Here is a 253039-nt window from a genome sequence, read left to right as displayed (position 1 = left end):
CTGTTCTTATTATTTCCCTTATTATTATTAATGTCCACGTTGTCCTGACCATCATCCGCTTTCCATCCTCCCTCCTAAGAAGAGTTCTCAGAATAGCTTCACTTGTGCTGGTTAGCTACTGTTGTCGTGAGAGTTTGGGGACGCTGCTTGTAGGGCCCTGGGGACAGGTGCTTAGTGCGTGACAGCCAGCTCTAGGCAGACGCCTGTCACGGTGCATCTGCCAGACGCAGGGAATACAATAAAGAGGTCATGGAGACCATGACCCCTGTGCAGTGCAGAAACCCTGGGGACCGCAGGGCCCACAGCGGGGGCTGCAGAGGACAGGGCAGGTCAAGAAACTTCAGTGGGGAACCCCAGATGAGTAGGTTGAAGTTTCTTTTGGGGGTGATGGGGATGTGCTGACATCAGAGAGAGGTTTGTATCACCCAATAAATATACTCAGAATCCGCAAGCTGCACTCTTCAAAAGGAGAATTTATGCCACGTGGGCTATATCTCTATAAAGCTGATATTAAATGAGGGCCTCGATGTGGACGCAGAGGTTAATGTCTCAGCACTATCAAGCTATCACCACCCACTGCAGCATGAGTTCGAACCCCTGCCAGGGAGCTGACACACGGCACAGCAGACCTCTCCTGCCTCCCCACTGCTCCCGTCAGCAGTGGATTTCAGTAGATCCACCTGTTCTGCTCCCCACTCTGTCTCTGGTGAATGCTCTCACCCCCCGCATCTCTAGCCTGACCCCAGCTCTTGTATGCATAAATAAATAAATCTTTTTTTAAAAAGCTGATATTAAATGAAATGGATGGACAAAAAGGGAACAGGCCACCAGCTAAGATGGTGGGGAGGTAGAATCCCAGGGCTGCATCTGGCCCACTCACTAACCAGGGACACCCCAGGACACCGTTAGCCCAAGCAGTACCCCGGCAGATCTAGGAGGCATTGGATCTAGATCACTCTGGGGACTCTGCTGCAGGCTCCTGGAGCTGGCCTTTCACGCCCCCTCTCAGGAGAGGGGAGGCAGGACCATTGCCCTGGCGTTTCTCTCTTTCCAAGCCAAGTCTTGGGTGGAATGTTCCCCTAAATCCATTTAAGGAAGAAAAATGGGTTCCCAAATCTCTGTGCCTGCCTGCGGTCCAGAGAGGATTCTCTTCCCACTTCTCATCCTGGGGTGGCAGGCGTTGCCCGAGGACCCTGCAGGAGGCCAGAGGATTTCCGCTTCTTGCAAAGTCCGGGCCTCTGCCGCCTCCTGCCGGCAGGTGCACAAACGCCGGTGCACACCTTGACACGGAAGCTCCTTGCCAGGGGCCTCATCAGTTTCTCTGTCAAGGCAAATTGCGAAGTGGGGGAAATATGGCCAGTTCACATCAAAGACACATCTCTCTAGTAGAAAAAGCTCTTACGATTTGATAAGAAAAAGGCCAACAGAAAAAACTGGGCAAAGGTTGTGAAAATGATTCACCAAGATAGAAATAGAAATGGTTTCTGAACAAACAACTGCTTGTCCTCACTCAGAATGAGATTAATAGAAACTAAAAATATGCCAAGACACCCCGTTTAACCTATCAGAGTGGGAGGACACGTTACCCGCAATGTGCTGTGTGGACCTTGCGCCCTCACACTCAATGTTGTACGTGTGGGAGGTGACTTGGGAATCTGCTCTGAGGACACGGAGCAACATCTCTCTCATCAGAATGCAATCTTCTTTGGCCTGAGAATTCAGTTGCTGAATGGTAGTTGCTGTTGGTAGTTGCTGCTACCAACCTGCCCCTTCTCTGCTGTTCCTAACACTGACACTAAGTGACTCAACAGCAATTTCTTGAGAAGAATTCTTCCTAATTCATGCTTGTGTTTTGTTGCTATGGGTTTTGTGCCAATAAACAACCAGGGAAGGTCTGCATAACTGACATGACTTCTGCTTTAGTAAAATCAGAAAATCCTTGACCAATCGTCTGTCTGCACGTTGCCAGGCTCAATGTTGCCAGTTCCTGCTTTGGTCAGAAAATATCTATGTTGGGTTAAGTCATGTGGCAAGCTCGGTTTTTAATGATGGGGGAGTGGATTTCAAAGAAACCATTCAGTCTTTAAAAAAAAGAAACTATTCAGTCTTGTTTTTTCTATTTGTAAAGGGGAATTTCTGGGGAGTGGTTAGGAGCTGAAATTTTCGGGAAATTTGAGCAATGACACACTTTCTGGTGAGCTTTCAGTTTTACTGATGACTCTACTGGGTCATTTTAGGCAGCATCTTAGCTGGGTGAGAAGCACCAAGCAGGTGCTGAGGGACATGTGCCCCCACCTGATCAGGAAAAACATGACTTCAATGCACCCCCCCCCACCAAGTGACAGAAGCAAAAAGAAGTTATGAGACGATTGGATCAGAGTTACTCCAACTCCTAGATCCGGCTGGGAGGCTGGATCTCAGAAACGGCTTGACCTGTCAGAACCACAAAAACAAATACTGGGCATTCACACAGCAGATAATTCTGGAACCTAAAACGCATGCAAAAACCAGCAGATAGCAGTGAACACTGTGAGGGCTCTGAGGTTAACAAGGGGAGGGGGAAGGGACACGGGGACACAGAGGTGGTGGGGAAAACAAACAAGGTAAATTCAGATAATGGCTAAAAAAAAAAAAAAAAGGCCTCCCTGGTGGTGCAAGGGGTTAAGTCTCAGCACTATCAAGCTATTGGCAGCCACTGCGACATGAGTTTAATCCCCGGCCAGGGAGGTGACCCACATGACGCAGCAGACCTCTCCTGTCTCCCCAGTGAGGGGAGCCTCAGCAGTGTATTTCAGGAGATCCACCTGTTCTGCTCCCTATTTTGCTTCTGGTGAGTCCTCTCACCCCCCACACCTTTGGCCTGCACCCCAGCTCTTTTATGCATAAATAAATAAATCTTAAAAAAAAAGTCTTGGCCTTCTCATCTGTGACTCAGGTAAAATCCCTCTGGAAGTTTGCAGTCCTGACCACCCGAGCTGGCCACCACTCAAGCACGAACTCCTTCAGCCTCCCTCCCATAGGATGATGTTCGTGCTCGGCTGCAAAGCTGGTGCTGACCCAGCACACCCTCCACCCGGGGACGCTGCTTTCCTGCTGCTGTCTCACACTCTAATTGTGGGAAGCTGGCAGCAAAGTGCAGCTCTTCTCTATAATTAAGCAAACTCTGTCCTGAGAGAGAGGCTGGATTGTGTCCGCCCTCACCATGGAAAACCAGTTTCTACCCTCTTTCTCCAACATTCAGCCTCCTTTACTCCCCTGCTCCACTCCTGTTTGGAACTGTTGCGATACCTGCCAGCCGCCCTCAAGAGATCAGCACCTTAACACGTGCTCGTTTGCTGCCGGAATATAAGTTGTGATTATGCTTTTCTCCTAAATTCATCTTTTAACATTTTAATGGCATGAAGGGAAGACGGCAATCACATCTCCAAGCACGTCGTGGTCCAGAGGGAAGGAAGCAGGAGGGCATGGCGGGGAAACAGGTGCCAACTGACCTGTCCATTTTCTTTTTTCTTTTTTTTTTTTAAAGATTTATTTATTTATTTATACAAGCACTGGGTACAGTCAGAAGCGCGGGAGGGTGAGAGGATTCACCAGAGCCAGAGAGGGGAGCAGAACAGGCAGAAGGACCGAAATACACTGCTGAGGGGAGCAGTGGGCGCAGCAGGAGAGGCCTGCGTGCCATGTGGGACCCTCGCAGGCGGCTGGGGATCGAACTGGTGCTGGAGAGGCTGCAGGCAGCTTCGTAGCCCAGCGCTCAACTGCTGCGCCACCAGGGGAGGCCCATACCTGTCCATTTTCACCAGGAGAGCGGTGACTTACCCTGAGCCCTCCCGCCCTCTCTCATCTGACCAGGAGTCACAGACACTCCTAGCTCAGGCCACTTGGGGAAATCATTGCTCTTCCTCCCAACACACACACACACACACACACACACACGACCCGCTAGTGCTGAAGAACTGGAGAAGGGACATCGAGTAGGCAGCCAGCGGCGCGGGGCCCACCAGAACGCACCTGTGGGTTGGCGAGAGCTGCCTCCCCCCAAGCCTTTCCTCACCCTCTTACCTCCTCCCCTCCCCTACTCAGTCTCAAAAGTGCTCCTTACCAAGCTGCTCCAGCCCGGGTGACTCATCCTAATGTGTCAGATACTTAGTAGGTTACCCTGCAGTGGGGTGAGACAGCAGCCCCCCATCTCACTCAGCAGAGTGTGTTAGTAGTGGGGTCACTGTGATCAGGACAGACTGGAAGGGGGACTGGTGGGAGCTGGGGGGATCCTGTCATCCCTGTGTCTTCTCTGTAGGGTGAGACCTGGCCGGGAGGCCACGTCCCAGGAGGAGACCTGTGGTGCTTGGGGCACCGCCAACAAGCCTGCTCATTGCAGTCATGACCAGTGTCTCAATAATAAAGTGGGAGAAGAATGAACATAGATCCACTGTTCTGCTCCCCACTGACTCTGATGAATCTTCTCACCCACCCGCTCCCCCCTGCTGACCTCTGGCCTACACCCCAGTTCTTCTATACATACATAAATAAATTTTTAAAAAATTGTAACCTGGATTTCATTATTTAAGAGCAACAAGAACTCCCAGTCCTGGGCCTCCGCTAGTGGCGCAGCGGTTGAGTGCTGGGCTGCGAAGTTGCCCGTAGCCTCTGCAGCGCCGGTTCAATCCTCAGCCACGGGGCAAGGGTCCCACATGGCGCGCAGACCTCTCCTGCCGCCCGCTGCTCACCTCAGCAGTGTCCTTCGGTCCTTCTGCCTGCTCTGCTCCCCGCTCTGGCTCTGGTGAATTCTCTCACCCTCCCGCGCCTCTGACTGTAGCCAGGGCTTGTATAAACAAACAAACAAATAAATAAATAAATAAAGCATGCCTCTATTAAAAAAAATGCATTTAAAAAATTTACTGGTATAGGGCCTCCCCGTTGGCGCAGCGGTTGAGCGCTGGCTTGCGAAGCTGCCTGCAGCCTCTACAGTGCTGGTTCGATCCCCGCTGTTCCCAGGCCACCAGAGGAGGGTCCCACATGGCGCGCAGACCTCTCCTGCCGCCCGCTGCTCCCCTCAGCAGTGTCCTTCGGTCCTTCTGCCTGCTCTGCTCCCCGCTCTGGCTCTGGTGAATCCTCTCACCCTCCTGCGCTTCTGACTGTACCCAGTGCTTGTATAAACAAATCTTTAAAGAAAAAAACAAAACTCCCAGTCCCTTCTACTTAGATACATGAAACAATATCTCAGTCTCTGTAACAATAAAAATGAAAGCGTGGAGTTTATGTTAATAATGTATTTTATCCTGGTGCAGGGTAAGTGGAAGTTGAACGGTTTCTTCCACCCTCCACCATCAGCATCTGCGATCTCGCAGGCACCTCATGGCGGCACCTGGAGCAGGGTGTGGGCGCGGGTAGGTGGGTGCACCTGAGCCCCGGCACTGAGCATGTAAGGGCGGCGGAGGCCGGGTCCGAGTGTGGCAGTGGAGAGTGGCGGAGAGCGGCGGAGAGCGGCGGAGAGTACCGGAGAGCCCTGAGGGCCCAAAGATTTGCTGGGGGCTGGGGGGGCCTCCAGCCTCCCAGTGCCCCAGCACCCCCGACCCCCAGCCCTCCTGCCTGTCCTGCACCTGGTCGCCTCACTACAGATGGCGGAAAAAGAACATTAAAAACCTGAAAAGGCCACCTAGGGCTCCAGGACACCCTCTACCCGTTTGCCGGGATCCGTAGAGACGCTGCCCCTGTGCCTCCTGCCCCATCTCCTGGCATGGACAGAAGGAAACCAGTTGGGAGCTTCGAAACAGCTTCACTTATATTCATTAAAGTAAATTTCCAATTAAAATTTACTTTTGTGTTTAACAACCATTTAACAAAAGTTGCAAATCGCTGTGTTGTTTTAATCAAATGTCCGTCACTGATTATAGCCCTGGTGACTTCCTTCCCAGTGCTTTGAGACTTGGAATCATTGGATATAAAATTTATTTAAATTTCAATTTATGGGCCTCCCTGGTGGCACAAGGGGTTAAGACACAACCTATGAAGCTATCCGCAGCCACCGCAGCACGAGTTCCATCCCCAGCCAGCCAGGGAGCTACCCACATGACGCAGCAGACCTCTCCTGCCTCCGTGCTGCTCCCCTTAGCAGTGAATTTCAGTCAATCTGCATGATCTGTTCCCCACTCTGTCTCTCGTGAATCCTCTCACCCTCCGCATCTCTGGCCTGTACCCCAACTCTTGTATGCATAAATAAATAAATCTTAAAAAATTTCAATTTATGTTTTTGTTTCTGGGAATAATGATACAATTAATCCATAAAAGACTTAAATATGTAGCATATTTACTATCAAGATAAAATTAGACAAGGGAAGTGGATGGGAAGACAAGGAACAGAAGGAACAGAAGAATATGTATTTTCAAATAGTGGGTATCAAATTGCCATGCTATTTAGATACCATTGAATACCTACTTAAGAATCACATAATAGATTTATTTTAAAATATATTAATTTTTACAAAAAACTGGGAGTTGCAACCTTAGCAGCCATTTAACTCATGGGGGGAAATTTAAGATGGGAAAATGGAAAATTGTGAGGGGTGTGGGTTGAGCATGAATGGGTCAAGAACACGTGGTCTGTATGCACAGTGGAATACTACTCAGCGATCAAAAAGAGAACTACGCCATTTGCGGAGAGACATGGGTGGAGCTGGAGGGGTGATTCTGAGCAACATAAGTCAAAAGAAGAGAGGTATCAGATGGTTTCACTTATATGTGGACCAAACAAAGGGTCAGATAGACCTTGAAAGCTGACCATAGATTTGAGGCACCCAGGAGGGAGGGTGAGGGCAGAGGGTGGGGAGGAATAAAAGGTGGGGCCAGGGGAAGAGCTTGTGGGACTGTGGTGATGGGCTCTGGGTCCTTTGGTGTTGGGAGAACTACGGTGACCACACCTGAGGGGAGAAATCCTATCATCCAAAAAATGAATAACTATGTAAGGAAAAAGTACTACATTTAAAACATTAAGAAAAAATTTTGTAAACAACAAAATACAACTGAGCAATACCTCCCCGAATTCAGAATCAGCCTGGGCTTCAGGCTCCCTCTAGTGGTGAGAGTCAGAATTTGTGTGGGGTGATAACCCAAGAGAATCTTCTAGCAAAAACTGTCCCCTTCTGCAAGCCACACCTTCCTGGAGTACCTGCTGTGATCTTCACCATAAGACCAGAGCCAAGTAGGAGTCAGTGAGGCTGCTTGTACTAGGCCATCAGGCCCTGTGCTCCTCAGGCGCTCTCCACACAAAAGCAGGAAGATTTTCCTCCCTCCCAAGCCCAGCATCTGGAGCACAAAGAGCAGACTGGTCCCCTGGCACCTCCCCAAGCCAGCTCCTCGATGATCCTTCATGAATGTGATGTGTTGATCAGCATCTACTGTGTGCAGGCAAATACCCTGGGGTCTGCCCACCCTGGTGAACCCGCTGGCTCCTTCTCACCTTTGAAGAGCTTAAGGAAGGACCTAAATAAAAGACGAGCCAGCAGGGGTCTCCCTGGTGGTGCAAGGGGTTAGTCTCAGCCTTGTGAAGCTGTCTGCAGTCCAGGGAGCGACCAACAGGGCACAGCAGACCTCTCCTGTCTCCCCGCTGCTCCCCTCAGCGGTGTATGTCAGTAGATCTGCCTGTTCTGCTCCCCGCTCTGTCTCTGGTGAATCCTCTCACCTGCCTGTACCCTAGTTCTTGTGTGCATAAATAAATAAATCTTAAAAAAAAAAAAAAAAAGTGGAGCCAGCAATAACCAGCAACACTGATTTAACACCAAAAAAATTGTGGAAGACCCACAAGCATCTGAACAGAGGTCAACCCCCCGGTACTTAAAGCAACACGATTCGCCACAGTGAGATGAAGCAGAGGCCCGGCTTGATAACACCTGAGGCTAACAAGGTGGGTGGCCTGGGAAATACCCGTCCTCACCCACTGCTTGCCACTATATGGGGCGGGGGGAATGAGGAATATTAATTTTCGTTAAGTCCCTACCTCTCGCCCTGGTCATTCCCCTGTAAGGACTGTGTCCGGCTCTGGCCCCAGCTGCTGAGGTTGCCAGAAGCTGTGTGGCCCTGAGGTTACGTGTCCCCAGCCACCTCCAAGTTCACCGGGCAGCTCGGGCTCCACTTCAGCACGCCTGTGCGAGAATGAGGAGAGGGCTGCAGACGCCTGAAGTCAGCCACGGGGCCACACACGCCGAGGGCGGGAAGAGCACTGGGCTGGAACGTGACCCCTGTAGCCCGGCTCTTCAGTGTTTTGGGGGCCTGCCCCACAGCGGGTCTCCATGCTCCCGCACATCAGAGACTTATTCAGGCATTCAAGGGAAAGGAGACACACTTGTGGGGCGCTAGATAGAAATTTGAGCTCAGTCCAGAGAGTGGCAGGGACTCAGTGCCAGATGAGTGGCAGACACAACAGTGCCCGTGACTCCAGAAGAACATATTTGCTCTCTACCCCACTCTGGGGCACAGCTCCTGAGGACTGGGAACCCCTGAAGTGAAGTCTTTGCAGCTGGTGATATGAAGGGGGACTGGGGCTCCTGGATCACCATGGTGGGGGCTTTGGGGGAACCAACCACTCCCCCTCTAAGAAAAGGGAGGTGGAGGCTGAATTAATCAGAATGACCAGTGATTTTTTTTTAAGATTTATTTTTATTTATTTATGCCTACAAGACCCAGGATGTAGGTCAGAGGTTAAGAGTGGGGGGGTAAGAGTGGGGAGCAGAACAGGTGGATTTACTAAAATCCACTGTTGAGGGGAGCAGTGGGGAGGCAGGAGAGGTTTGCTGCACCATGGGGGTTGTTCCCTGGCCGGGGATCGAACTCAGACCATAGTGGCTGGCGATAGCTCGATAGCCCTGAGGCTTTAACCCTGTGCCACCAGGGAGGCCACAACCAGTAATTTGATCAATGTGCCTGCATGACAAAGCCTCCATCAAAATCCCTAATGAACAGGTTTGGAGAGTTTCTGGGTTACTGAGCCCAGGGAGGTGCTGGGAGGGGGCAACAGAGAGGGCATGGAAGTTCTGTGCCTATTCCTGCCCCACGCATCTCATCCATGCGGCTATTCTGACTGGTGCCCTTTATAATAAACGGGCAGTCTAGTAAGTAAACCATTTTCTTGAGTTCTGGAACTCGTTCTAGCAAATTCCCAAGCCTGGGTAGGGCACCTAGACCCTTGGTCGGAGCACAATTGATAACCGGAACTTCTAGTTGGTGTCTAATGAGGGGGGCAGTCTTGTGGGGCTGGCCTTAACTTCAGGCAGAAGGGGTCAGAATTGAATTGTAGGATGCCCAGTTGATGTCCAAAGAGAACTGGAGAAAAACCCCACACGTTTGGTGTCAGAAGTATAGGAAATCAACATCTTCCCATTTAGTAGCACAGAACTTCATGGAGGGGCAAGTCTGTCTAGACTCAGGTATTCAATGAAAGCTTCACAAGGAAGCTGGGATTTGGCCTGGGTCTTAATGAGCAACATCTGCAAGGAGTTTGAGGAGCATTTCCCCTGGCAAATCCATATTTGGGGGCCCTGAGGCTAATCTCAGTAAGGAGACCCTTTAATAAAAAATAATACAATTACAAATACAATATTAGAAAGCAGTTATGTGCTTAGAATGAGAAAAATACAAGTTACAACTTTTTCAAAGTGGAAAAATGCACAGGTAGGATAAAATCCAGAAAAAGAAAATAGCTTTGTGAACAAATTAGCTTTAATTAATTGATTAACTGTACCTCTGTAATACATTGCTCTGGGTGGTTTTGGCTGCCAGTTCTTGGATTTCAAATGACAACAATCTCATTAGAGAAATCAGACCTCCAGCATGGTGGATAAATGTTTAGTGACTTGTTTGTTTAGAAAAGTTTAGGTTTCTGTATCAATTGTCAATTTATTGCACCTGAGCTCCAATAAACCTTCATCAGCTGCTTTCCTGCAATTAAGCTGACCCTAGAAATATTTTTTGGCCATGGCGCTGTGCTAAATTTTGTCAGCAGAGGGCGCTGGAGGGACACAGGAGAGCAAAGGTTTCTCTTCCTACTTCTGGTGGGTTCTCCTTGGGAGGCTCCTGCGAACTGGCCCTGGCTCCTGCAGTGGGTGGCTCTGCAGCATCCGGTTTCCACAATTGTCTGCTCCCTTGGCACCCCTGGGGCAACTTCATGGGGTCCGTGACCTGTAAAGCTGTCCCATGAAGAGCCTCTCCTGGCATTTTCTCCCATGACTTTGTGACAAATTGTGCTGACCTGGACCTGTGTGATATCTCTGCCAGGCAAGAGATGTCCCCTAAAGTCCCCTAAAGTCTGCACCTCAGTCCTGCAGGAACCCACAGGGGCAAGGTGCTGGCTGCTCTCTCCCTGCCCTGCCTTTGTATCTTCAGAGTCCCTTATTACTCCAACCTGCTAAAGCTCATTCTTTGTGTTCAACTTTCCTTGATCAAATTGCTATATGGTTTCTGCCTCCTGCTTGAACCCTGGCAAATACATCCTTACATTTTTGGTAATAATTATGATAAGTTTTAAGAACTATTAACACATTTGGTGAAATCTCAATTCACATAACAAGTTTCACATTTGAGTTGTCAGATTTCAGATTTTTTTTTAAAGAATTATTTTATTTTTTTATTTAAAAATATTTTATTTATTTATTGATGCATACAAGAACTGAGGTATAGACCAGAACTGTGGTGGGTGAGAGGATTCACCAGAGACAGAGTGGGGAACAGAACAGGCAGGTTGACTGAAATACACTGCTGAGGGGAGCAGCGGGGAGACAGGAGAGGTCTGCTGTGCCGTGTGGGCAGCTCTCTGGCCAGGGATTGAACTCGTGCTTCAGTGGTTGTGAATATCTTCATAGGTTGCATCCCAACCCCTTGTGCCACCAGGGAGGCCCTAAAGATTTATTTTATTTATGTATACAAGAACTGGGGTACAGGCCAGAGGTGCGGGGGGTGAGAGGATTCACCAGAGACAGAGTGGGGAGCAGAACAGGCAGATTGACTGAAATCCACTGCTGAGGCAATCAAAAAAGATAAACACATGCAGTTTGCAGCAACATGGATGGAGCTAGAAGGGATCATGCTCAGCGAAATAAGTCAGAAAGAAAAAGAAAAATACCGGATGGTCTCCCTCATAGCAGGAATCTAGAAAACCTAAATAAGGGACCAGGAAAAAGACTAATACAAAGTAAAAATCAAAATCAACAAGCAACTATAAACCAGAGACACACTACGGGGTTGGTGGGGGAGGGCGGGGAGAGGAAGGACTAGGGTCAAAATAAGGGGGGATGCAACTGTATAGGGAATATAACCAAAATGAAAATGCATACATTGTGCAAAGATGAAAAATGATCTAAGAATTATATAAAATAAAATTAAAAAAATACACTGCTGAGGGGAGCAGTGGGGAGACAGGAGAGGTCTGCTGCACCATGTGGGTTGGGGATCGAACTTGTGCCACAGTGTCTGATGATAGCTTGATAGCGCTGAGACTTTAACCCCTGCATCACCAGGGAGGCCTGCATTTCAAGATTTTTTAGCTTGGAGACTAATTTTTAAAACCTTTTAATGACATGTATTAATCACATGTCACAGATGGCCTCCTTGAAGTGGTGATGTGTGCATTTTATTTTGTTTTTGTCAATGTCAGCATTTCATGTCAAGTTAGCAAAGAAATTATATCCTCTTCCGATACGTTCACATGATTCATTTTGGGTTATCAAGCGATTCCAAAACTTATTCACTGCTTCTATTCAAAACTCTTCTTTTTCTCTGAATCAATCTTTTTTATGCGATCTGAATGTTTTTTGTTATAATTTGCTTTTCGGTGTCAGAATAACTACTATGGATTTCCTCTCTCTTCTTGATGGCTTATGTTTCAGATTCCATTAATCTGGAGTTGAATTTAAAGATGCCAGCGCAAGGTGTCCTTCATACATATAGCCAAGAGCCAGCATCTGCAAGTTTTACTTGTTACATTAAAAAGTTCCACAACAGTTTTTGAAATGACTGTGAAGGGCAGTATTCAAGTTTTATCAAACATGCCATTGCCATCCAAAAAAACACTACCCCACATGGAGCTGTAGCCTCTGCTGACAGGGTGTGAGGGACACTGCAAGCCCAGCCCCTTCTGCAGGCAAGGCGGAGCTCATGTCTCCAGCTCGAGGGTCAGCTCTCTCTCCCTTGGACTCTGGAAGCCCCAGCATCCGAGTCTTCCATGTAGGTAATGTGTCTGTGGTCAGGTGGGAGGGGAGCCTGTCGTCAGGCAAAAATTATCTCCCGGTCCAGTGGCCAAAAACGCCAACCATTCAGCTTCTGCAGCCGGGGCAGTGGTGAGCCCACGTGAAATCCGCCGTGAGCTCCTGCACCCCCAGACCACCCAGGGCAGGTGGGGCATCCACAGGAGCCAGGCTCCTGGGTCAGGCCTCAGGAGAGCAAAGGCCCCTCCAGATGCTTCTGGCCTGGGCCGGCCAGTCTTCCCAGTGGAAGCCGCAGCCTGGGGAACAGGATGACTGCCTCCCTGTGGCCTCACCTCAACCATGAGGCCAGAGGCAAAACCATTTCCTGTGGCATCACTCACGGCGTGGCGGCCGCCTAAGCGCCCGCTGGCGGACTGGCCAGAGACGTGGTCTCTCCTCACCACGGACCCACGTGTCCCGCACAGGCTGGAGTCAGACAGCTGTGCCCACGTGCCGCCCGTAGGTGAAGCCAGTCCCTGCACCCCACTGGGGACCAAGGAGCCCGGCACAGAGGCTGTAACAGTGGGGCCCGGTGTCCCGGGGCTTCTGCAGGGCGGCAGGCCCGAGCCTCACAGGCCTTCTCCGGCTCACTGCAGCCTCGCCACGCCTGACACGTTTAGGTCAAAACAAGGGAGGCCAGAAGGCCCGCGGGGACCGAGCCCATGTCCAGCACCCGCATCTCCCTGCTCCTCCCCTGTGAAGAAGCTCAAACTTGGGGTGTGGGAACAGCTCTGGGGGCCGTCTCGGGGTTCCGCCCGCACGCTGATGCCTGACAGACTCTGCCTGCCTCTCACGGAGACGTTCTTTCCGCTGGAAGGAAAGACAAAAGTTTGCCATGTCCAGCAAAATGGAAGGAACTTGAGGGGATTGTGCGCAGTGGTGGTGGGAAGCTAAAGGCAAATGTGGGTGACCCCACGTGGATGAGCCCGTCAGGAAGCCAAGGGGTGGACCCACGAAGGGAAACAAAGTTAAACTAGCGGGCACTGCTGACTGAGTTGAGGTTCTGGGGGGCGGAAGAGAAAGCTAAGGGAGCTGTAGGGCTGGCGGCGGGTGTTTGATTTTTGCTTTGTCCTTGTTGTTGTTGTTTTGCTGTTTCCTTCAAAACCCAAAAAGGAGACCCCAGCACCGCCGTGGAGGACTAAGCCCGCAGGAAGCTTGGCGCCCAGGCCGGACAGGAGGGACTGCGAAGCTGTGGGCAGCAAAGGCCGAGGCCTCCGGCAGCCCCTGAGGAAGCTGCGGGCGGAGGGAGGAAGCTGCTGCGGGAGCGCCGACGGGGCTGGCGCTCTGCTCCGAGGAGGGCCCGGGCTCCTGTCCTCCACCTTGGAGCTCCCACTGGGGGTGCAGCCCGTGGGGGTGGGTGCCTGAGACCCGAAGCAGGACAGGAAGGTGAGAGAGCCCCGCGGGCACTGCCTGCGCAGCAGGACCTCCACTCGGGGCCGGGGTAGCCACCCGCCTCGCCCCGGGGTCGCCTGCCTTGGCTGTGCCCGTGCCTCTGGGGGAGGTGCGCGGGACACTGAAAATTCAAATGCTGCCATCAGGGTGTAGCTGGAGTTATTGAGGGAAATTTACAAGTCAAATCACCTAAAAGGCTGCACATGCAAATGACGTGGTGTTGGGCCCCCCTGGGCCCCCCCGCCCCCCCCCACCCAAGAGACGTGTCCTGTCCTTCCGAGAGAGGAAAAGGGTCAGCGAGCAGGTGGCAAGTCGGAAGGCAGGGGGCCGGCCTGCCCGTTTCAGGATGCAGTCCTGGGACTCCGGCCCTGGGTCCAGGCCCCCAGACGCCCTCCCCAACTCTAGCGGTGCCCACCGGCCCGGGCCACCAGCAGAACCGAGCCGAGCGCCTGAGGTGGGAGGCCCTGGACCTTGCTTGCCCGGGAGGGTGGGAGAGGGGAGATGGCTGCAGAGGCTCCGAGGAGGTGGCCACCCTCTTCCTCCAGCTGCGCCCCCAGAGCCCCCACCAGGGACTCTCATTGGGTCTCCACTGAGCCAGTCCCTCTGGACCTCTCCTGAACCCTGTGGGGGCCTGTAGGCTGAGGTAAAAGATATCAGGCTTTTCTGCCCTCCTGCCATCAGGATGGATGATGGATCCCTGCGGTCCTGAACACATGCCTGATGGCGGCACCTGGACTAGGGTGTGGGCCTAGGGAGATGGGATTCACCTGGGCTGAGACTGGGCTTTTAAGGGCGGCTTCACGGGGACGCCAGCAGAAGCCGAAAGAGAAGCAAGAGCAGCAGAAGCCGAAAGAGAAGCAAGAGCAGCAGAAGCCGAGAGAGGCCTGCCAGCCTCCCGGCCCCCCAGCGCCCCTGCCTGCCGTGTACCTGGTAATCCCCCAAAAAAGCCTGCAAAACCACTGAGGACTCTTGTAAAGGCAGGAACTGGACCACAGGGCAGGTTTTCTGATCCCATGCAGACCGGGTAAAGGAGGAGTCAGAGTCCTCAGTAGTTTTGCAGGTTTTTTATTTGGGGTTCACCAGGCATATGGCAGGCAGGGGTGCTGGCTGGGGGGCTGGGAGGCTGGCAGGCCTCCCAGCCCCCAGCAAGTCCTCACTCTATCTGGGCTCTCTGGAGTTCGTTCTGCTGCTTCTCGGCTTCTCTTTCGGCTTCGGCTTCAGCTTCGGCTTCTACTGCTGCTTCTGCTGCTTCTGCTGCTGGCGTCCCCGTGACGCCGCCCTTAAAAGCACAGTCTTAGCTCAGCTGAATCCCATCTCCCTATGCCCACACGCTACTCCAGGTGCCGCCATCAGGCATGCGTTCAGGACAAGGATCCATCATCTATCCTGATGGCGGGAGGGCAGAAAAGCCTGATATTTTCTGTACCCTACAACTCTGCCTCCTCCTTTACCCGGTCGGCCGGATCCTAGAAAACCTGCTCAGTGTCATTCCTGCCACTACAGGGCCCCAGATGCAGTCCATGGAGCTGGGGGGTTCGTGACCTCTCTTGGATACTACCTACTGCATCGGGGGGCTGGGAAACAACCACAGCACACAGGCGGACAGACAGACCAGCCTGGCAGGCAGGAGGCGGAAACCAGGTGACATTTGGGGTGACACACTTGTTTCCTGGGGCCACCACCTGACGCGGGACCACACTCTCGAGGGGCTGTAGCAAGAAAGAGTCACTGTCTCGCTGTCCTGGTCAGAAGCCCAAGGCCACAGGGTCAGGCTCTCTCTGCAGATGCTGAAGGTCGCCTTGGGGCCCCCTGGCTTGTGGCAGTGAGGCCCTAGGCTCACACAGCAGCCCCCCCATGCTGTCTGTGCCGTCCCCCCTTCCTGGAAGACACCTGTCGCTCTGGGGTGGGGCCTCAGCGCAGACTTAGGGTGCTGTTCATGGTGGGGGGTCCCTATGCCTGGGGCCTCAGGCCCAGCCCCCGCGGGAGTGTACTTGGGAGCCGGAGCCGAGCACCCCCTAAACGCTGTGGTTCTGTTAAAAGGACATGAAGTGGCTCCTGAGGAGCTGCCTGGACTGCGTGGTGAGGGCCCAGCCCACCCGCCACCCCGGGCCCCCCGGCCAGTGTGGAAGATGCTCATTCCCGCCCAGAACTGCCCAAGCCCATGACCTCCAAGGCGGAGTGGGGAGCGCAGGCCTGAGGGGGCCCTGGGAGGCCTCTGTCCACTTGGGGCCCTGAGGGGCTGGGGGACCCCAGCGCCCCCAGGTCGGTCCCAAGACGGCCGCCAGGGGGCGCCAGAGCCCGAGCCAGCCCCCAGCCTCCCCCGGCCAGGTCTCTGGGTGCGCAGCTCCGGCCCGCCTCGCAGTCTCGGGGGAAACTTGTTTGCAGGGGAAATGTCAAACACATGCGAAAGCAGACCAAGCAGTGTAAGGAAGAGCTGCTGCGGCCCTCCTCTGCTCCCCCCCGCAGGGCCAGTCCCCCCGCAGCCACCCCAGTGTTTGAGCCCCAAGGGCCTGGCGGACTCCACGCAGTGAGGACAAACACCACCAAGGCCCAGGTGCAATGTCATGACTGCAAACGCGAGCGAATGCGGATCCTGGGTCAGCGTGCGAGGCAAGGGGAGGGGGCAGTCCTGCATCAGGCGGAGAAGGGGGGGTCCACAGGGGCCTGGGAGGGGGCGTCCTCAGGGAGAGGCCTGCAGTGCCAGGTCAGAGGGACGCAGGAGGGGCAGGCAGGCAGGTGGGGAGTCCAGGTGCAGCTGGACCTTGAGGGCAGCAGGTGGTGATGAGTCCATCTGGCCCACAACTTCGATGCCATGAAAGGCCTAAATCCTGGGCTCCGGCTCTGCTGCTCCTGTCAGCCCGGAGAGTCACCCACCCACTGCTCCCAGCTGCGCCTCCAGAACCGGTGCCTCTGGGCCGAGCACAGAGGGGGCCTGCCTCCCTGCCCCTTCCTCGTGCCCTGCCCTCTTACATCTCCCTACGGTATGGCAGCAACTCTGAGCAACAGATGGGGTGACGGTGCACAGGCAGCAGGGTCCCCCGCTCCACTGAGCCTGGCATGGAGCTGGCAAGCAAGGCTCAGGGCCCCCTCTGTGCCCAGCTCTGCCTGGCGGGCCGGCTCATGGGCAGGCCACCTCCTCCCTGGGGCAGATTTTTGTCTGGGGTGGGATGGGCATCAGTGCAGCCCCCCAGCTCTGGGGGCACAATCCTAAAACTGCTGGGCTCCCCACACGGCCCTGCATGCTGCGCTCAGGAAGTCAGCCCCCCCAGATCCCCACACTGGCCTCTCCTGGGAGGGATCCAGCCTCGGCAGGCAGGCCCTGCAGCAGCCTCTCCACACTCCAGGGCTGGCAGTGCCTGCTGCTGGCTGCTGGCCCTCGCCCCAGCCCTGGGGGTTTGCCCTTGGATGAAGGACGTTAGACCTGTGAGAAATGCACACATTAAAATAATGTGATTTCTCACAGGTCTAACGTCCTTCATCCAAGGGCAAACCCCCAGGGCTGGGCGAGGCCAGAGCCAGCAGAGCACTGCCAGCCCTGGAGTGTGGAAGAGGCTGCTGCAGGGCCTGCCTGCCGAGGCTGGATTCCCTCCCAGGAGAGGCCAGTGGGCCCTGTTTCCTGGGCGAGGGCGCTGCGGCTGAGAGGAGGGTCATGAGGGTGTGAGTTAGGGTTGCCCGGGTGCCCTAAGTGCAGGCTGACAGGTTTAGGATTCTGCCACTGCCAGGCCAAGGGTGGCTCCCTTCTGCGAGTCCTGATCCGCCGATGAACAGGGCAGGGCGCTGGGGAGACAGTGTCGCCTTCTGGGTGAGCAGGGCCCCAAGGCAGGCGGCCTGTTCCCAGGAACCTTCCCAGGGCCCCAGACTCCTGCTGAGAGCGAGTCCCCCACACACTGCAGAGCTGCGGGTGACCCCGCGGACCAGCGAGTGGTCAGGAAGCCCCAGGGACGTGCCCTGCTGGAGCTCCCCAGCCCGGGCGGGGGAGCAAGGGCCTGGGAACCCACAGAGGGGCTCTGGGAGGCCTGAGCGCGAGCACACAGGCCGCTCTCCTCCCTCTCACGAATCTCCAGAACAGGAGAGAGGCAGCCCTATAGACTCAAACATGTAATCAATGAACCTATTTTCAATATTACTCAGCATTCAAAAAAGATAAACACATGCAATTTGCAGCAACATGGATGGCGCTGGAAGGGGTCATGCTCAGCGAAATAAACCAGAAAGAAAAAGAAAAATAGCGGATGGTCTCACTCATAGCAGGAATCTAGAAAACCCAAATAAGGGACCAGGAAAAAGAATATAAGAAAGAAAAAAATCAAAATCAACAAACAACTATGAACCAGAGACACACTTTGGGGGGGGCGGGGAAAGGAGGGATTGGGGTCAAAATCAGGGGGTTGCAATTGTATGGGGAACATAAAAATAAAAAAATAAATTAAAAAACAAAACAAAACAAAACCAAAAACTTACAGTGTGCGCCTCCTGGCGGACGGGCCGGGCACTGCAGCTCAGCCCCGCAGCGGCGGCGCCAACCTCGGAAACCCGACCCGCTGACAGCCCAACCCCCCCGCCCCCCCCGCCCCCCGCCCCCCCGCCCCCCCCGCCCCCCCGCCCCCCCGCCCCCCGCCCCCCCCGCCCCCCCGCCCCCCCCGCCCCCCCCCCCGCCCCGGGCCGGCGCGCACGCGCACTCGCACACGCTCGCGGGGCGCCGAGCAATCCACTGGATAAAAGAGGCTCAACCTAGTGTCAAGCAAGGTTAACCTGTGAACCTTATTTGAATTTTAATTGAAACAAGCTAGATATTTTGAAATGACATGTGGAAGACAATGGATAGTTAACCCTGAGTATTTGATGACATTAACAGACTTAATTTTTTAGGCATTGCGGTGGCGCGTATACTTAGAAAAAGTTACACCTTTTAAAAAATCCATTAAAATATTCTAAATCTATATATTGTGTATATTTACATATATATTTGTATGTTTATATTTTATGTTTAAAATATTTACAGTCTGGGCCTCCCTAGTGACGCAGGGGTTAAGTCTCAGCACTATGAAGCTATGAGCAGCCACTGCAGCATGAGTTCAGTCCCCGGCCAGGGAGCTACCCGCATGGCGCAGCAGACCTCTCCTGTCTCCCCGCTGCTCCCCTCAGCAGTGTGTTTCAGAAGATCCTCCTGTTCTGCCCCCCACCCTGTCTCTGGTGAATCCTCTCACCCCCTGCTCCTCTGCTCTACACCCCAGTTCTTGTATGCATAAATAAATAAATCTTTTTAAAAAAATAAAATATTTAAGATCTTTTTATAGTTTTCATGTTTTATGTTATTTTTAAATATTTTGTATTTTTATAATTAATCCAAAGATTTGCCAAGTGATGCCTCCTCTTGCTGTCCAGTAATCATGGCCAGTGTTAAACTGGGGTGACTTGAGGATGGTAGGGCACCTGAAAACTTGGGCCTAGTGGGAATGGAGACTGGGCCACCCCAATAAGTGAGTCCCAGGCCCGAATACTGCCAAAAGGCAAGGAAGTGAGGAGCAGCAGGCCAGGCGAGGAGGGAGGCCTGCGAGCCAGCCAAGGGGCCTTGCGAGCAGCAGCCAGGGGCTTGTCTTTCCTGTTTTCCTGGTGTCTGTCTGAAGACCACGCTGTCTGGGCTGGCCACGGCCCCTCTCCTTTGGGTTGCTGTCAGAACTGCCATAGCCATGGTGACTGGCAGCTGATGAGACCTGGTCTTTTCCCTGGATGGGCCACTGGGTTTATTCCGCAAACAAAGACCAACCCTCCCTTCACCCCTCGACCCAGCCTCCAGCCTCCCTCGGCTCCGTCCCAGGAGGCTGACCTCTCCTGGCTGCAGGAGCCCGGCTTCTCATGGGCCTTGGCCACTGGCAGGAGGCTGGCGGTCTGGGGGAGAGGCGGGCAGGGGTTTACTGAGGTTTGGGCTGTGGTCCTGTGCCCCTGCAGCCTGTGCCATCTCAGGTTGAGCCTGCGGGGCTCTGACGGCACCTTCTGTTGCCTCATCCCCTGGGTCTGCCTTGGTGCTGGGGCCTGGGTGCCTCCTCGCCGTCTTTGATTGCCTGGGCACTGCCCGCCTCTCCTAAGGAAGCCCTCCGCTAACACTCTCCAGTTACACCTCCCTGTGTGTGTGCTTCCCGCCAGGCGCCTGCGGATCCTCAGTCCTTCTGGAGATTCAGTTTTAATGCAGCATAAAGCTCAGGGTGGGAGGAAGTGCTAAGAAACGAGGTTGTACAGGGTGGGTGATCACTTCTGAGAAGCTTTGTGCACCGAGGCAACGTCGGCCTGATGTGTCCCGTCCACATAGAGGACCTACGGCTGACTCATACCTGCTCCTGCCAGCCTTTCTCCGGTAGACGGGCCCCCGCCCTTCCAGCCGGCCCAGGCCAATCCTTGTCACTTGCTCAGTTTATCTTCCCGCCCGTGGTCAACACAGAGCAAATCCCATTGGCTCTGCCTTCAAAACAGACCCAGTAGGGCCTCCCCGGTGGCGCACCGGTTGAGCACTGGGTTGCAAAACAGACCCGGAAGGCAGTCATTCCCCCACCACCTTGTGCACGCAACCGCGGGGCCTGTCGCCAGCCTGCCTGGCATAGCTGGCCGGCCTAAAGCAACAGGCTGTCATCTCTGGAGGCCGGACTCCTAAATCGAGGAATTGGCAGGATGCTGCTGCCCTGGAGGGAATCTGTCCTCCCAGCTTCTGCCTGGTGGGCTGCATCTTTCTCTGCCCTGTTTTCACATCATCGCTGGGTGTGCATGTGCACGTGTGTGGGGGAATGTGCGCACATGTGTGAGCACACACTGTGTGCATCTGTGTAATCTCCTGCCGCCTCTCTGTTCTAAGGACGCTTGTGATGACAGACCCCACGGGTGATCCAGGATCATCTCAGCACCAGATCCTTCATTTAATTACATCTGCAAAGAGCTTCCCCCCAGGTGGGGTGCCAAGCTAGGTCTGGGCGGCGGGAGGTGAGCCTGTCTGTTGGAGCCATGGCCAGCTTCCCACAGGTCACCCCAGAGGGTTGCCCCAGCAGCCCTGCCATGCACGCCCACTTTCCTCCACCCCCTCCCCTGGGCCCTGCCAGCCACTCCTGTGTTCTGCATCCCTGTAATGTTGTCACTTCCAGAATGTTCTTTGAATGGAATCTACTCTCTTAGCAAATTCTTCTCCGGCCACCCTGCCTTAGACACCTTTGGTGCCCCTGCCCCTCCCTCTTAACCTCAGAAACTTTACTTCATTTGTTAATGACCCCAGGTTTTCATTTAATTACAACTGTTACTCTGCAAATCATCCACCATGTAAAGTCCAGTACTTGTCTCCGTCTTGCTGACTTGCTTTCCCACACATAATTCCCTCAAATTCCTCCTGATTTGCTGTAATTGGCAGCATTTTGTCACCTTTATGGCTGAATAAGATTCCGTCATGTGGCTGGACGCCGTCTTCTGTCCGTGTCTGGCTCTTGTAAATAATGCTGCAATAAGCATTGCAGAGCAGGCGTTTTTGTTTGTTTGTTTGTTTTAAGTTGATGGCCTTGTGTTCTTGGAATAGATGCCCGGGAGTGGAATTGCTGGGCCATATAATCTTGCCATTTTTCGTTTTCTAAGGTCAGTCCAGGTTGCTTTCCAGGACGGTCGCACCATTGACAGTCCCCCCGGGAGTATAATCGGGCTCCTTTTTCCCTGCATCCTCTCCAGCACTGGTTGTTGGGGGCTTTTCAATATGTGCTGGTCTCGGGATGGGAGAAGGCATCTCGTCATGGGTGACCCTCCCCTCCCCTGTCAGAAGGAATGATGAACACGCTTCCGCGAATCCATTGGCCTTCTGGGCGTCCTCTTTGGTGCCTGCCTCTGAGTCTTAGACACTCTGCATGTTCTAAACTCTACTCATGTGCTGATGTGTGACTCACACCTATTCTCTCCTGTTCTGTGGCTTTTATCGTTATCCTCTTAGCAGCATCACACTTTTTTTATTTCCATAAAGTCTGATTTATCAATGCTCCTGTCTATTAATTGTGCTTTTCATGTCAAGGGAGAGACCTCTTCTCCGGCCCTAGATTCCCAATTCTTTCTCTAGCATTTTTTCTAAGACAGTCACAGTTTTACCTTTGGCATTCGTTTTTTTAAAGATTTATTTTATTTATGCATACAAGAGCTGGGGTGTAGGCCAGAAGGGTGGGGGGGGGTGAGAGGATTCACCAAAGACAGAGCGGGGATAGAACAGGTGGGTCTACTGAAATCTACTGCTGAGGGGAGCAGCGGGTGAGACAGGAGAGGTCTCTCCCGTGGGAATCTCCCCAGCTGGCTGTGAATTGAACCAGCGCTGCAGAGACTGCGGACAGCTTCACAGCACTGTGCTCAACCCACTGTGCCACCGGGGAGGCCCCCTACTTATTTTTTAAAATATTCTCAATTCAAAAGCTGCAAGAGAATACACAGCGGAAAGAAATTCTCCCTCCCTCCACCTAGCCCACCAGAAGCAACCACTGTGGTCTTTTGTGCAAACACACACACACACAAACACCCACGCCGGTGTGCCTTACACCAGCAGTGCAGGTCTTGCTTTCTTTCATTCACCTCATCTTCGTGATTCCTCTCCGTCAGCATGGACAGCTTCCCCGGTGGTGTGGACTGAATTCACTGAAGTATTACCTCCCTGCCCCCTGCACCCCCATGTCTCCTCCTATCCCATGTTCCCACCTGCCACCAGACTCATGTAATCTCACCAGCTGACGGCTAGCCAGGCCCTGGGCAGTCCTTGCTCTAAAGGTGCTGGGCTGTGAACAAGCTCCGCCTGCCCAAAGGCGGGATTTCCCCCTTCCCAAAGCCCAGCCTACCCCAGCCCCTGGCTCAGCCCAACATCAGGCCCTCAGGAGGCCTCCCCTTCCTGCCCCCCTACAGCCACAGCCTGTCTGCCTGGACCCTCCTCCAAACACTGGCTGAGGTAGCTGTGAGCCAGGCTAGGCTAGCGCGGGCAGCTGGGGTGGCCAGGAGGAGGAGCCCCAGGCCCACCCTCACCGCTGGGAGAGAGAGAGGTCTGCAGCCCTGACCCAGAGGCTGGGAGAGCCACAGGTGCCCGCAGGTAGGGAAGGTCTGTCCTGCCCAAATGTCAGCATGTTTAAAAGGTGCAAGAGCAGCTTTATTCACAGCAGCCAGAAGGTGGAGGCATCCAAGCGTCCATCAAGAGAGGAATGGAAACAAGTCAAGGCGGGAGGCTGTGCGCGCAGCTGGGCTTATCTTAGCAGTGAGGACACCTGAGGTGAGTGCCGCCTGGCGACTTTGTCCTACGAGCATCACAGAGTAAAGCCGCGAGCCCAGAGGCTGGTGCCTGTGACGCACTGAGGCAGTGGGTAGAAATGTAGTTTTGTGCTCGTGATGGATACCCGCGGAATAGTACTCAGCCCTTAAAAAGGGAAGGAATTCGGACCCGCCGGAACGGGGATGAACCTGGAGGCCGTTAAGCTCGGTGAAATGAGCCTCTCACAAAAAGATACACTTTGTTAGGAGGGCCCTGGGGTTGCCAGCGCCGTGGAGACGGAAGGTGGAGTGGGGGGCAAGGCTGCGGGGGCTGAGGGCCGGGCGCCGGGGGAGCTTGGTTTCATGGGGGCAGTTTCCCTTTGCAAGTTTAGAAAGTTCTGAACACTTCGAAATGGTTAAGATGGCAAATTTTATACGAGGATTTGACCACAATTAAAATTTTTTAAGTAAAAAAATAAAATAGAACAAAAATGACAAAAAAAAAAGGCGGGGGGAGCCTCTGTGCCGGCTGCACCCCAGGGACACGGCAGGGCGGGGAGCCGCGCCCCACGTGCCCACGGCCTGGGGCAGCGCCCTCTCCTCTCTGGGCCTGGGGCAGAGGGGGGCACCGCGGCCTCGGCTCCTGGGGGGGCTCCCACCATCCGGCCCTGGCCTGGGGCTCCCCACCCCAGCGGCGCCCCGGCCCGGCCGCCCGGGCTCCCCGGGCTGCGCCTGCGGGAGGGGCGACCCGGCCGGGCCCGGGCACCAGATGAGCCGCGCGGCGGCCGCGGGGAGCCCCGCCCGCGCTCGCGCCTGGGCCCGGGGCCGGGTCGCGCCGCACCTCGGCCGGGACGCGCCCCGCGCCGCGCGGTCCCTAACGCGCCGCGAGGCGCCGGCTCTTTGCAGACGCTCCCTGCGCCTCCCCCGCGCGGCCGCAGCGGCGCAGGCGCCGGGCCCGGCCGAGCGCGGAGCGGGGAGCGGCGGCCGCGCGCCCGGCGGTCCCGGGGGAGCAGGTGAGCGACCCGCGCCGCGCGGCCCCCGGGCCTGGCCGAGACGCCGCCCGCGCCCCGCCCGCCCCGCCCGGCGCCCCGCTCGCCGCCGCTGGCAGCGCCCTCCGTGCCCCTGGCATCCCGTCTCCCCTGCCTGGCGTCTCCTCCCGCCCGCCTGGCATCCCGCCTCCCCCCTGCCTGGCATCTCCCCCTCCTCCCCTGCCTGGCATCTCCCCCTCCTCCCTGCCTGGCATCTCCCCCTCCTCCCTGCCTGGCATCTCCCCCTCCCCCCTGCCTGGCATCTCCCCCACCTCCCTGCCTGGCATCTCCCCCTCCTCCCCCCTGCCTGGCATCTCCCCCTCCCCCCTGCCTGGCATCTCCCCCACCTCCCCCTGCCTGGCATCTCCCCCTCCTCCCCCCTGCCTGGCATCTCCCCCTCCTCCCTGCCTGGCATCTCCCCCTCCTCCCCCCTGCCTGGCATCTCCCCCACCTCCCCCTGCCTGGCATCTCCCCCTCCTCCCCTGCCTGGCATCTCCCCCTCCTCCCCCCTGCCTGGCATCTCCCCCTCCTCCCTGCCTGGCATCTCCCCCTCCTCCCTGCCTGGCATCTCCCCCTCCTCCCCTACCTGGCATCTCCCCCTCCTCCCCTGCCTGGCATCTCCCCCTCCCCCCCTCCTCCCCCTGCCTGGCATCTCCCCCTCCTCCCCTGCCTGGCATCTCCCCCTCCTCCCCCCTGCCTGGCATCTCCCCCACCTCCCCCTGCCTGGCATCTCCCCCTCCTCCCTGCCTGGCATCTCCCCCTCCTCCCCCCTGCCTGGTATCTCCCCCTCCCCCCTGCCTGGCATCTCCCCCTCCTCCCTGCCTTGCATCTCCCCCTCCTCCCCTGCCTGGCATCTCCCCCTCCTCCCCGCCTGGCATCTCCCCCTCTTCCCCTGCCTGGTTGCCCTCCTCCCTGCCCTCCTGATATCTCCCCCTTCACCCCCTGTCTGTATTTCCCTGGTCGCTACCCTGCCTGGCACCCTTCCTCCCCTGCTTGGCACCTTACCTGGCACCCCCTTCTCTCTGCCCAGCATCTTGCTCCTTTCCTGACATCTCCCCCCACTCCTGACTCTCCTCCTGCTCCTCCCTGGCACCTTCCTCCACCCCAGCCTGGCACCTTTGCCTCCTACCCCCTTTCTCCCAACCTTCCCTGGCAAACTGCCCTCCAGCCTCCTCTCTGCACCCCCTCCTCGTCCCTGCCTGGCGCCTTTCCCCTCCTCATCCCTGCTTGGCACCTTCCCTCCTCCCCTTGCCTGGCACCTTCCCTCCTCCCTCCACCTGCAGTTCCCCACCTGCCCTTTGCTGCACCTTCCTCTCCTCTCCCACGTCTGCCACCTTTCCTCCTCCCCCACTCTGTATCTCTTCCTCCTCCCCAACAGGGTCACCCCCACACCCCCTAACCCCCCACCTAGCACTTTCCCACCCTGCTCCTGGCAGGCACCTCTTCTCTCCCCCCTGCCTGGCACCTTCCCTCCTTCCCTCTGCCTGGCTCCTCCCTTGGCTGGCACCTTCCCCCCCCTGCCTGGTACCTTCCCCCCTCCCCTGCCTGGCACCTTCTCCCCTCCCCTGCCTGGCACCTTCCCTTCCTCCCTCTGCCTGGCACCTTCCTTGTCTCCACCTGGCACCTTCCTCCCTGGACACCCTCTCCCATTCAGATTTTCCCTCTGTCTTACACATTCCTGGCTTCCTTCTGCCAGTCAGGGCTGGTAACCTCCCCTGTTGGCATCTTCCTTCTATCGTGGACGCCCCTTCCTCCTCAGCCTTCCCAGAGTTGCCCTCTGGCCCACACACCTCTCATGACCCTGCTCCATTGTCCCCCCTTACAGCACCATCTGCCCTCCTGATCCCTCATGCCCCATACCCTGCCACCTGGCCAGGCACTCAGCCCACAATTTGGGTTCTGATCCAGCTCAAGGCCTTCCTGCTCTTGAGAGAGGAGGAGTCTGTGCCCCCAGGGAGGGCCCAGCTCAAGCCCAGAAGATACGGAGCAGATGCCTCTGCCTTCCTGCCACCCCTGGGGTGCCCTTAGGATGCCTCTGGGCTGCAGACATCATCCAGGTCCCAACCTGGCCTGATAGTCATGCCCTTCACCTCCAAATCCAGCCCCCACCCCCACCTGTGGTTTGGCCCCAGAGCTCGCTTCCCCCACCAGGTCTGGGTCCTACCTGTGTTCTCTGCTGTCTGTGCTGTCGATGGGGCCTCTGTGTCCACCCCATGCCCTGCCTTGTGCCACCAGCCCTGGTGCGCACCCAGCCCTGGTCTTCTAGCTCACTCCTGTCCTCCCGCCCAGGCCCCTTGTCAGGGAGTTTGCCTCACGGCCAGTCCCCTGGGGCTTCTCTGGCCTCTGAGGCCCATCCTGAATCTGCCTTTGGAGCTCAGGGTCTGGCCCCCCTCCCACTGCCCTCTTCTTTCAGATCCTCCACAGAATGGCCCTTGGTACTGCAGGTGCAGTGGGCTCTGGGCCTGGGTACCAAGGGGGCACTGGATGACTCCCCTGCTGCAGGACCCTGCCACCTATGACTCCAGGCCTTCAGCACCCATCCGCCGTGGTACAGGTAGGCACTGCCTCCCTCACAGCCCAGGAGCAGGAGCCCTCAGGGCCACTGAGACCTGTGGCTCAGGGCGTCTGGTCACATTCCAGGGCTCCCTCTTGACATTTCTGACCTGCTGGACCAGTGCCAGCTTGTCTGATCCCTTCCCACAGATGGTACCTCTGCCCAACCCTGCTAACATTCTCCGCACCCCCTGCCCCCCGCCGCTTTCTCTGCCACTGGCCAAGTCCCTCCTAACCTCCCAGCACCCCTGGGCTCTGCCTCCCAAAGCCAGTCAGAGCCAGGGACAAGTGAGCCTGAAACCAAGGTTTTAGAACAGGTGAAAACAGCTTGTTCCTCTTCCTTCCCACCTGCAGACACCTAGATGCATTCCTCTCCCCTCACCTGTACGCGTGTGCACCCGTGCTCTCTGCTGGCGGGGGCTTGCTCACCCCAGCACAACCTGGGCTCCCAAAACTCAACCCCACACAGGCTATGAAAACCTCTCAAACCCTTCCACGATGAAGGTGGGGGCTAGTTTTTGAAAGGAGGGACTAGGGGGACAGCCTACTGCAGGGCCTCTGGGAGGAGCCAGCCCCGAGCTGCCCCCACGCAGGCCTGAGCTCGGAGGTGCTCTCCGTTCGTTGCTCATGAGTTGAAGACCTTCCTGGCCTTCTCTGGCAGAGCGAGAAAAGAGCCCCGCAGGTGTCCCCCTAGCCCGGGGGGAAGTAGTGGCTTCAGGTACACTGAGCCAAGCCCTAAGGTGCTCCCAGCCATGGAGGGAGGCCCCTGCCCAGGAACTCAGCCAGCTGAGGGCAGGGGTGGGCACCAGGTCTGAAGCCAGCCACCTGGTGTGAGCTCTGCCTGCCCTGCCCCACCTGCCACTCTAGCCATCGCCCAGCACCAAACCAGGTCCCCTGGACCCTTGAGGTGTGGGGAACCAGCCCCTGCCCATATAGCCTGAGGTCAGCAGACTTAGGCCTCAGCACTCTGAGGGAGACACTCTGAAAGCCCTGGATCTGAGTGACTGGAAGTGGGCTTTCAAGAATGGAAGGTGGTGCAGGCTGGAGTCAGGGGGCCAAGGCCCAGGCTGGAGACTAAGGGTGACTTTTTCCACTTCTCCTTCCTCAGCAGGGGCAGAAGAACTGACTGGCCCTCCTGCCTGGGCCGCTCTGCAGGGCCTGCCAGCCCTGCCCCTGCCCACCCCTGCCCATCCAGCTGGCTTACTCCCAGGGCGAAACATATATGTGGGACCTGAGTGCGTCCCCCTTGCTGCTGGTTGGCAGCAAGCACTATCACCGAGGAAACCAAGGCAGGAAAGTCAAAGATACCCCCCAGAGGTGGCGTCCCACTGCCCCATAAGCTGACATTGCCTTAGGCTAAGTGTGGGCCTGTCTTCAGCTTGCAGGGTCACTGTGACATGGAGACTCCTAAAGAAAAGTGTGGGTTAGTGCACTGCACTAGATCTTCCTGGGCAACTCAGTTCTGGGGTGTCCAGGGTGGAGGCTGGGCTGGATAAAGGGGGCTGATGGGGAGGCAGCTGAGGTCCCTGGAAGGTACACCAGAGCCCGGCCTCCACCCACCTGTGAGTGCTTGCAAGCCGCAGTGGCTTTGGGTGCACCGAGCTAAGTGCTAAGGGGGTGCCCCGGGTGCAGGAGGTGGATGTTCTGCGCTGTGCCAGACCCTGCTTGAAGGGGGTGACCACCCTGAAGGCTTGGGCCGGCGGCAGGCTTGAAAAGATTGGGGGCTGGAAGGCTCTGGGGCTGTGGGTGCATCCCCTCAGCAGCTGGTCTCCCTGCAACCCCAGGGCAAATTGCGGGGTGGGGGAGGAGTTTCTGGCCTTTTATTCTGGAGTCACATTAACTAAGATTGGCGTTGGCTCCCCGCGCAATGGGCCTGGAGCGGGTGATGCTGGCGGCTCGGCGCGGCTGTCATTTGGATGCTGACGAGCCCGTGTGCCGTCTAGACAGCTCGGTCTTCGTTGGGGTGTGAGCCCAGGCGCAGCAGCTGGAGGCTGCCTCCCCCCGAGCGAGCGCTGGCGGTGTGATTGCAACTGTTAGCGAGCGTTAAGTGAAGTGGCGGAGGTAATGAACTGGAGGTGTCACGGGAGGAGGGAGGTGTCACCTGGGGGGGGCCACAGAGGAGGCTGAGCGCAGACTCTGGGGAGGCCTCCGTGTGGGCTGCGCGCCGGCCCTGGGACCGCGGGTCCCCCTGGGACGGTGACTCCAGAGGGCTCAGTCTGCTCCCGGGTGTCCCAGCGGAGGGACCCCGTGGGGCCCTGGCTGTGTCCCCACCGTGTTCTGTGCTGGTGAGGCCTGCTTGGACGTCGGTAACTGGCCGGCACCCCTAAACTCCCTTCTGGGAAATCTGAGACAGTCTCATGAGCACGCGCCCCGATCACGCCTTTACGGGAAGTTGCCAGCGGCGCCCCGAAGTCAAACGAGGCCCCGCGGAGAACGTCCTGCCGTGCGGGGAGCGAGGCCGCGAGGTGCAGGCAGCGGCGCCCCTCGCCTCACCCCAACCAAACAGGGTTTGCAAAGTCGCAGATAGAAAACGGGGATACAGATAGAAAATGGGGGTGGGTGTGCCCCCCCCCCCCGCCCCGTCCCCCCGGGCAGGAAGCCGGCAGGGCTCTGCCGACCTCCCCAGCCCTGGGACCAAAATCAAACCGTCTGCCCAAAGCACCGTGACCGGGTCTCCCCTGCATGATGACCCGGGGGGAGGGGTGCCCTCTGGGTTAGTTAAGGGGTGGCCTCCACCAGGCCTCAGGACTTGCCCAGGGTCAAGGTGGGGCCAGTCCTTGCCCCGCAGCCTTAGAGACGTGCTTGCGCCTCTGACCCCAAGGAGAACATTTTGAGCGCCCAGAGAAGAGCCTGCGCCTCCCGGGGACGCCCCGTAAGGCTCGCGCGCCGTTTCCCGCCCACGTCCGGGTGCAGGAGGGTTTCCTCCGTGGGGGGAAGGAAAACGGAATCACGTTTTTGGGGTAAGAGCGGCAACCCTGTGGGAATCAAGAACTCCATGAGCTTGGCTGCCCTGGGGCGGGCTTCGGTCTGGGGCTTGCCTCCTAGTCCTCTCCCCGCCCCGCGTCCCGAACCCACTAGGAAATAGGAACGTGGGGGGTGACATAGCAGCTTTACTGCGGGGATGTTGGGACTGAAGAGAGAGGCCCCCAGGCGGAAGGCCCTAACCTGGCTCGGGAACAGGAGCGCCGGGGCCCCTCCCGTCAGCAGCCACCTCGAAAGGGAAGGGCAGACACGGAGGGAGCAGGCGTGACGTCCTTCCCCCCACCCAGAGAGGGGCTGACCCAGTAGCTGTCAGGCCTCAGCCTCATCAGACAAAGCCCCCCTCCCAGAGGGGCCGCGGGGAGGGTCAGGGAGGTGATGCCAGAGTCTTCTCACCTGCGGAGCAGGTGTTTCTCACCTGCGGAGCAGGTGTTTCCAAGTTTCCCTGTGAACACATGACAAGAGCGTGGGGGTCCCTCTGCAAGGCTGACAGCCCCTGGATGCTCAAGTTCCGACCTGGGAGTCACCTTTGACCCTCCCCCTGCCTTTCTCTGCCCCTTTATTTGAATTCCCAGGCACACTTCAACGCCGCCGTCACTCAAGTGGCGATTTCCCTCATCGCCACCCTCATCTGTGCCGCTCTGCTCTCCCACCTGGACCCCTGGGGTAGCCACCTGGCGCCCCACATTCAGATGTGGCCCCAGCCCCACCAGGGAAGCCAGGACGGGCTCCTGCGGCCCTGACCTCACACTCCCTCTCCCGTTCCCGGGGGGGCTTCGAGCGCCTGTCCTCACCCAGGGCCTTCAGCACGCTGCCCCCTTGGCCTGCGGCGCCCTTCGCGCTCCCTGGCCTGAGCACGCTGACCCTCCAAGTCTCAACCTTGTGCCGCTTCTTCCAGGGAGACCTCCCACCCGCTTAGGTGTGAAACCCCAACTTCTCAGGCCTTGTAGCACTTACTAAAATGCAAAGATCTCCTTGTCGTGTTCCCTACGCACCAGCTGCGTCTGTCTTGTTCAGCGCAGGGCGGAGAAGTCTTGAATGAGCCGGCGAATGAGTGAGGCAGTGGGGAGAGGAGGAGGTGGCTCTGACAGCTGATTCTAAAACGGTGGCCCCGCTCTCCCTACACCCCCACAGCCCACGGTGGGCCTTTCCTGCCAGCCCCCCTCGACCGCTGGCACGCGAGCTGCTCACAGGTCTGTGGGGCCACGCCGGGCAGGCCCTGCTCAGGCCTGTTCTCTTGTGCACAGAAGCTCGTCCCAGCTTCAGTTGTTCCCAAGGGTTAGGGTGACTCTTCCCCCCTGTGCCCTTGGAGTTGCCCTTTGCAGTTACCGAGAATAAACCCCTTTCTGTTCCCATGACATTTGACGCCTCCGGACTTTGGAGGCAGGTGCGGGAACATCCTGTCTGGCTGCAGGGTGCCCCACCTGGGGCCTTGGTGCCCATGGGCAGAGCCGGGGGTGGCAACACCAGGCCTTTAGAAGAGCTGCCCCTGGCCAGCTCGGCAGACCTGGGCAGCCCAGCTTCCTTCCCTGGCCCTCGGTGCCGCGTGGGAAAGATGGGCCTTCAGCCCCTTCCGTAAGGGGCAGGAAGGCTCGTGCTGCACCAGCCCAACCTGCAGTGAATGCCCCCCACCCGCCACCCCCGCAGTTAAAATAGGATGCTCAGTGCTGCCCCCAGCGGCCATCTGTAGACCCAGAGGCCCCCTGTCATGGAGACCCCCCCTCCCCTGTTGGTGCCTGAGTCGGGCAGGGTTCAGCCGCCTGCCCAGTCCGCTGCCCTCCAGCCAGCCAGACACCTTCTTTGACTTAAAGGAAGTTTTTCGCTGGGAAAACCGCTGTGCATAAAAGAGCAAACTGAGGTGGTAGCAGGGCCCAGGTGGGTGGGCTACGGGAGAGGAGGGGCTGTCTGGTGGGGCCTGAGTGGGGGGGTCCAGCTGTGCCCACAGACCCCTCCATGCCCCCCGCCCAGCAGGGGGCATCGCTGTGCTTTCACCAAGTCTCACTTCAGTCTCCCCTCAGAGCCCCCACCTATCACCCCTCCACCCCCACCAGCTCCCCCCTTCTCAGAGGAGAACAGCCTCTCACCGAGCTGCGCTGAGGGGAGACAGCCTTACTGTTCACACTCTCCTCTCTGCCCACCCCCCACCCCTCCCCACACCCCACCCCCGAGACCCTGGAAGGAAAAGAGCCAGCAGCTGGGGTGGAATCACGGCGGCCACTGTGATGGGGGCTTGTGCGGAGTTTGGGTGTGAAGCAAGAATGTGAGACGGCACCGTGTGCCACGGGAGGTAGACACGTGATGTCATCACCTTAGCAAGAACCCCAGGCTAATGGTCAGGGCAAGTCTCCACCACGGCCCTCAGGCCAGACCACAGGCCTGGGGGGACAAAGCACCCCCTCCTTCCCCCAGCACCAGCCCTGAGGCCCAGGGTCAAGGAGGCCAAGGTCAAAGACAAACTGTCACCTTCATTAGCCCAGGCCACCATTTACATTAATGCTGAGTCTCTGGGCGCTTTTGGGTGTGCACCCCCTCCCTTTGGGAATGGGAGGGGATGTGGCAAGATGGAGAGCCTGTACCCCTCGAAAGGGGAGCCCCCCCTCGGCTCCATCTGCTTGTTTCTGGGTGCCGCGGGACTTGAGTTGCCAGATTTCTACATTTTTACGAGATCTGAAAATCTGGCTTTTTATGTGAAATCTCCCAATTGTAAGGTTTCAAACGTGTTTAAGACGCTGAGCAATCCCGCGTGGCTGGCCCTTGGGGGCGTACCTCACCCCGTCGCCGCGCCCCGCAGCTCATCTCTCCTCAGGCCTGGGCCTGGGCCCACCCCTCCAGGCAGCAGGGGCCTGGGTCCGAGGAACAGCAGGCGGGGCTGCCACCCCCTTCGGTGCTCCCCTGTTGTCGCTTCATCTGAAGCGAAATGCAGAGTCTTGACCAAAACCAAACCCCGAGCAGGTCTAGGCGAGGGTCCCTGTCCAGAATCCCACCACTCCCTCAGGCCTGCTGCCGGGAAGGGCCAGGCTGCCCCGGACCTTCCAACCCCTCTGCGGCCAAAGCCCAGAGCAGAGGCTCGGAGGGAATTCGGGGTACCCTTGACAGCCAGCGGAGGGGGGAGCCATTGGACGGAGCTCTGAAAAGAACACTGACTTCAGGACGCGGACCTGGGTCCCGCCCGTCACACCCGCGCCCTGTCTGGCTCCGACGGGCCGTCGCCTTGTTCCCTCGTCTCTGACACGCGTAGGGTAGCATGCGGCCCGCGAGCTGCCTGGGCGGCTGGGAGAACCAGGCCCCACGACGCACGCCGAGCTGTGTTGTGGGCTACTAGGCTCCGTGAAGCCGTTGGCGTGCGCCGGGGCTGACAAGCCCTGGTGACCTCTCGAGCGGGCACGAGACCACAGCCGCGCCAGCGGTGTGCTGGTCGACAGCTAGCAACTGGCTCTCGTCGGGGTGTGAAGGGGGAGCCGAGCTCTGACTTGCTCCCCTACCAATTCCCGATGTTAATGCCCACCCCGACGTGCGGCTCGCGGGCTGGTGTCGCTGTGGTGGGCGCCCGGCCGGCAGGTGACGGCTAAGGGAGCAGACCGTCTGCGAGGGGCCTGTCCCGGGTGGGCCCTTTTGGCGTCTGCAGCAAAGACTTGGCTGGAGAGAGAAGGCGGTGCGCGAGGACGGTAAACTCTCCGGATAGCAGAACCGGGGTTCGCTCTCAAGCCAGGATCGCGGGCCCGTTCTTACCAGGTGAACGGTAGCAGGTCCAAGTGTCTGTTCCTGAGTGCAGAAAGGCAACGTGACTGCGTGAGCTGGGGAGACGCGTCTTGGCACAGGGTGGGAAAAGAAATGAGTTTTAATCAGTGTGAGCTTGACGCGAGTCCCCAGGGGCTGGGTGTCGCCCAGGAGCCATACGTTAATAACAGGGTGACACTGTTCAGTCCTCTGGGACGAAGAGAACTTGCACGTGTTTCCCCTCACATCACCTCTCCTCTCGCAACCCAGGGGCCAGGCGAGGTGGCCGCGGCCCAACTTAGAGGAAGAGGCAGAGACGCCCTCGGGACTTGGCGCTGCTGACCCCCTGGCGCGAGGCGTGGAACAGAGACTCGGGCTCAGCTTGGATTCTGCCCCGTGTTGTGCTGTGTTCAGAGGGCTGGGCTCTCCCGTGGGGGTGAGGGGTTGCCTGGCCCAGGTTAGCAGGTCACCTGCTGGCAGAGGAGCGCCCTGCAGTGTTGGGGTGCCCGGGCTAGGAACCCTGGAGCTGGGCCCCCTCATAGCTCCGAGAAGGAGTCGGGGATGACCGTCTCTGCACACAAGTTTCCCCTTTCTGTGACACCGCCCTAGGGGTCAGCAGCCCCGAAGGGACCCGTTTTGATTAGAGTACCTCTGAAGGGCTCTGCCCCACAGGAGAACACACTGGAAGGTGCTGGGGGTCAGGACTTCCAACGGATGGGGCTGCGGGTGCAGCTCAGCCCAGAACAGGGGTGGTGATGGCTGCCTTCAGAATGTCCCCTGGAGGAGGAGGGAGATGAACTCTAGATGCCCAGAGCCCCCAGGAGGCAACCTGGCATTACACGAGCCACAGGAAGATCCACCGCCCCCAGACACAGCCTCCCTGCCACTGTGCCATCCCTGGGCCCGCGGCTGCTGGAAGTCCTGCTCCTCTCCCCGGTTCAGCGTTCCTCAGATGGGAGCCTGCCCTTCGGTCCCCGTGGCCCCCAGGCAGTCAGCCTGCAGCCCGCTCTGCTGCTCCCACCAGCTCCCTGGAACTCCCAGGCGCCACGCTCAGCCAGGCAGCCGCCCCGCCAAGCCACAGCCCCTCTGCGAGGCAGTCATGGGGGTCACCTCCCCAGGGACTCCCACCCTCCTACCCAGGCGCTGAGCCGGCCTGGAAGTTTGCAATGGGTGCGTGGCTGCCACTCCTGCTGGGGCACTGCCATCCTGGGGCAGGAGCCTCCATGGGCGGCCAGGCCTCCACCCCAGCCACAGACTCCAGCCCCACTGGTCCTTGCCTACCCCCCCAACTCATTGAGTCCCCAGGGCTGAGCCGGGTCCAGTGCGTGGGTCAGCAGCACTCAAGACAGCCACACAGGAGGTGCTCACGGAACTGGGGGAGGAGGGAAGCAGGGAGAGGAGGGAGCCGGGTGGAGGAGGCCCTCCTTTCCTTGAGATGCCCCCTCTGCAGCTCCTGATGGCCCCCAGGAGCTGGACCCCAGCTGGACTCCAGCCTCAGGCCTCCAGGCAGCCTTGTGAATTCTCCTTGGTCGAGTCCCTTGATTCCCTACCTGCCGTGCCTCCTGAAATCCCTCCCTTCTCCGCAGCCCCACCCCGCTTCTGGGCTGCACACCAGGCTTCCCCCAAAGCCCCCCTGCACACTAGTGCCGTGGGTGACCGTTCTCTGCTCAAGGAAGCTCCTGGTGGTCCAGGTAGAGCCCAAGCCCCCAGCCAGTGCCCAGAGCCGCCACAGTGGGCCACCTGAATTGTCACCGGGGCCACCCCGCCAGGGAACCCCGCCGCTGGGCTTGAAGGGCTCCCTGGTTTCGGAGCTCTTCTGGCCGGGGTTGTCACAGCGCGCCCACCGGGCCCACCCTGGGAAGGCAGGGCTGGCACTCGGAGCCCTGGGGCAGTGGGGCCATGGGGGGCAGGCAGCAACCGCCCTCAAGCGCTTGCTCTGTGCCGGCCCCCTGCAGCCGCGCAGAGCTACGAGCCGTGTGGGGCTCCCTCGTGCAGGTGGGAAATGAGGCTCAGACAGGTTGGGTGGCTTGTGGAGGTCAGGGTCCCCAGTGGCTGAGCCAGGGAGGGGGGACCGTGGTCCTCACCAGGGCGCGCTCGCCTCCAGGGCCCGAGCCCAAGGACGGGGATGCTGGCAAGGGAGTCAGGGCGCTTTCTGGCTAGAGATGGGGGTCCCTCACGCCCCGGAGCTCCACACAGTCTCCCAGGAAAGAGTCATTCAGTCCCAAGTGTCAGCAGCCCCAAGGGCGAGTTCAAGCTCAACGTATTGCACCACGGAGGCTGCAGAGACCCACCCAAGGCAGGGGCTCAGGAGGAGGACAGGACCCAGAAGAGCTGGGGCAGCAGACAGGGTGGCGAGGGCGCTGCGTCACAGCCAGACCCCAGTAGGCTGGGCTGCAATGGCCCGGCCAGAGGTCGGTTGGAAGCAAGGGCCAGAGCCAGGCAGGCTGAGGGATTCCCTAGACAGGTGGGGAGGCCCGGCACAGCCAGCCTCAGTTACAGTCTGCAGAAACCGGGGCTAGAGAACCGCAGGTCGCGGCCCTGAGGTCACCCTCTGCGCCTCCTCCGCCCAGCCCCTGGGGAGTCTGCCCAAGGCCTGATGGTGCATCATGCTCTGATACCACCAAGAGTAAAGCTTGGCCTTCAGGCTGTACCCACACCAGGAGGGGCCAGGCCCGGCTGCGACCATGAAGTCATCGATCATAGACGGGCCTCAAAGACCCCATCTCTCCAAATCTCACCTCCTTTTCTGTGGCTCGCCAGGAAATCTGTGTCCTGTGGGCATAAATGGGGCCTTTTTTCCCCCCAAGATTTCTTTATTTTTATTTTTGCATACAAGCACTGGGGTACAGGCCAGAGGTGCGGGGGGTGAGAGGATTCACCAGAGACAGAGTGGGGGAACAGAACAGGCAGACTGACTGAAACACACTGCTGAGGGGAGCAGCGGGGAGACAGGCGAGTTCTGCTGCGCCAGGTGGGTCAGCTCCCTGGCCGGGGATCGAACTCAGGCCCTAGCAGTGATGGAGCTGAGACTCAGCCCCGGACCATCAGGGAGGCCTATACTGGGGTCTTTTATCCCTTGCTCAGGAAGTTTCTCCTGCCCCTTTAGCCTAGATCGGGTCCCAGTTCTCCAGAGCTGCGACCGCCAAGCCGTGCCAGGAGGGCAGGAGTGGCCTAGGAGCTGGCTCAGAGCCCACCTGCCAGGCCTCTGCCAGGAGGGGCGCCCTGAGGTGGCGAAGTAGGAGGGTGAGATGACACGGCCGTCCCCTGTGTCCCTCGGGAGGGCCAGGCAAAGCCTCCGAAGCCCCCGCTGTTCTGCCCAAAGGCCCAAGGGGCTAGTCAGAGTTTAACTAGCTTCACTTTTTGGCTGAAAGGTCACTTTTTATACAGGAACCTTCTCCAGTGCATTGAAAGGTATTGCAGACACTCATGGCTCTTTTCTAGAATTCACATTCTCAGTGCTGGAAACAATCTGGGTGACATGGGGGGTCACTGAGGGTACCTCTGCTTAAATGCCAGGTCTCCGGGGGTCTCCATCTCCTTTCAAAGGCAGGAGAAGGCACAGGGGCGTCGCAGCAGGTGGGAATGAGGGCGAGAACCCAGGCGCCTGGCGAGCTCGGGGGACAGCTGCTGTCCCGCGTGCCTGGGAGCCTCGTTTCCCGCCTTTAGAATGAGGAGCCTCGGGTGGAAGGGCCAGGGCGGAGCCACCAGCAGGGGGTGCCGGGCAGACCTAAGGCCACCTGACTGTCTGCGTCCCCACAGTGACGCCAGCCGCGTTGGCACATTGGCTGGAAACCCGGGGCCCACCTGGAGCAGAAGCCGCCACCTTCGAGACGCCGGGGTCTCCCCCGCCGCATGCCTGGGCGGTCTCCACCGAGTCGGCCTAAAAACTCTGCTCTTTGGCGCTTCCTTTCTGGGGGGAAGAGACTCTGGCATGAGGGGGTCTCTGGGGCGTGCGCGGTGTGAGCACTGCGGGGGATGGACAGGCTCGAGAAGATAAGGCGCGTGGGGCGGGGAGGTTAGGGCGGTTCAGAGGACAGACTGCGCCCTGGCCAGAAGCCAGCAGACTTTAGGGGAGGGGAGCGGGTTCGCCGCGGGGTAACTGGAGGGAGAGGGGTCCAGGCAAAGGGGCAGCAGGCTCGAGCCCCAAGGTTGGCCCAGAGTGAGACAGTGCGGGGGCCGGGCTGGGTCCTGGATCCTGGGGACCTGGGCCCTTCTCAGAATAAAATGGGGGATCTTGGGGAGATTTGGGGGGCTGCTCTGGTCGCCTGTTGGGGGAGGCACGGAGGCGGGCTGAGCCGTATCCGCGGAGAGGCGGGGAGGGCAGGCTGCACGCGGACGGGAGCCACAGGACCCGCTTCAGGCTGGACGTGGGCGGGACAGGAACGGGCGCCGAGACCGCAGCCTGGGCCAGGGGGAGGCGCAGACGTGGCGGGGAGCCAAGGCCCAGGTGAAGAACGCAGCTCAGGGCCAAGGTTTTGAGTTTGAGCTGCTGATCAAAGATGGGGGGACGCTGAGCAGAGAGCGGGGTACATACGCACGAGGACTGGAGACAGGACGGGCTGGGGGAGCTCTGCAGGTGCCCGACACGGAGGGCACTGAAACCCCGGCGATGGAGGATGACCAGGGCACCAGGGCAGGGCCTTGGGGAGACGGGAGAGGGCCAGGGCCGGTGCCCCAGGGCTGCTGCGGCTCAGCCAGGAGCCGGAGAAGGGCCGGCGGGGGGCGCAGGCGGGACACCCGGGCGGGGAGCGTCTTCCCAGCCAAGGGAAAAGGGTCTTCCAAAGAGGAGCAGGGGCCCCGCTGTGTGGAGACGCTGCAGCTGGGTCCGCGGAGACGCCTGAGAACCGTGGCGATCCCGGGGCCCCTGCGGGAGCATTTCCCGTGGGATAGTGGGGTGTGTCTGGCAGGCTTGGGGTCCGGGGAGACTGAGGACAGCTCTTGAGAAGTCTCCTCTGACGGGCAGCCCCGTGGCACGGCTGCCCTCCGCTTCCCAGCGGGCTTCTCAGTGGGAGACCGCCAGGGCTGCGAGCTGGTGGGGTGACGCCGTGGAGAGGGGGGCGCTGCGGCCCCAGGGAGTCGGAGCTGCTGGAGCAGATGTCCTCGGGGTATGCGGGCCAAGAGCAGGCTCCTGAGCCGGCTCTGGGGGGAGCCCAGGGACTGACCTTGGCGGCACGGGGGCGGCAGCGGGGAGCCTCCGTTTTCCAGAGTGGTGGGAGGCCGGCGTCCGCTGGCGAGGGTGGAGGCCACGGGAGGGAGAAGGTGTGAGGAGTCCCGGTGGGGAGTGGAGGGGTGGATGGAGAGGGTCAGGACGCTCCTGAGAAGGCCGAGACCGGTGGGGCGGGCGTGTCCGCCCCCGCCACAGGCCGGAGTTGGGTGCAAGGGAGGCACTGGCGCCGGGGTGTGGCTCTCCAGTGAAGGCCGAGGCGATGCAAGGCCAAGGACACGGGAACTCTTCGGCGCTTTACTATATATTTTCCAAGGCGTCCATGCAGGGGTGTGGCTGTGCTGAGGGGGTCAGTGAAATGGACCGAAGGTTCCTGTGGAGCGGCAGGCTTGGGGGCTCACGGTGCTGGACAGAGTGAGGAGATGGTGGTCAGAGAGTGGGGTGCCTAGGGCTGCTCCTGAGGCGGTGGCCGCAGTGGCCGGATTGCCAAGGTCTGAGAGATAAGCTGGGCCGCGCCGTGGGAAGGGTGGAGCTGGAGGGAGGCGGCCAGAGCACGAACAGAGGACAAGGCCCACGTGGACCTGAGCGGCAGCAAGACGCAGGGCGGGCAGCCGGGGCCAAGGGCTGGAACCTCCAGAAATGAAGGTTCCCTGCACAGGGAGGAGGCGCAAAGCCGGGGCGGGAGAGCAGCAGCCAGGGGAAGGGAGGGTCCCTATCCCACCTCGCGGCCACTGTGGGGAGCCCTGGGGAAAACTGGAGAGCTCCTGGGAAGCCCAGCTTCTGTCTCAGGAATGAAAAGGGGTGTTCACAGCAGTGGCCGGGCCTGGGAATTACCTTCGCCCACAGTACCAGCATTCAGGAGGGTGGGAGAAGGGGCCGGAAGACGGGGTACATAGAGGCTCAAGGAGATCATTGAGCCTGGGGGTCTTTAAGGTAGCTGAGGATTGTGCCAGAAAGGCAGGTACGCTGGAGACCAACCACAGCGAGAGGCAGGGTGTTGGGTCAGGAGGGGGACAGGGCAAGAGAGCCAGGGGCTCTTTCAGAGGCTGAGCTAGGCCCCCCTGAGCAGGTGAAGGCATCTGGGAGACCAGGTCCCCTTTGGCTCCTCCTGACACAGGCATCTGGTAGACCACAGGCCCTTGATGCCTCCTAATGCAGCCGTGCGAGCAGAGCTGGGGTCCACAGGAGGCCGCCCCCTGCCCCCTCGGCCACAGCTCCCCAGGCAGCCGGCACAGGGAGGGGTAGACCGGGGTGTGCCGATAGGACTGAAGAGACTGACTTCCTGGGCCTCGGACTGGGTATGTGGGTGTCCCCAGCGTGGCTGCCCCATCACAGGAGGTGGATGAAGGGAGGAGAGGGAGCGGCCTCCTGCTTGGCATCTCACCAGCCCGAGTCCCCCTGGCTTCCCTTGCCTCTGCCCCTGAATCTAGCCAGACCTGCTGCTGTTGGTCCAGAGGGAGCTGGCCGGTGCAGGGTGGCTCTGTGGACACAGCTCTGCCCCCCCCTCCCGCCTGTCCCTGCCAAGCTGAGCCAGACTTGGGGTCCCCCAGGGTCTGGGGCATTAATAGCACCTTCAGGAGCCCACATACACAGCACCCCATAGACCAAACCCTTCCTGTGGAAACAGGGATCAGGCCTGTGTGGTTTCTTTGTGCCCAATGCCATAAGCTATTGGGGTGAACTGCTCATTCATGGCAGCCACGGGAGGGGGCTCGCGGATCCAAAACGTGCCCCCCTCTGGGTCAGCTCTGCCCTGGGCCCAGCTCTGCCCCCTGCAAGCAGCAGCTTCAGCATCTGGCTGATGCAGTGAGGGTGTGTAGGGGGGGAGGTGGTATGAGGGGGGCAGGAAGGGAGGTCACAGAGCACCCCGTTAAACTGAGGAACCCCACACAGGCAGAGGAAGGACTTACTCCTTCACCCAACTGTCACGCCCAGCTTCCCGTGCGGCCTGGGCACCCCAAGGCAAGGCTTGCCCTGCTCACGGGGCGCAGAAGAGTGGGGGGGACTCCAGGAAGGGTGCGGGGCCTGGGAGAGTGGCCCGAGGGCCTTGTAGGGGAGGAGCTGCCCAGACGGCCCGAGGAGGAGGAAGCCGGCAGCGACTGGCCCAAGGTCGCGCGACCATCCGCCGTCCTGCTTTCTCTTTGTGTTCTGCTTCTCTCTGCCACAGCTGTCTCTCGCGCTGCAGGACGGCGCAGGGAGGCCAAGTGCAGAAGCCCCCTGGGCAGTCGCACCGGTGTCCGGGGCCCAGCGGGCCACCGAGGCCCTGTCGTCTGCTGCCCGTCTGCCGGCCGGAGGGGCCCCTCACTAGAGCTGGGGCTGAGGCGTGGGCGCCCATCTCGGGGTGGGGCGACCCCAGGTCGAGCCTGGGGGGGGCGGGGGCTGCAGCCAGGCAGGCGGGGCCGGGGCCTCCTGCCCCCCCCACCCCCGCCCCGGGCCTCGGCGACCAGGGCGGGCTGGGGGCGGGGTGGGCCGCGCCAAGCAGGGGCCTGGGCCTGGCGGCTCCGTCCGTCCTTCGGTCTCCGTGTCCGTCTCTCCCGCGGTCCACGCGGCCGGCTCGGCCCCCGGAGGGCGCCTCACGGCGGCGGAAGGGGCGGGGGCGGGCCGGGCCTCTCCCCGCGGCCGGCTCCTTTGTTCCCCTCGGCCGCCTCCGCCCGCCCCGCCCGCCCCGCCGGGCCGCGCGGCCGCCTCCGCCCGCCCCGCCGGGCCGCGCGGCCGCCTCCGCCTGGCCTGGGGGCGGGCGCGGGGCGCGGGGCGCGGGGCGCGGGGCGGCGCCGGCAGGGAAGGGGTTACGCGCCCCCCACACCCCCCGCGCCGCGCGGGCCCGGCCTGACCTTCACGGGGCGCCGCGCGCAGGCCCGGCCGGCCCGGGGCCTCCCGCCGCCGCGGGTCCCGGCGAGGCGCGGGCGCGGGGCCGGCCGGGAGGGGCCGGGGCCGGGCGGCCGGCGCGGCGCGGTGGGGGCAGCGCCCGTCCCGCCGGCCGCGCGGGGAGCGGCGCGTTGCCATTTGGTGCCGGCGGAGCTGGCGGAAGGCGATGGGGGGACGGCAGGGGGGACTGCGGCTGCGGCCGCCCTCGCCCCGGCGCCGCGCGCCCGCCCGGCCCGCCCGGCCCGCCCGCCCCTCCCGCCCGCTGGCCATGGCCGGGCGCCGCGCACCCCCGGGCCCGAGCCCCGGGGAGCCCGGCCTTCGTGGGGGGGCGTCCGCCCGCCCGCCCGGCGCCTCCACCCGGGCGCCCCAGCTCTCTGGGCTGGAGGGGCCCTGCGCGGGCACAGCGGGGTCGCCCCTGCAAGAGCAGCCTGGAACCCGGCGGGCGGCAGGGCCTTGCCAGGGGGCACTGAGTGCCATGTGGAGACCGTGATGGTGGAGACGGCGCCCGCGAAGTGCAGATCCACGTGGCTCCTGGGCTCTGCCGCGTCGGTGTGCCCGGGGGGGCGGGGTGGGCATGGCGGCCTGGGGCGCGGGTGTGGGGTGTGGGCTGGGAGGAGGCGGCAGGGGGAGGCCCTGGGTCTGGGGAGGCCCTGGGCTTAAAGGGGGTGAGTCTGGGCTTGGGTGATGCCAGCTCCAGTCATACCAGCTCCATCTCCAAGGCCCCACGTCTGACCACCTCTGGCAACCCCCTCCAGCCCAAGACCAGCCCCCTCAAGATGCTGGGTGCGCCCACCCTCGTTTGCACCCCTCCCGCAAACTCCCCAGCTACCCTAGCTGGGCGGCTCCTCCATGTCCTCTGTTGTCTTCTCTTCCCGAAGTCCTCTGAGAGTTGGGAGCCCTGAGCTTTGCGTAGAGCCGCCAGGGGCTGGGCCCTGCCCTAGATCCCCCTAAGCCTGTGCTAGAGTCCATGCTAGAAGCACCCATAGGTGCCCTTGGTGACTCACGCCTCCAGGTATGAGCTTCTCACTGGCCCATGAGTGCGCGGGGTCTTTGGTCATGTGGGTGCAGGCGCCGAGAGAGTGGCGCCTACAGACCGGTGCCTGCTCTCGGGGACTAAGTTCTTTGGGGGACCAGGCAAAACACAACGAAGACGGCACATCGGCTATGAGTCAGGTGCCGGGGCTTGGCACAAGGGAGATGGCCACAGGCGTTTGGAGAAGGGGCAGATCCGTGGCCAGAGATGGAACCAGGATGGGTTCCTGAGCTGGGGCCCACCCTGGGCTTTAAAGCGTGAATGTGGTGGGACTGGCAAAGGGGCGTGGGTAGAAAGTTTTCCTGGCAGAAGGAGAGCAGAAGCAGAGGCTTCAGAAGGGGAACAAGGAGAGCTTTCAGAGGTGACTGGGCCGACTGGGCAGATGAGCTCCCTGGTTCCCTGCAGCCCACCACCTTCATGGCCGCTGGCCCCGGCCCACCACCTCCACCCTGCGGGGGCCCAGTGTGTCTGGGGTGAAGTCTGGGAGAAAGTGTAGGCAGCCGCTCGCTAGGTCCCTCGCCCAGCCAGGGGTAGAGGAGGCCTCCGGGACCCCACGCCTCCCCGACCCCCGGGGGCATTGCCCTCCCGGCCGGGAAATCAGGCTGAAGGCAGAGAAGACGCCCAGGCCTTGTCCAGAGGGCGGAAGGCGTCCTGAGGCTTGAGGGTCAGGACCCCCAACATGACACTGGGTCTTGGGGTCTACCCTCAAATAAGCTTTCCAGTGAGTCCCCCCCAGACGCTGACCCACCCTCCCCTGTCTCCTGACCGGGCCCCAGGAGCCCCACAGACTTGACCGCTGTTGTCCAAAGCCCTTGGGCTTTCCTCCCGAGGAGAGGGGCGCGGCCTCGGGCGGTGAGGCGGGGCCAGGGCTTCCAGCCCGGGGCTTTCAGGGTTTGCCCCTCCTGCTTCCTGTCCCGGCTTCACCCCTGGGACTCCGGCTCCCTCGTCACCCGGGCCCTGCCCCTGCCAGTGTCGGGGTCCTGAGACCGGCCCCGTGGCGGCCAGAGGCCCGCGCCCCCGCCGCCCCCCGCGCTCCCTCCCCGGCACCGGCCGGTTCCCTCGCCGGGCTCTCTCCACCGCCCGCCCGGCGCGTGCCTGGCCCCCACATTTTCTCCTCCTGCTCTCGGGAGCCCCATGCACCCCCCTCTTTCCCAAACACCCCCCTCTTGCCCTCACTTCTCACGCAGAGACAAACAAAGGCTCACATACCCCGGACAAACTCGCGCGCGCCGGAGACGCAGGCCGCGTCCTGCCCGCACCCGCGGCGCGCGGCGGCCGGGGGCACCGCTCCGAGCGCGCCCCACCCCCGGGCCCGGGCGCCGGCCTCGCGGGGCCCACGCGGGCGGGACCAGGGCGCACAGCCCGGCCGCCGCCCCCGGGCACCCCGCGCCGCCCGCCCGCGGGGAGGAGGCGCCGGCGCCCCCCCGGCCCTCGGCGAATGTTTCCCTACTTGGCCTGCCCGGTCTCTGGGGAGCGGGCCTCGGCCATGCGGCCCGAGCCGCTGGGGGAAAGTTGGGACGGGCTGTTCCCGCGGCGCCGCCGGCGAGCTCCGGCGCGCGACTCTCCGCGGCCCGAGCGGGGCGCCCCGCGCCCCCCGCGCCCCCCGCGCTGCCCCGCGCCCGCCGCGGGTCTGCGCCGCTCGGACGGCGAGGGCGAGGGCGCGGGCGGGCGAGGGCGGGCGCGGGCGGGCGGGCGAGGGCGAGGGCGCGGGCGGCTCGGCCCCGCCGGCCGCGGGGCCCGGGGCCGCCGCTATTTCGGGCTTATCAGCGCAGGAATGCGGCGGCCGCGCCGGCGGCGGGCGGGCGGCGTGGGCCGTGGGCCGTCAGGGCAGCCCTGAAGGGGCCCCTCCCCACTCGGCGGGGCGACGCGGGCGCCCAGCGGGACGCGCCGAGAGTTGGAGGGAAAAAGGCGGCGCAGGGGGAGCCGCGCGGGCGCGCGCGAGTGAGCGCCGCCGCGGCGCCCGCCCCGATGGCCGCGGACGAAGTTGCCGGAGGGGCGCGCAAAGCCACGAAAAGCAAACTTTTCGAGTTTCTGGTCCATGGGGTGGTGAGTGGGGCGCGGGGGGCGGGCGGGCGGGCGCGGGCTGAATGGGGGGCGGCGGGCGGGGCCGCGGGGGGCTCCGCTCTCCGCCCCTGCGGCGGGGCCGAGGCCCGCGGCCGGCCCGGCCCGCGCCCGGGCACCCCCGCGCGTCGCGGGGCGGCGGCCGGGAGGGGGGCGCGGCGGGGAGGGGAGGCGTTCGCAGGGCGCGTGCCAGGGGCGGGGGAGGGACTTGGGGGCTGTTCCCCTAAGTGGGGGTCCCTCCTGTGGCCGACCCGCGCCCTCCCTTGCTCTCCTGGCGGCCCAGGTGTCGCCCCTGCCGGGGGGAGGGGCGGGGGCCCGCCGGGGGGGGGGGGCCCAGTCCTCTGCTGGCTGTTGGGACAGTGTCTCCGGTGCTGCCTCCCCAGCCGGGCGCAGGTGACCCCGGGGCACAGTGGGCCGCAGCCCTCTGCCTGAGCAACCTCGGCACCCCCGGGAGCTTTCTGGGTCTTGGCGGACGGCCTCTGCCATCAGGGTCAGAGAGGGGACCCTCCCCCGGGACAGACCCCAAGTTAAGAGGTCTGAGGGTCCCTTGACACACTCAGCCCCCAGAAGCTGGTGTCCTTCGTGCCTCAAAGGTGTGAAGGAAGGGGCTGGAGTCAGGGCCTGAGGCCTAGAGACCCAAAGGGGCCGGGCAGCGCTGCCTGGCCGGAGCAGGCTTCCCAGGCACCCAGGGAGCTGCGGGAGCCCTGGGCACGCGGCTGGGGTGGGAGGCTGAAGCCAAGGCGGCCGCCGCCAGGGTGGGAGGGGTGTGGCATGGGAAAGGCAGGGGCTCCAGGACTTGGGGTGGGTGCTGGGGTGGGATCCGAGGCTGGTGGCAGACATCAGATTTTCTATGGCCAAATTTGGTTGTAGCCTCAAAGACGGCACGTGCTCAGCAAAGAGGACCAGAGGCCCCAGAACTTCAGCCCTTCGTGGGGGTGGCCCTGGTGGCTGGCATCGCTCTCTGGCCTATCCAAGCAGATCAGTAGGCGTCACTGGCCTCCATCGGTGGGGGAGCAGCTGTGAGGGGAAAGGGGCCGTTGGGGGTAACATTCTAGGGGTGCCCCTGCCGTTCTCCGAGTTGTCAGCCCTAACCCTGCTACTTGGGGGAGTCCCTTTCAAGGGGCTTATTTAGGCAGGAGACTCAACATGTGGATTTTCTCTGGGCCAACTTAGTGCCACAGTTTTTGGGTGCGGGTGAGCCCCCCGCTCCCCTGCGAGCGCCTCCTCCGTGCTGGTAGCAATGGCCGACGGGCTGCGTTCCCAGCTGCCACTGAGGAGGTGTGAGTGACAGGGTCAGGCGGGGCGGGCAGGCGGGTGCGTGGACAGGCAGGTTTCTGGAGAGACGGGCAGGGACAGCTGGCCGGCTGGGGGGCAGGGATGGACATGGTGCCCGGGGAGCAGGCCCGGAGGGGCAGGAGGGAGCCGGAAGGGCTCACCAGGGCCGGGCTCCTCCTGGGGGTGACGAGGTAGCGTGGAAATGACAGCGGGGGAAATGACAGCGGGGTCAGGGTGCCTGCGTCCCTTGGGCCTTCCTCCCGCCTCATCGCAGGCCCTGCCCACTCGCCCCCTCCCTTACTGTCCCTCTGTTTCTCCCCAATTCCTCTTCTGGAACCTGGACAAGTGGTGTCTAAAAGCCCGTGGACACCTCGCTGGATGCCTTTCTCCTCCTCTGCACCGGCCTGGGCCCCTGGCAGTGGTCAGGGATGGGGTGGGGAGCAGAGGTCTGTAGGATGGGACCATCTCCGACCATGCAGGCCGCAGGGCAGGGGCGAGGGATGCCAGAGGAAAGGCTGCCTTTGACCTAGCCCAGCCCAGCTCCGCGCCGCCCTTGTCCCAGGGGACCCCGGGGTTCTGACCCCAGCCCCTCGGCCGCCTCCAGCCTGCATCTTGGGAGCAAACGCTGGGGTGATGTCGTGGACAAGCCCCTGGTGCGGAGACTTGGAATCAGCCAAAGGGGGTGGGGGGCTGGGGCTGAGGGGTCCAAAGGCGGGGGGGGGGGGCGGAGAAGAGCGGGCCGGGTGGGGGAGGGGCGCTTGCAGACGGCCCCCCCCCGCCCCCCGCGCGGTGCAGGGGCGCGGAGGGCCGGGGCGCGGCGCGCGGGGCTCGTCCCGCTCCCGGGTGAGGTCGCGGAGAGAAGGCCCCGGGGGGCGGGACGGCCCGTGCCGGGCGCCGGGTGACCTTGGCGCGGTCGCTTTTCTCCTTGAGCCGCAGTGGCCGCATCCGTCAAGTGGGGCCGGCGCCCGCCCGTGTGCCGGCCGCGGGGCCGGCGGAGGCGAACATCCTCTGCAAAGGTTGAGAGGCGCCATTAATATTCATCGCCGCGGTACCTGCCGCACCTCCGCGGCGCGCGCCGAGCCGTCGCCGGGCTGCGCTGGCTTCCTGCGGCGCCCCGCGCCCCCTCCGCGGGCCGCGCGGTGCCGGCGCCCCCGCCCCGCCCCGCCCGCACGCCCGCCCGCCCGCCCGCCCGCGGCTTCGGGGTCGCCGGCCGGGGGCCTCGGGGTGGGGAGACGCGGCTCGGCGCGCCCGGAGCCGGGCTGGGTCTGACCGGCGGGCGCCTGCCTCGGCCTCACCCCCGTCCCCCCACGCCCCCAGCGCCCCGGGATGCCGTCTGGAGCCCGGATGCCCCACCAGGGGGCGCCCATGGGCCCCCCGGGCTCCCCGTACATGGGCAGCCCCGCCGTGCGACCCGGCCTGGCCCCCGCGGGCATGGAGCCCGCCCGCAAGCGAGCAGCGCCCCCGCCCGGGCAGAGCCAGGCCCAGAGCCAGGGCCAGCCGGTGCCCACCGCCCCCGCGCGGAGCCGCAGGTGAGTGGGGCCCGGAGGGGGCGGGCCGGGGTGGGCGGGGAGCCCGCTTGGAGGGGCGCGGAGGGGGATGGCCAGGAGCGGGCGCCCTGGGCGGGACGCCCTCGGGGGCGGTGGGCCGAGGGGCACCGGCCGGTTCCTTTGTGTGCCCACCGCGGGGACCGAGGCTGCGGCCGTCGCCCTCCGCCTGGTCATCTGCTCCGCTCCACCCTCCCTCCTTGTCCCCAGGTTCTGGGTGATGCTTCAGCCCTGGGGGGTGCAGGCGGGGGGACTCTGCCCCGGGACCGCGTTTCTCCACGTCTGCCGTGCCCTTCTCACACCCCCTGGGTCTGCCATGCCCAGTCTCTGGTCAGGGGGCGGGGGTCCTGGGAGCTTGCGGGGGGGGTGGTCCATGGCCTCAGGTGATTCTCAGGCCCGCCATGGTTGAAGAACTGCCAACTGTCCCCTGGCTCAAGTCTGCCCCCAAGCGGGGGGGTGGGGGCGGGTAGCCCGTCTCCTTGCCTGAGCCAGTTGGTGGCACCCCAAAAGCCCCTGCTGGTGCCTGGCAAGAGAACTGCCCCTCTGGGTTTCAGGATTTAGCCAAACACACATGCTTCCCTTTGCACACCAGATGGAGTCCTAGAAAAGGTGTAATGAAGATTTTACTTCATTATTAAAAATTTCTTATGGAGGGAGGAAAATTCACCATTTATAAAGGATCCCACGATGAATTCTTTTGCAAAGTGAATCGGCCTTTTAGACAGTAAACAAGTCCCCGATTTATCTTGGATGCATGGAAGAGTTTCACACCGATAATTTGTTCAAAACAGATCAGACCTTTAGAAAGCTGCTGCCTCGCCTGAAAATAGATTTTTGAGCAGGGAGGGGCAGTGCCTGACACCTCCACGCGGGGGCAGTGTGGAGCCGTCCTCCGGGCTGGGCTCGCGTCTCTTACTCCGCCAAGGACTTTCTGGGCGCTCTGGGGAGTGAGGAGCAGCTGGGGGGCCAAGAGTCCAATTCCCAGGGGCTACCTTGGATCCATCCAGTTTGCTCCAGCCCACAGCTCACCTGCCCCCCCAGCTCAAACCCCCCATTCTCTCTGGAACCCCAGGGTGTGTCCCTGGCCCCTGATGACAGGTGGCCTTAGGGCATGAGCACCCCCTGCCCACTGGTCTCCCCTTCCAAGCCCAGGGTGGCAGGGATGCAAATCCTCACCAGCCTGCTGCCGTCACCTCCTGCTCCAGGAATGGGGAGTGGGCTCTCCTCCCTCTGAGCTCAGGCCGCCTGCCCGAGTGGTGCACCCCTGCTTAACAGAAAAGCCGTGTCCTCCGACCCTGTCCCTCCCCCCAGCTTTCCTCGAACACTCTGTAGCTCCCCCACCCCCAGCCCCTGCTAAATCTCAATGTGGTCCAGAGGACGCAGTGGGGCAGAAGGGGGCTCCTCGTCCACAGAAAGGGTGGGTCACCCCTGCTCCCCACCAGAGGACAGGGTGCCCATGCCACACACTGTGGTCGTAGCCCTTGGGCGGGGAGACCAGCAGGCTGTGGGAACCCCAGCCAGGCTGGTGGAGATGTCGGGATAATTTAGCAGGTGGCCTCGTTACTCCCAGATCTGTCGCCATGGTAACCTGGTTTTTTCTTTAAAAAATGTACAGTGCCAAGAGGAGGAAGATGGCTGACAAAATCCTCCCTCAAAGGGTGAGTGCCTTTCACAGCAGCCCCCGGCCCACCCCCACCCTTTGCTGCTCCGCCCCCCCACCCCCTGCCCCCGCCTCCCCTCCTCCATCAGGAGAGGAGCCCAGCAGGTGACAGTCACTTTCACTTTTTGTTTAAAAAGCTAATTAAGAAGTGAGGCTCCCAGGCCAGAGGGAGGGGGTGGGGAGGAAGGAGGGAGGAGGGGCCCCGAGGGCAGGGGACCGGGCAGGGTGCTGGCTGCAGTGGACTTGGGTCCAGCCATCTGAAGACAGACGGGCGTGGGACAAAGAGGGAGGAGAGCCTGGGGTCAGAGGCTGGCGGGGGAGAGAAGCAGATCCAAGCTGGCCAGAAGGCCGGGCTGGGCACAGGGTGGCACAGTTAGGACATCAGTGGGAGTCTGGAGGCAGGTGGCCGAGGAGAGGTAGCAACAAGGTCCCAGCCGTCTCTGGGACCCCAGCACCCCAGCCACTTAGCAGACACCCCAGGGGAGCCAGAGCCAGGGGAGCAGTTCTGCCTGTGCACTTGCTGGGCACCAGGCTTAGGGGGGCCTCTCCTCCTGAGGAAATGTCTGGAGCCCTAGGGGGAGAAGCAGCGCATCCACGCTGACAGTGCAGGACCGCTCCTGCTGGATGTGGGGCCCTGGGGAGAGGTGCCGGGTGCTCCCCCGGCCCCAGAAGCTGGCCAGTCCCCCTCTGTGCTCTCCACACCCTGGGCCTGGCCAGCATGCGCCCGTCCCACTCCCGGCCCCTCCTCTTCCAGATCCGGGAGCTGGTCCCCGAGTCCCAGGCTTACATGGACCTCCTGGCGTTTGAGCGGAAACTCGATCAAACCATCATGCGCAAGCGGGTGGACATCCAGGAGGCCCTGAAGAGGCCGATGAAGGTGCCTTGGTGTGGGGGCAGGCTCACGGCCGAGAGGTGGGGCTGCCCCGGGGAGCACCCAGGGCTCCCTCTGTACCATACTCTCTGTTTCTACAGCAAAAGCGGAAGCTGCGTCTTTATATCTCCAATACCTTTAACCCCGCGAAGCCCGACGCGGAGGACTCCGACGGCAGCATCGCCTCCTGGGAGCTGCGGGTAGAGGGGAAGCTCCTGGATGACGTACGTCCTGGCCCAGGTCTCTCCGGGGGTCCTGGGGTGGGCACGGGGCCGGGCCGAGAACGCAGCGGAGCAAGTGCTTTGCACGGTGCTGGGGGTCAGCCCCTGCGGGGTGGGCGGCCTGCTAGGCCCTGTGCTGCCGCCCCACCAGCCCCACCCGCTCCCGACTCACTCTGCCCCCACGTTCCTGTTCTGCCCACGTCCCTGTTCTGCCCCCACGTCCCTGTTCCTCTCCCGCAGCCCAGCAAACAGAAGCGGAAGTTCTCTTCCTTCTTCAAGAGCCTGGTCATTGAGCTGGACAAAGACCTTTACGGCCCTGACAACCACCTAGTTGAGGTAAGACCCAGACGCCTCTGCCCCCCTACTGTACCCCTCACCAGCGCCACCCCGAAGGCCTCAGCCCACGGTGCCGTGGGCTGCACAGATCTGGATCAGGGGCCACCCCAGAGCCCCAGGGGGGCCCGGGGTAACCAGCTCTTGTGCCGGACAGTGGCACCGGACGCCCACCACCCAGGAGACAGACGGCTTCCAGGTGAAGCGGCCGGGAGACCTGAGTGTGCGCTGCACGCTGCTCCTCATGCTGGACTACCAGGTGCGCCCCGCCCCCTCCCTGTCAGACAGTGGGGGCCTCGGTGTCAGGCTCGTGCATCTGGGACCCCATTCTCCACCCCCCTTCTCCAGAAACCCCGTCACCACGTCAAGGCCCTGCCAGCCCCGCGCTGCCTGGCCCCCCGCTCTTTCCAGTCTTTTCTCTCATTTTCACGGCCCTCTCCCCAGCCTCCCCAGTTCAAACTGGACCCGCGGCTGGCGCGGCTGCTGGGGCTGCACACACAGAGCCGGTCGGCCATCGTGCAGGCGCTGTGGCAGTACGTGAAGACCAACAGGCTGCAGGACTCCCACGACAAGGAGTACATCAACGGGGACAAGTACTTCCAGCAGGTACTGCTCTGCAGCGCTGGGCCCGCGAGGGGCAGGCACAGGGCCCCGGGGGGGAGGGGGACGGGGAGGTAGGGAACCTTCTAGATTTCTGGGTACAGAAACGGTACATGCCATAGCCTCCCAGCCAAGAGCAGCGTCCTGGCCGGAGCTCTGTCGTGGCGGGGCCCTGGCCACAGCCCACCCACGTCACCATCCCGAGTCGGAACTGCAAGGCCAATGCTTTCGGGAACGTCGTGTTCACAGCACTTGGAGCTGGCGCCTGGGGCTCCAGTCCCGGGTCCAGACTCTGGCAGGCTTCAGTTACTTTGAACCTTGTTCCTTAGATGCGGTCTCCCCCCAACCCAGACTGTCAGGAAAAGGTTGCCGGCTAAGGAGGTGTGAAAGCGATGTGACGAGACTCCCCTAGATGTGATCACCAGAACTGATTTTGAAATAAACACGGCAGAGAACCCTGAGGAGTGACCAAAAGCAGTTGACATTTATTCAGCACTTACCGCTGCCAGGCACCGTCCGAGCCCTGTGTGCTGACTCCCGACAGCCTCACACCCCGTGAGATGGGTCCCTTTAGCCCCATTCTAGAGACGGAGAAACTGAGGCCAGACATGGTCAATAGCTGGTTCGGGTTGTTTAGTAAGAGGCAGCAACAGGACTGATCCCTCAGCAGCCAACCCACACCCACTCCCACCACCGCCTGGTGCCCCTCCGGCGAGCACTGAGGATTAGACTGGCTCCAGCCTCTTGTCACTTTCCCAGAACGGAAGGATCTAGAATTGCAGCTGTGCTCTCTTCAAGCATAAAAATGTCATCTCTCTCTCCTGTCTCAGATTTTTGATTGTCCCCGGCTGAAGTTTTCCGAGATCCCCCAGCGCCTCACAGCTCTGCTGTTGCCCCCCGACCCAATTGTCATCAACCACGTCATCAGGTGAGGCCGCCCCGCCCTCTTCCTCCCCCACCTGTCCCCCTCACTGCCTCTGCCCCGGGCCTTGGCCCCTGGGGGTGGGCAGTGTGGACTCCAAGGGCGGACTTTCCCGGCAGCGTGGACCCATCGGACCAGAAGAAGACGGCGTGCTACGACATAGACGTGGAGGTGGAGGAGCCGCTGAAGGGGCAGATGAGCAGCTTCCTCCTGTCCACTGCCAACCAGCAGGAGATCAGCGCTCTGGACAGTAAGGTGGGGCCAGAGCCCAGAGCTGGAGTGCGACATTAACCCAGAAAGGACAGCATGGACAGGACAGACAGGAGCAGGCCTTGGGCGCCACGGCCCCTCCCCTGGGCTGCAGAGGCCTCAGGGGCCCCAGGGACTGCCCTGCGCTGGGACCGCAGCTGCCCCTCCCCCAGCGCGCCCACCCCCTCATCACGGCCAGGTGGAAAGCTCTGTCTTTCTACCTGCAGATCCATGAGACGATTGAGTCCATAAACCAGCTCAAGATCCAGAGGGACTTCATGCTAAGCTTCTCCAGAGACCCCAAAGGCTACATCCAAGACCTGCTCCGATCCCAGAGCCGGGACCTCAAGGTGAAGGGGACTCGGGGAGCACTGGATGGAAGACAAGCACATCGGGAAGACAGTGAACGTTGTACAGGGGTGGGGGGTGTCCAGGCCCAGGACTGACCCCCGCTCCCTCCCAGGTGATGACAGACGTGGCCGGCAACCCGGAGGAGGAGCGCCGGGCCGAGTTCTACCACCAGCCCTGGTCCCAGGAAGCCGTCAGCCGGTACTTCTATTGCAAGGTGTGAGGGCCGGGTACCGCAGGCTTCCTCTCCGCCTCAGCCGGGGCACAGAGGCCCCACCCCTCACATGCAGTAGCCCCCCATGCTCCCCTAGGCTCCTGGGGGGGCGGGGCGCCCGCACTCACCAGCAGCACCGTAAGCGCGTCTGCTCTCATCTCTTTAAAGATCCAGCAGCGCCGGCAGGAGCTGGAGCAGTCCCTGGTGGTGCGCAACACCTAGGAGCCTGCAGAGGGGCCCTGGGCCTGCCCGCCCTGCCCCGGGGCTCTGCGCCCTGCGCCCAGGCCAGGCGGGGAACTGGATTAAAGGTCATGCATCTGCTGGCAGCCGTGTGGTCATTGGCAACCGGGGAGGGAGGTGGCAGGGAAGGCAGTGGGTCCGCCCACCCGCCCTCCGACTCTTCTTGCTCTTTTCCCTAGACCTAAAAACAGTCTGGCAGAGACATTTTTAATAACATTTTCTTATTAAAAAAATACAGCCACAAGCTCTCCATCTGTCCATCCATCTGGCCTTGCCCCTCCCGGGGCGGAGGCCACCCAGGGGGAAGCAGGCGGGGTGCGGCGGAAGCGCTAGGTGCTGTTGGCCTGCTCCTGCTCGAACAGGGCCATGGCCAGCTGCGCGCGGCCCCCCAGCCCCTCCAGGTTGCTGAGGCGGCAGCGGTGGTAGAGCTCCTCGCTGAGCCGCGGGCTGCAGTCCCGCAGGGAGAACTTCTGCACCAGGCCTGGCTCCACGGCCCGGAAGAGGTGGAGCCCTGAGAACCGGAGGAAAACATCCATCACCTCCAGCCCCTCCAGGGCTTCCTCCTCTTCCTGGCCTGCCAGTTCAGCAGCCAGCCGGGCGCGGGCCGCCAGGTAGTCGGCGTTGTAGAAGCAGCCCTCCGCGGAGGCCTGTCGGTCGAACCTGCCCCCCACGGGAGCCCCACGGGCAGGGTCGGCACCGGGAGGGGATGGGGGGTCAGGGCCAGCCCCCGGGGCGCCTGGGGGAGATCGCTGCGGTGCCAGGGCGGGGTTGAACTCCTGGAAGTGGACTGGGAAGAAGGCCTGCCAGCCGGAGATGGCATTCATGCGGCAGCGGTTGAGGACTTCGGGCCCCGGCCGGGTCCACACGGTGGTGAGGAAGTAGAGGGTGTCCACGGGGTGCTTCTTGGAGATGACGTCCATGAGCCGCACCTGGGAAGGAGCCTCCGCGCGCACAGCGAGCCAGGCTAGCCTCGTCCCCGGGTACCGTCGCTCTAACTCGGCCGCCGCGGCCTTCACTCCGAGAAACGGGTCCGGGGCCCCTCGGCCACCTTCCCGCGGCCCATAGACCAGCAGCAGGGTGAGCAGCGCGTGCTCGCGTGGCTCCAGAACGCTGGTGGCGAAGGCCTCGAGGAAAGCAGGGGCCGCAGCAGCCTCGGCCACCAGGAGGGGCAGCACCAGCTGCACGCGGGTGGCCTCCGTGACGTAGGGCATGGGGAGGATCTCCACCCGGCTCAGCGGCCGCAGTAGGCTGACCCGGCGGGCCAGGGCGCGCCGGTGCCCACGCTGCGTCACTGCCTCCAGCAGCAGGTCCAGCGTGTACTCCATGCCGCGGGCCGGGTCGAAGCGCCGGTAGCCGTTGAGTAGCCGCTGCTTCTGGAAGCGCAGGCGGGGCTGGTAGCGCCGGTTCAGCTGCTCCAGGGCAGTCTCCACCGCGTCGCCCACGTCCGCCCTGCTGGCCCCTTGCAGTGGGCACTTGGGAGCCCCGTTGGCACAGGAGAAGGCGTGCTGCTCAGTGAAGTAGTCCCAGCCCAGCACCTCAAACCGAGAGTGCGGGGTGAAAGGAGCCGGGAGCCCCACGGGCCAGCTCAGCCCTGCCTCCCCTTCGGGGGTCAGCATAGTCAGGTTCCGGATCTGAGCCTAGGGCGGAGGGACATGGTTAGTGCCCACGAGGAGTGAAGATGCCACCTGCCCCAGCAGCCTGGCTCTGAGAGGCACACAGCAGAGCGCGGTGCCAACTTGGTCAGCACTCGGCCAGGTGCCCTGGAGTCCCTGGGCATCCCTCGCCCTGCAGGTGGCACGTGTGGGCACGCCAGCTCAGCCTGCCTGCTGCTGCCAGAGGTCGGGACGGGGCTGCCAGAGGTCAAGGCTGCTGAGCTCCCTTGCCCAAAGGAGCCCCATGCTCCCCCCTGCCGGGTGCCTGCCTCTCCACCTGTGCTCCCCTGCCGGCCACGCCCCCCGCCCGCCAGAGAGGCTGCCTGTCCTGCTGGCGCGAGCACGTAACCACAACGCTGGACGTTCAGGGCCTCTGGGCTCTGGGGACTGGGCCTCTGTGGTGGAGAGGAGTCCTTGAGAGGAGCCGAAGCTATTCTAAGCTCCGTGCCCAGCCTGAGCCTTGCAGCCCTGCAAGCCCCCCTAGTTGCGCTCAGTCGAGCCAGACACGCTAATGACTGACCTGAACCCCTAAGAGCCGTTTCTCCCAGAGTTGTTCTCAATTTCAGTGCAGTCGGCACCCTCTACCCTCACTGCGTTCCCTGAGACCTGGACAGTCCAGCTCCCCCGACCGCCAGCCCTGGCCCCAGCTCACCTGCAGCTGTTCGATCTCGCTGTATGCCCGCTCCAGCTCCAGCGCACTGAAGCGTTTGTGGAGCCGGTACATGAGGGTTCCCTCGGAGACGGGGTGCACAGCAAAGGCGCTCAGGAAAGCCGAGCTCCCCTCCTTCTCAGGGTCCCTATTTTTGGCCAATTCAAATGAACGATACTGCTGCCCCTGGAGGACCAATCAGACCAGTCAGTGCCACCCGCTGAGGACTGCCCGTCTCAACCACCCTCACCAAACTCGGCATTCACACCCATTACTGCCACAGTTGCACAACAGCGGGAACGGAGCACATTCCCAGGTACCCTTACCCTTGACCTTGCTCTCACCACCAGATTTTGGGAAAGAGGACATAAGTGGGCACCTAAGGATGCCCTCTCGCTCCAAGGGGCCCCACGGTTTCTCAAGGAAACAAGTCAGCCAATACTCCCAAAACTCGGTTTGGGATCCACTGGGGTCGTCCCCTCTTTTCCAGTCCCACAAGCAGGATGGAGCTCTGGGCTAGAAAAGTGGTCACTCAGTGGGGCGCATCTGTGGGAACTTGCCAGATGGGTCAGGACTGAGCATGTGTGCAGAGAGGGGGCAGGGGGTAGACGGGAGGATGGCTGGTAAGAAGGGCGCTGGTGTGCCTCTCGCAGCGGGCCCTGGACAAGGTGCCACTTTTGACAGCCCCATGGTACTAGGACTGCCAGGATGAACAAGGGAGAGCCGGAGGGGTGGGTTGGGCTAGGGAGGGCAGCACGGCAGCGCCCAGCCTGAAGGCCGATCGCCAGTCACTACCAACTTGTTGGGGAGTAAGACTGCAAGGAAGGGCTGTCACCTGGTGCTGGGAGACACAGCCGATGCCCAGAGAGTCGATGAGGCAGCGGCCGAGCCACTCATCGGGACGTGCGCTGAGAATGTCGCCTCGGCAGCCATCCAGATGTGGCCGCAGCCGAAGCAGGAGGCTCCGTGACAACAGGTAGCCGAAGCCGCCGTGGCAGTATCGGGCCTGCTCGCCCGCGCCGATGAACTCCTCTGCCCGGCCCAGGTACAGGTCTTGATTGATGCTGAGGTGGCCGGCCAGGGCTGCCAGGCGGGGGGCCTGCACGTACGTGTCATCCTGCATGATGAAGAACCAGTCGTAGTCGGCGCCGAAGTGCGTGTGAAGGTGGCGCAGGGTCTCTGACATGAGCCAGACCGGCCGCTCGTCCCCGTGAGACACCACCTGCATCCCCGCCGGAACCCGGGCCCCTCGCTGCCCGGTGAAGTAGAGCAACCGGGGGAAGTGGTGGGCGATCGTGCGGTTCACAGCCACGGCCAGAGTGGACAGCGTGGCCCGGGAAGTCAGGACAGCCACCAGCAGCCGCTCACGAGAGCCCAGCTCTGTCTGGATGTACCGAGTCCTGCGGAGAGACCAGTGTGCCAAGGGTCAACAAACTCCCTGATATTTAGGGAGCCAGTTTGTCCATCCCCTTAGGAAAGAGTGAGCAGGGACTAAGAAAAGAGAGGGAAAGACCCCCTCGCCAATACTAGTTACTGGAGGAGCCCCTTGGAGGAGCTGACCCTGGAGCTGACCAAGGTGGGGTTCACTATGGATGGGGCAGAGCTGTCCTGTGCAAGAGCCTCCAGTGCTAAGCTTGACACCATTAGGGGAGCCTTTCTTAGAGCTGAGGGAGAGGGAAAATTAAGAACCATGACAGATACCATGGCAAAGAACTGCTCCAGGGAATCGAACACTGATCGCCACGGAAGGAGAGGCATGGACTTGAGCAGCCCTCCACCGGGGTCTCACCTGAGCACCTTCTTGTAGGGCTTGTTGGGATCCCTGTAATAGGGGACAATCCGCGGTTTGAAGTCTTCATCGCTTTGATCCAGCCGTGATCCCAAGTCCAGATTCTGTGGCCTTCCTGGCTCCCCCACAGCCTCTACACAGAGATCTTCTCCCTCACCCTGGATCCAGGACACCCGCAAGAGGCTCAGGCTGCATCCCAGAGAAAGCCCGAGGATGAGGGGCAGTGCTGGTCGCAGCAGGGCCAACAGGGAGCTCAGTCGCATGGTGGTAGGCTCTGCTCTGTGGGTGCCTGCGAGGGCACAGTCTCAAGAATCAATGGGTTGGTGGGTGCCAGGCCAGCAGTACTGGCTAGTTTTAACCAGGGAACTTGGGGTCAGTGAGGTCAACAGAGCAAGACCTGTTTGCCTCCAGGCCCAGCATCCCAGGAGCGTGACTGTCGCGACCCAACCCTGTCTGTTTGGTCTTCAGTAGTCAAGGTGCCGGATAAATGCCAGATTCAATTTCACTCACTAATGGGATTATGGTCTGTCTTCCATAGAGGGAAGGAAACAGAGCCGAGTCCTACCAGATCTGCACACGGGTAGACAGAATCTAAGAGACAGCAGCAACCGATAAAGGGCTTTTGAGGAGAAAATACAGATCCAAGAAAACCAGGCCCCTGACCAGAGGAGCCGGCCTTTCCCCAAGCGCGCCTGGCTGGGCACAGTTCTTGCTCAGTCTACAGAAGGGGCTGCTGACTGGCTGCTGAAGGCCGGCACAGCTAAGGGGTCACCCTCTTTCTACTCCGCTGGGGAATACCAAAGGGACCCGATTAGGGTAAGCCCCTCCCTGTCTGGGGTGGGCAGGAGGCCCCGGCACGGGTCACCTGCGCAGCCAGATGAGATGGAGAGACAGGGCCGGCCCCTCCCAGCGGCGCCCACTGCCCGCCGGGCCACTCCGCAGGGCCTCCTGGGGGCCGCGGCTGCCCGCCCTCCCCTCGGGGCCCCGGGAGGCGAGTGGCAGCAGCTGCCGCCGCGCGGCGGCCAGTGGGTGTCCGGCCCGACCAGCGTCCCCGGGGCCAAGCACACCCGCCGAGCGCAGGAGGCGGCGGGGCCGAGGCGGGGCCCAGCGACGGCAAAGCGCGGCCCTGCAAGGGCGCCGGGCGAGCTGGCGGCGCCGCCCCCGCGGAGCACAAGGCGCGGCGCGGGCTGTCGGGGCCGCGGCGCGCGGAGGCTCAGCCCGGGCCCGAGGAAGGCCGGCCGCGCCCGCAGGCGGCACCAGCGCGGCCTCGCCGGGCCCTCGCGGGCGGGGGGCGCCGCGGCGGGGCGGGCGGGCGGGCGGGCGGCGGGGTCGCGCCCGACGCCCTGCGGGAGGCCGGGGGTCGCAGGCCCCGGGGCCGCCCGGTGCTGGCTGCGCGCCGCTGCCACCTCACTGCGCGCCGCTCTTCCGCTTCCGCCGCTGTCAGCTCGTCTCTATGGTGACCGCTTCCGGCCGCCCGGCCCGCCCCTTCCCGGCACCGCGCACGCGCGATGGGGCTGGGGGGGTTGGGGGGGTTGGGGGGGTTGGGGGGGTTGGGGGGGTTGGGGGGGTTGGGGGGGTTGGGGGGCGGGGGGTTGGGGGGCGGGGCGGGCTCGGGGGCCCCGCCCGCGGCCCCGGGTCCCGCGCGCGCCCCAGTTGAAATTTGAGAGAACCCAGAGTGGACCCCAGGGGACCCAAGTCTTCACCCCAACTCCATCTGCTGGGGGGCCCCCCGGCCGACGGCCCCACTGCGCCTCGGCGCAGGCAGTGCTGTCGCCCTAGGCGCGCGCCCGAGCGCCGAGAACTGAGCAGCCGAGGAGGGGCGCGCCTGGGCTGGGCCTAGCCCCGGCGATGGGAGGCGGGCGGCGGGCGAGGACGCGGCGGCGCCCCCGGAGTGGAGGCTCAGGCGGACAGCAGAGCCGGGCAGGGCCCTAGAGGGGCGGGGGCGAGGGCGAAGGCGCCGGGAGGCGCACAGCGGGGAGATTTGAATTAGGTTGGAAACTTGGGGATGCTGAGATCCAAAGGCTCGGTAAGGTACCCCGGACAAGAAGCTGGAGAGGAGTTTCGCAGGCTGAGCGGAGCACAGAAGGCCCTGAAGGAGGAAAAGGCCTGGCCTGGCCTCCATCCAGAGCGGCTAAGCTCGGTGAGAGAGGGAAAAGGCACTCGCCGGGCTTCCGACCACACTGACACTCTCTTACGGGGTCAGATGGCGGAGGGGAGGAGCTAAGGATGCTGGCATCTTACACTTCGCGAGGTGGCATCACACATGAAAGTGTCTGTAGCTTTCAAAAGTCCCACTGAACATGCACGGAGGTGCAAGCACTGGTCATAATCAGCTGACCCTTGAGCCTAGCTCACCTTTATAGATCTAGAAAAGATAATTTTTAAAAAAGCTTTATTTATTTATGCATACAAGAGCTGGGGTACAGGCCAGAGGATTCACCAGAGACAAAATGGGGGACAGAACAGGCAGACTGACTGAAATACACTGCTGAGGGGAGCAGCGGGCTGAGGGGAGAGTCAGGAGAGGTCTGCTGCGTCATGTGGGCTGCAGCCCCCACCCCCACCTCGGATAGAACTCCTGCTGCAGTGATAGCAGACAGCTTTGTAGGTTGCGTCTTAACCCCTTGCGCCACCAGGGAGACCCCTAGAAAACACATAATTTGGCGGGTTTGTGATGTGGCAAATTTCCAAGGAATCATGAAAAATGGAAGATTTAATCCCAGCATCTACTGAGGTACTCCCTCCTTTAGAGAGCTCCATCAAAGGCCAAGGCTGCTCGGAGAGCTCTAGCTGCATTTACAGTCACGTTCAAGGTTGTCCCACATACAGGTATAAGCATCTGATGAATTAGATTTTCTACTCTACCGAAATAACTATCATTTTATTATAAAAGATTTTATTTTGCTGTTAGAGTTAAGACATCCTAATTTTTTGAAATGTGTATGTGTAGCTAGGTTATGTCATTTATGATCTTTATTTTAAAATAGTGGAGGGGGTGTTAGAGAAAATGCTTGGTTATTTAAAATGTGGAAGTGGGGTCTGGCATTCCCTTTTCCTTCTGGTTAAGAAGGGCTCAAACTAACAAAACTGAACTTAGCCAAGTTTCAAGCTCCACAGTCATTTCAGCATGGCCTCTGCCACACAAGCATCTGGCTCCACTGGCAGGCCCTGTTCGCCTAGTGCCAGCATCCTGCACAAGCTCATCCAGGCAGAGAACACTCCACAGCCAAACCTGGCAGGGGAGCAGCTGGAAGGTCGCCCACCCTTGGCTTTGCACTGACACCTATGAAGACCAGCAGTAGAGACCCCCGAGCCATGATGAAACAGCTGAGTGAGGTATCTGAGTTTCCAGTAACTGAGTTGTCTTTTTGTAATTCCTACTCTTGAATCTTTAGACCTCGCTCCAGGAGTTCTCCTGCCGTGGACACCAATCTTTTTCTTTCTCTTGATACAAGAGGATCTGATGGGTGTCTAACTTGGGACAACATGGGGGTCTGACCTGTGAACTGATGTCCTCCCTGGTGGCACAAGAGGTTAAGTCTCAGCACTATCAAGCTAATGGCAGCCACTGCAGCACGAGTTCTATCCCCGGCCAGGGAGATAACCCACAGATCTCTCCTGTCTCCCCACTGCTCCCCTCAGCAGTGTATTTCAGTAAATCTGCCTGTTCTGCTCCCCACTCTGTCTCTGGTGAATCCTCTCACCTCTCCACACCTTCGACCTATACCCCAGCTCTTGTATGCATAAATAAATAAACATTAAAAAAAAAGAAATATAAGACGAACCACAAATGTAATTTTACATTTCCTGGTAGCCACATATTTAAAACAACAAAAAGAAGCAGGTGAAAATGACTTGCCATCAGTGTACCATACTATAAATTTCAGGAGTACAGCTTCACCCCTCAATACATGTAAATACCACACCACACCCACCATCAAAATTCTAGTGCCGCTCACCACTGACACCCTCTACCAGTTCCTTTCCTCCCATCCACCCCACCACTACCCCTCTATAACCACCCAGTTTTGTTAGTCTAAGAGTTGCTTTTGTTGTGTTTTGTTAGTTTGCCATCTTCATATTCCACATAGTGAAACCATCCAGTATGCCTTTCCTTTTGACTTCTGCTTAGCATAATCATGTCAACTTCCATCCATAGTGCCACAAAAGGCAAGATTTTATCTTTCTTATAGCTGAGTAGTATCCCATTGTGTATGTGTACCAACCGTTATGCAGTTATTCATCAATGAGCATCTAGGTTGTTGAAATTAATTTAAACTGCATTATTAAATATATCCAATCAGCATGTAATCAATATTTAAAAGTTGAAATGATTTTTAGATTCCTTTTCCCTTACATGCATGCTTTGAAGCCCACTGCATATTTTGCACATACAGCACATCTCCATTCTGATCAGCCAAGTTTCAAGCTCCACAGCAGCAGATGGTGTGAGAACACAGTTGCAGATCCTTCTAGTTACTAAGTTCTAGGTAATTCCGAATGAGAGATTTCCTTCCTTAGCTCTCCACGTGTTCACATGTTAAATGAAGAGTCCAAATGTTTTTGTTTCCAGCCAGCACTGATCCTCTCTTTAGTCCTTTTCTCCTCTTCTCTCTCTCTCCCCCATCTCTTTGTCTCTCTCTCTTCCATTTTCCTTTCCCCGTTCCCTCTCCCCTCATCCCCAGGCCTGTGCCCTGTAAGAGTTCAAAACCCTGTGTGGGGGGCGGCAGAATGTCTAAGGACCAACACACGGTCTCTAGCCACGCTCGCTGTTTAAAGGGAGACTCTGCCCAGCAACTGCTAATTCATGGGAAATCGTGGCTGTGATTGGTTGTTACACAGGTGGTGTCAGAGAACTAACTGGCTAGCCTTTCTCTTGCTGTCCTGAGCCATTTTACAGAGTTGGAGTTATGGACTAGAATATTCTAGCTTCAAATCCTGGCACAGTCTTCTATCAGCTCTGTGTTTCATAAACAGCTCTGTGCCTTCATTTCCAATCTGGAAAATGGTAATAATACCCACTGCAGTTTGTTTGCGGGGAGGGGGGAGGGCACAGAAGCAATGGCATATAAATAAAAGTCTAATAAATGTTAGTTCTCTGTAACATGCAACCTGTCCATAACCCTGCATTTTAATGAGGCTGGGAAAGGAAGCATATTGCAGACAGTGCTCCCAGGAGGCAAGGAGCTTGGATGAGTGATTTTTATGTGATGCACAACCATATATAACTTCTTTGCATCATAAAAGGCTCTGCAGTTAACTGTTGTCCATATTCCTTTTAACCTAAAGCAATGCTTTTGCTATTATTAGATTCTTAATATTTGTAAATGCATTAAATATTCCAACTAACACATATTTAGGCCACGAATTCTACTAGTAGCAGGAAAGGCAAGAAGGAAGCCTAGCAGAATTCAATTTCCCATTAACAAAAATGGAAGTCTAATCCTCCTAACAGCCATATGAGGTCAGTACTGCCATCTTTCCCATTTTACAGAGGATGATGGATTTTTTTCTGAGGTCACACACTGAATAGCAGAGCTGAAGTCTGAACGAGGGTTGTTTACCCCCCAAATTCATACTCATAGTCATGCTGTGTCAAGGAAGATCCCTCACTTCTGTGGCACTTGTCACCTGAAAGTGATGTTCTGTTTACATGTTAAGTATTGTGACCTTCCTGAGGTCAAGAAAGTCTTGCACGATTGCAACTCTAGCATCTGGCTTTGCTCTGACATATAGTCAGCAGGCACTTAGTTGGTGAAAGGTATTCCAGAAAAAGGTATGTTCAAATGCACAAAGGTGTGAAATAGCATGGCTTATTTGAAATATAAGTAGTTAGGATTGCTAATGGGAGATAAAGTTTCAACAACAGTTAGACAGTTTATCAGATAATCAAAGTGAGGAGTATTTGAACCCAAGAAGCAGTCCAGCAGTTTTGCTTTGCGAGAACTGTTCCAACAAACACTAGTTTGACTTTCCTTTACATCCGTAGGAAGTGAGTCACTGACAGAGGGGCTTCTAGTTGTAAAGATATGCTGATGCTATCAATGCACAGAGGAAAGCCACAGGATTTAACATCAGGCCTTTCTAAAGAGCAGTGTAGGCATGAAAAACCTGGGTCTCCTGGCTCCTAGTGTAACAGGGTGGTCCCAGGAAAGGGGGAGGTTCCAGGTTCCCTGCCCACCCAAGGGAGGGTGGAGCTGAGCAGGGAGAGAAGAAGCTGCAGAGGAGACTGAGGAAGGAAGGAAGCGGGATGGAGCCAGGAGACCTGGAGGAGGAGTATGGAGCCTAGAGACACATGAAGAAACTGCGCTTGTCTTTTGGTCATGGACTGGGTGACACAGATGTGGGTGAGACACAGATGTGGGTGAGATGTGGGTGAGACAATGGCAGCTTTTATCTTGATTTTGATCTTTTCCTTCCGGGTTTGTCTGGTTGTTTCTGACCCTTTTCTGTGGGTCCCCACTGGAAGATGCTTTAGACTTGTGGCAGGCTTTGGGGCCTTGCTCTGGGCCAATCCCATTTGGATGGAGTTTTACCCACAAGGGGACGGGTAACTTTGGGTGCTTGATTTAGAAACTAAATTCTTTGCCTTTCCTGTCTTGTTTCCTAGTTGTATTAAATAAAGTTCCTTCTCATTAAAGTCTCATATGTTTTGTGTTGATGCGGCGGATGGCAGAACCCATTTAAAATAGGTAGGTTTGCGGGGTTTGGGCTGCCCCTCTCCCTGTCCTGTAACACTAGGTCCTCAGTGGGGGTGAAGAGACTGGCATTACCGACAGGGAGTGATTTTGCACGGATGTTTCAGACTGCAAGTCTGTGCAGATGGCCAGAGCAGGGAGGGGTCATCTTCCAGAACATTTTAGAGTATGTTAACGGATTCTACTGGAATCAAGTTGAGAAGGAAAAGTAATTTTACTATGGGGGAAAGAGTGAGCTCATTTTTAAAATCTATCACAGGGCCCACTTTTGGGGCATACCATTCCCTTCCTGCTGTGTCAAGGATGAGGCACCACTAGAGGGACACCTGGAAAAGTAACAGGGACCACAAAAAGCCTGCTTGATATTTGCGGTTACAAAGGTGGGATTTGCAATGTAGGCAATGAGAAGCCTGCGAGATTTCAAACAAAAAAAAAGTCACGGGCAAAGCCACTGACGACAAAGCTAGACTCAGAAAAGGCCTCTAGGGTTTTACTTGTGTGCTCTTCCTACCAAACTTACGTGGCTTCGATGGAGACCTAACAATCGTGCAGTGGGCAGGCTAAGCGGCCAAGGAATCACATCAGCACCGTCTGAGAGTTTGGGTAACACGGGGACCGGCCGCTAAAATCTCGCTTTCATGAAATCTCGCTTTCAAAAATCGAATGCCGTCCTTGGCACAGTCTTTGTAGCGACGCGCCTCTTCCCTGCCGGCTCTCCCCGGCGGCCACGCTCTTCCCCTCCCCTCCCCTCCCCTCCCCATTGTTTCCACCCCTGCCCGCGTGAAGCGCGGTGGGAAGTGTAGTCGCTCGCCCTGCGCACCGAGCCAGTGGGGCTGCCCCATAAACTCGGTACCTGAACAAAAATCAACAGATTTCCCCGAGGAGGGATCAAGTCCGGGAGCCCCGGCCCGCCTATCCGAGGAGCAGCCTGGGACTTGCAGTTTCCAGGGCCCGCAGGGCGGCTGCGGGGAGAAGGCTCCAGGACTCGGATGCCCGAGCCGCGCGCCTTCTGATGACGTCGCGCGGAGCCGCGAGGCTCCTGGGATACGCGGTAGTTCTCGATGCGCGGCCTCGGCTTTGCTGCCGCTACTCGAGGACCACACTTCCCAGGAGCCCGCGCGGCGGCGCCCGGAGAGCCGCGCGAGCCCGTGATTGGCTGGTGAGCCGGCCGCACGCGGAGGAGCCCCAAGACCAGCTCTGTTGCGACAGAGGCCGAGCGGCGAGGCCCAGTGAGTTGGGGGAAGGGGCGCTGGGGGGAGGGAGACGGCCGGTGAGGGGGAGGGAAGGCGAGGCGAAGGAGGAGGGACGGGGTCGGGATGGCGGAGGCTGCGAGGGGCAAGAGAGGGCCCAGGGAGAGACGCTGACGCGCCGGGGTGGGGGAGCCCGGGGGGGCGGCGAGGGAGGAGACCCAGAGGAGAGTGACCCGGGGGAAGACGGGTGCGCCCCGGGGAGAAGCCGGGCCGGCTCGGCAGTGCGGAGGGGCGACCTGGAGGAGGCCCGAGGCAGAAGGCAGGAGCAAGCCCGGGAAAGTGGGGAAAGTGAGGCGGCCGCCTGGAGCGCGGAGCGCCAAGTTGTGGGGTGGCCGGAGACGGGGACCTCTGCCCCGGGGCGGAAGCAGGTCCTTAGCCGGAGACCCCGAAAGGAGGCGCGTTTCCAGAGTGAGGCAGCCCGTGGGGATTGGCGGCCAAAGCCCGGGGAAGAGGTGTTCCTATAAGGAGAGCGTCGGGGACTCAAACTTGGCGGCTGGAGACCCGGACAAAGTTGCGAGTTGACTAGGCAGGGGCGGAGCCGGGTGTCAGGGGCTTGAATGGAAATTCCTGAGAGGGATGGACGGGTTGGACGGGGCCTATCCCGGGCACTGCTGCCGGAAGTTTAGAATTCTGGGGTGTTTGCCTCCCTTCAGGCTCCCTGAAGGAACAGTAACCCACCCCTGTGGTTCATCACCATGCCCTCTGACCTGGCCAAGAAGAAGGCAGCCAAAAAGAAGGAAGCTGCCAAAGCACGGCAGCGACCGAGAAAGGGACATGAAGAAAACGGCGATGCTGTCACAGAACCACAGGTGGCAGAGGAGAAAAATGAGGAAGCCAATGGCAAAGAGACTACAGGTGAATTGAAGGGAGGGGGGACCTCCGGATTGGTTGCTGCCACTTGATGGATGCTCCAGCCAGAAACAGACACTTGACCCTGGGGCCAGTGGAACTTTTCATGATAAACCACACCAGTAGAGTTGGAACTTGTGCCCTCCAGTCCTTGCTCAAGGAAACTGAACATAGGGCTCTCACGGCCCCGGGGCAAACACATATGGGAGCTGTGCTGCGCTGCCGCTCTGCTGACTGGACTCTGAGAAGGCCAGGTCCCTGCCTCTTAGTTCCAGCATCAGCACAAGGGGCGTGTGCAGACTCTTTGCCACCTTGTATCCTTGTCCTCCCTGGGTAATGAGTGTACCAACCAGAGAGAAACTTACGAATTATTTGATGGGTTTTTTCCTGGGGAAGAGGTGCCTTTCTGTTATTTATATTTTGGTTAATATGCTCATTAAACAGCTCCCAAGAGCTAGACACAGTTAGCTCCTCAGACACTCTTAATGCAGCCAGCCCTCCTCAGCATCTCCTCATCTTAGGGTCTAGATGGGGAAACATGGCAGCATGATAAACACTATTCTAGGCCCCGGGTAATCTATCCCCAGCCTTCCCTGCCCTCCAAAAACTCCCTAAATAGACCTGCTCCATCCAGACCACGTTGTCTTTTTAATAGCCACATTTCCATGCTTTTACACTCTTAAGTTTTAATACTGCACATTATGTGCTAACTACATTTGACATTTCTTAAAGGCCCACCTAGCTCCAGCTAGCAAAGCCTTTCCTAGTCAAATATTTCCATTCACTGCTTTACAGTGTTACGGTTTTACATCAATATTTCCATTCCCTATACCCCTATGCTTTCTTACAGTGTTACCATTTTATGTTACATTTTCTGTTACTTTATCTACATTGTTTGATCCTTGAATATAATCTTTTTTGTATGATCAACCTTGCAGACAGATACTAAGTAAATATCTGAAGAGGAAAGGAGAACTAAAACTATAATAAACAGGAATTCAGAAACAATGAATTAAAAATGACTGAGAGGAGAGAAGTGAGTGGTAGGACTTATCTTTAAAATAAGGAATCTAGGAGAAAATGGTACAGAAAAGTCACTTGTGGGGAAGCGTTGTTTCGAGTAGCACTACTTCCGGGTAGGGAAGGGTGGGAAATGAAGAATGGTGGTATAAAGGGCCAGTGAGTGAGGGCTCTGCAGGTAGACAGTTGGGCGGCCTCAGAAACTGTGGTTGAAACGATGGAGATCGTGAGCTCTGCAGTTCCTTTCCGGAATTGGCAAGGCAGATCCTTGGATCATCGTCACTGTTCCCATTACACACTCTTTGTTGACCTTTCCCCCTCGGAAAGTAGGATTTTCCAGGGAACCCAGCTGGACCTCCCTACTTCAGTAATATTTGAGTTTTTTTCATCTCTCCTCCTCAGGGAACTGCTGCTCTGAAATTTGTTTTCTTTCAAACCCTTTCAAAGTACTTGTTATTGCCAAGGACCAGGTCATTCCTGCTTTCGTGATTGGTGGGTCATCGGTCCCCTCCCCCGGGACTGGGCCCCACGCCTCTCTGAGTTTGGGACCGCTGCCACTTGAGGGCGCTGTTCTTTAGGTTGCCTTCGCCACATGGCCTTCCTTAGGTAGTAAGGTGTGGAGGGATCTAGATGGATATGAAAGAGAGTGACCTTTGACCATCAATTCAATCTTCTTTAAAATGTGGGACTCAGGATGGGTACTGGAGTTCAGCTGATCCTCCGGTTTGGGGACTTTTTGTGGCATCTACAGTATTCTGGCAGATGAATGTTATTCCAGAATTTGTTCTCCAGTCGTTTAATGCTGTTCGTTTGTCTTTTTTGGGCCTGTTTCCTCTGATGTTGCAGGCGGGGACAGCGAGGTCTATTTTAAGCTCAGGAGATGACTTAGGTCAAACTGGAAGAGTCAAGAAAGAAGGATTTTCCCTTAATTTTGAACTTACCCTCTGTGAGCAGATGGAGATGTAGACCAGGGATGGAGCTCCAGATCATAAATGTGGCCTTCCAGGCTCGCTGCAGCTGTTCAGCTGTGCCCTTGTAATGGGGAGCACCAACAGATAATACAGAAATGATGGCATGATGAGTGTGCCAGTGAAACTTGATTTACAAAAGCAAGCAGTTGGCCAAATCAGGCCACTCTTAGTAATCCCCCGCCCCAAGCAAAGGATGAATTTCACATTTTCCAAGTGGTTATAAACTCCTGCTTGAGATCATAAGCTTCTCTCTACTCTGTCTTCCCAGAACATAGAACAGGCACAAAGCTGTACCGCAGGAAACCTGTTCACTTAATCACGCAGCAAACAGGCTTTAAATTCCTTCTTTCAGTCAAAACAAAATGCTGGATTTGAAAAGTATCCCTCAGCCCTACCCTAACACACTGCTCCCGAGCTGAGACGGCCTGCCCGCAGACAGCTGTCCAGGCCCTCCAAGATAGCCTTCTTCTGCGCGCACTGAGCCTACCTACAGCCTTCTCCCAACTGCTTTTCTCTTCTGTCCCTAGAAGTGGATTTGCTGACCAAGGAGCTGGAGGACTTTGAGATGAAGAAAGCTGCTGCTCGAGCTGTCACCGGTGTCCTCGCCTCTCACCCCAACAGTACTGACGCCCACATTATCAACCTCTCCCTCACCTTTCACGGGCAAGAGCTGCTCAGTGACACCAAACTGGAATTAAACTCAGGCCGTCGTTATGGCCTCATTGGCTTAAATGGAATCGGTGAGGCCCTTGGCAGCATGGTGGGAGGGAGCTCTCCTTGGCTCATCTGTCACTCAGCGGCCACTGGGGACCCAGTAAGGTGTGTACATTGTGGTGGGCCGCCAGCTGTGCCTGGGAAAAGGCACTGGCCTGTGGTAAGGGCCACGAGAGTGGTCAGGCAGCAGGAGCAGGGGGGATGGCCTGTGAAGCCATCATGAGTAAGCAGGCTTTTCAGAGGAGAGCCGTGGATGAAAGGGAAGTTGGACAGGTGTCCCGACGGTTCCGGGTGGTGTGCAGTGGAGTGCTAGTAGGATTTAAATGGACGAGAGGAAGGAAGGTGCTCAGGAGAAGGGTGAGCTCGTGGCATGGCTGGAGCAGAGGAGACTGTTGAGCGACAGCAGAAGGCACTGAGTGTCCCCTTCCCCCTCTGCCTGCCTCAGGAAAGTCCATGCTGCTGTCTGCCGTCGGGAAGCGCGAGGTGCCCATCCCCGAGCACATTGACATCTACCACCTGACACGGGAGATGCCCCCCAGCGACAAGACGCCGTTGCAGTGTGTGATGGAGGTGGACACGGAGCGGGCCATGCTGGAGAAGGAGGCCGAGCGGCTGGCTCATGAGGATGGTAGGCTGCAGGCCCGGGCGTCAGGGTGGGCTTCCTCACAGGCCAGGCCCAGGGTCTCACAGGCCCTGCACTGCCCACAGCCGAATGCGAGAAGCTCATGGAGCTCTACGAGCGGCTGGAGGAGCTGGATGCCGACAAGGCGGAGATGCGGGCCTCGCGGATCCTACACGGCCTGGGCTTCACGCCTGCCATGCAGCGCAAGAAGCTCAAGGACTTCAGTGGGGGCTGGCGCATGAGGGTTGCCCTGGCCAGGTGAGTCCTTCCCTCCTCCGTCACCTCGGGGGCACCCCAGTCCTCTCAGGATTGGCTGCCCACTGTGGCAGGGCTGTTGAGGACAGGGATCCCTGTGCAGCAAGTGCCAGACAGAACCGGACATTGATGATGTGGCAGGGGTGTGATGTACGGGCTAAAGAGTAAGCGCCTGACTAAAGTGGTTATGGGCGCCTTGTTGCTGCTTCCAGTGCTGGTTTGGGAACCCTGGGACCAGCCCGAGGTGAGGTGGCGGCACAGGTCTGCCCTTCTTGACTCCCTGCCCAGCCCTCTGGGGCTCAGTCCTTCTAATAAAGGCAGAACACAAGACAGACATGGTAGCTGTCCTCCTTCCTCTTGTGACTGGACCCAGTGTGAGCCTCCGCAGACTGTCACCCCCCAGCTACCCCTAGAGAAGCCCCGAGTGTCTGCCCCACCCCTGCTCTCTGCCAGGTGGTGGTGAGGCTGCCTGCGTGGCCTGAACTTGAGAGCAGGGGTCCAGGTGCTGGCACAGTTGCGCTGCCCATTGAGCTGCTCCCAGGGCAGACTCCTTAGCCTTGCCTTCAGATCTGTGCAGTCAGAACGCTGGCGTTTAGTGCCCAGAAATCTTATTTCTAGAAAGCTCTGCAACTGCGGTGACTGCAGGCCCAGAAATCAGTGCTGTCTCCTTGCTTCTTCTGTCTTGAGGTTTTACTTAAGACCATTCTTTGCTCCTTGCCAGAGCCTGGCAGCGCACCAGATACTCTAACACGAGTCCTTTCTGCACAAGCAGTTTGTTTCCTCCAGTTCCTCGTCCATAGCCACCATGTGGGCTCGGTGTAAACCTCCGGCAGCCCCGCGAGCACTGTCACGGCCTTGCCCGACAGCGCCACCCTGCTCTCAGCCTTGCCCTGTTGTCTGCGCTCTTGCCCCGTAGAAGCAGGGGCTTCTGTCCTAGTTCTCCCCTCCCGTCTGAGCTGTCGCCCCTAGCACTGCCTCAGGACTCCAGCCAGGCCTGAGCAGAGGTGCAGGCAGCAGGTGAGGCGGACCTGCGCATGGCTCCGTCACCCTGAGGCGGCGCTGTCTCCCTCCCGCCCTCAGAGCCCTCTTCATCCGTCCCTTCATGCTGCTGCTGGACGAGCCCACCAACCACCTGGACCTGGACGCGTGTGTGTGGCTGGAGGAAGAGCTAAAGACGTAAGGGGCAGGACTGGGGGTGTGGCAGGCCTGAAGGGGGTTGAGCTGAGTCTGAGAGGAGTGGACAGTCTAGAGACCAGAGTGAAGACAGCAAGCAGGGAGCAAGGTGCAGCGGGGAGGCCAGAGTGTGCGGGTACACACCCTCAGGGCCGCGCTTTTCCTTGTTCAGTCTTAGATGGCTGAGCCGTTTTTATTTTTGCTTTCAGCTGTCTTTGATTTTCCCACTTAAAGTCTAACATCTTATGAAAGGCAGTAGTTTTTTACTTTTTCTGTCCATCATGGAGAGGGGGAGCCGTCTAAGCCCGTGGTGCAGTGATGAGGGGAATTAGCCAACCTGGCAATGGCCCTGGGGTTTCAAGCCACTTTCAAAAAAGGCTTGCAGGGGTTGCCTGTGACCTGACAGGCAGTGGTTTTCGCTGGTCTGTCCCAGCTCTCTCCCCCCACGGTTTTAGATAGGCTCGTGGGTGTGCTTTTACACTGTCACGACCGTCTCCATCCCACTGAAAATTAAAACAAGATGGAGGAAGCTCAGACTGTCACCTCCCTTTGGTGCCCTCCAGTGTCTTTAGAGGAGGGTGTGTGGTGGCTCACATGCGGCGGAGAGCTGGGACTGGCCAGCAGCTCTCAAGGGTCTCAGGTGCACGGAGGGGGAAGGGTCAGGCCTTCTGGGCCTGCGTGGTGCACCTGTGGCCTCCATTCTGAGCATGCCCCAATGGGCTCTTTGCCTTTGCAGTTTTAAGCGCATCCTGGTCCTCGTGTCCCATTCCCAGGACTTTCTGAACGGCGTCTGCACCAACATCATTCACATGCACAACAAGAAACTCAAGTACTACACGGTGAGTGCGGCCTGACACGGGGACCTTGGCACTGCAGCTCTCCTTTAAAACAGTCAAGATGTAGCAGACTTTCTGCTTTTGCTATAAAAAGCTGTGGACAAGGCATCCTGTGGCCAGTCTTATTTTAGTTCCAAAGTAATTGCTTTCAGGCCCTGGGCCTCAGATTGGCAGCCTGTGCCCATGATGCATGTTGGCCTTACGGCCAAGGGGTTGCCTTTCCCCGGTGCCCAGGCAGCTCTATCACGCTCCGCCATCTTGAGAAGCTGCTCAGCTCTTCCTCACGACAGCAGCACGGTCCTCCCTGACTGAGGGACGGCAGTCGGGGTCGCCACAGCCATTCGCCGCTTGCCTTTGCACTTTCAGTATTGCAAAAAATACAGCAAATGAGAAAAGGAAGACCTCTCCGTTCACTGTCACGCTCATCGTGGGAGCACGAAGAGTTTCTTACGCAGCTTTCCACAACTTTGCTGTGTCCAGGAGTGTGGCTAACGCTGCCCTCTCCTGCACGTCTCCCTGTAGGGTAATTATGATCAGTATGTGAAGACCCGGTTGGAGCTGGAGGAAAACCAGATGAAGAGGTTTCACTGGGAGCAAGACCAGATTGCACACATGAAGGTGAGCAGCGGAGGAGCCGCAGCCACGCTCTCCAGCAGGGCGTTTCGGGAGTGTGGGGGCACTGGCGGAAGTCAGGAAGACATTGTCACGGTTTGCCTGATGTTTCAGTGAGTTTTTTGGTACCTGTCTCAACCCCAGCCCTTTCCTGGTCTCTTCCAGAACTACATTGCCAGGTTTGGTCACGGCAGTGCCAAGCTGGCCCGACAAGCCCAGAGCAAGGAGAAGACACTCCAGAAAATGATGGCGTCAGGACTGACAGAGAGGGTCGTGAGCGACAAGGTGGGGTCTGGTGGGATGGGGTGAGGGGGCCTGAGGTGGCGAGGGAGGAACCAGCCTGAGAACTAACAATGTCTCCTCTTCCTAGACGCTGTCATTTTATTTCCCACCATGTGGCAAGATCCCTCCTCCTGTCATTATGGTGCAGAATGTCAGCTTCAAGTACACACAGGATGGGGTGAGTGCTTGTGCGCTTGGGAGATGGGGTGCATCATATAAGGTGAGCATCAGCTGGCGGGGAGAGTCTCCTGTTCGAGGAACGCATCTCCCCACACGGCAGTTGGGGCTCCCTCCCAGGGACCCGCAGGGGCCCCTTGTCAATTACTTGGCAGGAGAAGGGCTCCCCGCGTTGGCGCGTGGACGCAGTGGGCGGGCGTCTGCCGTGAGAGCCGCCATCTTCCTCTCACGCCCATCCCTCCAGCGGTGCCCAGGGACCCACCGGGTGACTGGTGCCCCAGCCATCGCTCGCTCTCCCCCCAGCCTTGCATCTACAACAATCTCGAATTTGGTATCGATCTCGACACACGAGTGGCTCTTGTGGGACCCAACGGAGCTGGGAAGTCAACTCTCCTGAAGCTGCTAACTGGAGAGGTAGGGCCAGGTTGGCGGGACACCTCAGAGCAGGGAAAGGATGGTCCGCGGGGGCCCCGAGCACCTGAAGTGATCCAGTTTCTGAGGTGGGGGTGTTGTCACTGGGCAGCATTGGGGTGACCTGAGGTGGCTAAGAAAGGAACTAACCGTGTCTCCTGAGTGGGTGGGGCTGTTTTCTCGAGGGAAGAAGGGGAGTCAGAGAGACAGACAGACAGACGCGCTGTACTGTGTGCTTCAGCGTGTTCAGTCACAGCATTTAGAATACAGGAGCGCCTGCCCTCCCCCCCACTGTATTTTAGACAATGTGTTGTTCCTGCCTCCGACCTGGTTGCCCCTGTGGTGCATCTTGTAGTAGACACTTAGTAGCTACCGAGTAGACTGCATGGGGTTTCTCTGCCTCCCGGCCGTCTGGGGCAGTATTCCTAAGTAGAGACTGGCCAGAGCGGCAGTCCGAGAGGTGGAGGTGTAGTCTGTCGGAAGCTGTGGGTCTGGCTCCCCGTGAACACATGTTTCCCCGCGCTGCCTGTGTCTGCCGCTGACCGGGCTTCCTCTGTGTCTGCTTCCCCCTCTGCTTCCACTCTTCGCTTCCAGCTGCTCCCCACAGACGGGATGATCCGAAAGCACTCGCACGTCAAGATAGGACGTTACCATCAGGTGCAGGCCTGGGGCTGGTGCCGGGGCTGGGAAGTGCCTCTCCTTCTTGCTCCTCCTGGGAATCTGCACGGTGCCTGGGGTAGAGGTGGACAGTCATTGGCAGGGGGACCCAGCGGGCCTCGTGAAGCAGGACCCCAGTCAACACCCTGTTTATCCTGTAGCACCTACAAGAGCAACTGGACCTGGACCTCTCGCCCCTGGAGTACATGATGAAGTGCTACCCAGAGATCAAGGAGAAGGAGGAGATGAGGAAGATCATCGGCCGATACGGCCTCACTGGAAAACAGCAGGTCAGTGTGGAGGCTGTGGGTCAGGGGACACGGTCCTGGCCACCCAGGTTCGGAAGCTATCACCGAAGTCCCCTCCCTCTGATGCCAGCTCCTGAGAAGCCTGCTCCCTGCCTTCGCCCTGGCTGATTACGTGACAGCGCACCTCAGTCTCTTGAGGGCAGGGCAGGGAGAGCAGGCCCACGTGGGCGTGCCCTTGCCCCCGCCAGCAGGTGAGCCGTAGTGCCTGAGAGTGAGGGAACTTGAGACCTAGAAAACAAGCTCCTAGATTCAGATCTGGACCAGGGTCGCCTGGATGGATGCGGGTCGTTACGACCTTTGTGCTGAGAGAGAGAGAGAGCGTGAGCGCGCAGCGCGAGAGAGTGTGTGTGCGCACATGTGCGCTGTCACGTGATAGTGACAAGGGCTGCGGGCTTCCGGGTGTGCCCCTTCCAGGCCTGGGGAGACTGTTGGCTGCTCTCCCATCTTGCTGTGATCTCGGGTCTTTCTGAGCCCCCCTGTTTGTAAGATTGGGGTAAGGCTAATGGAGGCTCCAGGGGAAAAGGGAGAGGTGAGTCGTGGTGAAGGTGACAGCACGTTACAAAATGTCCCGGTTCCACTCAGGTGAGCCCAATCCGGAACCTGTCTGATGGCCAGAAATGCCGAGTGTGCCTGGCCTGGTTGGCCTGGCAGAACCCTCACATGCTCTTCCTGGACGAACCCACCAATCACTTGGACATCGAGACCATCGACGCCCTGGCTGATGCCATCAATGAGTTTGAGGGTGGCATGATGCTGGTCAGCCATGACTTCCGGCTCATTCAGCAGGTGAGGCTCTGACTGGGTGGAGGCAGAGCAGCGGGCTCGCAGCAGGTGGGCTGGGGTCATGGCACGTGGGATTTAGAGAAGGGGCTGAGGGTGCAGATGGGGACAAAGTGCTCTTCACTGCTTCAGTGGTTATTTGGGGATGTGCCCTATTTAGTGCTGTGGCTGAAGTTGGTGGGGAGCTGGGTAGACAACAGGGCACTTCAGCCCAAGATGGCTTTATGCTGGGGAGCATTTGGGTTAGACAGGGCTAAGCAGTCTCTGGTGGAAAAGTGCTCTTGTCCCTCTGAAGCCTTGCAGAGGTGGCCGAGGGTGCAACCTCTGGACACACCCAGGCCTTCTGGAGAGCCGGGAGTCAGGTTGACTCTGCAGCCTCGGAAGGCTCCCTGCCTGCCCGTTACAGTCCCCGTGTAGGGAAGTCTGAGCTGGATATGTTGGGGAGTCCCCTGAGAGCAGCCTTCTGGCTGGGGTGCTGGTCAGCATGGTCACGTCAACATTTGCTTTCTAGGTGGCGCAGGAAATCTGGGTCTGTGAGAAGCAGACAATCACCAAGTGGCCTGGAGACATCCTGGCCTACAAGGAGCACCTCAAGTCCAAGCTGGTGGGCGAGGAGCCTCAGCTCGCCAGGAGGACCCACAACGTGTGAGCCCCTGGCCGGGCCGGCCCCAGGGCCACACTCCTGCATTGCTGCACTACCGCTCCCCAGCCCCTCCCGCCCCCACCTGCCTTAGCTGCACTCTGACCTCTCTCCAGCTGGACAGCACCTGTCCGTCTCCTTCCTTCCAGTTACTCTGGTCCGCGTCTGGACGCGGCCGGCTGTCCCTGCCGGCCCTTGCTGGTTGCCTGACCCTGTTGTACTGTGGCCAGAGGCACCTGAGGGTTTGCTCGCCGAGCCCTGGGTTTGACCTGCAAAGGCGCATAGGATCCTCATTTTTCTGGGTGTTGGTGATGTTGGAGGAGCACCCCCAGCCCGCTGCCCCCACTCCTCTGCTTCTGGTTTGGAGCTCCGGACCAGGGCCTGAGTCCTGGTCGATTTTTAAATAATTATTTAACAGTGTAACTTTTAGACCTGCGCGACGTCTACACAGCGCCCAATAAAGAGAGAAGCCATGGTCCCCACTTCTTCTCCAGCCTCTCCCCTCCCAGTAATGCCGCCTCACTCCCCTCGGCCAGAGCTGGGGCGGGGGTGGAGGGTGGACAAGCACCTCTTCGCCCTTCTGTGAGATCACGCCTTTCTCACACGTGTGGCTCCCAAACCCTGAGGCGCATCGGTCACCCTGAGGACTGGGTCTGTCATGGGTTGCTGGGTCTTGCCTCAGTGTCTGGCCCAGTGGGTCTGGGTGAGAGCAAGACTGGACACGTCTTCCAGGTTCCCTGTAGAGCTCTGCCTCTGGGCTGGCCTGCACTTCAGCGGCCCCCAGAGCACATGTGGGGGGCCCAAGGGGCTCCTGCCACCTGCAGCACCACACCGTGGGGGGCTTATTTAGAACGCAGGTGCCCAGGCTCCAGACTGGCTCCGGGTGGAGGGACGGGAGAGGCGGGAGTGGTCAGGAGCTGCAGGCCGCGGTCCTGGTGGGGTGCAGGGAGTCAGTATTTCACCTGTTCACAGTGTGGTTTTCATTAGCACTGAGTCTAAGTCACCCCCCAGCCCAGAGGTGGCTTCAGGTGCGTCTAGATGCAGCACCCAGGGGCCGCCCTCCCCGTGGGACCTGCTCCACCTGTGCAGCGCCAGCAGCCCTCCTGGGGGGATAGCCCCAGGCCCCCGAGCCGCCAAGGAACGGCAAATCCTGCAGGGGACAGAAGCAGAAGCCAAATCGTGACTGAGGATTAGGAGTCGGGGCAGTTTCTCGGGAGTGGTTGTGCGGAGAGGCGGGCTGGTGCTCTCCGGTGACTGGCGTGCGGGACGCCCGGGCGGAGGGCACGGGCATGGCACACGGAGCAGGGACCTGAGACCCCGAGCGCAGCCCGTTGCCGTCATCTTGGACCCCTGCTGCTCTGTGCCTGAGGTGGGGCCAGAGCAAATGGTCTCGGCCAGTCTGCCGAGTGGCTGTACAGAGACCGGGTCCACAGGGCAGGGGGCGGGGCGGGCAGTACAGCAGAGGGCAGGCCAGGTGTACCCCGGTGTGCCGGGGTCTGCAGCAGGGTGGGCCTCAGGTACTGAGAGATGGAGGGCTTAGAACCTGCAGGGGGGCGGAGCGGGCCAGTCAGCTTGTCCAAACACTAATCTCAACGACAAACGTTCAGAATACTTTAAGGAGCCAAAAAAATGCATGTCTTTCTCCTCGTCTCGCAAATGATCAGTGTTTGAGAGTTAAAATGAACCTCCGGGTCCTCTGAGCCCGCGCCACGCCAGGTGGGGCCGATGCTGGGAACTGAGTGGGAGGAGGCTGGGGGGTCCGCTGCTCTGCCTGTTTGCGCGGCCGCCAGGTGAGGCTGGTTCGGCCACCGCCCTCCGCCCCATGCGGCTGCCCGGCGCTCGGAGCCCGAGGCACGCCCTGTTGGTGGGAGAGCCGGGTCTCCTGTGACCACCTCCTTCTGCTCCCCGGCCCTTGGCAGCCAGCGCCACGGCCCCGGAGAGGATCCACTGCCCGGAGAGCATCCGGGACCAGGGCTCCGCGTGGCTGCCCCACCGGCCCGCACAGCTCGGCGCCACCTCAGTCCAGGCCCACCGTCCTCGCGCGCGCTGCTTCCACACACCTCTCCTCCCTCCCCCACCCACCCCCCAACCGCTTCCCCCCTTTCTCCCCATTTTAATGTCACCAAGACCAGCTTTGACCCCGCTCATCCCACGAAGGCGCCCCTGGCTCCCGCTGCCCTCCCTGAATCTCTCGTCCTGCGCTGCCCTCAGCCCCCACATCGGCCCTCTGGCTCGCCCGAGGACGGCATGTGAAGCCACCGGCCCCGCTGCGGTGTAGGGCCGCTGCCTGGGGCTGCCCCGTGTCCCTTCTGACTCCCTATCACCGAGCCGGGTGAGCCCAGGGGGTGCCCAGCGGCCGCGGGGCGTGCTGGCTGGTGTGTGCGCGCTTGCCAGGGCGTCAGCCCGCGGGGGGGGGGGCGGGGAGGGCTGACTGGAGCATGTTCTGCAAGGGGTCGGCCGAGCCCCGCCCCTCGCCGCCTCACCCGGGTGCTCACCCCCAGCCCCACCTGGCGGGCAGCTGACTTCATAAAAGTGGCCCCCAGGAGCCGCGGCAGCTGTGGAGAAGCAGAGGATGAGCGCGGCGCGTGGACCGGCGCATCCCGGGGGCCGGCCGGGCCCCAGGGCCGGGGACAGGAAGCCCAAGCAGCGCAGCCGGCACAAGGAGACGTACTGCATGTGCATCTACAAGGTGCTCAAGCAGGTGAGCGCGAGCGCCCCGTGGGCGTGTGGACGGCGCGGCCAGGGAGCCAGAAAGGGCAGGCGCTGGCTTCGTCCAGGCCCTGAGGAGTGACCTCAGGTATGCCCTGGCACCCTTGGGGGGTCACACTAGATCTCAGAGGATCTCGTGCGTGCAGAAGACGTTTCAGGCCTGCCCCACCACCACCCAGAAGTTGGCAGGGACAGAGGACATGGAGTGAGGCGACCCATCCAAGGACAGAGGGACCAAGAAAGGACTGAACTTGGCGGAAGGGGATAGGGCGCCGAAGACACGGCACAAACGGGCAGGGCCAGCACCATAGACAGCAGAGCACAGACAGGAGAGCTGTGTGGAAGGGAATCCCTGGGAAGCTCTCCTGGATGCACACATTCGCCTGGGAGGGGCTCAGGGGTTGGCCTACCTTCTGGAAGAGAAACCCCAGAACTCTAAAGCCTCCTCGGTTACTGAGTCACATGACCCGGTGGCAGCAGAGGGTGGGCCCTGGCCCTGGGCGAGCCCCCCCAGGCCCTTCCTGTTGAGGGCCTCGTGGAGCACCTGTGAGAAGCTCCTGCTCCTGGGACTCAGGGTGCTGACAAATGTTTGGAGGCCCCAGAGTCCGGATGACCTGAGGCAACCTGGCCTCTAAGCCTCTGCCCTGCGCAGCCCAGCGGGGAGGAGCAGGCTGGTAGCTGCCCCCCTGCCCTGGGCCCCCTACCTGCCCAAGCGCCCTGCCCACCTGAGCTTAGGTCCCCGGGGTGGTGCCTACCTCCAGTCTGAACCCCATCAGCAGGTTGGGGACGAGGGCCGTTCGAGGGGTCTGGCGGTAAGGGCAGCGGCAGAGGCCAGGGTCAGTGTCCCAAAGGCAGGCTGGGAGGGGATCGCAGGCTGGCACTTGACCAAATTTGACTCAAACATGAGGGAGGACTAGACCAGGAAGGGACTTGGGGGAGAGCGGCTGAGGGCTGACCCACGCCCTGGCACCTTGCAGAGAGCAGGATGTGATGGCAAGAGAAGGGGCTGAGGCTGCCCAGCCCATTCAGATCTCCTGCCTTCAGCAGAGCAGAGGCAGAGAGGAGTGTGTGGCTGTGGGGAGGGAGCGTCAGCTGTAGCTTGGACTCCACCTCCAGCTGAGGAATGAGGGCCCCACCCTGCTGCCAAGAGGCGCTCGGGTCCACTGCTCTTGCTCTGGCTCTGCTTTACTGGAGGTCACCTCCTTCAAAAGCGCGAGTGACTGGAGGAAAGGGAGGCCGGGATAACCACGCCTCCTTCCAGCCCCTGCGGTGACTTGCGCCATACCAGGTGCTTTCTAGACGGGAACTTGGTAACCGTCTCCTGAGTTAAGTGTGCAAAGCCTTCGAGCAGCCGGCAGTCCCACCTCCGGGAGCATGACCCCTAGAAATGACCTTCATTATGCCCATGGCGCTGGCTGCCAAGGGCAGGGGAGCAGAAGGAGGTTGTTACAGGAGACCCCGCTCTCACCGCTGCTCCCACGCGCTCGGATAAGTGTTCAAAATGTTTATTTACTATTGCACAATTCAACGGCGTAAAGCCGCCCCCGGTGCCCATGCAGAGGGCACGGTGACAGCAGTTACGACGCTCCATGCTACAGAACACGAGGCAAACAAGCAGGATGCCAGGCTGCTGACTTGCTGTCACAGGTGCCCATGCAGGAGCCGAGGGTGTTACCTCTGTGGTTGAAGGAACCTCTTTCTAACTTAGACACATAGAGTAGTAAGGAGGTAAAACCCAGTCCCTATTTTCATGTTTCCTGGCCTCTGGGGAGAGGCTGGGGCAGCCCAGGGGTCCTGCCTGGAAGTGGCAGTGCCTCTGATTAACACAGCCCCGCTGCCTTTCTCCAGGTGCACCCCGACATCGGCATCTCTTCCAAGGCCATGAGCATCATGAACTCATTTGTGAACGACGTGTTTGAGCAGCTGGCAGCCGAGGCGGCCTGGCTGGCCCAGTACTCGGGCCGAACCACCTTGACATCCCGCGAAGTCCAGACGGCCGTGCGCCTGCTGCTGCCTGGGGAGCTGGCCAAGCACGCCATGTCCGAGGGCACCAAGGCCCTCACCAAGTACACCAGCTCCCAGTGATCCCGGCAGACATGAATAAACGGTGAACTGCTCCTGTGCGCTGCGTCCATTTGAGAAAAGGGGGCGTGTAGGCGCAGTGCAGTCTGGGGTCACGTCTGGGGGCAGCCAAAGCGGAACGTGGCGCTGTTGCACACTTTACACGCTGCTGTCCAGTGTCCCACGAGCGATGTGACAGTGCTTGTGATAAGTGTTCAAACAGGCAGAGAGCCAGAGTGGGACTCAGGGTGTTGGTGAGAACCCCGGATCTGCCGCCTGCTGTCCCCCCGGGCTGGACATCCTCACGTGGGTGACTCTTCTGCCCTGGCTTTTTGCTGCCACTGCCCACAGACAAGCCCATTTGTCCCCTGTTGCCCTGTGTTGTGGGCTACACCCATCCGGCCACCAAGTCCAAACACAGCAGGCCCAGGCCTGCGGGGGTCTGGGAGATGTTTCCCCTCGGGTTTTCTCCCCCTTCGTTTCAGAACAAATCGGTGGGCATATTTTTGAGACGCCTAATTTGTCTCCCTGGCTTTATTTTGAAAGATCTCCAAGCCCCAGAAAAGTTGCAAGGAATACAATGCCCTTCACCTCGACTTGCCACTCCACATTTGACCACAATTTGCTTTTCTCTCCTTCAGCCTCTGCTCTGTCAGTGGGCAGACAATCCATCTGTCCTCTTTCAAGCTCTGGAAGGGGTGTATGTGTGTGTGTTTGGGGATGAGGGGCAACTAGCACCAGCTCCCAAATCTTCTGTCCCCTCTGGAGAGACACAGCTGCTCCCCTTTGACTCCACATACTGAAAAGCTGTACAGTACCGTCCCAGCTGCTCCTGGATGCAGCCTAGAGACATGGCTCGGGTGTATCTCCCGTCAGGCCCAACCTGGAGGTGCCAGGTGAGAACTATCTACGTTCAGCCCCAGCTGGGAAGGGGCGGGTGCAGGACCTGTGCGCTGAGCCCAACTCTTCCCTGGCTTCTGCTTTATTTTTAAAAGATTTACTTATTTATGCTACAAGAACTGGGGTACAGGCCAGAGGTGCAAGAGGGGAGAGGATTCCCCAGAGACAGAGTGGGGAGCAGAACGGGTGGATCTCCTGAAATGCACTGCTGAGGGGAGCAGCGGGGAGACAGGAGAGGTCTGCTGCGCCCTGTGGGTCGCTCCCTGGCCGGAGATAGAACTCGGGCTGCAGGGGCTGCGGGCAGCTTCACAGTGCTGTGTTTAGCCCCTTGAGCCACCAGGGAGGCCCAGTGGCTCCTGCTTTATTTCGGACCTTGAGTTACACTCGCAGTGTGATTGGCCACGGCATGAGTCGGATGCGGTTAGAAAGCTGACTCCAGCCCCGCCTCCCTCCACTGCGGAGCTGTCGGCTGCACTTGGCCTCTCTGGTTCGCTTTGTGCCCCTTTCCTTTCCCCCCTTTCCTTTGCCCTGTGCTTGTAGGGAAAGGAGACACGGGCGTCCCGGGAGGAGAGCTGCCTTTTTCTTTAAGAAAGACAAAAGCTCCCCAGCACGCTCCTTACGCCCCCTCCACCTCTCCCCACCCCGCTTCCCCCATAACCTCAGCCATCAATGTCCACTCGTTTATTTTTATTTTTGCTTCATCAGTTCATCACTTGGTTTCCTTATATAGCTCACCTATGTGAGATCACCCAACATTTGTCTTTATCTTTCTGCTAACTTTGCACAATTGCCTCGAGGGGCTTCCCCTTTGCTGCAAATGGCACATTTTCGTCTTCGAGTTGAACCACATGGCGTTGAGCATGTGCTGTGCCTTCTTCACCCAAGCCCCAGTCAGGGGGCACCTAGGCTGCGCGCATCCTTCAGCTGCTGTAATGCTGCCCACCCCGCGCCTCGGAAGTCCCCACTTAGCGCTGAGCCAGATCGGCCACCAGGCTGACTAGAGCCAGGCTGCGGCTGTGTCTCTGAAGAAAGGCCCTGAGCCTCCCCAGTGGCGCAGCGGTTGAACGCTGGGTTGCGAAGCTGCCCGCAGCCTCTGCGGCGCCGGTTAGATCCCCGGCTACTCCCCGGCCACCGGAGGAGGGTCCCACAAGGCGCGCAGACCTCTCCTGCCGCCCGCTGCTCCCCTCAGCAGTGTACTTCGGTCCTTCTGCCTGCTCTGCTCCCCGCTCTGGCTCTGGTGAATTCTCTCACCCTCCCGCGCTTCTGACTGTACCCAGTGCTTGTATAAACAAAACAAACAAACAAACAAACAAATAAATAAAAAAAAATGCTTCTATAAAAATAAAAAAAAAAAATTAAAAAAAAAAAAAAAGAAAGGCCCTGAGCCCGAGCAGGGCTGGGGTAACTGCTGCGGACTCGGGAAGAGCCCAGCACCACGGGCCCTACCTGCAGCCCTTTGCTGTGACTCCTCACACTCTCCACACAAGGAGACGTGCCCACCAGCCAAACCCAGGGAGTCAGGTGCCCTTTTCACCTCAAGTTGTGACTCCAGAGCTCCTGGCTGAGCCTTCTGACCCAACCCATGCCCTTTCCCCTGGCCTGGCTGTCACCTCCAAGACAGTCAGCTCCGAGAGGAGGGGGAGGCTGGGCCTGCAGGGAGGGAAACAGGACTCCCCCGCTGAGGCATGCAGCCAGACCCCCAGCCAGACCCCACAGCTGGCGGGGGCCTTCGCACAGAGACCCTTTCCACCTGACACCCACAAGACAAGGAGCCCTAGCTGACCAAACTCCAGCCTGCGGGGCAGCTCTCCCTCCGCGTGCCACCCCCAGGTCACCTCATCCCGCAGGGCTGTCGCTCCCCTCCTGGCCTAGAACTTTGGGACAATGGACAGAATGCTTAAAACCAGGCCGTTCTGCCCCAATGGGGCCGGTGCCAGCCCAGCTCACAAAGAGCAGCGGGAGGCGTGGGCACCATGTCTGAGGGGTGAGTGGGGGCTGGAGTGAGTCCCCGGTGCCTCCCTGGGCCTTCAGTGGGAGAAGAGCTGGTAGGCACAGGTGCCCCCCAGGGCCCCGGCCCACGACTACACAGCGACTCTCACCCGGCCTGTGGTGGGCCTGGCCCTTCCTGCGTCCCATAACCATTTGCTCCAGAAACAGGGCTCTGCTTTGGGGGAGGTTTCCTCACACACACCCCCTCCCTCCACTTCCCACCAGCCCTGTTGGATCAATGCAGCATCCCTGGGAAGGACCCTCACCCTGGGAGGCTCAAAAGGCCCCCTCCTGACCAGGAGTCCCTACCTAAGGCCCAGCCCATTGCTCCCCACAGTGGGGAGTGAATAAGTGACCCCCATCTCAAGCCTTATCCACAGGGCCCCTGCCCAGGCACCCTGTCAGCACCACCCCGTTCCCAAGAGGGCCCCCCACTTCATTGAGCTCCATTTTGGTGCCATTAGTGTCACATCTGGAATCTAGCGCCCCCGACCTCCGCCCCCACTGCTTGGAGGCGGGAGGCTCAGAGTGCCCATGGGGCGCACGTTGCCTCCCCCCAGGGCTTACCAGCGCCTGTGGGACTCCTCCCACGTGACCCTGCAAGGGCTGCTGGGCCAGGAGCCGCCCCTGCTCGAGGCCCTCCCGGACCGGGAGCGGCAGTCCTTCCAGTACAGGGTCTCCTCGCTCTACCTGCACTACCTGGGGCTGCTGCGCCGCTTCAACACCCTGTACGACCAGATCGTGCAGCCGCAGAAGCGGCGGCTGCTGCGGCGCCTGCTGGACGGCGTGGCGGGCCGCGTGCTGGAGCTCAAGGATGACCTGGTCCGCGCCGACCTGAGCGAGACGCACTGCCTGGACCGCGTGCTGCAGGACCTCACGCTCACACCGGTGCGCCCGCGGGAGGGACGGCGGGCCCTGGGGAGCCGGAGGGCGGGCCCTCTGGACCTCGGGGTCCCCCTGGGTTAGGACTGTGCGAGGGAAGGAGGGTGGAGCACGCCAGGGACTGGGGTTGGGTTTCCTCGGGAGCTGAGCAGGAAGCAGGGCCGCCTGTTGGTCGGCTGGGGTGAACGGAGAGTCAGGATGGACCAGCACTGGAGGTCAGTAGGGAGAGGTCACCAGAAGGGGCTTCCTCCTCAAACCCTCCCCCACCCCCTCGCAGCAGCCGCATCACCCGGGAACCTGTTAGAAATGCAGAGTCCCGGTCCACAGTCCAGACCCTCTGGTGGCCTCTGGCTTTAGCAAGACCCGTTGGCGATCTGTTGGGTCTGGGAAGTTGGGATGGGAGCTTCAGCAGCAGCTCCAGGTTGCCCCGGGACCCTAACCCTAACCCGCTGCAGGCTGCATGGGGCTCTGTTGTGGGCTTGGGCAAAAAAAAACAGTCTCCCAACCTCCCGACCTTGTCGCCTGGCAAGGGCCTTAAGCCTGTATTTTAAGAGCTTCCCACTGATTCTGAGGCACAGCCAGGCTTGGGGCACTGCCCTTTACCTGCCAAGTCCTCCAGAATTCACCTCTCCACACGGTGGGGCAAGAGAAGAGATCTTGGGGGGATCTGCCCCCCTAAGTCATGCATGTCCCATCCTGGGACACTAGGATGGAGAAAGACAGGGCTGGTCTGCGTAAGAAGCTGAAATGGCAATGCAGCTGCCAGACGGCTGGACTGATTCCTGACCTTCCCCCCCACATCACCCCAAAGGCAGACCTGGAGGTTCCAATTCCCAGATATTTCCTGCTGGAGCAGCCAAAAATTCTGAGGGAACGAAGGCTGATACTAGCAGAGATCCTGGCCAGAATGGAACCTGTGCTGTCCCAAGAGGTATGTGGGGGAGAGGCCCTCCCAGAACCCCTCTTCCAGAACCGAGAAGCCACCCTGCAGACACCCAGCCATGGGCCCACTTTGGTGCTTTGGGTGACCCCTGGCTGCCTTCAAGCAGGCTCCTGCGCCCCCAGCACCAAGATGGAAGTGTGCCCTGCGCGGGCCTCCCAGCTGCCTACCAGGAGGTGAGTCCTCCCTCATCTCCTGCTGCCCTGTCCCTGCTCTGCCAGAGCCATCCAGGGATGTCCCGGACAGAGGCCATAATCACACTGCAAAAGACCGAGCGAGCCAGGCAAGGCCGACTCCGCGCGGCCTTCATGCAGGAGATCCGCAGAGAGGAGGAGCGAGACCGGAGGGTGCTGGAGGAGGGACGCTTCAAGTTCAGTCAGGACTACGCAGCTATCATGATACAGAAGGTAACCCTTTGCACCAGGGGAGGTTATGGGAGAGTCACTGACTCCAGGAAGCCTGCCTGGGCCAGCAGTCAGTCACAGAGATGCAGGTGCTTTTGTTGTCTGGCCCCACATGGGGCACCTGAAATGGTCAATAAGCATGTGTCTCATTTACCTATTTATTCCCAAAAGCGTCTGAAGTGGGATGCCATAAAAACCCCAGAAACAGAAGGATCATTAATATGAAGGCAGAAAGATCCAGAATAAGGCAGTAGAATAGAGTAGACGATCATTCCAGAAACTCTCAACTGGGTTAAATCAAGTGTAAACATTGAGTCCTTACAACATATCCTGAGTCTCAGGGGCAGCTGAGGTCAAAGGATAAGTGATGAATTGCACTTGATAGCTGATGCGACCCCGGTGTGCGCAAGGTCTGTGCCCTCTGGGGTCACCCTTTACTTAACAAGGAAGCGACAGTCACACCCCGTCCTGACTCGCTGCAGAAAACCGAGCCCGGTCTACGGATTGCTCCCCCCCCATCTATTTTCCTGGCCGTCACGCCTCCCCTCTGCTCTGGACAGCTATTTGGCACCTCTCAGCCTGGCTGTCCGCCCCCCCTAAGTGTGGTCCTGGTCTCCCTGTCACTCCCTAAGGTGCTGCTAACACAGGTCCTGGTGAGGCGGGATCGGGTGCCAGGCCGGAGGGGACCCTGCATGGGCAGCGTGTGCCCAGGCGCGTGGGTCCTGCCCTGTTGTGGGCACTCCTGCTCCCGGTGACCTGGAGCTGCCCTCCTGGGGCTGCCTTCCCGGCATCCCCTCCTCCCCGCCACCGCCTTCCCCGACCCTCCTGGCCACACCTTCCAGGCAGAGAGCGGCCCCTCTGTAGAGCTCAGCCCAGGCGCCCCATCCCGGCTGAGACGCAGTGTGGGACGGAGCCCCATGTCTGCCCGCAGCTGTGGAAAGGCTACATGCAGCGCAAGCGCACGCAGCACGACCGGCAGGCGGAGATGGAGCTGATCGGCATGGTGAGCCCCTCCCGCCGGCCCCGGGCACAGGCTGGCCAGGGCGGGGTTCGTCCCCTCTCCGCTCTGCACCCCTCCCCAGACGCCCTGTAGAGCCCTCGCTGCCCTGCCGGGCTGCCCTCCTCTCCGCCTGCGGGGGCTTGAGCGGAAGGGGGCGAGCTGAGGCGGAGCCCCCCGAGAGGGTCCCTCAGGGTTTGCTTGAGAAGGAGAGGAAAGGACCGGGAAGACCCCTCCCGGGCTCTTGGCCCCTCTGGGGGAACTGTAGGGGGATGACTGGGTCTGGACAGCCCCCTCACATCAATGTTTGGGAGCACGGGCTCCCCGCTTGCTCCGGGTACCCCGCCTTCCTCCTCCACTGTGTCCAGAGAGGACGGCTGAGTGTGGGCTCCACGGAGGCTGCCTGTGCCCCGGGTGGGCGTGGGCGGCCCGGGGTGGGGTCCCTGGCCTCTCCCCGTCTCCTCTGCTCTCTGGGGGCTCTTCCTCAGCCGGTCTCCACTGAGAGGCCGTGCGGCTGAGGGGTCGTGATCGAGGGGGGACTTTGCAGTGGGCAGAGGCCCCCGAGAGGTTGGGGGCTCGGGCTGGGACGGACACCCCCGGGGCCGGAGCTTCAGAAGGGGGCAGCCCAGGGGCCCGCCCGGGAGCGGGGCCCGGCAGCACCCCCGGCAGCACACGTAGGCAGAGGGAGGCCGGGCTGGCCGTGGGGGGCGCGGGGGCCCGGCCCACGGAGGGTGAGGAATGAGCTGGCCGCCCGGGCCCATCAGCAGTGTGAGCTCAGCGTTTTCAGTAATTGTCTCTGCGCAGAGTGATATTTAAAATACATTTGGGAGCCAATGAGGCGGGAAAGTGGCTGCGGGAGCGGCTGCCAACGCGGGCTGCCGGGGCGGGGTGGGGGGTGCCGGGGCCGGAGGCTCGCAGGGGAGGGTGTGCCGGGGGGAGCAGGCGGGGGGGCCAGCCCCCATGCATCCAGCAAACTCATTATCAGAGTAATTTACACAGGCGAGTTTCGGGGCGAACACAATTTCTCCTGATGCAGCCTCGCCCGGCGTTCCGCGCGGTGCGCCGGTGCTCGGCGTGTGGGGGCAGGTGTGCCGCCCGGGCCGGCCCCTCGCCCTCTCCCGATGCGCCGCCGCCCCCTTCCCAGCTCCCCTCGACCAGCCAGGAGCGCACGGACATCCTCTTCAAGGCCGACTTAGGGGAGGACGTCCGGAGGCTCCGGCAGGTGGAGAAGGAGCAGGAGTTCCAGACGGCCATCACCAAGGCCTCCAGCTCTCTCAGGGAGACCGAGGGCCCGGACATGAAGGAGAGGCTGAAGGAGCAGATCCGGCAGTGGTTCATCGAGTGCCAGTCAGTGTCCCCGGCCTCTGCTGACCCATCCCCCGCCCCTTTTTCCCGCCCCAGCCCAGTGTCCCCCACACCTCTCCCGTCCTCTAGTCCAGGCTGGACCATTTCTCCAGCCAAGCCCAGCCCCCCAATGCACAGCCAACACACTTGGCTTCAACCCAGGCCCCCCACCTACCCAACCATCTCCCCGTGTTCCGGAATGGAAGGGAAAATGCCAGAATAAGATGGGAAGAAGGTCCGTGAATGCCCTGAGTGGTCTGTGCCTCCCGTCCCTCCCCTCTCTGGGCCTTTCCCAGCCTGCATCCTTCCGTCCGCCCATCCTGCCACCCATTTCCCTGCGTCCACCTGGGTGTCCACCCACTTGCCCACCTCTCCCGCCACCCTCTGTCCACGTAGTGACCTTACCGGTCGGTTCCCTGATTATCCGCAAGAGTCTGTAGGTGGATCCTACGTGATCTTTGCAGACAAGACTCCAGAACAGGTACCCGGAGGCAGGGGCAGGAATGGTGGCGGGCGGAGTGAGGGGTAGAGTCCCGAGTGTGAGCTGGGGTCGGGGGTGGGCGTGTAACTTGCAAGACAGCCTGGGGAGGGGTCACCCGTGCCGGAGGAGACGACCCGGGCCCAGAAAGGAAGTGCGTCCTCCGAGACCACCGTGGCCCCCTCACCCCCAGGGGCTGGGAGAGCGACAGTGTTGAAGGGAACCCTCCTGTCCCTGGCACCCCTTTCTTCCTGCACTCCAGTGAGGTCTCTGGATTCTCAGCTCGTGGGCCCCAGCTTTGAACCTGGTCACCCCAGCCTCAGGCCTGGGCTCCCTTGCTCCCAGCCTACCCTCCTCTCTTCTAAAATGGCGTCCGTCTTTGGTCACAGGTGAAGATGGAACTGGAGGGGCAGGCCCAGGAGGGCAAAAAAAAGGCCCAAGAGAAAAATGCAGAGAAAGAAAAGGAGAAAAAAGGGAAGAGGAAGAAGCAGGAAAAGGCCAGGAGGGGGGTAAGGCGGCTGCTGGGCTGGGCACCGGGGAGGCGGGATGAAGTCCAGGGAGCTCTGAGGAGAGCCGGCCCAGGGCGTGGCGGGAGGTGAGGGCCCCTGTCAGAGGTCAGTGTTCTGTTCTGTTCTAGGAGGCAGACACGATGCTGAAAGTGCTGCCATCCAAATTTGTCCCCGTGATCAATGCTGGACATGAGGAGTACATGAGTAAGAGGGGGAAGCTGGACAAGACTTGGGGGGGCCCCGCTCCTGGGGAACATGGGCATTTTCCATGATCACAAGAGGGTGTGGGGTGGAAGCTGAGGAGAGAATGCCAAGGAAGGGGTGTGGGGCACGGCTCCCTGGGGGCGCTAAGGGGCTTGGGTGTGCATCCTGCAGTCATGGACTTGGGACCAGCCTCTGCGTGTGGTCAGCAGCTGGGTGGGGAGAGGGCCAGCGGCCTAGGGCAGGTTCCTGGTGTGTGTACAGACTGATTGGGGGGCAGGGGACAGACAGAGACACAGAGGCAGACAGACCAACACAGAGAGAAGTGGATTAGTCGGAGTCAGATTCCAGACTAGTGTGCGTGTGCTCATGCGTGTGTGTGTGTGCGCGTGTGTGTGCATGTGTGCATGCACACCTGGGACTCTCACATCCATCTGTCCATCCGTCTCTCCACTGCTAGATCTGTGGAAGAACCGGGTAGAGGACATACACCCCAATCAGAATTTTGACTCCGAGATCCTTCGGCTGGAGAAGAGGAAGGAGGTGGAGCAGGAGATCCGGGTACAGGTGAGGAGCAGCCCCCTCAGGCCCTCTCCCCGCTGTCCTCCCTCCCCGTCTCCGCCCACCCATCCTCCGCAGCCTCCTCTGCACTGTCTCCCTGTAAGTCTTCTTTCCATCTTGGACCCCCATCCTCTGCCTCCCAGTTTTCTCCCCAAATAGGACGGAGTAGGCGGGGCTCTGAGCTGGGGTCACGTTCACCCTCACCCTCGCCAGACCTTGAAGGGCTGGCCCCATGCATGTACCTGGGAGGTCAGGCCAGGTGACCCAGCAGCCCCGAGGAGGGCCTGGACTCTCCAGCTGGGGCAGGTACCGAGGCTGAGAGTCAGGCGGCTGCTCCGCCCCCAGGCTTTAGAGAGCAGATCTGGGGCTTGCACCGAAAGGCAGTGACTCCATTCTGGGCTTCTTCCCACATCGATGCCTGTTAACAGCAAGGCTGGCATGGGCAGGATGTGCAACAGGATGGAGTGTGCGCAGGTGCGGGGCTGGGGGCACAGACCAAGAGCCCCACAAATGCAGGAGGAGGGCCTGGGGGCCATCTGCACTGCCAGTGCTGGGCCCCTCCACCCCCACCTACGTCTCCTCTCCATGGCCTCTCCAGTCTCTAGTTGCCCCACACTCCCTGTTGTGCCCCCAGGTAGATGAGCTGATGCGTCAAGAACTGAAGAACCTGCGCCGGGTTGTAGACAAGGAGGAGGAAAGAACCTTGAAGGGCCCGAAGGCAAGATGAACGCTGGACTGAGTGGGGGGTGGCATACTTGTGGGGGGACCAACAGCGGCCAGGGGTCCCCCTGGTGGTGCAAGGGTTAAGTCTCAGCGCTATCAAGCTATCAACAGCCACTGCGGCATGAGTTCGATCCCTGGCCAGGGAGCTGACCCACATAGCGCAACAGATCTCTCCTGTCTCCCCGCTGCTCTCCTCAGCAGTGGATTTCAGTAGATCCGCCTGTTCTGCTCCCCAGTCTGTCTCTGGTGAATCCTCTCACCCCCGCACCTCTGGCCTGCACCCCAGTTCTTATATGCACGGATAAATAAAATTAAATCTTTGAAAAACAAACAAACGAACAAAAAAACCAGTGGCCCACGTGCTTGTTTCCAACCAGAACAAGATGGGGAAGAAAACTGGGAAGAAGAAGAAGGACAAAGACCTGACCTCAAACAGGTAGCTGCCCCCCCTCACTGCCAGTGGTGGGACCAACACCCCAGTCCAGGACACGTCGGACTTCTGGGACCAGTTCAGTTGCTGTGCGAGCTTGGGAAAGTCACTTAACCTCCCTGATTCCTGGTCCTCACTCCCCAAGGGCCTGCCCTGCTAAGCCCACAGAGAGCCGAGAGGATCAAGTAAAAGCCTCAGAGATTGCTCTGACATGATACGGAACAGGATGGGGGCGGAGTGCCATCCTCCGTGCTCCCCCCATCCTCCCCCGCCCTCCCGGCTTTGCCTTAATCAGCCCTGTCCCTCCCCCAGCCCTCAGCATCTCCCTGGGCCTCCGGCTCCAGGGTTTTCAGAGGCTCCCTCTTTGGGCACCTCCCTGGCACAGCAGGGCCACCGGCACAGACGGGGCTGATTTCATCACCAGGCCCCCTCCCCGTAGGACGGACCCCTTAACTGTGGTTTCTGTCGTGGATGACAGATGACAGGCGGGACTGCCAGTGACTGTGCAGGGAGTGTGAGGAGGCGCTCGGCCCACAGAGCGGCCCTGCCCTGGCCGTGGTCTGGGGCCACACCGTCTATCTGGCCTTCGGGGTGACTACGGGTACTCTGACCATGGAGCATTGGCCCCTGTCCCCCTCCTCGTTCAGTCTCCTTCTCCCTTCATCCCTCGGGGCCTCTGCCAGGTCCCTGGAATCCCTGTTTGAGGAGCTCGTCAGCCAAGGCTTTCTGAAGAAGAGTGAGATGGTGCCCTTGAGCAGCTACCTTGGTGAGCGCCGGCCCGCCCCAGCCCGCCCCGGCCTGCCCCTGCAGCCGGCCTTCACCCCCTGAAGCGAACCTTCTCCTGCCTGCCCTGGGCTGGGGAGTGGGGTCCACTCACCAGGTGGCCGCCTGTCCTGCCAGGTGACTGCCTCTACCTTGGGACCACGCTGAGCCTAGCACACAAGCTGCCGATGCCGTCCCTGTTTGACACGCGGCAGAACGTGGCCTTGTACGCGGTCCTCCGGCTGGGTGAGAGGCCCTGGGGAGAGGAGCCAGTACGGCAGGTGCTCTCGGGAGCCCGGGCTCAGGGGAGGGTGGCCAAGGCGGGCCCGTGCGGTCTGGCCTGCGGTCCCCAGCGCCACTTGCCACCGGCCCTGCTGAGGCCATACCCGGAGTGAACCCCTGGCTCGGGCCCAAGTGGCATCCATGGTCTGTCCCTTCCCCGCCCTCTACACACACTCACGGGAGTCCAGCGTCTTTGTGAAGCCACTGGCCACGCATCCTTTAAGTCTACCCATTTGTGACCCAGGAGCGGAAACCACAGGCCGTCGGAGGAGGAGAGGGCGCCGTCCCGACACCCCCACAGCTCTTGGGAGTGGGGTTGCTCAGCTATCCGAACTCCCTAGGCTGCCTCTTTGGGTGTGCAGCCTAGGGGGTTGCCCAGACTTTCGACTGGGGCTCGCCTCACACCCCATCTCCACCCCGGCCCCCTGTTGGCCCACCCCCTGCCTGTGGCCCGTTTCTTCTCAGGCTCCCCAGACATACACGCCATGGCTCCCCTCATCCGCTCCATCCTTCTGGTGGGCCCCTCTGGCATGGGGAAGAAGATGCTGGTTAAGGCCGTGTGCACAGAAACCGGTGCCAACCTGTTTGACCTGTCACCCAGCAACCTGCAGGACAAGTACCCTGGCAAGGCCGGGGTGCAGATGCTGGTGCACATGGTCTTCAAGGTCTGACCTGGGCATCTCCCACTCGCAGACGGCGCGTCAGAGCGGGGTGGTGGGCTCTGTCTCCCGGGCTCGCCCACCTGCCTGGGGCTTGGCTTAGGGGCTGGGCCGTCTCTCTCCCAGCCCTACTCTAGCCGTGGACGAGGCCCGGGTCCCCGGGTGGTGGGGGCGGAGCACGCAGAGCCTCGCAGTAGCCCCCGTTCGGGAGGGCAGGGCTCCCTTCCCCTGGGGTGTGATGGCCACACAGGGGGCTTGCAGAGGCGGAGCCCTGAGGCGCGCTGATGCCCGAGGCCAGCCCTGGCCCTGGGCCGGGCCAGGTGGGGGGGTAGCCCTACAGTCTGACACTAGGTTTCCACCCCTGGCCTGTCAGGTGGCTCGGCTGCTCCAGCCCTCTGTGATCTGGATTGGGAACGCGGAGAAGAATTTCTACAGGAGGGTCCCGAAGGAAGAGAAGGAGGTGAGGGGCGTGGGGAGCCCGGGCCAGTCAGGTCGCTGCCCCCCAGCCCCCCTCCCCCGTCGCCCCGTCTTCCTCCTGCCTTTTCTTCTCAAGGCAAGACTGAACCTCCCAGGGCCCACGGGGTGGGGGCGTGTGAGTGTGGCGTGTGCTCTGAGAACCTGAGAAACCTGTGAAAGCCGCCGTGTCCCCAACGCCCTCCCTCCCCAGAGCAGATGGACCCAAAGCGAATCAAGAAGGACCTGACCAGGGCCGTGCGGCAGCTGGCTCCGGGCGACCGCGTGATGCTGATCGGGACCACCCAGCAGCCGCAGCTGGCCGAGATGAAGGGCTTGTGCCGGATGTACGAGCGCATCCTCTTCATGCCGCGGCCCGACTACGCCTCCCGCTATGGTGAGGCCCGGCCACGCGGGCACAGGTCAGAGGGTAGGGATGTCCCTCGCAGCTCCCCACTCCTCTCATCCCTCACCGCTGCTGCCAGCCCGCGCTTCCACGGCCGGGCATGCGGGAAGTGCTGCGTGATGGGCAGCCGGTGGCCTGGGTCCTGGCGGCTCTGTGGACGTTCAGACCTCAGTGGTGGGGGAGCTGGCTGCTCTCTAGAAGCGCAAAGCTCAGCCCGGATGCAGGTGGAGGCACCCACAGCCGCTCCCTGCCCGTGGCTTCCCTGTGCCCACAGTGCTCTGGAAGCAGATGCTGGAGGCCCGGAAAGTCCAGGTGACCAAGAGCCTGGACATCAGCGCCCTGGCCAAGGTGTCTGATGGCTACACACCCGGGCACATTCATGAGGCCGTCCAGGCGGTGCTGACAGACCGGCGGCTGCTGCTCTTGAACAAACAGCCTCTTGCGGCCTCCGAGTTCCTGGGGCACCTGGTCAAGCAGGAGCCGGTGTACAGGGAGGAGGAGGAGTCCCTGAAGGTGAGGCTTCTGGGGGGGCGAGGGGGGCGGTGGTGAGCCAGCACCAGCCAGAGGGGGGCCTCCCTCTGCCCCCACCAGAGTCCAGCTGGAAAGGGACCACAAGGGACAGGAAGGCGCGGGCTGGGGCCGTGGGCTCAGGCTGTGGGTAGGGCCACTCACAGGCTCCTCGAGGGTGGGGACCCCAAAGGGCCACCTGTGTGTCAGGAGCTGTGCCCACTCCCGCCCCTGGCTTTATGCCCACCTCTAGGGGTGGCACGATGGCTATGGGCTCACCAGAAAGAGGGTTCCCAGGGGAGGGAGCAGGGGGCACCCCAATTCTAGCTGGACCCCAAGAGAAAGACTGCAAGGACCTGCCCTAAGCCGGGAAGTGGTGAGTGGGGTTGGGAGGCAGGGCCTGGGCAGACCCCATGGGCCTCTGTCCTCCCCACCGCCCCAGGACTGGTACTTCAAGACCCCTCTGGGCAAGAAGAAGATGAAACTCAGCAGTGAGCAGGACACCGAGGACACCAAGCTAGCAAAGAAGAAAAAGTGACAGGGCGCCAGGTGGTGCCTGAGACCCTGGCACTGCCCTGTGGGCGGGGGGCCAGCGGGCAGAGGCATAAATGCCCAGATGGCTCAGGGTCTAGCTCTTGGCCTGTCTCCATACTTCCTGCCCCTGCCTGTGCCAGTGCCCCCTGGCACCCCCTCCCAGTCTCAGTGCCCAGAGGCCTGTCCTCTGACCCACCATCTTCATCTCCTGTCATTGCTGTGTCCTGCCCTCTGCCCTTAGGGATTTAAGGGAGAACAACAGGAAGAGGAGAAGAGAGGGGCGAGGGAGCGGGAGGGAGGCTTCCAGTGAGTGCAGGAAAAGGAGAGAATCTGGAGGTGAGCAGACCTGTCTCCGCTGTGGCCCCACTGTCCTGGGTGACCTTCCCTGCGCCTCCGCTTCCTCACCTGCAAAGCGGGCAGAGAGACTGGACCAGCCAACGGCTGTGGCCCTTCTCTGGGGTTTGGTAACCCTGCAGAAGTGTCTGGGGGGCCGGGGCTGGGCGGGCTTGGGGACCTGTGGGCCGTGCCTTCTCTGGAGCAGCTCCACTTGCACAAGCTCTGCGGCCTCCCTCTGCCCAGAGCCGCCCTGTGGGGCTGAATGGGATGCAGCGAAGGGCCTCTGTGGGCTCCCCTATTGGGGAGAGTAAAGCTGTAGGGACCATAGTCGGGGAACTCGGGCGAAGGGCCTCTGTGGGCTCCCCTATTGGGGAGAGTAAAGCTGTAGGGACCATAGTCGGGGAACTCGGGGAGCTGGGGGCAGCTCTGCCACCTCGGGCTGGGAGCGCGGGTCCTCTGAGAAGCAGTGTGGGGCGTGTGTGTGAATCAAGGTCAGGGTGTGTTCCCTGGGCCACAAGGGCTGAAGACTAGACCAGGCAGCCCCCCCGGGGGTCAGGCCAGCCCAGCCCAGAGCCCCGTGAGGCCCATATTGGCTGAGGCCAGGGGCGGGGTTTTGAGTTTTTCTCTCTTTTTCCCTTTTACATCCCCAAATGCTAATGTGCCTAAATAGGCAGCCCCCCACCCCCCATCCTCACTAGCTGAGACCCTCCCACTGAGGGAGATGCTCTGGGAGGCCCAGGGCCTGCGGGCGGGCGCTGTCACCTTGATTTATACCCAGATAAGGTCAGGCAGGTCCAGGAACCTGCAAAGAGTCTACAGTTGCCCCTAGACAAATACCCAGAAAGGGCGAGGGAGTTCAAGAGCTGGCACGCGGAGGGCCGGCGGAAGAAGGCGTGCGTGATGGAGAGGGACCCTCCCCACCAGAAAGAGACCGTCAAGACGCAGGCTTTGCTGCAGGCAGCTCTCCAGCTCCCTACCAGCCTTGTAGCTGCTCCCTAATGAACTGTTGCTCACGTAATTTTGTGCCGGAGTGGGGCGCGGGGACAGCACCAGGGATGGGCCTGAGGGTACGTCCCGCTCTCCCGGGGCAGGAATCTCTCTACCCACGAACCCCTGGAGACAGGCGGAATGGGGTTCCTCTGCCGGGCGGGCGCCGCCTCTCTGACGCTTGTGCCTGAGCTGCTGTTACACTCAGCACCGTGCCTGCTGGAGACCAGCCTCGGGAACCACACGGCCACCAGAGGAGCCTGAGGCTGCAGGCCCTGGCTGCCCAGCCTGCTCTGACTGTTTCCCTCCCCTGCCATGTCCCAGGCTGACACCAGGTCCCTCTCAACCCTGCTGTGCACGACTCTGGGCGAAGCTCAGGCTTGGAAGTTCGAGGTTCCCCTCATTCTTCCCTCCAGGCCCCTCCCTAACTCCCACTCCCAGCCTGAGGCCTCTCCCTGCCCTGACAGCTGGGGGCTATTTATGGCAGGGCCCGTGTGCTCCCGCCCCTCCCGCCCTGGCCTCCTCCGGGGCCCAGCGCCCTGAGCAGTCCTGAGCACGGCTTCTGTGACTCTCCCAGAAACTGGCCATGCCTGGGAGAAGGAGCTCCCCTCCGCGCCGGGGACCCCACCAGGGCTGCCTCCCCGCGGCCCCCGCCTGCTTGGTCTGGGGAGCTCAGTCCCAGCCGGCCCGGGGCCCCCCTCGGTCACCGCTGCTGTGCCGTGACATGGCCCTGCAGAACGCCCTGTACACCGGGGACCTGGCGAGGCTGCGGGAGCTCTTCCCCCCGCACAGCACGGCCCACCTGCTGCTGGAGAGCCGGGCTGCCGAGCCTCGCTGGAGCAGCCGCCACCCAGGTGAGGGCGCGGGGAGGAGGCCGAGCGCCCGGGCACGGGGAGGAGGCTCTTACGGAACAGAGGCTGTCCTGGCTGTTGCTCTGGCCCTGGAGCTGGCCTCAGCCTTGGCCCTGGAGGGAAGTCATGTGGAGCCCAGAATAGCTCCGCTGAACTGCGCGGCGGGTCAGACAGTCTAGGGACAGAGACCCCTCCACCCCCGTGTCTGTCGGGGTGTCCTTGCGCTCCTTCTCTCTGCCTTTGGTGCCTAGCTCTCCCTGCCCCAGCACCCCCCAGTGCTTACACTCTGCCCTCATGAGCTGGTCCCCAGAAGAGTGCAGGGGGCAGGGAGAGCCCCGCGATGACAGACACAACACCCTCTGTGCCAGGCTGGTGGAGCGGCCCAGCGGCGGGTCCCCCGAGCGCCCGGAGTCTGGCCCGCGCCCCATCGCCACCCGCACGGCCTCGGGAGCTGCCCTGGCCTTCTGGCAGGCGGTGCTGGCTGGGGACGGGGCCTCTGTCTCCCGCTTACTCGCCGACTCCAGCACGGGCCTGGCTCCGGATTCCGTCTTTGACACCAGCGACCCAGAGCAGTGGAGGGATTTCCGATTCAACATCCGCGCTCTGAGTATGGGCCGGGGCACCGGGGGGAACACAGGGGCCTGAGTGGGAGAGGGGAGGCTGGGGACGGAGCTCTGGGCTCCCTCTTTCCGGCCGCTGCCCACTGCCCTCATTTTCTGGGAATGCCTCGCCTCCAGCTAGGGCCTGAGCCCATGTTCCTCTCGCCCTAGGACTCTGGTCTCTGACATATCAAGAGGAGCTGACCACCCCACTGCATGTGGCCGCCAGCCGGGGCCACACAGAGGTCCTGCAGCTGCTACTGAGACGGCGGGCCCAGCCCGACAGCGCCCCTGGGGGCCACACTGCCCTGCATGAGGCCTGTGCAGGGGGCCACGTGGCCTGTGTCCGTGTGCTGCTGGCAGCAGGAGCAGACCCCAACATCCCTGACCAGGATGGGAAACGCCCCTTGCATCTGTGCCGGGGGCCTGGCACCCTTGAGTGAGTGGCACCCCTACACCATTCCATTCTTAGGGGAGACCAAGAGAGGACCTTGGGGGTTAGGGGTGCATGTCAGGAGGTGGCAGGCCTGGGGGGCTGGTCTGGAGGAGCTAGGGCTGGGTGGGGGGTCAGGATGAGATTACTCCCCAAAGCATCAACCAACCACTGGCCCTTTGGGGCTTGGGACACCTCCGCCCCGGGGCAGGGCGGGGGCACTCAGGCAACGACCTGGCTGCACACTGAAGGTGTCTGTAGCCATGCAGGGAGGTGTGTGAAGGCTTGATATCTTCGGAGCTTTTCCTGGCATGGTGCTAAATGAGTGTAACAGCAGCTCAGGCACAAACCTCAGAGAGCAGATTGTCCAAGAAGAGACAGCTCGTAAAAGACCCTGGTCCCCAATTTGGGCCATCGTGGTCCCCACGGGCAGGGCAGGCTTCTCAACCTGACAGGACTGGCCTTTCCACACTGGCAGGTTACAGTGTTGTGTAACCATCGCCTGAACCTTTATCATCTTGCAAAACAGAAACTGGCCCCACTGAACACCAACTCCCAAGCCTTCTTCCCTCAGTCCCTGGCACTGCCATTTGTTCTGTCCCTGACTTTGATAAGGTAGGCACCACATAAACATGGAATCACACCGTATTTCTTTGTAGTGACGGGCTTATTTCACTCAGCACTGGCAGGGGCACCCTCAGGTAGCGGCTCAGGGGCTGAGCCCAATGAGCCAAACTCACAGGAAACAGATGGATAGACCCACATGTGGCAATGTGTTCCTTCTGGTGGGAAAGTTCCTTTGCTGTGACCTGAGTAACTACACCCTACGTGGAGGACACCTTGGAGAACGAGTCCTCACTTAAAACATTTTGATGAGCGTGGAATCTGGCAAAGACCATGGCGCATGTCTAAAGTGACGACGTGCAATGGAGCCCCTCTCCAGCGGCGCACCAGGCTCGCTGCACATCTGCCCAGAGCAGCCCGAGCCTCTGACCTTGGCTTCCCTTCCATGGGCCTCCTCCCTCCTGCTAGCCCAGCAGCCTGGGCTTAGCCACGTGGGTTAAAGTGGGGACTACACCTGCTAGAAAGATAGCACGAGGGGCCTCCCTGGTGGTGCAAGGGGTTAAGTCTCAGTGCCATGAAGCTATCAGCAGCCACTGCAGCACGAGTTCCATCCCTGGCCGGGGAGCCGACCCACATGGCGCAGCAGACCTCTCCTGTCTCCCCGCTGCTCCCCTCAGCAGTGTATTTCAGTGGATCCGCCTGGTCTGATCCCCACTCTGTCTCTGGGGAGTCCTCTCACCCCCGACTCCCTGCACCTCTGGCCTGCACTCCAGCTCTTGTATGCATAAATAAATAAAATAAATCTTTAAAAAGAAAAAAGAAAGACAGCACAGGGCCCGTACATGATTTAAAATGCTCCTGTCATCCTACCAAAAACAAAAAGCAGGTGGATTTTTTTTCCATTGTGTAAAATATACAGACTGTAAAAGCGACCATCCCAACCATTTCCAGGAGCACGGGTTAGGCACCAAGGACATTCACAGTGTTGTGTAACCACCATCGCCTGAACCTTTATCATCTTGCAAAACAGAAACTGGCCCCACTGAACACCAACTCCCAAGCCTTCTTCCCTCAGTCCCTGGCACTGCCATTCGTTCTGTCCCTATGACTTTGATAAGGTAGGCACCACATAAACATGGAATCACACCGTATTTCTTTTTAGTGACGGGTTTATTTCACTCAGCATATCGTCATCCTCAGGGTTCACTCAGTGAGAAGCATGTCAGAATTTCCTTCCTCTTCAGGTGTTAATAATATTCTATTGCATGTAGCTGCCACATTTGGTTTATCCACCCATTATTTCGTGGATGCTTACAGTGCTCCCACATTGGGCTGCTGTGAGCACTGTTGCTATGCACGTGGTGTCCAGCCACCTGTGAAACGGGTGAAATTAATTTTAATAATATATTCTATTTAACACAATAGATCAGAAACGTTAGCGTGGCAACATGTAACTGATAGAAAAAATTAACGAGGTATTTTACATTCTCCTTTTGCACCAAAATCGGTGTGTATTGCACACCACAGCACGTCTCAGAAGCACAAGCCTGATGGACATGCACATGGCCCCTGGCCACACCCGGCGGTGATCATTCCTTTTTTAGAGGAAATAAATGTTTCTAAACATCTAGTCTTAAGAGAAGTGGGCAGGGTGGTCTAATGACCCCTCCCTTATCCCACCTGCACCTGCTCCCAAGCCGGACGCGGCCAGGGCGAGCTCCTGCTGACAGCTTTGCAGGCCCTTGTCCTATGCCGCCTGCAGCTACCTCACCAGGTCCCCAGGGAAGGAGTGTTCCCCATTCCACGGATGTGAAAACTTGAATTTTGTTGCGCATATCCTTATAGGCAGGGGCGACCTACTGGAAGCTTAGAGCAAATCTGAACAATTTTGGTTTTGATGTTTCTCCCGCTGCCCCCACTTCTGTTCATGCCCATGGACAGGTCCCTGCCCCCTTCCCCTCCAGTGCCTGCATGCAGAGGCCCCAGCTGCCCTGCTGCCCCGAGGCCCAGTTCCTCCTCTGTGACCTCAGTTTCCTCACCTGCCTTGCCCTGGGAATGCCGAGAGTGAATGCCCGAGAGCATGGAAGGCCTGTCCTAACAGCGCTCACGGCTGCTCGTGGCTGGTAGTCCCAGTGAGGGTGTTGGCCCTGTTGAGCCTGCGCAGAGTCCCCGGGATGACTGGCACACAGAACGGAGGGCGAGAGACAGCAGGCCGGAGTCAGTCACGGCTCACCATCGCTCTGATCGGAGCAGCAAGGAGGCAGGGGTGCACCTGTTTTCTCCCCGCTGCTGTCTTGCCCTCACTAGGTGTGCAGAGCTGCTCCTGAGGTTTGGGGCCAGCGTGGATGGTCGGTCTGAGGAGGAGGAAGAGACGCCCCTGCACGTGGCCGCCCGGCTTGGCCACGTGGAACTGGCAGAACTACTTCTACGACGGGGGGCCTGCCCCAATGCCCAGGATGCCGAAGGCTGGACCCCGCTGCTGGCTGCCTGTGATGTCCTCTGCCCGTCCCCGGCCACCGCCAAAGCCACCACCGCCCGCTGCCTCCAGCTGTGCCACCTGCTGCTCGCAGCCGGAGCCGACGCCGACCACGCCGACCGGGACAAGCGGCGGCCCCTGCACTTGGCCTGTCGCCGCGGCCACGCGGTGGTTGTGGAACTGCTCCTGGCCTGCGGGGTCAGTGCCAACGCCATGGACTATGGGGGACACACCCCCCTGCACTGTGCTCTGCAGGGCCCGGCGGCAGCCCTGGCCCAGACCCCGGAGCGCGTGGTGCAGGCTCTGCTCAACCACGGCGCCGTCCGAGTCTGGCCCGGGGCCCTCCCCAAGGTACGGGGCTGGGGACGGAGGGAGGGCCGGGCTGTGCTCCCGCTTGCGCTGGACGTGGCCACGCTTGGCGCTGGGGCAGTTCCTGCTCTCATTTGACAAGTGGAGCCTGAGTGGGGCAAGCGAGCGCACACCAGCTTGGAAGGGTGTGTGTGTGCACGCGGGGGGGTGTGCACAAGTGTGCAAGTGTGAAGAAGGTGACCCGAGGGAGAGGTCAGATTATAAAGGTCTGGAAAGACAGGAGGTGCAAGGGCTGAAGGGGCAGCAAGGAGTATTCTCATCAGGGGGGCCAGCTCGTGAAAGGGGTGCTAGGGAGCCCCACCGGGCAGCGGGTCCCGCTCAGGGAGATGCTCAGGGCACAGGGGCATCTGTGAGGTAGAGCCATGAGCCCCATCCCAAGGTTCCAGGTCTCCTGACCTGCTCGCGGGTGTGGTTCTGGTTTGGTCAGGACACGCATCACCCAGGCCGGAGCCGCTTCCGACACCGGAGAAAACCCCTTTGACCATCAACTTCCCACCTGCCTTACTTTACATTCACTTCCCCAGAGTGGGTTCACCTTGAGGCCTGTGCTGTGGGGCCCTGGTGGGGAGCCTGTCCCGTGCTGTGTTTTGGAGGAGCCGTGATGTCGGGGGAGCTCAGGACCTGGTTGGGGTCCCATGCTCTCCGAGAAGCTGGGTCGGGACTGATGCGGCCGTGGGCAGGACCCCTGCCCCACTCCAGGCTGGTGCCCCCGGCCCTGGCCAGCCCTGGCTTCCTGCCTCGCCCCTTCACTCACAAACCTAGAAGCATCTGTCTAGATTCCTAAGCAAGACCAAATAATTAAACAGCCCGAGAGTTCGGCAGATTGGTCTCCCCTTTGGGAAAATACAAGAAAATCAACAATTAACACTAATTAATCTCCTATTAACACCAGATAATTAGGAGACGAGCAATTCCCTGTAATCTGACGGCGGCTCTGACAGCTAATGATTTCCCTGTCAGGGAGGGGTGGGAGGAGGCAGCGGAACAGCACACGGGTTTTCTGGGGCCCCGCTGCCGGCCCCCGCTCTGCCCTGCCTCGGGGACCCAGTGGGCTGGCACAGCAGGGCACCCCGCCCGTCCTCGCACCCAGGCGCCACGTCCCAGGTGGTCAGTACACACAGAAAGGAGTCGGCCTCCGCCTCCCTCCTCTGCAGCTGCTCGGGCCTGGCTGGGGCGCCTGTCCCAGGGTGGGGGGCGCCTCCCGGCAAGGGGCCCCGCAGCCCAGCCGCTCCTGCAGCTAGCTCCCCAGGACCTCCGTCTGGACTGGGTGCTTGCGAGGACCTCGGCTCTGGCTTGGGTGCCGTTCATGTGACCACAGGCAAGTCCCTGGGATTCTCTGAACCGAGAGGACTGCCCGTGACATGGCACCATCCCGTGACGAGCAGCGGGCAGCCATGGGCGCAAGCACAGCAGACTCCTCTACGACCTGTCCCTCAGTCTTCCTGGCCACCTCTGAGTAGGGGGTGACTCATCGTGCAGACTCCTGAGCCAGGTGCTCGGCCTGTGTGGCCCCCGGCAAGTCGCTTCCCTCCAGCCGGCTCCTCACCTGTGAGACAGGGACGCAACGGGAGGCCCGCTCCCGAGGGCTCCTGGGAGACCAGGCTTGATCACAGGATTGAGTTAGCGCTGGCGGCCTGGTGGGGTGGCTCTGAAGTTAAATAATGTGTGCGGAAGCTCGTGGACAGCTGTTGGGCACCACCCCAATGTCGGGAATCCAAGGGGAGCGCCATGCAGGAGGGCTCCTGGGGGGACGGGCGTGGGCTGGGCAGGCTTGGAGAGAAAGGAGGCGGCATCTGGGCAGGGCTCAGCAGAGTGGCCCCAAAAGCCCGTCTCCCTGGCACAGGGTTCTCTCTCCTTTTAAAAGTTGGCTCAGAACAGACTGGTGACGTCGTCTGTTGTGACCGGGCCAGTCATTGCGTCGTCTTCAGTCCCGACAGCGGGTGGGGGTCACTCTGGTGACCACCGCCCAGATGCGGGGTAAGAAGCAGAGGGCCTTGGGCTCAAGTTCCTCATGTGTAAAATAGGGGAAGAGGGAGAGAGGGCTTCCTCCTGGGCCCCAGGCCTGGACCAGACTTCCACCTGCTTCCATTACCCAGCAGTTCCCGGCACAGGCAACACTCCCCACCTACCAGTAACAGGATCTCTCTCCCTATAGGCAGGAGGATGAGGAAGGCAGCCTGGGAGGTGGCACCATTCTCAGATTTTACAAAGGGCCTGTGGCCACTGCCTATAGCTTGAGATACAGCAAGAGATGGAGTGGATGAAGCATGGGTCTGCTGGGAGCTATTACTTGCAGCCATGGGGGTGGGTGGACTATGTGTGTCCAGCTGCCTCTCTGGTCACAGGACAGATCCCCCTCAGGCTGCCCCCTTCCTCAGGCATGGCTCACCACTCACCGTTTCCTGCCACCTCCCTTCTGGACCACCCGTCTCGGACAGTACCCTCTCCAGCCACGCTTAGGCCTGAGTCTACTGCTTTTGCTTAAGAGCAGCAGATCTGCAAGGGGTCTCTTCCCTCTGAAAGAGAAGCTCCCAGCTGACCAGGATCTGACTGTCTCCTCATTGCCAGGCCCCCAGTGCTCCCCCGTAGTGGAGCTCAGCAAATGTTTGTTGAGCAAAGAAATGAAAGAATGAACCTGTTTCCAACTTGATCCCCTTCCATCCAAGAAAATCCTGCAGGAACCTTGAAGAGGCAGATGGTAGAGATAGTGTTGGAGGCTGGAAATTCGAAACCCAGCTGTCAGCAGGATTGGGTCTGCCTGGCAGTGCGGAAGGACTCAGCTTCAGGCGAGTCCGGCAGTCCTTGGCTTGCGGGCACATCCCTCAACCTCGGCCTCCACTTCCTCACTGTGCATCTGTCTCACTGTTTTCTTGTAAGGACACCGCCATGTTGGATTAGGACCCTCCCTAATGACCTCATTTAACTTGATCACCTCAGCAAACACCCTGTTTCTAAACAGGTCACATCATAGGAACTCAGGTTAGGACTTCATTGTGGGGGATTCAGTTCAACTCCCAATATCCATCTGTCCTATTGCTGTCCTGTCATGCTTTGTGGACCAACCAAGGGACTCATCCTGTGGGGTGACTCGAGACACTCTGACTGGGGCTGCCTCCTCCAGGTGCTGGAGCGCTGGTGCAACTCCCCGAGGACCATCGAGGTCCTGATGAACACGTACAGCATCGTGCGGCTACCCGAGGAGGCCAGGGCTCTGGTGCCTGCCGAGACACTGCAGGTCAGAGTCTAGGACCCTGAACACACAACCACTTGCTCAGCCATCCTTGAGATGCCCACCTCCTGAAAGGTCTGCCCACCATAGGATTCCCCCCTCTCAGTACCTCAGAATTACCCAGAGCCCTGCTCAGTGACCACCCAAACCCAACGTGTAAGAGGCTCCTGCAGACACCCACTGGCTTCCTGCCTTTAGGAGGAGTGGGTGCCACTTATCCAAGGCTACCTCACTGACCCCCTCCTTGTGCCCCCAGAAGCACCACCATTTCTACTCCTCCCTCTTCGCCTTGGTGAGACGGCCCCGGTCACTGCAGCACCTGAGCCGCTGTGCACTGCGCGCTCACCTGGATACCTGCCTGCCCCACGCCCTGCCCCGCCTGCCGCTCCCGCCCCGCCTGCTCCGCTACCTGCAGCTGGAGTTTGAGGATGTGCTGTACTAGGTGAGTCCTGGGTTCTGTGGGACCATCCCAGCCAGCTGGGGATGGGGCATGGGGAGGAGGCAAGGGAAGAGTTGGTGGCAGGGCCCTGGTCAGACTCCAAGCCTCTCCTTCCAGATGCCCACTGCTTTTGGGGAGAGCCTGAAAGCAGACTCCCCAGAGGGTTCCGGCCTGCTTCTCCCAGCACCCTGACCCAGGGCTGAGTTGAACCCACTCACGTCGAGGTGGACCTCTCAGCACACCCCCTCCACATATCTGGGAGAGGTGGACAGGCTGTACAGCCAGGTGATGTTTGAGGGCAAGAGCTGGGACTCATGGGAATCAACACACTGCGCTGGGGGTCTCCTGAGACCCCCCTCCGAGCTATACAACCCTATCCATGCATTAAAAGCCTCCAGCCCATGCCGCTGGTACTCTCCTTCCTCTGCGCTGGCTCCCTCTTGGGAGACTCAACATTGGCCAACTTCAGGGTCCCTGGTTTTGCCCCCAGCGCCGGCTGCATCCACCAGCTGCTGGGGGCTCCCTGGCAGACCTGCCCCTTTTGCCTGTGACTTGGCCACGAGGTCAGAGTGGCAGCAGAGGGAGCTGCAGGACAGCCAGCTAGAGGATGGGCCCGCGGAGAGGCTTGGGGGTGCCAGGCACCGTGGAATGATGTGCTGCAGGCAGTGGGGCAGGACAGCAAGGCAGCTTGGGGTCGGGAGGTGAGGTAAGGGGCAGGAAAGCCAAACAGAAGGTGGGCGCACCTGTTACGGGTACGGGGAGGAGGAACCCTGGTTCAGGGGAGAGTGAAAGACCCAGGTTCAAAAAAACCCAAACCCCAACGCAAACCAACTCGCCCTACGGCCTGTCCAGTGGGGCGGGAGTGCGGGCCGCCGCGCACCTGGCCGTCTCTGGCCCTGGCCCTGTGTCTCTCCTCCTGTCTCTTAGCTTCCCCGCAGGTGAGCCTCGCGCCCCATCCCTGGCTTCCAGTCCCAGCTCGGCCATTAGCTGCCGGAACAGAAGTCTCTCCCCGCTCTGCGCTCAGGTTTCCACATCTGCAGAGCAAGAGAAGGGGGAGTCCCGAGGGTCTCTGCAGTATGAGCGTTTTCTGAACCTGCGGGAAGCCCCAGCAGCCAGGAGCCCGCAGGCAACACGAGGGGGGCGTGACGCGGCGGGTGGTGGAGTTGACAGAGGGTCGTAGAGCGAACGGCCAAACGCACTGTCGCCCGCAAGGGTCGCGGGACAGATGTTCCAGGACACTGGAGTGCGCATGCGCGAGAGCTCACGCCTTTCCCGCCAACAGCTGGGCGCATGTTGGTGAGGGGCGAGGCTAGCGGGGCTTCAGGGCCGGGTGGGGCCTGGAGGGCGTGGGGCGGGGCCTGGGTGGTGTGGGCGGGGCCTGGTGGTGTGGGTGGGGCCTGAGTGGCATGGGTGGGGCCTGGGTGATGTGGGGCGGGGCCTGGTGATGTGGACGGGGCCTGGGTGACGGGGCGGGGCCTGGGTGAAGGGGCGGGGCCTAGGGGGCGGGCACGAGTCGGCGATGACGCGATGCCGCTAGTGCGCGCGGTCGAGGCGGCCGTTGAGGAGACGAGGCGCGGGGCGAGGTGAGCGGCCCGTTCCCGCCTGGCCCGCGGGCCTGGGGCTCCCGTGGCGGGGCGCGGCGCCGGGGCGGGCGGCGCTGCGGGAGGGCCCCTGGGCGAGGGCGACCCCAGAACGGCGGGCGCCCCTGCCCCTCCCGGGCCCCGCGGCTTCCCGGCTCCGAGGCGCGGGCGGGCCTGGCTGGGCCTCCGGGGCCTGGGCCTGGCGTTCCTTTGCGCCCCGCGGGCCGAAGTCCCGGGCGCTGCCCGCGTGTGGGGGCGCGGCCCCTGCCCGGGCCTCCCCGCGGGCCCTCCCGGGCGGCCCGGGCCTGGGTGGCTCCCTCGGGGCTCCGGGCGCTCGGCCGGGCCGGCGGCGGAAGGGCCTGGAGGGCGGTGGGCGCGGGCCGTGGCCGTGGCGCGGCGCGGGGTGTCCTTGCCCCGGCCCCGGCCGCCGGCGCCCGCCCACGGGCCCCTGGGAGCTGCGGGGCGGGGGAGGCCCGGGGCCCGCCCGCGTCGCCCGGCCGGGGCTCCCCGACACGCGGGGGGGGGGGCCGGAGCCCGCGAGGAGCCGTGGGCGGTGTCGTTGCGCGGCCGAGCGGGCCGGGCCGGGCCGGGGAAGGCGTCGCCCGGGCGCCTCGCCGAGGGTCCCGGGGTCCCCCTGGAGGGGCGCGAAGAGGCGCCGTGCGAGGCGCTGCGCAGGGCCCCCGGCGGGCGCGGCGGGACGCGGGCTGGGCCGGACAGCCCGAGCTCGCCGGCCGGGCGCCGCCTCCCGGCCTCCCGGCGGCGCGTCCCGCGGGCCCGCGCCGCTCCCGTAATTGCTTTCCGTAATGTGTTTGCTCCAAACCAATTTCACGCCTCCGTGAGGACCCCGCCCCGCGCTCGAGGCGCGGACCTGCCCGCGCCGCGCCACCGCGGGCCACGCGCGCGCACACGCCGCCGGCGCGCGGGATCGCCGCGGACCCGGGCCGGGGCCGGCGCGGCCTGAGGACCTCGCGGCCGGCCCGCGGGCCCCGCGCCCCGGCCGCCCCTTCCCGGGCTCGCCGGCCGGGCCCTCGGCGCGTCTGCGGGGCTCACGCCAGGGGGCGCTGCGGCTCCCGCGCTTCTCGCGCACAGACGCGTGGCGCGCTGCCGCCACCAGAGGGCGCTCGCGGACAGCGCCCGCCGCGGCCCGCCCGCGTGGGCCCTCCCGCCAGCCCGCGAGGCGGAGGTTGACTTTGACTTTGGAATACTTCGTTCCTGGCATTCTCGGAACGGGCTTCCAGCCCACGAAGGGGAAGCCACATGATGGCGTCCGATAGACGCACACGCAGAGCGTCGATTGAAAACAAAACTACTCCGCAGGAGAATTTCCCCAGTGGGCGTAGCGAGAGTGGGACAAGTCAGAGCCTGTGGACAATTCAAGAAGCACCTGTGAACCTCACTTTGGATAATGGTGGGAGCCGTTTAGCTACAGTGTTGGGGGTTCAGTGGAACAACAGTTTGGTAAAGAAAGGAGGCAGCCTTCCTTATGCAGATTGGAGAGCGACAGCTTCTGTCCTTGGTACTGATGGGAGAGTAAGAAGCAGATTTGGGGACTTCCATCCTTGGCCGCTCAGCTCTGCTTTGTCCATTTAGTGCAAGAACACATTTTGACAGGCGTTTCCTCTTATTCATTAGATCCTCGCACCTGCACCTGCTTTTTGACCAGGCTAGAGAATAACCTGGAGAAGTTCAATCAAAGATGGTTTAAGGTCACCTGACCCAGTGAAGCGTCAGAACAGGAAGTTAACTACAGGCCTTTTAACTCCAGCCAATGCCTTTTTTTCCATTTACCTTGCAGCCTAAGTTCCACGGTCCATGGAAGGGCAGGGAGAGGAAATGGGTCACTTCACTGTGTGTTTGAGGACTTTTATCCTAGTTGAGCTACAGAATGTCAAGCACTATGCATAAGTCACCCTTCATGACTCCAGCATGGCAAGTTAACAGATTAAAGGTATAAACGAATTATAAAATAGCAGTATCTAATAAATATACACTCAACCAGGGCAAAACAAAGTCCCTGGGGTCTCACTTGCTGCTTTCAGAGTTGGTGGCCCACTGGGATTTGTTGGCAACAAGCTTTAAGCCTGTACTCTGTGTTAGCTTGAGCAGAGAATTCCACCTTACTGAGTATGGTTCTGGGCTATAAACTTTTGACTTGAGCTGGGTGACATACATCTTCAAGATCAGGGGGTCTTTTCCCCTGGAGTCCTTGACAATACCTGATCCATTCTGTCCCATCAGAGAGAGACAGGCTTATTAAAGTCACCTTTTGCAGGAGGGGATGTTGAGAGGGAAATGTTTCAACATACAGCCTTTGTGCTTTTGGAATTTTGTATTATGTGACTTTATTATCGATGAACAAATGAATGTAATTTTTAAAATGCCTCTTCTTTCATGCCTTATTTGATTAGTGCTGTTACTATTTGTAGTTTTAACTTCAGTGATTGTAGCTCAGAGGTCCTTCAGTTTTATCAGTTGAGTTTATTGGCCTGATTGAGTTTACGTGAATTAACTCAATAAGTCTCCACTATGTATCCAAACACTGTAAGCTATCAAACACTGTAAGCCATCAAACCAGCTGGCCTCTTTTTTAAGTAAAAAACATTTTTGAAGTCTGGTCTTTCACATTGGTACTGTGAAGTTCTTGGTTAATTTAACAAATGGTTATTCTGGGGGAAAAAAAAAGAATCCTCAGAAGGATGCGCAAGAATTACCTTAGTACTTTAGTATTTGGGGGAGGGGGGTGTCCCAGACCTAAGTTGAGGCACCTCTTTTTCTTCAGGTGACGTCTTTCCACTAGATTCATCTTTTTGAAGTTTAACTGAGTTTAATGTAGAACCCCAGATAGATCAGGACTGCAGAGAAGTCACGCTCTTGTCTCTTCACCTTGCTCGTGAATCGTCGATCAAGTATAACTTAGTAACGCTCCCTTCTTGGGTCCTGCTCTTCTCTCACGCTGGCGACCGTGTCTTGCAGGGCACTGATTTTCAATACATCCGTCTGGCGTTAGCAGTGTTCGTTAGGCTAGCTAGTGCAGACTCATGAGCAGCGACACTGAACAAACATCCCTGAGGCCCAGGGCTCCCTCTTGCCCTGCTCTGTCTTGGCTCAGGAGCAGCGAGACTCTGTGGCGGAGGTTTCCCTCCTCACCTGAGCTGAAGCGCTTCCCCTAACCGAACTGCATGTCTGCTTGACTAGCTGCCTCTCCCTGAATCCAGCTCCCACCTGAATAACCACTTCCCGGTGACCAGGTGACCTGCACTTTAGCTGATCAGACTTCAGGCTCCTGAAGCTCGCTCGCTCTCACCCTGCTGGCTTGCCTATCTGCAGTCTTTTGTGGCTGCTGACCTGAGGCTTCTATCAAGTGAAAGTGCCCGTGACTTTTGCCTCCAGATTGACAGCTGTGCTGCTGGGAGCCAGGAGGAGGGGGAGGGTAAAAGGCGCCACCATTTCTGCGTCTGAGAATGGGGGAGGTGAGCAGAGTCATCCGCAATTAGCGGATAATTAGCGCGGCTGACCCTTGGGGCTCATCAGTGCTCCGGGGCCAGCCCCCAGCAATCAGCCAGGGCAGGTCGAGAGTGCCAGGCCCGGGAATGAATAGGGCTCATCAGCGTAGCTGAAGCTGGGAGCCAATCAGGGAAATTAATAGCGGAGAGGGAGAGGGAGGGCGGCAGACAGACAGACAGACAGACAGACAGGGACAGATATAGGTGAGAAATGAGAAAAAATAAATATGACGGACTGGGATAGGGAGCGGAAATCGGAACCGCAGCCGAGAGGAGGCCCGGGATGGAGAGCGGGCGGGAGCGGGGGAGCGGGCGGCAGCAGAGCGGAGGCGGGGAGGGGGCGGCCGGAAGGTGGGGAGCGGGACGCCCGTAGCCTGTGCGGGCGCCCGAGGAGGTCCCCCGGGGGTGCGGGGGGACTGAGCCCGAGGTGGAGGGGCAGAAGGAAGCAGGGGGGGCCGGGGCCGGGAGAGAGGCCGGGGGAGCAGCCTCGGCGGCGGCGGCGGACAGGGGCCCTGACGCCCGGGGCCCCGCGGGCCGAGCGCGCCCCCTGCCGCCCCCGCCTCGCCGTCGGGCCCTTGCGGCCCGCGAGCCCGCCCGGGGCGGGGAGGGGCGTCGGGGGAGGGGGTGGGGGGGCTCCCGCGGCGGAGGGCGCGGCCCGGGGCCGGGCGGGGGGCTCCCGCGGCGGGTCCAGCCGCCCGGCCGGCTCGGGGGCCGCCTTGCCCGCCGCCCGCGGGGCCCCGCCGGGCTGGAGGGGGCGGGCGGCCGAGGGGCACCGGCCGGGCAGCTGCCGCCGCCGCCTCGCGGGCCGCAAACTTTCACAAAGCGGCGCGTCCGGCTCATCAATCTCCATTACTGATAGTTGGTTGGGCCGCGGGGCGGGCGGGGTCCCGGGCCGGGCCCGGAGCCGGCCTGCGCGGGAGCGGGAGCGGGGCCGGGCGCGGGCGGAGGGAGGAAGTGAAGCGTAATTTGAGGAAGATGGATGAGTCCGGAGGGCGACACCCCCAGCCCGCCCGCGCGCCCGCCCCCCCGCCTTATGAGCGCGAGGGAGCGCGGCGCGGAGCCACACTGCGCCGAGCGCGCCCCGCCGCCACCTCGGCCCCGGCCTGCGAGCGAGCGAGCGCTGCCAGCCCGCGCGGGGCGCCGCGGTGGCCGCGGGGCGCACGCGGCGCCCGGAGGGGAGCGCCCCGGGGCGGCGGCGGGCACGATGCAGCGGGCGGGCGGCGGCGGCGCCCCCGGGGGCGGCGGGGGCGGCGGGGGCGGGGGCCCGGGCGCGGCGTTCTCCATCGACGCCCTGATCGGGCCGCCGCCGCCGCGCGCCGGCCACCTGCTCTACACCGGCTACCCCATGTTCATGCCCTACCGGCCGCTCGTGCTGCCGCAGGCGCTGGCGCCCGCGCCGCTGCCCGCCGGGCTCCCGCCGCTCGCGCCGCTCGCCTCCTTCGCCGGCCGCCTGACCAACACCTTCTGCGCGGGGCTGGGCCAGGCCGTGCCCTCCATGGTGGCGCTGACCACCGCGCTGCCCAGCTTCGCGGAGCCGCCCGACGCCTTCTACGGCCCCCCCGAGCTCGCCGCCGCCGCCGCCACGGCCTCGCGCGGCCACCCCGAGCCCGGCGGCCGCCGCCAGGAGGGCGGGCCGGAGCCGGAGGAGCTGCTGCCGGCCCGCGAGAAAGTGTCGGAGCCGCCGGCGCCGCCGCCGCAGCACTTCGCGGAGACTTTCCCGAGTCTGCCGGGTAAGTGCCGGCGCCGGGCGGGAGGCGGGAGGCGCGAGGCGCGCTCGCGGGGACACCGGGACAGCGGCCGGCCCGGCGCCCCAGACGCCCCGCCCCCCAGGGCCAGCGCCGGCGGCCTCCGCGGGGCCGCTGTAGGTCCCCCTCGCAGCGCCGCGCCTCCGCGCCCCAGAACCCCGGCCCCGCGGTCTCCAGCGTCCACGCCTCCCCGAGGACTTCCCAGCCCTCCCGCCCAAATTGGCGCCTTTCCTCCCGACATCGGTCCAGGCTCCGCGCCCCGTGGCTGCTCCCAGAATGCCTTCATCCCGTTCCCTCTGCGGGAATAGAGAAGCCGCAAGTGTGAGATTCCCGGGGACACCAGCAAGACCCCAGGGCGAGGGCACTGCGAGGCACTGTCGGTTCAGTAAGGAAAGGACACTTTCTGGCGTCTGAGAAGACGGCGTCGACTCCCACGGGCGCCGGGGTGCAGGGGAAAGAGGCTGGCCGCAGTGGTGTCGTGTGGATGACCTGTCTGGACTTAGGAGGAAAAGAGACTTCTGAGCTGGCGGGTTTAGAGCGAAGCTTTGAAGAACTGAATTGGAGCCCTATTAGCTAGGGGGGGATAGCACCCCCGGGACCAAGGTTCCCTGGGAGGCCAAGAGAGAAGCTCAAGGCTGGGCTGGGGTGGGTGTGGCCCAAAGGCCTGGAGTCAAGAATCAAGCGAAGATTCTGGAACTAGTGAAATTCGACTCAGAGATAATGCAGGATGCCTGGATCCTCCTTAGCAGGATGCATTCTCTGCAGAGGCAGGGTGTACTCAGCGGGGCCCTGATTAGAATCCGTCTACTTAGAGCCCTCTGGCCTTCCTTTTGATCCTTCACCCCAGAAGTCAGAGCGTCTTTTCCCTGCTCAGGGGCAGCTCCAGGTGTGCTGAGCTTATACAATGTGGTGGGCCTATTTAGGAAAAAATAGGAGCCGCATGCAAGTGGCTCCTAAAGCTTAAACTTCTTTAGCATCAGGATGAGTCTGCCTGTGCTTAATGATTCTTCCTGTCCAGCTTGGGAGGAAGTGACCCCCAAGGCACGGGACTGCCTTTGACCATGACAAGGAGGAGATCGGAGAGTCCTTTTGTCCTTTGCCAGGAGAGGGTAGTTCCTGTGGATAGGTCTCTGGCTGCCTCCTTGAAATTGCCTGAAGGCTCATCACTCTTCCAGACCTCTAGGATTGCCTAGGGCTTCCTCCTCTCATTTTCCCTTTTAGCCTTGGACATTTAGGCTTTGGGGTTCAGCCGTTGGTTTTGTTTTAGTTTATTTTTTTGTACCTGGTTGGACCAGGGCATCCAGTAACTGAAGTCTGAGCAGCAACTCCTAAGGGGGAGCAAAGGGAAATGTTAGAGTAGCAACTGCAGTGTCCACAAGATGGGGGGCGTTGGTGGGGAGGATTGGAAGAAGAAAACATTGGTAGAATTTTTGGACTAGGGTAGTCCTAAGGCAAAAAAAATACAAGGCGATCCCTCAGAGGGATGGCTTTGGAGGCAGAAGGAGCTGGAGGGAGAATTAGCACACCCGGGGAAGAGATGCGCTGAGGGGAAGGGCGGGAGGGGGACCTGCTGGAGAGGGACTGAGGGGTAACATGGCCAAGATAGGGAAAAACAAGCAACTTGGCCTCCCCTTTCAGATCCGCAGCTCTTACTTTGACCTGTAGGTAATGGGCTTTTCTGAATTGTGGCTATAAGACAGAGCTTATATTGAAGAGAGAATAGAGGAAGGAACTGAGAAACGAGCTGCTGCTGGAGTCCTCAAAAAGAGACTACAAGGAAGGAGAGAGTTGTCCACTGGAAGAGGCATTTCTAGCTTGGGCTAAATGAAAATGGAGCAATATCTGGTCTAGAAGGGGTGTGTGTGTGTGTGTGTGTGTGTGTGTGTGAAAGAATTCTGTCTTGAGAGGACTGAGATAGAGCTAAATAAATATACTAGTAGGAAACTGAACAGTTTCAATACTAGAAATGATTTTTATCTTTATTTTTTCCATATTGAGAATGAAGGGAAACTTTATAGAATGAAGTAAATTTCTTATTTTTAATTTTTCCATACTGGGAAGGATGGGAAACTTTATAGAATGAAGTAAATGTCTTCAAATTGGGAGCAAAAAAAGAGAGAGAGAGACTTGCGTTGTTCCTGGAGTAAAGATAGGAATTTCTTTGCCAAGAATGATGGGAAGGAGGCCTTGCAGGGAAGAATTTAAAGAGGTGCTGGAGTGAAGGTAATTGCTCAGACGGGGAAGAGATACACCTAAAGGGTTTGCAGTGGGGCTACCAGGGCAGAGAAATAAAGATTTTGGGGCATGGACGAAGAGGATGATGAGTAGGGGATCTTATCTGTGCTCGTCACTCCTTATCACTCAGTCAAAACTCTCCCAACTCTTCTGATCCCCCCCACCCCCCGAAGTAGTTGAAGAAAGAAAGAAAAAAAAGATAATTCCAGAAATGTTAGACAGAAAATCAGCTTGGGTAATGCTAACACATAGTCCATGCTGAAAATGGTGGGGAAATGAAGACTCCATTTTGGGAGTTGTGTTGGAGCACTCAGTGTGAAAAAAGAGAGTCTCTGCTGCAAGTAATGGGATTGAAACTTGTATATGAGCAGAGTTTGAAGGAAGAATGCTATCTTCAAAACCACAGGAGCTGCTGTCCTAGTATGAATGGGTGATATTGGTCTGAAATTATTAATACTCATTTGCTTAGCGTTTTTCAGTTACTCTCCTTTTAAAATGAAATGATAGGAAAGGCAGGCCAGGGCTTCCCTGGTGGCGCAAGGGTTAAGTCTCAGCACTATGAGGCAATTTGCAGCCTCTGCAGCACAAGTTTGATCCCCAGCTGGCCAAGGAGCAACCCACATGGTGCAGCAGACCTCTCCCGACTTGCCTGCTGCTCCCTTCAGCAGTGTATTTCAGTAGATCTGCCTGTTCTCCCCACTCTGTCTCTGGTGAATCCTCCCACCCCCACACCTCTGGCCTGGACCCCAGCTCTTGTATGCATAAATAAATAAATCTTAAAAAAAAAAAAAGGCCAATTTGGATAGTGAGTGAAGTTCTTTTTGTTGGGAATTTCAAGTGCTATTTTTTAAAGTTTTGATGAGGGTTAAGGTAGCCCCCACTCTGCTAGAAATAATGAAGATCTGACTACAGAATAGTAGTGCAGTAAAGGAGAAGCTGTATTAGTGGGCAAAAAGAAATACTAGGTACAGAAATAACAAGGTAGAAAAGGTATTAAAGCAGTAGGCTGAAAAATTTCTAGATATGGAGTGTGAGGAGCAGAGGGGATAATTGGAGACGGTGTCTCGGTAGGAGTGATAAGAGGGAAGAATTTGAATTGGTGGGGGATATCTGAAAGTATGAATCAATAGAAGAGCCCAGAGTGGTGCTATCTGGCAAGCCGTTCGTGTCATTTGAACTTTTTTTAATAGCCTCATTTAAAAAGTAAAGAAACAGGTGCAATTAATTTTAATATATATTTACTTTAACCCAAGTGTCCAAAATATTATTTCCAAATTAATCAATATAAAAATTTTAATGAAATGTATTCTCTTTTCACGCTTAGTCTTCTAAATCGAGTCTGTGTTTTACATTCAGCACATCTCAGTTCAGACCACGCAGGCCACAGGTGGTCCGCCCACGCACGTGGCCAGTGGCGCCGTATCCAACAGGACACAGCTGAGAACAGAGCCATGTGAAGATGGGGGGGGAAGGAACTCTGAATTGGGTGGATAGTGAAGCCCGTGATGGAGAGAAGAGCAGGAGGTGCTAAGTGACAGGAAGGAAGAGAGCTCTGCCTGGACTGGGCTGGGTAGAGATGGTCTCGTGGTGAAGGCATGTGTGAGGTCTGAGAGTAACTAAAGCGAACGTGGAGATGCGGTGCAAACAGGCGTCACAAAGATGGTGGGTGAAGAGCGTGCCGTGTGCTGGGAGGGATGATGAAAAGCTCTGTCCCTGTGGAGAGATGCAGAAGAGAACTTGAAATTTGGCAATGTCTAGAGCAACTGTTTCATTCAGAGAGAAGAGGGTTGGACTGACTGAAGATAAACACTTCAGAGTGAGGGATGGGAACTATTCCACATGTAATTGTCAAATGCATGATGGAATTGCAGTGAGTGAGTGATGTGAAAGATAAGGCCAGTCGTGGGGCATGGTGACCGAAACATTTGTGGTTGAGATGATGTGCAGAATAAGAAAATAGACTGGGCAAACCTGGGAGTAGCCGCGAGTGAACATTATTTTTAAAAACTAAACAGAAAAAGATTGGTTAATTTCTGAACAAACATTGGCAATAATAATTGAAATCACGTCTGGGGACCAGGGAAGCTTCCTCGCAGCGTGAGGCTTGAGGCCGGCTGCTGGAAGCTAGAGCACAGTGTAGACGACCACCAGTTTCTCTCTGCACAGGCGTCCAGTGTGACTGTCAAGACATGGTATTTCCTCAGGGGAGAAAAACAGAAAATAATAATGGGACGTGGAAGCAGAGACTTCTGTTATTAGTAACAGGAGTGAGATTCTGCTTGGAGGCGACGGAGCTCCAGGGCGTGTTCTGTGGCAAAGCTGAGGAAGAGCATACACGGGGCACGATTCCATGGACATTTACAGGAAAGACAAACGTTGCGGTAACTCCGTGTGACGGAAGGACGTGTGTTTCGGAGTCCTAACACACGGGCCAGGTCTTCGCTTTGGCGCTCACCTGTGCGGCTTGGGCTGAGTGGCTTAATTCAATTTGGGAAGTATTGACTGTGTTTTATTATGGGCTTGGTATAGGCAGGACTTGTGGGAGATTCAAAGTCGTGGGACTTGTCTAGACTTAAGTTGTCTCATGTGTAACATAAAAGTTTGGGTTCCGATGATTTTTCATGTTCCTTTCAATTCCGTGGACTAAAAGCTGATTTTTCTAGCCTTCCTGTTTAAAGCAGGATTGTTAGCGGAGACTCCACGGATCTCTTGTGCTATGAGTGGAAAAAGTGTTTTTACTGGCTTCTAACAAAAATTTGGTGCTTCCTTTGATTATGATTGTGGGCCAGAAATTATAGTCGTTGTAGTGATAGCTGGGATTTTTGTCATCCGTTGAAAGCACATTTTTTTTATATAAATTTATGGTCTTTGGGGGCATCGTCACTCAATCAAGAGTCATTACATCACATTAATTTAAAAATATTTGGCCACTATAGTTTAATATAGTTGACTTTTAATGTCATCCTGTGTGTTTTAGGTTATGCACCCAAAGGCACTCCCTGAAAAGGAATTCATTGGCTTGTTATGGAGCTCACGGCACAACAGGGTTAAGAATCCCGGCTTGAGAGTGAGAGCCACAAGGGACTGGAGGGCGGATTGGGATGTGACCCGAGAGGCCTGTCCCGCAGCGAGGGGCCCACTCGGGAGGGCTGGGAGGCCACGCGCCCTCTGCGCTGGCCCACGCGCGTCGTCGGGGCGGGGCGGGAAGTCTGCTGCTCCGAGTGAGCGGCCTATCCCGGGAGTAGCAGGAGAGACAGCACTGGGAATGATGAGGGAGAGCAATCTTCATTGGAGACGAGGAGCATGGTGTCGCGAGCAGAGAGCTTTGCCCCGAGTGGCGGCACCGCGAGCAGCCGCAGGCGAGGCCTCTGCCTCGGGAGGACGGGAGAGCGGGGACTTGCTGCGAGACTGGCTGGAAATTAGGAACGAGAAATGGAACGAGAGATGGAGCAGGAGGGCAAAGGGAGACCGAATGGGGATGTTGGAAAGGGAAGGGTGCGGCGGGCAGCTTTACCCAGAGGGCATGGGCAGCGGCCCCGCCGGCGCGGGCGAGGAGACACCTGCAGCCGGCGGGCAAGGCCAGCGCGCCCTGCGCGGGGGTGCCGGGCTGCAGACCGCCCTGTGGCCTGCCGTTCTTGTGGACATGGGGTCGGGTCGGGAGGGTTCCGAGCTCAGAGCAGTGAACGAGGCACCGACTGGCGGGGGGGCAGGGGTGACGGGGCGGGGGTGCTGGATTCTGGTGTGACGGGAGAGACTTCCGCAGGCCGCGTTAAGCTGCCGTAGACGAGCCAACACTGCCCCGCCTGTGTGCCGCAGCCGGCTCTGCTCGGACTGCCCGTCATGGAAGGGAAAGGAATAATCTGGGTGATGAAATGAAAAATCTGTGTTAGGAACTTCTTGTCTGCGCCTGTGTCTGCGCGGGCCTCCCTTTTAACAAAGCTCGCCCTTCCAGGAGCAGCAGCAGCAGCAGCTCCGCGCGCCCCTGTCTACGCAGGTGCCTCTTCTCTTTCTCCTTTGCCTGATAAACCCGTGCTTTTCAAGTTCCAGAGGGAGGGAGGAAACAAGACCTGTATTAGAAGCAGGGGGTGCTGCAGGACGAACCGACTAAGGTGTGGAACGTGGGAATGAAGAACCGGGAAAAAACTTTTGAACTGGGGGTGGTAGGGGAGAGATTGCTTGGCCTGGAGATAGAGAGAAAATGGTTTTGTACTCGAGAGATCGGAGAAGACGGAGCCCTGTATGAGGAGTGATGGGAGGAAGAGGAAGATGTCCCGGGAGCGAGGGTTAGAAGGAGGCTGTGCTGGAATGTTCCATAAATCCCGTGTAGGCCCTGCAAGTACGGTACAGGGTGGTCTTGAGCAAATCACACCTTTGTGTATCTCAGCTTCCTCATCAGTAAAATTAGGGGTTTGAGTTGGGTGATCTCTAAGGTCACTTCCAGCTCTGTAATTCTGCTTTTACTCTATAAGGATACCTTTATTAATGAATAGTTCCTGTGAGGAAAAAAAGGCATCCTGGGCAAAGAGACGGGGGGCAGTTCTGTCCTTCTCAGTGCTGAGCTGCGGGAGCTGACGAGGAGGAGGTGAGCTGGGAGATGCACATCCCGGGTTGGCGTGGGGCTGGGTTTTAGGATAGAAAAGGCTTTGTTGTGTGCAGTTGGGGGAGGTGTGCCCTGGGCTCTGGCCAGGTCGCCCATCACAGTCAATGACAGAAACAGTTAGTAAAGGTGGGAGTGTCTGACACAGGCCAGGAAGACCGGGGATCAGCTGTGACTGACTTTACCTGGTGAGGAAGGACGCAGTGCCCCTCAGGGAGCAAGAGGAAGTTGTGGCCGTCTAGCTGGTTTCTCTGGCTGCTGGTATGGGAATAGAATGGCACTAGAGTTCACTGCTGCCCGTGCAGCACTCACAAGGATGTGTGACTGGAGGAACAGCACCGGCTTCGGGTGCAGGTGGTGGTGCCGCTCCGTGGTCTGCAGGGAAGTGCTAACCTCTGCAGTGGGCTTCCTCGGGAGAATTAGGGCAGCCGTGCTTCTCGCGCAGGTGTCAGGGCTAGGAGAGAAGACGCTTGTGTGGCCTCCTGAACTCAGAGGTATGCAAGAAATGACCCTCTTCCAGTCCTTGCACTGGAAGAGGGGGGCCGCTTTCCTGGGAATGAAGGTTGGGCAAGACCTCTGTACTAGGCCTGGTGCAGGACAGGTGGCACTGCCCCTCCTGGTGAGGACAGTGTTTCGGGAGTGATGGCGGAGGGAGCACGGCCCCCGCGCTCCATCTCCGTGGGGCGTGGCAGGAGACAACCTTGTGACTCTAATGGGGTCGACTTCAAATTTGGCTCCTTCATCCTTTCGGCTTCCCTGGCTCACGCCGGGGGCTGCTCTGTGGGACCCAAGGCTGCCCAAAGCCCCCGGCCGTGTCCAGTGGGACCTGGTTTCCTTTCTCTCCACTGGGGAAAACACCTCTTTTCTTTTTTCTTCATCAAAATCCTTACTCCCTCATGTCTGAGTCAACTTGATATTAAGAGCAGAGCCCTTGTACTAAAGTAATCCACACTCAGATGAAGATTTTTTAAAGTCCAACTTAAAAAAAAAAAAGGCCAAATGAATTTTAAACGGATAGAACTTTAGGTGGTGGGATGATGAGTGACTTCAGAGGGTGGGCGCGGGAGCATTACGGGAATCCGAGGCGGAAGCTGCTTTTCCCTGGAGCCGTGGGACTCTTGTCGCCTCTGCGTGCAGCTGTGTGCAGTCAGAACTCTCTGGGCTGCCCGTGACAGGAGCCCGACTGGAAGCCAAAGTGGGCATGTGTTGGTTCCCGTACCTCCGTCGGGGGCTGGGTCCAGGGATGCAAACAGTGCTGGGAGGTGCTTCCTTTCCCTTGGCCTGACGCCTCAGTCTGTGCACCTCGTTCTCTCCTTGGAGAGTCAGGGGAGGACATAAGCAAGAGCAGCTCTATGTTTCCATCCCCCCAGGTCGGGGCCTGCGAGGGTGGTTCTGGCATATTTATACATGGCCTGGTGGACTAGCTCGAGGCAAGTTCCCAGGAGCGGGGACCTTGGGATGGGCAGATCCAGGGCGTGCGCTGGCGTGGCCGCCAAGGCGGAGCGCGCGGGTGACAGTCCCGGGGCTGGGGAGCAGAGGGGGCGAGCGCGCTGAGGACAAGGGTGTGCTGCGAGTGGGCGAAAGGGACAGGGGTGCCGGGAGGACAAGAACGAACCCACCCCGACCACTACCTCAACCACAGGAGACTTCGTGCCGTCCTCAGAGAGGCGAGTGGGCGTGAGGACGGTTCTGAAGAGCGCGCTGCAGGGAGGACGGCGAGAAAGATAGTCGGAAATTCTCTTCTCCCCAGTAAGACAGATTCCTTTTAAAGAAAGCTGTATTTGAGGGACGAGGGAGAAAGTTACAAACTAGGAGCTAGAGATAGTTGACATTAAACCCGTTTCCATGGTTGGGTAATGTTTTTCAAATGAGAAAACACATACGTGTATGAAAGGAATGCCGCGTGGCTTCAGGCAACCGACCGTGACAGGGGAAGAAATGGGAGAAAGATCTGGAGGGGAGTGTGACTTGGGGAGAAAGGGCCTGTGAAAAGACAAGGGTAACATTTGGTGAGCATCTCCTCCAGGAATGCTAAGGGGCGACATTCATAATAAATTAGGCTTGATCTCTAGTGCTAAGTGAAAGGAATGAGGCCTAAATTAAAACCGGATTGAGGGCCTCCCAGGTGGCGCAGCGGTTGAGCGCTGGGTTGCAATGCTGCCCGCAGCCTCTGCGGCGCTGGTTCGATCCCCAGCTGCTCCCCGGCCACCCAAAGAGGATCCCACACGGCGCGCAGACCTCTCCTGCCGCCCGCTGCTCCCCTCAGCAGTGTCCTTCGGTCCTTCTGCCTGCTCTGCTCCCCGCTCTGGCTCTGGTGAATTCTCTCACCCTCCCGCGCTTCTGACTGTACCCAGTGCTTGTATAAACAAAACAAACAAACAAATAAATAAATAAAACATGCCTCTATATATATAAAAAAAAAAACAAACAAACCCGGATTGATAGGAAGATCACGTGTCTGATGCGGTATCCAGGGAAGGACTTTCACTTCACGTGTGGGGGGAGGAGATACTGGTTTGAGATTTAGGAGACCCTGGTTCTAGACGCGGCTCTCTCCCTAGCTCTGTGACTGAGGAGATCGTGCCGTCTCTGAAGCGCAGGGTGTTTTCACCTGAACATGAGGTCACTAACCCGTTACGACTGCTGATGGGTGACCACTGCTCCGGTGACTTCCTTGAAGGGAAATAGTGACCGTGGGAGTCCTGGGCAAGTCACGGGTCAGAGAGCGTGCTGTTGGCAGGACCGTGGCCGTGAGCCCTGCAGGGCGCCCTGAGCCTTCCGTGGAGGGAAGTGGCCCTGAACTTGTCGTGGGCGGGGAGGGGTTCTGGGTGCCAGTGATGCGGGGAAAACTCTCGGGTCCGTTTGGAGTAAAGAATGCTGAAGAGTCACAGCATAGCGCAGCGGGAAAGTGAAAAGGAAGTTTCCTTATTGTGCGTAGCGTTGTGGCAGGGCGTGGTAGTGCCACAGAGAGCGCCCCGGCGGGACATCGGGGTCAGCAGCGGGAGACCGAGAAATAGTTCTGTTCTGGGCGCGGGGAGGAGCTGGAGACTTCGAAGTGATGGCGGTGGCAGACGTAGCTCTTTTGAAGGATGACCCGGTTTCTTCCCATCTTGGAGCCCCTCCCACACGGGTGCTGCGTCCAGAAGCCGAGCAGTTCACCCTGGAAGACACAGAGGAGATTCACCACCCTGGGCCAGGCAAGGCAGGCGAGGAGAGAACCTTCCATGAGAGCAGCCTGGGGGGTGAGGAGCATGGGGGGAGAGGATTTGAAATGGAAGGGGGAGAAAGGGGAACGGAGCATAAGGGGGTGAGTAGTAAAGACCACTGATTCTCTGGGAGCTAGAACAGAGCGGGCCCCAGGCCTTCGGGGATCCCAGCCTCAGGACGCCCCCCAGATGGCACACATCTCGTGCTGCTTTTCCTTTCTCCTGGGGGATGCCTGTTGTGGGCTCTTGGGTCCTGGATTTCTCCCCAAGCTTGACCTGACCCCATGCACGCGCTGCCTTGGAGCCCGGGCGCGGCTCTGGGGAGCTGCTCCCTGCCCTTGGCGCCGCCCGACAGGTAGTCGTGGTCGAAACCTTGTGATGTCTGGCTCCTGGGGTCCTGGCACACACCAGCAGCAGTCACAGGACTCTGGGGGCTCCCTGACGGCCGCCCGCCCCCCCCCCCCCGAGCAGACACCAGTTGTTCTCACTGACTCCAGATTTACCCGTAGGGAACAAACGGAAACCCCAATATGTTCCCCTCTGTGTCATTCTCGGCCTCCAAGAGCAAAACCTTTCTGCGTGCTGGACCTACCTGCCCAGCCGTCAGAGCATTTCCAATTTGAAAACTTTGCCTTGGCTGAAATTACTCTCCCCAGCACCATTATTCAGCACGCGACACTCCCAGCGAGCTCTTGTTGCTCATGGTTTTCCTCTGCAGGGCAAGCGGTCACCGCGCCCGCGGCTGGAGGGCGGCCTTGCGGGCACTGGCGCTCTCCCTCAGCCGCTCCCGGCAAGCTTTACAAAGATTTGCTGCTGTCCGCTTTAGTAACACGTTCCTCCACGTCCAGTTTCTGTCTGACTGTATTTACCAGTAACAGTCATTATGAATCTGATGAAAGAAGATGCACTGGGAAGCTAATTCAGAGAAAATGGTCGGCCGTCTCGGGGCGCTGTGTGGTGAAGGACGGGCTGCCGCTCGCCTCCCAGGCCCTCTGAGTCTGCCCTGCAAGGTCGGTCGCAGGCGCCGACGACCCGCCTCCTCAGAGGCCCCGCCGTGGGGGGAGCAAAGAGCCAGTGGCGGGGGGGAAAGTCTTGCTTTTCTCCCAACACATTCCGTGATTTTGGGGGGCGGGATGGAGATAGGGGTGGCTTTTTTTAAAAAAAAGCTTTTGGTTTCTCCCCGTTATTTGTTTTTTTTCTATTTCCATTCTCTCTTCTCTAAACTTCTCAGTTTTTCTGACTCATCACTTCACTCTTCCACCGGTGTTCCACCCCGCGTCCCTCCTGCCGCAGTGCTCGCTCCGCCTGCCTCCTCCCCTGCGCCCTCCTGCTCCCTCTCCACCCCAGGCCTGGCCCTCTGAGCATGTAGCTGCATTTCCCCCTCTTGGCTGCTTTCTTTGTGCACCCTGCTCCCGGGTCCTTGTAAGAGCTGCTTAGCAGAGGCCTCCGTGTCATGGCTGTGGAGGCTCGGGGGAAACTCGGCTCCCGCCGCTCGGCGCCCCAGCCGATCCAGCAGCTGGGAGAGTCGTGGACCTGCGCTCCTTGATCGGCTCTGGAGCAGCGCTGCGGGCAGCCGTGGTGCAGGCCTGATTTTATGGAATCTGCCAGAAGACCGCAGGATGGATGCCGTGATCTCGGAGGGCCCCGCCACATCCAGAAACCTGGGCACCTCATCTCAGTCATCATCAATTTAGATTTATTGGACGCCCCCTGGGGGATTGGAGCCGTGTTAAATGCTCTCATCCTTCAAACAGCTGCTTAAAATATTGTAATGCTGGGCTGAGTTCTCACAAGCTGGTTATTCTCTCTATTAGTGTTTCCCGCAGACTGTTGACAAGGTGGGGTGGGCGGATTGAGTGAGGATGTCGGGATGGTCCTTTATCTCTTTTAGCATAAGACCCTCCAGCTGCCCCCTGCGTGTGGGTTCTCCTGCAGCTGGCGTGAGACTGCGGGCGCACTGAGCGGCGGGGGGGCGATGTTCGTGAGGCGGGGAATGCGGTGGGCATCCAGGGGAGACTGGGGCAGGGAGGAGCAGGGATGGGGCAGCGCGAGTGTGCGTGAGGGCGCCTGGAGCGGTTGCTTTCATTCAGTCCACAGACGCTTGTCAGGTGGCTGTGCGGTGCAGGTGATTGCGTCGCTGGTAGAGATACAATGGGAAAAAATATTCTAACAGGAAGAGAAAGCCACAGAAATAAATGAATAAAGTTGGTGACATGTACTATAGCAATAAAGAAAGCAGAGGAGGGAGTTGGGGAACACAGGGCCCGGGAGGTTTCATTTTGAAACCACATCCGGGAAAGTCTCACCGATCAGGTCCTGAGAGAGACAGGGAATGAGTCAGTGCGAGGATCTAGGTGAAGGCTACGGTCTCCCAGCAGGTGGGAGGATCTGGGCGAGGGGCAGGGGCAAGGAGAGCAGAGACGGGGCAGCCATTCTGGAGACAAGGGTGATGGGGCAGGTGAGAGGGGGGCCTGGACTAGAGGGGTGCAGAGGGGGGCACCAGAAGGGGCCGGCGGGGGCGCACGCGAGGCCAGCAGCGCTGCCGGGGGTTGGCGGCCGATGGGGCCTGGGTGGCGAGCGAGAGGAATGAAGGGTGACGGCGGGGGTGCGGTGAGCTCCAGGGAGGATGGAGTCGCCTTCACCGAGGCAGGAAAGCCCGTGCGGGTGGGAAAGAGCCTGTTTGGGAGAAAGATCAGGAGTTGAGTTTGGAACAAGCTCTGTTCCTGTCCTCAGGCCGCGGAGGCGCGGGGAGGAGCCTGGTGAGCCGCAGGAGACCAAGGCCGTCAACCTCTGGCCCGGGCGCTCTAAGGGGGGGGCGGTGTAAGCGCCCCCGAGGAGCACCCATGGGGTCTCTACGACGGCGCCTGGGGCTGGGTGCCAGTGGGGTCGGCAGGCTGTTCTGGAGAGATCAGGGCGCCGCGCGCCGGCGGAGGGCGTGAGATGGCGGAGCCAAAGCAGGGTGTCCAACCTGGCTTTTGAGGTTACCTGAAGATTGGGGTGCCATAGGAAGAAAAAGCAGAGTGGGGTGTAAAAATACCCTTGTGAAGAAGCCGAAGAGGGGGTGAAGTGGATGTGGGCCGCCCCTAAGGAAACTGCAGACGGGCTCTGTGGAAAAGGGGCAGGGGAGGGGGCGGCTCTGGGCGCGAGCTGCGGGGGCCGGGGGTGCGCAGGCTGCCTCGCCGGGGCGCGGGCCCAGGAGCTGCGGTGCCGAGGGTGCCCCGGCGAGCCCTGGGACAGGAGCCGACGGCTTGTGTGTGGCGCCTCGTCTTCTCTCCTCCGCCCTCCTGTGGCCGCCTTCTCTTTTGGCTTGTTGTTGCGCTCGCTGCTTATTGGTCCTTTGGGCAGAAAACGGGGGTGGGGGTGAGGGGAGAACACGGAGAACCCCGCACTCTAAGCAGAGGGCGGCGGGTGGGGAAGTTAAAGCCACCGCGTGAATGAAACGCTCGAGCTGGGGCCGCTGGGGGTGGGGTAGGGAGGGGGGGAGGGGGGGTGGGGGGGCTGGCGGGGGGGGGGGCTGGCAGGGGGCCCACTCGTCTCCATGCTGCGTTCTCCCTGCCGGTCCTCGGCTGCTTCCTCCGCTCCCCGCGTTCCCGCCCAACCTTCCTGCCGACATGAAGCTCAGAGTCCCCCGGACTGTGACCTTGAGCTGGAGGCCGCTGTGGGTGCCGCTCGCTCGGGGAGCCTGCCTGGGAGCGAGGGGGCCGGGAGCGAGGGGCCAGGGTAGCCTCGAGGAGGAGCGAACCGGGCACGGGCCGGCGTGGCGGGCGTTCGAGGGCCCGGCCTGGGGGGCGGCCTGCCCGAGCGGCGCTGGGAAGGGACGGAGGAAACCTCCGACCCCAGGTCCTTTGACGACAGTTGCGGGGCCCAGCTTGGGAGGGTGCGACGGGGAGTCACGGGACCCGCAAGTTTCCGTTTGGAAACGAGGCCGTGATTCTAGAGCCGGGAAGGGGAGAGGAGGGGCCGCCCCCTAGAGTGGAGCCCGTGCCGGCTCGGCCCTCGGGACGGTGGGGCCGGACTCTGAGGACACTGACAAGGGCCGCCGGCCCGTCTCCCCGTCTGTCCTGCAAAAGCCAACTTTGCGCCCCGCCGGCTCCCCAACTGTAAGAGCCAGCAGGGCCCAGGCAGCGTGGTCGGGGCTTGAGGAGGGGCAGGTGGGGCCGCTTGGTCAGGGTTTGGGGAGGGCTGGCAAGGGGGTTCGGGGTGTGGGGCGAGATGAGGGGTCGCGGTCCTGGGAATGTTACGCCTTTGCTAGACGCTTATTGCCTCCCCCGCTTTTCCTAGTGACATCCGCGCCGGCTAATTCTTTCTTCCTCTCTCTCTGTCACCCCCGACCCCCGACCCCCGTCCCCACCCCGCCCCGCCCCGCCCCACCTCATCCCTCCGTGTCCCTCTCTCTCCTCCTGTCCCTCCATCCGCCCCGCCGTGGCTCCCTCGCCTCCCCGGCCCGCTCCCCCTCGGTGTCGGCGCCCCCAGCGGAGGGGAAGGTGTACAGCTCGGATGAGGAGAAGCTGGAGGCGGCGGCCGGAGACCCAGCGGGCAGCGAGCAGGAGGAAGAGGGCTCGGGCGGTGACAGCGAGGACGACGGCTTCCTGGACGGCTCTGCGGGGGGCCCGGGGGCTCTCCTGGGACCTAAGCCGAAGCTGAAGGGAAGCCTGGGAACTGGAGCTGAGGAGGGGGCACCCGTGGCCCCGGGAGTCACGGCGCCCGGGGGGAAAAGCCGCCGGCGCCGCACGGCCTTTACCAGCGAGCAGCTGCTGGAGCTGGAGAAGGAGTTCCACTGCAAGAAGTACCTGAGCCTGACGGAGCGCTCCCAGATCGCCCACGCCCTCAAGCTCAGCGAGGTGCAAGTCAAGATCTGGTTTCAGAACCGGAGGGCTAAGTGGAAGCGCATCAAAGCTGGCAACGTGAGCAGCCGCTCTGGGGAGCCCGTCAGAAACCCCAAGATCGTGGTGCCCATCCCTGTGCACGTCAACAGGTTCGCCGTGCGGAGCCAGCACCAGCAGATGGAGCAGGGGGCGCGGCCCTGAGCGGCTCCCGAGGACGTGGGAAGGCAAAGGACTGGCCTGGGCCCGCCCGGCCTGGCCTGGGCTCCGAGCCCCAGGAGGGCTGCTGCTACGGTTTTGCCCCGGGTGGGGCCGCCACCGGCAAATAACTTCGCTCTCGGTGGCTCTCCCGGGGGCCGAGAGGTGGGCGCTTGGCCCCGAACCTGCTCCACAGACTCTCGGGACTGGGGCCTTCAGGGTCAGAGACTCGGGTTCTCCGCCCAGGAACTGCGGGGCTGGGGCGGAGAGGGGCTCCTGGGAGGGGGGGGGGCTCCAGCACGCCGCCCTGGCAGCGCTTCTGACGGGGTCGGGAGGAATCCGGGCTGAGGCCTGGCCGAGCTGGCCGCGGCTCCGTATTTATTTTGTGTAAAGTTTGTATCTATGGAAGTGTCCGCCTCTGTCGTCTGTTGCGCTGGGAGGAATTGGGAGATTTCCGCATCCCGACCCTTGGCCAGAGTTCCCTTCCCTCTCCCCACACGCCGGGCGTGAGCCGGATGAGCCGGAGCTGTCGCCGGCCTCCTGAGAAGCTCCTCGGTGCGCGCCGCCCCCCAAGCTACCTCCGCTGTCCCCTCCCGCTGCGCACCTCTGGGCCTCCTCCCCCGCCCGTGTCCCCCTCTTCACCCCGCTGCTCTGGGGGGAGTTGGCGGCTCTAGGGTGGCGGAAGGTCCCTTTGGCGTTAGGAAATGAAACACGCTGGCTCCCGGGGTGTAGCCAGGCCCCGTCTGACTGGATTGAGGTGGCCAGTCCCGCCGGCGAGCAGGGCGGGCCGGGGGCGCCCTGTCCGCTGAGCTCCCAGCGAGACACGGCGGCTTCGTGTGTCCTGCCGTCCTCCGACAGCCCAGGCTCGAGGGCCCGGGGGAAGGCCCGTTCCTTTCTCTCCCTTCTTCTCGCGCTGCGGTCTCCCCTCCACTCACGAAGCTCGGGGGCCCCAAGCCCCTCCTGCGAGAGAACGAGAGTAGCAGAGTGGACGCGACAGGAGGGAATCTGTGATGGTTCCAGAAGGACACGTACTGGGGGGAAGCCACGCGGTGGCAGCCCGAGGCGGGGCTGGGGCCCCATGGGCAGCCCGAGCGGCGTGAGTGGCAAAGGAAGCGGGGGCGGGCGGCGTCAGGGCACCGGCTGGCAGCGCGCGCGGCAAGGGGCACGAGAGCGGAGCTGCTGGCTGTCTCTCCCCTCGCTGCCGGGCCTTGCGCTGGGGACGGCGGCGCGGGGCGCAGACGCCTTGGCCTTGGCCGGGCCTGCTGTGCTGGCGCCCTGGAGAGCCGGGGAGAAGCGGGGTCTGCGCTGCCTGGGGGAAGGGCGCGGAGAGCAGAGCCGCGGAGGAAGCGCCTCGAGCCAGGCAAAGGAAGCTCAGGGCGGGGCGGGTGCGAGTCCCTGCTCCTCCCCAGGACACCTGAGCAAACAGGCCCCAAATCCACCACCCCTTAGGACAGAAAGACAGCCGTCCCGCGGGCCCCCTGGCTGCTCCCACTGGTGTCGGCAGCCACGCGGGGAGCAGCGCCGGGCCAGGGCCCATCCTTTGTGGCGGTGGCAGCCACGGCGGGGACACCCCGAGCCGGGGTGGGGCCTCTCTGTTCTTTGCCTGGTGCGGCAAGGCTTGAGAATTAGGCTAAAAAAATAAAGTCCGGGCCGACCCCCTTCCCAGCCCCACCCGGAACAAGGCTGCTGCGTCCCGGACTTGCCCGCACAGGGACCTGCGGGCTCGAGCCCGAGGGGCCAGGCGGGGGTGGAAGGTCACAGCCGCTGACCTTCGGCTATCAGGCGCCCCCATCTGCAGGTCGAGGCTCGAGCAGGCCTCTGTGGTGCGGACCTGGCGCCTGGGCAGAGAGATGAGGGCGAATGGTCCAAACCAAGGCCTCCATGTGCCTTTTTGTCCTGGATTGTCCCATGCGGCCCCTGCGCGAGGGCAGCTGGAGGCGGTGACTGCTGGGGTTTCTGAGCCCCGGGCCCAGGCCCGCACGTAGCATGGCCTGTCTCCACCCCGTCCTTATTTCAAGGCTCTCACAGCCTTGCAAAGGGGACTGTGGGCCAAAAAAAATCTGGTTTCCTCTCTCAGAAGTGTTGCTGGTTATTTACCTGCACGCAGGCAGGTGCCCAGGCAGAGCGCCCGCCCGCCACACCCAGCGCCTGCTCAGAGCCGCAGGGCACGGCGCATCCCAGGGCGAGGAAAGCGGCTCCCGCCAGAGCTGGACCCCCCGAGCCCGTCCTCCTCCCGCGAGTCAGTACCAGGGCCTTCCCCGGGCCCTCCGGGTCTGTCTGGGACACAGCCGGAGGGCAGAGCAGGGGCTCTGGATGCTGCCTCGTGTAGCAGGATGGCGGTGGCGGTGGGCAGCAGCCGCCCCCTCCAGGCTCAGAGCGCGTCGGGCTGTAGCACAGAAGTTCCCGCGAGGGCTGCCGGTCAGCTCCGCCCGTTCAGCCCGACGCCGGCGTCTCCCGCTGTGGCCAGTTCCAGGCTCGGGCAGGGCGGCGGCGCCTGCGGCTTCTCTTGGGGTGAGCATTGGCCAGTACCAGGCGTGGCATGACCGTGATGAAGACCCCAGCTGGGCAAGCTCTGAAGAGGGCGAGGTGAGCGGGGAAGCAAGCGGGAGGCTTCCAGTGCGAAGTCCTGACACCCTCCTCTGGCCGGGGCGCCGGGAAGCCAGCCAGGACCCGAGCTGGCCGAGGGGGGAGACCCTCGCGCGGCGGAGGAGACGAGGGTGTCGGGAAGACAGAGAAGGGGCAAGCGAGGCCACATCCACAGCCTGCTTTATTGGCTCACGCACACGGCAAGTCTGTACACAAACATAAATACTCCAATGTACACATTTACACGGGACTCACAGATCACCCCGTCTTCATCCAGCACCCCCAATCTCTGCCCTGCGCAGTCTCCATGTTAGGATGCGGGCTTGCAGGGGGCTGGCGGTAGAAGGCAGGAAGCTGGAGGAGGGAGAGGTCCTGCTCCCCTCTCCTCACAGGCACCTCCAAAGGGTCCTGTCCCTTCTCAACGGCGCCTCGGGGCGGAGGGCGGACACTGCCTGCCGCCCTCTCGGCTGAGCTCCGGGCCCGCGCGGCTCTGAGCCTTCTTCCGCCTCACTCTCGCCTCTGACTCTCCCCTTGGTCGCTCTCCTCCTTCCTCTCTGCATGTCCCCATCTCTCCGTCGCGCGTCTGCTTCCCCCAGTGCCTGTAAGGAGGCGGGCCCCAGGCCCCGGAGTCCGTCTGCTCCCTCTTCCGGGCCTTCACAGGAGGCTGGGACTTCGGTGCAGCTCTGCGGAGGTGTTGGTGCCGTTGGCGGGCTCTCTGCTCGGGGTCGGGGCCAAGCCGCAGCCCTCTCCGGGGCAGCCGTGCTGGATCAAGATGTCTGCACACTCCTGGCTGCCGGCCCGGCGGGCGTAGGCCAGAGGGGTCAGGCCCCGGGCGTCCCGGCTCCTCACGTCCACCCCATACTGCGGGCGAAAGCACGTGCTCGCGGTCGGCGTGGCGAGGCAGGAGAGGGCGCAAAGGGCTGGGGTGAGGCGGACACGCGGCGGGGAGGCGGCCGGAGCCCATGACTCACCCAGATGAGCAGCTGCGTGAAGACGACGTTGGCCATGGCGCTGGAGAGGTGCAGGGCCGTGCGCCCGTCCCCGTCCCCGTAGGTCTCGTTCACCTCCTCCTTGGAGCCGTGGGCCAGGAGCGTCACCAGCAGCCGCAGGTCGTCCTCCACCACCGCCCGCAGCAGCTGCTGCCCCAGCGGCACGTCCGAGCTGGGCAGCGGGGCCAGGAAGAGCTTCTGTTCGTACTTGGCCCGGATCCAGCGCTCCTTCTCCTCTCTGCAACCACAGGTCAGCCCGCGTGAGCGCGGAGAGCCCCGCCAGCGGCCAGGGGCCGGGGAGGGTGTCGGGAAGTGACCCCAGCACCCAGAAGAGGGGTAAGGGTGAGCGAGTGCCCGACGGGGCGGCGCGAGGCACGCGTCCGAGGCAGGGGGCGCACGGGCGGGGGCAGCGCAGAGGGTGTGGAGGAAGCTGCGGGGGGGGGGGGGGGGGGGGGGACGACACTGCCGGCGGCCCCTGGGGCAGCAGTTCCAGGCAGGCTCCCTGGCAGCTTATCTGGCCGTCTGAACTCCCTCCGACTGGCAGCGCTGGAACAAAGGGGGTGGGGGCCTGCCCGGGGCCCTGGCGCTGGCCTATCTACCTCCCATTCTCCCCATCTCGGGGCTCGGGCTAGCACCTTCCACTGCAGAGCGATAGGGCCCTGCGCATGCGCCTCCTGCTGGCCCCCTGACCTGCTGATAACGGCTCAGAAAGGGCTGTTGTTGTGAGGAGCCTGAGCGACAGGCCAGGCGGGGGAGGGGCACCCCAAGGGGCCAACTGCCAAGCAGAGCAACGGCCAGTTTTAACCCTGTCGCAGCCGCCGAGCCCACCCCATCTTTGCCCGCCCCTCTCCCGGCCAGCCTCGGGCCCAGCCACGCACCTGCAGGCGTCAGGCCCCGGCTTTGCGTAGCCGTCCAGGGCCCCCTCCCAGACGCTGTTGGCCAGGGCGTTGCCCATGGCAGTCATGACGGCCAGCAGCTCAGGTGGCCAGTCGTCGAGGTCCAGGGAGCGGACGCGGGACAGGTGGGCCCCCAGGTGTCGGTGGGTCCCCGAGCACTCAATGCACATCAGGGCGCCCAGGTTCAGGCTGGCCCAGTCTGGGTCTGGGGGAGGAGAGGAGGCCCGATGAAGTCCAGGGCAAGCAGCGTGAGAGCAGCAGGCAGCCCTCCTCCCTGCCCTCCTCTGCCGGCTCCACGCTCTCCCCTTCCCGCCGCGGCCCGGCCGGCGCAGGCCCTGCACTCACTGGGGGCGTCGCAGTCGATGCAGAAGCTGTTCCCGCGGACGGTGCGGACGGCCTGCACAGCCAGAGCTGCGTTCTGGTTGCCCAGTCGGGTCTGCCGAGCAGGGAGACAAGGGGTGGCTGGTCAGTCACGAGGTCACCTTAAGGTCCCACCCCGGTCAGGCCTCCATGCTGACCTTGTCCTTGGCACTGCGGCAGCCCTGCAGGCTGGCGAGGATCTGGGCCTGCACACTCTGCACCCACAGTTCCCTCTCCTCTGCCGTCGAGGCCTCGAAGTGCCACGTCTGCCCGGTGAGGGACACCACCACGAACTCAAAGGACTCCTCTGCTTCTGCGGAGGGGGCATTGCTGCCATCAGGGCAGGCACCACGGCCAGGGGCAACCGCTGCCACAGCTCCAGTCACTCCCCTGCTGCCTGGCATGGCTCCTCCCCCCGGCCCAGCCTCGAAGGCTCTGCTCGCTGTCACTTGCACATCAGTGGAGTCCCAAACCTCCACGCCCAGCCACCTGTGGAGTCTGCGTGCCAAGGTGGGGGCGTGAGGCATCGTTTTGGCATCCCTGGCAATGGCAAGGATGGGCCTGGAGATCCGAGAGGGGTACTCCCTGGAGAAGGCAGAGCTGAGTATCTGGAGAAGAATGCACTGGGGTGCTAGGAGGCGATGCCGGGAGGGGAAAGGCGGGTGTGGGCACCATCCGTACATGTCAGCTGCAGCCGCCTCATTTTGCAGCTCATTAAACCCAATATTCCTGACGGCGTCGGCGTGGGGCTCCTGGGAGCGGCCCCTCCCCCACCGCCCTGGCACAGACAGGCAGGAAGGGCAAGTGGGTGGGGAGAGGCTTCCTCCACCGACGGGAGCGCATGCGGACCGAGGGCGACTGCAGGGACGGGCTCGGGGCTAGACGGACCCAAGCAACACGGTGCAGCGGGCCCAGGCCCTGCTCCCGGCCCCAGAAGGCCACAGGCCGTCCCCGACCCCTGCCCCGCCGCGCCTAGCAGCAGCGTGAGGGGCCACGGGGACTGGAGAGGCAGCGGGGGGGGGGGGGGGACCTGGGAGGAGGCCCACAGCCCAGCCCTCTCCTCGGTGACACCCCCCAGCCCCTGCTGGCCCCGCCTGAGACCCTGGCTGAACGAACTGCCTCCTCCACAGAGAAGCCGCACCCTCCCCGCCCCACGCGTCGCTGCAGGCTTCCGACCCGGCCCTTCAGTCTCCCCCAGCATTTGGGGCTCGTTCCCTGGTGGGGGACCGGGTCACGCGCACTCAGCGCCGTCCCTGGCCGGGTCAGCTGGGGAAGGCAGCCTGTCCCGTGGAGGGGACCCGCCCCCACCCCGCCTGTCTGGCCCGCGTGGGAGCAGGAACTGCGCGGGGGACGCGTCGCGGAGCAGGGGGACCTGAACGAGCCGCCGGCGACGCGGGGGTCGGGGGAGCGTCTGCGGGAGAACATGGGGGAGCCGGACCCCGAGCCCCAAGGCGACCGCGGCCAGGCCGAGCCGACGACACACACACACACGAAGCACCTACTGTGTGCCCAGGCCGAGCGCGGCGGGGACGCGAGAGCTACAGAGAGCGGGTCCTGCCCGTGAGCCCGGCAAGCGCCGGCGGCCCGGACCCCTGAGTGCCCGCGAGCCGGGCCGAGGGCTCCAGAGCCGCGCCTCGGGCCTGGCCTCGCTGCGGCCGCTGCCGGCGGGAAGGCGCACGACGGACCCAACACGGGGCGCCACTCAGGGTCGCAGCCCCGCCCTGCTGCCCGCCTCCTGCGCCCGCTTTCCCTCCGGGCCCCCTAACCTTCAGCAGCACCGCCGGGGCCGTCTGGTCGGGGGGTCCCGGTGCTCTTTTTCCTCCGGTGCTTCTTCCGGTTGGAGTGGGGAGATGGGGGGGGCTCCAGCTTGGGGCTGGAACTGAGCACCTCAGCGGGGCCACTGGCTGGGGAGGGGAGAGTGGGAGACGTGTGGGAAGGGCGGGCAGCGCCGCGGGGGGGGGGTCTTCCCCCCACCCCGGGGCGGGTGAGCCGGCCCCCACCTCTCCCTGGGGAGGGGTGCGCCCCAAGCTGTGGCCGCGGGCCGAGGAGGTGGGGAGCGGGGTGCAGGAGACCAGGCAGGGCGGGGTACAGGCGGCGCCGGCTCCTGCAGCCTGGCGGGGTGGAAGGCGGCCGGGGACTCGCGGGGAGCCGAAGCCCCAGCAGCTCCGCACCAAATTTATCCTCAATCACACTCCCCGCTCCTCACAATTAATAGCAGAATTAGAAACAATCAGGGAGCTGCCTAATTACTGTCAATTAGAGCGCGCTAATCAAGCTCCCGGCTCCCACACCCCGCCCGGTGCTCACCACTAAATGTCAAACTTCATTAGAGGCAGACGCCGCCGCCCGCCCCGCCTTCCCCCTTCCCGGCTCCGCGGCCGGCCGGCCTGCCCGCCCTGGGGGTGGTGGCCCGGGAAGGGCCCGGGGCCCCTCGCAGGCCGCCAGGGGACCAGGACCCGGGCCAGGGGGCCGGGACTCGGCCGTGAGCACCCCGTGCCCCGTGCCCGCCGGACGGAAGCGCTGGTGTGCGGCCTCCCCAGCGGAGGAGCAGCGGGAATGGGGTGCCCCGGCTGCCCCCTCCCGGCTTCCACTCACTCACACCCTCAGGAAGGCAGAGCCCTGCCCTGCGCCTGCGGCCTTCGGAGCCATGCCAAGCTCCGGCCAGAGGGCGGGATGTGGGGGAGTTGGGGGCAGGAGGTGCTCCCCAAGAGGCAGGCAGAAGGAGCGGGGCGGGCCGCGGCAGTGTGAGCCAGGGGCCAGGGTGGACAAAGGCCAGGGAGGGGCCGGGGTGGACCCGGCCTCCTGGAACCCCCTCGTGGACACAGGGCTGTGCCGGCGGCGGCCGGGGGAGACCCCGTTCCCAGACAACGCCCTGGAAGCTGGGCGCGGGGACCGAGTCTCCAGGCGGCAGATCGCTGCCTTCAGAACAGGCCTCAGGCCCCAGCCTGCGACCTCCCTACTCAGCCGCTTCCCCGCCCCCCGCGGAGAGGCTGATGAGCTGGCTGCGCGGGGGGCTGATGGGGATGCGGGGCCACCAGCGCCGCCTGGGGACAGCGCCAGGCAGCCGAGGAGCTGCCTGGGGATCAAGGCCCGCGGCTGGCTGAGGGCCTGGGGCAAGGGAAGGGGCCCAGGGGCAGGAAGCCACGGGGCTGGAGAGGGTATTCCCAGCGGGGCGCGGAAGCGAGCACCCCACCCGGCACCGCAGGCGCAGCATCCCAGGCCAGAGGCCGGCACACCGCGTCCCTGGGCCGGGGTCCTGCGTACCTGGGGGCAGGGCAGCAGCCTCACTCCACTGGTCGGCGCTGGAGACGGAGCAGGAGCGCTGGTGCAGCCCCTCGGGGCGCGGGCCAGCCCAGGCCGGGCTGCTGGCTGAGTGGGGGGCACCTGAGGGGGGAAGGGTCAGGCTGGGAGGGGCGGCCGGGAGGGGCACACTGTACTTCTGGAAAAGAGGCCTGCGGCAGAGCCCGAGAGCCCCACAGGACGCTGCCCCGCAACCAGCGGATCTTGCGTTTACCAGGCTCAGGGCCCAGGCTTGTGGGAAGACCAGAGGCCTCCCAAGGGCCCCCCATGCCTTAGGAGGCACCCCCTCTTCTGTGAACAGAGGTCCACACCTCGACCCCTCTCTGTGACCCGGGAGCCCGCCGGGGCAGGCGCTGCTCGTCGGCCACCCTCCCCCTCCCCGTCCCCGTCCCCTTCCCCGGGTCGGGCCCCGACCCCACGCTCTAGTCCACAGATGCCATTTGCTTTGCCTCAGCTTTGCTGCCATTCTGACGAGAAATAAGTGTATCAAATTCAAGTAATTATGTCTAATTAGTATTAGTAATTATCCTGTTGGGCTGGAGAAAATTAATCTTTCGTTTCCCATCAGGGAAGAACGTCAGAGCCAAGGGGAACCGAGGCCGGGCAGGCGGGCAGTGGAGGCGGCGGGCGGCGGGCTGCCTCCCGGGCCCGAGATCCTTGTGGAGGGCCAGTGTGGACAGCCGGGGGCCTCGGGGCCCCTGCTGGGGCGGCACCTAGTGTGGGGGAGACAGAGCCAGGGGCACTGGGCCGGGAGGCGGGGCGGCCCGCGGGTCCGGGTCCGGGAGGTTGGTTAGTGAGGGGCGGAGACAGGGCCTGGGGGGACGAAGCCAGGCAGGACCAGCCCCAGTCACACAGGCCCAGCTCTGGAAGCCTCGCGGCCCAGCTGAAACCACTGCAAGGTGAAGGAACGGCCAGACCCCGGACGCCCTGGGGCCGGCGCGGCACTGGAAGGTGGAGGCAAGTTTCCTGTTTCTCTTGTCCGGCTGCAGCAGCGCCCAGCAGCTCCAGACACACAGCAAGCGCTCCTTAGTGGACGTGGGCACGGGGGGGGGGGGGCAGGCCAGGGATCTCCGTCCCCTCACACCGCGCTGGGGCCTCCGCAGGCCCCCCCCACTCCCCTCACAGGCCCCGCGCCCGGGCTGGGAGGCTCTCCCTCCCTCCTGCAGGGCCCCCCGGGGAGCCCCTCACCTCCCGGGCTCCAAATCTCACCCCCACCCCTCACCCCACCCAAAGACCTCACAGGCCCCACTTCCTCCCCAAGCCCCCAGCCCAAAACCCCAGGGAGGGGAAAGTGCTTTCCCTTTTCTTTGTTAATTCTCCCCTCATTACGCCTGCAATCCCACAATCAGTGTGCACTGTAATTGTCGAATTTGATGCTAATGATTAATGAATTAAACATGGAGCCATCAATTAGTCCTCGGAGGGTAATTCTGCATAAAGCAGCGGATAATGTAATTACAGTAACAAAGATAATGAGATGTTAACATCGCCCGGTGAGCGGGAGCCGCGCGCCAGGTCGGAGTCAGCGTGAGGCGGAGGGACACGGGCTCGGAGACGCCCGTCCATGGGCTCCTGGCAGCAACGCTGGGAGTGCTGGCGGGTGCTGGTGAGTGTGTGGGTGACTGCTGCACCCCTTCTCCCCAGGTGCAGCAGCATCGGGCCCCGGAGCGCGGCCTGTGCGGACTGCCTTTCTGGGGGAAACAGCCCAGCTTTCCCGGCTGGCAGGGGCCAGGCAGGGCCCCCCACTCAGGGCTCTAAAGCTCTCCTCCTCTGGTCCCCGCGAGCAGCCGGCCGGCAGGTGGGGAGGGCTCCGCGGCTGGAGACTTCCCCGGGGCAGAGCCGGCTCCAGCTCTCAGGACAGCTCCGAGGACCCCTGGGGCACCCCCAGGGGGCGCCCCAGCTCCAGCCGGCGGTCTTTCTCATTCTCAGCTCCCTTCCTCCCCTGCCTCCACCAGAGCCCCTGCCCGAGCGAGGGCTGGTTTCTGACGCGGGACCCAGCCAGACGCACCTGGATTCACACCCCAGCCCCCCGCGGTTTTACAGGCGCACTGCCCCTCTGAGCCTATGGGGCCCCATCTGTAAAATGGGGGCACCCACCTCCACAGAGGCCTGCGGCAGAGCCTTGGGCCTCCCAGGCCTCCCCCGGGGAGTGGAGGCTGAACACACCACCGGGCTCCCGCCTGCCCCGGCAGTCTTTACACCGCGCAAGCTCGCTCCGGTCTGACCCATCCACTTCGGGGACTCCCACACGCTGGTGGGCAGAAGCACCCGAAACACCCCTATTCCTGGGAAGGCAGCACCTGAGCGGCTCAGAGCTGACCCGGGCAGTGGGGCCAGAGGAGCCACCTCCAGGCGGCTGGGACTCGGGGCGCTGGGGGAAGGAGGGGCGGCGGGCCGAGCAGCGGGAGGAGCCTCCAAGGTGCTGGGCCTCTTCCCTCCAGCCCCCACCAGACCCAGCTGCCCAGACCCAGCTGCTCCGCGCACCCGGGCGAGCCGCCGCGCCGCACCGTGCCCTCGGCCCTCTGAGCAGAACCCCACGAACCCCACCCGTGCCGCGGACGCCGGGCCTGTGCCGGCTGACCCTGGCCGCGCCCCCTCACCTTGCTCGGCCTCACCGGGCAGAGAGGTCCAGGGACGAGGGCCCCGACACCCGCAGGTGCCCTCGTGGAATCATCTGGCCCCCGGGTTGGGCCGGGCAGACCCCGAGGTGCGAGGCCAGAGCCAGGCGCCCAGGCCCGGCGGGCTCCCCTCCCCCCAGCTCCTCACCTGGGCCCAGCTGGGTGCTGCTCCGCTCCAAGGCCAGCCCGTTGGCCCGGGGACTGGTGCCCGGCGCTGTGGCAGGCGAGGCGCGGGGCAGGCGCTTGCCGGGCACCTTCACGGTGGTGCGCAGCAGGTCGATCTCCTTGCCGTGGATGTTCTGCATGTAGTCCTAGGGCGGGAAGGACTCGTCAGGCCGTGCGCCCCCGCAGCCCAGGGTGCCCCGATCCACGCGCCTGGCCCCCTCGGAGCTGCTGGGGCGCGGGAGGGAGAGGCCGCCAGAGCAAGGCCCAGAGGCGCTCCCAGCCTGGGTCACACCTGGGCTCACCTGCCGAGCAGGGGCGGCTCTGGGGGGCTCGGCCCAGAGGGAGCAGGGACACAGGGCCCTGGGGGAGAGCTGGCTGAGGTGTGATGGCCCACGGGCTCTGGGGGCTGGACTCATGCCCGTGAACCCCGTTTTCAGGAGCTCCCCTGGCAGCCGGGGCCTCGACCTGTGCTCAGATGGCCCTGACGTCAGTCTCAGGCAGAGCTGAAGGGAAGCCTGGACTGCTGGCCGTTCTCCCGGACAGACAGGCCCAGGGCTCACGGGCCAACACGGTGCTCGCTGCTGCAGTCAGCCCGGGGTTCTCTGCCCTGAGCCCCGTGCTGCACCGTCACCTTCACCTCCCCTGCGGCGGGAGACGCGTCTATGCCCGCTTCACAGGGGACGAAACCCAGGTCAGCAGGTAGAGCCAGGACCTCAGCCTGCCTTGGGGGCGGGGGCAGAGCGCGGGAGCAGCAGCTAGGTGACCCCGCCCGGGGGGGAAGGCAGCGCGTGGCTGCAGCGCAGAGCCTGCCTCCGGCGCCCCAGGTAACCCATCCTGTGGGCCCCCGCTTGCCCACTCCTGACTCGAGGGGGTCCTCCAAAGTTCCCAACCCATGCCCTCGCTGCAGCTCCCAAAATACCAGCTCCAGAGCAGAATCTGGGCCGTGACGCCTACTCAACTGTGGCTGGAAGTCCAACGACTGGGATCACCTGGACGTCTGCATCCCGGGGGCTTCCTGGGCACCCACCAACTCCTGTGCTGTGTACCCTCCATGCCTAGCCCCCACCTGCTCCAAGCATCAGCCTTCCTGTCCCCGGGCCTCCCTGGCCTCACCCTCTAGTTCCGGAAAACAGGATGGTGTCTCCTGCTTAGAAGAGCAAGGCCAGCATGGGGTGCCTCACCAGGGGCCCAAGAGAACATTAAGTAGAAAGGGGTCCCCAGGAGCCAAGATGACACGGGCCTACATGAAGGTAGAACAAGGAAACCACCAAATACCAGCCTCCCCCTGCACGACTGTCACAAGAGTGTCACTGCTGGGCGGGCCGTTGGGACGTGCAGGGGACCGCAAGGAGGAAGAGGCCCGCGGCCTCACCCCACGTCCACTCCAGCGAGGCCCCACTTCTCTGCAAGTGGCTCTGCCACCTTGGTAGGTAGAGGCCCTTCAGAGGGGGCTGGAGGAGCCTAGCCAGCCAGAGAGGGCCACCCTGGGGGCCACGGGGGTGCTCCCTTCCCTGAGGCACTGTGCTACCGTGCCTGCCTGCCCCACCTGTGCCGGAAGCTGAGGGCCTCGGTCAGCCCTGCCCCAGCCCCTGGGTTGCAGTCCCCAGCACAGAACCACGTGACTGAGAACCCAGCCCCAGCTCCTGCCCCTGGGGACGCCCAGCACGGCTCCATACCGCCCTCAGCCCCCGGCCCCGCCCCAGTGGCTGGGAAGGACGCAGGCGCAGAGCCCTCCTGGTCCTCCAGCAAACTCAGGGCACCGGGACACCGGGGGCCCAGGCGAGGGCCCCCTCCAGCTTGGCGTCTGGGGACTTCCTGTCTCGGTCCGCCCCACTCCAAGCCCCAACACCCCACTCCCTCGCTCCTGGGCCTCTGACCGCCCGGCCGGCCTCACACCATCTTGACAGGCCGCTCCAGACAACTGTCAACAGCTGGCGGGGCTGAAGGCACAGCTGCAGGCCTCTCCCCCGGGCCGGCACGGGCCGCTCCAGTTCACAAGGAGGTCGGAGCCGCCATAGCTCTCAGGCCCCAGCAGCCCTGGGCTGCCCAGGCAGGGGCCTGGGGTGTTCTGGGGAGCCAACCCCACGCGCCGAGCTCCAGGGCCCAGAAGCCGGGAACTGGAGGAGGAGGAGGACGCAGCTAAGGCTCCACAGGCTCGGGCCAGCAGGGTGCGCCCCAGCCTGGCCACCTCGGGGCGCCTGGCCCCGGGGGAGAGCGGAGGGGAGCCCAGAGCGCCGAGGGCCCAGAACGTCTGTGGCCAGTGTTTCCCTCCGTCAGCAGAACCGGGAGCGGCGGCAGCGGCTCAGGAGAGCGGTCACCACGGCCGCCTTTATTACCCACCATCAAACAGCAATTTCTTCCCCAGCCTCCTCGCTAATTACCCAGCCAGCGTTCTCATCTCGTTTTATTACTGGAATTAACAACGAGTTCAGAGCGTGGAAAGCTATTAAGATGTGTGATTAAGCCACATTCAATTAGTTTCTACAAACAATTTAATTGATGTTGCAGATAGAATTAACAGAAGGTGATTGTGTGAATGGCTCCGCTGGCTGCAAAATGGGGGAGGCTGTGGCGGGCTCTCTGGGGCCAGGCGAGGCCCGGGCGCCCTTCCTCCGCACGCCCACCCGGCCGGCCGCCGCCTCCAGGAGCCCCGGCGGGGCGGCCCGCAGCCGCCCGGGACAGCCACCCGCGCCTGCAGTTGGTGGGGGTCCTTCTGCCGCGGACGGGCCGCTGGCCGGGAGGAAGGAGGCCTACCTGCCGCTCAGGTTGGATAAAGATGGCGCAGGGAAGCTGGAGGCAGGTGAGCCAGCAGCGCGGATGCAGAGCCCCGGGGGCCGCTCCCAGGCCAGGGTCGGTGGAGGGGCAGCCTCTGCGGGGCACGAGCTGGACCCTGCTCCCCAGCCCAGGCCCAGCTCCGGGGGACTTGAGCCCCCACCACACACTCTCCAGCCTGACTCCGTCCTCCAAACAACAAGTGTCTACAGGTGGGGCCGGTTCCTCCCAGCGGACAGCACGGAGAGGGACGTGCGTGTCTACTACGAAGCCGGCGGGGAGCCCATGAAGAGCTGAGGCCCAGGGGAGCTGGCCCGCGGGGGCGCCCTGCACTCACCCCAACCCTCAGGATGGGCCTGGCCTGCCACTGAGACTCACCTGGCAACAGCGCACGCGCAGGCTGGCAGCCCCCGCCCGAGCCTCACTCAGAGCAACAGGTGCGGCTGGAAGGGCGCCTGGGACAGGGACACAGCCTGGCCTCGGCCCCCTACGCCCGCGCCAGGCCTAAATCCTGGCAACGCGCGCCTCCCTCGCTCCAGCCGCCATCTCTCCAGCCTCCACCGCTCCAGCAACTCTCCGCCAGTCCAGAGGGGGCGCCCTGGCGCACGCGGGGAAACCCAGGTGCCGCTGAGCCTGCAGGTGCAACCGCGGGCCTCGGCTCACCGCAGGCTGAGTCTCGCGTGAACCTGCGTCCAGGTGGCCTGGACCCACCTCTCCTAAGCCAACACCGCGCGCCACACGCCACCTTCCCGTGCTCCCCCTGGCAGGGCCAGCTCCAAGCAGGACCAGGTGAGGGGCCCTCAAAGGGGAGCCTGAGGCCGCCCCACGCACGTCCGGGCGCTGCTAACAGGTCAGCTGCTGGCAGGACCCGCAGAGTAGAGGCACAGCCATGGTGCTGGGCGTGTGGGGAGACAGCCAGGGGACCCAGGCCCGGCCCGGGCAGGACGCGCCCACCCTCCTCAGACCCCCAGGCCTCTCCTCGTCCCAACCAGACGCGGGACTGGTCTGCGTGCATGGAGCCATCGGACCAAACACCAGTGGCCACCTGGGTGCGGCCCCCCTTCAGCAGGGTCCCTACCTGGTGTCTGGTGCAAAGGGGGAGGGCTGCTGAGCCCCGGCCAGGACAGCGGCCCGGCCCCCCACGCAGTGCTGGGACCTTGGGCCCCAGCACCTCTGGGGTCGTGCCACCCTGACACCTCGCACAAAGTCAAAGGCAGCAAGGGACCCTCTGAGGCAGGCCCTGGGCCTCAGGACCGGGGGTGGGGCCGGCCCACGTGCTGTGCTCGAGGGGCTTCACAGGAGAACTCATTAGCCCCACAGTGGGGTGGTGACAGAGATGGATTCTGGTGACAGCTGTGCTGGAGCCACGCAGTGAGGGGAGGGAGGAGGGGCTGCCACAGGGGCCACGCACCACACACCCCTACCCCACCCCCTCCTCCCAAGAGGGGCAGGCAGGGCCCTCGCAGGCCCATCAGCCCCAGGGGATCAGCCTCTCGGTGTCCGTCCTCCCACCAGGCCCACGAGAGACAGCGGGGCACACAGGCTCTTGGCTCTGCGACGCCGTGGGAGTGGGCTCGGCCCTGACTCCTGCGGCCGTGGAGGCCCCGGAGTGGCCAGGTGGTGCGTGTCCTCCCAGGCTGGCCACACTCAGCTCCATGCAGGCCTTAGCCGAGCCTTGGCCCCCATACGGTCTCCCAGGGGGACGAGCCCTGTGACCCCAGCAAGGACCGTGCCCGCCTGACCGCCCCCGGACTCACGTGCAGGCTGGGGTGGTAGGTGAGCAGGCCGTTGTCACACAGGGTCACGTACTTCTTCTTCCACTCCTTGTTGAGAGACTTGCCGCTGCGCTTCAGCAGGATGCCCTGCGGACAGAGGGCAGGTCGGAGACAGGGGCCGCCCCCGGGCCGCAGGGCGCGGAGCCCCCACCAGAAGTGACGGGGGCGCCCTCTCCAGGTACTGGGACCCCCTACGGGGTCCTCTGTCACCCGGCTCGTGGCACGTCAGTCACAGGGGCAACTGTACGGGCCTCCCGGCACCCCGCAGCACTCCACGGCCTGCACTGGAGATGCCAGAAGGGCCTTGGCCTCCCCTCCGTGGGAGCCCCAGAACTAGGCCAAACCCCCCCAAGCTGCCCCCGGAATGCCCCAGACTCCCTCCAAGGCAGAGAGTGGGTTGACCCAGCCACAGACCGCAGCAGCTGAAGACTCGGGATGGGGTCTGGACGAGCAGGAGGTGGGATATACTGAGGCCGGCCCCTGCCCCCCAGTCCATGTGGCCCCAGAAGGCACCCTCCCCCTGCCAGCTCCTTCCTCCCAGGCACAGGGCAGTGCTCCCTGCAGAGTCCCAGACAAACTCCTAAGGGGAAGAGCCCCCAGTCGTGGGCCCGGGGGTCAGAATCAGCAGTAACTGGGAGAGGGAAGCACCAGGCCCAGCCCAACAGGTATCAAGGAAGAGGCAACCGAGGGTGAGCTGAGAAAGCTGCTGTCCCAGCTTGTCCTGGGCGGGGGTGGGGGGGTGGGCGTGATGCCGTTACACACCCCGTCCCTGCTCTGCTGAAATAATGAGCAGAAAAGGGATTCAGGGTCCCCTGTCTCACCTACCCGCTCACCCCGACTTTGGGGCTGAGGTGAAGATAAGAAAAGGCACTAAGTTGTCTCAAGTGGTTCTGAGGACACAGCCCTGGGGCTGGGGCTCTCCTCAGTGTGAGACCCCATCCTCGCCAGGAGCTGCTGGAGACAAGTGCTGGGCCACAGGGTGCCTGGAACATTCCAGAAGGCCCTTGGTGGACCTTCCTCTGGGCCTGGCCCCTGCCCCTTCACAGGTCAGAAATAGGACAGAGACCAACTCCCTCTCCCTGGATGAAGGAAAATGACCCCAGGGCAGACCCTGCAGGGGGCAGCCCCCATGATACCCCCTTCCCATAGCTCCTGGGCTCCACCGCCCACTGGCGTCTCTGCTCACCAGCCCCTGGAGCAGAGCCCTGCCCCTTCCTGCTGCTCGCCCTTCCTGCCACCCAGGGGTGGTCCCACTGCCTGGGTCTCAGCTTTCCTCAGGCAGACGCCAAGAGGGACTCATGGCCAGAGTCTCCCCTGGCCGGGCGGGGGCCAGGGTGAGACAGAGGCGGTGGGGCGGGAGCAGGAGCGAGCCCTCCCTCCACCTGGCGCCTCAGAGGCAGCCCAGCGAGCAGGTAATGAAGGGCCAGGTAATGATCTCGCAGGCGGGGGTGGGGAGGCGGCCGAGGGCAGCGCGGGCAGCGGCCGGGGCTTGGCCCGGGCCCACTCCCGCGCCCACTCCCGGCCACCCGGCGCCACCCCGTGCCACCCCGTGGCCCCTGCGCCCGCGGGCGGAGCAGAGGCCGCCGGGCCGCCGTCCGCCCTCGAGCGTCCAAGGAGGGAAGAGGAGCTCCAGGGGTCCCTGCTCCCTCCCAGGCCGGCGGCTGCGCGCCGCGGAGCAGGAAGCAATCTGGGGCGGAATGGGAGCGGTGCGGAGGCGACAGCCCCCAGAGGACCCGTTCCCGCCGCCGCCTCCCTCCCAGCTCCGCCAGCCGGCTTAATTGCGGAGTCCGGATTGATTGGGAATGCAAATGGCAACTGAAATGCAATCTCCACTCCCAGCAGGAGCGAGGGGGGAGGGGAGGGAGGGGTGGGGGGCCGGGAAAGGAGCAGGTCGGCCCAGAGCGGGCAGGGGAACGGCCACCCGGAGGGAGAGGGAGAGGGAGAGCGGCAGGAGGCCCCCTGAGGGCAGGTGCCTCCCCACTCCTGTGTGGCCGCTGCGCCCAGCACCTGGGCTCCTGCCCGGCACCACGCTCCTTCCCGGGGGCCTATGACAGCCAAGCGACCCAGCTGACCCCTGCCAGGCCAGAACCCCAGAGTCCAAGCTCCAGACCCGGTGCCAGGACACAGGGCTTACCCTTACCCTTCACACCCGCCCCCCCTTTCCCCTTCCCCTGCACGTGGGGGACTCTGGGAACAGGTAAGTCAGTGGGGCCACTCCACTCCAGACAGGAAGGGGAGCACTGGGGGCTCTTCATCTCCAGGTGAGGGCGCCAGGTAACTCTGCTGCTAACTAACTGCTGTGTGTGCACCCGCCCAGAGAGCGCCACCCCCTCCTGCCCAAAGCACCCTGGGAGACAGGCGCCCCGAGGCTGCCCCGAGCAATGGGCTCGCACCACCAACAGGTCTGTGGGGACCGATTCTGCACCCAGACACCCACGGACAGAGGAGGCTGGCTGCTGCCTCCTCCCCAGGGCTCCCCACTGGCCTCCGGGTAGGCCAGCTCTGCCCCAGCCTTCCCGCCGGACAGCGCGGTGACATTTCAGGGAGGGTCACAGCAAGAACGCGGGCCGTGAGGGTGTCCACGCTGCCCTCTGCGACCCCGACCCTGACTCCTTCCCAGCTCACCATTCTGACTGGACCTGAAACCCCCAGCTTCAACACATGCACCCCAACTTCACTGCCCTTGGGACCCAGAAGCCTCAGCCTGCAGGCCGCATCTGACCACTGGGCTCGGGTGCCTGGCCACATCTCCTCAGTGGTCCACCCCGGCCTCGTGGCCCCTGCAGACACGCTCTCCAGCCGGCGGCTCCCATAAAGTTCTCTGCCCAGCCCAGCAGCCCGTGGGCACACAGACCAGCCCGAGTCCCTGGGCAGCCCCGTGGGCACCTCTGGACCGGGCTCCAGAGACTCCTGGTTCCCGCCCGCCCAGCGCAGCTCAGCAGCACCGCCATCATTCAGCGGGGTGCGGGCCTGCCGGGACCAGTCGCAGGGCCTAGCGAGCCCGGGCTTTGGGCAGCCCGGCCCAGCCAGCAGTTCCTCAGGCCGGAGGCGGGGGCAACAGGAGGAGCAGCGCAGCTAAGCTCCTATTACCAACCGCGCTCGCTCTTGCGGCACGAGGAACCGGGGTGGCCCTCAGCGTCCAAATGCCCTAGCTTAGGGGTGTCTTTCTCCTCTCAGGGAGGTGGGGTAGGGCCCATCCTCCCGCTGGGCCTGCCAGGCTTGGCTTCCCAGCTCCGGGCCCAGACTCGGAGCCGCTGGCTGGAAGGCGACGGCAGTGGCTCTCTGCTGCCCCCCGGTGGTGATGCGGCAGTACCAGGGGCACCGCGCACTCAGAAAGGGGGTGCCCAGTGCCACCACAGCTGGAGCACAGACCTGGCAACCCGCCAGAGCGGCGCGGTCTGGATAGGGACTAAGGCTGGGCGGGGAGGGCCTGCCCTTTCCACCATCACCCCCAGCAAACAGGCCCCAGAAGGAGCATCTTGGAGCGATTTGGGGGCCACCGAGGAAGACCGTGCTGACCTGTTTGATGGGGATGGCCCGGCCGCTGCCGATGCTGTCCACCTTGCACTCGGCCGCCTTTTTCTCGCGGTCCAGGTCGGCGCCCTTTCGAGACTGCAAGAGAAAAGAAGCGGCGCGTCAGGGCGGCGCCGGGCCGGCGGGTCGGCTGCCCACCTGGACTCCCCCGCCTCCCGGCCTCCCTCCTCCTGGACAGGCCCTAGCGGTGGGCGGGCCGGGGCGGCGGGACCGGGAAGGAACTGAGACCACGAGTATTCCAACGGGTTTATTCTTACACACGGCACCATACAGAGCAGCACAGGGCACTGAGCCGGGCCCGCCCCTTACAAAAGAGCAAGGACACGAAATACTGAGGGCGCGAGGAGCGCGCAGCCCAGGGGCCGGGGCAGAAGAGACGGGGAGGGGCAGGAGAGGTGGACGGTGGGCTGGGGGTGGCCGGGAGTGCGGGGCACGACACCGGGCGGAGCCGAGCCTGGAAGTGAGCGGGCGGTGGCCCGACTGCGGCCCGGACGCCACGCGGCACATGGCACGCGGCCGAGCGGGCCGGCGCGGCCCCGGGGGCACAGTGGATGGAGAGAGAGAGGAGAGAGGCCCGACGAGGCCCTGCGCCCGCCAGGCTCCTGGGGCAGAGCCCGCCCGGATGCGGATCCTAGGAAACGGGGAGGCCAAAGAGGGGAAAGGCAAGCGCGGCGCGGCGGCGGCGTCCGGGGCGGGGTGGAGCGGAGCAGGAACGCAGAAGTCCATGCAGGAAGGAGCAGAGGAGGGGAGGACAGGAAAGCTCCCCCAGGAGCGGCGGGGCCTGCCGGGCGCTAGGACGCCCGCCCCTCTGGCCTCGTCGCGCTGGCCCGCGCCGGGCGTGGGGCCGAGCTCCCTTCTTCTCCATGCAGCGAGCCTGGCGCAGCGCCTCCAGCCGGGCCTGGTCCCCCGGCAGCCCCCCGCCGTGGGCTCCAGCGCTCCTAGCCTTCCCTGGGGGTGGGGTTAGTTACAAAGGTTCCTGTGGGTCTCTGGAGTGGGGAGCACGGCGGCCGCTTCTCATCTGAGAGCAGTCCCAGGGCCCGGCCCGCCTCCGGCCCGCACAGGGGAGAATGTCCAGAGGTGCTGTGTCACCACCTGGTCTTCTAATTTGGAAGGAGTTGGAAAGGCCTTTTTGTTGATGAAAAGTTGGAAACAGTGGCACATATCTGCAAATATCGAAAGAATAGAGATTTTGGCAAGTTATACTCAAGCCCGCACACGTCGGTCAGCACTGGTGAGGGCAGAGACCCAGGCGGCAGCGGGTGAAGAGGAGGAGGAGGAGGAGGAGGTGGAGGAGGCCGAGCGGCGTCTCAGCGGGGAGAGTCCCCGCAGCCCTTCTGCTCTCCCCGGAGGCCAGGAGCCGAGGGCACAGGGCGGGTCATGAACTGCAGGGCAGCGCGGGGGCGCAGCCAGAGGAGCGGGACACCCGGGCCGAGGGCGCTCGCAGCCCCATGGCCGGCGCCGGCCGGGGCCTGTCCCGGGGGCCGGGGCCTCTATGCCTTCGGCCCAGGGAGGAGGAGAGTGGACGGGATCGCTGCCACCGGGTCCCCAGACAGAAAAGCCAGTCAGGGAGAGTGGGGTGCAGCCCGCCCCAGCCAGGCTGGCGAGCCGAGAGACCCCCAACCGCCAGAGGATCCCAGGAGCCCAGAGGGGCACCCCCGGGGGTAGCCGGGCGAGCATGACGACAAAATGAGTACATGAAGTACATGGACGGGAATGCCAGGGGCCACGTCCAGCGGGGGTCACAAGGGCGCCGGCCACAGAGCAGGAAGGGCTCTCTCTGCTGGGAAGGACCATGAGTGGGGGGGCGGCCCCGACAGCAACAATGAGAGGGGAGGTCCCGAGATGTACCCCTAGAGACGGCACGACTGGAGGCCGCTTCGGGGACAATGGCGCAAGTGAGGTCACCATGGAAACAATGGAAAGAAAAAATAAGGTCGCCGCTGTGACGATGGAGAGATGGAAGGGCTGGGAGCGGAGGCCGGGCCGGGGCGCAGCGAGGGCGGCAGGCGGGAGCGCAGCACGCAGGCAGCGAGCGGAGAGCTAGGGCGGCGCGCCAGGCCGGAGGACCCGGAGCCGGGCCGGGCACGGGGCGGCCACACGCCCGGGCGCCAGCAGCAGGACAGTGGGGGCCTGAGAGTGGCGGTGAGGGGGCAGGCGCCCGGCCGCGACGGCAGTCCCCGCGACAGGCACAAGCAGGCAGCCAGGGTCTCAGTGGGCAGAAGGGGAGAGACAAGAAGCTGGGGTCTCTGCAGGGGCAGACTGGGGTGCAGTGTGCGGCAGCAGCTGTCAGCAGAAAGAGGGTCAGTCAGCATGGCCAGGGAGGGGCGAGGGCAGGCACAGGTGGGGGAGGCAGGCAGGCCGGGCAGGAGGGTGCTGGGCAGGGCGGAGGCGAGAATGAATGACAAGGCCTGGGGGCACCGGCCGGGGGTTCCTGAGAGCCTGGCCAGGCCTGGCGGCGGAGAGCGGGCCAGGCTGACGTCAGCCCGGCTGCTCAGAAGGCACTGGAGTGACGAGGAACGACAGGGTGGCCCCCTGCGAAGCCACACGGGCGCGGCTCACCCACCTATGTCTGACCCAAGACTCCCCCGGGGCCCAGCCAAGTCCTGGCCGGAGAAGGGAGTTTGGGGGCGGGCGCTGTGAGAGACACTGGGTGTGGGGACCCCAGGTGGAAGGCGTACGGGGAGGAGGTGTGGAGACGGAGCAGCAGGGCACAGAACGGCCTCAGGAGCCGGAGGTCAGGACCAGCCGTCTCAGCCCCATCACCGCGGCGGCTGGGCCTCGAGGGCCTGGAAAGCGGGTGGGACCCTGGACTCTGGCTCTATCGCTGACCCCGGAGCAGCTGCGGGCAGTTCACCTCGGGCCTCATCAAAAGTGCCAGTCAGGGGTGGGGGCTCGGAGCCACGGACGGGTCAGGCTGGTCAGGCTGGCCGGGGAGCCCTCGAGCCCAGAGGGGGCGGGCGGAGGGCGTGCGGCAGGCAGGAGGGCGGATGTGGCTCTGCCTTGGGCGGGAAGGCCCTGTGGACCGGGAGCAAGGCTGGAAGGTCCCGATGTGGAGGAGGGGCTGGCGCGGCCCTCGGAGCCCGTGTGTGGCGGGGCTGCGGGCGCCCTGCTGGCGGTGCCGGCGCGAGGCCGGCGGGGCGGGCGCCGCACATACCGTGAAGATGTTGGAGCGCCTCTTGGACTGCTTGCGGATGGGTGTGGGGGTGGAAGAGGCGGCGATGGTCTCGATGCGCAGCTCCCGCTGGCTGATGCTGGGGGTGGAGGGGACTGAGGACGAGTAGTCGCTGAAGGCGCTGCTGCCGTTCGTGGCCTGAAGACAGAGAGGGCTGCTGAGGGTGGCCCTGGGGCAGAGGCAGGCAGCGAGCGGGCAGGGCCAGGAACCCGGTGTGGGAGCAGCAGAGGGGCCACAAGCTGCTGGAGGGTCCCTGGGCGGAGGGCACACAGCCTGGAGGCCAGCAGATCCATCTCCGCCCCGGTGGCCCCTCTAGGGTGGGCGGGGGGTCCGCTGTGCCCACCAAGGAGCTAACTCAGGACCAACAGGCAGGGTGGGGTCAGGGACAGGCTGGCAGTGAGCAAGCCGGGCTGGCAGGTGGCGGGTCACCCTGGTGCCCCCGGTCGGTGACTATGGCCAGGATGCGGAGGGTGGGGCTCGGGGTGCGGGGAGAAGGTTTGTTCGTGGCGGGGTGATAGGGAAGCTGCGGGACAGCGGGGCCTGCGTCAGTGAGCGAGACGGGGGAGGAGGGCAGAGACGAGAGCTCCAAGATGGAGCCCGAATGGTGCACGGTTGTGCCTGTTCGGGACTCAGGATGCGTCCTGTCCCACGGGCCACCCCAACTGCCCACAGCTGTTCACTGCCCAGACTCCTAGGGGTCCCAGCCCCCGCAGGAGCTAGAGGAGCCGCCTGGGCCACTGGCCCCACGGGCAGGGCAGAGTTGCTCAGAGACCACGCCCCCTGCTCCACGTGGAGCTCCTGGGGGAACCCCACTGCCCTCTGGAAGTCCTTAAGGGAGGGTCTCTGGAAAAGCACCCAGAAGCCATCAGAACACAGGCGGAGCAGGGCAGGCCTGGGGTAGGGGTCGCCCTGGGACGGCAGCGGCTGTGACTAGTCACTCGACTGAGTGCCTCTGTGCCAACTCAGGGCATCAGTCCAGCAGACAGGAGTGACCAGTGTGGGCCACAAGGAGGCTCTGCCCAGGTGCCAAGGGCCCAAATAACCAGGCGGTGCGGCCACAGAGTGGCAAGTGTCCAGGCGCATCACAGGAAGGACGCCAGCAGGACACCCACCCCACAGTCCCACCTGCCCCAAAGGTCATCCATCTTCCCGGGGCAAGCACCGCCCTTCCAAGCGCAGACACCGTGGTCCCCCACCACAGCTTGCACCAGTGCCACTGACAGGTGCCAGTCCTGAGCAGGCCCGAGAGAAGGCCTCTCGTCCCCCAGCCTGGCTCCTAACCCTCTGACTGTGCCATCCAGAGCGATGTTGGGGCGGCCTGAGCTGGGGGGCTGCGGGGCTGGGATGAGTGGGTGGGAAGGGGAATCGAGCAGGGAGGTGGTCAGCGCAGGCAGAAGAGGCCAGGCCAGTCGTGCGGGTGGCATGGAGCCCGAGCCAGTGCTTCCACACCAGGTGAGAGGACAGACGAGGGGCACACGCAGCAGACACACGGGGAGAGCCCCAGTGCGCGCGGAGGGGCGGGGCGGCTGGCGCACCTGGTTGATGTGTACGGCGGGGATGGAGGCGGCGGACACGGCCGAGTGGCTGGGGGAGTTGGGCAGGGACTTGCAGGGCCCGATGGCCAGCTGCTGCTTCTTCCGCAAGGCCACTACCTTCTGGGCCACTGCAGGGGACAGCAGAGTCAGTTACCCCTCTGGGGAGAAGGGAGAAGCCCAGCTTAGAGCCGCCCCCCAGAGCACACGCCCCGCTGGCCCCGCTGGCTCTGGGGGCGTCCCACCCACGCCCAAGTTACCGTCCTGGAAGACGCGCTCCACGTTGAGCCCGTAGGTGGCGCAGGTCTCGTAGTAGGTGCAGCGCTTCAGGTCAGTGGACAGCTTGCGGGCCCTGCTGTCGTCGATGACCCGCGGGTTGGCGGCACTGATGGCGTCTGTTGGGGGCAGAGGCGGGGCTGACTTAGGCCACGGGCGCAGGGCATTGCACAGAGGGCGCCAGCACGAGAACGCAGTGTTCGGCCGTATCTCGGCTCTGCCACCGGCCTGGCAGCAGCGAGCAAGCCACTCTCCACAAGTAATGTGGACATGTCACCACGCGGAGGGGGCACCATGCAGTGTGGCTAGAGCAAGAGGCGCACCAGAGGGCTCGTGGCCTGCACACGCGGCCGGCCAGTGCCAGGCTCCCCACCCGGCCCGCCCAGCCCACAGCCTGCGGCTCACCCTGCGTGCCCACCAGCACCATGGGCACCTCGCTGGCATTGCGGAAGCTGCAGAGACGCAGGAAGTAGTTGTACACCGTCTGGAAGCTGATCTCATCCTCCAGGCTGAACACAAACACCACCGCGTCCACCCAGGCGGCAAACTAGGGGCATGGGGCAGAGTTACTCCCTCGCCTGGGCCCGGACCCCGGACAGAGGGCGCCTGGGAGGGCGGGGCAGGAGCGTCACCTGGAGCTCGGGGGGGCCGCCTTCATCCCGGATCAGCAGCAGGTAGCTCTGGCCGTCCACCACTATCTCCTTCTTAAACCGACCCCCTAGGACAGAACGCACGGTCAGCTCACCGAGCCGAGCAGACACCCCCAGGAGGGCCGAGAAGGGCAGGGGCTCGAGCCCCACACAGCGCAGGAGGCGAGGAAGGGGCGAGGGCGGCCTCAGCACCCGGCCAGCCCGTGCTGCTCACCTTCGGGGGACTCCTCCTGGACATAGGTCCCTGTCAGGTAGCGGTGCACCAGGGCTGACTTCCCGCTGGACAGGTTCCCCACAATGCCCTGCGGGAAAGGAGGTGGGGAGAACACGTCAGCGCCGGGCGGCGGGAGGGAGAAGACTGGCGTGAGGCGAGGCCAGGGAGGAGGGTCAGGAGGAGGCGGCTTCGGGAGAGGCCTGCAGGACCAGGGATCCGGGGCAGGAAGACGCCCAGGCCCTTCGCTCCCCGAGCATCCACCAGCCCCAGGGCGGTCGGCCCCCCAAGGACGCACTCACCACTTTAAGCTCCGGCACCGAGCGGCTCAGGGTCCACTCCTGGCTGTTGACAAATGAGTCTGCGGGAGAGAATGGGCCTGTCAGGACCGGGTGGCACCCACACCGGCACTGCCCACCTCCCGCTGTCTCCTGGGGGGCAGTGCCACGCAGTGGGGACCCCAGCCCCCCTAGATCCTGGAGGACAGAGGCCAATTCTTTCAGGCTCTGAGGGGTGCGGGCTCAGATGCCCTAGCCTGGACCTGGGTCCCTCCTCTTCTGACTGCGCCTGCCAAACACGTGTCCCCACCTGAGCCACCTAGTACCCAGACACCAGGCACAGGTCAGCGGCCACCCCAGCAGGTCTCAGCCCAGACCTATGCCCGGCTGGGCACTTGGCAGCTGGGCAGGGGGACAGCCTCCTGCGACGACGAGTAGGGACAGCTCCCCCAGGCAGGGTGGGGCCACCCACTGCATTCCTGGCCAGGGTGAAGAGGGAGGGGCCCCACCTGGCCCTGCTCTGTGAGGGGCGGGGCGACTGGGAGCCGGGGACTCCGCCCAGCCTCCCCCCAAGCCCCTCCTCGGGAGGCCTGCACCCCGTCTGTCCCAAGGCCCCGCCTCCGGGGTCCCTGCCCAGGCTCCAGTCTCGGCATCAGGCCGGCCCCGCCCGGCTCTGGCAGTGTCCCAGGGAAGGGGTGTCTCCAGCGTCCCAGCGACCCCGTGGCCGGCCCCCTCGCCTTTAGCCTCTGGGTGGGAGTGGACATCCGCCGCCAGCATCCGGGCAGCTGGCCTGGGCCTCTCGGGCCGGCGTGACCGCTCGAAGCAGTCGCGGGAGCGGGGCCCCAAGCAGCCCCCCGCTCGGCTGCAGAGGCAGCCAGAGGGGCGCCCCGGCCGCAGCAAGAAACGTGCTCGGGGCCCCGCGGCCCCCACGGCCCTGCCACTGCCAAGGGAGAGGGAGGCCCCGGGGCCCGGGCCGGCGTCCCAGCGCGCGGCGGGTCGGGCTGGGCCCGGGCGGCTCCCCTCGGGGCCCCGCCGCCCCGGCCCCCGGCCGCGCGCACCCCCCTCTCCCCGGTGGGCCCGGCTTCGCGACCCTTACCGCGGGGCGCGCCCAGGAGCCCGGGGGCCGCGGCGGCGCGGCGGCTCCACAGCGGCGCGGGGGGCGCGGGGGGCGCGGGGGGCGCGCGGCGGCGGAAGCGGCTGGCCAGCAGCGCCCAGAGGCCGGCGGCGCGCGGGCGGGCGGGCGCGGGCGCGGGGCGCGGGCCGCCGAGGGCGCCCAGGGCGGCGGCGTCGCCGTCGCTGCGGGTGCGCGCGCGGGGCAGCGGCCCGGACTCGGCGCGCCGGAGCTCCTGGCCGCGGCGCAGGCGGAAGCTGAAGCTCTTCCGCAGCGCCTGGAGGCCGCGCCGCGCGCTCGGGGCGCCGCGCAGCCCGGGCCAGCGCTGGCTGCTCCAGGGCGCGGCGCCGCGCAGGAGCCCCGCGCTGCCCGCGCGGCCCAGGCCCGCGGCCTCCGCGTCGGCCGCCAGCTCCAGGCGGTTCACCTCCAGGAACGTCATGCTGGTGGGGCGCGGCCGCGCGGCCGGGGCGCCCCGGGGCGGGCTGCGGCGGGCGGGCGCGGGGGGCGCGGGGGGCGCGGGGCCGGGCGCGCCGCGGCGGCCCGGGCGCGGGCGCAGCAGGCCGAGCAGCAGGCCGCGGGCGCCGGAGGGCGGCGGGCCCGGGCCGCCCGAGCACACGCTCCGCGGCCGCGCCGGCTGCTCGCGCGCGGCGCACAGGGCGGCCTGCAGGGCGGCGGCGGCGCGGTCGGCCGGGGCGCCGCGCAGGTCCAGCGAGTCGCAGACGCTGAGGGCGCGGCGGCAGGCGGCGGGCCGCTCCCGGCTGCAGCTGTCCCCCGGCGGCCGGCCCCGCTCCATGCTCAGGGCCGGCGGGCCGGGGCCAGGCCCATGGCGAGGGGCGCGCGGCGGGGCCCGGGCCGGGGCCGCGGCCGGGGCGCACGGACCTCCGGCCTCTGGGCACCTGGCGTCGGCCGGCCGAGCGCCGCGGCTCCTCCGCCTCGCAGCCGGCAAGTCCAGACCTGGCGGGGCCGGGCGCCAGCCCAGCAGTTGAGAAAGGCGGCAAGCCCGGCCTGGAACACCCCGGAACGGCGGCGGGGAGCCGGCCTGCCGGGGCAGCCCCCGGAGCCCTCGGAAAACAGGAAATTCCAGCCCAGGGCTCCTCCTCGGATGGGGCAGGCAGGTGAGCAGCCGTCATTAAAGGCAGGCCGGGTAAATAGCAGTCCTCAGCGCAGCACCTCGGGGCCCCGCTTTGGAGGAAAGGGGGCCATCCGCGCTTTCTCCGGAGGAAGAGCCGCGGGAAGGCGACGCGGGTCGGGAAGGCTGCTCGCCCCAAAGGAGGCCTCGGCCGCGGAGACCCCTGGACTCAGTCTCCTTATCCGGAGACTGGGGACCCCGAGGAGGGCGACCCGTTGAGTTGCAGGCCCCGCGTTCCGAGGCGGGGAGCCGAGACGCTGACTTGCTGGCGCTCCCGCCGGCTCTTCTGCCCGTGGCTGGACGCGTCCGGGCGGCTGTGAAATGCGGGCGGCCGAAATCCAAAAGGTGACTCTGGGCCATTCAGCCCTGGCGACACAGCTGAGTCCCCGGAGGTCCACTGGGTCTCGCCTCCCGTCCAGAAGTGGGCAGCGAGCAGAGGACGGCGCTGGCCCGCAGCGCTGGCCCCCGGCTCCAGAAGGCTGCTCCGGGCTTGTTAAGAGCAGGGCCCAGCCCGCTCTGGGCAGGGCGGGGAGTGGCCCCGCAGTGCCTTCCCCTGCGTTCAACAGCAGCCCCGTCTCTCCCAGGCCCTGGAGTGGAGCCAGCTCACCGGTCTACAGAGCCCCGGGCTGAGCAGGAGAAACCAGTTCAGGTGGGAGGACGAGGGGCTTGCAGGGCCCTGCAAAGCCAGTGCTCCCAGGCGCCCTCGCCCTCCCCTCCGCGCGCCCCGGCTCCCAGCGTCCCCCTCAGCCTTAGAATTCCACAGCACCAGTCAGAAGCCAAGTGCAGATAAAAGCGGCGCATTCCTGAGGGGCTGGGGTGGGGAATGCCTGGGGAAGGCAGGGCCCGGGTAGGTGCTCCGCAGAACCTGGCCGGAAACTCCCAAGTCCCGGGCTGGAGCTGCAGCCCGGAGATCCCCTGGGTGAGTCCATGTTCTCTTGGGGGGACCTCTTCCTCTCAGGACAGGGCCCCCACGTAACAGCCAGGATGCTTCAGGTGACAGGACAAGCCCCATCCTGACTCCAGTGTCCCACACTCAACTTCCGTCAGCATGTCTGTCTGTCCAGCCCACACACAGGGAGTTACCCCTCCCTCAAATAACCAGGCTGCTCATCCACAAAGCCTCCCCCCAGGGCAGCCACTGCGGGGACCAGGGGAGGAGGGACCGGGTGCCCCGGGAGGGGGTGGGCTGCTTTGGAACCCAACTAACTGGCTCTGTCAGTGGGAAACAGGGTGGGGTAGGAGGGGCAAGGCCCCCAGCTGCACACACAATACATGTGCACACGTGTGCACACCCCTACACGTATGCACACAGGCTTAGGCAGCCCGGGGGTTCAAGGCCTCCTGTGCTCAGGGGACGCAGCGGGGCCCACTGCCCCACGCATCACGCAGGCTAATGGCCTGCGGGGTCAGTTCCAGATGGGGGCCAACTTCTGCTTCCTCCCCGCTGCCTCCTTCCTACTCCGTCTCAGAACCCCTCCTGACCCAAGAAAGGGGACCAGGGCACGCCTGTCCGGCAGCGTCCGGCAAGGTATGGAGCCAGTGGGAGAGCCCAGAAAGGCGCCCGCCAGCGAGTCCCACGAGCAGCTCCTGGCGGGATGGCAGCGCGGGCAGGGGCGAGCCTCCACCCGGCAAGGCACGGCCCTCCTTCCCACGGTGCCAGTCCCACAAAGCTCCAGGCTCGCCCCGTGGACAGGACCGGCACCCCACAAAACTCCCCGGTGCCAGTTCTGCCTCTCAAGCACCAGGCTTAGGGCTGAAGGACCCCACGGATGCTGGGAGGTGAAGACGCAAGCTCGGTGTGGGTGAGGACGGACGTGCTGCCCCAGGCCGCTGCTCTGCGCTCTGCTTCTGGGGCGGCCCCTCAGCCGTGGCCAGGCCTGGCCCCGGCCCACGCCCGCGCCGGGCACAGACCGGTGGGAGGGTGGGTGGCCGCAGGGGCTCTGCCCAGGAAGTGGACACCGAATGCGAGACAGTGTCTGGGTGTGGGGGACACACCGCTGCCCGCACGGGGTGCCCCCGCTGAAGAAGCCATCGGCCTGCACTGAGGACGCCGCGGTGGGGGAGGAAAGGGCCGCCTCCGCCAGGGGACCCTGCCAGGGGACCCCGAGGAACTCCACCTCGTTCTCCACTCAAATATTTGCTGGTTGATTCACTGATAAGTGCCCGGGTGTGCCCAGCTGAGGGGACGCACCCCAGGGGAGCTCGGAGATAAGGAGGTGCAAATGTCGGGCGGAAAGCCAAGGTGGCCTGTGGGGCACCCGGGGCCGGCTTCTGCCTCCCCCAGCGCTGGGCTGGGGCAGCGCCGGGTCCAATGCGGTCTGCCTCCTCTTGTCCACAGGGTGGCAGCAAAGCATCTCCCTGCAGCTGAGGGCGCCCACCGCATGGTGGGAAGCGGGGGACCCCAGCCAAGATGGATGGAGGTGGCCATGCCACAGGCCCAAGGGCGAGGCGGGGATCCCCTCAGAGCTGCTGAGGCCAGACAGTCCCTGGCAAACTGTCCCCTGCACTGGTCTCTGGATTGGGGATTGGGAAGTCCTTGGAGAAAGGGGGTGACTCTGGGCTGCCTCCCAGTTTTTTTCAGGGCGTCCCCGACCTTCCCACTCACACTGTGACCTGAGGCCGCTTCAAGTTTCGGGAGTTGTCCCCAAGACAGCAGGAGACACAGCAGGGAAGGCCCAGATTTCATCCCACAACCCTCCACCCCAGTGTTCTCCACTAGGACAAAGGGCACAGCCTAGAACCTTCTAGGGGAAACCCCCCACAACACTCTCCAACCTGTGGTCAGCACAGTGGGCTCCACCCACCCCCACCCAGAGGTGGGGGTGGGGGGGCCAAGCACATCCCAGGGCCACCCTCCAGCTTCCCTCCTGGCGCAGTTCCAGCAAGCTCCATGCTCCGGCCCAGTGCCCTGGTGCTCGCTCCCAGCAGCCTCTTCACTCGCTCCGCCGGCCTCCTCCACCAGGGGGAGGGCTCGTGCCTGCTGGTCCTGCAGCTGCCATGAAGGTCGCGCTTCTGCGGAGGCTGCCCTCGCCTCCCAGGGCCCATCTGGCCAACTCGCCCATCTAGCACACCACCCTGGGGTGCTCTTCTCCGCCCCTCGGGGGCTCCTCTGGAGTGTCTGATGGTTCCCACCAGAACCCGGCGGGCGTGAGGGAGTGGGGGGTTCTTTGGGTGGATGCATGGACGAGTGAGTGAATGAATGAATGAGTGAATGACGGTGTCTGCTGGGCACGCACTCTGCCCTGGGCTTTCTTCTCCGTGGAGGAGGTGGCAGGCTCCTCAGAGGCGGTGGCTGGCTGGGTGAGTCTCGGAACAAAATCACAGGCCAGCGTGTGTGCACAGACCAGTGCTAAGGGGCCGGGCGGTGGGGCAGGACACGTCCTGGAGTTGAGTGGGGATCACGCGGCCTTCGCACCTCCAAGGGGGGCCAGCTGGCCTCCCCCTCCCCCTGGGCCTCCGTTCCAGCTGGCACGCCCAGACTAGCCCTCACCCCTCTGGTCCAGCACAAGCTGGACGGAGACTGTGGGGTGGCGGTGAGTCCCGGCGTGGCTGCTGGACACAGGTGGCAGCGGAAGGAGCCAGAGTGGAATAAGCCAGCACCCGCTCTCGTCACTGGGCTCCGGTGGGCAGCCCAGCAGCTCTGCGTGGGCACCGTCGCCGGCCTCATCTCTGTCCCAGAATCTCTGTCCAGGGACCTGGATGCAGCCCTCGCACGTCCATCTTTCTCCAGAGCGTGGATGACGCTGTGAGGCTGGGCTGTGCGCCCGCGTCCACACGGGGCCTGATGTGGTATCCGCGAGCTCGCAGATGTCATTCGCTGAGATGAGGTCACACCGGAGTAGGGTGGGCCTTGGGCTTCGGCCCCCGGCCCCGAGGGACTCCAGGAAGAGGAAACTGGCCATAGGGTGGACGCCACAGGAGAGAGAAGACGGTGGCCACGACCTGCCCCCGCCCAGCCGGCTCCCTGGCCTCTGGCTTCCCGCCAGAGCTGTGAGAATAAATCTGCATCCTAACCCCACGCACCCCGTCGTGCACGCGGTTGGGAGCTCCAAGGGGACGGTCTCCAGGGCTGGCAGGGCTGACCCCACTGCCTGACCCTCCCCGGCCTCGAGGAGTGAGGGGCTCTGCCCCCTCACCAGTGTCCCCTGTGGGAGGGGTCAAAGGAAGGGCAGCAAAGGTGGGCGGTCACCTCAGCCCTGAAGTGACCTCTAGCACCACTCAGCTGCCAGAGCAGTTTCTGCTTGTCTGAAGGCCGCCTGGAAAGCCCTACCTACACCCCGACTCCAGCCCCCCTCTAAACTCCGGCAGGAGCCTGGACAGACACTGCTCGCTGCCCAGACCCACCCCTGGGGCCACAGGTTCTGTTCGTCACTCGGCCGCCAGGACCCGCTGGACACGGCGCGTGGCTTCACCTCCAGGGTGGCTCCTCAGATGCACTGACTGGACAACCCTCCTTGCCACCGGCCGGACGGCCTCTAGTGGGCACTGTCTTGTGTTTACAAAAGCAAGGAGCTAACGAAGGAACAAGGGGCGAAAGTTTACGAAGAATCAGCTCGTTGTGCTCCAAGAGGGGGTCGCCCCGGCTCCCCGCAGCGTGTCCAGGAAATTGGCCTGAGGGTCACCGGGCACACTCAGGCCATTGAGTCTCAGGGAGAAGCATCTGAAGGGCCTGCTTTCCAGCACACATTTTGAAAGTGGGCAGGTAACTTCCCGTGGGGGGGAGTAGGGAGCTGGGGCTCCGCCCATTCCCAAGGCCAAGCCCACCCACCGCCCCACACCCGGGAGCCTGAGGGGAGGCTGCCCCGTCCTCCCCATCCAGAGACTCTTCCCTGTGCCCCACGCAGTCCCTGGGGCCTCCCAGGCCTCCTTCCCCACCCAAACTCATCTTGTCTCTAGCCAGCCCTCACCTGCCGGGCTGGGCTCTGAGCACAGGCAGGAGGGCAGGCATGGGCCCTGGCAGCTCTGACCCGCCTCCGGCCAGGTCCCCTTCAGTGCTCTGTCCACGCAAGGCAGCAGCCACCAGGGCACCTGTTAGTTAGACACTAACTGGACACTCCACGGAGAGCACGCTGAGCCCCAGACACGGCAGCTTGCCCGGGGCTGCCCGCTGAGGAGGCCGAGCTGGCCCCATGCCCTGGGGCCTCGCCAGCCCTGGCCTTGGCTCGTGCCTCGGCCAGTCCTCTGCAGACACAGGCCAAGCCCAGCCCCACCAGCCGGCGGCCGCGTCCATTCCATTCCCCCTACCTTGGGCCTTCCTACCAGGCACCCCGGCCTGGGCTCCTCTCACCCACTGTCCCCACCTCCGGCCCTCCCAGCCTTGGGTCAAAAAGGGGGAGACACTACAAGCTCCCCCACCCCGGAGACCCTGTACCCACAAAGGAGGAAGCAGAACAACAGTTGCTGTGACAGCAAAAGGGGAGCCCCTGGGGCTGTCACGCCACGTAGCCAGAGGCGCGAGGCCGTCAGCATAGTGGGGAGCACAGGAGCCCACCCCTTGAACCACAGGTCCCACGGGCTGTGGAACCCCAGGGCCCTGGCGCCATGAGGAACAGACCCCCCACACACATACACTGAGTCCCTTGCCACCACCCAGCTCTGCCTGACCTTGGTGAGGCCAAGCATGGCCCTGGTCTGCATAGGACTGGCACGGGGCTACCGGCTAAGTCGTAACGGGGCCGAAGATACCCCAAAAATGCATCGGGCTCGACGGCACAGTTCTCCTCCTAAGCACACCTGAGTGTCCTGCACCAGAGCCACGGACCCGGTACCAGCCTCACCCCAGCAGCAGCTGGTTCTAATTAACACTCCCCTCACCTGTGCCCAGACTCACCCCAGCCAGCCTGGTCCACCCCAGCACCAGGCCTGGTGGCCGGTGCCCACGTGCGACCCACAGGGGGACATCAAGGAAGGTGCTCCGTGGCTGACCCAGGGGCCCCCAGCTGCGTGGCCCCTGCTGTCCTCCAGGGCCTCTGTGTGGAGCTGGGAGGACAAGCCACAGAGGAGGCCGCGCCAGGAGGCGACCGCAGCAGAGAACAAGGCTCATCGGGTTATGGATTTGCTCAGGAAACGTAAAGATCCCCGACAGCAAACACCGGTACAGTCCAGGAAAACGTAATCAAAGGGAAAGCAACACCTGCGAGGCGGCTACGTCCACCGACACAGGTGCGCGGCCACCAGCCCCGAGGACCAGCCCCCCACCCCACCCCGGGGACAGACGTGCAGACAGACCAGTGGCCCGCCCGGCCCAGCAGGCTAGGGACGAAAGCCCTGCCCCCTGGCGCCCCCCCACACCCCCAGACACAGGGGATCCCAGAGACCGGGACACCAGGGAAAGGTCGGGGTCCAGCGGTCCCCTGAAGGGAGTCAACACCCAACGTCCAGCCTCATGGAGCTGGGAAGGAAGTGGGGGCCCTGAGGGTGCTGCATGGCGCCCCCATTTCAAGCGTGCTGGATTCTCTACCCGGCAAGGGCAGCGGCTCTCACCATCATTTCCCCAAAAGCAAGACGGAAGGAAGAGCGTGGACGTGGGAAGCGGGGGAAGGACATGGTCACAGGAAGGTCCCGGGGGCGGGGGCGGCCACCTGGCTTGTCCCCGCTTCCCTGTTTCCTGACGTCTTTGGGGCAGCCCTTCCACAAGCAGCCTGCTCCCCGCGGGCAGGGTGGGTGAGGGGTGAGCGGTTTGGGGGCACGAGAGACGGGCAGCCCCTCTCCCCGCTCTTCAAAGGTTCGTTTGGGGCATCCAACCACGTTCACAACACGCTCAGACACTGCTCGTGGCCCCCTCCCCGCTTCCCTTTCCTGCACTCAGAAGCTTCCAGAATGCGTCCACTCCCGTCCGCACCTCCATGGGACCTGGCCTTCAGCAGCTCACCCCGCCCCCAGCGGCCGTGGCTCCGGCTCACTCTGTCTGACGTTTGTTTACATTTATTTTCTCACTCCAAGACCTGGGATGTCCCCCCGCCACCCTTTGCGCCCCGAGCCCTCCTCCCGGCCCCTGCGAGGAGCCTCACTCCTGGGCTCTCAGGGTCCGCAGGTGCAGGGTTTGCCCCGTCCCGACGGAATTCACTGGGCTCGGCCCCTCGGGCGCTTCGGCGCGGCTGGGAACCCCGGGCCCCGCAACAGCAGGACAGTGTGTCCGAGGGCCGGGGACAGCTGCACGCGCGCGGGTCGGGCGGGGAGCCGAGTGGCTCTTCCCGGGGGCGTGAGGGCACCTGTGGCCAGAGGCGCCAGGGCTGGCCCCCACCCTCCCCCGGGGGGCCTGCTCTTTGCCCATGTGTGGCTGGGGCTTGAAAATCTTTTTCTTTTTTAATTATTTCTCTTTAATCACAGCACCGCTGACATCCTGGTTAGCGTCCTGACAGCACGGGATGGCTCCCCTCGTGTGGCCGCCGTCCCCCTCCACTGTCCACGGTGCTCTCCCCCCTTCGCACTTGCCTCAAGTCTGCAGGCTTTAATGTTTGTCCTCATTTGACCCTTTGACCCTGACCCTGAGGTCACAGGTGACACCATCCTGTATTTACCCTCCTTCTGCTGGCTCAGCCCTCGCAGCTCCACCCACGTGGCCACAGAAGGCCTGAGTTTGTCTTTTTGATGGCCGAGGAGTGCTCCCCTGTGTGTGCAGACCGATCTGCATAAGAAGTTTCTTACAAAAAGCTTTTATGGCACACAGCACATCCATAAATTCTCACACAATTGTCCTTTGAGGTGGGCCTTATAGTTTCGTTGTTGCTGTTTTTCCTTCTTCGGAAAACTTTTAACAGTAGAAAGCGCCTGCCAATTATTTAAAGGAACCGTGCAAAATTAAGAGAATTTTCTTTTTGTCCGTAATCTTTTAGGAAAGTTAGATGTTGTATCTGAGAGCCCGCGATTGGCTTCCTTTGGATGATGATAATCAGGCCTAACGCAAGCAAGCAAAGCACTTTTTCGGAGGTATAATTGGGAAAAAACAGACTTCTAGAAACTTCTGTATAAAAATCAACATCTGAATTGTTTATGAATATGCGCTTATGGGAATGTTTGTACTTGTTATAAAACTTCTGAATGCAATTCCCAAAATAGTTCTTCTGCTTACCTCAGATAAAAACAAGTGTGGCTAGAAACACCGTCGTTAATAAATTAATAGCAGAGGGCCTCCCCTGGTGGCGCAGAGGTTGAGCGCTGGGCTGCAAAGCTGCCCACAGGCTCTCCAGCGCCAGTTCGATCCCCGGCTGCCAGCGAGGGTCCCACATGGTGCGACAGACCTCTCCTGCTGCGCCCGCTGCTCCCCTCAGCAGTGTATTTCGTCAGTCTGCCTGTTCTGTTCCCCGCTCTGGCTCTGGTGAATTCTCTCGCCCTCCCGCGCTTCTGACTGTACCCAGTGCTTGTATAAATAAATAAACAAACAAACAAACAAACAAATCTACCTTAAAAAAAAAAAATCTTTTCCTTAATGGTTTGTGGGATTCTCTGCAGGACAGGCGTGTGGACCCTGTCCTGGCAGAGCAAGCAAATTCAATCTGTTCAACAGAAATGTTGAATTAAATCTGCTAACTGTGAGATGGATGACCTGAACAATAGTAGCAAAAAAATCCACGAGACGAGAGCCTTACAGAGGTGGCGCGTGGGGACGGCGCTCTCCTGGACAGAGGAGTGTCAGCCAGGCCTTGCAGAGGGGACGTCAGGAGGTGGAGAGGCTCCACGTGGGGACCCCAGGGTCACCGAGTAGGCAGGGGTCCCTGAGGCACCATTGGGGGTTGCTGGGAGCAATTTATCTCCACAGCAGCCGCCTCCCCTGCAGGTTATTACATATTACAAAGGGGTAGGATAGGGGATGGACCCTCCAGATGGGGAGACCAGGTAGTTACCCCCTTAACACCACAGAAAGCAGAGCCCCATGGGGCCTGATGGGAGGAATTCCTGTGAGTGGTGGGACTTCCCAGTCTTCAGGCCTCACTCAGGGTCAAGGGCTGCCCCAGGGCCAGGAGGCTACTAAGGCCCAGCGGCCAGCACGTCTCAAGCCAGAGCAGGGCCCTGCAGGAGGCCTGGCCGCTGTCCTGAGCTGTGCGACCGGGAGAGGGTCACGACGGGCCCCGTTCCACCCCGATACCAAGACACGGGGGGCAACTGAGGACCCCTGGTTAGGGGTGAGCAGTGGAGGGGTGAGGGCTGTGGCCGTATGACCTGTGAGAGAACGTGCCTGTTTGGAGGACGGCTGGCAGGACTCGCCCCAGACTGCTGGGGGGCTCAGGCAGTGCTGACCGCATCCTGCGTGCCTGAGAAGGTGATGGCCCAGGCTAGCGGGCCTCAGAGGCTGGCAGGGTGGGTCCGCTGGGCCCATCTGCAGAGTCTGGGCTTCCTGCTGACCGGAGATGACCCCACTCCCAGATTAGACAGTGTCCGTCTCGCCGCTCTTCTGTCTGAAAGGCTTTCGCTTTCCCTGGGCCTGGTACAGGCTTGGTCCTGGCTTTGCACCTCTGCCAGGTGAACTGGCACCCACAGGCTCATTCTCTGGGCCTCAGTTTCCTCCCCTGCAAACTGGGGCCACCCTGCAGGGACCGCCCCAGAACCACAGGAGCCCCTCACCGTCAGGAAGCATCTGTGGGTGCTCAGCCCCTTCTACCCGAGATACCAGATCTGATCCCGCCACCCCGCGCTCAGAACCCCGCGCCGCCTGTCACCGTCAGAGCTGTCAATCTTGTGACATCTGCAGCACACAGAGCTGGGTGGTGGGGTGGCTCGTGTGCACAGTTTAAAAACACACGGCGCCGGCAATTTTCATAATAAAATCACTACTTGGTACAACAGTGTCTGGCGGCGGCTCTCACGCAGCTCTGGAGCCGGGTCACCCTTAGAAGCCCGCCAGGGGTGCGCGCTTAGCGGTGACAGAGGCCCTGGGACCTGTTCCGTGGTCCCCAGCAGAAGCCACACCGCCTGGGCCTGCCCAGCCAGGGCAGCTCGGATCTTCCCCTGCTGTGGCAGAAGAAAATCTGGTGTCGCAGCGGGTTGAGCGCAGTGCTGTGAAGCTGTCTGAGGCTTCTGCAGCACAGGTTCGATCCTGGCCGGCTGCGGAGATACCCACATGGCGCGGCAGACCTCTCCACCTCGTCCGCTGCTCCCCTCAGCAGTGTATTTCAGTAGATCTGCCTGCTCTGCTCCCCACTCTGTCTCTGGTGAATCCGTTCACCCTCCTGCGCCTCTGGCCTGTACCCCGGTTCTTGTATAAATAAACAAATCTTTAAAAAAACGAAAAACAAAATCTTGCCCTGCCCTCGATCAAGTTTTAGAGGCGCCCTGGAAAGATAAGGTTTGTGGTGTGCAGCAGCCAGTCTGGTTGTGACCCCTGCCCCACGTCAAGAATTTAGAGGGGCCTCACCTTTCTCTGCTGCCACCTCCACCACCCTCATCCCAGCCCCACACCAGTCACAGCTCCCTGGCACACACCTGGCAAACAACTGATACACACCTGGCACACCCAGCCCACCCTCGCTCACTCACAGGACAAGAAGGCGGGAAACAAATGGTCTCTTACAGCTGAGGGAAGCGATTCATTCCAGGGCCCAGGGTCCCCGCCCCTCTGAGTTTCCACCCCCCCAGAAGACTCCTCGGGCAGAGGTCAACCCTTGCTGGCTCAGGGTGTGCCTCAGCTGAGCGGGGCGGGGCCTGTGCCTCCCATGGCTGCAGCAACAGAAGCAGGGCAACCAGGGCCTCGAGCATCCTGCCCTCCCCTGCTCCCGGTGCCCGTAAGACACTCAAGAGGGAGGCCCAAGTGGGCCCACCCTGGATCCCTGTCCACACTCCCCCACAGCAAGGACACAGGCTTCCGAAAGGGGACCCTCGCCCCCATAGCCGCCAGGGACCTTGCCCTCAGGGCCTGATGGCTGCGGCCACCTGCCTGGTGCTCCTGTGCCCTGGGGCCCACCTGTCGGGCAGCACCAAGGCTGGGCCAGTGCCAGTGGGCCCGGGGCTGGGGGCAGATGCAGGGAGGCTCCCGGTGGCTGGTCAGGCATTACCTATCAGGCCAGTCCCTGCCTGGCCTTCCCACCGCTGGCTCTGACTCCACATCCCGAGGGGAGCTTCAGGTATAGCAGACACCAGCTGAGACAAAAGTGGGGGCTGCTCCGGCCCAAAGGGCCTGGCCAGGGGAGGCTGGGCCTGAGGGGGACACGTCTGTCGGTGCCTCAGTGGGACTCTTTTCTCACAGGGTAAGGGCAGTAACACCCCCTTTGAGGCTGCGGTGTGGCCAGGCCATGGGGAGGAGCCAGGGCCCGAGGGTCACTGCGGACCAGAAGCCAGGCTCCGGGGTGAGGGGAGAACCTGCTGGCTCAGGTTCTGGCTGGGCCCCCACGGTGACAGGCTGGAGGACAAGCACCACAGATGAGGCCTGTCTCCGCAGCTGGCTGAGGGGCTGCACGGTCCTGCCAAGGGCTGCCCAGTCCAGGGCCCCCGGGCTCCCTGCTGGCTGCCAGGGCAATGGGCCGAGCCCTTCCCGCCCATACCCAGGGTGGGTGTCCAGGGCCCCACGCTGGCTGCTACAGCAGGTAGCGTTCCTGGGCTTGGTCCACCATGACCTCCTCCCTGAGCAGGACAGGGGATCCCCAGTTCACAGCGCAGCGGGGGCTGAGAGAGAGCGGGGATGCAGTCGCAGCCACAGCTCTCTAAGAGGAAGTGTAGAGTCCACAGTGTAGGTGCCACGGCGCACCTGCAAGCTAAGGATGCACAGAAGCTAAGGATAAAGCACAAACACAAATGCCTTGAAAATGCAGCCCCCGCCTGAAATGCAGGGAGGGGGCCCCCCGGAACACCATGACCTTGGCTGGGGGTGCCCAGCACCTCTACTGTGGGCCACAGTGGCGGAGGGGTGAGCACCTGGGAGAGGGCCGGCCCAGCCACTCAACTGTGACCTTGAACCCTGGGGTCTCCCTCCACCCTCTCTGGCTCTGCAAAGTGAGGGCGGCGCCTGCGGTCTCGGGAGGATGCCCAGCACGGCAGGCAGGAGGGTGGTGAGGCCACGGCCAGGGAGGCCGTCACACCGCGCTGTCAGGGGCTGGGCGGCTCCGCTGAGCCTGGACAGGCCCCGCTGGCGCTCCATAACTCGTGGGCGAGCCCGAGGAGACGGAAGGAGCTGGGAGCCCACGTTTCCTGCCTGCCTTTCTTCCTCTCACCCTAACTCAGGATTATCCTCCGGCTGGCGACGGAGGGGTAAGGAGGGAGGGTTGAAGAGGGAGGGGCGGGGACAGACCCCGAGCAGCAGCCATGTGGGGCGAACCACCAACGGAAATGGCATGAGCCACACTGAGGCCTGTGGCCAACCCACCAAGATGCAGACTCGGGGTTCATGACACAGCCCCCCCAGATACACGCACTCTTGTCCACCTTGCAGGGGCGGGGTCTGGCCTGCCTGGCTGCCCACCTGGCCTCCTTGGTCAGCACTGTGTGACTGGGCTCCATACGTGAACCCCTTGATATTAACCAGCTCGGGACCAAACCCTCACAACAGAGGCTGCACGCCCAGGTTCTAAGAAAACAGACAAAAAGCTGCTGTGAACTCAGCAGCACCTGTAAGCAGATCTGTCTCCTGTCAATCACCACAGCCTCAGCGGGCACTCAAGACGTGGCGCTTGTTAAATGAATGAATGAAAGATGGCAGGGCATGTATGAAAGGCACATTATTCTACAATCTTAAGTACTTTAAAAAAGGTGAAACAAAAAGGACATGGGTTCAGTTTTGATCAAAAAGCATCTTTTGTTATTGGCTAAAATGAAAGCTGTTCTTCTGACGGCAGCCACGGGCCACCCATGCTGCCCAGCACCGGAAACACGGCCAGTCTGGGAGGAGAGGCTCGTTGGACGTGAGAGAAAGAACTGGAAGACTCAGTACAAAACAAAGCATAAAACAGCTCACTGACGATTTTCTCTTGCTAGCACGCCACGATAATATTCCAGATATACTAGATTAAATAAAATACGCTGTAACAGTTAACTTTGTTGGACCTCCCTGGTGGTGCAGAGTTAAAATCTCAGCGCTATCAAGCTAGCGGCAGCCACTGCAGCACGAGTTCACTCCACAGCAGTGTATTTCAGCAGCAGACCTCTCCTGTCTCCCCGCCGCTCCCCTCAGCAGGGTATTTCAGTGGATCCACCTGTTCTGCTTCCCACTCTGTCTCTAGGGGGTCCTCTCACCCCCGCCCCTGCACCGCTGGCCCACACCCCAGCTCTTGTATGCATAAATAAATAAACCTTCAAAAAAATAGTCAACTTCTTCTTTTTTGACTATCTTAACAAGACGACTTGAAAATTCCAATGTGCGCAGGACTCACCTACACAGCCGCTGACTTAGAGGCAGTGCTTGAAGCAACAGTCACATCCAGGCAGCGCTGGCAGCCAGAATGCTGCTCAGGGCAAGCCCAAGTCCGAGGCCGCACTGGCAGCTGGAACCTCAGACAACGACTGACTTGGACGGCTCCCCAGAGCCTGCCAGGCAATGCCAGCTCACCCCAAACTCTGCGGCGATGCCAGCTCACCCCAAACTGTAGCTCCAGGCTGCCCGCCCACTGGCTGGGGTTCAGGGAATGATGCTGGCAGAGCTGGAGCTGTGGGCACCTGTGCCAGGCACTCACACGCCCTTGCGTACTCCTCACCACCGCCGTCACGCAGTATCATGCACGGCAGACAGAGCTGCCCCTCCCCAGCACCCAGGCGGGATGGTGATAGTCCAACAGCCTTGCACCCGCTGACTTCCTTCCCTGCACACCCCACTGAGAACTGGGGGCTCAGTGCTTCGTTTTAGCAAGGAGGAAGCTGTGGCACAGAGACGTGCAGGAGCCTACGAGGTCGCACAGCCAATAAGTGGCGGGTCCGGGGTCCTCCCTGGTGGCGCAAGGGGTTAAGCACAGCACTATGAAGCTATCCACAGCCTCTGCAGCACAAATTCGATCCCTGGCCTACCACGGAGCAACCCACATGGCGCAGCAGACCTCTCCTGTCTCGCCTGCTGTTCCCCTCAGCAGTGTCTTTCAGTAGATGTGCCTGTTCTGCTCCCCACTCTGTCTCTGGTGAATCCTCTCACCCCCTGCACCTCTGGCCTGTATGCATAAACAAATAAATCTTAAAAAAAAAAAAAAAAAAAGTGGCGGGTCCGGGACTCAATTCCTGTCCCCTGGCTCCAGAGCCCAGGTCGGAACCACAAGCCCACAGGCTCTGACAGAGGGCATCACCAATGTAGAACCATCCAGAACCACAACCAAGCACAAGGGGCTTTGTGATGACAGAAAGCTGACCCATTTTCACAGCTCTGGCCAGCACAGGCTCGGGGCCTGTTGGACACAAAAGCCCTTGAGACAGGAAGTGTCACTGGGGGGCTGATGCTGGAGGCCCCCAGGAGCTGAGCAGGCGCCCCAGGAGTCCCGCCCCCATGCAACACACACACACACACACACACACACACACACACACGTGCGCGCGCCAGAAGCTGAGACTGGCTGGGCTCCATCCCACTCGCCTGCTTGGGCCCGGAGCTTGCAAGGCACCAAAACATCTAATTAAAAGGCAAAAGAGAAGCTGCCATGGTGGCTGGCACCGGGGCAAGGAGGCGCTCTGGGAAGGGGCGGGAAATACACACTTCACACAAGACCCTAAGAGCACATGCAGGTCAGCCAAGGGGCCAGGGACTGAGGGGTCCCCTTGGCTCAGGGCCCGGAGGGCAGAGACAGCAGCTCATGTCCAGCAAAACAGAAGTGTCCGCTGCAGCAAGCTCCCCACGAGGGTAAGAAAAAGACAACCGGGGCCTCCCTGGTGGTGCAAGGGGTTAAGCACAGCACTGTGAAGCTGCCCGCAGCCCCTGCAGCCCGAGTTCTATCCCCGGCCAGGGAGCAACCCACATGGTGCAGCAGACCTCTCCTGTCTCCCCGCTGCTCCCCTCAGCAGTGTGTTTCAGTCGATCTGCGTGTTCTGCTCCCCACTCTGTCTCTGGTGAATCCTCTCACCTCCCCGCCCCCGCATCTCTGGCCTGTACCCCAGCTCTTGCATGCATAAATAAATAAATCTTAAAAAAAAAAAAAAAAGAGGCCTCCCCGGTGGCGCAGCGGTTGAGCGCTGGCTTGCGAAGCTGCCCGCGGCCTCTGCAAGCGCCGGTTCGATCCCCGGCTGCTCCCCGGCCACCTGAGGAGGGTCCCACATGGCGCGCAGACCTCTCCTGCCGCCCGCTGCTCCCCTCAGCAGTGTACTTCGGTCCTTCTGCCTGCTCTGCTCCCCGCTCTGGCTCTGGTGAATTCTCTCACCCTCCCTCCCGCACTTCTGACTGTACCCAGTGCATGTATAAACAAAAACAAACAAACAAACCAGCAAACAAATAAATAAAGCATGCCTCTATAAAAAAAAAAAAAAAAAAAAAGAACTACTTCCTAGGCAGCTATGAATATTAAAAAAAAAAAAAAAGAAAGAAAAAGAAAAAGATGAACGAACCAAGAAGGAGAGGAAGGAGAGGAACCAAATCAGACAAACACACAGACCGGAAAAAGGCCTTTCCACGTCGGCTCTCACCAGCACGGCCGGCGTCACCCCACTGACCAAACAGAGCGAGAAGTTCACGGCGCTTTATCGTTTTTTCCTTTTTAACCTATGGGAGGGCAGGGGCGCCGGGGAGGGGGGCAGGGAACTGGAGGACTCACCCCAGAAACGGGACCGGCTGCTGGGAAAGCAGTGGGGCAAACGTCCTAAAACAGGCAGCACCCAGCGGGGTCCTCCTCTCCCCGATGTGTCCCCAGGGGACGAAGACCCAGGGGAAGATCCGGGGAGGGAGAAGCCTACGAAGCAGCCGCCCTGCGCTGGGCATCTGAGCCAAAACCACAGCGACCAGCATCCCACATCTCGGCCACCCTAGCACGCCCGGCCTTGGCGCACGTCGGCCAGCCTCCAGGTACACCCCCATCTCAGATGAGGAAACCGAGGCACAGAAATCTCACTCCCCCACCGGACCTTGTGAAGGGCCAGCTGCTAGAGCACCCCAGGCAGCAGGCGGGGGGTGGGGGGGTGCTGGCAGGCTCAGATGCCCCCCAAAGATCAGCCTGTGCTCCCTGGATGGGGTGCTGCAGTCAGAGACGAGAGGGGTGGACCAAATCCCCCTGGGCAGGGTCACCCAGTGGCACAGGTGCAACCGGATGTGGCTCCAGCACACAGGCCAGGGCTGGGGGGCTTGCCACGTCCCCACCGCCTGTCAGTGGCCAGGCAGGAAGCTGCTACAGAGCGGGGGCAAGAGGGGGCCTGATGGGAATCTGGGGGGCCTGGCTCTTCCCAGGGAAGCGCTTTTCCACAAAACGCCCACCGGCACCTGAAGCACCAACCACGTCAAGTCGATGGAGTCGCTGACAGCGGCCACATGCGGGCGGACGCACATCGGAAGCCAGCGGGCCCCTCGGAAGGGGGGCGGGAAGCGGGGTGGTGGGGTACACTCAATCCTACTTCCTCCCGCCTATGAATCTGTTCTAACAAGCAGGCACTCCTTTTGCCATTTAAACTCATTCCGATTTTCTCAGTGTGTAAACATGTTCAAGGCTGGCTCGAGCCAGCCTCTCCCCGTTATGCCACAACCGTGCCCACGCTGCCCACAGAAGGGACTTCCACTGGGGGTGCAGGCGGGATACAGGCGGCAGCAGGCGCGTGCAGGGCAAAGAGGCCTTCGGGCCCTTCAGTCACATTCTAAGTTTTCCAAGCTCAGTTCCTAGTTTGCCTCTGAAGACGCTCCCCTGAGCAGCCCTTGTGGGCGCAGTGGGGCGCAGCCTGGCCACCAAAGTGCATGGCATCCAGCCTCCTCGGGGGCGTCATCTGAGGAAGGGCCAGGCTGTGTCGTCGGCAAACTAGAGGGGGAAAAGGGCCGGTGGGAAAAGATACAGTGGGCTGGGCTGCGGGTCCTGCCAAGGCCAGCAGGCACCGCTGTCTGTATCTGCACCCTCTCAGCAGGGGCTCCAGGCCTCCAGGTCAGCTGTGCCGGCCCCGGGGGCCTGTGGGGTGGGAGTGAGCATGGGGTCAGGGCAGGCGTCTGGACAGGCTACAGCTGGGCCCGGAGCAGCAAGGTCTGCACCCTGCAGGCCACTCCCATGCAGGTGTTTTTCAGTAAACACAGTCGGTGTCCTACAGCCACGGGTTCACCGACTCAACTGGCCATGGGGACGGCCGGCTGAGCCCCCAGATGTGGGGTCAGTGCCTGGGGAAGGCCCCTGGAAAGGGCGCCCTGTTACTTTTGCATCTGCGGCTTGCTCAGACGTCTGTCTCCACAGCAGGGAAGGCTGCGGCTTTGTGTTGGGACAGTCATGACATACAGGCGGATTTCTTTACTGTGAGGGGGTGTCATCACCCCTTGTTAAAGGGTCACTGCAGTTCTGAGTTACCCACGTGTTAAAAAGAGAAGGAGGGGGCCTCCCCTGGTGGCGCAGCAGTTGAGCGCTGGGCTGAGAGGCTGCCTGCAGCGTCTGCAGCGTCTGCAGCGCCGGTTCGTTCCCCGGCCACCGGCGAGGGTCCCACAAAAATAAATAAATAAATGGATGGATAAATAAATAAATAAATAAATGTGAGTCCCTATTGAGAAAAAAAAAAAAAAAAGACAAGGAGGACAGGCCATGTTCCTGGGGGGGGGGGGGGGACGGGGGCCCGGGGTCACGGTGTTCAGGGGATGCTGATGGGGACGCAGGACCACCCAGGGCCACCTGCCTCCCCGCTAAGCCTCAGCTCCCAGTACTAGCCCTGCTTTGCGCGGAGGACATCGTCGCTCCCTCTGCTCCGAGGTTCGAGCACAGAGACCCGCTGACAGCTGGTGGAGGGCCCCAGAGCCAAGGCCCCTGTGGACACTGAGTGCTCTTAAACCCGCTCCTCCTGCCACCTGGCCTCCCGCGGGCCTGCCCCAGCCGCTGCCCTGCGTGAGAACGCGCTTGCAAGGCAACCTGCCCGGCCCGTGCCTGCTGCAACCCGCCCGTGACACCCGAGTGCTGCAGGATAACGCGCCATCTGCACTGGTTTCCCGGAACACGGTGAGGTGTAAATGAATTAAGACAGGATCGAGCACTAGAAACCCCAGAACCAGACTCCTGCTCGCCTGCCCCCCGGGACTCGAGGCCCCTGCCACGCAGACCAACCCGCAGCTGCTCAAACACCACCAGGCTCTCACCTTTGCTCCCTTTGCAAACCTGTTCTCTCTGCACGCAGACCCCGTGCCCGGCATTCACTGTTGGTGAAACAATGAGTGAGCGGTCGAGGCAAGGGGGTGGCAGCAGCCGGGTAGATTTCTGACAGCAAAGTGGGGTGTTCTCGCCTCTTGTTAAAAGGTCAACTGCAGTTCTGAGTTACCCACATACTAAATAGAGAGCAAGGCTGCAAGAACAACCGTATTTGCCCGGTGTGGTCCACCTGGCAGAGCCAGAGCTCAGTGGGTGTGGATTATTTCTATGAGGGGGTCCCTCTCGCCACCACCTGAGGTTCTGCAGCCTTCCATCCCTCTCCTCTGACTGTGAGGGGTCGCGAGCCTTTGCCCTTGGTTCTTAAAGTCCTGGACCTTATTCCGACCAGTGTATTCCTGCCTGCCCCCTGCGCCGGCACCTGCTACAGGCTGGCCCATACCCCCTGCCTTTGCCAGGGGTGTCCACGTGCCAGCACGGCCCCTCCACTCCACTCCCACCCGCCGCCCCGCCACCTTCCCGCCTGCTTTCCACTGTGCTCCTCGCGGGCTGAGCTAACTAAATGCATCTGAAACAAACACAGCTCCCCAGCCACCAGCACCCACATGGCTACCCTCCTTTTCAGAATTCCTAGAGCTCCTTTGTGCAAAGTCCTAAATAAGCAACGGTCCCCAGCAGGCGCTCGCTGCCTGGGCTGCCAATTACCAGGATGGCCCCAGAAGGCGGCAAACACAGGTCCCGGGGCCTCCCTCTCCGGCCTGCTGAATCAGCTCCCTTGGAAGGAGCCTTGGAAAGGAGGCAGATTAGCACCAGGTCGGACAACGCCCAGCAAGGAGCAGGCAGGAGGGCAAATTAGCCCAGAGAGTTCCCTGTCCTAAAATGGATGCGAATCTTGTCTTCGGTGGGCAGGCGGCCCGGAGGAGTCACAGGACGCCGGGGGTCCACAGCTGGCCGGGACAGGGAACCACCTTTCTCTAGCCTAGATCTGAACCAGACAGGGAAAACCGCACCTTCTCTGTCCCTCAGATTGTCACCAGGCCCGGCTCAAGGGGGACGGAAGTGAAGAGTGAGCCTCGGAGGGGAACGAGGTGGTGAGGCCGCTAGGATCCTCAAAAGCGCTCCTTCCTGAACGCCAAGGACACAAAGGGGCAAGTCATCCAGGTGACAAAGGCCTGTGCCCCACTCGGTGGCAGCCATATGGCACACCATGGCCACGGGCCACCTCCAGGCCCACTTCCAGGCTCTCCATGCGAGACCTTTGGCGCCCAGCCTGCCTGTCCTGCCCCGGGGCCTGGTCCCTCCAGGTGCACCTTGCTCAGGGGGCAGCCAGCTTTCCCAGGCCCACGGCAGGGGCCCCAGGGGCTCCTTCTCCCCACAGTTCCTCCTGGCGCCTGCCCACTTGGCACAGCGTCCCCGTGCTCTACGGGCCTGGGCTGTCCCCGCCTGGAGGGAAGCTCTGGTCCCTCTGCTGTCCTCTTTCTAGGACACAGCCCGGAGGCCCCAGACAGTCACAGAAGGGCCTTCCCTGCAGGCTCTCCCTGAGGCCCTGCGGGGTGACCCCTGCTCCTGGCTCCAGCCAGCCCGCTCCACTCCTAAGACTACAGGGGAGACAGGTTTTCTCTTCTCTTGGCTTCTGGAGGGGAAGGAACTTTGCACAAGGGGCTGCATGGTCTCAAGCCTTGGACGCAGCGACGTTCGGCTCACTCAGCCCCGCTGTGGGGCCAGAGGCGCCAGAGAGAAGCAGAGAGAGGACAGGGAGGTAGGAGCCGCTGCCCTTCCTTCACCCCAGAGGGATCCTGGCAGCACCCCTCAGGTCACCTTCAGAACCAGGACAAATAAATCCTGTCCCCAAATACTACCAGAGTGAGGCGAGGCTCATGAACCCCTAGGGAAATGTCACCCTTTGTCACTAAGAAGCTCACCCTGGTAAGCTCTGGTCCTCCAGGCGGTGCTCTGTTTATGTAACACCCATGACCCAGCCCTCTGGGCCCAGGGGTGTGGGGGGGCTCTCAGCTCTGCCTGAGCAAGGGAACCGCCCAGAAAGTGGCCCCCCGCCGCCAGCGATGGGAAGGCGGGACGGCGCAGGACAGCGGCAATATGGTTTGGCAGATGGGGAGGAAGGATACAGAGAAGAAACTGGAGAAGGAGTTTTCTGGTTTTTTTTTTTTTTTCCTTTGAAGGCTGCCTACAGCAGAAAAGCTGGGGCGACAGTGGCAAAGCAGGAGTGAGGTGGGTAACAGAGACGGGTTCCAGGCTAGAGAATGGAATAAAAGGGGGAGAAAGAGGAAGGAGGTGGGAGGCTTTGCCAAGAAAGAGCAGGGAGACCAGGGCCAGGGGTGCTGAGGAGGGCTGCGCGCGGAGCAGCTGGGCCTGCTGACAATGAGACATCAGGTCCCAGGCTCCGCCGTGGCGCTGCCCGGCTTCCCAGTTAGGCAGTGGGAACAGGGGGTACTTCCAAACCACAATGGGGAAGTTGGTCATGGGGGCGGGCTGGGCGGGGGGGGAATTCTGCCTGCTGCCTGTCGTGTTTAAGACGGGACTGAACACCGACGTGTCCCAGGAATCACGCCCTCCAGGGCAAAAATGTCCAGCGGAGGCCTCGAGCTTTCCGGGGGCTCAGTAAGGGACACCGGAGTTAGATGTCAAAGCGGCCCGTGCCTGCCTCTCCTGCCCATCCTGGATGTCCTGTCGCCCCTCTGGGATTGTCCCACTCAGTCTTCCCCCTCCAAGAAGGGGTGGGGGGGAATCCCGGAGTTGATGGGGAAGTTCTACTTCCTCCATCCAAGAAACTTCAGGGAATGGCAGCTCTCTCCACCCCACCCCCTTCAGACTGGGAGGAAAATTGGTCATCTCCTCTCCTTGGGGCCCCGGGGCTCACAGAGATGCCATCTCCCTGTCCCCAGCCACAATGGTGATTCAGGCCATCTACTTAGATCCACATTAATGAGTTTTCTCTGACACTTAATTAGTTCACAAGGAACTCAGTCTAGAGAGAGAGGAGAGAAAGAGCCGGGCAAAGGGCAGAAGGAAGTCAGACTGGAATGTTCCAACAAAAGGGCAGGACCACCCCCAGCTCTAAATGGGGCTTTCTACTCCTCCAGAAACCAAAGACTCCCTCCCCGGTCATGGGGAGCTCTGAAAGCTGAGAGGGAGCCCCCAGAGAGGAAGATGGAATTGGGGCCCTCACTGTGAGGCCCAAGTAGCCCACAGGCCGCTGCTCACAGCTCCAAGTCAGCCAAAGGCCTCAAACTCTCCTTGCATTTCCACTGCGGCCAAACCCACCACCTGCTGGTGGGCGTCCCTCTTCAAACGGAGCGGGAGGTGGAAGCAGATGGCCCAGGGCGAGGCCCATCTGCCCACCGGGTGCTCAAAGGTCACCGTGCCACCAGAGCGCGGTGGTGCAGCCCGCCCCACCACACCAGGGGTTGCGGGGCATCTGCCAGCAGCTTCCTCTGCCCCCTTGGCCACCCAGCCCAGGGCCCAAGAGCCCAGAGAAAGGCGTGCTGGGCAGCGCTGTGGCCTGGGGCTCCGGTCCCCACAGCCGGCACTGTGTCCCCGTCAGCGTCCAGAGGCCAGCGCCCCCTCCCCAGAGGCTCCCCGGAGAGTAACCGTGGGGCTGGCGGGCGCGGGACCTGGCCAGAGCGCAGATCTCCAGGCCGGGCCTCCCACGCGGTCGCAGAGCCCCAGGCCCACGCCAGGCCCGGCCAGCGCGCAGGGGGCGTGCGTCGGGAGAGGGGGCCGCAGCGAGCGCCACCCTCGAGGCCCGCGGGCGCTGGCGGGGAAGGCTGCCCCCCACCCCCGGAGGCTCGGGTCCCCAGCGCGCGCGGGGCAGGGCCGGGCCGCGCCGAGAGGCCCCACCTCCCGGCCAGTCGCGGCCTCCACCGCGCCCACCCTCTGCTCTGCGGCCCGGCCTGGCCGCACCTGGCCCGGGCCCCGGGGCCGCGGCGGCTCCAGGGCACCCGGCCCCGGGGCGCCACCGCCCTCGCGCCCCGGAGCCGAAGACGCGTCCTCCGGCCGTGCGGCCCGGCGCCCAGCCCCGAGGCGCCCCCGGACCGGGCGGAGCGCGGACGCCGGCTCGGCGGCGCCCCCGACCCCAGCAGCAGGCCGCGTGGCCGGCCGGGCGCGCCGGGACCCCGCCGCCCGCCCGCAGCCCGGCGCTCACCCTCGATGGAGATGACGTGCTCCCGGATCTGGTTCTGCAGCGCCAGGTCCTCGATGCGCTCGATCAGGTCGTAGATGGCGTAGATGTTGGGGTGCACGGACTCGAAGCGCTGGATCTCGGCCCGGATGGCCGCCGAGTTGGAGAGCGCGAACTGCGGGGGGGGCCCCCCGGCCAGCTGCTGCGCGGGGCCGCCGCCGCCCCCGGGCCCCGCGCCCGCGCCGCCGAACTGCCCGCCGCCCCCCGCGCCGCCGCCGCCGCCCCCCGGCGCCGCCAGGCTCGGCTGCTGCTGCGGGCTCTGCCCCCCGCCCGCCTGGAAGTTCATGGCTCCGGGCCGCGGGGCCCGAGGCGGGCCCGGCCGGGGCCGGGGCCGGGGCCGGGGCCGGGGCCGGGGCCGGGGCCGGGGCCGGGGCGGCGCGCGGGGCGGCGGGCGCGGGGCGGGCGGGCCGGGACGCCGGGCCGCGGGGGGCTAGCGCATCGGGCCGCGCGGGCGCCGGGCCGGGAGCGAAGCCGCGCGCTGTGGCCGCCGCTGCCGGCGCTTCCCGGCGCCGCGATCCCGCCGCTCGCAGCAGCCTCCGGCGGCAACAACAACGGCCGGGCGCGCGCCGGGCCCTCCCCCCGCGTCATGCGCACGCACCGCCGCCCCCGCGGCCGCACGCGCAGCGCCCCCGCCCCGCGCCCCCGCCCGCGCGCGCCCCCGCGCGCCCCCGCGCGCCCCCCGCCGGCCCCGCCCACCGCGCCGGCCCTTCCGCCGCGCTGGCCGCGACCCGGCCCCGGCAGGCCCGCGGGGAGGGGCGGCCGCCCGGGCCCCCTCGCGGGCGCAGGGAGGGGCGGCCGCCCGGGCCCTCTCGCCCCGGCGCGGTCGGGGCGGGGGGCGGGTCTCCGGGCCGTGCCCTGCGCCCGGGGGCGCTGACCAGCCTGGGTGACTGGCCGGCCCAGGGGGCCACCCACTCGGCCCGCGGCACCCTGCCCGCAGTCCTGATCTCGGGTGGCCGGGCCCTCCCGTTCCTGGGGCCATCCTGGAGGCCCCCCGCACCCGAGGTTCCTCTCTGACCCTCCGCTGGACTCCCCGCTGCCCGCTGCAGCGCAGAAACTGGAAATCTGGGTTCCCGGCTTCTATTTTCAGAGCTTCGTCAGCAGGGCTCGTATGTGACACTGAACAGTCCGCGCTCCTCCAGGCTCTCCTGAAAGCCCCCCTGCCGGGCTGGGGAGGGCTCATTTACCTGCACTGAGCAGGTGGAGAGGGGGGGCTCTTCTACCTTTCCCCCACCCAAAAATCACCAAAGCCCACACTGCCCTTAGTTTCCCTCGTCCTCACCCCCTCGTCCATCTTCCGCTCTGTCTAGGCCTTCTGGGACCAGGGAACGTCCCTCGGTGTCCCAGTTCCTCCATATCCCACTGCCAGCGCTGCCTGCACTTCTGCTGGCCGCCCACCTCCCCAGCCCACAAGAGGTGGCATGTGCAGGGCACTGGCCCCAGCCTGAGGGCCACCCCCATGTCCACTGGCATGTGTCATTCTTACATACATTTGGCTTCCAGGCCGTGCCGGGGCTTTACCCAGGCTACGGTTGCCCGCAGTTTCTGCCCAGTCCCCATTCCTAAGCTTTTGTACCTTCCAAAGAACCAGATGCAAGCTAATCACCAGTTCACATCGAGGGTGTGTTGTCGAACAGAACCCCTGGCTCGGACACTGTCTAAAAGCGGTACCTAGCATCTCTGCTAGAAGCTTAGAATGGACAGCAAGAAGTTGCATCAGTGTCTCCCAGGAGAGATGCTGAGGATAAAGCATCAAATGTGTGGCCCCAGCAGCCCCCATACATGTTTTTATGCTGGCGGCCTGGCTCCATGTCTGTCCTACCCCTCTCGCGCGCCAGCCCCCCCATTTGTATATAAGCCACGAGGGTAGGGTCTGATCCGCCAGGGTATTGCCAGCTTCTCGCACAGTGCCGGGAACATAGTACACATTTAATATGTGTTTGCACAGTAACTGAATGAACCGGAGGGAAGGAACTAGAGGGAAATTAGTTCTGTATGTTACAATTCCAGACTGACATTCCCAAGGCAACACTCGGAGTGCTTGTTCCCACAAGCAGGCACGTGCTATGGATTTGAATACTAGGCTCACATCACTTTTATTCCAGAACGACCTATACAGGCCAGGATGTGAGAGGCTGCGGCTCCAGGAGCCCAGAGGAGGGGTGGAAACCCCACAGAAACTAGCTGGCCGGGCCGGGCCAGGCTGGGGCACGACATCCTCTGAAGAGTCACGTTCTAGGGGCCGGATTTCCCAGCCCAGATGCGGGTGGAGGGGGCACTAACCCCAGGGGAGCAAATTTCCAGCTGGGACAGACCCCGGACGCGGTCCGCACGCGGCTTTAACAAAACCCCTCGTGTCTCTCACGGTCGCCCGGTGAAGTGTGTTTTAAGAACGAAGAAACTGAGGTTCAAAGAGATTTAATGAGGGATCCAAGGTCACACGGCTGTGAAGCACAGGACAAAGGATCAGCGTCCGCGCCAGCTTCCAAAGTCCACGCTTCCTTCAGCCTTACCGCAGGAAGTGGGGTGCGGGGGGACCGGGCAGCCGAGCCCCCGAGGAGCCCCGAGGGCTGGGAGGCTCTGCCGTCCGCCGGGGCAGCCCCCGGACCCCGGTCTCCGCGCGGCAGGGTCCTACGGGCGCTCCAAGGCGCCTCGGGCGTCCACGCGGACCCGAGCGCGGAGGGGGGCGGGGGTCCCCCGCGCTCCCCGAGTCCCCCCCTGGAAACGCGGGAGTCTGACGTGCTGCGGCTGACGTTGGTTTCCGGAGCGACAGCCGCCCCAGGTGCCGAGGGAGGACGGGCGGGCCCCGCCGCCACGACAGCCCGGGGGCGAGGGCGGCCTCCGAGCCCGCCCGCGCCGACCCCGCGCGCCCCGCCCGGCCCGGCCCGCGCGCCCGCTCGAGCGCCGCAGCCCGCGGGGCGGAGGGCGCGCCCGCCCGGACTACAAGTCCCACAATGCGCCGGGCGGCGGGGGGGCGCCAGGTGCCGGCGACCTCGGCGCTCCCGCGCGGAAGTGCCCGAGGGTCCGCGATGGAGCCGGCGGCGCCGGGCGGTGAGTCCCCGCGCCGAGGCCGCGCCCACCCCGCCGCCCCGGCCCCGCCCCGGGATCGCCCGCGCCCGCCCGCCCGCGGCCTCGGGGGCGGGCAGCTGGAGCGGGGGGCGGGGGGCGGGGCGGGCTCGGGTGCCGGGCGGGAGCCGGGGTCGGCCCGCGGGCGGGGTCGGGGCGGCCGCCGGCGCCGCCGCGGGGTGGGGTCTGAGTGCACGAGGGGGGGCGAGCGGGGCGCGGGGTGGCAGCCCTCGGGAGCTCGGGATTGCCAGGGCGGAGTCTGACGTTCAGGGTGGGGAGGCCTGGGCCGGCAGCCGGCGCCGCGGCGGGGGCACCGGGGGGCTGGCATCGGGGTGGGGGAAGGGGCGCCTCCAGGCCCTTTTCCTCCCCTTTCAGCGACAGAGGCGGTGGGGGGAGATGAACTTTGGGATGAAGTAAAGCGAAGAATTACGTATGCTTTGGAGTAAAGTTTGGTGGGGGTTGGATTTAGGGGAGAGGTTGCTTAGAAGGTCAAGGTCTTCCCCCCCCCCCCCCAGAGGGTTTGAAAGATCTGGGGAGCTGGATAGCGACCTAGAACTCAGGTGACACAAAGTTCGGACTCGGGATTTGTGCTTGGGAAGGAGCCTCCGCGCTCTGCCCCGGGTGAAGGGCCGGGGACTGTGGGAGCATTGCGGTGGGGGGTGGGGGGGCCGGGAGCCTGTGGAGTTCGGAGGGCTCTTGACCCCTTGACCTGGGAGCCCACCCCTCATGGGTTATTTGTGCCTCTCCAGCTCGGTAGTGCAGCGGGCAAGGCAGGTGCCATGGCCCTGATTGAAGGGGTGGGTGATGAGGTGACCGTCCTTTTTGCCGTGCTTGCCTGCCTTCTGGTGCTGGCTCTGGCCTGGTTCTCAACGCACACCACGGAGGGCGCCCACCCACTGCCCCAGCCATCAGGGACCCCAACACCAGCACAGCACAGTGAAACTATGGCAGTCACCGACAGCGTCAGAGGAGAGGCCCCAGGAGCCGAGACCCCCAGTCTGAGACACAGAGGTCAGGCGGCACAGCCTGAGCCCAGCACGGGGCTCCCAGCAATGCCACCGTCACCTCCGGACTCCCCCCAAGAGCCCCTAGTGCTGCGGTTGAAGTTCCTCAACGATTCAGAGCAGGTGGCCAGGGCCTGGCCGCACGACACTATTGGCTCCCTGAAAAGGTAAGCTGGGCCGAGGACTGGAAGTGTTTAGGGGTGGGGTGGGAGTGAAGACCCGGAAGGGGCCGGTGGAGATGTGAGACTCCCCCTCATTTTATAGATGAGCGAACTGAGGTCCCTAAATTGCACACTTGTTCCCCTTTGGCAGGTGGGCACCCCCTTGGAGACTGTGAGCTGGGTGGCGGGGAGGGGGGAGTATGTTTCTGGGGCCAGGGGCCAGGACTGCCTGAGGCCTGCTCTCTTACCCAGGTCCCTCTCTCCTCAGGACCCAGTTTCCCGGCCGGGAGCAGCAGGTACGGCTCATCTACCAAGGGCAGCTGCTAGGAGACGACACCCAGACGCTGGGCAGCCTTCACCTCCCTCCCAACTGCGTTCTCCACTGCCACGTGTCCACGAGGGTCGGCCCCCCACATCCCCCCTGCCCACCGGGGTCCGAGCCAAGCCCCTCCGGGCTGGAAATAGGCAGCCTCCTGCTGCCCCTGCTGCTGCTGCTGCTGCTGCTGCTCTGGTACTGCCAGATCCAGTACCGGCCCTTCTTCCCCTTGACCGCCACCCTGGGCCTGGCCGGCTTCACCCTGCTCCTCAGTCTCCTGGCCTTTGCCATGTACCGCCCGTAGTGCCTCCGCGAGCTCGCGAGGGGGTCGCGGGCCCCTCCGGACCCTGCTCCCCACGCCACAGTGGGAGCTGCTGTCTGCCCGGGCCGGCCTCTCGGGCCTGCCTCTTCCCCCCGCCCTGGAGCCCGGCCCTGCACTGCGGAGCGCCCCGGGGGCGGGCGGAGGCCCCGCCCTGTGACCTCCGCGGCTCGCGGGCAGCCGGCCGGCCGGGGCCGCTGACGGTGGCGTCCTCGGGGTCAGGCAGCTGCTGTCGCTGCCTGGGCCCTGGGCAGGGCCGGGCCACCGCCCTGGGCCGTCCTGGGGTCCCGCCTGAGCACTCCCGGCCCTGACGGCTCGTTGGGCCCTTTGGGGTCCCGGGGACGCCGGCGGTCGGCGAGGGGCCGGGCGGCGCGGAGGGGTGTCGGAAACGTGTGCGGATTAAATGACTGTGACGTTTTCCCTCCTGCTGTGTGTCTGCCTGTGTGGGCCCGCGGGGGGGACGCGGCCCTGCCCCCCGGAGAGGGCCTGGGGGGCTCTGCCGGCCCTGCCCGGGCGCCCCCAGCCCAGGCCGCGCCGGCCCCGCCCCCCCGCCGGGCCCGCCCCCCGCGCGCAGCTTCCCGGAAGCGGGGGCGGGGCCGGCGGCGCCCCGGGCTCGCAGGGCCCGACGGGAGCCACGTCAGTGCTGGCCGAGGACTGGGCGGCGTTCCGGGGGCTGCTGGGAAGATGGCGGACTCGGCGGCCCGCCGATGAGGAGGCCGCGGGGGGAGCCCGGCCCCCGGGCCCCGAGACCGACCGAGGGAGCGACCTGCGCGGGGCCCGGGGAGCCATGTAGGGGAGGCGCTTGCGGGCCGGGCCGCGGGAGGGCGGCGGGAGTAGGCGCCGCGGCCGCGCCCCGGGGTCCTGGCGTCCCCGGGCCGGGCGGGTGTGGGGACCCCTGCCGCCGCCGGCCGCGCGCCCGCGCTCCACGGGCGCCCCGCGAGCCGGGCGCCGCGCTCTCGCCTCACGGGCGAGGAGGCTCCGGCCGGGAGACGCAGCCCCTGGCCCAAGGTCACGCCGCTGGTAAGTGGGCGCGCCCAGCCTGGAGCCCGGCCCGCCCGCCCGCCGCGCCGCACCCCGCGCCGCCGCCTCCTGCGGGAGGGGGAGGTGGTGGCGGGGCCGCCGACGGGGCGAGCGGGGCTCCGGGCTGGGCGCGCCCACTAACCCGACTCGCGACCCGGGGCTCACCTCTCCGGGCCTTGGTCTCTCCGCCTGCGAAGCGGGGGCCGCGCCGGCGCTGCCCACCTCCCCGTGGGCGTGGCAGGCGCGTCGGGGCGGGTAGTGCATGTGCAGTTGCCCCGACGGTGCCCGGCGCTGACAACGCTCCAGGATTCCGATTGCTCTTTCCCGGGAGTGAAAGGAAGCAGAGAGGGGTGGGGTGGGGAGACCAGCAGAGGGGTGAACATGAGTCTGGGGTGCCCGGAGTCCGGGCCCTTTGCTTCGGGGAGTGAGGCAAGGAGTAGCTTAGCGACCTCTCTCCCCTTGGGAGAAACCCTCACCCCCTTTTCTGGGCCGCCCCTCAGGGTCTCCATCACCCAGCTCCATGCTCCGGGTCCTGCTCTCTGCCCAGGCCTCCACTGCCCGGCTCTCTGGCCTGCTGCTGCTCCCTCCAGTACAGCCCTGCTGTCTGGGGCCCAGCAAGTGGGGGGACCGGCCCCCTGGAGGAAGCCCCCATGCAGGCCCTGTGCAGGGGCTGCAGCGGCTTCTGGAACAGGCGAGGAGCCCAGGGGAGCTGCTGCGTTGGCTGGGCCAGAACCCCACCAAGGTGCGCGCCCACCACTACCCTGTGGCGCTTCATCGCCTGGGCCAGCTCTTGGGGTCTCGGCCACGGCCCCCTCCTGTGGAGCAGGCCACCCTGCAGGACTTGAGTCAGCTCATCATCCGAAACTGCCCTTCCTTTGACATTCACACCATCCATGTGTGTCTGCACCTTGCAGTCTTACTTGGTGAGGATGGGCCTGGGGGCGGGTGTTAGTGGCAGAGTAGAGAGGATTGAGATCACTGGCAGAACTCAGCGCCCAGGCCTTGCCAGGAGTGGCCCCTTCCCTGGCCTGCTGGCTGCTGCTCTCGCCCCCAACCACGGCGACATCACCAGCTCAGCAGCCTTCGATCAGCTTGGCTAGGGGCACCCCAGATCCTCCTAACGTAGCGCTCTAGGAAGCCACCACGATGTCACCATTGCACAAGATGAGAACTTGCTGGCCTTTGTCTGAGGCCTTCCCCGCAGACTGCTTGGATACCTCACGTTCACGTGGCGTTTCATGCCTGCAGTGTTGCCACTTGCACTCTAGCCAGCCTTCCAGCCCCGAGAACGGAGATGAAGGCTGGGAAGTCACTAACTAAACCCTATGAGAACAGAGAGCAGCTCCCGCTACCAGGACTGCCCCCCCTCTGACCCTCTGCCTCTCAGGCTTCCCAGCAGATGGGCCCCTGGTGCATGCCCTGGAGCAGGAGCGAAGGTTCCGCCTCCCTCCGAAGCCGCCACCCCCTCCGAAACCTGTCCTGTGTGGTGGGCAGAGGTTGGAAGCGGCTCTGAGCTGCCCCCGTTTCCTGCGGCATCCGAGGCAGCATCTCATCCGCAGCCTGGCAGGTGCTGGAGGGGTGCAGGAGGCGGGGGTGCTGAGCACACAGGTGGGGTCATCTGGACTGTGGTGGTCTGGCCTGTGCGCCCAGTGTGACAGGCTGTTCTTCACAGAGGCCAGGCCAGAGGAACTGACCCCCCACGTGATGGTGCTCCTGGCCCAGCACCTGGCCCGGCACCGCTTGCGGGAGCCCCAGCTTCTGGAAACCATTGCTCACTTCCTGGTAGTCCAGGAAGCCCAGCTCAGCAGCAAGGTGGGATTGCCTACCACTCTCCCATCAGCCTCAGCCCTTCCAGCAGGCCCAGCCCTCTGTCCGGCTTGATTGGCCGCTTCCTGGGCGGCAATTCTGCTCTGCCCTCCCCCCCCCCCACCCCAATCCACGTTGCCCAGCACACACCTGGTTCTGTGCTGGTGTCTGCGCACACATTGCCCTCAGCTGCACCAAGGCCTGCTCCGGGCCTCGGCAGGACACACAGCCATGTCACTGTTTGGTGACTGATAAGTGCACAGGGCTCAAGGCCCTTGTGCTTTGGTGCTTCTGCTGAGACCGTTAGGGCAGAGAACTTTACGCCCACCCAAGCCAGAGCCCGCAGGGCGAGCCCCTCTCGCATTAAAAGAAGCGGGAGCTCTTCCTGCAGCTGGGGCTGACGCTGCTCTTCCCCCACAGGTGGTACAGAAGTTGGTTCTGCCCTTCGGGCGGCTGAACTACTTGCCCCTGGAACAGCAGTTCATGCCCTGCCTTGAGAGGATCCTGGCTCGGGAAGCGGGGGTGGCCCCGCTGGCCACCGTCAACATCTTGATGTCGCTGTGCCAGCTGCGCTGCCTGCCCTTCCGAGCCCTGCACTTTGTCTTTTCCCCGGGCTTCATCAGCCACATCAGTGGTACGCGGACGGGAGGGCCGGGGAGGGGCCGCGGGGCCGCCACCCAGCCAGCCTCAGCCCCGCTTCCCGCAGGCACCCCTCACGCTCTGATCGTGCGGCGCTACCTCTCCCTGCTGGACACGGCTGTGGAGCTGGAGCTCCCCGATTACCGGGGTCCCCGCCTTCCCCGAAGGCAGCAAGTGCCCATCTTCCCCCAGCCTCTCATCACGGACCGTGCCCGCTGCAAGTACAGGTGGCCGGGGCAGCTGGGGCCGGGGGGACTGGCCGCAGGCGGCAGAGAAGAGCCTCCGCCTTGTAACGCCAGGCCTTGAGGCAGCCCAGCCCCTGCCGGGGGCGCTGGGCTGGGGGGGACGGCTGGGCCCGGGCGCCTGGGTCCGCCGCTACCCGTGCTTCTCTCCTCACAGTCACAAGGACATAGTAGCTGAGGGGCTGCGCCAGCTGCTGGGGGAGGAGAAATACCGCCGGGACCTGACGGTGCCCCCTGGCTACAGCACAGGTGAGCTGGGGCGGCCGGGCGGGCTGGTTCCGCAGAGCCTGGCCCGCAAGCCAGCGCCCTCTCTCCCCTCCAGACTTCCTGCTGTGCGTCAGCAGCTCGGGCGCGGTGCTTCCCGTGAGGACCCAGGACCCCTTCCTACCCTACCCTCCCAGGCCCTGTCCCCAGGGCCCCGCTGCCTCCCAGCCCACCACCAGCGACCCCGCCCAGAGGTAAGGGAGGCGGGCGGGGGGCCTCCCCTGCGCGGGCCCAGGCCCTGAGCCGCTGTCCGCCGCTGTCCCCAGGGTGGTGCTGATGCTGCGGGAGCGCTGGCACTTCTGCCGCGACGGCCGGGTCCTGCTGGGCTCCCGGGCCCTGCGGGAGCGGCACCTGGGCCTGATGGGCTACCAGCTCCTGCCGGTGAGCGCACCCGCCCCGCCCGTGCAGCCCCACGCGCCCCGCCCGGCCCGCGGTCACCTGCGGCCCTCTCCCTGCAGCTGCCCTTCGAGGAACTGGAGTCCCAGAGAGGCCTGCCCCAGCTCAAGAGCTACCTGCGGCAGAAGCTCCAGGCGCTGGGCCTCCGCTGGGGGCCTGAAGGGGGGTGAGGGGCCACAGGGGGTTCAGGATGGCTCCCCTATGGGGGGTGGACGATTTGCACTTTGGCTTCCTCGTTTGGGTTTTGCATTAAAGGCCCTTTCCTGCCCCACCACGCAGCTCGTTTCTGGGATCGGGAGCCCGGGAGCCCCACTTTCCCATTCGTGCCCTCTCACCCCACAGAGACAGAAGGCGGGGTCGGGTGGGGGCCGAAGCACTTTACTACAGGGTGGGGAGGAGAGTATAAGGGGCTTTAAATTATTCATTTAAATAAAAACGAGGGCGGGGTGGGGAGGGCGCCCCAGCCCCTGTTCCCTCTGTCCGTCCGTCCTCCGGCTACACGGGCATCGGCATCTCGTTGTACTCGTCCACGCCCTCTCGCTCGTCGAACACCGGCTCCGCCTCGTTCGCATCCAGCTGTGGGGGGGCCGAGTCAAGACCTGGGTCCCACAACCACAGGGGGAAGGGGGCGGGGGGGGCAGGCCTTACACATTTCATCTCTCGCTCCGTGAAGATGCGGGTGAGCACCGCCATGCGGAGCGGCACTGTGAGGATGAGGATGAAGGGGAAGGCCAGGGAGGCTGCTGTGGACATGACGGCCCAGAGCAGCGCCAGGCAGAGCAGCTGCAGGGCCGTGAACAGGTGCATCCGGAGGGTCCGAACCTGGGGCGGAGCAGAGATGAGCCGGGGCCGGCACCCGAGGGGCGCCTCCTTCCCGGCAAGCAGACTGCAGGGGGCCTCCCTGGCGGCGCACCCAGTGTGGAGGCTGGCGGGCGGCGGTGGGGGGCTGGAGGGCAGGGTCTCACCTTCTTAACATAGGTGACGTCCGGGTGGTGTTTGGCCGGCATGAGCAGCAAGTGCAGCCGCTCGTAGAACTGGATCCCGTTGAGGGAAGTGACGCCCATGTACAGGAAAATCCCGAAGAGCACAGCAAGGGGGATCTGCCGGAGCAGGTCCCCGATAACCATGGAGAGGCCTGTGGGCAGGAAAAGCGCGCTGGCCACAGGGCTCTGCGCGGGACCCGCTGGGAAGGGCGAGGGCGCGAGGCAGACATACCCACGAGCAGGGCAACCAACAGTCCTGTCACCCGCTGCTCCTTGACCTCCTGGATCTTGGGCTTGTCCCCGGGCGCCACGGCCTTGCTCATGACAGTGAGCGCGTTGGCATGAGTGACGGAGCGCACGGTGGCTGCTGCCAGCCAGGGCAGGCCGAAGAGGGCACAGATGCCACCCATGGCCACAATGAGCAGCAAGTCCAGGTGGAAGCCGGAGCCCTTCTGCAGCATGCGCTCCTTCTTGGAGATGATCAGCCTGGCGGGCAGCGCTCGCTGAGTCCCAGCCCGGCCGCGGAGGGCAGCCGGCTCGCCCCAGGGCCCGCGTGCCCGTGTCTGGAGCCTGGCATGCCCTGCCCCTCCCTCAGGATGAGCATCCCTTCCTGAGCTGAAGCCTCAGCCCTGTCCACAGTGTCCACCCACCCACCTGTCCTCCAGCACAGCTCCCCGCCCACATTGGACCTCCTAGCCCACACCAGGGTGTTCTGCCGACAAAATAAGCCAGCAGCCAGCCTGGCATCCTGCCGGTGGGGTCCTCCGGCCTGGCTTGGGTTTGGCCCCTCCACGCACCAGGTCGTTGTTGTCCACGCAGCCCCCAAGGCTGGGACCACTCACGTGGTGATCTGCGTCTCCATGAAGATGAGGATGAAGACCAGAATGGCGGGCAGCAAGCTAGCGACCATCATCCACACGGGGAAGGCACTGTTCTCCCCCAGGGGATTGATGACCCAGCCCCGTTTTTCTGGGGCCGTCACCGAGAACCCACTGGGCACACTCAGTTTCTGCAGGGCAAAGAGGGGGGCGGGTGAGCCTCGGAAGGAGCCCCCCAGCTGTGCCAGGCAGGGTGAAGGTTGAGGAGGCGCTGGGGAAAGGCCTGGTGTCTGCCCAGCTAAGAGGCGGCTCAGTTTGGGGAGCCTGAGGGGGCTGTCCAGAGCCACTCCCTGGGCAGCACCTGCCCCACTCTGCATCTGCGCCACTTACCTGGGTGTAGGTGTCCTCAATACTGTAATCCACGAGCACCATGATGAGGATCGCGATGGGCACCCCAAAGTCCCCAATCACCCGCCGCACCTGTGGGCGTGCACCGGGCTCAGGGGCCTCCCTTCTCGTTCCACCCTGACTCCCTGTCACCCCCTTCCCGGCCCCAGCTCCCACCCCCCTCCGGCCTCCCAGCCACGCACACGGCCAGGGAAGAAGCGGCTGTTCTTGAACTTGCGCAGGAAGAAGGCGATGAAGAAGGTGCCGGCCATGAGCACCAGGGACAGCAGAGCGGTGTTGGGCTGGTCCAGGGGCCTCCCCTGCCCAGTGGGCCTGGCCCAGCTCCCGTTGCGCAGGCCGGGCATGGCCTCGGTCCCAGCCCACGTGGTGTTCTCGCTGCCGCCGCCGCCGCTCTCCACCTCAGAGGTGTTGACCGCTGAACAACCGTGGAGGGGGTGCTCCTGGAAGATCTGGGCAGACAACAAGGCACCGTCAGCTGAGCGGCAGGCTTCGGGGGTTCAGCCGTGTTAAGCGCTTCCTCCAGAAGCCATCACGCTGAAGGAGACGACCCAGGGGCCCACACGCGAGCTCAGGGTGCTCCAGGGTCGAGGGGCTGGTGTGATTCAGGGAGGCGGCTGGAGACCAGCTCCGGGCCAGGGACCCGATGCCAGAGCGCGGCCGCGGCCGCCCCCTCGATGCTCCCTTTCTGCCCACGTCACTGTTCGGCGCTAGAGGAAAAGCGTTGTTGCTCTGCTATTAAACTGACGTGAGTTTTGACGCTGACCAGAAGCCGTGCTAGCGCCAAGCCAGAGGCAGAAGCGGGGTGCTCGGGGCCAGTGTGGCCTCACATCCAGTGGGGAGAACAAGAGGAACCGGCTGCCCAGCTCCCTTCAGTGCCGAAGCCGTGCCCATCCCGGCCCAGCGGGGGCAGCCTGCCCACCTTAACCAGCTTGTAGAAGGTCTCGTAGATGAAGATGAGGGAGATGAGGAAGGCGAAGATCTCCTGGGTGAAGCGGGACACGAAGCGCACCAGGAAGCTGCCCTCCAGAGCCACCATCAGCAGGGCGAGGAGCACCAGCCAGAAGCCGATCCACACACGGCCCACCAGGTATTCCAGGTTGTTGCTGTTGCAGAACTGGGGGCGTGAGGGGCTCGGTCAGGCCCAGGGCTTGGGGCCTGGGGGGGGAGGGGGGGCTTGAGTGGAAGATGAGGGGCCTCACCGAGAAGAAGGCCTCCTCGAAGACCAGCAGGGGCCCCGAGAAGCCGATCACCAGCAGCGGCTGGGCGCCCAGCAGGCAGAAGATCACGCCCTGGATCGCCGTGGACATGATTAGCTCTGACACCCCAATTAGGTCCTGCGTCTTCTCTCCTGAGGGGTGCAGGTTCCAGTTCAGGAGCCAGGACAGGTATCCAGAGCAGGCGCCCTCCTTGCCCCCACCGAAGCCTCTCCTTACCCAGCAGCCCCCCAAAAGTGATGGCAGGGGACAGGGCGGCAAAATAGATGAAGATGACAGCGGCCAGGCACTGGGGGTCGAGGGCGTCCCGAAAGTCGCTCAGGTAGTGGGGGTAGCGGCGCTGCACATCTCGGATCAGCCCCCCGAAGGGCCGGCCCGTCCTCCGCAGGGGATCATCGTCTTCCACTGCCCCTGCTGCCTCTACCATCTGCAGGAGCGCTGCAGTCCAGCCTTGGTCAGGGCGCCCGGCCCTCGCGCCCTCCCCACGCGCCCCTGCTCTCGTCTGCACTCGACCCCCCACCCCAGCCCCCAGGCTGCACTGGCCCGTACCCTTATCTTGGGCCGACTTGGGCTCCAGCCCAGCCCCTGTGGGCAGCAGGCGGCCCTGCTCCTCCCGCTTCTTGAGCATCTGGCGCTGGAAGTGCGCGACGGAGCGCAGCAGCTCCTCGCCCTGCACCTCGGAGGGCGGCAGCACCACACTGCAGTCCAGGAAGGCGTTGATGGCCGTCAGCAGGTCCTCCCGCTCGTCGGCCAGGTAGGCCGCCTCATGGAATTGCTGCCAGAGAGGGACGGAGCACGTGAGGGCATGGGCCGCAGGCTGCGGGGCCCAGAGCGGGGCGCAGGGAGGGGCGCACCTTGTCGGACATGAGCGTGGAGATGGAGCGGCCAATCTCGTGGTAGTCCATGTTGGCGCTGCTCGGGCCCAGCAGCAGGAAGAGGAAGCGCACGGGCACCGGCACCTCCAGCACCGCGTCCAGCTCCACCGCCTCCCGCAGCCGCACAAAGGCCATAGTGGGGCGGGACAGGAACTCCACGCAGCCTGAGGGCGAGGGACCAGGTGGGCCCGGGCAGGGCACAGGCAGCCCCCCAACCCCCAGCCCAGGGGTGGCACCGAGGCGGCCGGCGCCCCCACATACCCACAAGCACCACCGTGGCCTCTGCGTTCTCGGGGATCTTCTCCAGCAGCTTCAGCTCGTGCTTGGACTTTGAGCGGGTGATGCCGGCTGGGGGTGCGGGCGGTGGAAGCTCGCGCTGGGGACGCGGCAGGAGGAAGAGTGCTCAGCCGGGCCACCCGCCGCCCCCCCACCGCCTCCCACATGCTCACGTGGCGCTGGCCTGCACTCCTGGCCAGGCGGGGCCCTTCTCCCTCACCTCTCGCTCCATCTCCAGCCGGGTCTCGGGCACACCGCCAATGAGAGGCTCGGTGACATGCGGGTCGCTCTCGGGCCCCTGGCCATGGTGATGCCCCAGCAGGGAGCCCAGGGAGCCGGCCGAGATGTTGCGGGGGAAGGAGAAGTCCTTCTCGTCACTTGGGTGGCTGGTGGGGCAGAGGGCAGCACGGTGAGGGGGCAGCTGGGGGCAGCAGGCAGCCTGCAGCGGGCGGGGCTCACCTGTGTTTCAGCAGCAGGGCCCGCAGCACGTTGGCTCTGTCCTCGGCTTTGATCTGGTCGGAGATGACCATCTGCTCCACCACCTGGTGGGCCACTCCGGGCAGAGTCTGCTGGTCCAGGTCCAAGAGCACAGCCCCTGGAATACGGATAGCATGGAGAGGCCCTCATCCCCGGGGCAACAGGCCAAGCCAGGGTGGGAGCAGGGAGAGCCAGGAGAAGGGGCCTCTGGGTCTGCACATCCACAAAGGCACTCTGGCCCCGGAACCCAAGAACCACCTCGGGGGCCACTCTGCCTTGGCCACGTCCCATCGCCTTTGCAACCTGCACCCTCCCTCCAGAGATGCTGCCCGGCTCAGCAGAGGCCTCAGAACCCTAGGTCTCTCCAGGCCACCTTCCAGGGACACGCAGCCTCCTACTCAGGCTGAACTACTCTTTGCTAGAATGTTCTTCCTCTTCACGGGTGAAGGTTCTTCACCCGGTGTCCACGGTTGCCCCTGTTCCGCCCTCAAGAGTGACGCAGCTGGTCTGGGCTCCCCAAATCTGAAGGCGGCTCAGAGCGTCCCCAGGCCTCTCCCCACCTGGCACCGCTCTGAGCCACCACTTCCTACCGATAGGAAAGTCCTTTCAACAGTTACCGGGTCGCTTTGTTGTCAAGGTCAACATTCAGGAGCACAGAAATGAAAAACAAACAGGACCCAAGGCCCCTGAGCAGCGGCCACAGGACCACAGAGCTTGGGCCCCGCGCCCGCAGCTGGCACCTCAGCCAGAGCCGCTAGGCTCACTCAGGGGCCACACGCTCCTGGGTGGCATCAGCCCTGAGCGCAGGCTGCCTTGGGCCTCAGCTGCTTAAATAGGCCCTTCGACAGCACTTGGTGGTGACTCCCCCACGGGAAGGAGGAAACGAGCAAAGAGCAGCAATGTCGGACGTGGAGCCGAGATGTCCTGCATTAGGGTCAGCCCCACAGGTCATCTCAGAAAACCTTCCATGGAAATTCTTTAGAAGCCCCACGGCACCTGACCCTACTGACAGCAGCGACCCAACCACCACTGAGAGAACCGCTGCTGCGGGTGCGGCAAGAGCCCGGCCCCGCGGTCACCCTGCACCCTGGGAGGAGCAGGCTGCTGACCGCCCCTCACGGGCTCGAACATCACAGGCCGTGTGGCTCAAGACGAACTGGGGGGCCAGACCACCCGGCCCTCCGAGAACAGGCGGGCAGGTTCCGGGGTGAGGACAGGCAGGGAAAGCGCGCGCAGTCACCGTGGGCCAGCGTCCGGCGGAGCTCCAGGAGGCTGCGGAAGGACAGCGAGGCCACGTGCGGCTTCCCCCAGCGCTCCGTCTCCTCCTCCACGTCCTCCTCAAACTTGATCCAGCGCGCCGTTTCCCGCCATTGCGGCTCCTGGTTTTTGTCCAGCAGCAGCTCATTCAGCTCCACAAACACCTGGGGTTAGAGGAGCCGAGAGAAGTCAGGACGGGGGCCGCAGACCCCAGATGGCCCGAGTCAGCGCCCAGGCAGGAGCCGGGGTCAGTTACTAAGCAGGCCGCGCGAGACTCACTCTCCCTGTCTGAGAAATGGGAGGCTCCCTGGTGCCCTTGAGGGCAGTCACGGGGACTGGGAGAAAGCGTGGGGTGGACAGTGTACACACGTGTGTGCGCACACACACACACAACTCACATGATCCCCCTTGTGCATTAGCTAGGCAAGCTGAGACAAGGCAGCGGTCCCCTCCGAGGGCACCGTGTGGGCAGGCAGAGGGGGCTCTGCTGAGTTGCTCGCCCTGGCTGGGTGAGCCGGGGGTGCAGAACTGTGTCATGGAGCTGGACACGTAACCCAGGTGCACATGCTGCCTGTCTGCCAGGCCTCGAGAAAAGCCCCTGGAAGAGCGTGGCTTGGGGACCTGGCTTCTAAGACAGAGGGACCCTGGCCAACCGCTGCTCCAGGTGTGAGGCTGGTGCCACCGGGGATCATCTTCTCAGGTCGTGGGAGGACAGGTCATGTGTGCAGAGAACACCAGATTCGGTAACACTGCTCCCCCAAACCTCCCCGGTGCCAAGTCCCCAAGCCCCTCCCAGTCGGTCAGAACACGGCCCTGACGATGAAGCAGAGAGCGTGTAGACGAGAAGCGGACGCTCAGGTCAGAAGGGGGGATGCGGGGGGAGAAGAGGCACAGGGACGAGGAGGAGCAGGAAGCAGGGATCAGTACCTCGTGGGGCTTGTGGGGGGCCCGAGGCCGGGCCCGGGGCGTGGGGCCAGGCTCGCGCCCCTCCCGGCCACTCTGCAAGGGCCCTTTGGCGTTCTTCCGCACCAGGTGCCGCCGCACCCCAGGGACGTCCTCAAACCGGTGACCTGGGGGTAAAGTCGGAGTTAGGCTCCCCCTTCTCCTGGCCCTGTTCCCATGGGTTCGGGTTGGCTCAGGCCCAGACTCACTCTTCATGAGGTCCAGGTCGGCCGTGGCCAGCGTCTGGGCCTCGCTCTCATCTGTGGGGACGCGGGGCAGCAGGGCCTGCTCCACCCCCGTCATGCTCCCGATGCGCCGCCTCTCCTGCAGGTTGTAGCTGCGGTGCCCGGGCTGGGCTTTGGTCAGGGGGCGCGCCGAGGCACCCCCATCGTCACCTCCGGCAGTGCCACTGGCCACAGCCACCACCTCTTCCACTGGGGCTCTGGACAGACAATTGTCGCGAGTCAGAGAAAACCAGCCCTGCGCCCATGGCTACGAACCCCAGGGGAGGATGCAAGGAAGGGCACCCCGCAGGACCCACTCCCCTAACTCCCCACTTGCGCTGGGCGCCGGTGTGAAAGGCGTGCACTCCAGCAGCAGAACGCAGCATCTAAACCCAGCCCTGCCCCTCACGAGCCCCCGGGTCCTCGCACAAGCCACCGGGGAAGAAACACTCAGCAGCAAAATGGTGCCCAGGCTGGCCCCAGGGGGTGGAGGGGACATCTGCAAAAGCCCCAAAGCTGCCTGCTCCTAACACGGGCTGTGCCCCGGCCCCTCCTCCCCCCGCCTCCCGGCACCCCCCAACCCGAAGGGCGCAGGATCCCCGGGGGAAAGAACTCTTTAAAACTATAGTCCTCCACCCCCACCAAACTCCTTGTCCTTTACAGACCCCAACTTGTGCTCCCATCCCCCAAAACCAGGAGGTCCCCTTCTCTCCACCACAGCCAGTCCTTCTAAACGCCTCCCCTGGCAGCAGCCCAGGCTCCCAGTCCCCGCCAGAGCCCTCCAGCCGGCTTCCTCCGTCCACGCCCACAGCCACCCGCTGCCCTGGCCTCGGCGCGCCCCTGCCCACAAGGGTGACCCACTTTTCCAAGGCCATGCTCTCTCTGAAGCGCCCAGTTCCCTCCTGCGGACGGCCGCTGTGGACCCAGCTCCACCAGCACCGCCGTCTCCCCACCCCAGCCTGTGCACGCCCTGGAGGGGCAACGCGCCCTTCACGCTGCCTGGCACCCAGAAACAACAGGTCTGTGATAATAGTGACCTTGAGACCTGGCTCAATGTGATTTCCTCCAGGAAGCCTTCTCTGGCTAACACCCCCAAACTGCAGTCACCTGCTGGTACTGACACGGTGCCCGAGCGTGGTGCTGGGCACAGTAACTTGTTCTGGTGCCATTTCACGTGACGACAACCAGGGGGGACTGGCAGCTCCCCAGGAGCGGGAGGGGGGTCTCCTATTGTTCTCACCCCTTTGGACCCAGGGGGTGCCTGCGGGCCACCAGTCCAGAGCCTGAGTCAGGGCTCAATGTCACGCCACCTGAAGCCTCCGTGGGGAGGTGGCGGGGACAGGCCCCCAAATGTGTTCCGTGCAGCTAAAACATACTCAGAGCCCTAATTGCCACCACGCTGCCACCCCCACACCCCTGTGGGGAAACGTCCATTACGCTCGGAGTGAGGCGGGAAACGGAGGCTCGGGGAGGCCAGCGCTTGTCCCAGCAGCTGGCGAGCCGGGGCTGAGAGTGGAGCCCCAGGCTGAGAGCAGGGCGGGCCTCCAAGGGGGACACGACACGTACCCAGCCAGGGCTCCTTTGGTGGCCCGAGGAGCTGCCTCCTGGTGGGGCGGCGGGGGCGGGGGCGACGGGCTGGTCCTTTCCGCCTTCCGGTCAGCACCTTCATCCTCCTGCAGAAAGAACTGCAACGGGGCCCGCGGGGCCAGGTGAGGCCGGGCTGACCCTCCACCTGACTGCCCCAGAAGCCCTGCCCCTGCTCACCTGCACCGAAGAGGGTGTCGAGGCAGGGGTCGGCTGGGCGGGTGCCCGGACTCCCTCGGCCTCGCTGGTCTCATCCTCGTCTTCCTCCCCCTCCTCAATGGTAGGGGTCTCCCCAGGGGGGGAGGCTCCAGGGCGCCTTCTAGGCTTCCGTCCCGGGCCCTGGGGTGTCTTGCGGCGGCGCGTGTCCGGAGGCAGGTGGGTAGACAGAGGGTGGTGGATGTGGTGGGAGGACTGGCGGTGGTCTGCAGGGACGCGGGGGCGTGGCTGAGCGCAGGCCCGGCCCCCCCAGCCCACAGCTCCTCCCGCTGGAACTCCCTCCCCACCCCAGTCTCGCCCTCACATTCAAAGTCTTCCTCTCCGTAGCTGCGGCCTGGCTCCTCCCCGCCTCGAGACCCGGCCTCCTGCAGGATCTCCTCAAAGCGCTCCACGCCCAGGGTCCGGTGAAGCTCATCCTCCTCCTGCTCCGGGAACCCAGGCGTCCCGGGGCCCAAGCCCTCTGGCTCAGGCTGGAAGGAAACAGCAGAGAGGGCGTGGGACTCCCCCAGATCCGCAGACAGGGACCCGCCCGCGGGGCCAGTCAGTTTGTCTGCGGGCCCTCGGGGCCTGGGACGCGCCTGTGCCCGCGTGTGCCACACGGGTGTGTCGGGGGCAGGGGGAGCACCGCCCTCCACCCTGAGTCTCAGCAGGGCCAGGGTGTGCAGCCGCACAGGGTGTGACCCTGGCAGCCCACAGGCTGGGGCCGAGGGACTCTTGCTGGCTGCAGGACAGCTGCCGAGCCAGAGAAGTAACTTCTGGAGCTGCTTCCGCTCGCTGACCGGAACTGGGCTGAGCGCCCCTGAAGGGGAGCCTGGGCCAGCGATGCATGCGCAGGGCTGGGGAGCCCCCAGAGCCGGCCCCTCGCCGCTCCCGGGCCCCGCCCCTCACCCCCCCCCCACCTGAGTCATGCTGCGGAGCGAGCGGGCGGCCTGGCCTGGCCCGGACTGCGGCACTCCGGGCGCTCCGCGGGGGCTCCCCGCTACCCGGGCCGGCCAGGCCCCGCTCCCCCCCACCCCCGCCCTTCTCAGCTCCGGGTGCCGCCAAATATTTGCTCAAGAGCTTCTGGACCTGAAGGGCAGCGGGATCGCCAAGGGCGGGGTACGAGCCAACCAACCCCTTCGCGTGGCAGAGCGAGGATGCGAGGATGCGCGGGGCAGGCGGGGAGGGGGGGGGAGGTGGGTCTGGGGACACCGCTGCGGCCGCGGGGCGCCGCACGCAGAGCAGGTGGGGGCGGGGGCGGGCCCCCCAGCCCGTCGCGGGTCTGGCCGGGCTCCCCCAAGAGCTCGCCCCACTCTCACCAGGACGAGCGCGGGAGGAAGGCGGCGGGAGGCGGCCGGGGCGAGCGAGGCGGGGCGGGGCGCTAGCGGGGTCGGGGGAGGGGGTGGCGAACCCCTCGCACCAGAGGCCTTAGGAGGAAATCCATGGCGGGCGGGGCACTCGGGAGGGGGGAGGGGGCGCTGCGCCCCTTCCCCGTCACGTGCCCCGCTGGCCGGAGTGACCAATGGGGGCTGCCTGCGGCTCCGGGGTTAATCATTACACTTCCCAGGACAATCCGGAGGCCACCACGTGGGGGCGGCGCCACGTGGGGGCCGAGGGGCGGGTCTGCGAGGCACATGGGGCCGGGGGCGGGGCCGTGGTGCCCGCGGGCAGGCCCAGAGCTGCCCTGCGCAGAGCTGCCTCCAGGCTGGCAGGGGTGGGGTCGCCAGGTTAGAGACCCCGGGTCCCGGAGTTCTCTGAGGCCAAACCGCTCAGGGCCTCGGAGCCGCAACTCCCTGCCGGAGTGGAAGCCCACCGAGCGCCCACCCGGTACCCATCCCCAACCCCAGTCCCATCCAGGCCAGGCCAGGCCGGCAGGGATGGTGCACCCCCCAGTGCAGTGCCGCCACCCCTCCCGGGGCTCTCCAGGGACACTCGCCCTGCTCGGGTGGGACTCTCGGCCAAGAACACCTGTGGCCTGGGGAGGGGCCGGGGCCATACTCACAGTTCGGAAGGAATCTGCGCCCGCGGCGGGGTGCCGGGGCCCGCTGCTCATGGCCAAATCTTAGCCTTTTTCGCTGTCGCTGCGGCTTTCAGGGCAACAAGGCGGAGGCATAACCTGGGGGGGTGGGGGAGAGGTCTGGTCACCGCCTGAGAGCCGGGTGCCCTGGCCCCGGCATGGCGCAGCCCCCTGGCCCAGGCTCCGGGGCAGGCCGCCTGCCAAGAGGGCTCTCCTCGCTGGGCAGGAGCCTCCGGGCGATGGAGGGCCCTCCAGTGGCCCTTGAGGGTGGCCAGAGCAAAGGGGAGAGTTATTAATAGGAAGAAAAAGGAAGAATAAAGAGACAGGGAGTGGGGCCGAGGAGGTCGCAGAGGGCCAACGGGAGGCCGGGAGACTGGACAGAGTGAGGAGGAGAGAGCAGAAAGTGGGAGAGGCTGCAAGAGAGGGGGGGCGAGAAAGGAGTCAAGGCTGAAACCTGGAGGCCAGCAGCAGCAGCAGCAGCAGCAGCAGCAGCAGCAGCAGGGAGGGACGGAGGGAGGGAGGGAGGGAGGGACAGGCTGAGCCGGGAACAGGAGTGCTGACCCGCTGGTGGCACAGGAGGCGAGCTGACACCAGAGAGGGTGTGCTGGGGAGCAGAGATGGGGGAGGAAGAGCAAGGAGCCCTGGACAGCAAGCCAGGGGGCCTCCAGAGAGCGGCCCGGGGAGGGGGTGCGTGACTGCGCCTGTCCTGATGACCGCTGGCAGGGGAGGGAAGTAGGCTTCCTGGGGGAGGGCAGGAGCCCTCACTGGGGGGAGGGCAGGGACCCAGGCAGGGCTGGGGCAGCGCTTTGTCATGGGGGAGGGGCACCTGCCGACTGGGAGGAGGGTGGACACAAACCCATCGGTCCTTCCCCCCGTGTGGGGCAGGAAAATCTGAGCGGCAGGGCTGATACCCTCCTGACCATGACTACAGGCCAGGGGTGTGGGCAGGACGGTGGAGGTGGGGAAGGGCAGTGGCCAGGGCGCACGCCCGTGTGGAGCGGGGTCCCCACATGCAGCGGGGACGCGCAGGGGCAGTCATGACTCTGAGAGGGCAGGCTGAAGCCGGGGGGCCGCTGGGCCGCGAGGCAAGCTGGGGGAGACAGGTCGGCGGCGATCAAACCACACCGGCCGGGGGGCCGCGCAGGGTGGGGAGCAGGAGTGACACATTCCTGGCAGCTGCTGCGGCTCAGCTGACTGCTCCCTTCGCCTCCCCCCGCAGGCCCTGGGCCAGGGCCCGTCTGGCGCGGGTGAGGGGTCGGCGGCGCGGCCGGGCCTGGCCGGGAAGGGTGTGGGAGCCCCGAGTGCCGGCAGGTGCCCGTCCCACCTCCACCCGGCGCCCTCCGCGGCCTCCATCCCCTCTTCCTCCCCCTCCCCGCGGCTCCGCGCACAAAGCAACTTCTGTCCCGGCGCCCGCAGATAATCCGGGGTGGGGGCGCATTCCCGGGGCCAGCCCCGACCGGCCCGAGGATTAGCATCTCTCCCGGCCCGGATTAGCGCCTTCGCCCCCCACCTGGGCAGGAGCCCCGCGGTGAGCGCGCGCATTCCAAGGCTCTCCCGGGCCGGCGGGGAGGCGCGGGCGGGACCCGGGGCGGGCAGCGCCGCCCCCGCGCCGGAGGGGCCAGGCCGCCGACCGGCCGGTCTCCCATCCCCGCGCGCCGCCGTCTGCGGCCCGACCCGCGTCCCGACCTGGCCCGGCCCCCTCCCGGCCCCCCTCCCGGCCCGGGGCAGCCCCGGCTGGGCGCCCAGCGACCCGGAAGGGCCGAGTGGGGGGTCGGGGGGGCGTCGTCTGGAGCCACCCGCGGGCTGGGGGCCGGCGGCGCCCCGCGAGGCCACCCCTGGGGGGCAGGGGCGCGGCCCGCTCGCCCTCGGGGGCCCAGACTCCGCCGACTACCAGCTCCTCGCTCCCCGCGGCATCTTGCGCCCCGAGACCTCGCGTCCCCGCCCTTCCTCCACTTCCACCCCTCCCGCCGCGCCCGCGTCCCCCTCCTCCCGCCTCCTCTCCCCTCCCCCCCGGGCCTCCCGCCGCCGCCCCGCCGCTCACCCGCTCGCTCCGGACTCCGCGCCCCGGGGGTCTCGGGGTCGCTCCCCGCGCCCCGGCGCCCTCGCGCGCTCCCGACGACTCCCCGGTGCCCACCTCGGGGCGCGCCCCCGCCGCTCCCAACTTCTCCCAACTCAACTTTCCCCCCGCGCCGCGCCGGCCAGCCCCCTGCGTGCGCGCCCCCCGCGCGCCGTGCGCGGCCCCGCGGGAGGCGGGAGCGGGGCGAGACCCGGCGGGGGCGCGCGCAGGCCCGGCCCGCCCCGGCCCGCCCCGGCCCGCGCCGGCCCGCCGCCCGGCCCCGCGAGGCCGCCGCCGGGCTCCCCGCCGGGACTGGGGCGCGCGGGGACGCCTCTCCCGGGCCCGCGGGCATCCCCGGCGGAAGGCGCCCGCCCCGCGCGGGGACCGGGCGGGAGCGCGGCTCGGGGGACCGGGCGGCTCGGGGGACCGGGCGGCTCGGGCGGGAGGGCGCCGACGAGCAGCCGCGGCGGGATCCGGGCTCGCCCCCGCCCCACAGGACGCCCCCGCCCCCTGAAAGCGCCTCTTGGGGTGGCGGGTGGAAGCGGGGTGATGGCGCCTGGAGGTCGGGTGCCGTTTGCCCCGGGCCGACTCTGCCCTGCCCCGTCCCCCGCGGTGCCCCGCCCCCGGCCCCCGGCCTCGGGGGGACCCCCTCCCACCGCCGCCTGTCGCCCCAGCTGTGGCTCCGCTTCCCCGCTACGTGACCCGGACAGGGGGCGCGCCCCGCCTTCCTCGGGCCGCCGCCGGGCGGGGCCCGCGCCGCCGAAATCGGGGCGCCGCCCGCGGGTAATGAACCCCGCCCGGCCCGCCCGGCCCGGCGCGCGGCCTCGGGACCGCAGCCCGGGCGCCCAGGCTGATGACAGGGCTCAGTGCCCCGCGCCGGGCGAGGTCGGGCCGCCGCGAGCGCCGCTTCGGCCCGCGCGTCCCCCGGGGGGCGGCGGCCGCCCCGGCCACACCCGGCGGGCGGGGTCCGTGCTGGGGGGGCTCCCGGGGCCCGGGGGTCGGCGCCACTGGCGGCCGGGGCCGAGCTCCGAGACGGCGGGCGGGGGCGAGGGGGCGGGGCTCTGGCGTGGGTGAACCCGGCCTCGGGGGGCTCCCCCGCCTCTCCCCAGCCCGGGGCACCGGGTCCGCAGAGCCGCCCGCGGGAAGACGCGGCCCCGCGCCCCGCGCCCTCCCCGGCCGGCCTGGGGGTCGCTGGGGGGCCCGGGGGAGGGGGCCGCCGCGCCGGGACGGCCAGGCGGCCTCGGGTGGCTCGGCAGCCGCAGCCGCTCAGGGCCCGGCCGCCTCGGGGCGCGGAGCCCCTGCCCGGGAGAAGCCGCGCTCCCGGGCGTGACGGCAGCGGGGCGCGCGGGGGCCGGCGCCGCCCGGAAGCGGACGCGCGGGGCTTCCTGGGACTTGAAGTCCAGGGCTCGCCTCCGCGCTGGACGCGGAGCCCCGGGAATCAAGTGCTGCAGAGCCCCGGAGCGCAGCCTGCCGGGGCTTGTAGTCTCTGCGGCGTACGATCTCGGGCACTCCTGAGGAACGTAGCCGTCCTAAGACTACAAGCCCCAGAAGCCCATGCGCAGGCAAGAGGGAGGGGCAGGACTGGAGGCTGGGGTCCCGCCTCCTCTGCAACGCCGCGGCCGGAGTCTTAGGACCGAGGGCCCGCAGGGGTCCCCGCGGCCGCCGCTATGCAGAAATACGAGAAACTGGAGAAGATTGGGGAAGGTAATGGGGCCGCGAGGTGTTCCTGCAAGAGCTTCCGTTGCAGACTCTTCAGCGTTGCCTGCAGCCCTGCCTCGTCCGTCCACCGTCATCAGTCCCCAGCAGACTCCGACTCAGCCCCGGCTGCAGCCCTGGCCCGAGCGTAGCCCTCCGTGCAGACACCGTCCTCCCCGCTAGCTCTTCCTGCAGACCCCCTCCCAGCCTACGCCGGGCCCTCCGACCTCAGCGCTTCCTGCATTGCCCGCCCCGCCCGCAGTTCTCGCAGCCGACCTCCGGCCGCAACACCCCTGCCGACCCTCCTCTCCCAGACCCTGCGCGCCTCTCCAGACCCTTCGGAAGCGCCGCCTTTATTCTAGACCTTCCAGCCCGGCTGCAGCAGCCTTCCCCGCAGCACACGCCCTCCCTTGGGCCATCCGCAGGCGCTTTCTCCGCCGCGTCCTCACGCCCCCACAGAGCTCCTCCAGGAGGCCGGGCCTTGGTTTTCAATCTCCTGCCTCACTCCTCCACGCGTCAGAAATAACTCTCCCCAGTGGGACGGCCCAGAGGGGGGAAGGGTGCCCCATCCTGCTCCTCAACCCCGACCTCCTTCTAGGCACCTATGGAACAGTGTTCAAGGCCAAAAACCGGGAGACCCATGAGATCGTGGCTCTGAAAAGAGTGAGGCTGGATGACGATGATGAGGTAGGCTGGACAGCGGCCTGCAGGGGCTCCGGGGCCTAGGCTGGGTGGGATGTGACTCTTGCTGCCCGGCCCCTCCCGTGTGTAGGGAGTGCCAAGTTCTGCCCTCCGCGAAATCTGCCTACTCAAAGAGCTGAAGCACAAGAACATCGTCAGGTGCGTAGCCGCCAGGCCCCGCCTTGTGTGTGGTCAGCCGGAGGTGGGAGCCCTGGAGGTGGGCTGGGCTGACACTGGGGTGGAGTCCCAGGCTTGCGGACCTGCCTGGCTGAGCCCCTCCTCCCCCTAGGCTGCACGATGTCCTGCACAGCGACAAGAAGCTGACTCTGGTGTTTGAGTTCTGCGACCAGGTGAAAGGGGCTTGGGGATAGCAGCCTTGGGAGGAGGGTAGAGGGGCCCAGACCGAGGGCCCCATAAACTCTGTCCCGTACCCCCACCCTGTCCCTGTGTAGGACCTTAAGAAGTATTTTGACAGCTGCAACGGTGACCTAGACTCTGAAATTGTGAAGGTGAGCGGCCTGGGGCCCAGGGGACCCATTGAGGCCGGGGTTGGGGTCTGCCTTCAGCTTTGGGGTCCAAGTTGAGGCCATGAACAGGGACGCTCTGGGGTGTCAGGGGGAGGAGCAAACCCTGCCCCTGCCCTCAAGAAGCCCCACCTGAGCCAGCGTTTTCCGTGATCTCTTTGGCCTGACGGTAACGCTGCCAGGTCACTACGTGACTTACCCTTGAGAGGTGAGCGAGTGAGGTTCCCGAGGGTCCTTCATTCCCTCCAAAAGCACTTGTGGCCGCTTTGCCCTGCGCCCGGGGCTGTTGAGGCCCAGGACCGAGTGCCTTGTCCCAGTTCCGGGGGAAGTAAAGGCCGGATAATGATAGAGCACAGTGTAGGTGTTGAGGGCTGCTGTGTGTGTGGCCAGCGAGGCCAGGGACGTTCCGGAAAGGTGGGGGCCAGAGCCCCTTTGCCATTTTCCTCGAACGCCTAGCGCAGTGCAGAAGGGGTCCTTGGAGCTGACCTAGCGATGTCACCCCGAGCGTGGCGGTGAACGAGTGATGGCAGGCCGAGCTGGGTGCTGGGGGTGGGCTTTGGGTGGAGTTTCGAGGCTAAGCAGAGGGTAAGCGGCAGCAGGGGCTGCTCCAGCACAGCCTCCTCTCCAGAGGGTGTGACCCCCCCCCCCAGTCATTCCTCTTCCAGCTGCTGAAAGGCCTGGGCTTCTGTCACAGCCGCAACGTACTGCACAGGGACCTGAAGCCTCAGAACCTGCTCATAAACAGGGTGCGTCTTGGGGAGAGGGTGGGAAGTGGGGTGTGGGGTGGCTGGAACCAAGAGCCGTCAGCTGAGGGCTGGACAGTGGAGCGGGGAGGCTGCTGCCCTGCGGTGGGCGAAGCCCTTTTGCCTGTCCCTCCCTTCTCCGCGCAGAACGGGGAGCTGAAATTGGCAGACTTCGGCCTGGCTCGAGCCTTTGGCATCCCTGTGCGCTGTTACTCGGCTGAGGTGAGCGGGGACGGGCTCTGGGGTGTGGGGAGTCCCCAGCGAGCACCTCAGCTGCTCCTCCAGGCCCCAAACACTCTTTTCCTCTGTTCTCTGAGCCCCCTCCTACCCAGCCCTGTAAGTGTGGGTGGGGTTTTCCCCAGGTGGTCACGCTCTGGTACCGCCCACCGGATGTCCTCTTTGGGGCCAAGCTGTACTCCACGTCCATCGACATGTGGTCAGCCGGCTGCATCTTCGCAGGTGACGTGGTGGGGCCTGGGGTGCTTTCTCTCCCACTGAGTGGGCAGACAGGGTCTGGAGGGCCCTCTTTGGGGAAGGGAGAGGGAGCCCAGGAGGGGAGGAGGGTACAGGCTGCAGCACCCAGGGGTGTGAGGGCTTCCTCATGTGTCTCCTCCGCTTACCCCACCTCTCTCTAGAGCTGGCCAACGCTGGGCGGCCGCTCTTCCCTGGCAACGACGTGGACGACCAGCTGAAGAGGATCTTCCGATATCCTCCCGGCCCCTCTGCCCAAGCCCCCGGAGCGCTGTTGGGCAGGGGGCGCCCTGGGGGCTGCTGCAGGAGTGGGTGGGCTGCAGTGCCCCCCCGAGAGTGAGGGACTGAGAGCAAAGAGTGGTGGACACCCCCGGTTGTCACAGGCAGGCGCACCCTGCAGCTGGAGGGCGGAGCCGGTAGGCTTGGAGGGCACATGGGGGGACAGAGCCAAGAGGATCTGCTCCCGCTGAGCAGTGGCCCCCGAGGATGCCCACACGCGGGCAGGAGGGCGGCTCATGCAGGAAGGGCAGGCGGGCAGGCTCGCTGCCACCGATGCCGGGTTTGGGCTCATGGTGCCTGTCTGTAAAGCGCCTGGCCCACTGTCCACCGCTCCAGGGGCCGGGTAAGTGAGGAGGGTGGGTGGGTATGAAGAATGGCCCGGGAGGGGAAGAGCCACCCCCGTCCCTTTCCACCTAAGTGGCCCTTGACCCCCTGGACACGCTGCTGGGGACGCCCACGGAGGAGCAGTGGCCTGCCATGACCAAGCTGCCGGATTACAAGGTGCGCCGGCGGGTCGGGGCATTCATCAGGGCCCCTCGTTTCCTGGCCCTGACGGCCTCCCTGCCCCCGCGCCCTGGCCTGACTCTCCCCCCGCCCCCCCAGCCCTACCCGATGTACCCAGCCACCACGTCCCTGGTGAACGTCGTGCCCAAGCTCAATGCCACGGGGAGGGACTTGCTACAGGTGAGCAAGGGCAGGGTGGAGGGTGGGTTAGGGACACATGTCTGGGGACCCTGACGACCCCCCTTTTCTCTGCCCCCCAGAACCTCCTGAAGTGCAACCCTGTCCAGCGCATCTCGGCAGAGGAGGCCCTGCAGCACCCCTATTTCTCCGACTTCTGTCCCCCCTAGGCTCTGGAACCCTGGCTGCCAGGCTGGGGCCTGGTTGGTTGAAGCCCCTCCTGGGAGGGGAGGCAAAGCGGGGATGCCGTGCGCTGAGCCCCAGCTGTGCTGGGCCCGGGCCCAGGGCCCTCGCTCACGGGCCGACTCCCCTTGGACTTTATTTAATTTCATAAATTGGCTCCTTTCCCACAGCCTGGCTGGCGCATGAGTGCTCTGGACGGGTGGGTTCTGGGGGCAGGGGTCTTACGCCCACGGTCCTGCGCCCGGCTCAGACCCACGCGGCCGACTTCCCGTCGTCTGAGTGACCCGAGGCGCCTGGAGCCCGCGGCTCTCAGCCTGGGGCTGGGCGGCTGCAGCTGCGCCCATGCTCCCCGCTTGCCCCGCGCGCAGGGGACGGTCACGGGGCTGGGCAGGCAAGACCGGCCTGGGCTTCCCCAGAGGGACTGGGAAGTGCGGGCCTTCCCGGGGGCTGCCTGTGTCCCTGCCTCACCCCCTGCGCACCGCCTGGGGCTGGGAGACCCAAAGCTGGGGTCACGTCAGGAACAGGCCTCTTGCTGGTTTTCCAACATTTGGGGCGTGGGGTAGCCAAGAAGATGGGCTTGGGCCCGGGTGTGCCCTGCTGGCAGGGGTGGCGTGGGGTGGCGTGGGGTGGGGGGCCCTCCCGCCCCGCCTCCAGCTGGGGCCGCCTGCTCCTGGGGAGAGGAGCTGTTTGTGGGGAGCCACGGGTGGCTGCTGGGGCGGGCTGCGGCGTGTTCCCGAGGAACGGGCCTGTCTCCTCCCGGCCCCGAGCCTGCCCCAGCGCTTGGGTTTGCGGTCCGCGCCGGCGCAGCAGGGGCTCCTGGGGCCTCACCGGCGCCTCCCGCTGTTGTGCTCCCCAGGAGCCCCTGGCCCCGCCCCTCCGCGAGGCCCCGCCCCTCCGCGAGGCCCCGCCCGCCGCCACGCCTGTCTCGGGGTGACGGCCCTGGGCCCTGGCCTTGAGCTGCTGGCCTTGGCCCGCGGTCTTGCCTCTTAAGAGGAGCACCCGAGGCTGACGCACCAGAACTTTATTTAAGGTGAAGGTGGCAAGGCCAGGCAGGCCAGTCACGTCCGGGGCGCGCAGGTGTGGCCCTGGCACAGTCATGGGCGCTAGAGCCGCGTGACCAGGTAGCAGGTGCGGTGGGAGGCAGAGAGCGTCTTGGTGACAGCACAGGGAGGGGTGGGGGGCCTGGGGAAGAGACCGCAGCGCTGGGCGGGGCCGCTCCACTGCCCTGCTGGCGCCCCGGCCCTCCTGGACCTGAACTTCACCTCCTGGGCCAGACCTGGCCCCCCCCCACCCTGACCTTAGGGGGCCGTTTTGTGTTACCTGGGGCCCAGGCTGCGGTGGGGAGCTTGGGTTTGGTGGCTGCCCAGCCCTTCCTGAAGCTGCGGGAGGAGGGACAGGGTCAGAGGAGGGGCGAGTCCTCCAGGGATGCCAGGTGAGCCCGCACTGGGGAGGGCGGGGGGAGACGGCTGTTACCAGGTTGGTGCTGGCGTGCCTTTGGGAGCGCTTGCGGTGCCAGAAGTATCTCAGGACCCTATCTCGGAGCACCTGGGCACGGGAGGAGGTGGCCAGTGCAGCCTTCCCACCCCGGATCCCCGGCTCATGCCTCCCCGCCCCATGGGGCCCCGGCCTACCTCGCAGAGGTAGTCCAGGATCTCGAGGATGGTGAGCAGGCTGGCCCCGATGAACAGCCCCATCTGGCCCCCAATGTCGCCTGTGGAGACGGGACCCCGGTCAGCTCGGCCCCTGCCCCGCCCGACCTCCGCGCCCCCAGAGCACCCCGTGCGCGAGACACACACACACCGAGCAGCTCCGACACCTCGTAGGCCCTCATCTGCTCCACCGTCTCGTAGTTGAGGGCCTCGAAGAAGATGTCCAGCACCAGCACGTTCTCCCTGGGGAAGCGAGGCCGGGAGAGCTGGATGGACACTCGCTGGTCCCGCTGCCGGCGGAGGCGCCCACTCTGCCCGGGCGGGAGGGCGGGAGGGAGGGAGGGAGGGAGGGCCCCTCCGCGCAGGAGACGGCGGGGGAAGGTGCGTGGCCCGGCCCGTGAGGGCGGGGAGCGCGCCGGCAGCCCCCCCCCCCCCCCCCCCGCCCGCTCACGCGATGTAGGCCTCGCTGCGGTTGTGTTTCCGGGCCAGGTAGCGCGCGGCGGCGCGGCTGGGGATGCGCACCATGGAGAGCTCCTTGGCGTAGCGCGTGCTGGCGCAGGGCGTGGGGCAGGCGCACGCGTCCTTCCGCAGCAGGGCGTCTGCGGGCCGGGCCGGGGGTGGTCAGGGCCGCCGGGGGGGGGGGGGGGCGGGGGGGGCAGCGGGGAGGGGCTGGGGTCCAGGGGACGCGGCGGGCGCGGGAGGCCCCTTACCCAGCGCCTGGTAGGCGCAGTCCTTGTACTGCTGGGGGCTGCACACGGGCGCGCTGCCTGCGGGAGAGGGAGGCAGCTCCAGGCGGGCCCGGCCCCTCACACCCCCTGCCCCACCGTGAGACCCTCCGCCCCCCACCTCCGCCCCTCACCCGGCATGTGCATCATTCTGCAGCCGCACTTCCGAGCCACGTAGCGACTTTCGCAGGCCAGGCGACACCCCATTAGGGTATAGGGAGGGCTAGGGCCTGGGGTGGGGCTCGGGGCACCCAGGGGACCAGATGGTTCCTGCTCAAAGTCAGGGTCCAGAGACACGGAGCTGCAGTCGCCCCAGGGCGGGGGCAGGAAGCTCAGCTGTCGGGGGCTGGTTAAGGAGAGAGCTGGAGAGTGAGCCCAGGGGGGTGTGAGCTGCGGGGTGGGCTGGAGCCCTGGGGTGGGGGTGGGGGGCTGAGGAGGGCTCGGGAGGCAAGGCCAGGATACTTGCTGCTGCTGGCAGGACACGAAGGTCTGGTAGCCTGGGGCCACCCCAAAGCCCAGCTGGTCGATGCTGGGCGGCTCCTCCTGGCTGTGGATCTGCACTCGGATGCCCGCCTCAAATGGGGTCTCCTCTGCAGGGGGAGGGGGGCCCTGAGGCCCGAGTCCCAGGGGGCCCTCTGCTGTACGCCCCCTCTCCCCAGGTTGTGCTGCGCCAACCCGACAGGATACGCCTTCAGGGCCTGCCCAGCACCTTCTCCTTCCCTCTGCACCCATCTGTGCACCCCCAGCTTGCGCATGTGCTCTCCTACCTGTGTCCTTCCACACGGGCAGATACTCGTCCTGTTGGACGTCCAGCATGATCTCCAGCCCATTGCCTGCACCGCTCCGGGGTGTGGTGAGAAGCTCGGCCCCGTTGGTGCCAGAGTTAAATGTGTAGCACTGGCCCATCCGCGTGAAGATCTCAGGGGGCGGGGGGCAGAGGTGACAGCTCAGCAGAGAGCAGCAAGCCCGCCAGCCCTTCCCCCATGCCAACACAGGACCACAGGCCTCCTTCGTCCCCCCTTTGAACACCAAGCCCACGTCTCAGCACCGCCCTCATGCAGGCGCTTGGAGGTGAACCCTCCCGCCCCATCACTTCCAGAGGGCACAGGTGTTCTTTGGAAGGCCTCGGGCCCTCTGGGGCTGGCGAATGTGAAAGAGGCAGGCAGAACACAAGTCCCAGCGCCCCGGCAGAGTAAGGGGCCTTCTGCCCTAGTGCAGGCCCACTAGAGACTCCCCAGCCCTCGCACCCCCACCCCCAGAACAGTGTATGCACACCAGACCTCAGAGCCAGGCTGGGCGAGTGTGCATGTGCTGCACTGCAGTTGGCTGGGCGCCAGGGAGGGGACCCAAGAAGGACAGTGTCCTGGGCTGGACAGAAAGGCACTGGGGTGGGAGGGGGACATGGCCTGGCTGGGGAAGACGGGCTCCTCGGCGAGAGTGGCAAGGTTCCCTGGCTTTGGTAAGACCAGGCCTTTGGGTTCAGGCTTGGGTTGGCGGGAGCCCCGGGTCCCCAGGGCTTAGCCCCGGGTCCCCAGGGCTTGGCCAGCTCACCGTGGTGAAGTTCTCGGGCCCGCACGGCCTGCCTCGGAAGCGGCAGTCCAGCAGCATGTCCTCCAGGGTGTGCGCGGCCCGGGCGTAGAGTCGGGCCATGTCGAAGGTGGGACTGGGCATGAAGCCGGGCGGCGCGGGGGGCCGGCCCAGGGCGCGCAGGAAGGCGGCGTGCTCGTGCGGCTCCAGGCCCAGCAGCGTGGGCCCGGCCCAGTGCAGGTCGTTGGGCGTGAGGCGCGAGCGGCGCAGCGGGTTGATGTTGCACAGGGTCACGGCCGGGAAGGTGAGGCGGTGGCTCTCGCACTCGTCCAGGGTCGTCTTGTGGTGGAACTCCCTGTAGTAGCGCACGCGGCCGGCCACCTGGTAGAGGAAGACGGCCAGCGACAGGAGCACGGCCAGGGCCCACAGCGCGCGGCGCGGCGTCAAGCCCCCGGGGCCGAAGACGTGGCCCAGCCCGTGCAGCGTGCAGCTGCTGGCGAACACGCGGATGTCTGAGGTCGGCCGTCGGGCCTCCTCTGGCCCGCAGTGGGGCTTCATGACCGGAGCCCAGGCCCCGGGGCCGGGCTGGCGGGGCTGGGAAGGAGAGTGAGCCGGTCCGGGGCTGGGGGCGAGCGAGGATGCGGGGGCCGGGCGAGGGTCGCTGCAGGTGGGGCGAGGAGAGGAGCCAAGCCCGCGGTGGGGTGGCACTGGCCTGGCTGGAGGGTGCGGTGTCTGGTCGTCCTGCGCGGCCCCCCAGGAACAGGCCGAGGCTGCTCCGGGCTCGGCGCCGGGCTGGGCTCTGCAGCAAGGAGCAGGTAGGGCGCGGGCGACTGGAAGAGGACGGCTGTGCTGGAGGCTGCTCCGCCGAGCCTGAGCTGCCGCAGAGGATTGGGTTTCAGCAGCGAGGGGGCCAGGGGGGCCGGCAGAGCAGTCTGGGGGGGAGGTCCCTGGGGCCCCAGGCTGAGCCATTAGTGCTGTGGGATGGGGGGGGCCTGTGGAGGCCAGAGGCGCCAGCGGGAAACCACAGCTGTCCTGGGTGGGGCTTGCAGGGGGCCAGGGAGAGTTGAGGCCGGGTGCCTTGTGGGTCCGCAGCTTCCCAGCCGAGCGCCGTGAAGTCCAGCCTGAGGTCAGCCGCTGACCCTTGACCCAGCCCCGCCCGCCCTCCCCGCCCTCCTGCCCGGGATGTTTGTGGTCTCACGGAGAGCGGGGCTGGCCCATGACCAAGCTGGCCAGTGGTGGGAGTTTGGCTGCGCTGGTTCCTCTTTCTGAGCCCCCAGCGTCCCGGCGACGGCCCGGCCTCTTCAGGCCCAGGGCCAGGGGCTGTCTCTCTCGAGGGACCCCCTTCCCACCGCCTCTGCTCAGGCCCTCCTGCCTCTGCCCGGGCGGGGGCTCGCGCGCCACGGCCCCAGGTGGAACGCGTGTGCCCGGGGAGCTCACGTCTTTTTTCTTTTAAGTCTCGGGAGCACGCGACCCCCGGGCCCCGGAGCGTGTCCCCGTCCTTGGCGACCGCGCGCTACCCCATCATGCCGCTGCACCCCGCTTGCGTGCTCACGCCCCCATCATGGTCATGGGGGTTTCCAGCCTCTCGCAGCAGAGGGCTCTCAGCAGCGCGTGCAGAGCCGAGCTCCCTGAAGCAAAGGCCGGGCCGAGGCCGGCCAGGTGATGGGATGACTCGCCGTGCCCGCCGCGGGAGCCGCTCCGGCGTGGGCCTCTGCGCCACGGACACGCCCTTTCTGCCCGGGCGCCGGCCCGACGATGCTGCTGAAGACCCGCGGGGACAGCGGTGGGGGCGGGGGACAGACACCTCCAAAACAGGCGTCTGCAGGGGCAGAACCAGGGTCCGAGGCGGCGTGGGCTCCGCGGAGGTGCAGGGGGCGAGCGGGCAGCAGAGAGGCTGGGCAGCTGCGAGTCAAGGGCCCGACTCGGGGCCACAGGGGCCGCGCCAGCAGGCCGTGTGGGGCGGTCAGGGCCCAACGAGCCCCGCCCATGGGAGCTTTGCTCCTGGCCTCCGGGGGCCCGGAAGTGGGAGCCGTGGCGCTGCAGGACAGAGAGCGAGCACGACCTTTCCTTGCTGACAGAAATCACTTCTATTCCGTCTCCTCCGACAAAGCACTCGAGGACCCCGGGTGCACACCGCGGGCTGGGAGCAGAAAACGACACAGTTCACCCGACGCCGAGCTGCGGTCACCTGTGCCCCGTGTGTCCTGAGACCAGGGGCAGGGAGGCCTTGTCCCTGACCGTGGCGCGGTGGCAGAGGACAGGGGCTTAAGGAACAGGACACAGCCGGTGGCTAAAGGTTTATTGCCCAGTCCTGACCACCGTCGGAAGTTGCAGCACCAGCAGTGTCGAGCTGACCACAGGTTATCCCGTTTAGTCTTCAAACAAGCTCTCGAGATTAAGTGCAGCCTGGCTTCCGGTCGGCGCCCACAGCAGGCGCCAAGCTCGAGGTTAAGGCCCGAGTGAGTGCGCGACTGGAAGTCACTGTTTTCCTGGCGTGAGGGCCTGGGGGTGTCCCCCTGACGAGGGAAGGAGACCCGGCATGCGGTGTCAAGGTGTCCAGCAGCCCGGCCAGGGCCAGAGCAGTGGAGGAGCCGCCTGGCCTGGGCTGCTCTTCCCAGACGGAGGCACCGCACACCGGCGGAGGCTGCTCTTGTGGGGAGGGGTTTGGTGGCACAGCAGCTGGAGACTGCCTGGCCTTCTGCTTCTTGGGCGGCAGCTGCCCTGGGATGTGACAAGTCAGGATGTCAGGGGTCAGCCTGGGATAAATATGGGTGTTTTGACCCCAAAGTAGCACTGGAAGAGCCTGGGTGGGCCCTCAGCCTGGGCTCCTGTACTCACACCGGAGTCACTGCTCCCTCTTCCAGGCTGGCTTCCAGTTACAGCTGACTCTGCTGCTCCAGCCCATTGCTGGAGACCCAGCAGCACCGCCCTGGGCCCACAGGCAGATTCCAGATGCTGGCTGGCTGGCAGGTCTGCACAGGCACTCCCCTCCTGCACCTGAGGGAGCAGGGCTGGGTGGAATTCTTAGCCCAGAAGCGGCTGTGGGAAGGTTCTGGGCGGGGAGGGGAGCAACAGGGGCAGAGCCCAGCCCTGGGAGGACACACAGGGGAGCCCGGTGGCCTCAGGATGCCAGTTCGACCCGAAGGTCCTTCAGCTGCACCTTTCCGGAACCCTCAGAAGCCCATGGGAAGCTAGCCCTGCCTCTTTCACAGCTTGGAGAGCCTAAGCCTCCCTCGAGGCAGAGTTGCTGTCCCACCTCTGGGGTTGACTAGGTATGTGTCAGCCGGAGGCTGCCATCTAGGCTGCCATCAAGCTCTCTTTGGCCTGGTGACTGTTCACCCCACATGCCTGAGGCTGCATCCTAGGGGCGGGGCTCTTCCCAGGCCCCTTCAGGTGGTGTGTGCTCGGCTAGGGGCTTGGGTGGTGCCTGGGGGCAGGCCAGTGGAGAGATAGCCGTCGGGAGCGACTAGGAAATGGCCTCCAGCGTGCCTGCTCCTACGACGCTCACTAGACAGGCTGGTACGTGTCTGGGACCCATCCCACTTGGACTGGGGGGCAGTCATCTGGAGTAGGGGCTGTTAATGGGGCAGGGAATGGGGCTTCTTCTCTCACAGAGTGGGGGGCAGAGGCTGAAGGGTAAGGGCTGAGTGTGGAGAGGGAAGGGAGCCTCATCTGAATCCTCACCCCCAAGTCCAGATTTGCACGGGTGCCCTGGCGCCAGGCCTGGCCACCTTCAGGCAGTGGGCGGAGGGGAGAAGGGAGGTTTCTGAGGGCTGGGGTGGGGGGGTTTGGGCAAAGGGAGGATGGGGCAGAGGGGCCAGAGGTCACTGCCCCACCCATGCAGCCCTGCAAGTGGCTCTGGCAGCAGGCAGCAGCCTGGCACGGAGGGGAGGGCAAGGGATCCTGCACCTCCTGCCTGCGCTGGCCCCTTTACTGTGGTCAGTGGGGCAGAGGCTGTGGCCCTCAGGAGCTCCCCCAGCAGCCCTGGCCCCAGGCTCAGCGGTGACCAGACCTCAGGGTGCATCTCAGGATTCAGGGTGGCGGCTCCCGGGGCCTCCGGGAGTCTTGGCGGTGGGGGCGTCCAGGGCCTGTCTCTGGATGAGGTCCGCATAGAGCCCACCTTTCTTCAGGAGCTCTTCATGGGTGCCCATCTAGGAGGGGACAAAGGGCAGATGGTCACCACAACCTAGCTCAGTGCTCACAGCCTGAGGCCTCAGCACACCTGAGCTTCTGAAACCAAAGCAGGGCCCTGAAGGGACGGCCCACACCTGTGTCCGCCGGTCTACCCCCTCACAGAGCAGAAAACTGCAGCCCAGAGGCCTGTGCAGGCCAGAGCCACAGCCCCGCTGCAGCCCCACCTCCGGCCCAGCGCCCACTGACCCTGCAAACACCGGAGCTTCTCGCTTTGGTCCCCCGAGTCAGAGCGCGCCGTGCCCCAAGCAGGCCCGAGGCCCAGGGTATCTGAAGCCAGGAGCCTAGACCCATGGGCGGGCCCCGCGGCCCAGCAGAGCCACTCGTTCCACTGTCAGAGTGAAACTGGGGACCCTCAGGGGGCTGACCTCGCAGACGCGGCCGTGGGCCATGACAACGATGTGGTGGGCGCCCCGGACGGTGCTGAGGCGGTGAGCGATGACCAGCACGGTGCGGCCGGCGCTGGCGCGGTCCAGGGCCTCCTGCACAACCCGCTCAGACTCCGAGTCCAGCGCGCTGGTGGCCTCGTCCAGGATCAGCACCAGGGGCTGCTTGATGAGGGCGCGGGCAATGGCCAGGCGCTGCTTCTGGCCACCAGACAGGGTTGCGCCCCGCTCTCCTGCGGAGGAAGACATGGGCAGGGGTGTGAGCGACCCTCAGCCGAAGGGGGTGTGCCGCCAAGGGGGTGGTCTGTCTGGAATGTCCAATCTGGCTCCTCAGGACCCTCTCTGAGGGCAGAAGGGGCGCCTCTCGGCAGCTCCCATGCAGACACATGCGCACACGTGCACAGGGTGACACGGGTCCCACAGTCGGCTCATGGAGCCAGGGCCACCCAGCGCCCCAGTACCCTCCGAGGGCCTCAGAGCCCTGCAGGGCCCTGAAGCTGCAGCCTGCTCCTAGCCGGCTGCTGTGGGGATTTTCAGGACCTGGGGTGGGGGGTGCAGTGACAGCCTGGTGGGAGCTGAAGCTCATGCCCTGGCATTCTTCAAGCGCCACACTGGGGGCTGAATTGCAGGGGCGGAAGCCAGGGAACGAAATGAGCCTCAAGGGGACAGCACCCCAGAGCAGCCAGGGGCGACTGGAGACCCAGCGGAGCCAGGGCAGGTGCTGGGGTCAGGGGAACAAGGAGAGGCTCCGCCCAGGGTGGGGACAGTGTGGGGGCTGGGCCCTGCATACTGGAGTGGTCAGGAACTCTGCGTGAAGGAACGCACCCTAGGACAGCTCAGACACGCAGAGCTGGTGCTGAGCCAGGCTGGCCCAACACTCAGGAGGGAGCTGAGAGCCCAGCTCCACCCGTCCCGAGGTCCCAGCAGAAGGGCCCTCTGACCCACGCAGAGCTGAGGCAGGAGCCTTGTCTGGCACGACTCGCCCCGCTGCAGTGTTCCAGAACCTTCCAAGCCCTCTCCTGGGGAAGTCAGAAGAGACGCCCTCTCAACCAAGTTGGACCCAGGGATGCCAAGAGAAGAAGCAGGTGCAGTCAAGGAATCAAAGGACAGAGTGACAGGGAGCGAGGTCACTCAGTGACGCTGGCTGCTCCTGCCGCTGCTTTCAAGCTCCCCGCCTCCCGTGCTGGCCCCTAACACGGCCTGCTCGGGCCTGTGCTCCCTCCCCACAGCACCATCTCTGCCCCCTCGGCCTTCCTGAGGCCCAGGCTCCTGGGGCGCCACCCCCTCACACCACGGGTTGGGGGGACTCACCCACAACAGTGTTGTAGCCTTGAGGGAAGCTGGTGATGAACTCGTGGGCATTGGCTTCCCGTGCAGCCGCGTACACCTCTTCATCGGAGGCATCTGGCTTCCCAAAACGAATGTTCTCCATGATCGTCGTTGCGAACAGGACAGGCTCCTGGGGCGGGGGTGTCCACAGGAAATGTTCTCACTGTGCCCTGAAGCCCTGAGGGCCAGGGGAGGCTATCTGGGTCAGACAGGACTCTCTGGAGGGCAGGTCGGTCGATTCCAAACCACGGCTCAAAGGAGCACAGAAGGGCGCATGAAGGCGAGGAGAGGCCGAGCCCCCGGGGCTGGTGTCCCTCAGGAACAGGGTCCAGGACTGGGGTGGTGGTTGGTGAGCTAGGGAGGGGGGCCTGCGCTTTGCTTTTCTCTGGCTCGGTCAGGGTGCCCTGGTTACCCACACACGGGAGGATGGGCCTCCTACAGAAAACGTGGCGGAGCCCCAGCGTTCAGGGCCAGGTTGTGGGGTGTTGCTTGGTGGGTAGTGGGCCACCAGCAGTCCCCAGTGGGAACCTCTGGGCCTGCTGGACACCACACACTTGTCAGAGCAACCAGGGGTCCTATAACAACCTCCCCAGCCTAGGGCCCGCTGAGGAGGGCCAAGGCCCCGGGAGCAGGCAGGTCCAGGTGCCAGAGGCCTGAGAGGGAGGCGGGGCTGCGGGGAATCGGGCAGGTGGAAGTTAAAGACTCGCTGGGCGGGGGTGGGGGCAGGCGCTGAGGGGAGTCGCCTCACACCTGACTGATGAAGCCAATGACCTGGCCCCGGAGCCAGGAGGGGTCGAGGGTGCGCAGGTCCTGCCCGTCCAGCCTCACCACGCCGGCCGTGGGGTCGTAGAAGCGCTCCAGCAGGGACGCCACGGTGGTCTTTCCTGGGAATTGGGGAGCAGGGCAGTGAGGGAGGGGCCTGCTTTCTGGAGCACGTGCCAGGAAAGGGAGCCGTGGTGGAGTAGAGGGGCCCCTTCTCCCAGCCCCCTGTGGCCAGGGCCAGGCGTTCCTCTTACCTCCCCCGGATTGGCCCACCAGGGCTACCATCTTGCCAGGGGGCAGCGTGAGGGTGAAGTCTCTGAGCACCGGGAAGCCGGGCCGGCAGGGGTAGCTGGGAGGAGCCAAGAGACCCCCATGAGACCCGGGCCCAGCCCCTTGTGGTCTGGGTCCCCTGTAAAGACTCGCTGTACCCCTGGGCGGCTTATTCAGAGGGAGGCCTGGACCCACCGGTCCCCCCAGGCCCAGCCCGCGGCCAGCGGGGTACTGACCTGAAGGAAACGTTCTGGAAAGCGACGGAGCCACGCAGGTGCTCCTTGGGGACGCGGCAGCCCCCGGACAGCGGGATGCCCGGACTCAGGGTCATGTACTCAAAGACTCGGGCACCGGCGCTGAGGCCCCGCACCACCTGGGGGTGGAGTCAGACTGCAGTCAGGGGAGTGGGGCAGAGGGGTGGGGTGGGAGGGAGGGCTGAGGCGACGCCAGCTCAGATCTGGTGTCTGACCCTCAGGGCACCCTGACTCTGCCACTCACCTGACCGAACAGGACAGAGAGGTTGGCCATAGACCTGTGAGGAGGAGGGGAGACGGGGTGAGAGCCTGCGCCGAGGGGGCCGCAGCGAGGGCTGGGCTCACCGGCATGGGGGCCTTGGGTGAGGCAAGGATGCGGCCATTGAAGAGAACACCCAGAACTGGCCACCCAGGCGGGCTCTCTCCTTGCCAGACACGGGAGGCTGGTGGGCGGGCGATGACCTTGCCCTGAGAGGTGGCTCAGAAGCTGGGGGTGAGGGGTCCTGCCCAGAGGCCTGGCAGGAGGGGGCCATTCCCAGTGAGGCCTGACAACTGTCAGTGGCCTCAGGACAGCGGCTCCAGGGAAGAAGCCACACAGAAAGTAGGCCGAGGACTTAGGGGGTAGGAGGCCCTGCTGCCTGCCCGCAGCCTGTGCCGCTGCTGCTCTCAGAGGCCGGGCTGAGGCCTGGCACGACCATGGGGACCTGGGGAATTCATGGACTGAAGTCAAATAAAGGTGGAAAGCGAATGTGAGGTCCCTGCAGACAAAGAAGGACAAGGCAGAGGACCCCTGGGTGCCCCCACCCCCTGCAGACTGTGGGCTTGTGCGTGTGTCACTCTAGACAGTGGTCGCTCCCCTGAAGGGAACACTGACTCCCTGGCAGTCTCGTGGCTCCAGCAGCAGGGGAGGAGCCCCCAAATCCACAAGGAAAGGCTCTGGCAGGCACCCAGACATCGATCCACTTGCCAAAGGGCAAAGGAGGCCTGGAGCAAGGACTGGCCAGGACCCAGAGTTGGCTGCTGATGGGCAGGGAGGTTCTCCATCAGAGGCCGGGCAGCCATTAGGGCTGGCAGAGATGTTGGGCAGCAACTGAAAGCCAGACACGGGAGGCTGGTGGGCGGGCGATGACCTTGCCCTGAGAGATAGCTCAGAAGCTAGGGGTGAGGGGTCCTGCCCAGAGGCCTGGCTGGGGGGGCCATTCCCAGTGAGGCCCGGACCACACGGGACTTGGACGAGGCTGCCTGGCCTGCTTGTGGTCTGCTGGGCACCCCCATCGCCTCCAGGACCCAGTACCACTGGAAAGAACACTTAGGATGTGGGCTCCAAAGCCTAAGGCTGCCCCCAATCTTCTCTGTAGCCTTGGGGGAGACACATAACCTTCTTTAGTGAGGAAAAGGCCCAAGTCACCACACCTTGGCTGGAGAAGACGCCACTGGTGAGAGCCCCGTGTGGAGCTGTGACACCACAGGCCGTGCGGAGGGAAGGGCTGAGAGGGCCCGACCTCTGGCCATGCAGGAGGGGCTGGGGAAGGGGAGTCTCAGGGGACCTAGACCTGGGGATGGCCGCCACATGGGTAGAGAGCCCACCATGGCTCCGCCCTACTCCCACAGACGGCCTCCGGGTGACTACACGAGCGAGCCAGGGGCTTGGATGGCACCACAAGGTGCCCACAAGGCCAAAGCGTGGCCTGGTGGGGGGAGATGAGTCAGCACTGGGGGCGGCAGAGGGAAGCCCCCATCTCCACAGCATCAGAGCCTCGTCATCCCAAGGCCACCAGAGAACAGCTCCCAGGTTCGAGCAGGGACTGGGTGCTCAGAACCAGAGGATGTGAAGGGGCCCAGACCAGGGAGCAGCATGGAAAGATGGGGTTCAGGATGATGCCAGTATGGCTCCAGAAATGAGTGAGATGTTGGGTTTGTGGCCATGTCTGGGGAGCCCCTAAGCCAAGAAGGAGATGGTAAGGAATTCTGCAAGAATGGCGGGGGGGGGGGGGGGGGAGCCAGACTTGGGAGCACCTGGGGGGCATCTTGGGGGATGCTGTTTTCTTGCTCACACCGGTGAGCCCCAATCCTCCTCTTCAATTGTTCATTCCAGCAAGCTCTTTAATCATGCACGAGAACGTATACTCACGCCGGCCGCGCCCGGGCACCCGGAGAGCGTGGGGAGAGGCGGAGCAAAGGGCAGTGCGGGAGGAACTGCTTGTGTTGTGTTTTAGAAGAGACGGGAAAGGGGGGCCTGCTTTGGGGGCTCGTTGGTCCACGAGAGGTTGAGGTGTTCCCACTGCGCCAGTGGGGTGCCGCAGAGCCCAGCAGGGCAGGCAGATCTCAGAGCAACCGGAAGCAATGAGCCACTGGGGTGGGCGCTCATCTGCAGGGGCCAGACTAGCGCGGGCAGCTCTCAGGCCACGTCCAAGATGGGGTGCCCCCACCTGATGTGCTGTTCTGGCCACTGACTTGGGCTGACAAGGGGGCGATGCTCAGACACCGATGAACCCGTGTGTGGTGCCGAGCGCCACGAGTAGGTCGTGAGGCCCGTGTCATCAGACACACAGGGAGGGGAGGATGGGGGGCCGGGCAGGGGCCTAGCGTTTCAGGGGGACAGACTCAGTGGTGCCGAAGGATGCTGGGCGGCCACATGGCAAGGTAAGTGATGCTGCAGACTCTGCTTCCACACGGGGAAGGGTCCCCGCCATGCAGGTCCTCCCACAATGTGGAAAGCGTGACGCCCACGGGACGGTTGGCCGGTGCCCCTGCGCCGCGCCAGCCCTGGGGGCACTCTTGGAGGGGGGGGACCCGCCCCCACTCACCTCTGTACAGTCTGGGACGCCACCAGGAAAGACATGAGGTCTCCCCCCGTCAGCTGCTGTCCCGCCACAAGAGAGCCCCCGACGAACAGGGTGCCCAGGACCATGCCTGCGGGGCGGGACGGGGGTCAGGGGGATGGTGGCTGCAGCAGAGGACAGGCGTGGCCGGGTAGCAGCAGCCCCGGGTTCCCGACCCGACCCGGCCTTGATGGACTAGCGCTCGGGCCAGTCCCTGCCTTCACTTGGCATTTGAGATAAGGGCTGAAGGGAGCCTCCCCAACCCCCCCAATATACCCCGTGGACAGTGGGCCCGGCCCGCACTCACAGTTGAAGGCGATGTTGGACAGTCCCTGGAACAGCGCGATGCCCCTGCCCAGCGCCTCGGCCTTGCAGCAGGACGCCTCCAGCTCCGCGCCGTAGCGCCTGGGGACAAAGGCCCAGATCAGCACTTGGGACAGGACGAGGCGGAGGTGACTGGGGTGAGCTTGGGACACCCTCCCTGCTCGGTGCCCCACCGCTGCTCCCCACTCACTCCTCTTCCCACTGCTCCATGGCGAAGGCGCGCACGGTCCGCACGTTGCCCAGGGCCTCATCCGCTACGCCCGTTGCCCTGGCGATCTGCAGAGTCCAAGCAATTGGGGGCCAGTTCGGAGCCAGGGAGGATGGATGGAGGGGTGTGTGGCAGAGAGAAACGAGGTGGGCCGGACAGGCGGGAACTCGGTACCTGCTCCTGACACTGGCGAGACAACCTGCGGAGCGCTGAGCCCATCAGGCTCCCGACACCCATCAGGGCGGGTGTGGCCACCATCAGCAGCAGTGTGAGGCGCGGGGACAGCATGGACAGGGACACCAGGCAGCCAACCACCTGGGTGCAGCTTCGCAGTCCCTGGGGGTGGAAGAGGCCGGGGGGCTGGCTCACACCAGCACCTCCAGCTGGGCAACAGCTCCACCCTCCCAAGGCCAAGGCTCAGGTCTGACCCGGGGAAGCCACTGGCCTCCCAGCAGGTAACCCCTCGCCCGGTGGACAGGAAGGGACCGGAGCATCTCCCCGGAGAGCCCCACTGGCTTCTTTCTGCCCTGGCAGCGGGACAATGAGAGGAGGGTGATGGCGACAGGCAGGGTCTGGAGTCACCCAGCAGCCACAGTGACGATGTGGGGGGCGGGGAGGGCTGTCAGCGAGCCAGGCCTTCCGGGGCAAGGCAGGCGGAGTGGCCTGGCGCCTGGCACGCTGGTCGGGAAAGCTCCTGTCTGGGGCCCCAGGAGGGCTTTCCGGGAGGCAGGATTTCAGAAGAGCAGAGAAACGGCCTGTTCTGACCTTGGACTCGTGGTACCTCCCGCCTTGCGCTCCTCAATCCCCACCACACCCGCACCAGACGGCTCCTGGCTGTGGGGTGAGCCTCCGCCAGGGTAAAGCCAGGCGGCCCTCTCGGGACGAGGCTGGGCTGCCCACTCAGGGGAGACCAAGGCACTGACCTGGGAGATGACGAGCTTGAAGGAGGACTTGAACTCCTGCACGTCAGCGGTCAGTCGGCTCACCAGCTGCCCTGTCTTTGTCGCGTCAAAGAAAGCAATGTCTTGTCTGGTGGCGGGATGTGGGGGAAAGAGGGAGATGTGATTCAGGACGCAGCTGCCCACCCTGACGCTCACCAGGCTCCCTGGCAGACACTGGGCAGCCCTGCCCACACCCGCCGGGCCGTACCGGAGCAGGTTGCTGAAGAGGGTCCTTCGCATGTCCACGGCCATGCGCTCGCCGATGCGGGACAGCAGCACCAGGTACCCGAAGGTCAGCAGCCCCTGGGGGAGAGGCGGGCGCTGAGGGGGGTGCAGGGCACGGCGGCTCCTGTGCGCCCCCAGACCCTCCTGCTCTGTACCTGGAGGCCGTACAGGAGGAGCAGGTGGGCGCTGATGTTCCGGGACTCGGTCAGGAAGCTGCCCACGTGGTCCCTCGTGTACTTGGCCACGATCTCCACCAGCTGGCCCAGGAGCAGGGGGATCTGCACATTCGCCAGCGCCGCGCCCAGTGCCATCTGGGGGAGGCGCGGCTTAGAGGGGGCCATGGTCTTCCCCACCAAAGCCCCTGACCGCGGCCCCTCCTCTCAGCTGCTGCCCACGGCGTGGCTGTTTCTGAGCCTCTCTGAGAGGCAAAGCCCCGGCTGTCAGCCCCGGGGGCCCCCGTGGCCCCAGCAGCCGGGTGAGGGTGCTCCTGGCATCCCTGGCCCCCCATTCCCGAGCCAGCCTGCCCCTGCCGCCTGGGGTCTCCCCCGAGACTCGGCGAGGCAGGAAGCTGTCCCCGCGGAGCTCTGACTGGGTGCCTCCCTGCCCCGCGTGCGGGGGGTCCTCACCACGACGGCTGCCCCCAGGATCAGCAGGTGGGGATGCAGAAACCGCCAGAAGAGCTTCCAGTTAAAGTGGGCCTCCACGGCACAGGTTTTGGGGCGTGCGGGAAGGGCCTCTTCAGCCTCACACAGTGCCACCAGGTAGAGGCGGGGGCCCAGACTCAGCGCCGCGGGGCCCAGGAGGACGCCCCCAGCCCAGCGCCAGGCAGAGGGCCTTCGGCAGGGAGGTAGGCGTGCTTGAGGCGGGCGGGCCCGGAGCTGGACGCGCAGCTGGGCCACAGCCCGGAGCAGATAGGAGCCAGGGCCATGAGTGCTCCTGCAGGGAGAGAACGGCACTGAGGGCCCGAGGCGCGACGGTCTTCCCGCTGGCAGATGCGCGGCCTGCTGGGCTGAACTTCCAAGACGAGCGCTTGCTTCTCTGCCAGGTGCGTCGCTGCCCTTCTCAGGCCGGCTCTTAAGGACTTCAGTCTCTGAGAGCAACGCACAGCGCACGTGCAAGGTTGCCGAGGAAGAGACAGAAACATGTCTGCAGGCGGAAAGGCCCCCAGGGCCCCGTCCCCTCCAGTGGCACCGGCCTCAGCCCAGGGACCGTCGCCAGCCAGAACCGCCGGGCAGCAGGGCTCAGAGGGCACCACTTCTACAGACTGGGGTGCGCTAGGCCCTGGGCAGCCGGGCTCAGAGGGCAGGGCCGCCCCCGTGCCCAGCCACGCTGGCGCAGGAGGTGAGTCCACCTCGTAACAGTCGCGTGTTTGGTCCTCACGGCCCTGGGAGGGGAGGCCCCGGTTCTCACTAACAGAGGAAAATAGTCACACGGGGATGAGGGAGTTCAAAGAATCTGTCCCCAAGTGGCAGGACTGAGACAGGCGGGGACCTCTGCTGCCGGGTCCCGGAACCTGCTTGTTGTCTCTGTGGGTGGCCCGGCCCAGGCTGGGGGGGCAGGCCAGGGCTGGACCCGGCTCCAGACCGCCAGTCCGTGCTCGTCACGCCCTGTCACCCCGTCGTCACCCAGGCTGATGTGACACTGGCGTGGAGGGAAAGAGCAACATGTGCCCGCCCAGTCAGCAGAAAGAAGAAAATACAAACCTAAGAACGCAGCCCGTCACTATCTCCTGCCACTTCAAATAGGCCCAGGTCACTGGTCTTTGCTCTAGTAACAGGCCACCCATGTGGGGAGGACAATGATGGATGGTGGGAGTGCGTGAGAGCACAGAGCCCATGCCGCTCCCCCTGCCTAAGGTCAGGAAAGGACTTCCCAGTGAGGCTCCAAGGTGAACAGGTGGGGGTGCGGGGGACAGAGTGGGGAGAGCTCCAGGTGGAGGGGTGGGGTGACACGTAGGGAAAGGAGAAGGGAATCGTGGTACTGGGGGGAGAAGCAGTTTTATAAAACACCAGGACTTTCGAGAGTGACAAGGCCTATCCTGGTTTTTAGGCTGGGGTGTGACCCAATCAGATTTGCCTTTGAAAGACCACAGCAGAGGGTGAGGCTGGAGGAGAGGACTGGCGACAGGGCGGCCAGGGCAGTCCTTAGAAACAGAAGTGACAACCAGGCCAAGAGAGAAGGGGGGAACAAATCCCAATGAGGCGGGAAAGGCTTCTCCAAAAGGAGAGGCTTGTCCTTCCGGGTGACAGGCTGGGATGTTCCCGGACACTCCTGGTTGCAGGCTTCATCCCACTGCCCCAATTCAAGGAGGCCTGTGCTTCTTGCCTGCTCTAGATTATGCTGTCCACCCCAGCACCCCCGCTTGCTTTTCCCTCGGGTTGCCTGCTGTGGCCTTGGTGCCGAGCCTGCACTTGAGGTGGGGGCACTCGCCCTCCCTGCCCTGTGTTGCTGTCCAATTTCCCAGTCTTAGTCATGCTGGCACCCCTGGCACGGAGAGCTCTGGTACATAATGGGGGTCAGTAAACATTGTTTGTTGAGGGCCTGACTTCACTAGAGATGCAGAATAATCTGACTGGACCCACGAACTGCGGTGTTAGCACTTCTGCAGACCTACTAAGGCCGACATAGGAGCAGTTTTCACTGTGACCCAGTAGCAGGACCATATCACACAGTTGAAATGCTTCATGAAACAACACTTTCCCTGATTTTCTTACCGTGTATTCTGGTATTTTCTCTTACACTCACTTCCAAATGGCCCCGACTCACTAAATTCATTTCATACTCTATTGTGTCACGACTTGCACTTTTGAAAACCCCTGCACTAGTGAACGCACAAACACTTGAATGTTATTTGATGTCTCTCCTTGGTTTTCTCTCTGGTTTAAAAAATATCAACACCCTTACTCTTTTCTAAGGGCTGTGTTCAAGCCCTTTAATAATTTACCACGCCACTCTCCAGCTTCTCTCTTCTGCAAAGGTCTAAAAAGCTCTCGGTCACTGCCAAGCACAGGAGGGTTATTTCCCAGCAGCAGTACTTCCAGCTCCAGCCAGGACAGCGCTTGCCATCTATCCGTCAGATGGCCTCCCCAAACAGTCACAGCTCTGGATCCACACCCAGTGAATCTCTGCCTGCCTGGCCCCTCAGGTTTAGAAGTAAAGCATTTACACTGGAGTGGGAGTTACAGGGCTTTTGTTCATCTGTGTGTGGACCAAAGCGTGTAAGGCAAACACACGTCCGAGCTACCAGATCCTTTATCTGTGATGAAAGTACCCAGGGAGAGGAACCATTTTGTTCAGCTCACTCTGAATCCTGGGCGCCCCACCAATAACTGTAAGTGTCACTAAGAATTTTTGTCCAAAGGGCCGGGCCAGTTCCAAGACCACCGCCCGGGCAGCACGGCGCCCCCTGGTGGTGAGCAGGACCGGGCGGGATCGCCGACCCAGAGACACTGAGCTTCCGGCTGTACCTGGACGGGCCGCACCTGCATCGTCGCAGTAAACAATTGAGGCCAATCCCCCGGGGAGTGACATTCCACCCGGCCGGCCTACAACTCCCAGCAAGCCTCGCGCGAGCCCGGGACTCCATCTCCCGGCGGCCCGCCGCCTGCCGGCCGGTCACGGCCCCCGGCCCCGGTCGGTTTCTCCCTTTTTACCTGAAGGCCGAGAAAGTCTGGAAGCGGAGGGGCAGTAGCGGCTTGCCTGGGACATGGCCTCCCCGAGTCCCCACCCGAAATAAGTGCACCAACATGATGGGGCGGGAGAAGAGCTGCGGCCGGACAGCACTTTCACCCCGATCCCAGTGAGGGCGCCATATTGGCTCCCGACAAGCCCCTCGCGCCTCGGCACGGATTGGTGGACGGACGCATCCATCTCGCTGCAAGCTGTGATTGGAGAACACTTGTCCGCCTTCCTCCTCCGGGAACTGTGATTGGACAGAGCCTCCCGGTCGCCCGCCCCCGGCTCTGGAGGCGGGGCGCCGGGGCGCCGGGGCGCCGTGTCCCGTCCGCCGCCCGGGTCGGCTCTGGGTCGCCTCCGGGGTGACGTTGTGTGGTTGCGCCCGGCCCTCCCCGCCCCGGTGTCCGTAGCAACGCGTCAGCCGCTCACCGCGGGTCCATTTTCCTTGGGGCGCCCCTGGCGCACGCCAGGGATCCCGGGGCTCCAGGGAGAGTGGAGCGCGGGTTCTGGAGAACCGAGGGACAAAGTCGACCGGGAAGCAAGAGATGCTGGAGCCTTGCCACCCACCTGCTCTCCCTGGGGCCAGAGCTCCGGGGATGGCAGTCACGTGTAGAAACACCCCCGGCGATTCTGACACGCCCCCCCCCAGCCAACGATTGAGAACCCCCGGGGTGGCGGTCCTCGGGTCCATCTCCCCGCGGGTGTTCGCCTCCCGCCGGCAGGCTGAGTTGCCTGAGGCTTCCGCAGCTCAGCTGGGCATCTTTTTTGTCCCGCGTTAATTATTTGTTTACACAGCCCGCCTCCACTCGGCTGTGACGTCTTTTAGGCTAGTGGCTCTGTCTCATTCGTTCGACCGCCCATCTCCAGCTGCCTGGCAGGGGAGCGTGCCAGTCTTATAATAGATTGGCTTGAGTGGTGGGTGGTGGTAGGGGCACTGTCAGTCAATGAATCTGAGGTGGAACTGTCATAGGGCAGCCCCAATACAAAACGGGGTGCCTGACTGTGGGTCCTCACCCGCGCGCTTAAAAGGACTTATCAATGCTCTACTGCAGGCACACGCGAAAGGTTCATAAAAGGTTTATTTACAAGGGAGGGGAAATGAGGAAATGGACAGCTCAGGGAGAAAAGTGGGAGACAAAGTTTTAAATGCGTCCTACCCGATCCCCCGATCTGGTATCCCAATGGCGCTCTGAGAGCTGGCCGCCAGCCAGGAGCCCTGAAGCCAGGAGGCGAGCGGCAGCGAGCCCCCCCAAGGCCCACGTGTTTGGTTTTTATACCCAACCTGGCTGCTTAACTCCACGCTCAGGTCCCAGCCACCCTCCCTTTGGTGGTGATGGGATTTGTCTTTCCCAATGTCCTGATGGCTTTAGTCTGGAGTGGGGGTGGGGTCCACAAATCCTGTATGGGATTAGTTCAGGACATCCTTTCCCCCTAACAGAAATGGGTAGGAAAATGTGCCAGGATTGGTTTTGTTAGGGGGAAAGGATGTCCTGAGCTAATCCCATACAGGCTTTGTGGACTCCACCCCCAATCCAGACTAAAGCCATCAGGACATTGGGAAAGACAAATCCCATCACCACCAAAGGGAGGGTGGCTGGGACCTGAGCGTGGAGTTAAGCAGCCAGGTTGGGTATAAAAACCAAACACGTGGGCCTTGGGGGGGCTCGCTCTCACTTGCCTCCTGGCTTCAGGGCTCCTGGCTGGCGGCCAGCTCTCAGGGCGCCATTTGGGATTTCTGATCGGCGGATCAGGTAGGACTCATTTAAAACTTTGTCTCCCACTTTTCTCCCTGAGCTGTACATTTCCTCCTTTCCCCTTCCCTTGTAAATCAACTTTTTATTAACCTTTCGCGTGTGCCTGCAGTAGAGCATTGATAAGTCCTTTTAAGAGCGCAGGTGAGGACCCACAGTCAGGCACCCCGTTTTGTATCGGGGTTGCTCTACAACAGTTTGAGGTTGTTTCCCGTGTATGGGGATGGTGAGGGGGGAGGGGTCCTAATGTGAGTATGGTGGAATATGGGGGTGAGCGAGGAGAGAGCAGACAAAACCCACATAGCTAATCTTGACAGATGTCCTCTGCAGTGTGGGGTTCCATTTTGATTACATCTAGGAGGAGAGAATTTCATTTTCCTAGCTCTGCCTCCTGCTGTGCACACCCTGAGTTACTAAGGGGTTCCCCCAGCCAGGAAGGAGGCGCAGAAGGAGAATGGGTACATTCTGTGAGTGGTTTCACGATGGCCTGCACATTCTTCCAGTGAGCAACTGGAAGCTCCGTTCTGCCCAGAGCTTGGGTCCTGGCCCTTAGGCTAAGCCCTGCAGGCCTGACACCTGGGTGGCTGAGTCAGCACCTCAGGAATGGGCTTCGGTAGGAAACCTGGTGATTCAAGGCCTCAAGAATGGCGTTGGACAAGCCACCCAACCAGTTGCCTGGCCACCTCCTCCTCCTCCATCCTCCAGGGGTGACAGTGAGGAACTCACTCAGTCAGGTCATCCTTCAAACCCCAGAACCCCAGCTGCCCTCCTCTGCAGGTTCTCAAGCCCCAAGCCTGGATACTTCAGGGGACCCCAGAAACTGGACCAAGACCTGGGGGAATGGATTTCAGGGTTCAAGAGGATAAAGAAATAAACATAATAGGGCCTCCCCAGTGGCGCAGTGGTTGAGCACTGGGTTGCGAAGCTGCCTGCGGCCTCTGCGGCGCCGGTTCGATCCCCGGCTGCTCCCCGGCCACCGGAGGAGGGTCCCGCATGGCGCGCAGACCTCTCCTGCCGCCCGCTGCTCCCCTCAGCAGTGTCCTTCGGTCCTTCTGCCTGCTCTGCTCCCCGCTCTGGTGAATTCTCTCACCCTCCCAAGCTTCTGACTGTGCCCAGTGCATGTATAAACAAACAAACAAAAAAAAACAAAAACAAACAAATAAATAAGCATGCCTCAAAAAAAAAAACATAATAGCATTTCCAAGGGGCCCCATTTTTTTACTCTAGGCTCCCCAAACCACTTCTTATATGCAAGGCAGCTCCTATCCTTGCTTCTCCTTCCTTCCAGGTTTCCCTCAAGCTGCCTGCCAAGTCGGCCTTCCTCCTTCTTAGTCCTGGCAGACAGACAACCAGCAGCCTCATTTTTTCTTTGCTTTGCTTTTGGCCTTAAAACATTGCTCTGTCAATCACTATGGGTGTGTGTGGGGGGGAGGGAGACAAGATTTTAAGAAACCCAGTTCCTAACATGTAGGTCCATCATCCTAGGATGCCTTGATAGGGTTTTCTTTTTGCTTGTCTTACTTTGCTGCTCCCGGGGCTCTAACTCCTGCCGGGTCTGCAGAAGGGATAATAGGTGTCTCCTCTGGTCTGAGGCCTTTTCAGCTCCTGCCCCTCAAACTGCTGCCCCTCCCAGCAAGGAGGAGGCGGGGCTCTGGAGGTTTGGCCGCAGGTTGCCCTGGAAGGGGTGTGACCGTCCCACTGAATCATGTGCTGTTGTTGTCCCTGTCCTTGTTGAAGTCCTGCTCGGCAACCCGGCCGTCGTCCGTGGCAGTGGCAGCAGCTCCCATCATCCAAGATCTCGGGAGAGGCCGCCAGCCCGATGGTGAGGCGAATAGGCTGGGGGGGGAGCAGGGGGCGGCTGGGGCGGTGGGGAGACCCGGGGCCTGGATCAGTGCCCCTCCTCCCCATGTCGCTGCCTCCTCTTCCTCCTCCTCCGGGTCGGGGGCCTGGGAGCGGGAGGGTCTCCATCTTCTCTCTGTCCCCAGTCCCTCACATGAGAAGCAGCCGGTCCTCAGTTCCTGCTGCAGCCCCGGGACCTTCCTGCTCAGTGGTTCAGGGTCCTGGGGCTTCTCAGCCTCGCCGCAGTGCCCTCCCCACCCCAGCAGCCCCTCCCAAGCAGGCGAGCTCCACCACAACACCCATCTCTGCTCCCCGCTGCTGGGGTTCCCACTCCACCCCATCCCTGGCCTCGGTGACTCCCCTTCCCTCACGCCGATGCCCCCAGGACCCTCCTGGGCTGCGGATAGGCCCTCTGATCCCTGAACAGGATTATGAGCGGCTGGAGGACTGTGACCCTGAGGGGTCCCAAGACTCCCCCCTCCACGGGGAGGATCAGCAGCCCCTGCTGCATGTACCCGAAGGGCTCCGAGGTGAGTGTGTGGGTGTGGGGTGAGGGGGCGGTGTCAGGAGCTCTGGCAGGGACGGAGGGTCGGGAGCTTATCACTTAGGCGGCAGCCAGGTGCCAACCCTTTCCCCTTTGTGCCCAGGCTCCTGGCACCACATCCAGAACCTGGACAGCTTCTTCACCAAGATATCCTTTGTGCTGGGTACGGCGGTGGCCCAGGAAGACCCCCGGGCGGCTGGCACCAACGTTGTCGGGAGACTCGAGGGTGCGGTGGGTGGGGGCTTGCTGGGGGCCGTGTCCTGACAGGCTCATCCTGCTGGGTTGTTTCTTGACCCGTCCACATCTACAGCTACCACCAGAGGAACGGCTTCACCTGCATCCTCCTGGAGGATGTCTTCCAGCTGGGGTGAGATGCCACCAGAACCCAAACTCTGTCCTCGGCTCCCCCTCCCTGTTTGCCTGCTGCTGTGGGGCCACCCAGAGCCTTCCTGAGCCACCCAGGGCTTGCCTGGTGGGATGAGCCCGGGGCTTGCCCTGGAGGCTGGGCCAGGTGCCCCCCGGCCCTCAGGCCTAATCCGTAGCCTCCCTGCGTCCCAGACAATTTGTTTTCATTGTCACCTTCACGACCTTCCTTCTGCGCTGCGTGGATTACAACGTCCTCTTTGCCAACCAACTGAATAACCGCACGAGTCCCGGGCTGCTCCGCAACAAGGTGACCTTGTCAGATGCCATCCTGTCCTCTGGCCAGTGTGCCCAGCGGTGAGTGCCAGTGCTTGAGGGTGGGTGGGGAGCCCTTGGTCCCGTGGTCTAGATCAGCAGTCTCCCAGTGTTTGGGCTCAGGTGTCCTTAGTGCACTTACAGTTGACAGAGACCTCCCAAGGGCTTTTGCAGACGAGGATCCCGGCTGGGGATATGTACCTCGTTAGGCCAGAAGGCCGAGAACAGCTTTAGAACCTAAAGCACAGGCGCATCCCAGTGCTGGCCCGCTCTGGATGCAAGGCCTCCGCTGCACCCTGGCGATCACAGGACACTGACAATGGCAGAAACCCAGAGTTTGCAAAAAAAATGTTGACCTTGACTATGCTTGTGAGAGGCTCAGGGACCCCCGACCCTTTGAGAACTGCTGGTCTAGCTGGTCTCCTCCATGTCTTCTCCACGGTTCCCTAAGTCTGGTCCCCTGTCTATCGGGCCCCCACTTTCTTGCCGCTCTCTGTCCCTCCCCCAGGATCCATTCCAGCCCCCTGCTGGTCTTTCTTCTCATCCTGGCTGCTGCCTTCTGGCTGTTCCAGCTGCTTCGGTCAGTCTGCAACCTCTTCAGCTTCTGGGACATCCAGGTGTTTTACAAGGAGGCCCTGCACATCCCCCCGGTGAGCTGGGTGGGGGTGTCCGTGTGTCTGGTGCCAGGTGGGTGGGGGGCTACAGTACAGACTGAAGGACCAACTAGAAAGAGGGCTGAAGGCCTCAATGACACCTACCTGAGGCTGCGAGTAATGTTACAAGGCGGGGTGCCACCTTGTAAAACAAGTCCTCACCTCAAGCAGCTTGGCTGATGTAGAAGGGTTGCCGAAGAGGATTTAGTCACGTGCTTGTGATCAAAACAACAGCCGTGTAAACACACTCATCAGAGCTCAGAGTGGGGAGAATCCAGGCTAGCCTAGGCAGGACAGGGGTGGAGGCAGTCCCAGCCCTGATGCAGGAAGGGGGCAAATAGCCCACCCCGCTGGGTGACACCACCCCTCTTCTTGGCCTCGCCCCCTGCAGCATGCTACCCCCGGGGCCCTCGCTGTCCCAGCCCCGCTTCCCTGCCTGCCTTCCTTCCTCTCCAGCCTCCCCGTCACTCCTGCTTGCTGTCCCTAAGTTCCTCTGTAAGGCCCGGCTCTGAGGCTAACCCTGCAGCCAGTTTTCCTTGCCCCTCAGAAGCCCAGAACCTTCCACACAATCCTCTTGCACCACCCCGGGAGAGGTTCTGGAAAGCCCCCTTGAGCTGGGAAGCACCAGGCACAGAGCCTGGGGCGGTGGAGAAGGCCAGGGCGGCGGAGGCGGGGCGGGCATGGTCAGGCCGCTGCTCCTCGGGGTGCCTGCTGACCTCTCTCTGTCTATCTTTTCTCTCCTCTTTCTCCTCCCCTCCTGTTCCTTCCAGGGGAAGGGAGACCCTGGGATGGACTGGAGAGGCTGGCCCGGAGGGACTTGACTAACCTGGACGGGGGCAGCTGGGTGAAACGGGGCTCAAATGAGGTTGCAGATGAGCTCCCCGCTCTGACCGCCCCCACGCCCGGGGTGGACACAGCCAGTGTCTTAGGACGGTTAACCCGGGGATGGCGTGGGGCCAGGCTGGGGTCTCAAAGCCAAAGGAGGTGAGGCTTTTGGCCCCCTCGGCACAGGGAGGCGAGGTTCCCCTCAGCTGTGGTGCCTCTGAGTCTTGGAAGTGCAGGACTGTGGACCGTGGGGGGGCTCTCTCGAGCCTGCACCCCAGAGCTCCTATCAAATACTTGACAAGTTTAGGGTGTGAGGTGGCTCAGGGAAGCGCTGACTCATGGCCTCTCAGGGCTGGGGCTGGGGGAGCAGCCTTCCAGCGCAGGAAGGGAGGAAGCTGGAAGCGCCCCTTGTCAGCGACTGGGTTAGGGGAGGGCAGGGGCCAGACACCTGGCCACACACCCAGGTCTCAGCCAGGGCCCCTGGGTGTGAGAGCCCGCGGGGGCGGCTGCAGCCGGGGCGCGGTGGGGTGGGCCTGCGGGTGGCGGGCCCTTCGGGTCGCGCTCACGGTCCCCCTCCTCAGGAGGAGCTCAGCGCGGTGCCCTGGGCGGAGGTGCAGTCCCGGCTCCTGGCGCTGCAGAGGAGCGGGGGGCTGTGCGTGCAGCCGCGGCCGCTGACCGAGCTCGACGTGCACCACCGCATCCTGCGCTACACCAACTACCAGGTGGCGCTGGCCAACAAGGGCCTGCTGCCCGCCCGCTGCGCGCTGCCCTGGGGCGGCGGCGCGGGCTTCCTCAGCCGCGGGCTGGCGCTCAACGTGGACCTGCTCCTCTTCCGCGGCCCCTTCTCGCTCTTCCGCGGCGGCTGGGAGCTGCCTGACGCCTACAAGCGCAGCGACCAGCGGGGCGCCCTGGCGGCGCGCTGGCGGCGCGCGGTGCTGCTGCTGGCCGCCGTGAACCTGGCGCTCAGCCCGCTGGTGCTGGCCTGGCAGGTGCTGCACGCCTTCTACAGCCACGCCGAGCTGCTGCGGCGCGAGCCGGGCGCGCTGGGGACGCGCCGCTGGTCCCGCCTGGCCCGCCTGCAGCTGCGCCACTTCAACGAGCTGCCGCACGAGCTGCGCGCGCGCCTGGCCCGCGCCTACCGGCCCGCGGCCGCCTTCCTGCGCGCCGCCGCGCCCCCCGCGCCGCTGCTGGCGCTGCTGGCCCGCCAGGTGGTCTTCTTCGCCGGCGCGCTGCTGGCCGCGCTGCTGGTGCTCACCGTCTACGACGAGGACGTGCTGGCCGTGGAGCACGTGCTCACCGCCATGACCGCGCTCGGGGTCACGGCCACCGTGGCCAGGTGCGCCGGGAGAGGCCGGGGAGGGGGGACGCGTCCCTGCGATCGGCGGCCGAGCCCCCCGGAGCCCCCCACCCCTCCCCGCCGCCGCCGCCCGCGTCTCTCCAGCCCGGCGCGCACGACGCCTGACCGCGCGCCCCTCTCCACCCGGCCCCGCCTCCAGGTCTTTCCTGCCCGACGAGCGGTGCCTGGGCCGGTCCCCCCAGCTGCTGCTGCAGGCGGCCTTGGCCCACATGCACTACCTGCCCGAGGAGCCGGGCCCCGCCGGCAAGGCCAGCGCGTACCGGCAGATGGCGCGGCTGCTGCAGTACCGAGCGGTGAGGGGCGCGGCCCGCTGGCCCGGGACAGGGAGCGGGGCCGTCTGGCTATCCCAGGACCCCGGCAGTGACCGGCTGTCCTGGCCCGGGGAGCGTCCCCGGCCGTCCCAGTCAGGAGGGGTGGGACCTCAGCACCCCCTTCTCACCGCATCCTGCTTGTCCAGGTCTCCCTCCTCGAGGAGCTGCTGTCCCCTCTGCTCACCCCACTGTTCCTGCTCTTCTGGTTTCGCCCTCGCGCCCTGGAGATCATTGACTTTTTCCATCACTTTACTGTGGACGTGGCGGGGGTGGGGGACATCTGTTCCTTTGCCCTCATGGACGTGAAGCGCCACGGCCACCCTCAGGTTAGAGCCCTTCCCCGGCCGTGTGGGGCTGTGGGTCGGAGGAGTTTGCTCGCCGCACCCATAGTGGACCTGGGTCCAAGCCCAGCTCCCGCCCTGCTGCCCGTGACCTTGAACTAGGAGCTCCACTTCCCTTGGCCCAAGTGCCTGTCAACGCCAAGGCTAGAGGAAGGCCGGCATCAACCCAATGCCGTCGAGAGCCAGTCCTGCTCCGTGCGGGGTGTTGGGGTGACCTTGAGCAAGTCCCTCTGTGGGCCGCCTTCTTTCCCCTGGGAAGTGGGGCTAGTGTGTCCTGTCCCACCGGCCCCGCGAGGTGCAGTGTCCACAGCACCTGAAAGGCTCTTTGCTCCCAGTGGCTCTCGGCGGGACAGACAGAGGCCTCGCTGTCTCAGCGTGCGGAGGACGGAAAGACCGAGCTCTCCTTGATGAGGTTCTCCCTGGTGCATCCTCAATGGCGCCCCCCAGGGCACAGCTCCAAGTTCCTGGGGCACCTGAGAGGCCGGGTTCAGCAAGACGCTGCGGCTTGGGGTGCCACTTCGGTTCGCAGCCCCCCGACCCCTGGGGTGCTCAGTGACTCCTCCTCTCCTCTGGTGAGTCCCCCACCAGGCCTTCTGCCCTCAACACCCCCTTCCCTCTCTGACCTTTAGTATCCGCCTGCTCAGCAGTCCAGCCCGCTGCCTGCCGTCTTTAGATGACCTCCTCCTCCCCGTCTGTGCTCCCTCTGACCCCCTCTGTGTTTGCTCCAGCCTGAGACCTTCCTGGCCAACCTCTTGGTGCACCCCCTCCTGCCCCAGAGGGACCTGAGCCCCACCGGCCCCTGCCCAGCTGCGGCCACAGCTAGCCTCCTGGCCTCCATCTCCCGAATTGCCCAGGACCCAAGGTGAGATGCAGTGTCGCTGGGGGCTCTGAGGAGGGTGAGGTGGGGGAATTAAGCTTTGCCCTCCCTTTAGGGTGTTGGGGGGAAGGTATGTCTTTTTGATCCTTGCACCCTCTGTTCCAGCTGCGTGTCCCCAGGAGGCAGTGGGGGGCAGAAGCTGGCCCAGCTCCCAGAGCTGACTTCTGCTGAGATGAGTCTCCACGCCATATACCTGCACCAGGTGAGTAGAGGAGTGTGCAAAGAAGCAGGGAGTTGAGGTGCCAGAACCCTCGGCACCTAGCCTGGGGTCTGGGTCCGCCTGAGAGCAGGAGGGAGTCCCTCATTCTCTCCTTCCCATTTAGCTCCATCAGCAGCAGCAGCAGGGAGCATGGGGTGAGGCTTCCGCCACCTCCCTGTCCCGGCGCTGGTCCAGCCCCTCACAGACACTGTCGCCTGATGAGGAGAAGCCATCCTGGTCCAGTGATGGTGAGGCATCAGGGAGGAGGGGGGACTGATTGATTGCCTGTGTGTGTGCTGGCGACACAGCAGTAGCCACTTGATGGCTTTTCTCACCAGGCTCCAGTCCTGTCTCTAGCCCCAGACAGCAGTGGAGAGCCCAGCGGGACCAGACTTTGTTCCCTGGAGGGTTTCAGGAAACCACAGATGCCCAGAAGGAGCCTGGCCAGGCCCCTAGCACTGACTGAGTGGCCTTCTGGGGGTAGGTATTGTGTAATAAGTAGAAAATTGGGGGGAGCCAGAATGGAGCAATAGGAGCAGTAGCCAGAATCTGGGGTGATCATCTCTGGAAACTAACCCAAGGGCCTTTTTCTCCCTCCCAGTGTCTCCAGCTTCTCCAGCACCGGGAGATGTGACAAGGTGGAGTGGAAGAACACGCCGAGCTCTCTTTAGAGATCCCCCAGGGACCCTGGTCCCCTGTATACCTAGTTGGGCAGGAGTTGGGGGTCAGTGACAAACTCGCCCCAGAGCGCAGAGAAAGGGGAGAGGAGGAGATGCCAAAGGCATCTGGAAACAACTTTTAGACCACACACAAGGCCTAAGGGAACCCCGGCCCAACGAGCTGTCCAGACTGGATCCTGAGGCCAAGCTAATGCCCGCAAACAATGAGGAATGGGACCTGAGTGGGTTCTTCAGGCCTTCAAGTTCCCAGGGGACTTGTGGAGGGTAACTGGTGGGGACTGGTGAGTGCAAACCTCCAGCGAGGGCTGTTTTTCGGAGTTGGGCATTGGTCTGATATCTTACGAGGGCTGGGTTCCTCATCCTGTCTGAACCTGGCAGCAGAGGTTGCCTGGTTGCCTGGCCGCGCTGCACAGCCTGGGACCTTGGTGTCTGGCCTCCCCGCTCCTGCTTCTCAGTTACGAGCAGGAGGGCACCACTTGGTGCCTGTCATTGGCCAGAAACCTCATTTGTGAAATCAGTCAGCCTGCAGCGCGGGGCCTCCCTGCCAAAGAACTCCACCCTCACTCCACACCAGCAAGAAGAGGAAGCTGTCGTTCTGTCATTTTAATCTACCCGGCTGGGCTAGGTATCTTCATAGCGCTAAGAATATCTGCTCCAGTCTCTTATCTTCAATAATAAATATTTGATCGATTTAAAGAGTAGGTTTCAAGATAAGATACCTCTAAAGGAGGGGAGGGGAATCTAAATTCACCTAAGGAGTATGCAAGGGGTGACCTGCGGCCTCTGGAACACCACGCTGGGGTGTGGCCTTCCAGGTGTGTGTGTGGGGGGGCAGGTCTGCAGAGACACTTGCACTCGGCCTCGGGAGTGAGGGGGGCCCGGCAGACGGGGCGGACGGGAGGCACCTCGGGAGGGGAGGGCAACGTGGTGGTCGCGGGCTGCCCGATGGGGTGGGTCGGGGGGACCGACGGCCGCGCTCGCCAGGAGCCGGGCTGGAGAGCAAGCGGCTTTCAGGGGCCGGGGGTGTCTGGGCCCGGCGGGTCGAACGCCCAGGGCACTGCGCCCCGCAGACGCCGCTCCTGCAGGGAAAAACTCTGGGTGCGGATGCGGCTTGTCACCTCCTGGGTGCGCAGAGTGAGCCCGAAAATGTCCTCGTGGTAGCGTTGCTGATCCTGCGGGAAAAAGCGGGGCGCGTCGGAACCAAGACCGGATCTGAGATCCGCGCGGGAGTGGGCCCCGCCCTCGGAGCGCCCGGCCCCACCCCCCGGAGTGCCCGGCCCCGCCTCCGGAGCGCCAGGCCCCGCCCCCCGGAGTGCCCGCCCCGCCCCCCGGAGCGCCCGGCCCCGCCCCCCGGAGCGCCCGGCCCCGCCCCCGGAGCCCCTGGCCCCGCCCCTCGAGCGCCCGGTCCCGCCCCTCCGCACCCGCAGCACGCCGATGACGTCGCCGGCCTCCTCCAGCTCCATGTCGCCCTCTGTCGCCAGGATGCGCTGCACCGTCTGCAGGACGCTGGTTGCCATGGTGACATCGCCGCAGACAAACATGTGGCCTCGCTCGAGGCAGAGCACGCGGTGCACCTCGGCGGCCAGCTCGGCCCGCAGGACGTCCTGCACGTAGGTCTGGGGAGGGTCGGGCCCGGCCCGGGGCGTGAGTCCCGGCCGCCAGGTGCGGCCGGCGCGCGGGGTGGGCCGGGGGGCCGAGCCAGCGAGGGGCTTGGGTGCGGGTGCGCGAGGCCCGAAGGGGCGTCCAGCCCGCGGGCGCTGCTGCTGCTGAGCGCGCAGGCGGGTTCCCCAGCCCTGCGCGTGGCGGGGAGGGGGGTGGGGAGGGGGGTGCTGGAGCGCACAGCCGCCTCGCCCCAGCCCTGGCTTCAGGTTATTCCTGCGCCCTTCAGGGTCCCTCACCTTAGGGCTGTCGGGTTCCCGGGAGAAGGCGGTGAGGACTCGGCCAAACACCCCGCGCTGCTGGGCATCCTGCACTTCGTCGCGGTAGAGGTGGTCGAGCTGGGAGCATCGGCAGCCGAACACCAAGGTCATGGGGGCGGGCTGCAGCCCTGCAAGCAGCACCGTGGCTTGGGAGAGGCTCCCCCGCCAAGGGGCACGGCCCTAGGGACACCTCCCACTGGCTTCCCTGGCCCAGGCTGCCAGCTAGCTTTTCCGACAGAAGAGGACCACCCTCGCTTGTCTGGCCTCCAGGAGAGGGCAGAGGCCTCCACAGACACCTTGCCACACTCCTGATTTGCAGGAGCTCACAGGAGGTAGTGATTTCCCCGGGTGGAGACGCCCCTGTGCTAAAGTCGCCCCTTTGTGCCATGTAACACCACACTGGGGGAGTCTTATCCAGCCCTGCCCCAACCCACATCCTCCCACACCTGCAACCTGCTGTGCCATCACAACTCTCTTCTTTGGATCGATTGACTGCCCCAGGCACCCCGGGCCCAACCTGAGCACCCTACAGCGTCCTCCAGCCCTGAGGCCAGAGTCCAGTCCAGAGTCTACTGGCAGCGGTTATGTGTTCCGAGTCCCAGCCCCATTCCCTGCACACGTCCCTAATCCAGCCCAACGGCCACGCTGTGCCAGCCACCAGAAGCCTGACACACACTGTCCTCTCCCTCCCCCTTGCTCTGATAAACTCCTTTTCACCTTTGTGGTCGGTTCCTTACCCACTCTCCTGCCTGTTTCCTGCCTTCCAGTCCACACCCCTCCGGCCCTAGGGTGTGTGACTGCCTCTTGCCTTCCACTCACTCCCTGGCCCCGCCTCACCTTTGCTTTCAATGTCGTGCAGCCGCTCTTGCCAAAATCCCCGGAAGGGGGCGATGCCCGTGCCAGGCCCCACCAGGATGCAGGGCAAGCTGGGATCAAGTGGCAGCCGGAAGGAGGGAGCCCTAATGAGAGACTCCGTCAGTTCCCGCCTGCCTCCCTAGCTCCCCGCTCTTACCAGCAGCATGGGGGTTGAGCAAGGAGTCCACTCCCATTGGAAATGGGAGTTGTGCTCCCGCGCAGTGCTCCCCTGCCAGCGTCCAGTTCCCAGGAAGGGAAGGCGAGTGGAGTTGCAGGCGGCAGTGCCCCCACCCCGTGGGCTCTGGGAGTTGATTGGGTCAAAGGGAATATGGTTCAGACCTGAACCGAAGGATCTCTTGCTGTCTCGGTTGAGCAGACTTAGAAATAGGGGTAAGAGGACAGCCTTGGGTTCACAGGATTGTTGGGTGATTATTTTAGTCACCACCTTAACGTTGGCATTTGCTGGTATTCAGCCGATTGGTAGTTTGTCACTTAGCCTCCCAGCTGGGCTCGGGGCACTGGGCCTTGCTGGTGCCACTGGGAAATCTTAGTCTCACTGGAGTCTTTGGCTCCTGGCTGGTGGATGGGGCCAGACTTCTGAACCCAGCAAACGGAACGGGGGTGCTGAGACCCTTCCACTTTCTCTGAGCTCTCTGTCATGACTGTGGTAGCCAGCTAGTTCACTCTCAACTACCTGGGCACCTGCTCTTGAACAGGGTGCCACGCCTGCCAACCTCAGACTGGCCCCAAGGATGTGGGGAAGACACAGCGCAGCTTCTAGACACTGCCCCAAATTAGGGCAAGACCCAAAGCTTGCCAAAGTGCTGCAGTGGCCAAGGGAACGCCCTGTCCTTGACGTGTTAGGTCCTCCGTTCCCAATCACCGCCTCACCAAAACCGCCACCCTCTCCCTGTGCCCGCCGACTCCTCTTTGTCCCAGGCCACCCATGTGGCACTTCCTCCTGCTGGACAGTCTCTTGATGCCCCTTCTGCCTGCACCCCACTGCACACTTACCCCCTAATGAAGCAGGGCACAGCGTCTCCGGCCTTGAGTTGGCTCAGCCACGTGGAGCAGACTCCGTAGTGCAGGGGCCCGAGCCCGTCTAAGGGGTTGGGAAGGAGAGCGAGCCAGTGAGGCGGCCATCCTGGGGCCACTGTGTGGCCTGCCCCTGCCCCTCTGCAGCCTCACCCTGGGTCCTGTAGGCCAGCACGGCTACCGTGAGGTGGATCTCTCCCGGGTGGGCGCTGGGTGCTGAGCTGACCGAGTAGTACCGGGGCTGGAGCAAGGGCAGCTGGGTGAGGAGCAGGGGGGCAGGCAGTGCCACCGACGGGAACTGCTCCAGCACCTCCAGCAGCGTGGGGCAGCGGAACCATTTCCACTCCTCATAGCGACGGGGGTCCTGGAGGGGCAGGGTGCGGGGGTTGGAACCTCCTCGCCCGGCCTGCTGACCTCCATCTTGACCCTCGAGAGCTGCGCCTCCTTGGGGTTTCTCCCCTCAATCCAGAGCCCCTTCTGGGTGCAGGCCTCGAGCTTGATCTTCAAACTCCAGTTCACACTGGCCGGGGGATCCCGGGCCCCAGCTCCTCCTGCCTCACTAGGCCCACTCCCCGCCGCTGGCCCCCCACCTGGCTGAGGGCCTCGAGCTCCTGCTGTTCGCTGGCTTCCTCCGCCAGGGTGCTGAGCAGCCGCAGGAGCCGGGGGCTGGGCGGGGAGGTGATGTCCAGGAAGAAGGTGAGCGCCTGGCGCAGCGTGCACGGGGGCAGCCGGGGGTCCCGCACCCAGCCGGGGGGAGGGCCACCTAGGGCGGTGTGGGGGGAGCGCTGAGGAAAGGGCAATGTGGGGCGACACGGGGCTCACCGCACTGGAACTGTGGAGATGAGCCTGTCTGGGCAGGCCCCTGGGTGTTTGGGGGCTCCTCTGCCTCTCCCCACCCAATTCAGTTTAACCCCAGGTAAAAGGTAGGTACGCGCCAGCTCCAGACCCGTGTGCTACCAGGGGAACCTTTGGGGGGCCTCAGCGGGAGGGGACAGCCTTTGGGGTGGCATGGGAACAGGTTCTGAGAAAGGGGACCCGCTCTGCGGACCATCCAGCAACAAGGCCAGACTGGCAGGAGGTAGCGCGGCCGCGGAGCAGGCAGGACCCAGCCTGGACGGCAGGTGGCAGCCCTCTGCCAGGTCCTGACCCCCAGGGGCCCCTGGGTGCCCCAGGCCTCGGCCCTCACCGGGGCTGCCCTTCTCCAGCTGCTCCACGGCCACGGGCTCCCCGGGTGGCGGCGGGTCCTCCACGCGGCTCAGCAGCGCCTCCACCAGGCCGGGCCGGTTGGGCGGACAGATGCCGATGTGGTCCCCGGGCTGGTACAGGAGCCCTTCCTGGCCTCCCGTGTCCAGGCGCACCAGGATCGTGGCCCGGCTGGGGGAGAGGGGCGGTTACCAGGGGCAGCAGCCTGGGAGGGGCGGGGGTGCTGGGAGCCGGGGCGGGAGAGGGGCGGGGGGCGGGGTCTTCCTCACGTGGACTTGCTGCTCTGCAGGTTTCCCACGGCGAGCACGGAGGCCTGCAGCATCTTCCTCCTGTGCACGTGGGTCAGGCCTGGCGGGGGAGGGAGGAGACAGACCCAGCGGGGAGCTGTTGGCCCCCGGGTGTTGTCGCCAGCAGGGGCGGGGGGCCGGGGGAGGTCAGGCCCGAACCTGGCAGCAGCTGCAGGCCCTCGGCCTGGGTGCTCAGCCGGTACCTCTGGCGCTTCCAGCTCCGCTTGGGGCTGAAGATGTCCCGGGCAGCCGCCTTGGCGTCCTCGCCCACACAGAAGGTCTCGCAGGAGGCCTGGGGCGCGGGGCGCGGGGCGCGGGGCTGAGTGAGGACGGAGCCCGCCCGCCTCCAGCGGGCCCCGCGGCCCCTCACTGCCTTCTGGGCGCCCATCCGCGCGGCACGGGCAGGAGGAGAATGGATGCCCGGGAGCCGCAGCTCCCCTCGCACGCCTCTCGCACACCTCTGTCTCCCTGCGCGTCCCTGGCAGCACGGCGCTCGCACGCGGCACCGAGGGGCGCGGCCAGGCCTGCAGCCGGAGTTCCAGTTGGGCTCCCCCGCGCAGTTTATGTGCCTGTTCCCCATCTTTACACCCTGTCAGGCTCCAGTGAAGAGTGAGTGAGATACTTTATGAAAGCCCACAAGTGCTACTGAAGCCAGACGTGAATTTTGGGGGCCCCGGGGCGTCTCCGGCTGGCCTGTCTCTCCTGGAGGGCCCCCTGGGCGTGGGTGTCCTGGCTGTGTTTGCTCATGCACAAGCCCCGGCTGCTTGGCCAGCCCTCCCCCTGCCTCTTGAGTTGGGGCTCACTCACCATGGTACCCCTCCCGCCCCACATTGCCGTCCTGCTAATCTCGCCTTTGTGTGAAGTCTTCTATCTCTTCCTTCCTTCCTCGCCCCCTCCCTTCCTTCCTACCCCCACGCCACGGCTGCCAGCTGGGAGTCTTCCTGTGGGAAGCGCTCTGTGGCCTGTTACCCTCGCCCTCACCTAGTCCTGCCCCAGGACCTCCTGCGCGCCCCCCACTTGCCTTTATCTGGAGTCTTTCCCCTTGTTTTCCATTCTCCCTCCTCCCTGCCTGGGCCTCTGGCCCTCCATTGAGCCCCCCAGTGCGCCCCCCAGTGCGCCCTCCAGCTGGGCCAGGTGAAGAAAGAAGAGGGTGCCCTGGCGCAGCCTGGTGTGGGGAGAGTAGGGGAAAGGGGTGTGGGGGGTGTGGGGAGGAGGAGCCGGCTTGGCTGCAGGCATAAGAGACGGGCAGAGCAGCCTCTCAGGAAGCTCAGGCTCAGCAGTCACAGCGTCGCCCCACCCTGCATTCACCTCCCCGACACCCCGGGTCCAGGCACAATCCCCAGGCCCACTGGCTCTGACTCCCTGCGGTTTCTCTGCTGCTCTCAGCTTCAGCCATTGCCTCCGTGTGACCCTCTCTCCATCCTTCCTTTCTCCCCCCGCCCCACCTTCCCTGCGCCCTGCCCCTCCGTGCCCACTCGAGGGGCTCAGCCTGTGTCCACAGAGGGTCCCATCAGTAGGGCCTGGTCTGTCTGCCTCTGCCTGCGCCCGGCTGGCCACCACTCAGGACCAGCCAGAAGGCTGGCTGCGCAGGGGCAAAGCAAGGGTGGGTTTCAGAAGAAACGGAGGGAGCAGAGACCGCAACAAGAGCGGGACAGCGGGGAGGCCCCTGCCTCAGTCTTGCAGGTCTGAGGTCCAGGAGGGATGAGGCAGAATGGAGGGGTGCCTGGGTCAGGCCAGGCAGGGCAGGAGCAGGGGCTCACCTGGAAGGCGGCCTGGGCCCAGCCCCGGAAGGCCTCTTCCTGGCCACACAGCTCGTCCCCCTGGCCCAGCTGCAGGAGCCGCTCCCCGCCCAGCTCTTCCAGCCGGGTGTCCACCGCACGTGCAAAGGCGCAGAAGTGGGGGTATGCCCGGGAGCCCAGCCCGAACACACAGAACCTGGGGTTCAGGGAGCGGTCGGTGAAGCCCGCCCTGTCCAGCCCTGGGTGCCCAGGCCTCCTGCCCGCCCTGCAGCCTCCCCCAGTGGAGGCCCAGACCTGAGGGTGCCCAGGGCACCAGCGCTGTCCGTGTTACTGGACTCCTTTCTCTTCCGCCGCCACGAGGACACCAGCTGGTCCGAGCAGGAGACGCTGTTGAAGCGGATCTTGTAGCTCCTGGCCAGAAAGGGACACAGACCGGTGTCAGGGGAGCCGAGATGCCCGTGGGGTGGCTTCAGGGACGCCTGAGGCAGGAAGGGCCTGCCCCTGGGCTCGATCTCCCTCTCCAGAGCAGGCTGGGGGGAGAGGAGGGGACCCCGCCCCTCTTGGAGACCTCCAGACTGCCCCTCCTCCTGGGACTGCAGGGGAGCGGGGGACAGGGGAGGGCGGCCCAGGCAGCTCCAGACCCCTTCCTGTTTCTCCAGAAGCCTCGCCGCCCCCGCCCCCATCTCCCCTATGCCCCCCACTCACCTGTGCTGCTCGGGCCTGGGGGAGCTGTAGGGCCCCGACATCTCCATCAGGGCAGCAGCGAAGCCCTGGCGGGAGCGAGGGGTCAGGTTAGCTCTGCAGCGTCTCCGGCACAAGCGTGGGCTGCAGGCGCCGGCCCCCCGGGGTATTATTTGCGACTTTTAATTTCTTTCGAAACTTCCAAAGGCCGCCCGGGCACCTCCCCCCATGTGTGCGTCTGTTCGCTTGGTGCCATTAAAAATCATCCTGCTGCTCCGCACAGCCAGTGCGCCCCGAGCTCTCGGCTTTGGGAGACGCAGTGGAAGTGGGGAGAGTGTCAAAGAGAAAACGGGCCTTCTCTTCCCGCCCGGCGCCCCCGCCCCCAGTATGTGCCCCAGCATCGGGGCTCCCCGCCCGTTCTGTGGGGCTCACACGGACCTGTGCTTACAGCTCCTCTGACACGTACATGCGGGAGCGCACCCTGCGGGCGGCTCCTCTTCAGCCCCCCAGAGCAGCACCCGGGCTCTGCCTCCCTGCGCGGACGCCTGGGCTGTGCGAACAGCACCTGCTGGACACGGGCGCCCGGCGAGCGCGGCTCCGTAGGGCGCTCCCTAGACATGCAATTGCCGACCCCCAGGATTCAAACCTGATCAGGCAAACCTCTCCCTCCCCGGCCCACCTGGCCGCCACCGAGTCATAACAAAGTCCAGCCTGGGGCGCGCGCCCCGCCCGCTGCGCACGGACAGTGTCCCGAGGGCGGAGCCGTGTCACGCGCGGCTGTGAAAACCACGTTGACCCACATGCAGCCCCCCGGACTCGGGGAGAACCAACTCGCCAGGCCCCCAGTCCTCAGCGCGAGCCAGGCTGCGCGTGGCTCGGCAGTCGCGGGCGTCGTCTGGACGGCCGGCCTTACTTTTCAGACAGTGCAGAGAAGCACACGTCACCTGCGGCCTGACGCATTTTCACAGCTCGACCTACCCGGGTCAGTGGCATCCATCCAGATGCACCCCCAGTATCCTGGCAGTCAGCTTCGCGCCCCCTCTGGGTCAACACTGCCTGCCTCCTTCCCGGGGTGACGGATCACCCCACAGATGGGTTCTCCCCGTTTCTGAGCTTTATAGGAAGTGACCCCTAAGGCCTGATTCTCCCGTCTGGCTTCCTTCATGCCACGTTCCCTCTTGACTCATCTGCGCTGCTGAGTGGTGACGCCTCCCCCCCTCGCTGCTGCACCGTGTTCGAATGTACCCGTTTATCCAGTCCACGTTGATAGTCATTTGAATTGTTTCCAGCGTGGGGGGCTTATGAACAGGCTGCTATAAATATTCTGGCTTGTGTTTTAGCGAAGAGAGCCGCTTCCCATGGGCCGTACCTGGGCGTGCTCCCCTGGGGACCCGAGGGGAGCTGTGCTCCGCTGCCAGGCTGGGGCCGCGGTGCTGGGGAGCGTTTGTTACGGTTAAGCATACATCCACCCAGTGACCAGCGCTGTCACCCCTCGGTGTTTATCCAAGAGAAATGAAAACATCAGCCCACGAGGCCTTGCACAAGAATGTTCATAACAGCTTTATTCATCATCGCTCAAAACTGGAAACAGCCCAAGTGTCTGTCAACAGGAGGGGAAACAGCGTGTGTTCACCCGGGGAGCTCGCGCACCGCTGCCGCGGGGGAGCCCCAACACAGAAGCCCTAACACTGGACACCCCCACTTCCGCGCCTTTCTAGAGCAGGCGGCACCGACCCACGGCCACAGAAGTCAGAACTGGGGTGGCTTCCCGTGGGGGCAGGGCGGGGGGCTTCCCAGGGTGATGGAATGATCTGTGTCTTGGTAGGACTCGTGGGTCACGTGGTGTAATGACGCCTGACGCTGCCCAAGCCAAAGCGAGTGCTTCTGCTTTTCTTTAAAAGGCAGGCCAGGGGCAGGCTGGGCCGGACAGCGGGGGGCGGGGGGAGGAGGCTTCTAACAGCACCCCGGCCCCCGCCGGCACCAGAGGAGGCCCTCGGGCTCACAGGGCATTTATTGCCCAGAGCCTGGAGCCGAGAAGGCCTGGGCAGCGAGCCTAGCGAGGGCCGGCCAGGGCGGAGCGGCCGGGGAGACGCCGGTTAAGGATAGAGAACGTAAGTGCGCGGCGCTGATGTTTTTGGTTCTAAAGATTTCAGAAAGCCGAGTTGCCCGGCCCCGGTGCCTTCCGGACAGCGCTCCTCTCTTGTCAAGAAGCAGCAGAAATACTGCGGAGCAGAGGACACCCCGTCCTCCTCCTCTGTCAGCGCCCCAGAGCCAGCTAGCCCGGCCGGCCCGCGGGGAGCAGCCGCCGCGGCCCTGCGCTGGTTATGCGGGCGCCTTGGGGACACAGGCTGTGTGGGGGGGTGCGGCTAGGGCAGGCTCAAGGTCCTCATGGAATGACCATGCTTGGCTCTTGGGGAGCCAGAAGAGCTGGGATTGTCACCCCATGTTTGAGTCTCCCCTTGGCCCCAGTGGCCCCTTACCCAGCAGGCTCACCTCTCCATTCTCTGGGGGATCTCCATTTCCAAACGTGCTGGTCACCACCAGCACCAGCGTCTCGTGCTCGAGGGACACCACGTCGTACTCATCCATGCACAGGACCTGTCGGGGGACGAGCCTCGTCATCGTTGGACTGGCCCTCACTGCCCGCGGGCCCTGACTGGCCCTCTGGATCCCCGTGGGTCTCGGGGCTCCTCATGGGCCCTGACTGGTGCTTTCTTGTCCTCCCGGGCCCCTCTGAAGGCCCAGGTGAACCGCCCCCCCACCTTCCAGACCCTGCCGCTCTGGGCTCAGCCCTACCCGGGGGTCGAAGGCCTTCCGGAAGAGCCTCCCCAGCTGCTGGGCGTAGCTCTGGGCGCGGCCCGTCTCCGAGCCGTACAGGATGGTCGCCTTCACGCGCTTCGCCATCACGGTGCCCATGAGCGAGGCGGAGATCTTCACAGCACTGCAGGCGAGCGAGCGGTCAGGGGGGCCTGAGTGGTGCGGGGAGGGGCAGGGCAGCCCTCCTGGGGCACCTACTTGGCCACTTCTTTAAAGGTCTTCTTCCTGGTGATGCCAGCGCCCTTGGCTGCGCTCCCCTTCCAGGGGTCTGGCTGCAGGGGGGTGGCGGGGGGGTGGGGGAAGTAAAGAAAACCAAAGGTTGGCTGCCTGGAGCCGCTTCCTCAGAGCCGGCCCCAGTGGGCAAGAGCCAGCAGGGTGGGCACCTGGTAGCGGAAGGCAGGGGAGAGGACGTAGTTGACCATCTCCTGGTGGAAGACAGGGGTGAGGCTGCCTGAGATGGGGGGCACTATCCAGGCCCAGTCGGCAGGGCAGCCCCCCCTGGCCTTCTGCTCGTTCTCCAGGTGCTTCATGAAGGAGGCCGTGGCGGCGTGGTGGTCCACAATTGTCACTTTGGCCAGCTGGGGGGAGGGGGGAGGGACTTAGACTCCACCACTGTCACCCGAACCCTGGTGTGCGAGTCACCCCTAAGCTAACACACAATGTCACCCGTAACTGCAGCCTGCACGGTCGTCCCCCAAGTCCAGCTGCCCCCGCTTCCAGTGTCTGTGTGCTCACCAACCAAGAGATCCCAGACTCTGACACCCCCAGAGGTGCCCAGCAGGCCCTGGTTTCCTCACACTGCACGTCCTCGATGCTGGAACTAGAGCATCGGAACCCAGTGGGTCCCGCAAACAAAACAGCCGGCGTGTCCCGGGACCAGAATTACTAAGTACAAATCGGCCGGCTCCCCACGCTGCAGGCCGCGATGGCAGGAGCCCCTCTGGAACTGCAGGCCGGCGGGCCCCGACACCTCGCCGACAGGACTCTGCCTCTCCTGCCCGTTTCCAGGTCCGCTCGCCCCTCCGGCCCCGGCCCACCCCCCTGGCCAGCCTGGGCCGGGCACCTGGTAACTGTGCAGCACAGCCAAGTTGATTTCCACCGCTGCCTTGTCTTTCCACAGGGACGAGGTGGTCCGGGTGTCCAGGTCCATGCAGACGGCCACGTCCTGGAGCAGGGGCGCACGCGTTGGAACGGGCAGCACGGGCAGTGGCTGCAGCCTCCGGCTCACACTCATGAGTGGGAGGGCTGGGGTGTGGGCGGTGGCCCCCAGGTTCCCCCGGCAATGGCACCACGGAAGAGAGAGGACCTGGGCCTGTCGCTTCTCAGCCCTGGGCCTCATTTCTCCTCTAAAATAACGTTCCATATCGCTTGGGCCAAAGTCTGCTTTGAGAATGCGATGGAAGCTATAGCGCTACTGAGCCTGTCCTAGGCAAAGACGTGTCCCCACGTGGGCCTGCACCCCATCCCCATGCACCTGCCTGGGCGGCTGCAGGGCCCAACTCCAAGTCCTGGCTTAGCAGCACCCGGCGTGGCCCAGATAGGCGCGTGTGGACTTTCTGTGGCTCTGTCTGCGAGTGAAAGGCCCGGTCCCGAGGGCGCGGGCCGCAGCTCCCCCCTGCCCCCCACGGGCGCACCTCCAGGATGTTGTAGCGGTGCGGGTCACACAGGTTCCGCGTGCCGATCTCGGTGCTCATGTACCAGCCGCTGAAAGGGGCCGCGGGGAACTCCAGGCCCCCGATTTCCAGCAGCATGTTGGACACGGCGGGGAGCGCGTACCAGCGCAGGCCCAGGGCAGCAAACCACTCCAGCCTGGGGGTGGGGCGCGGGATCAGGCCCCTGTGGAGGCCGGCCAGCCCTCCCCCAGTACAGGACCCTCCAAGGGCCCTGGCCCTGCCGTGCTCACGTGGGGTGCTCCAGGGGCACCTCGAGGACCAGCTCGGGGGGCAGAGCGAACAGTTCCGGGGGCTCATCGGGGGCCTGGAGCAGCAGAGGCAGCACGTCGAAGCGGCCGTTTCCTGGGGTCCAGCCGTGCTGCACGCAGAGCTGCGAGCGGGCAGGGGTCTGAGCCCCGCGTCTTTGGGCCTGGTCCCAGACCCCTGGCCTTGGTGTCCCCCACCCTTCATCTCAGAGAAGCCACCTGGGCTGGCTCACAGTGCCCAGCCCCAGGCCCTTTCCTTGGCCTCCCTCCTCCATCTCACCCAGGGGCCCCACCGACCCCTCCACTGACCCCGCCCTCATCCCAGAACCCTTCTGGCTAGAGTCCACCCGCTCTGCCTCTTGGTGCCCACCTCAGTGATCTCCACGTTGGCAGGGTCTCCCTGCACAGAGCCGTCCTGCTGCCTGTACCCCGCATAGCGGACCAGTTGGCTGTTCCAGATTCGGAAGTCTCCCCGGCCGGGAGCGCGCTGGGGGAACACTGTGATGGCCGAGCTGGCACGGGACAGAGCTGGTCAGAGCCCAGGCTCTCGGGGCCGGGCTGAGGCGGCCTGGCGGGGCGGGGCACTCACCGGAGGTTGCCCCGGTTGGTGGCGTACTTGACGTGGTTGCAGATGTAGGTGAACATCTCCTGTGCAGAGCTGCAGTCCCGGGCATCGAACACCTGACCAGCCAAGGCGGGGGCAGGAGGGGGCAGGGGTGTGAGTGCCAGCCCTCTGAGAAGCTGAGGAGGCTGTGGTGTCCTTGCTGTGAGCTGGGTGTTCTCCTTGGGGATCCTCTCTGACCATTCACACCCTTTTCTGCCCTGCACCCCATGCACCCAGCATGGCCTGGTCTGCTCCTTATCTCCTTCTGGGGGCACATGTCTCCCCATTCCTATAGAAGCGGCTCAGTACCTGGTTCAGAGGGAGGGCCCATCACCAACAGGTGGGGCGGCCACCTAAGGTGTAGGTAGTGAGTCCCCTGTTACCCACAGCGCTCAAGCAAAGGCTGGCACCGCCGCCAGTCACCCAGCTCGCTCTGGGAGCACAGGGGTGATGGGAAGGGGGTGGCGGCACTGGGGAGACCTTGGAGACTCTGCCCCCAGACATTGTGAGGCCAGGAGCGGCCCTCTTGAGTGGCTGGAAGGAGCCCCAGCAGGAGATGGGGAGGAGGAGACGGAGCAGGGGAGGTCAAGGGGTGAAATAGCCTGGAGTGGAGTCAAATTCAAGCCAGAGTTTTGAAGGGCTCAAGGGTTAGGGGGGTTCGACAGGGTGGCTCTTAGTTTACTTCATGTCTCCTTGGGGTTCTGTTGAGCTTGTGGCTCTATTCCAAGTCCTCCGGTGCCAGTTACACGAAGGAGGGCAAGGTCACAGATCAAGGTCCCCTGTAGGTCATTCTCCAGGCCACAGACCGGCCCAGAACCCTGAGTCATGGGGGTGGGGTGTGAGGAGGGCGTGGGCGGGGGGGGGGCAGGAGGGAGCGGTGTGTTTGGGGTGAGGGGCCGGGCAGGGCGTGTGAGGCCCACTCCTTGCACGCTGGCAGAAGCCAGGGCCTTTTCCAGAAGGTGGCTCCTGTTGCCCTGACAGTAACACCCAGAGAATCACTGCGGCAGTAGTACTCCCCCCCCAGGCGACGCTAGGGGGCTTATCTCCCTAGCACCCCTCTCTAGGGGAAAGGGTAAGTGTCTCCTGCTGCTCGGGGTGCCCTGGGAAGCTTCAGGAACCCCCACCCCTCCTGGCCGTTCTCCTGCTCTCTCCCGCACACCTGCAGCTTCCCCCACTGGATGCGGCCCACGCAGCGCGGGGCATTGCGCCAGGCCTGCTTGGCCCCGAACACCAGCTCGCTCTCCCGGAGCTGGTAGGTGCCTGTGGCCGCCACCTCGGCCTCCACCTCCTGCAGCCGCTGCTCGTGGGCCTGGGAGCCGCTCCTAGGGAGGAGAGGGGATCGCGGGAAGTGGGGGGGAGACCCCCAGGCCAGGTGTGAGAGTTGGGGGCTGGCTGCAGCTGCTAAGCTGGGACTCTGCATTTGTCAGGAAGGGGGTGGGTGATTGAGGAGGTGCAGAGCAGGTGTCCCGGCCTGAGCAGGACAAGGACCTGGGTCTGAAGACGGGTGGGCATGGGGCCTGCGGGTCTCGGGGGGCTCACCTCTTGATGGAGCTGTAATACTGGGTGATGAAGTCCCTGGCTTGGCTCAGCAGCTGCTCCGTTGGTGGAGGATCCTGGGAGGGCCGGCTCTGCGGTTTCCGAGGAAATACCAGGGATCCCAGGCAGCGTTTTGGGGTGCAGGGCCCATCCTGTGTCAAGGTTGGGGTGGTGGTGAAAGCAAGGTCGCGAAGGTGGTGACCCCGTCAGGTGCAGGGCCCGGTAGCTGAGCGTGGGCGAGGCTGGGGAGGTGTGTGTTGAGGGCTGGGACTGAGGCTGGAAATTGGGGTGAGGCTGGGCTGAACTTGGGGCAAGGATTGGAGGCTGGGTCACCAAAGTTCCCTTAGCAGTTCTGCTTCCTCCCAGTCTCCCCTCTTTTTGGAGGCGGGGGGCCAGCTCAGGGAATGACGTGCAGCCATCCTGGCCCAGGCCCTCCTGGGAAGGGAGACTCTGGGCCTTACCTGCTGGGATTGAGCGCTCAGGGTGTCGTAGGTGATGCTGCCCACTTCCCAGTTCTTCACGCGGGGGAACCTGGGCCCCTCCGGGGGGCGGGTGAGCGGGGGGCTGTTGGAAGCCAAGAGGGAGCACTGTATTTCCTCTGGGCGGGCGCCGTGACCGGAGGGCCGAGGTCCCCAGCTGTCCCTTCCAGCCCTGGCCAGTGGCTCCAGCCCCAGCCTCCCGCTGCTCAACTAGACTCGGGCTGTGCAGACGCTGGCCGGAGCCCCTGGCCCCAGGCGTGCCCACCCCCCACCCGCCGCCTCTGGACATGGTGTCCGACCCCTAAACTGCAAGGAGCCCCATGAGGGTGAGGGTGTGGAGTGGCGCCCCAGCAGGGAGCCCTCTGCCCAGATTTCCCGCCCTGCTCAAGCGCACACCCTCCTGACAGCCGCCATCGTGCGAAGGGAAGCCTCAGAAGCCTTATCGCTTCCTCCCAGAGCCGCCGGCCGCGCTGGAGGAAGGGAGGGACGCGGCCTCAGAGCGCCTGTGAGGCCGCCGGGCCTGGACCTCTCCCTGGGGCTGCCCACGGTCCCAGCCTCCCCGCCTGGGCTGGCCCGCCACTGGCATCCGCGACCTCTGTCCCCGGGAGGCCACTTCGGGGGGCTGCGGCTGCTGGGTCCGTGTTGGGGTGTGGGTTACCAGGGGGAGGCCTGCGCAGTGCAGAAAGGGCCTGGCTGCTGGGCCTTCTCAGCCTCCTGCCAAGAACCTGAGTCTCTGGCCCAACTCTCCCTCTTCGGGAGACCGTCTTCTCACCCCTGGACCTACCCTCCCCAGCTCTGTCGTTCTGTTAAATAATCGTGGCTTTGGTTGAAGATTCCGGGAGCTGGAAACTTAGAGCAGCCCCCTGCAGCAAGCACGAGAGCGTGTTCTAGAAGCAGAGCTCGGAAGGTGGAGTAACTTGTGCAAAGTTAAACGGCACTCGGTGGCCGCGCAGCATCCCAGCCTGGCAGGTGGGCACCTCACCCGACTTCCACCTGTTGCCCACTGGTGCCCATCCTGGTTCCCCCTGGGCCTCCCTCACCATCAGCCTTGTCCGTAGTCATCACCCCTCTGCACTGGCAGCCAGGCAGCCTTCCCAGCACCTACCCCTATGCCCCCTGCCCCTTGGCCCCCCAGCTACCCCTCACCTGTAATCTGGCATGGGGGGTGGCGCTGGGGCAGGCGCCCGGCTGGGCTCCGAGGTCGGGGAGGCTGGGCCCTGCTTGCTGCACAGCCCCAGGCCCAGCCCCAGCCCCAGGCCGCAGGGGGGCCCAGGCTCCTGGCCCACGCTCTTCAAGTTGCCCATGCCGGCCAACTCAACTCTGCCTGGCCCTCCAGCACGGCCTGGCCTTTCCTTAGGAAGGGGAGGGGGCAGTGGGAGGGGGCTCTCGGCGCCCTCGCCCCGCCCCGTCGCACACACAATGGGACAGGAACAAGGCCGCTGGGAGGCTCTAAAGCCTCGGCTCCATGCCCACTGGCCCGAGGGTGGGGGGCCGGACGCCTGGGTTCCGCTGGAGGACTGGGGCTGATAAGTGGGAACCCAGGTGTCTGGTGGAGCCCTGGGACTGGAGTGCAGGAGCTGGGCACAGGCGGCAGGAAGGGGGATGGCCAGGGGCCCTGACCAGAGCGGGAGGCTGCACCTCACCTAGCCCGCCCGTCCTGAGGGCCCTGGCGGACAGTGAGAGGCAGGGGTGAGGCCCGGACCCCAGTGACGGGGGGCGGTCTAGGCATTCTCCTTCGCCGCCTCCCCCCATGTGCGTGCTCCTGGCCCCTGCCTTCAAACCCTTTTGGAGTCTTGGGGATACAGGCCCAGCCAGGCGCAGTGACCCTTTGTCCTTAGGTCTGGCATTAGGGTACCCCTTCCCCTCCCAGTCCCAATTTCCTGGAACCCCCGCCCCCATGACTCAAGTGGGGGACACAAAAGAGCAGGAAGCTGCCATCCTGGGCCTCCGCCCCCACCCTGTCAGCCAGTGACGCACGCTTCCCTGGGGGAGGCCGGTCAGCGCACAGACCCGGTGTCAGGCGGGCAGCACGGCCCACTGGGCGCTCTGGGCGTCCTAGCAGGGGCACGGGGCTGGGGAAACTACAACTCCCAGAATGCCGGTGGCGCACATCAGCTCTCTCCAGGCACCGCAGGCGGGAGTGCCTGCTGGGGTTTGTAGTTCCCAGCCCTCTGGGGGGGGGTGAGGAAAGGCCTGGAGTCGGGCATCTGGGACTAGAGGGCCAGACCTCACAGATTTGAGGCTGCAGAGACTAAGACAAACTTCGAGAAAGAAGCGGACGTGGAGAGGCGGAAGGGCAGCGGCTGGGAGAGGCAGACAAACAAACACGGAGATTTGTGTTGGCCGGACTCCCTTGCAAAGCCGTGGAGAAGGTTGGGGTGGGCCTGGGTTGGGGGCGGGCAGGCGGGTCTGAGGAAGGAACAGGCTGTGCTGGGAGCTCTGCGTCAGGCTGTGGAGGCAGTGGGGGGGCAGGAGCCCGAGTGCCCGGCCACCTGGGGAGCTTTGCGTCCTCCCTCAACAAAGGGCAGGTGGGGGGGGGGCTCAGGCCAGAGAGGCCGCAGGTGGGATCTAGGCTCAGACATTCTCACCCACAATGGCGGGGCGCACAGACCCCATTTCTGGTTCCATTCAGTTGCCATCTGATAGCACATGGCCAAGAATAATTCCTGTTCCAGATTGCGGGGCGTGGAGCTGGGGGCAGGCCTCCTCGGGCAGGCGACCATAGACACCCGATGCCAAGCCCCCTCCCCCCGCTGGTTGGCACCTCTTCCCAGAGCCCCGCCCTGTGGCCTCCTCACCCCAGGCTGCCCCCAGCCCCTCTGCAGTCCACACTGCTGCCAGAGTCATCTCAGAAGCGGGGCTTACCTCATGCTTTGGCTTACCCTGAAACCTTCACCCAAGGCCAAGGCCACTCTGGCATGCTGGCCCGGCCCTCGATTTCCCAAATGTGCGGCTCACACCCTGGGTTCTAGGCCAGCGGGCTTCCTCACGGATTCCCTCACACCCCTGCATTTTCCTGCTTCTGGGCTGAGGCCGCCCGGGCTGCCTCTCCTTTGCCTTCTGGTTGGAGAAAATCGTTTGTTCCCTTCCTCCCGGGCCAACCGTGGCCGCTCTGGAGGGTCCTGCTGGCCTCCTCGCTTCAGGCATGTGCGGGCAGCAGCCAGAGCCCCGGAGCCGGCCCAGCCGTCAGTCCAAGGCCACGTGCTCCCGGAGCTGCAGGGCCTGTGCTGTAGGCGTGCGGCTCACCGCTCCTGTCCAGCCTGTCTCTCCACAGCGTCTTTCTGTGGTGTGCTCACAGGCCTGGTGAGATCTTGAGGTTCACTGTGGCCTGAGACTTTCTTCCCTCCTCCTGTCATCAGTGTCAGACCTGCTGACAACTGAGAAGCCTCAGTTCCAGAGACTTCTGCCTCCTGCCCGCCTGCAGGCACTGCTCTGTCAGTCTCTCTGCTTCTCATTCCTGCTTGGTGTGCTCCTCGGAACCCAGCCCCACACCGTCCGTGCCCTTGCAGCATCCTCTAGGCCACTCTGTGTCACCTGCTATCAGGCCCGGGACTCCTCTCCTCTGGTGGCCCCGGGTAGTCCTGGGGCTCTGGCTTCCCACCTGTGATTTCTCTCCCCAGTCAACTTGTGCCCTGGCAGAGCCCAGGCTGGCTCTGCTCCTCTGGGTGCTGCCAGGCCTGGGTCCCCTGTGCATATGGGGTGACTCAATGGCTTGTTTAGCTGCAAAGGCCCCCTGGGGGCCCGAAGCTGTGTCCAGGAGTGTGGAGAGCCATGGAGAGCGGACTCCGAGAAGGGAGTCAGCTGAGATCAGATGGGCCTGGTGGGCAAAAGCAAGGGGTCGAGGGTGAAAGGTGGTGGGTGCAAGAGCAGACATTCTTCAGGCACAAGGGTGGTTGTGTCCCAAGTAGTTTGGCCACTCCGATGGTGAGGGTGGGGGTACAGGGAGAAAGAGGGGCAGGCAGATCCGAATGGGCGTCTGATCTGGCAGGGGAGCCCGGCAAGGCTAGGCAGAGGAGAGGCAGTCCATAGAGGCCGGGCTGGAGGTAGACACTTTCCTTCTCCCTCTGCCTGGGATAGGCCAGCTTCACCCCGTGTGTCTCGGCACAGCCCAGGGACTGTCCATCCCAGCCCCTGGCAATCCTGCCAGGTTTAGACTCCCCTGTGCCTGGACAGGAGTCTCTTGCTCCCCCAGGACTCTGCCCAGTCCTGGTCTCTCTGCCTCCCTCTTGCCGGCTGCCCCTGGGACAGAGCACACCTGTGCGTCTTAGTGGCTGGCTGCTCTGGTCACAGACTGCAATTTCAAGAATGATTTCTGGGCCTCACCGAAATTTCAAGACCTGCAGTATTGAAAATCCATCCATAGGAAATCATTTTAATTTTATTTATTTATTTATTTTTAAAACCCACAATCTTTTTTTTTTTTTTAAAGATTTATTTATTTATTCATACAAGCACTGGGTACAGTCAGAAGCGCGGGAGGGTGAGAGAATTCACCAGAGCCAGAGCGGGGAGCAGAGCAGGCAGAAGGACCGAAGGACACTGCTGAGGGGAGCAGCGGGCGGCAGGAGAGGTCTGCCCGCCATGTGGGACCCTCCTCCGGTGGCCGGGGAGCAGCCTGGGATCAAACCGGCGCCGCAGAGGCCGCGGGCAGCTTCACAGCCCAGTGCTCAATCGCCCCGGGGAGGCCCCATTTTAATTTTAAATTGTGAGAGTACAAGCTGGAAGGGGCTTTGGAGATCCTCTGGGGTCGCAGGCTCCGGGCCCCTGAGAAAGGCTGTTTTCCGCCGTGGGGGAGGCCAGGCTGCGTGCCAGCCTCAGTGGCTCTGAGGCTCTGGCGAGCAAGGGTGCTGTCCCGGGCTCCGCCTGCTCCCTCAGAAGGTGGTAAGCCTGGCTCCTGCCTTCCCTCTCGGAGCAGACTGTGCCAGGCCTGGGGTGGGATGCCCTGACCGTGGTGGTGGGAGGGAAGCACCGGGCCCCTGGGTGTGGGATTGCTGGGGGTGGGGGCACTCCACGGTGGCTGGTGACTGAGCGGAAGGCCCTGACTCTTTATAGTCCAACCCGGGGTTGTTCGGTGTGAGCTGGAAGTGCCCCACCCTCCCCACTATGAGCAGCTTCCTTCCTGCCCGCTGGCAAGGCCTG

The 253039-nt window shown here is 63.3% G+C and overlaps 16 protein-coding genes across 30 annotated transcripts; 10 read left to right on the top strand and 6 right to left on the bottom strand.

The window, feature by feature from the left end:
* Positions 1-26399: 26399 nt before the first annotated feature.
* Positions 26400-52814, top strand: SMARCD3 (SWI/SNF related BAF chromatin remodeling complex subunit D3; the record flags this gene model as incomplete). Of its 2 annotated transcripts, none has more annotated exons than XM_084229422.1 (13): positions 26400-26438; positions 46849-47060; positions 48691-48733; positions 49490-49612; positions 49708-49830; positions 50068-50163; positions 50318-50419; positions 50605-50766; positions 51591-51688; positions 51802-51937; positions 52159-52281; positions 52395-52496; positions 52662-52814. In XM_084229422.1, 13 exons carry the CDS (start codon positions 26400-26402, stop codon positions 52713-52715), a joined length of 1413 nt encoding a protein of 470 aa, XP_084085548.1. In that variant the 3' UTR covers positions 52716-52814. The 2 variants fall into 2 exon arrangements, with proteins under 2 accessions (XP_084085548.1, XP_084085547.1); XM_084229421.1 differs by lacking the exon at positions 26400-26438 and adding an exon at positions 44164-44241.
* Positions 52815-53002: 188 nt separating this feature from the next.
* Positions 53003-57089, bottom strand: CHPF2 (chondroitin polymerizing factor 2; the record flags this gene model as incomplete). 2 transcript variants are annotated; one of them, XM_084230282.1, is made up of 4 exons in its annotated part: positions 53003-54370; positions 55038-55220; positions 55870-56434; positions 56824-57089. In XM_084230282.1, the coding sequence occupies 4 exons, from the start codon at positions 57084-57086 to the stop codon at positions 53063-53065; spliced, it is 2319 nt and encodes a 772-aa protein (XP_084086408.1). In that variant the 3' UTR covers positions 53003-53062. The 2 variants fall into 2 exon arrangements, with proteins under 2 accessions (XP_084086408.1, XP_084086407.1); XM_084230281.1 differs by lacking the exon at positions 55038-55220 and having other exon boundaries at positions 56824-57086.
* Positions 57090-65466: 8377 nt separating this feature from the next.
* LOC311168056 (ATP-binding cassette sub-family F member 2) lies at positions 65467-75200 on the top strand (the record flags this gene model as incomplete). Its single annotated transcript, XM_084229346.1, has 14 exons — positions 65467-65626; positions 68139-68351; positions 68771-68953; positions 69034-69205; positions 70283-70378; positions 71112-71214; positions 71734-71829; positions 71989-72108; positions 72194-72283; positions 72586-72696; positions 73288-73350; positions 73512-73640; positions 74241-74444; positions 74950-75200. The coding sequence occupies 14 exons, from the start codon at positions 65467-65469 to the stop codon at positions 75085-75087; spliced, it is 1878 nt and encodes a 625-aa protein (XP_084085472.1). The 3' UTR covers positions 75088-75200.
* Positions 75201-77650: 2450 nt separating this feature from the next.
* On the top strand, positions 77651-79872 carry H2BK1 (H2B.K variant histone 1; the record flags this gene model as incomplete). Its single annotated transcript, XM_084230745.1, has 2 exons — positions 77651-77779; positions 79636-79872. The coding sequence occupies 2 exons, from the start codon at positions 77651-77653 to the stop codon at positions 79870-79872; spliced, it is 366 nt and encodes a 121-aa protein (XP_084086871.1).
* A 3399-nt stretch (positions 79873-83271) lies between these two features.
* DRC11L (dynein regulatory complex subunit 11 like) lies at positions 83272-94101 on the top strand (the record flags this gene model as incomplete). The annotated part of the gene is made up of 18 exons (XM_084230744.1): positions 83272-83625; positions 84431-84550; positions 84781-84966; positions 85895-85966; positions 87105-87307; positions 87701-87785; positions 88172-88291; positions 88420-88495; positions 88953-89059; positions 89688-89771; positions 90154-90212; positions 90890-90972; positions 91107-91214; positions 91716-91915; positions 92283-92369; positions 92582-92759; positions 93043-93281; positions 93718-94101. 18 exons carry the CDS (start codon positions 83272-83274, stop codon positions 93811-93813), a joined length of 2457 nt encoding a protein of 818 aa, XP_084086870.1. The 3' UTR covers positions 93814-94101.
* Positions 94102-96277: 2176 nt separating this feature from the next.
* On the top strand, positions 96278-104095 carry ASB10 (ankyrin repeat and SOCS box containing 10; the record flags this gene model as incomplete). The annotated part of the gene is made up of 5 exons (XM_084230200.1): positions 96278-96590; positions 96754-97021; positions 99887-100406; positions 103546-103659; positions 103910-104095. The coding sequence occupies 5 exons, from the start codon at positions 96278-96280 to the stop codon at positions 104093-104095; spliced, it is 1401 nt and encodes a 466-aa protein (XP_084086326.1).
* A 6269-nt stretch (positions 104096-110364) lies between these two features.
* GBX1 (gastrulation brain homeobox 1) lies at positions 110365-125985 on the top strand (the record flags this gene model as incomplete). The annotated part of the gene is made up of 2 exons (XM_084230491.1): positions 110365-110905; positions 125432-125985. The coding sequence occupies exons 1-2, from the start codon at positions 110380-110382 to the stop codon at positions 125983-125985; spliced, it is 1080 nt and encodes a 359-aa protein (XP_084086617.1). The 5' UTR covers positions 110365-110379.
* A 3111-nt stretch (positions 125986-129096) lies between these two features.
* Positions 129097-175957, bottom strand: AGAP3 (ArfGAP with GTPase domain, ankyrin repeat and PH domain 3; the record flags this gene model as incomplete). 7 transcript variants are annotated; one of them, XM_084230272.1, is made up of 18 exons in its annotated part: positions 129097-129426; positions 129537-129792; positions 130433-130655; positions 130796-130886; positions 130969-131123; positions 132577-132714; positions 134060-134194; positions 136877-137039; positions 141423-141527; positions 144960-145052; positions 148129-148284; positions 149682-149809; positions 149939-150073; positions 150360-150501; positions 150587-150672; positions 150819-150906; positions 151118-151176; positions 175636-175957. In XM_084230272.1, 18 exons carry the CDS (start codon positions 175955-175957, stop codon positions 129220-129222), a joined length of 2682 nt encoding a protein of 893 aa, XP_084086398.1. The 7 variants fall into 7 exon arrangements, with proteins under 7 accessions (XP_084086398.1, XP_084086399.1, XP_084086400.1 ...); XM_084230273.1 differs by having other exon boundaries at positions 134075-134194; XM_084230274.1 differs by lacking the exon at positions 134060-134194.
* A 3506-nt stretch (positions 175958-179463) lies between these two features.
* Positions 179464-180832, top strand: TMUB1 (transmembrane and ubiquitin like domain containing 1). The gene is made up of 2 exons (XM_084230490.1): positions 179464-179905; positions 180168-180832. Exons 1-2 carry the CDS (start codon positions 179514-179516, stop codon positions 180517-180519), a joined length of 744 nt encoding a protein of 247 aa, XP_084086616.1. The 5' UTR covers positions 179464-179513; the 3' UTR covers positions 180520-180832.
* A 386-nt stretch (positions 180833-181218) lies between these two features.
* Positions 181219-185168, top strand: FASTK (Fas activated serine/threonine kinase). Of its 2 annotated transcripts, XM_084230092.1 has the most exons (10): positions 181219-181323; positions 182055-182477; positions 182942-183121; positions 183227-183366; positions 183781-183994; positions 184067-184226; positions 184399-184490; positions 184564-184699; positions 184772-184886; positions 184964-185168. In XM_084230092.1, the coding sequence occupies exons 1-10, from the start codon at positions 181242-181244 to the stop codon at positions 185069-185071; spliced, it is 1650 nt and encodes a 549-aa protein (XP_084086218.1). In that variant the 5' UTR covers positions 181219-181241; the 3' UTR covers positions 185072-185168. The 2 variants fall into 2 exon arrangements, with proteins under 2 accessions (XP_084086218.1, XP_084086219.1); XM_084230093.1 differs by having other exon boundaries at positions 184399-184699.
* A 228-nt stretch (positions 185169-185396) lies between these two features.
* Positions 185397-196207, bottom strand: SLC4A2 (solute carrier family 4 member 2; the record flags this gene model as incomplete). 4 transcript variants are annotated; one of them, XM_084230393.1, is made up of 22 exons in its annotated part: positions 185397-185477; positions 185550-185723; positions 185867-186036; positions 186117-186370; positions 186727-186893; positions 187093-187182; positions 187293-187559; positions 188030-188224; positions 188310-188458; positions 188544-188762; positions 188874-189099; positions 189179-189363; positions 189461-189575; positions 189696-189861; positions 189935-190070; positions 191193-191373; positions 192137-192279; positions 192361-192593; positions 193933-194060; positions 194140-194381; positions 194480-194645; positions 196157-196207. In XM_084230393.1, the coding sequence occupies 22 exons, from the start codon at positions 196205-196207 to the stop codon at positions 185397-185399; spliced, it is 3738 nt and encodes a 1245-aa protein (XP_084086519.1). The 4 variants fall into 4 exon arrangements, with proteins under 4 accessions (XP_084086519.1, XP_084086520.1, XP_084086522.1 ...); XM_084230394.1 differs by having other exon boundaries at positions 193942-194060; XM_084230396.1 differs by lacking the exon at positions 196157-196207 and adding an exon at positions 195575-195601 and having other exon boundaries at positions 193942-194060.
* Positions 196208-199894: 3687 nt separating this feature from the next.
* CDK5 (cyclin dependent kinase 5) lies at positions 199895-203644 on the top strand (the record flags this gene model as incomplete). 2 transcript variants are annotated; one of them, XM_084229970.1, is made up of 12 exons in its annotated part: positions 199895-199931; positions 200521-200609; positions 200695-200762; positions 200893-200953; positions 201056-201112; positions 201778-201873; positions 202018-202092; positions 202233-202329; positions 202506-202575; positions 203061-203121; positions 203224-203304; positions 203385-203644. In XM_084229970.1, 12 exons carry the CDS (start codon positions 199895-199897, stop codon positions 203469-203471), a joined length of 879 nt encoding a protein of 292 aa, XP_084086096.1. In that variant the 3' UTR covers positions 203472-203644. The 2 variants fall into 2 exon arrangements, with proteins under 2 accessions (XP_084086096.1, XP_084086097.1); XM_084229971.1 differs by lacking the exon at positions 201778-201873.
* Positions 203645-204587: 943 nt separating this feature from the next.
* ASIC3 (acid sensing ion channel subunit 3) lies at positions 204588-208045 on the bottom strand (the record flags this gene model as incomplete). The annotated part of the gene is made up of 11 exons (XM_084229740.1): positions 207410-208045; positions 206626-206776; positions 206321-206448; positions 205993-206194; positions 205844-205900; positions 205585-205732; positions 205285-205376; positions 205116-205195; positions 204958-205029; positions 204805-204863; positions 204588-204666 (listed from the first exon to the last, which is right to left on the bottom strand). Exons 1-11 carry the CDS (start codon positions 207941-207943, stop codon positions 204588-204590), a joined length of 1602 nt encoding a protein of 533 aa, XP_084085866.1. The 5' UTR covers positions 207944-208045.
* Positions 208046-211410: 3365 nt separating this feature from the next.
* Positions 211411-222845, bottom strand: ABCB8 (ATP binding cassette subfamily B member 8; the record flags this gene model as incomplete). Its single annotated transcript, XM_084230743.1, has 16 exons — positions 211411-211536; positions 211945-212195; positions 213274-213421; positions 214042-214175; positions 214308-214402; positions 214560-214696; positions 214822-214855; positions 217385-217490; positions 217707-217804; positions 217914-217999; positions 218106-218267; positions 218855-218960; positions 219081-219175; positions 219253-219408; positions 219724-220033; positions 222751-222845. 16 exons carry the CDS (start codon positions 222843-222845, stop codon positions 211411-211413), a joined length of 2139 nt encoding a protein of 712 aa, XP_084086869.1.
* Positions 222846-226342: 3497 nt separating this feature from the next.
* On the top strand, positions 226343-232613 carry ATG9B (autophagy related 9B; the record flags this gene model as incomplete). The annotated part of the gene is made up of 13 exons (XM_084229221.1): positions 226343-226892; positions 227010-227053; positions 227209-227273; positions 227465-227626; positions 228093-228234; positions 229644-230398; positions 230559-230712; positions 230877-231056; positions 231407-231643; positions 231800-231933; positions 232054-232150; positions 232272-232395; positions 232486-232613. 13 exons carry the CDS (start codon positions 226343-226345, stop codon positions 232611-232613), a joined length of 2772 nt encoding a protein of 923 aa, XP_084085347.1.
* A 1030-nt stretch (positions 232614-233643) lies between these two features.
* Positions 233644-249752, bottom strand: NOS3 (nitric oxide synthase 3). Of its 2 annotated transcripts, XM_084229969.1 has the most exons (26): positions 249047-249752; positions 247883-247985; positions 247425-247573; positions 247045-247207; positions 245871-245962; positions 245652-245793; positions 245267-245406; positions 244998-245172; positions 244427-244528; positions 243747-243941; positions 243562-243635; positions 243343-243487; positions 243040-243144; positions 240571-240635; positions 240160-240276; positions 239887-240061; positions 238286-238418; positions 238109-238187; positions 237823-238010; positions 237227-237399; positions 236790-237000; positions 236616-236703; positions 235584-235705; positions 234726-234874; positions 234249-234443; positions 233644-233999 (listed from the first exon to the last, which is right to left on the bottom strand). In XM_084229969.1, the coding sequence occupies exons 1-26, from the start codon at positions 249202-249204 to the stop codon at positions 233838-233840; spliced, it is 3600 nt and encodes a 1199-aa protein (XP_084086095.1). In that variant the 5' UTR covers positions 249205-249752; the 3' UTR covers positions 233644-233837. The 2 variants fall into 2 exon arrangements, with proteins under 2 accessions (XP_084086095.1, XP_084086094.1); XM_084229968.1 differs by having other exon boundaries at positions 234249-234874.
* Between the last annotated feature and the right edge of the window lie 3287 nt (positions 249753-253039).

The sequence above is a fragment of the Talpa europaea genome (assembly GCF_964194135.1).
Source record: "Talpa europaea genome assembly, chromosome: 3".
Classification (NCBI taxonomy): Eukaryota; Metazoa; Chordata; class Mammalia; order Eulipotyphla; family Talpidae; genus Talpa; species Talpa europaea.
The sequence above is the reverse complement of the archived record's forward strand: the minus strand, read 5'-3'. Positions and strand labels throughout refer to the sequence as shown.

Bases quoted from the DNA above. Each gene is read 5' to 3' on its own strand.
- TMUB1 (XM_084230490.1), top strand. From the start codon at position 179,514: ATGGCCCTGATTGAAGGGGTGGGTGATGAGGTGACCGTCCTTTTTGCC. The intron at 179,906-180,167 runs GTAAGCTGGGCC...CTCTCTCCTCAG, and splicing joins ACTATTGGCTCCCTGAAAAG to GACCCAGTTTCCCGGCCGGG.
- FASTK (XM_084230093.1), top strand. From the start codon at position 181,242: ATGAGGAGGCCGCGGGGGGAGCCCGGCCCCCGGGCCCCGAGACCGACC. The intron at 181,324-182,054 runs GTAGGGGAGGCG...GCCGCCCCTCAG, and splicing joins CGCGGGGCCCGGGGAGCCAT to GGTCTCCATCACCCAGCTCC. The intron at 182,478-182,941 runs GTGAGGATGGGC...TCTGCCTCTCAG, and splicing joins GCACCTTGCAGTCTTACTTG to GCTTCCCAGCAGATGGGCCC.
- NOS3 (XM_084229968.1), bottom strand. From the start codon at position 249,204: ATGGGCAACTTGAAGAGCGTGGGCCAGGAGCCTGGGCCCCCCTGCGGC. The intron at 245,963-247,044 runs GTGTGCGGGAGA...TTGGCTGGTCAG, and splicing joins TCCAGTGGGGGAAGCTGCAG to GTGTTCGATGCCCGGGACTG. The intron at 237,001-237,226 runs GTGGGGGGCCAG...CTGCCCCTCCAG, and splicing joins AGCTCGAGGCCCTCAGCCAG to GACCCCCGTCGCTATGAGGA.